The sequence below is a fragment of the Festucalex cinctus genome, chromosome 3, assembly GCF_051991245.1.
Source record: "Festucalex cinctus isolate MCC-2025b chromosome 3, RoL_Fcin_1.0, whole genome shotgun sequence".
NCBI lineage: Eukaryota > Metazoa > Chordata > Actinopteri > Syngnathiformes > Syngnathidae > Festucalex > Festucalex cinctus.
This window is the reverse complement of record NC_135413.1, coordinates 9,985,534-10,229,861: the sequence shown is the minus strand read 5'-3', so window position 1 is coordinate 10,229,861 and position 244,328 is coordinate 9,985,534. Positions and strand designations below refer to the sequence as shown.

At 40.1% G+C, this 244,328-nt stretch overlaps 5 protein-coding genes and 2 long non-coding RNA genes across 17 annotated transcripts in view; 2 read left to right on the top strand and 5 right to left on the bottom strand.

The window, feature by feature from the left end:
* LOC144015602 (uncharacterized) overlaps positions 1–10,918 on the bottom strand; it is a 24,436-nt gene extending 13,518 nt beyond the window's left edge. The window contains exons 1-2 of the long non-coding RNA XR_013282765.1: positions 10,514–10,918; positions 9,373–9,457 (exon numbers count right to left, since the gene is read on the bottom strand). This is a non-coding gene — a long non-coding RNA (uncharacterized LOC144015602). The remainder of the gene's footprint in view (positions 1–9,372; positions 9,458–10,513) is intronic.
* On the top strand, positions 10,403–12,741 carry LOC144015601 (uncharacterized). Its single transcript, XR_013282764.1, has 3 exons — positions 10,403–11,916; positions 12,016–12,226; positions 12,531–12,741. It is a non-coding gene; the product is annotated as an uncharacterized LOC144015601 (long non-coding RNA).
* Positions 12,742–14,358: 1,617 nt separating this feature from the next.
* On the bottom strand, positions 14,359–16,660 carry LOC144016667 (glycine cleavage system H protein, mitochondrial-like). The gene is made up of 5 exons (XM_077517997.1): positions 16,470–16,660; positions 16,220–16,302; positions 16,067–16,130; positions 15,869–16,000; positions 14,359–14,754 (listed from the first exon to the last, which is right to left on the bottom strand). The coding sequence occupies exons 1-5, from the start codon at positions 16,621–16,623 to the stop codon at positions 14,657–14,659; spliced, it is 531 nt and encodes a 176-aa protein (XP_077374123.1). The 5' UTR covers positions 16,624–16,660; the 3' UTR covers positions 14,359–14,656.
* Positions 16,661–20,237: 3,577 nt separating this feature from the next.
* fam107b (family with sequence similarity 107 member B) lies at positions 20,238–47,006 on the bottom strand. 10 transcript variants are annotated; one of them, XM_077515745.1, is made up of 4 exons: positions 46,841–47,006; positions 28,402–28,573; positions 23,125–23,281; positions 20,238–21,052 (listed from the first exon to the last, which is right to left on the bottom strand). In XM_077515745.1, exons 2-4 carry the CDS (start codon positions 28,527–28,529, stop codon positions 20,933–20,935), a joined length of 405 nt encoding a protein of 134 aa, XP_077371871.1. In that variant the 5' UTR covers positions 28,530–28,573; positions 46,841–47,006; the 3' UTR covers positions 20,238–20,932. The 10 variants fall into 10 exon arrangements, with proteins under 10 accessions (XP_077371871.1, XP_077371872.1, XP_077371874.1 ...); XM_077515746.1 differs by having other exon boundaries at positions 28,402–28,540; positions 46,841–47,004; XM_077515748.1 differs by having other exon boundaries at positions 46,962–46,981.
* An 11,194-nt stretch (positions 47,007–58,200) lies between these two features.
* Positions 58,201–69,360, bottom strand: LOC144016611 (uncharacterized). The gene is made up of 4 exons (XM_077517950.1): positions 68,986–69,360; positions 63,794–64,215; positions 58,322–58,379; positions 58,201–58,241 (listed from the first exon to the last, which is right to left on the bottom strand). Exons 2-4 carry the CDS (start codon positions 64,145–64,147, stop codon positions 58,201–58,203), a joined length of 453 nt encoding a protein of 150 aa, XP_077374076.1. The 5' UTR covers positions 64,148–64,215; positions 68,986–69,360.
* On the top strand, positions 68,979–107,548 carry elapor2a (endosome-lysosome associated apoptosis and autophagy regulator family member 2a). The gene is made up of 22 exons (XM_077515738.1): positions 68,979–69,285; positions 77,918–78,038; positions 81,052–81,241; positions 88,254–88,401; positions 89,640–89,729; positions 91,031–91,136; positions 91,226–91,378; positions 91,850–91,938; positions 92,011–92,191; positions 92,278–92,406; positions 92,841–92,931; positions 93,010–93,112; positions 93,198–93,335; positions 96,434–96,697; positions 99,714–99,887; positions 101,356–101,542; positions 101,622–101,718; positions 103,868–103,969; positions 104,243–104,369; positions 105,475–105,653; positions 105,876–106,047; positions 107,069–107,548. Exons 1-22 carry the CDS (start codon positions 69,154–69,156, stop codon positions 107,135–107,137), a joined length of 3,042 nt encoding a protein of 1,013 aa, XP_077371864.1. The 5' UTR covers positions 68,979–69,153; the 3' UTR covers positions 107,138–107,548.
* Positions 107,549–111,772: 4,224 nt separating this feature from the next.
* On the bottom strand, positions 111,773–177,657 carry grm3 (glutamate receptor, metabotropic 3). Of its 2 annotated transcripts, none has more exons than XM_077515729.1 (14): positions 177,497–177,657; positions 169,327–169,382; positions 157,558–157,610; positions 157,108–157,438; positions 155,410–155,553; positions 143,507–143,776; positions 141,374–141,965; positions 122,238–122,480; positions 121,958–122,147; positions 119,909–120,218; positions 119,644–119,837; positions 117,585–117,717; positions 116,625–116,805; positions 111,773–114,678 (listed from the first exon to the last, which is right to left on the bottom strand). In XM_077515729.1, exons 3-14 carry the CDS (start codon positions 157,569–157,571, stop codon positions 114,602–114,604), a joined length of 2,679 nt encoding a protein of 892 aa, XP_077371855.1. In that variant the 5' UTR covers positions 157,572–157,610; positions 169,327–169,382; positions 177,497–177,657; the 3' UTR covers positions 111,773–114,601. The 2 variants fall into 2 exon arrangements, with proteins under 2 accessions (XP_077371855.1, XP_077371854.1); XM_077515728.1 differs by having other exon boundaries at positions 157,558–157,573.
* Positions 177,658–244,328: the final 66,671 nt, after the last annotated feature.

Below are 244,328 nucleotides of genomic sequence, written 5' to 3'. Positions count from 1 at the left end.
CGGCATGTGCATGTGTGTGTTGGGGGTTGAATGCCATGTTGTCAAACTGCTCTGCATGTGAAATTGTGGTCTAATTATAGCACTTATGCAAATGTTTACGCACGGACAAATACAGGCACCGCTGCTAGCTAAGAGTTTCGGTCAAAAATACAGCGAGAGCCATCGGCCTATTTTGACAAACAAGTGATTACGTAAGAACAACTTCACACCTTGGCACAACCCATTATTATTATTGTGGAAGTCACCATCAAAATTTTCTCTACTACTGCAGCCAAACTACTCCAAATGTGGCATTCCGTTTGTGGAATATGAGTTAAGCAGCAAAATCTACCCGTTTGTATCCACCATGATGGCGGTGGGGGAGGGGGGGGGGGGGGGTTCATTTTGCCACATGCTGTTGACTGAAAATGAAATCACTGTAATTCTGTGGAGGGTAGGTGGTGTCTGGTTAGTACTGTATTTCACTTTGTTTCATCTTTCTTTTTTTTTATCCTTCCTCTGGTCTCCTGACAACTTCTCAATTGTGGCAGGATTCTTAAGTATCCGGTGAAGGGTCTGGGATTTATAACAGGTTTCAGGTGAATTCAAGAGCACAAATACATGCTCGCACACACGCAAAAACAACAACAACTAAAACAAACAAACAAACAAAAAAAACGAGAGAGATGATGATGACGTTGTCTCAGCTGCCAAATAAATAATACTGAGCTCTCAAGGGAAAAAAATGAAAATGACATCACAGTTACTCAGGGCTCAGGTCCAATCGCAGCTTCCTGTTTTCTGAAGCTGGCTGTGATTGGTTGCTATTTGACCAATGAACAACTGTGATGTCATTTTCAGCCGACAGCAAGTGGCAAAATGGCCGCCCCGTGAGATGGATGGAAAACGGGTGGATTTTGCTGCTTCACTCAGTGAAGCAGCAAAATCGTTTGTGGAATAACTCATATTCCACAAATATGAATTAACTCATATTCCACAAACGCAATATTATGGTAATCATAATGCTGTGTTAATAGGGTCATATATTTGTACAACATATTATTGTAAAGAAACTTTTTTTTTTTTTGGTTGACTTCCACTTTAATGGTAATGTGACTGTTTGGGTGTTCCCAATGATGTCGATTGGGTCAAACTCACAGTCAACTGAAGGACTGAGTCTGTTATTGGAAAATGTCAAAAGACTTTTTATTTATTTATTTATTTATTTATTTATTTTTTATTTTTTTTACCCCAGACAGAAGCATTGATAGTATCCCTGTTGGGATGATTGATTGAGTCTGACACATTTTAATTACCTCTAAATTAAATGAATCGGCTGGCAGACTATAAAACATTGCTGTTTAATAACGAGCGCCTCCATTTGCCATTTTTTTCCTTCCTACATCCAATCCCATTTTGTCTGCCCGCGCCAAATAACCTCTCTCTGTTTAATGATATGCAAATGAATTTTCATGAACCCCATGATCCCATGCGATGATTAAACTGAGATGACATTAGCTGCCAACGACAGCCTTTCCGTCTGTCTCCTTTCTCTGCTCCTATCGCTGCTTATCCACAACAACGGCAAACTCGTGTTATTAAGGCATTTATTGTCAATCATTCCCTTGTGAATCGGGAGAAAGGACCTTCTGCATATTCAGGCTTCTTTCAGCCATTTTTTTTTCCTAGCAAAATGTTGCTTCCCAGATTTGTTCAACACTGTGTACATATTACAACACAATAACATTTGCAATCATGCAGTCAAATCACAGACGGATTTGGTAATCTTCCACATTTCCCCCCTCCCACTGTTCAGTCCGGAAGCCAGTTCCAGATCTGCTGTCGTTTATTGTACTCCATTTGCATAATGAAGCCAGGGCTTAATTAAGATCCCACTGGAGTCTGGAGCCAAGGATGAAGGAAAGCAGGACGAGGAGGAGGAGAGAGGTGAGTTCCGGCATTCCTCAGCTTATCCGCACATTTCCAAATAGCAGGCGCAATTTAGGAGTGGGGGGGGGGTGATGAGGGAGAAAATCCTTGACGAGCGATTAAATCGCTAATTATAATCGGCTGTTGGAATTAGCGTGTGGCTGTTAATTAGTTGCAGATCCAATGCCCAGACAGTTGCCCGCCCCTGATGGTGGCAGCTCCCTCCCTCCCTCCCTCCCAGCGAAACCTTGACACCCCTGAGATGATGCCAACACATCCCTCCCTTTAATGCTGCCAGTGGCTATCCCTTTAAGAACATCCCAGGTGTGCACGTGCAAGAAAGAGATGCTTCATCATACTCATCCAACGCTCCCAGTATTCTTCAATAGGCTCAAAATGATCCATTCTTTGCAGCTCCAATGCAGACCGTCCTTAATGCGCTGTTAGCTCTTCTCTGTAATGGAATAGTACGCCCTTTGTCTTTGGAATGGGCAGATGCTTCTTTCTGGTGTTGGCACTCAGCAGAGTTGGCATCAGGGAACTTGATGCTGTCCGGTCAATACAGCTGACATGCAATTGTCTCCAGACTGCAACCGTCTGCAACTATTCCGTCTCCGCTTTTACGCCTGTTTCCGTACAGTTCCTCTTGGCGCTTGTAAATGGCACCCAGTTAATGCTTGGCAAGCTGCCATCTCCGTTGCTGGCGCCTCCCTCGAGGGCATGCCTCCTCCGTAAACACTGATGGCGTCCGAGAAACGCCATATGGGGGGCTCCTGTTTACAAATGTTTGTGCTAACTTGGCTTGCTGCCACGTTTCTCCCGTACCCTCGAAGAAGAAGATGCCAACATAAGAAAGAGCGCTGGTACGCGTTGCCTTGGCACCGATTGTTGTCTTTGTCCAAATAAACGGCGACGAATGGGGAAATCCTCTGTGAATTGGCTTATATTCGAAAGGGAGCGCTATCCATGGGTCGCTTTAGCTTCTGGCCACGTCAAGGACACTGGCATGGCGCCCGCTGGCTGCCAAGCGTTCACTGGCATAGACGGATATACCCCGTTTTCGCTGGCATTCTCTTTCTCGTAAGGTTGTTCATCACCGAAGAGCTTGAAGTTGAAAATGGTCTTCTATTTGGATTGTCACCGTCCTTCATCCGCAGATCGCTCCGCTGCCCGCTGGCATCTCGCTCACATCTGCGCTCCAGCTATTGGCAGATTTCCTTTTCTTCGCCAGCCGCACACGTTGGCTGGCATCGCCCCATTGTGCCTGTACCAGGGTGGCATCAGGGTGGCAGTATACAATGATCTGCTTCTCTTTGCCTTTCTTATTCTCCTCACCCTTCGCCCATGCCCGCCCCCACGCAAGCCCTGACTGGATGGCACTGTGCCAACCTGCCGCTGCCATCGCTCTCATTTGTAGCTCATCCTTTCGTCGCCCTTCCCCCCGTCACTACGTTTTCATCCCTCTCTCTTCCTCATCATTAGTAGGTGTGTTTTAAAAATGTGCAATGTTTGAACACACACTCATGCAACTTTTCATTCTTTCCCGATTCGTTAGCGATGCCGCCATTCGCTGTCCACTTGTGGCTTGGGAGACTTTCTGGCACCTGAAGGAATGCCAGGCTCGCCTGGGCTGTGTAATTACTGCAGCACTTACTTATCCCACTGAGAAAACAGGAGAGGAATGGAGCGAGTCCCGAGTTTGTAGTTTAGCTGCAGTTACTTAAATTAACTTTTACCAACCCCCATCGTCATATGTGCTCCCCTTCTTGTGTCCCTGCGCATGTTGGAATCATAGAGAGAGCCATGGAATTGATCTGATTATAAATAAAAACCCATTGTGTAGAATTGATTATGCCCACTTAAAATGACCCTTGATCCCCCCCCCCCCCCCCCCCCCCCCCCCTTCCTCTGGTGTCAGACAAAAGCTGTCAGTAGTGGTGAAGCCATTAAGCAAATACTCTCATTAGGACACAAAACATAATGAATATGTAAATGGTGTGTGTAATTTATGCATGGGATTGAGAGAGAGGAGTTCTCTTTTCAGCCCTTGTTTGTATTCACCCCCGTTTTCTTTCCAATTTCACATTCGCACACCAAATGTCCTTTTTTCCCTGGCCACACCCTGTTAATGGTGGACCTCTTGGGATCTGGCAACTATCCGTTTGGTTTTGTCTGTTGAACAAATCTTTTGCTTCCTAGTGTTGAGATGTCTCTTTTTCTGTGTTTGCTTTCGTCAAGCTCAGCGTTCTCACCCATAACTAACCCTGCAGAGACGCTTTAACCAACAACCCAGTGTTTGAACAAGGTCTGTCTTCCAGGAATATGAATACCAAGTAATCTATTCAACATCATATCCCGCACTTGACTGCGGTGGGTTCTCTTGTTTTCCCTTTGTCCCTCTGCGGCTGTGTTAATGTGTGGTCTATCACAGCACGGTAAAGCGTGTCCCGTACGCTCGTCTACAATAAACACCTATAATACTCGGGCTCCCTTGGCAATCACCATAGCAACAAACCGCGGCACCCACGTGAGTCGTATATTAAGATGTTTCCCCCAAGCAATCCCGCAGCTGACTCCACAGCACCCACAAGGCAGGTATGAGGAACAATAGGCGCTCAAATGTCACGGCTCACCTCTGACACACTCCAGGCCCATCCCTTCTGCGGATCGAACAACACGCACGCTCACACGCGCCTCCTTTCTGTCTCGGCCCGTCTTAACAGGTGCTGATGAGCCACAGTCAATGATTGTAATGAGCTATCGATCACCGTGGGAAAACGGAGGGACGGAGTGGGGTGAGGGGAAGCGGAGGACACACACCAATTTGAAGGAGGAGTGAGAGTGGGGAAAAAAGGAACTTCATGAACTAATTGGAGATGGGAGTATCGACACTCGCTTTAATCAAGTTCTCATCTACTGTTGTGCTGCTTGCAATGTGCAGATGGCTTCGAAGGTTAAAGCAATGTGCTCAGGATGACCATGCAGTACTCAGATAGCAAAGAAGGGCTCTGACGCAGTATCTGTATTTTCCTTTGGCTTTTTTTTTGTGTGTGCGTCGAGTGGAAGCAGACAGCTTTAGGAAAGGGGGAGGTGCATCGTATGTGTTGGCTGGCGTTTCAGATAATGAAATGCAGCAGGCAACAAAGAGCTGGGGGCCCCCATTCTTGGGGCTGCGGCTTCATTTTCGCTGCCCGTCAAGTCTATGATTCTTCCACGCGCTGGTTCCTGTTGTGTGCGTACGCGTGTTTCTGTTTGTGTGTATATGAGTTGTTTTGTTGTGTGTACAACAACCCCATCCTCCTCCTGTTAGTATTCTGCATGGCAGATCCCCCTAATGTAATAACTGTGTCTGCATGTCTAATTTACAGCAAGAGAGAGTAAATAGCCTGTGGTTAATTACAGTACATGCATCTGTGTGTGTGTGTGTGTGTGTGTGTGCCTACATGCACATAGGTGTGTCACAATGATTTATGAGCAGCAAATAGCTACACCAGTGGCCCGTTTCTTCTCACTTACTTTTTAATCTGTCTTTCCATTAATTTTCCCTGAGATGTTATTATGGTTTGGGAGCGGCGTTCACAAGGATGCACATGTGAGTGCGCTGATGTTTTAATGAGAGTTACGCTTTAAGTCTACCTGGACTTTTACTGGGTACTAGGGGTGTAACAACAACTTACATAGTTGGTCACAATTAATAATGTATTTTTGTTACCTTGCATTTGCCAAGAGTGATGGTGGCACTCTCGTAAATGTAAAATAAATATTAGGGGTGTGAATTGCCTAGTACCTGACGATTCGATTCGTATCACGATTCATAGGTCATGATTTGATTCAATACTGATTAATCCCAATATGAATCTATAAGTCAATTATTGCGATTTTTTTTCTATTATACCCAAATTTAGAAAATACTAATCAGGAAACTTGTAAATGTATACCATAAGATTTGTATGAAAATATTTATTTGAAAATTCAGTCTTATAAGTGTGAGCCATTGTATTTAGCAAACAATCCATTGCAATCTGTTTCATGTTTGAAAATTGTTGAAATAAAATATTAAGGCATAATATTCCATTCCATTAATACATTTTTCCATGCTCAACGTATGAACCCTAACCCCTAAGTAAGACGTTTTGTTGAATAAAGAAATGTTTAAATATTGATTCAGCCGCATATCAAATCGATTCGAGAATTGCGCGCTGTAATATCGCGATATATTGCTGAATCAATTTTTTTTTTAACACCACTAATAAATATCATATTATTTTGCTTCCTATAGTAGCCACTCTTTGGAATCAGGTTTTGCATTATCCTTCCTGTACCTAGCTGTGGTCCACCCAAATTTCCCAAAAGAGATGACTTTTTCAACACAGGAAAAAGTCATTTGGCTCAATGACTGCTCACACCAACAATGGGAGTGGGAAGGGCATGCACTAACAACTAAAAATAAAATTGATTAAATTAAATCAATCAAGATTTAGAAAAATAAATAAATAAAAAGTAATAATCATGCCGCTGATAACATTTTTTTTGTAGTTTGGAAACCATGAATTTGTAAAACCATTTACCATTTATATTGCATGTACGGTACGATATGTACCGTAGCTCTTGGGGTTTGAGTTCATAGTTTGGTTCACGTTCGGTTCAGGAAGCACACAAAAAAACTAAAAGTGCTTGTCATTTGTGTAAACCTCGACAGGTTAATGGCATTTAAATTGAAACATCAACATCTTAAATTGTTTCTTTTTAGGGAAGTAGATCAATAGTTGATCGTTTCATAAAATAAAGGAATTGCTGTGTACACAAGGCATTTGCACACTAATAATTGGTGGTGTGACTCAAGTACAAAACACAGAAGAATTTGTCATTGTAACTATAGAACAAGCTTAATGTGGAAGTCAACCTTAAACATTTCTTGACAATAATATTTTATATGCGACCTCACTCATCTAAACATGACATTATAATTAACATTATATTTGTGGAATATGAGTTATGAAGCAAAACCCAACCGTTTTTATCCATCTCAGGGGGCGGCCATTTTGCCACTTGATGTCAACTAAAGATGACATCAATGTTGCTCAGGTCTCAGATAACAATCAATCACAGCTCAGCTTCAGAAAATGGCTGGATTTTGATGCTTAACTCATATTCCACTAACACAATATCAACCAGAACAATATATTTAGATTAGTGGGGCTGCATAGAACATGTAATTTTTGGGGGGTTGACCGGCTGACTTTCATATTTACGATTGTCTGGCTGTCTGTTTTGCCTGTCTTTCTGCTTTGCATTCGGGAATGGGGTATATGCCACGGAAGAGGCGGGACGTGATTTTGCACAACAGTTTATTTCCGGTCCGGGTTGCGAACGTCCAACCCAGGGGCACGAAGTCGGAAGCACAAGTATTTTTTAGCCCACAGCCCACATGCCTCTTCCGTGGCATATACCCCATTGTCTAATCTTTTAGAGACATCTGATGATCAGGCTTCTGCTGACTTTGTTCCAAATGGCGGAAGAATGCTGAAATTCGGCCCGATTGTCAGTACGCGTGCAACCAGCTAGAGCAAGGTTCACCAAATCCGGTCCTCAAGGTCCAGAGTCCTGCAGGTTTTAGATGTTTCCACCTACCGACACACCTGATACGAGAGATCAGGAACCTTATCAGGCATGCTGATGAGCTGATTATATGAATCAGGTGTGCTAGTGGGCGGAAACATCTAAAACCTGTAGGACTCCGGACCTCAAGGGCCGGAATTGGTGAACCATGAGCTAGAGCATTTCCCAACCAGGGGTATGCATACCCCTTGGAGTACGTAAGCCCATTGCAGGGGGTTGTGGAAAAATGTTATCTATTTAGCACTTTTAATGGTTTTGTTTTGGTAGGTTTACTTGAGTTTTTCTGTTGTTCGGTTGATGTTTGAGTGTTTCCTGGCATTCACTCAAATTAAATTTACAGTGAAGATGATCTGGCATGTACATCTGGCAGTGAAACCCCCAATGCAGGTTTGTCACAGTTTCTAGTGTCAAATATCCAATGTTTTTGACAAGCTCAACAGCAGCCAGCTGGCTCGCTTCAGGTCACTCGCGTTCTGCCACCGAAAAGTATCCCAACGCCTATAAATAAACCGTTTCCCCGTGATGTCATAGGGATAGTCTGATATCAGTGTTGGCCTTTAAAAAAAATAAATAAATAAAAAAAATCTGACAGCCTATACAAGGTCAATCAAAATGATCATAATCTCAGGAAATTATTTACTTCAATTTTCACTTTCTAACAACTTTTTAAGCAATGTTGTGTACCCTCTGAACCTTTTGTTTTTGTTTGATATCGAAACAAAGAAATGTGAAAGTTTAAAATTTCAGGTATTTGTAAATTTTGGGAAAAATATTTACTGTAGAAAACTATAAGACAACTATTGTATTTAAGTTTACATTTAACTTTTTAAGACGTACTGATGATCTTCGGAGGTCCCTGAACATTTTGTTAGAAATTTAGAAGGATGTCTATTGTTTAAGATAAAAACAAAAACAAAAACTTAAAAGTCTGAAACATTGTTCAATAAACGTGTTTACAAACATTACAACAAAGATTGGCATTTGTATTTTGTATTTACATTTTCACCGCCCCCACCACCACACACACACACACACACACACACAATTTTAAACTGAAAATGTTGGTTGTGGCAGAAGGCGACACTTTCAACTGGCAGGCAAATCCTTACATGCAAGGCAGATCAAGGCAGAGGAATGGTGCAAACACGGGAAGTGAATGATTGTAGCATTGTCCCCTATTGCTGTAGTGTGTTACGTGAGGTAAATTGCTTCAAAAGGAAGACGCAGCACCTATCATAATCTACATTTCAACAGGTATGTTTTGGTTTTTTCCAATCCTTAAAATGTGGAATGGTGGAATTTCATAGCTAACATGATCACTGATTGACTGCCTCAATAATTGAATTTTCTCTTACTCAGAATAATGGCTCTTTTGACAGTGAAATTGATATTGCACTGTTGTCTACTACGACCAGGCTGTGTTTTCCTAAATTACTCAAAGACAAACCGCCAAACATTTTATATGTACCTGTGAGAAAATGCCTTCCACAAACCCCATTATGTAGGTTTGGTTCACATTCTCTCCCTTTGCAAATGGCTACTATATGTTGTCATCTTCTATGTACAACTCTTTACCACATCCGCTCAATTTATCCGCCTCACCCACCGCTGGATTCACTTTGAATTCGTTGAAAGAAATGGGCGGAATCTGGCACTTCAACCCTGTACACATTTTTTTGTCATCATTTCATTCCAAATCAGCAGCAGTCGCTCGTGCTCTGCCACCCAAAAGTACCCAAACATGTCAATTGATTACCAATAGAAGTTGGTCAATGCACAAAAGTTGATTCAAAGGAAACTCTTGGTCCATTAAAAGAAAGAAAAAAAAAGTTCTTTAGAGTGTACCTCCAGTTGTCGTCCATTCAGTTTTTATGGGTCTTTCCCGATTCCCCTTTCTTTCGATGCTTCGTCCCGTCCATTCACCGAGTACCTCAATGAACAGAACAGAGATCTTTATTGACAGTACACGGCAGAACATGGAAACAACGGGTCAATCCGTTTAGCCCAAGGGCCGATACACCAATTCACCAATTTGTCAGTGTTAGTTTGAGAGAGAAAAGCAGCTAATCTCTCCTCTCTGCTCTCTATTGATCACACACTTAGACTCCACTTCTCTGTCTAAACACTATTGATTCTCCCTCTCTCTCAATCTCATTCGCTCTCCCTCTCACTCGCTGCACATAGGCTACCGCCACTTTCAACACACTCCTCCTCAGACACTGAACAATATGGATTGCATGTGGCCCTGGCCAATGAGTCATACACTCCTGGAACACTTGGGCATATTTTTTCTGTCAGCAAACAAGACAATGAGTGATTCCTTTATGAGGAATTCCAGAGTTTGCAACACAGGAGTCTCAACTCCGCACTCCCTGCTGTGCATATTCAAAGGCGTGTGCACAGTCTCATTAAAATCAATCCCTGTGCAGCATGAATGATTAAAAATTCACTGCTTGTTACAGCGTCTGCTGCCTTTTGTTTTTTGCAGCCTCACATCACAGGGGTGCACTTGAAAAGCAAGATGAAGGTGGTGTTTCAAATGAAAACAAGGGTGGTGGTTTGATCACATTTAGCTCGTAGGGACCCATGTCATTAATCTCTCTCTTTTTTTTTTGCATAGAAATAAAGTGGTTAAGGGATGGCCCAAGTAATCCAGTGACTCTGTTATGTTAATGAACGGGCAGAACAGAGTGGGTAATTTATCATATGTGAATTCTGTGAGTCTTACTCATAATGAACAAGAAATGCCAAGTGGCGATGATTGTGTGGTGCGGTGACAGACAGAAAACGTTTGTCTGGCTTTTTAGGTTGTGAGCCCCCCCTGGTGGTCATGCTAGTTCATTACAAAAATTAGTGGCTTTTAACTCCAGTCAACAGTCAGTTGAGAAAGTTGTTCAGTAACAGTGGTTGTGTGCCTTGCTCACAAGTGGTACATGTTTTTCGGGTTTGGACGTAAGAAAGTGACATAAAAAGACTTGACAATCACCTTCCACTTGAAGATGCCCCAAAGAGGAAAAGAAAAGGGCGAGGTAGCCGTGGTCAGAAGGATGCTGCTGGGTCGGAGGATCCGGAGGGGTTCTTCGCGATGTGCCTGTCCATTTTGGGTCACCATGCGAGTCGACCTGTACCGAGTTTCTGCCCGTCGTTCAGCCTCTGTCGTCAGCCAACCGCTTACTCCATCGTCGTCGCCATCTACGAGGAATATTTCGCGGTCTGTAGGGATACTGAAATTTGTAACGTTGAATATGTTGTAAAAATTGGCACCCTTTTCTTTCTTTCTTTCTTTCTTAGGCAAGTCGACTAAAATTCGTACTTCCATCCATCCATTTTCCTCCCTACCGCTAAAAAGCTATGTTCCTATTTCGTTCTTCGATAAAACCGTTCACGAACTGTGCCCAGCATCTATAAAAGTACATTTAATCCCAGTCAAAGTTAAACTTTTTTTTTTGTTAGGGTTAATAGTATTCGCTTACCTGCCGTCGAGCATGTAGCACAAGCTTGGGCATCTTCTTTGGCAACTGTTACTCACCTGAAGGTGATATAAACAACCTGTTTAAGCTAATGCAGTAACTGTTAATTCAAATAAATGTACGTACATGTGAACAAATAGTGTTCCTCGCCTATTCACTTTTTTTTCTTGGAAACCTATTCTCTGATATTCATGGAAAATCTCGCCTATTTACTGCTTATGTGCGCTCTCTAAAATGATAAAGATGTTGCCAAAGCTAATAGAGAAGTATGTTGTGCTTTCACGCCACCTTGTGGCCCTGGGAAAATTTAATTGACAAACAAGAGAGGCTGACATTTGACTGGACCGAAAAAAACAAAACCAAAAAACAAATCCAACACACTGAAGGAAATCGACTTTGGGGAAAATGATGCTCACCACTGATATTGTTTTAATGGCAGGCTGAAGATGATAAATTGGAACTAACAAGTAGCAATGATCCTGTTTCTGCTTGAAACGCAAGATCATCCCAGAACACGGCCACAGACATTTGATGGGGTCTCCAATCAAAGTGACCATGCAAAGAAGGAGGAAGTAGAACTCTAGATCCTGTACATCCGAAAGAGACGTCTGAACATGTCAGACTGTTAATGCCCAGCAGGACATGGGCACAAAAGGTGACATGATGGCGGACCAGTCTGAGAAAACAAAACATTACAAAACTAGACACCAACGTCGGACAGCGGCAGCACAGCATGTCGTTGGTTTGCCCCATCCTCTATCGGGGCGCCAGTGCTGCTTTGGGTCGGCGGGGACTTGAAGCTGTGTGACAACCTTGCACTTGTTAGCTTTCTGGAGGTGGACGCCCCTGTCATACGTATTTATCTGGAGCCCCGAAGAGGAAGAGGGGCCTGGGATGACTGTGGCTATGGGAGGCGCTTGTAAGTTGGATATAGTTAGGGACGCAAATCACCTATAGCACCTATTGTGCTCAACTATAATATCATTTTCCACTCATTCTGTCTCTGCTCTTGTGACAGGTAAATACTGGCTTCGTCAAGTGCTGTCATCCTTTTGGTCATCTGCTGAGCGTATTGGCAGTCATCTGGTCTTCCTGGATGTGACCGATGTGAGATTCACCACTCTGTGTATGTGCAAATTGCTGGTGAAGGAGACCGGGGCCCAAACATGTTGGCCAATGCCCTCTACAAGCCTTAACTTAAAAATGGTCAATGACAGCAGGAAATATAGGTGATAAACTCAGCACCTTGTCTTCTTAAAAGTCAATTGCCCTTGATTAGAAAAAATGTTTGCTAATTCTTTCTATAACTTCTGAAGTTTACAATAAATACTGAGCTACAAAATAGCATAAGCATTCTTTGTTTCCTTTTCCAGTTTGCCACTTTCTCTTCCTGAATGATCCACTTCCTGTCATTACAAAATAAGAGTTCATGTTGTTGAGCAGGTCACGGTTACTAACCTGACAGCACACATGTAACATCAAGATTTAGACTAGAGCGATTGAAATAATGTGTTCACATCTGTTGTTTGGTAGGAATTGGATCCGTGTCTCACTTCTTGAGCTGCTGCAGACAGAATCCAACAGGCTCTGCATTAGGTGTTCCGCTAGATCCGCCCACGTCTCTCCCCGCACCTTCCAGCTGGCCTCAGGGCATTACCTTGGACACATTGGGCCTTGGCACGCATGCCTCGCAGGAAGGACAGTACCACGGGTAGTCGTCAGAGCAGAAAATATCAAACCATTACAAAAGCCAGTCGTCAATGATAATTCGTCACTTTCAGATTGATTCGGCAGTGAACATCCACAAGTCCTGGGATTTCAGTGAAGAGGGTGCTCATGCCATGCTAGCTTTTCTCCATGATGGCGAGACACCTTGTACACAGAAATTATGTCATTTCCAAACTAAAGACCCCCTTTCAAATGTATGCTCACTGTTATTTTTTTCCACCATTTTAAAATTTAGTCCCGTTCCAATCACGCTTGTTAGTTTTTATCATAGTCAACCTCATCCCATTTTCATTTAGTCTATTTTTAGTCAACTATAAATATAGCATTTTAAGTCTTTATTTTAATCCAAGAAAACACAATTTTATTCATCGAGTTTTAGCCAGCGGTGGTTGAGTGTTTAGCACAGCCGCCTCCCAGAACTGAGTCCGGGCTTCGGCCTTCCTGGGTGGAGTTTGCATGTTCTCCCCGTGCCTGCGTGGGTCTTCTCCGGGTACTCTGGTCTCCTCCCACATTCCAAAGACGTGCATGGCAGGTTAATTGAGCACTCTGAATTGTCCTCAGGTGTGCGTGTGTATGGTTGATTGTCTCTGTGTGCCCTGCAATTGGTGGGATAGGCTCCAGCACCCCTGCAACCCTTGAGGACCAAGCGGTTAAGAGGATGGATGGAGTTTTAGTTAACAAAAACTGTCAATGTCTTAGTCTAGTTTTAGTCAGGACTATATTGAACATTATGGATCTAAAAATATTTCACATATAATTTTCTCTCATCTTTTTGATGAAAAACAACTTGACACACAACTACAGTAGGCTTGTGTCAATAAGTGGCTACTATGGCTCCATGCTATGAGCTAATAAGTTAGCCAACGTTAGCGGTCGGATTAACATTATTGTTGGAGCGTTATGGCCATTGGATTAATGTTACGATATAATTATAATTTACTTTTTTTTTTTCTTTTTTTTTTTACCTTTAAGCGTGAATTCACCTCCTGTCTGTGCCATGTATTTGTGCATGTTGCACTTGCTCGCTAACTGAAGATTTGAAAGGCAGTCTGTCACGATGTGTCACATGATGAAAATGTCAGACTTCATGGCAGAATGTCAGAAAAAAAAAAAAGGGATACATTTATGGAGAGAAATTTGAAGAGCTTTTATTGTGATGAAATATTAGCATTAAACTATTTTTCCTCTGCCTCAGTGACATCAAGCCACTGCTGCACTTGACAGTCATAAAAAGTTATCGTTGGAATACTTTGTCTCATTTAAAAAGGCTAAAAGCTTTAAAAAGGCATTTGAGACAACCGACCCCCCCATTTTGAATGGACTACTTAGGTTTTCGGATCTGGCTATTTTTTTGGCAGATACTAAAAATCACGTATAACTGGGACTCAAATTTTAATTGACAATATTAATAGTGACAGAGGAATAAATCAAACATTTTCTTTCACTACAAGATAACCATGTAAACTGATAGTGGCTGTAATTTTTGCCCAGTACACTGAAGTCAAAGCACCACTGTATACACATTAAACTGGAGTGGGCCACTTGGATCCTAGTGTTCAAATGACAGCAAATTGAATACAAAAGGAAAAGGAGTTGTAAAAATTGAAATAACTAAATGAAAATATTCAAGAACTTTGTTTCAATCAAGAGGTTTATTGTACAGTCGCTCACAGTGTACATACAAAGTCAAAGTGCTTTTTTTTTTTTTTGGCCAGGACACTTGTGCCTGCTTTAACTGAAATACCAAAGTAGAAATGGACTGACTTGAGCATCACTCTTCTTGTTTGGGCTTTTTGAGGCTGCAAGAACTCAACTTTGGTTGGTCCCTTAAAGTAAGTGAGCCTTTACAAGCAGCTATTCTTCACATTTGCAGAACATTGGCAGAGCAGTCTGCCAAGTGTTTACTTTAGGAGTAAAGTGAGGAACGGGTTTTAGTCCTCTATGGAGCGGATGTAACGCTCATAGGCGGCCTCGTCCATCAGAGAGTCCAGCTCGGAAGGCTTGGCAATGGTCATCTTCATTAGCCAACCTGTGTTGAACACATCCATCAAAGTGGTTAGGCTGGATAGGCTGCTTGACTGACTCTGGTTAATCATAGCCTGTAAACAGAATATTTTACTTCCTCTGTCATCGTGTTACTTTTAAATATTTTGATACACCAAAAATGTCCGTGCATGTTCAACTATGAAGGTACACTGCAGTTTATCATCAGCCATCTGTCTAGGAAAGCCACTTCCAATAAGGGCAAATTTGGGTGAATTTCCTGATTTAGAGTTGGTCAAAATATGAGTCATGGAATTAGTCCAAATTAGCTGGTTAGCGCCAAAACACCGGATTTCTCCTTCAATTTTACACACACCCCTGAGACTTTTCAATGTGTCCTCTTATGATTAACTAGAATAGCAAGCCACACCCACTTGAAGACAGAAAGTGGGTCTGGAAAGGCTGCTGACCGCTGTTTGGCCTGGTTCAAACTGAATTGTGCAATCAAATTGGAATTTGTTCATCTGTGCGTTTGTCACTTTTTAATGCCACATTATCGAGCGCGATCACACAAGACACGGCGGGAAGTTGTCGGCAACGCAACTGCTGGACTGCAGCTGTGTGCAATTGGTGAGTTTTGTCCATAAAATTGACGTGCCTGGAGCACACAGTCAAGACGGAGCGGATCCACAACGCACATGCATGCGGCGTAATCCTGGGGTTACACTGCCACTCCCTAAGGCGGCCTAACTTGAAGACATTGATTTCACGACAGCGTTTTCACATAAGACAGATATGGGAGAAGTGCTACATGCACATTTCATTGGTAAGAATATGCAGAATGTCGGCTATATTTGTTCGCCAACTAGAAAGTGCCCACAAGCCATAACTTCTCCGCTGATTGATGTTTTCCACGGTCTGTTTGGTTAGGTCTCAGAAATTCACTTGATGGCGACTGTGCACAGACTCAAATCGGTGGTATGATAGTTTGGTTTGATGATTAACATATACAACCTGTTCATGTTAATAAGTGGAACGATTATCTTACGTGCACATTTTTGGAGGCACTTTCAGACCAAGACCTAGTGAGTTCTGGAGACCTGCTCTTTTTTTTTTTTTTTTTTTTTTTTTTTTTTTTTTTTTTTTTTTTTTTTGCTTACCATCTTTGTAGCAAGATTTGTTGACCAGGCCTGGTTTGTCAGCCAGCAGCGTGTTAACCTCCACCACCTCCCCAGTCAACGGAGAGAAAAGCTCACTAGCAGCCTTGACGCTTTCCAGAGTTCCAAATTCATCTGAGACATCAGGGGTGGACAAATCAGTACATTTACTAAAAATACATCCGGATAGATATTGGTTACCTTGTTGAGCCAACTGCGTCCCCACATCCGGCAGTCCACAGTAAACCACATCCCCCAGGGCCTCCTGCAAACACGATTCAGTGCTGATCCACAGTGGTAGTCGTTGGTGTCGATATATAGATTGATTAGCTCGTTCAACATGACCAAATGTACCTGAGCAAAGTTGCTGATACCAACAGTACCGATTCCATTGTCTTCGACCCGAATCCATTCGTGTTTGTCTGTGAATTTAAGAGCTGAAAGCCAATAAAAAAATAAATAAAATAAAACAAGTCATTTCATTCAAAATACAAACTACGCGCGCAAAAGAGTTCCCCCGTACGTCCTTTACTTTAGCAAGTGGTTAACCAATGTGTTAGCTAACACGCAAAGGACAAAACCTTCCCGGCCAGCGAATTAATACCTGCTGACAACCGGCTCGATGACGAAACACTTCTTAGGAAGAATGATTTTGGACAGAACCGATGAGACGAATGTGGTGCCGAGCGTGTTAGTAAAGGCAAAAGTGGGGAAAAGTTGGAAGAAACGCAGCAGCGGAGAAGTCTACAGGAGGACATCTTTCTTCTTCGTTTGACAACAAGTGAGGGAATAATACTCGAAGACGTTTATTAGCGCCACCTGATGGTCTAGCGTAACACAGGACTAATAGGGGAAATACGTTTAATACATTTTTATTTTTAATGCCTTCATGCAAGACTGTGTGTGTGTTTTAACCCCGAAAAAGCGATTTCGAGCTTTCTTAACTTTATACATTAAAGGTATTTCCGGTAGCAGTGTAGGAGGAAATAACAGTGTACTGTAACTTGTTAGCAAAGTTCAAAATTATTTTTTTTGATCAGTGACTTAACTAGACATTAAAAATAATAAATACACAAATATTTCGCTCTGCTGTTGTTTTTATCTACCTTTGTATCTACCTCCATCTCGCACTGTAGATCACATCAAACTCAAGGCCCGCGGGCCAGATTCTAGCCATGAAGGCAAATCATGTGTTCGACTTCATGTTTCTTGCAAATTGTCTTCCTTTTAAACAACACTGATATGACGCTTTGCAAGATATTTTTGTTGTTTCTAGCCCCCCGGCCCACACCTTTTAAAATAAATTCAAAAAGTTGAGCAAACAATTCACTGGCTTCCATAATTTTAAAACTCGTTATCCATCAAGGCGGCACGGTGAATGAGTGGTTAGCACGTCCGCCCCTCAGTTCTGAGAGGACTTAAATTCTAAAATGAAGTAGTTCAGTTCATAGCTCTAAAGCCGGGGTTATTGACCGCATGTAAGTGTACAGTAGGCCTGGTTGTTGCCAACTTGCCACCCGTTCAGTCCACACTAGTAGACAGCTGAAAATTTCACTCTAAATTCTCAACAAATGTGTTGTTGAATGCTCTTTTTTTTTAAATGAGAAATTAAAACAATGTTTAAAAGTAAAGTTCAAAAAAATTATCTATGTCAGACCAGTATATGAAAAATGTACATGTGAGTATGTGTAAGTGATCTGGATAGGTATTATGGTATATGTTTAGTAAATTTATGTATATATGTTTTTGGTAAATGTGAATATGTTAAGTGCACTTGTGTGTGTATATATATATATATATGTGAATGGTTGTTCGTCTCTGTGTGCCTTGCGATTGGCTGGCAACCAGTCCAGGGTGTCACCCGCCTACTGCCCAGAGCCAGCTGAGATAGGCGCCAGCAGCCCCCGCGACCCTTGTGAGGAATAAGCGGTCAAGAAAATGGATGGATGGATGGATATATATATATATATATATATATATATATATATATATATATATATATATCCATCCATCCATTTTCTTGACCGCTTATTCCTCACAAGGGTCGCGGGGGGTGCTGGCGCCTATCTCAGCTGGCTCTGGGCAGTAGGCGGGGGACACCCTGGACTGGTTGCCAACCAATCGCAGGGCACACAGAGACGAACAACCATCCACACTCACACGCACACCTAGGGACAATTCGGAGCGCCCAATTAACCTGCCCAGAACTGGGAAGCAGACGTGCTAACCACTCGACTACCGTGCCGCCCTATATATATATATATATATATATATATATATATATATATATATATATATATATATATATATAACTTGGGTTATATATATCATTTATTATTTTATTATTATTTTTAATAATTAGTAAATTAAAATTGTATTAATAATGAAATAAGTTTAAATATATTTAGTAAAAGGGGTAGGACTAGATAAGTTTTTAACTTCTTCCTACTCCCTTTTGAACATGTAAGTTATGATTAATTGAATGATTATGTTATTGGGATTTTCTTCTATTTTGATTGTTGTTGTTTTTTGTTTTATCTCTGCTGTTCATCTGTTTATATGTTCAAAAAACAAAAAAAACAAAAACAAAAAGAGGATTGTAGTCCGCAAGCACAAACACAATGTAAGATAGGAGCAAGACTGATGGAGGAAATGAGCTGTCACACTCAACTAACAATCCCCCTTCCAGCTAACATGAACGTTAGTGCTTTGGATTCACTTCCTGCCAGCAAACAGAACAAGAATGGGCAGGAACAAGAATGGCCTGCTGGACAAATGACCAAATATAAACACATTGTTGATGTATAGCTTACCAAAAAAAGCCTCAGTTGAGTCTCATATGTCCAATGGGCAAACTCCCAGAAGCTTTGTGGCATGCATTTTCACAAATTCCACTCTTGCTTTTTTATGTTATCAATGGAGATGGTGTCCCATGAAGTCCACTAAGGCTTAAACGACAACAAATGGTGGGATCTGACACTGATGCATCTTGGCCTTGGCGTTCATCTTTAATTTCTTAGGGGGTTGTTCTGGTCACTTTGGATACCATTCAAACTATAGATCTCTTCAATTTATCATCAATTTTCCTCTTTTGGCCACGTCCAAGGAGGTTGGCTACAGGCCCGTGGATCTTAAAACTTTTGAATTTGTGCCACTGTTGTCACAGGAACATCAAGCTGCTTGTAGATGGCCTTTACATTTAATATGCATGTCCATAACTTTCTTTCTAATTTCCTTCATTTTCCAATTCTTATTTACTGTGATTTCAGTGACCATTGTGTCTTCTTTCATTATTGGTAGGAGGGTTTTGTTACAACAATTTCATCCACGTGTGTATATAAACATACACATACATACTGTATAACATAAACGTAAACAAAAATACTCTGGTAATGGTAGAAGTACTGGCTCATCACCTGTATTTAAGTAGAAGTAAAAATGTACAATCTCTAAAAACACACGGAGTGCCGCATCACTACAAATTAAAAATGGTAAAGTATGGAAATTCATACTCAAACTGAGCAATACTATTGTTGGCAATTGTTACGTATGTCACAGCTCTCATTTTTGATACACATTAGCAGGGTATCATCTGTTGTACTCACTACAATATAATGTCCAGATACATCTTGGAAATTTAAAAAATATATACAAATTACATAGTATTTTTTAATAAGGTCACTTCCAACCTAATTTTAAATTAATTTTAAATCATTTTTCGTTGGTTATCTGATTTACATTTTCATTAGCTGCAATAATAAACATGTATTTCAAAATAGCATGTAGTTAATCTACTGTATAGATGTTTTTTGTTAGTTTTTTTTAGTTGAACTTGTGTAAAAAAAAAAAACGCTTTAGATTACAAACTCATATAAATGTGTTACTTCACATAAAAATATTTTAACTATTTAATTTCATTCATCGTAATTACATTTTCAAAAATAATTTTCAATCCTATCCTTCACCAATCAGAATTGGTCAAGCCAGTATTATTAACAGTGGCAGGTCCAAGATGGCACACAGCATGTCAGATTAGATGTGCCACCAACCCCTTTTTGTGTACCTCATTTATATCATGTATAGGTACTCTGTAATAAACTGATAATCCGTTTGGAGGAGGCGAAGCAGTCCATAAATAGAACATTCCCTAACCAGTACCTTACGAACCCACTAGAGGTCCTCATAACATTGTCATCCCCCCAAAACATGAGCATCCATCCATCCATCCATCCATTTTCTATACCGCTTACTCCTCACAAGGGTCGCGGGGGTCAGCCGTTGAGCAGTTCAGGGTACACCATGAACTGGTTGCCAACCAATTGCAGAAAACATGAACAATGACTACTGAAATGTAAATATTTTACTCCCCGGATGACTTTAAACAACGTATTTAACACTTTTATTAGTACAAAACAACAGGATATAGAAAGAAAATGTCATTCTCATGCCCTGGGGGGGGGTTCTATTGCTTCAGACTGCATTAGCTGCGAAAGTGGCATGTTTTTTGAAATGACAAATTAAAACTCCCTTTGTCCCATTCTGGCTTCGTAAACTAAATCAAATGCTGTAAAACAAACTAAAAATACACAAAACGACTCATCAAAGTGTGCCCCAACCTCGCCCCCCTTTCCTCCAGAAGCGGGCTAAAAATCTACAAACATAAATAAAGAAAAGCACAGTTTACTTGTCTTTTTTTTCTTTTCACAATTACACAGCTTGTAGAGAGTCCATCCAGTGTCCACTTTTCCTTCTCGTAGATTCTGTAGGAAGAACATAAACAAAAAAAAACAAAACAAAAAAGTACAAAAACGAGACACCGTGACACGACAGCGTGGTGTATGAAGAGAGGAGTGAAAACAAGGCAAGAAAACTCCCGTGTGTGGGTGAGTGTGTGTGTTGATGAGTTAGGGGGTTCTTGGCAGGCAAGCAAGAGTTGGGTCATTAGTCTGTAAGAGTCTCTCCTCACTGCGGGATAGGAACTGCGAGGTTGTGAGGGTAGCCAGGAAGTTCATCTCGGACCGCGGTTAGGTCACCATACACCAGCGCGCACACGCAATCTGGTGGCGTCTAGGTGGTTCTCTCCTCGCTGTCCATCTCCTGCTTGGTCCGGCGCAGGTTACTCTTCATTTTCACAAACTCCGGAGTGTTCTCCTGCTCCTCCTCGTTCTTCTGTTGCTCTAGCTCCAGCTGCAAAGATGTATATGTTTGATTAAATGCGGGTCCAATGCAACAATTTAACATAAGGCAAAAAACTCATTTACATCACTCACAAACTATTAAATACCATTTTGAGCAAGGAAGAGCAATTGAGAAAACAAATGGCTGTGAAATGTAAAGAAGTCAGTGTAAAAGATGTTAAATGCAATGCTGGAAACAATTTACTTATCAACGCGTAAGTTTATTCCAAAATTCCGTTATACTGTAGTTAACATGATCATTGTACATTATATTATGAGTTATTTTTTCTTTTAAACATCGAAATAACAAAAATAAATCAATAAAACAAAACTATCCAAGAGGGAAAAATACCATTCAAAATATCTGGTAGTACAACTAGTTTTCAAGGAATGTACACTGTTGTTGTGTACATTGTAATATAGTATAGATCATGGGTGTCCAAACTTTTTCATTTGAGGGCCACATACAGAAAATCAGAAGGACGCCAGGGCCACATAATGTTATGAAGAGAAATTGTGTTTCATCCTAAAAATTGTACAAATAATTTATTTGTGCTTTTGCAGTATATAAACCAATTTATTTGTAATATGGCAGTAGGGTTGTTATAGTTTTGGAATTTTTCATTTTAGTTAGTTTTTATTAATTTTCAGGGTGGTTCTATTAATTTTTATTAGTTTAGTTCTTTAAAAAAAGCTTAGTTTTAGTTTAGTTTGTTAGTTTAAGTGTTAGTATTAGTTTAAAAAAAAAATTATTACTTGTGCGCAATATTTAAAAAACACCATGGGAGCAACGTCATCTGAAGGTGCTTTACTATTAGCTGCTGCTAGATGACGTCACTTCTGTGTGACATACTTTCAAACTTCATTATTCCGGTTTATATCAAAATAAATCTACTAAAAATCCCATTTAAAATCATCCCCAAAGGCTCATGGATTAAATTAATTACCAAAGACTAAAATGAAGGATATGTTTGCTATACAGTCTTCCCTCACTATAACGCGGTTCACTTTTCGCGGTCTCGTTGTATCGCGGATTTTTTTTAAAGTGCAATTTTGCATATTTTTTTACAGTAATATACCCATTTTATAAAATTTATGAAGGTTCGAACATTGTCAATGTTTGAACAAGAGAGAAATGTGAGAACATGTAAATGCCTCAATGAGAAAAGTGTATAAATTGTGCGGTCGGGGATTTTAGAGCCTTAAAACATTTATAAGAGTTGTAAAACATAAAGCTAACTACTTTGCGGATTTCATTTATTGCGGGTATTTTTTGGAACCTAACCCCAGCGGAAAATGAGGGAACACTGTAATTATAGTTAGTTTTGTAAACATCAAATGTAGTTTTAGTTTTCGTTTTAAAAAAAAACAATTTTGTTTTTATTTTATTTTGGTAACAATATTGTTTTTGAATTTTAGTTTTACTTTTTTTCCATTAGTTTTAGTTTACTTAAATAACCTTTAATGGCACCTGTTTTTCCAATACTCTCCCTTCTTACTTTGACGTCAAACATTTTGTTTTGTTTATTTTATTTGAACTGTGTCAAATGCCATTTTTAGTATATGGTGCGGGCCACTGAAAAATGGACGGGCCGTAGTTTGGACACACCTGATATAGATAGAAGATTACATAGAGTATATAGCGGTGAGTACTGTTATATTGTCTGTCTACATGTTGCTCAACCATTTGGTTTCAGTTCTGTGGCTTAAAAAGAGGCAGAGCACCACAACATAAATGCTAATTAGCATTAGCACTAAGCTAGCAGTGACTTTTCTTTTGAGTTGTTCGGCTGTTTTACACACACAAGGTGTAGTTCATTGTTATATGTTTAATTCAATAGTAACTTGAAGTAGGAATAGGATTCAACAGCTTGAGGCCTCTTTGCGGAGGACTATTTCACTTTCGCTTATAGGGAAGTGAGTTGAGTAGACTGTTCAACATAAAAATCCTCCAACTGAAAAGCTTCATCTTGAAAAATATGGAATGAAAAGTCAGGTTACTCATCTCTCAAGGCACCACTGGGCAGTATTTCTGGACTGTTTTATAGTTCATTGCTGTCCTGGAAGTACTGCAGCCATTACCTGCTCCAATTTCTGCTGTCTTTTCATGAGTTCAATCTCCAAATCGCTCCTCTTCTTATGCGCCTCCTGCTCTTCCTTCTGAGCCTTGAGGACTTGCTCCCTCTTCCTCTTCTCCAGAACCTTCTGGAGTTCTGGTTTGTTCTGAGGAGCCAGGCCCCTATGCGAACAAACAAACAAACAAGCAAGCAAACAAACAAACGGTCTGTTACTGGCGTGTAATATCAATTATCAATCACACGAATGTGCATCAGATGAGCATGACCTCATTTCTGCCTCATTACTTGTATTCCCTTTTCTCAGTGTTTTGGATTAAAAACATGTCAATGGTGTTCTCTTAAGTTTTGTTTTGGAGCCAATTGCACCAAATTTTCCAGTCTGCGGACAAGTTGGCTGCCAGCACTGGAACTGACCTTAGGGGAAAGAGGGATGAAATCATAGCCTGCGTGCCATTACTTTTTTTCCAAACGCCGCAGAAACAAGTCCGAAGCAAGCGAGTTTGTGTATTCTTGTGGGTGGGGGGTGTGGAGATGTCACATCACTCACACGCGAGAATAGTAAAACAGGGTCAACTATAAGCACTTTTCAAGCTCTTGAGGTGAAATTGAAAACTTTGTTGGGACACTAGCCTCGGTCATTCATTATGTTCCAAGATATTCGTCCATCACCAATATAAGCATGAATGTTGTACAAGTCTGTTCCAGGGTCATATTGTCATCAGAAGACTCCATAGATGTGTATGGGCAGTATTTAAAAGTACACAGTTTTAAAACACTCGTTAACATGTGAATGTAAAATAATTGAATAAAATAATTTATTGTCATTCTTAACTTCATAATTAATATTTAATTTACATTAATAACAACTTATTTAATACTAAAAACACATATCGGACAGTAGTTAAATGTTGGGGTTGACTGAGTTTGCTCATGCGGTTAGCGCATGCCGAGGAGTATCACACAACTCATGGGCGTGTGCTGCCGATGTCAAAAGACTCATCGGGGACAGTTTAGTGTGTGCGTGCGTCTCTCGCTGTGATTCCAAATGTGATGATGTCATCTTCCAAAAACTCAGACAAGTTTGTGGGCTGAGGAAGATTGCAGGGAGGCTAAGATGGAAATTGATTAGCACTAAAAGCATGGGCAGCCAGGATCAGGATCAGAAGGGTCTTGATAAAACACAAACTCACACTTCTATATACTCATTCACACATACTACAGGCTCTCTCAAGTGTCTCTCACACAGTCAAACACTCTCGCAAACAACCACAAAAATGCACACTCACCTGGTATCACAGCATCATACACACACACACACACACACACACACACACCCCCCCCACACACACACAGTCATTCAGACTCAAAGTCGCGCTCGCTCACTCACTCACTCACAACACACACAAAAGATGAAGGAAAAGGAGTGAGGCTGTACCTTTGTGCATAAAAACTTCAACACAACCCCCCATTTGATGTGATAGCATACCGTCTTCATGAGTCTGGCTGCTTTAATTAAATGTATCACCGAGTCTTGAACATTACATAACCGTGCTCACAATGTTCCCACAAGCCGTGGGAGTTCTTTTTTCTCCCTCCAACGTGATTACTTAAGTGAAGAAGAAAGTGCGTGTGGTCTTGTGAGAACATTTATTGGCCTTGAGCAGACAATTAAGAGTTGTCTAAGATAGGGATGGTCATTTGACCACGTTCTTGATAGATTATGGCAAAAATCAATCAATTCATCAAAAGTTACTGTTGGTCTATCTTGGTATGCTCTGAACTCCTGTTTCCCACTCATTAAGCCGACAAATTACACTTGTCAATTTGTGTAACAGATCTGTGTATGTGGCACATGCAGCAGACACACTGCCAAATCCAAATCACTCTCCCAACGAGGCATGAGCCAATATTACATTTTGCGGTTATGATAACCGTGAGCAAAAATATCACAACATCAAGGTATTAAAATTACACCTCTAAGATGCCTTTTTAAAAATATATTTTGGATTTTTTTTTGTGTGTGTTTTCACATAAGCTATTGTATTTTTAAAGAATATTTAGTACATTAAGAAACTGTACAATTACTTTCTTAGTAAGTCACACTATTTGGGACACTATTTCTAGAATAGACCCCTGCACTACTCATGTTGTCCTTGAGGCCAACTAGAAACTGCTGGACCATGTTTAATTTTTTTTTTAGGACAATTTTCATTAAATCGACATAACGAAAGGCATCCATGTAAAGTGCCTTTGAGTTAGTACAGATGCTCTCTCGTCTTCCTACCCTCCCTCCGTCTCTTCTGCTCATCCCTCCTCTTTCTGCTCAGCCCAGAAGGAAGAGAAACAAAAGCTGATGACCTCTCATCAGTGACTTCAAAGAATCTCTGCAAGCAGCCAATCATAGTGCCCTGTGTTCAGAAGTGTCCTCAAAAATGAGAAGTTGAGCACATTACTGGTGACGGACACTTCGTGTGGTTACTGAAACCTTGACATTTTAAAACCGCTGTAAACCGTCAACCTGGTCATCGTCCCATGCATACTCCCAACACAACAACATCAAACACAAGTACGTGCCGCTTATCAGAAACTAACGCTGATAATGCTGTGCTAATCTCTGCTCCCAACACGGCAGCTCTGCTTATCTCTTGGCTTTGACATGACAGCGTTTCTGTGTAGTCCAGCCGTTGTCTGAAAATAGTGGATTTTCACCTAGCCTAGCTGCCAAGCCAAGGACGGAGAACCTCGGCAAGGGGATGGAATTATGTAAATTAGCCATCTTGTGACATCACGGTCTGGCATAATTGCTCACAGGTTATATTCTGTATAGTGCTCTTTACTCTCACATTCCCACGTAAGGACAATTTATTTATTGAACCTAACATGTTTTTGTAATGTGGGAGGAAGCAAGAGTAACCGGAGAAAACCTAGCAAGCATAAGGTGGACAATTGAACTTCAGATTTGAACCTTGAATCGTAGAACTGTGAGGAGATGTGCTCACCACTCTGCCAAAGTCGGCACAGTGATGACTGTATATAAAAACGACGTGAATAATAATAAAAACATTCGTGATTGAGAACAATTCACTGGAATTTCCCCATTGTGGATAAAATAAAAAAGTTAATCCAACTCCCAACTTTTGACTCCCGCCTTTGAATGTTTTCACTTTTAAAATCCACCGTTGCCATGTAAACAAAATGGGTTCCATCCTGTTTTTTGTGTAAATGTGGAGGAGATCAAGATCACAGAGAGTAATAACAGTGCCTGCTTAAAAAGATGCTGACGACATTCTCCTCCCTAGAGCGCGGACAAATGTTTCCATAATTACAAACCCTTCTGGCCAGGTCGCCTCGCACAGTGGACGCCCCTCCAACGTAGGTCCAAAAACACACTGGAATTTTCTTCAAATTGCTCAGCGTGTTTGTGTGTGTACGTAGCCGTGGTAGCACACAGGCGGAGAAAGGCCCTCAGCTGCGACTGTTTTGTAATCTTGATTACATAACGTGCCTTTTCATGCAACGCTGTATCCATCCATGCCTCCACCCCACCAGCAGCACTCTCATGGTCGTGACTAATCCGCTGTACAAATGAATAAATAAAAAAAGTAAAAGCTCAATTCCTCACACACATTTCACACATACATTCCAACATCCATCCATCCATCCATCAATTTTCTTAACCGCTTAATCCTCACAAGGGTCGTGGGGGTGCTGGAGCCTATCCCAGCTGGCTTCGTGCAGTAAGCAAGGTACACCCTGAACTGGTTGCCAGCCAATCGCAGACATTCCAACATACCTTTTCCAATGTTTGTAAACAAAAGGTGCCAGGGTACTTCCAGGTTGCAGAAAATGATCGACAACCAACAAAATTCTGCTGGCCCCCAATTTACAGTGAATACCTTGCACATTCATGGTTCGGTATTCATGTAATTTGCATGTTTAGGATTGGAAAACCATCCTCTGTTTTTTGCTGCAATTGTCATCCATTTGTTGTTTTTGTGCTCAGGCCAAAGGGAAAAATAATAATTTGGGGCTGACTGGTGACATCTTGGTGTCATTGTTAGGTTTAATTCATTGATAAGTGTCACGGTCCTTGAATGCACCTTGTGTGACATCAAAAGTGAAACTGAAACTATGTTTCCGCTTCCTTTGTGATACAGCTTCTAATAGCATGTAAAGTCTACACTGCTGTAGCAATTTTCCTGTATTTCCTAAAATTTGTGTATAAAAGACAAAAGCTGATTAAATCGCTTTTGTGTAAATTGCTACTGGAGCATGCTGGCTAATACACTTGATGAGCCTCATGTAAAAGTGATTTTTCAGTGTGGCCTTAATTTAAGGTATCAGTACTCATGACTTTGTGGCTATTTTATGATCTGGAGCTAGAAATTAGAAATTAAAAGAGGAGAAAATTGCCATTAATTTCATGCAATTTTCAGAAAAAAATGCTAAATTTCTTCATTTTGTCATTGTACTAGTGGTATAGGTAGTTGCTATCAGTGTCAGTAGTGCTCAAGAGTTGCGTACCCATACTGGTATCGGTGTAAGAAAAAAAGAAGTGGTATCGAACATCCCTGGATATGGCTAACGTTGGCATTTTCTCAATTCTAAACATTGCATGATCTCCATCTGTGGAGTCCCGTTAACTCTCTGACTTCTTTCTAACACACTCCTGTGATGTAACATCTGCTGCCATTTATAGCTCTGACACAAAGATGCCAGCCGCTCCGTCCCATGGGGGAAACGCGCAAGTGCAGATGGGATGATTTCGTCACGCTGACCACATGACCTGCTTGGTCCCGTGCCGCCGATCCATGCAAGCTTTTTGCATAACGCATCAGTGTGTCACTGATGCGTTATGCCTCAGCTTTTATGTAAGAGTTGCCATGATGGATTTGTGGTCGGCGCTTTACGTAATACTGCCGCTGGAGGTTGGATGCCACACTGAAGACACCTAACAGGATGACCCACCCCACCTGCATCAGGAGGATCATGAGACCAAGGACATCTCATGATGATTACATTACCTCAGCCTCCATCAGTGGAGGTCAGACGAAGGTGACGTGTACGCAGAGACGGTGTCAGGCTTTTTAAAACCTCTCGTCATACAGTTGGAATGCGATCGGGCGGGGCGATTGGGGCCTTAAATTAAAGCCATGTCAGCCAGCCCACACATCCAATCATAGGCGTATCAACCAAATTTAATGCTGTTAAGCGAGTCACGCCAGATGTAAAGAGACTATCCTCCCAGTGAGTGAGAATACTTCAACACTCGTTTACTGACCTCTTTTGGTTCATAAGCAGTTCCCTGTGCAGGTCCTGGTGGTTGCGGGAGTTTTTGACTGGGTTGATCAACTTCTTGGGCTTGATGAGCTGATCGCAGTCTCCCTCCAGATAGTCGGGCTCGGCCATGACACTCCTCCCTGGAGACAGCGACAGACCAGGGTGACGTGAATCTGAACGCAGACACAAGACCAAAGGCCAGCAGTATGAGATGGAACATTTAAATATGGGTGGGAGTGGAAAAGGACGCTTCACTGGGAACACTTGCACAATTTAATAATAGCACTACACTTTTGAATGGTACCATAATTAGGTTTATGTAATATTGTGTCCAGTGAAAGTTTGTTCCTTGGGCTGTTTTCATGAAGTCATGCTCTGGATTATTCTGAATGATGATCGTGATGGACTCCTTACATAATCGGCGTGGGGAGGATATGTCGATGAAGAATGAGCCACATGCAAATCGACAAACGAAATGAACACATGCACCCACATATTGTCTCCTTTTCTGCATATTTGCATTACTGGCCACAATGTTTACAAGTTATTTGGATAATAGTTGATATTTACGAAGCTGCAGTTCCCAGTGCACAACATATACTAGACAACGTAATGTATAGCCAATAACAACAAATGTAAGCAGTGCTTAGAACACCTGTTATATAAACAACCGAGACCACCCAGCATCACAAAGTGCTTTTATGCAGAATTTTTTCAATGAGAAATTAGTCAAGCATAACATCCAGTCATTAACACTTATTTCAATAGTCTGATAAAATCCTCTAACTTCATTTCATATTTCTAAAAAACATTGAATAATACTAATAAATCATGATCAACATAAATTGCATTTTAGCATGAAAACCATGTGTGTTAGTGCTTCTCCATACTTATATACTAAACATTACAGAAACAAAACAAACAAAAAAAAAAGAAGTGATTTTGCTCTTTATAGAGGGCATTAAACCTTAAATTTGTGTGGTGCTCGAATACATTTGTTGTGAAACTTGCACCTGTTTCAAGCTTGTCTATCCATCAGATGTCAAGTTTAGAAGACTAAAGAACAGCCCCTGCCAAGCCATATACACCTTTTCACAGCTGGACATTGCAATTAAAACATGAACAAAATCCCAAATCACTCAATACATGACAAAAACATTTCATATAAAACAGTTCAGTTCAGACCACGAAAACCTTTCAAAACAGTACAAAAAAAAAAAAAAAAGTCAACACTTACTTAACTCACCCTGCAGATGAGGAAAGACGGGGTATCTAAACATGGTCGCCATGACTTCTATTTGGTTTTGATTGTCAAGAAAACCAAAATTGAGAACGAGCGGTCCTGGTTTTTAAATATCTGAATCAGAGTTCCAGCTTTGTCCTCCCTGTACAGCTGTCTTCTTCAAAGCAGAGCCAGTCAGAATTCAATGTCTGTTTTATAGCTGCCTTTACACACATACACCCACAGTCACTCTGCCGACCGCCCTTGCTTCTACTCCCTCCCACTTCTGTTCAATATGCATCACTTTAGCATATTTTGTCTCTTTGTTAGACCATTATTGTCTTTTCCATCTAATTGTTTGAATGTCTCTTTTCTAAGCATTCAAACATTCAAAGTGGTGGTGGGATTTCTTCCTCAAAATCCAAACAAAAACGCCACTCTCCTGCGGGTCGGTGCAATTGAGGCAAAGCTCCACTAGAGGTCGACATCCTTGCAGAGGCAGCAGGCAACCATGGCAATGTTACATAACAAAGCTGCCTGAGATAAACATGGCGTGTGATTGGTTGTTTTCAAGGGGAGACGCTACACAAAAGGATGCTGATGCCTGATGTGCATTTAAAGTCAAACTGTTCATTTGTCACTTTTGAAAAATTATTTTTCATGAAACCCACACAGTTCCAGTACTCATACACACTGTAATAATCAGCAGTACTTTCGTGAGACCCCAAAAATGGCATGTTTGTTCATTCTCACTTGAGAGTGGTCAACAGTTTGTTAAAATAACAGCCACACGTGTAGACTGAGCAATTAATACAAGTTTGCTGGGGAAAATAAATAAATAAATAAATAAATAAACCAAATTTTAGCAGGCACGTTTGGCGTGACGCCAGCAATACATTGTAATGTACAAACATTTTCAAGTAACGTCAGTGCTATCAGTGCTACATGGGTGGTTTTAGAGTGTGGCCATGGGTGGCAGCTGCCACCTTTACCAAATGGCCCACGGAGGGATTCGTTACCTAATCTTACAAACAAGGTGTGAAGCCATATATCATGCCTACCAAATATACACGTCTGTGGCAGTAAATGGTTGGAATCAGATGACAACTATAAATGTCCACACAGTGACATATTTGTAGGGTTTTCGGATCAGTACTTTGTGGTATAATTGGTGGGAGGCTTACTTAAATAGTCCCTTAGGGCTTGCCGTTCTCTGGTTGTGGTTCCTGATCCCCTTCCTCAAAATTAATAGTGAAACGGCCAATATGCAGGGATGTGCATAAACGAGCCGAGGGCTGTAAAAGGGCTCGGCTCGGGGGTTGGGAGTAGGGGGTATAGGTCTGCGTGCAAGCCCACGCATGCTGTGCACATCAAAGGTGTTTTTTGTTCATGCCACTAGCAGGGGGCGGAGGCTCTCAAAGGTTGGCAGTGTTGTCGAAGTGTCCGTTAGCTTAACACATGTGATCCGACTTCCTGCGTGGCCCCAGGCTGAGGGGAAGTGACATAGCGAGTTCAAAGGGGTCTAGCAACCTCAAATTGGAGCCCTGCTTCACTTCTTCCCTTACCGCTGCTGCTTTTAAATATTCTATTTACTGTCACTTCTGGTTCCATTTAGAGTTATACACCATATATAACATACCATCTGTTTAAACACCGTAAAACAGTGGTTGTCAAACTTTTTACACCAGGAATCACCTCCAAAAATATTTTTGCTCTCCAAGTACCACCGTCATGACCAAAACTAAAATGCAGTAGTGTAGTTAGGATGTTCAGCAAAAAATGAGGCAGAAGCTAGGATTCTACTCTAGGAAGCTGGGAAGTTAAATACAAGTGATCTGTACTTAAAATATGTACCATATTGGATTAGAACATGTCAACTCTGATGGTAATGCTAAAAATGCATGGAAATGATGCTCATGGAGTGGAGTTGAGTTACGTTTTAAGAGTCTGCAAGAGTCTTGGATTATGACACTAGAAGCTTGGCACCTCCAGCCACTGGGACGATGGCCAATTCTTTTGAGTAAACCCTTTCAGCTGGAAAGGTTCCACTGATTTTCTTTTTAGCACAGAAGGGATTGCTTCAGTGGTCATCCTTAGGATTCATGCCGAAGCGTCTCCATCCCAACAGAGTTCTCGCAAACAACGCTTGCCTAGTTAGCTTCCTTCTTGACCAATGCACTCCAATTGTTACCTCCATCATGCATGAAGGCAGTGCTGTTTTTACAAGCTAATTTTCCAAGCTAGCAAACTATTTTTTCTAAGTACATCTTTTTCAAGGAACAGACTATCACTTTTCCTCATTTGATGTTTGATCTTTACCTCACAAATGTTTGGAGACATCCTTTCTTTGTGTTTCACCTCAACACTTGATCCAAAAGGTCAGTTAATTTCTCAGGTTTTACTTTAGTAAAATTCCATACACCGTTGCATTCTTGTTTTTGGTCTTGTTGATCTCCTGATCCGTACCAGTCCAATCGCTGTCGAGATCTCTGGCCTTGCATCCTCAAACAAACAAAATATCAGAACATTCTTTGGGTTTTACTGTAGCAACATTTAGTACACCCGTCTTTTTGTCTTTGGTCTTGCTGCTCTCTTATCTATCGCTCCAAATTTTTAGAGAGATCCTTTCATCTCACTCAACCTTTGGGTCTAAAACCTTCACGTCTCTAAGTCTTAATTTGCAAGGTTTCTGTACATTGCTTCATTGTCGTCTGCGGTCTTTCTCCCTTTGATTTGCTGTCCTGTACTATGCAAAAATGTTCGGAGCGATTCTTGGTCATCCACTTCGATGCTAGAATCAAAGACCTGTACAATTCTCAGGGCTTTGTTTTACAAGAATTTGTTGTCTTTAGTCTCTTTCTGAAGTGATCTGTACCCAAGTTTGGAGATGTTTTGAACTTCTGCCTCAACTACAAGTATATAGGGCCAATGATGTGATGTGTTTTTTTATTTTTCAGGTCTTAAATGTTGGATGATTTGACAGAACTTCTTACAACGCTTATCCCATTAACAGTCAACAGGGAAATTCTTCCAGCAGACTTACGAAGTGGCCTTAACACTGGACTGATCGTGTCCAGACTATGTATTTTCCACTTTCAACACCTCTATGTGCTTTTGTGTTCTCCCAGTATGCTGCTTTGGGACAAGACTCACTGCTGTTCCAGGAATCCCATTACAAGACTTTTGTTTATTGCTCTTGGGAACCAACACACCCTCCAATCCCCAGGCAACACACACAGTAGGACAGAAAATGCAATGAGCCTTCCAAAATAAGTGTGTGAGCTGGGTCTAGAAGAAAAAAGTAAGAATTTATAAGGATACTAAATGAAAAGCATTCAGGCTTTAAATGAGAGTGAAGTTGGAGGAAGAAGAAGTAAAACTGGGTCAGACAGTCACCGGGAAGTGGGAAAGGGAGTTGGCCCGAGACACATTTCCACTGTTTACTTCACTCCTTCTTTGCACTTGCACTGACATACTATAAATGATCAAACTTATGACCAAACAGAACATGTCAAACCAAGAGAAAAAGCACCCTATTCCCAACTTGCATGAGTGACAGTTTTAGGAAAATAAGGAGGAAGCAAATGAATGAATGAATGAATGACTGAATAGGCAAGTCTATTTGGCAGATGCAGAGATCGTGCCAACTGATCACAATAGACCTTTCTCTAATCACCAACTTCCCTGTTTCACCAACCCCAGAATTAGAAAAAAGAAAAAAGAAAAACAGTAATTCAATCATAATTTTGAAGATTCCGCTAAAGCAGGGGTCACCAACATGATGCCCGCAGGCAACACCAAGGACCACATGAGAAGCCTGTAGGCTACTCATCAGTGTGGCAAAATTGTGACTTCCTCGGAATTAGACTTTACACAGATCTGACTGGCTGAATCTGATCTGACGATATTTTGAATGTTATGCACAGTTGGTGTTAGTCCGTAATGTCTTTAGTTCACCAACTCTGCGAAATAAAACATTACAGCAGTAGAATTGCCCATATACACAAATACATACACATCTCATCAAATGGTTAACTCTGGGCCACCGTTTGCTTTTTGTTTTTTTGGACCAACCTTCACATGAGATGCAACTGATATTGGCCCTACAGAAGAGAGGCAATATTTGAAAGGATTTTTCAAATATATATACTTATAGCCTGTAAATAAAATATTTACTGTAATTCCTGGACTATAAGGCGCATCTGATTATAAGCCTCACCCAGTATATTTCTAAAGGAAAAAGCATTTTGTCCATACATAAGCCGCACCTGACTATAAGCCGCATGTGCCCATATTGATACATGAGATATTTACAAAGAAAGACGGGACACAGAGTTTTCAAAGGTTTAATAATATACATTTAGCTTTTCTTTCGAAACAGTGCCTGTGATGCGGCAGTAACACAGCAATACGGTGGTACCAGCACTAACAGGGCTGCTTAAAAATAACATAGAGTACCAGTAAAAGTCACTGAGACTGAGGCTTCTTGTATTTTCCATGATGAGGGTCTGTTCATGCTCATTTTAGTCATGCATAAAGCGCCAAGTTACATTAAACTTGCGTCTTCCTCAACACATATATTTCCACCTGTCTCACTCTTACCTTTTCTGCTCGAGCACCCCTGGCCGCCGTCAGAAAAAAATACATATATTAGCCGCATCATTGTATAAGCCGCAGGGTTGAAAGCGTGGGGAAAAAAGTCGCGGCGTATAGTCCGGCAATTACGGTACTGTAAATGTGACAGGTGGAGATTATTATGTTTATGAATGATAAGTAATGAATTACAGCATATTGCTCAGTGTAGTAAGACTTTTCTCAGTTACTGACAGACAAAATAATGACTGGCAAAAAAATAAAATAAAAATAAAAGGGGAAGTAAACCCCCATTTTTTTTAATCATATGTTCTATGCAGCCTCACTGGTCTAAATATGGTATTCTGGTTAATATTGTGTTAGTGGAATACGAGTTAAGCCTGGTTCACACGGCAATATTTTAAAATTGTCGGACGATTTCCAATCTTTGACAGACACCACACGTGAAGAGAAAAAAATCACGGGAGTTCCAGTTTTAAACGTCCCGTGCGTGGTGTGCGGCCACACTGCACAATCAACACACTCCACACGAGCCGAGTTCATTCAAGAATGTGACGGGAAGTCTCGCAAAACCTCTCGAGATTAAACGTGGCTTCCGAGTCGTCAACATGAGTCGATCCTGGTTTTCAGCCGAAAAAGCGGCATAAAAAGAAAAGGTGTTGTTTAAAGGAGTGTAAATGGGCACTGGCGAGACATCGCTTGCCCTCGGCTCGGTGCTGGCGGCGCGGGTTGGCGTCCCACCCGAAGACCACGTTTATTTGTGGAGAATGTGTGTGTGTGTATAAAAAATAAATAAAATAAAATAAAATAATAATTATTATAATAATTAAAAAAACTAAAAAGAGTGTAATAGCGCGAGCACGGACTTTCTGTTGCGTCATGACTGTTTTGATTTTGGATTCCCCACCGGCTTCCTTGCTGGCTCGCTTTCTGATTGGCTGCACGTCACTGTCAATCTGCTGTGCGGAGCGAAATCGGGCCAAAAAATCCAACATGTTGGATATGCCCGATTTCAAGTCGGGGGTCCTTCCGAGCGCCGATATCGGGAGGCGCTCTGTGTGGTGACAAGACACACGGCAGGATTATCTGTGAAGATTATCGCTCGCGTCTCGGGGCGTCCTTACGATAGTCGGGAGGGGAAATTCAGGGCTAAAAATCGGGCCAATTCTCCTGCCGTGTGAAACAGGCTTTAAGCAGCAATCCATTTCAGGGGACAACCATTTTGCCACTTGCTGTTGACCGACAATGACATAACAGTTGCTCAGGTCTCAGGTAGCAACCAATCACAACTCAGCTTCAGAAAACAGGTGAGCTGTGATTGGTCATTGCCTGAGCAACATTGATGTCATCTTCAGTCGACAGCAAGTGGAAAAATGGTCCCCCTGTGATGGATAAAAATGGCTGGATTTTGCTTCATAATTCTTGTTCCACAAATGTATTAATCAAAATGTCATATTTAGATTAGTGAGGTCACATACAACATTATTTTCAAGAAATGTTTAACTCATTCACTGCCAGCCATTTCAGAAAATGTCAAAATTTTTAATACCAATGTGATATTACGTTCAATAATTATATATAAACCAAATCTACCAAATAACAGAATAGACTGCCTACATTTTGTCCCGTCCCGTTCTTTTATAATTGACAGTAGAAAAATGTAGGTTTGCCAAAATACAGCCAATTCTCCCATGGACTCTGAAACTGTGTTTATTTGGTATAAAATGGGGCAATGATGTCATCTACCGGTGGTTGTCATCAGTAAAGTTGTTTCCAAGTTTGATATTTACTGTGGAGCATAGTCAGATTAGTCCCCATTTATCTTCGCTGTAAAAAATACAATTGACAAGTATACTTGTCAAAGGCAGTGAATGTTAAAGGTTGACTTCCACTTTAAAGAAAAATAGCCAGACGGATATGCACTTCACTCAAGTGAGTTTTTCGCAATATCCATCTGGTACCTCTCCACAGTAATTTGGTTGGGGAAGGAGAGACATTCAGTACAATAATTCGAGCTCATTGGACAATGCAGCATTTTACACGTTTGTTTTAACCAATCACGGCCATGGGTGAAAATTTCATCTTCGTTCTTGCCGAAGGGGGGAAAAGCACGAACATCTTACCAGCTAGAAATGCACGAAGCGCCTCTCGCAACACTCAACATTCAACAAGGAAACGGTGAGTAATTCTGCAAGAATATAATTAATTGCCACGTCCATTTGTCCATGTTGGGTTTGTTTGAAAATCACAATAATCGACATATATATTATTAATATAGATTCATATTGGCATTAATTGGTATCAAATCGAATCGTGACCTATGAGTCGTGATACGGATCGAATTGCCAGATACTAATTCGCAGTTTCGCACCCCTACATATATCCATTTCCATTTCTTTTCTTTCAGACAATCTGTTTGCAAATGTGAACACATTTGTGGTTATCCAGCATTTATTGCCTCAGAGGTTCTACTGCATAAGATGGAGCTGATTTGATAAATAGAAAAACAATCAGAGCCACTGAACTAATTTTCCTGCTCAGGCTAGGAACAGACAGGGATAACATGGAGGTTGAACAGCTGGCGGTCATCTTCTCCATCTGACCTCTCTTCCCTGTCCAAGATGGTGATATGAACGATGGAAGGCTTTTTCAGAGCTGCTGCACGGCGGGGGGTAATCTCTGTCAGCCGGGTGTTGCTGACCACGCCCATTTTGTCATTGACACACCAGGATGTGTTTTCCACAGGAAGACATATAGAGGTCATGTTTACAAAACAGATCAGTCGGCATCTTGCCGTTTGTGTTAGTTCTTGAGGCTTAAAGAGAAGCTTTATGAACTTCTTCAATCATACTAGCCTTGGGTTTCACGGTAATAATAATAATAATGAGGCATTATAACTAGTTAATGAGAACAGATGCTCATGAACATACAGAATGTGTCACATTTAAATCATCTTGCGCACCCTCTCAAAATCCAGACAGTCTGTTCCACTCACAGATGGGAGGTCTGTCCCTTGGGGGAAATGGCGTCATCCATACCCTAAAGCAACCCCCACACCCCTTTTCTCTCTTTCTCGTCTCATGGGCACATGCATGAGCGCACATACACATGCACGTGTTACAAGCTGGACAGATCCGGGTACGCGCCCAGGAGCTTGTCTGTTAATGAAGCGACCATTCAACCATAAACGGAAGAGGCCCTAATTAAAGCACAACAGATAGATAGATGGGCTTTTAACTGACAGCTGTAGGGAGCGGGGGTGCTTGAGTGAGTGTGAGGGAGAAAGTGTGACAGAAAGAAGTGCTTGGGGAGTGGGAGCTAGTGGTAACAATGAGCTCACTTCCTGTACAGGGCACAAGTACGTACACGCGCCACACCATGACTACGCAGATAAATTGCAATGGAGCCACATGGTGACGTACTTGGGCAAATGTACAAACAATGGTACTTGACTCATCCTCAGGAAATAAAGTGATGCTAATGTGTGCAATGATATTTGGGAAAAAAACAAAACAAACTTATGGTGACATAGGGATGGACACTTAGCAGTAGCAGCACTGCACAAATCAAAGTTTTCCATTTAAGGCAACATTACAGGAAAAATACCCCAGCTGACTTTCAGCGAAATGTGGATTACAGTACACCCCGGATTGGTTGCCACAGGCGCATACAGATAGACAACCATTCTTTCAGACAGTCACTGAAGGGGAGTTGAAGTAGATCTGGCTGCAGGTATGAAATATTTTTTTTTTTTTTAAGAATCTGTAATTGTAATGATTTTTACAGACAAAAAAATTATTTGTCATTATTGGACAATATATGCATAAGAGGTGCTAGTAATATTGTTGTCCACTTGGGGTTACCATCTTTACATATGATACATGTTCATCTGTGACTTTTGAATGTGCACAGCTTTAAAAGCCTGGCCTGGTGAGTGACATGTTTGTTGTTAGCAAATGAGAGCATAGTTGTTAGCCAGTTCACACATTGATTGCCTGATTCATCAGTTGTGGCCATCGGCGCTAGCAAATGAATGTGCTTTTTACGTGCTAATTTGTTGCCATTTATTCAAGATGGTGATTGAAAGTGCTATGCACCGACATGTGCGTCTATCCTTGACAACCCGTAGGGTCAATACATAACGTTCTAACTAGTTGTGGTAGTAGGATATATTAAAATCAGCTACTGATAGTGATGTTACCTTGTGTCGGCAATAGTGTTTTGCAGTACATGACGTACTTTATCGTTTTTTCTTTAAGTGTAAAAAAATTCAAAATGGTAGTTATTATCTATATCTTACACACTCTTATAGTCATATTAACATTTTTTTTTTCAATTTATTCAAGTAATTCGAATAATCACTGCAGCCATGAAGTGAAAAAGTCAGGCATGGAGTAACAGTTATCCTGATCAAGTAAGTCACTGGATGTTGTGGTTTACGTCATAAAGATAACTGTTAATCCGTGGAGGTTGAAACAAGTAACAATCTTATTTTCATATGATCAAGTAAGGATTATAAAGATGTCTGTTTTCAAATGTAGGCAATCAACATACACAGTCATCAGATGCTTAAATACGATATTTAACTCATTTGCTCCCAAAAACGTATAAACACGTTATATTTTAAATGTTTTAAGTCAGGGGTGTCAAACTCATATTAGCTCAGGGTCCACATGGAGGAAAATATATTCGTAATTGGGCCGGATCGGTAAAATTGTAAAATAATTTGTAAAACATTGCCGTCAATTACATGCAGATTTTCGCTATTTGTGGGCCAGCCGTAAATTGTGGGGCGCATCTGTACAAATATTGTCCTAAATTTTTTTTGCATAAACCTGTATATTGTTCTCTGATTGTGTGCCGGGTGCCGTTAATGAAGTTATAAGGACGTTAATCCTTGTCATATGTGTAGTTGAATGTGTCTTATTCAGCATGTTTGTGTTTGATTCATGTTTTTATTTTTTAAACAAACTAACTTTAAATTGTGTTTAAAATAACGACATTCAGAGCAATTCCATGTACAAGATGCATTGCTCAACTGAGCCTTACTTGTGTAATTATGAATTTATAAGCTTTGATTGTAGCCGGCTGATTAATTGGGCCGACAGTCTTTTTTTTTTTTTTTTTTTTTTTTTAACTTTACAAAACCATCTCGCGGGCCGGATTAAACCCCATTGCGGGCCTGATCCGGCCCCCGGGCCTTATGTTTGACACCCCTGTTTTAAGTGTTCCAAAGACAGTTTTTTATGCTAGAGCATACAGAAGGCTTTGATGCAGCCTCTGAACTGCAGAGAATGGATGAAGCAATGGTAGTAATTACAAAAAAGGGTCGAAGCCAACAATGACCATTGATGCAGCATACTAACGGTACCGCAAACGCCCACGGAAAGATTTTTCAAATAACTTACGTTATACTCCAAGATCCCGTGCCGTCACCCTAGTTCCATTCAAATCCATAATCGCCCGAAGTGAGTTTGTTTCTACCGCCCGCCTCCGTGCAAACATGCACGTCATGGCGCATGGTCGGAATTTTTTTCAGACCGATACTCAACTCGTCACAGATACTGATACCAAATATCGATACTACTAGTAAATACAATTCCCTACCCAAAAATGGCAAATTAATTTAAAAAAAGACCTATATACCCCAATATTATTTTTCCTTAACACTGCACAAAATTAATGGCAATTTTATGTTTATATAATTTCTAATTTCTAGTTCCTGATCGTAAAAAGGCCGCAGGAGGGCACCCGATAATGGTATCGATCACCTCCGCGAGTACCGCGATCTTAAAATAAAAATGGTATTGGCACTGACACTGATATCTTGCATCGGTCGTCGCCCATCACAGTCAGGATGGTACCCCCCGCCAGGAAAAAACCTGTAAAATGCCGTAAAGCAATCGTTACGTTTGTATTTCGTTTTGTGTGGCAGTGTCCCCACCATCCTCGTCAAAGTTGTTTGGTGAAAATAAAAATGACAACTATGACAACTACTAAAAATGACTAACCCTAACCCCCTGAGGCAATGACAAAGGTTTTCATTAATCTAGCTGTAAATCAATGTTTCATCAGCAGAATTATGAAAAAAATTTAAGGTTCAAAACTTTAGTGTTGATTCAAGTAGAGTACAGATACCTGTAAGACCTACAAGAACAAAGCTATTGTTCCTCATCAGATGTGCGGTATTTCACCTTTTCTAATCGGTAAGACGTTAAAAGTCGGCATGTGATTCCCAGCCTTGACCTACTGCTCTGCGTGGATGACAAATAACAAGAGACGAGAGCGGGTTGTTTCGATTCTGTTGTACTTCCTGTGCATTGAGATCTCGATGGGACGGCCCCCTCTTCTCCCACAGTGTCATGATGTCACCAGGGAGATGTTGGGTTATGGGAATTTACAACCAAGGTTTTAAGGTCATAAAACATAAGATGTGCAACCATGTGAGCACACAAGGCCAGTATAGCGGCAGAGATTGCGAGGCATGTAAGCTTTGTGTGTAATATCAGAGGAGCTGCTTTTCTACCATATGGGCCTGGCTGGCCACTACTGGATTTTTAACTGTTCACCAAATTCAGGCATGACGATTTGATTTTTTTGGCGGTATCATTGTGAGAATGAATCATAGTAGTGGTTTGCTGAGTTGCCCGCAGAAAATAGCAACATGCAGCAGAGTAATCTGACAAAAATACGTTTCTTCCAGTTTACTGTATGACACGTGTCACTTTTGACAACCATCATCACATGTGCTGAGGGAAACCATAGTCAGACCAAAATCACCAGTACTCACAAACGTCACTATTAGTTAACTTTGAACGAGATTTTTAAGTGAACAAATCAAGTTTTTTTTTTTTTTTTTTTAAATGACGACTCCGCCATATAATTGGAGAACAAATGAGCAGCACTGAATAAGAGTATAGAGTTGGCTGGCTGTTAACTGACAAATACCTTATGACTTCTTTGCAACCCGCTAACGCGTTATCTTACACTTTATTTAGTAAAGCAATTTAAAATTGAACCGGTAGCTGTGTCTACCCTTGACCACTGGCGGTGGCATTACACCATGATTTTCTAACAAACAAATGGTAGGCTATACTGAACTAGCCAACATCGCTAGTGCGACATTACCTTATGTTGGCAATTGTAGATGTTCTGTTTGGTACACAGAGCACATCATCTTCTTGTAAAGTGTAAAATGATCCCAAAATTTAGACATTCTGTCTTTTACAAACTAATGCCTGCGAAGCTTCGAGGCACAGATTTCCCTTGAACCTTTTTTTGTAATCAATTTATGTGTCCATTTCAGCCATACATCGACTATGCTTGTGATCCGGGTCCACAAAAAAACAAAGCTAAAGTTTTATAACAAAAGCACTTAAAAATAAATAAATAAACACTTAATTTCCCCCCAACTGCTGTCGTCGCAATTTTTATAAAGTACTGCCACAAAGTCAGGAATTTTAGGCTGCAACAATCACACACAAGTCTACGAAAGCCTGGAGGAACTGACAACCGGCTATTATTGAATTTTGTCATGTTTGGCCATGATCCACTCCCGACATAGTTGTTTTGTTTTCCCCACATAGCCCTAACATCACACACACGTTCAGCCCTGCGGGCGCTCGAAGCAGATTACAGAATGAATGGGGGTGATTCAAAAGGCAGAGATGCCACATTGAGTCACGCTGTAGGAATGTGATGAACCTGCAAAGTGATTGTCACACAACTATATGGATATCCAATCACATCTTTGGCTGCATTTGAGTGACAGGAACACGTGCATGCAAGGGACAGGCACTTTCTTTCAAAAGGTTCAAATCCAAACGCTTACTCAAAGCAAATTTTCAACATGTGCCCTGAGTGGAGGTTTGCGGGGGCAATGAGAGGTCACACCTGTCAATGCAAATGGCTCTATACCATACCTCTCGGCTGCCTCACAGCTGAGAGTGACACATGTTCCGATATGTATAAATGAAGGCCTGGTAGGAACAGGTGGCAATACGTGTGCACACACAGTCACACCCTCTACATCATTTGAGTCTCCTGAGATACAGTATGATACAAAACTGCAAGCAGAAAAGATCGTGAGATGCCCTCTGACTTCTCTGATGGACATCTTCACCTACTGCTACCTCAGTAGGGCAAGTAACACAATCAAGGACTACATTCATCTTGTTTTCACTTGTTGGCCCCTGGCAGGCACTACAGCCAGAAGTGCCAAGGCCCGGCATGAAAACCCTGAAAAACAGTTTCTTTCCCGGAGCCATAACTACTCGAAAGTCTCACATGAACTTCAAGCACGCCACTGTGCAATCATAATACAGTACGTGCTGCAACTTGTACTGATGCAATGTGGCGTTTTTTTGTTTATTTTTGTTTTTCCATACAAGGTTGTGGTGTTTCACCTGCATTTTTTTGTAAAATCATTCAAATTCAGCTGACTGTTTAATATTACTCTTTGTTATGTCACAAATTTAGAAGACATTCATTTTCATTTTACAGGGACAAAAGGCCATATCGCCCAGCCCTACTTTAGCCTTATACAGTGGTTAACTGTGCAGCCCTTAAAGGGGATTATATAAAATTCCATGTCTTCCTGTGGGGGCAAATCTGAACAGATTGTGTTGGCCATTAGGGGTTCCACTGTACCCCAAAAACATGAAGCAAGTTGCATCCTATGCACTGTCAAGCTGGGTTGATGAGAAAAAAAAAAAAAAAAAAAAAAAATCAACCAAAAAAAAGTCTTTGTTAAATCTGTTCCACTTCCACATTGAAAGCTTTTGTGCGCTACTACGGTGTCCCCCTCCTCATAGCGGGCGGGGGGTGTCATGCCTCCCTCCTCGCTTTGTACTGGCTGAGCCCGGCGGGGATCTCCGATCTCATTGGCTGCACCGGCGCACACTGGGGAGGATTTGGGAGGTTCTCCTTTGTTTACATGCTGGCTGGGAAAACCCAATAACAACTGTTACCTTGGGCAACCAGACGATCCACAGTTATCCACACGAGAGCGTGCGCACACACTAATACGCTAAAGGGGCGTCCAAATAAACTGTCTTTGTTTTCTCTGATTCATAAGTATCATGACACTAAATATTGCATCCCTATGCATACAGTTTTAGTTTGTAAAGCAGACAACTGTATGACTATTTCATCACACAGTTAAACACCCCACTGTAGTTGACTTCAAGCTGCAAAAGAAGGAAATGACTGTTCCTACTTGTGTTTAAAATAAGATGATACATTTTGATACTGGCTAACAAAGAGCTAATCCAATCCTTGGCAGCATAGACACTCTGTCTCCCTAGACTTGAACCTCCCTGGCTGGAAAACATCTTGGACGCTGTCATCCGTCCTCAAGGGCTGCTACAAAGTGGCCTTACACACTAATGGATCCAAATTGTGATTGAAGCCTCGCAATCGCCGAGCCAAATCAATGGGCTTCTTTGTGAAAGCCACTTCTCAATAGGTGTGTGTTTTAGTCTCAATATTGAATGCTTATCTTATCTCATTTATGAGTGAATCAACATACGGTGCTAAGCAAACATACCGACTCGGCATGACTGACTTTTACATGCTGCACACGCACTGAAAAAGTCAATACTTGAATTGTGATATTATAATCAAAAGCCCCAGGGCAAACGTAAACCGAGCCTTTGTCCTGTTGTGTCATGCTTGTTTACTTCGCGTCCTAATAGTTCATTCATAAGGCTAAACAGATTATCGAGACAGCAGCAGCGAGCCAAAACACAAAAACAACAGACGATTTCAATAAACGGCTGTAGCACGATGCTAATGCAATACTGTCTACTCTATGGCACTGAATGTATGAAAAAAAGCACATCTGCTCGTAAGTACTTGTGCCATAATAAAACATTCATTTTCTGCAAAGTAGGCCACGTCAGTCTTTGATTCGAGGATCATGAATATGTTTGATTTAGAAATTTCCTGAATAGAAAGACAGTTTTCACACAATGTTCACACAATGCTAACAAAGCTATTTTGAAATTTTTGTTTCCACCAAGACACAGGACAGTCTGGTTCATGCAAAAAAAAGAAAAGAAAAAAGGAAGAGATTAAGCAATTGTTTTTCAAACATGTTCAGAGGAGAAAATCTGACATCAACTGCGCTTCTGCTGCTTTAGTGAACTCTATTTTGCCTCAAGTGTTTCAGGATACGATAAATCAACATCTGTTATGCATCACGAACAGAATTCAGAAAAAACTATTAATATAATTAGGCTGGATTTACACTGCAGGTTTTAAGTGGCAATTCTGATTTTCTTTTTACCCTCAATTAGAATGTTTGTCATCCATCCATCCATTTGTTTTTTCCTATTGAGGGTTATGGGTGTCCTAACTGACTTTGGATAAAAGGCGGAGCACACCCTGGACTAGTTTCCAGTCAATCGCGGGACACGTGGACAAATAAGAATTCAAACGTAGGGCTGGGCAATTAATTGAAATTTAATGATGACTTTGTTTTAAACGACTGTGGTGAAGGCATAGTTACTGCGACATCATTGCTTGTGTCATTAGCCAGTCTATGGTGTTTTGCAATGCAAATTAGCATTAAAGAGTTGATTTTTGTTAAGACAAAGTTACAGCGTTAGGTTAATTAATATTTCTCTTTGTTTTATGTTTAATTCGACAATTAAATGAAAGACCCCAAGGTATGTAGTACAGAACTTCAGCTTAGTGCAAAAATAAAAGCCTTTAGCCATTTTCGTGAAGAATTTGTCCTCATCTGCCAAACAATCTAGAGATAGTATCTCAAATTTTTGCTCGGGTGTCGAAACAAAAATTGGTCAAGCAATGACTCACCTAAAAAACAAAACAAAAAACAAAAACGTAAAAGTCAGGTCATTCATAATGGTATAACTATATTTTTATCATATTTAACACTCCATGCTTTAACTATAGTTTATATTATTGTGAGTGTCTCAGTAATGTGCTTGTGTTGTTTGAGAAGAGAACATACAGTGCCATGAAAAATCTTTGCCTCGTCTAAAACTCTTAGTTTTTGCCCAATTTCCGCAATTTTAATGTAAAAACAAAAAACAAAAAAACTATTGTGTCACTTGAACCACGCTGTGCAAATCCAGCCCAACACTTGGGATCTGTTTTAAACTGTGACAAAACTGCACACTAACCCTTTGAGGTGAACTCTTGAAGGGTTGTACTTGAAAGCGGCTCACATCACTTAAAAAAACTACTGTACAAGGCATTCTTTGAAATACACCAGGCCTGAACACAAAACTGAACTAAACTCAACAATCTCAAGTAGTTTAAGTTTTACGGATCAGCGCATTCTGCTGACTCACGCATTTTTAACCCACAGACAGGACTGTTTTCAGATAATACCATCAACACACACGCGCGGTCACCCCTCATGGACACACACCCAAATCCTTACCTAAATACCTTGCTTTTTCTAGGTCAAAAACACACACTGCCAACACGGTAATGATACATCCCGAGAGATGACCCAGAACCACTAATGGACATGTAGGGCCGTCGAGAATGGAAACTTGGGGTATTTCATTCACATTGAAATTCCTTCGAGCGCAATAACCATAGGAGCATTCCAGTTATAACGTTCACAACAAAAAAACGCTGTGACAGCATCCACCCTTACGGGAAACAAGAGACGGAAAGAAAAGAGAGGGGAGGGAGGTTCAAAGATCAGAAAACAGATGTAAATCCTTTAGTAAACGCCACTGCAAATGACTAACACATGTTGAGGGCGCCTTCAACTCGCTGCCCGTCATGACAACTCCTCCAAAGCACAGGACAGGACAGGACACCGGCTGTCACTCACGGAGATCACACCTGCCCCCCCAGAAAGTTGGTGAAAGTTGCACTTTCACCGCCTCCTGCAACACATGCCAGCTTTCAAAAACCATCCAGCTTGACCCCCAAAGTTTGTCTAACTACTTTTGGTTATAGTTTGACTAAAAAGTGAGTATATGTGTATGCTTTAACAGACCTGTTGCAACATACAATTGCACAACTGTGGGATTGTGACAGCACAAATATGAAATGCACTGAGAGCAGTTCATTGATTCCTACCTACCTTGAAAGACAATCTTACAGTCTTACTGGCTATTCATTCATTCTTATTTACCCTTAGGTATCTTCTTAAATCATAAAGACATCTGCAGCACCTGTCATTGTTTAATATACGAAAGGTTAAAGGCTATAAAGGGCACGCTAACATAAAAAGATTACGTTGTTCACGTCAACTACTACCATACAGTGATTGTCCTAAACACGTGATAAGATTTGTGAGTGACGAAACTATACGTTCGTACGTACGTAATTTGTGTGGAAACTACACGTTTCATCTTCCCTTGTCCCGTCGCTGACTGTCGTGGCACAACACAAGCAGAACAAAAGAGTTTGTATTTTGAAATTCGACCTCATTTCCCCCTTCTTCATTCTCTTGTGTGTTCATGCTACGCTAAAATAACCCCCCAACCCCTCCCCGTGTCCCCCATAAAAAAGCAGCTTTACAAAACCCACCCTAGACGCTCAATCACAATCAGGTTGCTTTTGTTACAGGACGCTCATGAACGCAACCTCAAGCAAGCACGAGACCCAGACATGCACGCACACACACACTCACCACAAAGTCAAATGTCGACACCACTTCTTCCAGCTGTGTGCAAAAAAAAAAAAAAGAAAAAAGAAAAGAAAGAAAAGAAAAACAAAAAAGTAGTGAAACAATCAAAAGAAGCGCATCTCACGGTCACGGGTTGGCTTTGAGGTGTGTCTTCGTCTTTTGGAAACTGCTCCATACGCACACTCAGCCGGGAACCACACGATATGTAAATTTTAGACCAGTGGGAGGGGCAGAGTGACGTCACTTAAAAACGACACCCCTTCCTCTCCTCCACCTCCAATCCGACTCCTCACTCCTCACAAACACAGTAGTGACATATGTAACCAAGTACTGTACATTGCAGCTATCGTCTTCATTTGATGTCTATTTTTCTTATAGGTTTTTTTTATTTTTTATTTTTTTTATTTTACTTTTAAACAACTAGTTGTGCTTTCTACTCCTTACTTTATTCAAATAAGCCTGTTACAACATGATAAATTGTCAAAAGAGAGAAAATCAACCACCGTTGAGCTCTTGACTGAGTGAATGATCCAGATTTTGGGAAACTTGGGGTGAAAGAAAAGTAAATAAATAAAAGCAACAGCTACAGTAGTGAAGTGTCCACACATATCAAATTCTCCATCTAATCCTAATCTTAATAAATAAATAAATAAATAAATAAATAAATAAATAAATGCATACAGGTGTAAGGCTTGCTGCACACCGACCATTGCAGCCAAACACGAGAGAAGTGAGTTATGCCTTTCTGTGACTGTTGCTCTGTGTGAAATGGGCATTGTTGCCAGCTTGTGATGTAGTCAGACTCAGACCTTAGGTCACCTTACTCTTCGGTAGCCTCACGTAAACCATACTCCCCACTTGTAAGTGCTGGGAGTCCCAGCACTTAGAAAAGCAAATCTACAAGCCATCACTGATATATCAACTTTTCAACACATATTTGGCGGTTTATATTGATGAAACATTAAAAAAAAAAAAAAGCACTATGTGTTGCTTTGTGACAGTGAGACTTATCGACAACAGCAAAAAGACGATCAGCCAGCTGGTGAGCTCCAATGTGTTTATACAGCAACATTCTAAAAGATGCTCCTCGATAAGTGATGCCTCTTGGGATGTCTGGCTGAGAAAACTTCCGTTGTGAAAAGCCTGTTATGTGTTTTCAATGAGCTCTCATGCTTTTCGTTAATGAAAGTTTGCTATCATGTTCACCGCATCTATCATGATGTAAACAACTTTAAATTTCAGTCAATGGTGGTGTGCGAATCAAACATACATAGTTGTATCTTAAATCATCTACAGATGCATTTTGAAATTGAATGAAAGCATGTTCTCTTTTGATGACAAAATATAAAATAAGTTTAACTAACTATTTTTGGTATAATTTTGTTGATATGCCATGTAATTCCATCCATCCATCCATCCATCCATCCATCCATCCATCCAGTCTCTTAACCGCTTATTCCTGACAAGGGTCGCTTTGTAATTATCAACACACACACACACACATATATATATATATATATATATATACACATACATATTATAACAGAAGTATTTCAAAAATAGTACTCTGAAACTCTCAACACACATAGCAAACCCTAAAACCCTTTTTAGTCATCTAGAGCAGTGGTGTTCAAACTCAGTCCTCCAGGGCCGGAGTCCTGCAGGTTTTGGATGTTTCCCTTCTCCAACACATCTGAAGCTCATCAGCAAGCTCTGCATAAGCCTGATAAAGATCCTGTTCATTTGGGAAACATCCAAAACCTGCAGGACTCTGGCCCTCAAGGACCGAGTTTCGACACCATTGATCTAGAGGAAGATGGAAAAAACAGTGAGTTATGACTGAGCAAAAATGACACCAGCTAATTGCTCTCACCATGGGAAAGTCCAACGTTTACAGTGGCAATGGAGTGTGTCACTCAAACCAACACAACACTGTTACTTATATTATCAAGAACGACTGGCTAATATCAGCATTTTACTTGTAGCTAAGTTTGTTGTTAACCAGTTGGCACAGCAGCTAACATACATAGCTAACGTGTCGTTGACTAGCATGTTAGTCAAACCAACGCAACCCACATAATAAGAAAGCAACTTTCTAATTTTATGTTTTTCTTCATTGTACAGTATAGCTAAGTTTGTTGTTGACCGGTTAGCATAGCAACTAACAAAAGTCGCATGTATGGTCACAATAGCATTGATTTGCTACCCTGTTTCTGTCATTAGAGTCATACTAAAATTAAATTAAGTATTAAAATAAAACAATCCTTTAATTTCAAAGGACAGATTCAACACGTTTTTTTTTTTTTTTTAAATGTGTTTTTTAGGTGCCTATAGGTTTGCATCAAACACATGCTATGACAGGAAATATCTCAAATGGAGTCTAATGTTGATGGCTGAACTGGGTAAATCAAATTACATGATGGCTTATAACCCGTTATTGTTAAAAACGGCAAACAAATGGTCTGGTATTTTTATTTTATTTATTTATTTTTTTTAATGTTGGTGCTGCCTTGACATGTGTGCCTAGTTTTCCCCACCTTCGCTTTAACACAATAGTGGCGGTGTTCATCCGTCATTCACTTCTTTGATTATAGCAGATCAGCCTGATCACTCTTCTGCTTTAATTACAGGGGCACGCAGCTGACTGCTTGTCGCAGACGAAATATCCCGAGTATTCTTTGTGATAAAGTGTAATCTTCTTAGCGATGAAGGGTCAGTGGCTCTACTTATCCACCATCCTTCTGTTAAATCCGCTCTATAGAAACCCCGATTTTCATGGTGTATGTTGCCCTGCTTATTTCCTGGAAGCAAACACCCTGGGCCTCTGCCTCCATTCAAGTAGCCTCCAAAAACTTCCAAGAATTACTGGAAATGACTAAAATAACACACAGAGGCGGGACATTGTTGTTAAGTGAGGTGTCCTTGAGCACTTTCTCATAATTTGGGAGCGTGTGACTAATAGGAGAACCGGGTTGAACAATAGGATGAGTCACACAAGGGGGGTCATCTCTGAAAGAGGTGACACTCCCCACCAAAGACCTGCCATACACACTCAGACTCCCACTACACAGGAAACAGATGTGTGCGTGCACGTGCGTGTGAAAATGAATAGTGTGGGTCAAAATACGCGGTTGAAGACAGAACTGGGTGATTAAAACTTTCACTGGCCAAAATGTATTACAGGTAAAACGGGAAGTGTATACTTCTTCAAGTGAAGCAAGCTCTCTAACGTTGCCTGCCGCAATTTCCGTTTCCTGTGTTTCTGTACTTCTTTTTGTATGCAGCTGTGATGTAGACTCAAGATTTGAGGCTGCATGTGTTGAGACGCACCCAGAATTCTGGTTTCAGCAACCTATTTACAGTATAAAAAAAAATGAAATAGTCCAAATTCCTCCCAGAACCACTATGCGATTTACCCAGTTTCCCTCATGATTTATCTTTACTACTTTCCTTATGCCTGAGGGTGATAATTGCTCAAAACTCAACACTGGGCGGACTTGTGCGGACAAATTTCAACATCTAGACCAAAATGAGCAAAGTAGTTGCAGCGAAATGTAAACTTAAACGTAAGTGACAACGGTAGTGAGATAATATACTCTGAATGGTGGATCCTGTCGTAACACGCACTGATAACAGTGTTTTCAGTAAAAACCATCCATCCATCCATCCATCCATCCATCCATCCATCCATCCATCCATCCATCCATTTCTTTAACTGGTTATACCTCACAATGGTGACGGTGCCGGGGGTGCCAGAGCCTATCCCAGCTGGCTTCAGGCAGTAGGCAGGGGACACCCTCCACTAGTTGCTAACCAATCGCAGGGCACACAGACGGACAACCATCCACACTGACAGTCACACCTAGGTATAATTCAGAGCACCCAATTAACCTGCTATGCATGTCTTTGAGAGGAGACCAGAGTAGCTGAAGAAGACACAGCGTCAAACAGAATATATAACAAAGATAATGAATGACAATTAAACACTGCCACCTCAGATAATCCGACAATTTTTGCAGATTTTTTTCGTCGTAAAGTTAAACCAATACTAAAGAGCAAAGTAATGTAAAACAGTCAAATGATCTGCCTAGAATTTGTAAAAATTGTTGTAAACGACCGTTAGGAATTACGACTGAAGTTTTTATTTGTTTTAATTGTTTTTGTTTTATTTTATGCAGTAGATATTAATTGGATTTGATTAATTGGTTACCAAAATTGTATTCTGCCAAATATCAGAATCTACCTACTTTTTTGTTTGACCTCATCTATGAATGACCTGAACCTGATAGACAGTTTACAGGGCAAACAGATCCTTGACTCTACAAGACTGTGTGTCTGCTGCTGGCTATTTCTGTATATACAGTACAGTATACAGTATGTGGATGTCACAACCCGGAATTGGATGTTTTTTTTTTTTCTGGCAGCCCCTCACCCCTCCAAGCTCCCAACGTCAAGACAGATGTTTCTGTTATCGTTTCGGGTTTTCCCACAGTTCTCATGTGTGCACATGTGCATGCGTATATGGGGGTCTTTCACGTGGGGGCCCCTTGTTTTTTCTTTCTGCGTTATAGACAGGATATGGCGGTTATCTGCAAGTCTTTGGGGGGGATTACACTGCATGGTTCAAGTGACACAATTCCAATGTTTTGTTCTCAAGTGGCCTAGTTGCAATACATGTCATGGTAGCATAAAGAGGAAAACAACGTTTGGGATTGGGATTAGGCCTACAGATCGAGAAGGAATGGTGCTGATAAACTTGAACAAACTGCCTCCCCTGTTTTGAATCAACAACTAGTGGCGTTTGACACCTCGAGAGATATTGACTGGTTTCATTCATTCATTCTCCAAACTGGACTGGAATGTACACTGAAAATGTACATGGAATTAAATATCTTGGGCATTATTGGAGTTAAATGTCAATTTGCAGCGCAAGTACAGTTGTGTGGTGGCCTTCCAGTGGGATAATAAGAAATGCCTGTTCCTTCATTTGTGACATATTCATCTCTATAATTATATTATCATGAATGAAGTGCCAAATGAGGACTTGTTTTTCTATCATTAAGCTGCAATAATAAGCAGCTTGGTCAAGCATATGCCACCATAGGAAAAGGAGTAAATGTTAATAATTGTGCATAATTGCAGTGTACATAAACAACGCCCACCCGCCCACGGCCGACCTACTTTGAGACGACGGCTGCTGTTTTACACCCGCAATACTCCCACCATATGTTGGCATGTGTAAGAAGTATTGTTGGCTGTTTTCTCACAAAGCCCATTTTCATTTTTTAACTTAACATCTTATAACAAGCAGCAGAAAGCAGAGAATGTGTAAAATTAAATGTTGGTACTAATGTGGAGGCCATTGAGCAGCTTTTGTTTCCTACATGGAAAAAGAGTGTGTGGATAGGTTGTTTGCATGGCCTTGATCAACCCAGTGATTAAGAAAAAATAAAAAGAAAAGAAAATCAGCCTTGTCTGTCATTTGGAGTTTTTTTTTTTTTCTTTCTACCCATTCGGTGACTGCTGAGAGGCTAAGAATGCAGCCTGGAACTGAAGAAGATCCAGCTTGGATTCAGACAAGCAGCTTATAGAAATGCATTCACTGCTCGGGTGTTGTGAGATTGCCACTGGTAGAACGCAGATGTTATTTCGTTCTGATCCAAAAGCATACAATGGATGCTCTGAAGTCAACTACAGCAGTTGTACAATTCGGTGGGATCAAAATATTCAAGGCAAAATGGCCAACTTCCTGTTTAATTTCTGGCATGGGTCCTTTTTAGACATTTCCGTGTGCCCCGTCATGATAGCAACGTCTACTGAGGCCAGGGGGGAAGAAATGGCACAATGCCCATAACATTATTTAAATCATTACACTCTAATTATTGTACTGATGTATTTTTTTGTAGGCCTGCTTAGGTCCCCCAAAAGAATAAACAAGGATTCATTCCAAGAGGGCCTTCATTTGGCGATAATGCTCAAGTCCTAATGAGCCTTAGCCCAAGGAGGATAAGAGGGTGGTGTTGTTTCTTACCATCTTTTATTTGGGATGCCCATTCACTCAGAGCTGCAAAAACGCCTGCAGACAGCGTCATTTGCATACCATGGCCCAGATACGCTCGTACCAACTGCTTGTTCTCCCAGTCTTTTCCAAAAGTGTATTTATAATAGACAACCCAGTGTACATTTGTGTCATGTGTTACATCTCATCACAGCTAACGTGTCGATTGCCATATTAATTTTAAAGTAGATATGATGCCCCCCCCCCCCCCCCCCCCCCCCACACACACACACACACACACACACACTTCAGACTCAGGTATCATAATAACCTGTTTAGCCTGTTTTGAGAGGGTGGCCCTGTCATATTGACATGACATGATGTCTCGAGGCAAAAACAGTAAGTGTGAACTGAATATGTATATAGCTATAAGTCCTCATAAGGACAGTAATAACCTGTATTGTCACTCATGAAAGCAGAACTTCATCACCAAACTGTATGTGGCACATAAAATGCAGATGTCATGAAACACAAATTTGTATACAAACAGTTAAAAATAAATTTTCCACATGCCACTTTAAAGCATTCCCTTGTAGTTAAAGGGATAGTTCAGATTTTTTGACATGAATCTCAATTTCATCCTCACCTCCGGTGTGTGCGATCAGCACTGACTTACCCCTGACAGCGTTCTGTGACACAAGTTCTGGTCCGGTGTTGGACAAGAGGACAGTAGTGCAGCAAGTTGGCTGGTGTCACGGAAATAAAGCATTTTTCTTCTAAAAACAATTTGTGTTCAAAAGAGTGATACATTTGTACACTAAACTCCTTTCTGAAAAATGTCAGACCCCATTACCGCTGGGCACTACTTTTGTGTACGTTCGTATCACTGCATGGCACCCAATAGACAGCTGATCAACACGCTGCAGACAGCTGATCCGCGCGCCTTCCGCCTTCGAAAAGACAAACAACTTGTAGATTAGTGCGCGTCTATCAGCTGCATGTGGGGAGCCGCGCAGTGATACAAACGAACAGAAAAATAGTGTCCGGCGGTAATGGCGTCTGACTTTTTTTTTTTTCCGAAGGGAGTTTTGTATGGAAATGTATTACTCTTTTGAACACAAATTATTTTTAAAAGAAAAACGCTTTATTTAGGTGACCCCAGCCAACTTGCTGGACTATTTTCCTCTCGTCCAACACCGGACCAGAACTCGTGTCACAGAACGTTGTCAGGGTTAAGTCAGTGATGATCGCACACACTGGAGGTGAGGATGTAATTGAGATTCATGTAAATAAATCTGAACTATCCCTTTAAGAAAAGCTAAATGATCGCAGAGCAGATCTTCATTTCCATTCTTTCCAGTGAGGACAATTCATTTGGATTGTGCACACAAATTGTATTGCATTCATCTTTCTTACACATTCAATCACAGAGCTGTGACATGCATAGCGCAGAGCGAGCGTACGTCCACATGTACGGCGGCGCCAGGCGAGATGAGGTTTGTGAGGTCAGCGCTGTGTCATCCCCTCAGCACCCTTGTGAATTGATGACTTGTTCTCCGGTTCCATTAGCCACTCACAAACACACACGCTGAGACTTTGCACAGCCGTGCCTTTTTCTTCCCATTCATGCACCCTCATACTTCTTGTTCACATCCCCGTGACGCCAGCCGTGATCTTGTTAATTACTTATACAGTATCTTAGGAAAGTGAGTACACTCCTCACATTTCTGCATATATTTGATTGTATCTTTTCATGGGATGACACTGAAGAAATTATACGTGGGCATAATAAAAAGGAGTCAGTGTAGAGTTTAAATAACAGTGTAAATTCATTGTTCCCTCAAAATATCTCAATATACAGCCATTAATAGCAAAACCCCTGACAACAAACGTGAGCACAGTTAGTCATTTTCCCTCAGACACCAGTGTCGTGTCCAAATGCACTGAGACCATGCCCTGCTTAACTGTCAAGTCAAGTCAAGCCAAGACATCTTTATTTATATCGTATCAATCAAATAGAACTGCCTTTCTTATGCTTACAAATACAGTGACTACGTGGTTCAAATATATCCCACTGGGTCGCCATGAAGATTTTCCATGCTGTAACAACGAGGCACTCTGAGACAGTCCCACCAGTATGAAGATTTTTTTTAAAAACTTTGTTCTTTGTCTTCTCTCAGTGACATGCATGCACTGACAACGAGGCACTCTAAAGCGGTCATGCCACCCCGAAGCCCTGGTCCACAGTTTAATCAGTACTTTGACTTTTACCACTCTTTTATTCCACACATACTTCTACTCAAATGTGACAACTTTTGCTACCACTCGAAAGGTGACAACAACCACATATGTATTCTATTCAAATGATTACACCCTGCAGCGAAGCACAGAGGAGTAAATTACAGACCGTATGGCCTTATGTTTTGTTTTGTTTTTCTGACGTCTGCATGCAACATTTGCATGCATGTTCAGTTCACATGTGTTCGTCAAAAGCTCGGCATACACAAATTAAATGGCAGCCTTTGGGTGTTTTCACTCGGGGCAGGCTGTTATTACTGGTCAAGCCATGCAGATTTATCGAGCTTTACAGTGGCGGGGATTTCTACTTAGTCTTAATGACTGCCATCAGGAGTATGAACAGATGGCTCAGTAGCCATACAGTAAAGGATGAAATATCTACCATGATGGACTCCAGTTTCTGCCACATAGGGTGCCAGTTAAGCACATCATCCTTAAGTTTCACACTTAAAAGCTTGGCAAATGTCACAGCATTTGATTACACTTGCGCTGGAATTGCATTAGATGCTTCATTTGGTACTTCTGCACAATCCATACATCCGTGTCTGTCCGTCCGTCCCATCCATCCATCCATCCATCCATCCATCCATCCATCCACTCAGAATCTCTCTCCAATGAAACTAATGTGCATGTTTCGGAAATGTGGGCCACAACAGAAGAAAGTTTCGGCACCAACATTTTTGAAAAACAGACCATTTATTTATTTAGTTTTTTTAATGTATTTTTGTTATGTTTTCAGGAAAAACAAATTAATCGAACTCAATCATCAATGGTAGCTAAAATTATTATTATCCATCCATCCATTGTCTTGACGGCTTATTCCTCACAAGGGTCGCTGGAGCCTATCTCAGCTGGCTGTGGACAATGGGAAGGGGACAACCTGGACTGGTTGCCAGCCAACCGCAGGGCACACAAAGACGAACAACCATCCACGCACACAAGCACACCTAGGGACAATTCGGAGCGCCCAATTAACCTGCCTTGCATGTCTTTGGAATGTGGGAGGAGACCGGAGCACCTGGAGAAGACCCACGCGGGCACATTATTATTATTATTATTATTATTAGTATTATTATTATTATTATTATATTTATTATTATTATTTTTTTATTTCTTCACTCTAAAAACAATTGGGTCAAAAGTAACCCAACACTGTTAAAAGTACTCAGGCACTTGAAAAACATTAGCAAATAGCTTGATGAAATAATTTCTGCTGCGTCATGCAGCTCACACTTTTTCCTCTTTCCCTAGATGGCTAAAAGTGATTTAGTAACAGGGGTGCGTGTATTTTAGAGATACAACTTATTTTTTTATATTTGAATTATTTTTTGAAGCACTTCTACTACACTACACTACACTACACTACACTACACTACAGTAAGAGTTACATTTTATCTCTGGACAAATACAAGTATAATTTAAATTTTCACAACAGGTGTATGTTTCTGTATTTTGATCATGGATTATTTGAAATTATATTGTAGGGACAAAAAGATATCATGCAATTCTACAGTAGTTCATGCTTCTTACGTCCACGTTTTTTGTGTGGACAAGCTGAATAAGCAGAACTTAGTGGACAGTAGGCCCCTTCTACACACATTGTCTCTGGTGGCAGGAAATCAAGGTCAGTGTGACAAGTGTGTGCACGTTTGTGGCAGTGCTACACTCACACCACTCCTTAGGGCTGGGGTTTCAAAAAATTTTACACCAAGCACCAACCCAAAAAAACAAAAAACAAAAAAAAACAAAAAACCAACAACAATTTAGCGCTACATGTACCACCATTATGACCAACATTAAAATACAGTTTAGTACACTTTTAGTGCTCATAAATACAAAAAACAAGGCAAAGGTTTTATTCCTAACGAGAGAGAGAGCCTGTGTTATGAATATACTTTTGATTGTCACTTGTTTTTGTTTGTTGACATTTTTGTGGCACAGTTAAAAGGTATTAATCCTTTAAAAGCATCTCAAATGCTGGTTCGGGTCAGTGAAACATTACTGACAGATAGATAGTGGAGTGTGGTAAAGCATTTTTTTCCCTCGTTAAAAAAAAAAAAACATGGGCATGGTTCACTGCTTTAAAAAGGAAGTCCAGTAAAAAAAAAAAAAAATTCTTTACAATAATGTATGCACTGTTACTTATCTAAACATCTCTATCCATCTCTGGGGGCAGCCATTTTGCCACCTCCTGTCAACTGAAAACGACATCATAGTGCCTAAGGCACTAAGCTTTCGAATGTCACGTGACCAAACCCAGCTAACAGGTAGCCTTTATTACAGTTATTACAAACCGGTTTGTACAATATTTACGTATTTATGAACAGGTGATATACACATCTGTGTATAGTATTTATTACTCACGTACTTTTGAAACATACAATGCTGCTTACTATTCTTGTTGCCTTTCATTCACATTCACAGTTTTCATTACTCACATGCAGGTGGTTCAGTTGCCAGTTCCTGTTGCATTTATTTTCCACCGTTTTTATCACTCATACATAATTAGCAGATATAATGATGCTGATCATCATTGCTGCCTTTTATTCATACATCCACTTTTACAGTGTAGTTATTCCTACTCATGTACAGTGGTCAAATAGTACAATCATTTTGCATATTCTTAATGCAGTTTCTTCACATTCAAAAATTCTCATATCATCCGAATTGTGCATGTACAGTTTGCTAATATAAAACCATTACAGAGCTAATAAAGTCTTATTGTATTGTATTATGTATTCAGGTTGTTTTTGCAAGAATTATTTGTACTCCAAATATTAGAAAACATTTATTGCTATTAAAAATAGCCCATGAAACAAAAGACAACAAAAGGGCGCCAGCAGCTGGGGCAAGCGTGTCTTTGTTTTGCGCCATCCCGTCGGTTTGCTTTAATATCCATTTTGCACGCATGGCCACACATTGTCAATCACATCATTACGAATCAGCCACTTAACTCTCTGGTTTGAGCGCACCCTTGTCATGGAAACTGCCAGCTCAACACTCATACACACGAGAGGTCATGAGTGTGTCACCCGGTTATTTCCTCTGGAATACTTTCCCCTTCTCATCAAATCCAAGTTGTTTTTCCATCAGCAAAGGAACACCACGCTGGGGACATTTTTTCCAGTTCGTATCAGCGCCGACATAGGCAAAAGAGCAGAGGAGGAAGCTGGTTTTGTTTTCCATACCTGATAACGGCCCATCCTCTGTCTCTCTTCTGGAGGCTGTCCTGTCAGTTGCCGCTTCCTGGAATGGAGTGTGTGGGAAGAGAAGACAAAGAGGATTGAAGTCAGTCACCCGGAGGGCATTGCAGCAGAGAGGCAATATATGTGACATGTGGTTTCATGTATATTTGGATAAAATTAATAATTTAACATTATGGGCTCTGTAATGTCATCAGGGAACAATCAGAAATTAGAACACTTGGACAGATGAAACCAACGACAACTTGTTGGTAATTATAAGAGATATATAAGTAAAAATCAATGATCCAAAGAATACCACATCATGCGGCAAACATGGTGGAGATTGTGCAGTTTTAAGACTTTCTGACAGCATGTTATACCTTCCATTCATCCATTTTTTTGACCGCTTATTCCTCACAAGGGTCGCGGGGGGTGCTGGAGCCTATCTCAGCTGGCTTTGGGCAGTAGGCGGGGTACACCCTGGACTGGTTGCCAGCCAATCGCAGGGCACACAGAGACGAACAACCAATCACACTCACAAGCACACCTCGGGACAATTCGGAGCGCCCAATTAACCTGCCATGCATGTCTTTGGAATGTGGAAGGAGACCGGAGTACCCGGAGAAGACCCACACAGGCACAGGGAAAAAATGCAAATTCCACCAGGGAAGGCTGGAGCCTGGACTTGAACCAGAGTCTTCAGAACTGGGAGGTGGACGTGCTAACCAGTCATCCACCGTGTTGTCCATGTTATACCATTTATTCTCATTCCATCTTTTGTCTATCATCATACATGATACAGTACATCCATTCAGCACACAGTCCATCCATCCATCTGGTCCCATTATCAGCTGACTTTTAGCACATAAGGTAGACCACATACTGAGCTATGTGAACCACTACACTTACCAGTGATCACATTATTCATTCTCAAATCCATTTGGACGGAATTGTGAAAAGCTCAAAACTGACTCCTACCAAAAAGTTTGCATGTATGATCAGCATTAGTATAATTGTAGAAACACGCATGGCTTCTTTTTAGTAAGTAATTAAAAAAACAAACACACAGTGGTTAGTGGCACCCATGCATACTATGGCAATACAATTTCCTGCTAAATGTCTGCATATAACTCAGGTGATTTTGCACGAGAACACCATGTTTTCATATGAATGCTTCACTGGGGGGGAGGATCATGTTCTTCTATGCACTCTGTTAAAAAACAAAAACAAAAAAAACAAAACAAAAAACCCGACAGTTTGCTTAATAGCTGTCATTTGTGATAGTTTGTGAGTCTGCGTGTGTGCGTGTCTTTGTCTTTGCTACATTGTGGGGCCCATACACGCACATGTGTGTGTGTATGCGCACGCACAGATAAGTCACACTGAAGAATGGTGTTATCATATCAGACATTCTTGTGTGAAGCTTATCATTGTGACTACTATACAAAGACAGATTTCAGAGTACAGTTTTAGCCATTGCATGTGCACACATAACAGGTCAGTGATAAATGCTCAGTTTGCACAACGCTCACAAACATGGAATTTTGAACCTTTGAGATCAACGCTGCAGTCGTTGTGCAAGATACCTAAGACAACATCAGATTATTGAACTAAATGGCAAATGTCAACCATAAATAGTCTGTTTTTCAAAACCAATGTGAAATCTGTTCAGATCGATTTACAGCAAATAAATAACTGCTCACTTCAATCAGGTGAGCTTCCTAAATCTCTGAAAGTAGCCGCCGTGAAGCCCATTCTAAAAAAAAGAGAACACTGGATGTCTCCCTGCTAGCAAATTATAGACCAATCGCAAACCTTCCCTTCGTAACTAAAATAGTTGAAAAAGTGGTTTTTAATCAACTCAGCAATTTCTTGAGCTTAAACGGACTTTTGTATAAATTCCAATCAGGGTTCCGACCTCATCGCAGTACAGAAACAGCTCTGATTAAAGTACTGAACGATATAAGATTGAGCACTGATGCAGGGAAGGTATCAGTGCTCGTCTTGTTGGACCTCAGTGCAGCATTTGACACGATTGATCATAATATACTGTTGGACAGGCTGGAAACTTGGGTGGGGTTAAATGGAACAGTCCTTAAATGGTTCAGGTCCTATTTGGAGGAAAGGAGTTACTTTGTGACCATTGGAAATTTTGAATCTGATCGAAAGGCCATGACATGTGGGGTCCCTCAAGGGTCAGTCCTTGGACCCCTGTTGTTCAGTCTGTATATGTTACCTTTGGGTCAAATGCTTCAGAACACCGATGTTGACTATCATAGTTATGCAGATGACACACAACTGTATTTATCTATGTCCCCAAATGACAGCAGTTCTATTAACGCATTGTGTCATTCGCTAGAGCAAGTTAACAACTGGATGAACCAAAATTTCCTTCAGCTGAACGAAAACAAAACGGAGCTCATTGTTTTCGGCAACAAATAAAAGAGGATTGCTGTTAAAAAACAGCTTGAGTCACTGTCTTTAGAAACTAAAGACCAAGTTTGAAATCTTGGGGTACTAATAGACTCAGACCTGACCTTCAGCAATCATAGTGAATTCATCACTAAAATAGCCTTTTACCAGCTGAAAAACATATCCAGACTGAAGGACTGCATGCGTCAAGCAGACCAAGAGAAGCTTATCCATGCTTTTATCTCCAGCAGACTAGATTCCTGTAACGGTCTTCTGACTGGACTCTCTCAAAAGAACATGAGACAATTGCAGCTCAATCAGAATGCTGCAGCTCGAGTTCTGACCAAAACAAAAAGATCATAACATATTACTCCAGTACTTAAGGATTTACACTGGCTCCCAGTCAGCTGTAGAATCGATTTTAAAGTTCTGCTACTCGTCTATAAATCACTAAATGGTTTGGGTCCTGAATATATCCAAGAAATGCTGATTGAGTACAAACCCAGCAGGGCTCTGAGATCTACAGACTTGGACCAACTAGTGGAACCCAGAGTTCGAAGCAAACATGGTGACGCTGCATTTAGCTATTATGCTCTACACAGATGGAATAGGCTACCAACAGAAGTGAAGTCAGCCCCGAGCGTAAATGCTTTTAAATCCAGGTTAAAAACTTTGCTTTTTTCTTATTCCTTTGATTAGGGACATTTAAACAGCTTTAATTAAGTGTTTTTTTTATTTTTTTATTTTAAACTTCCTTATGTTAAATGTTTTAAAGTTTGTTGAATAATGTTTTAAGATTGTTATTGTATGTTCTTTTTAATAAATTTTGTAACCTATTTTCATTTATTTTTCTTCCTCTGAATGTTAACTACTGTTTGTTGATGCTTATGTGTTGTCTTTCCTTGTGTAAAGCACATTGAGTTGCCTTGTGTATGAAATGTGCTATACAAATAAACTTGCCTTGCCTCGTCTTTTTTTGTTGCCATGTTTGCATTTCCCAGCCTATAAGTGAGGTTTTTATTATAGCTAAATGACAAAGCAGGTGGGCGGCATGGTCGACGAGTGGTTAGCACGTCCGCCTCCACAATTCTGAGGATTTGGGTTCAAGTCCAGGCTCTGGCCTTCTTGGGTGGAGTTTTCATGTTCTCCCCGTGCCCGGGTGGGTCTTCTCCGTCTACTCCGGTCTCCTCCCACATTCCAAAGACATGCATGGCAGGTTAATTGGGCGCCCCGAATTGTCCCTAGGTGTGCTTGTGAGTGTGGATGGTTGTTCGTCTCTGCGTGCCCTGCGATTGGCTGGCAACCAGTCCAGGGTGTCCCCTGCCTATTGCCCAGAGCCAGCTGAGATAGGCGCCAGCTCCCCCCGTGACCCTTGTGAGGAATAAGCGGTCAAGAAGATGGATGGATGGACAAAGCAGGCAATTTATTGTGGTGTTTACACAGGGAAAGTAATTAGTGCCAGCCAATCAGCAGAGAAAAATAACAATACATGCATAACATTAACTATATTTTCTATTAGAAAACATTTGCTTCATTTTTGATGAAACCTGATACTGTGCTACTTTAATTTTCTGTTGGTAATTACGGTGGTTCCAAGTGTTTGTAAGGTGTTTTGGGTTAAAAGATATTGAGACGCACTGGACTAGAGGTGCCCGATGTTTCACCCATTGACCTGTCTGTTCATGAACACTCTCATAGCTTTTGGCGGTACGCTGGCGGAGAAGGACAAATGTGCTGCAAATGGCTGAACGCTGCAAACTCTTCATGTTTGAAATGGATTTGTTCAACGAAAATGCAAATTTTCACTAATCACATTCTATTTCCACTCAAGCAGTCATCGTTCAGCATAATTTCTCGGATTCATACTCAAAAACGTGGACTGTCTCCTGCATTCTCATCATTGGCCATTTCCCACTGATTATCAGTATTATTGATCGTCCCCTGTGGACACAGTTTATGGTACATGATGTGTCATCCCGGCCTGCATGCAAGCACACGTGCACAGATTAGGAAAGACTGTCTGAACATTGAGACATCAAAGTGTGAGTGGGATGTGTGGGTCTTCACACCAAACAAACTGGCATTGTAGACTGAACTCTAGTCTTCTGGGATGTAGTCGTGGGATTTGTGGGATGTAACAAATACTTTTAAAAATTGTATTAACATACATGCACTTACGTTTTTTTTTTGTTTTTTTGTTTTTTTTTTGGGGGGGGGGGGGCATCCTTTTACAACCTACATTTGAAAAAAGATACTGTACTCTCTACTTGTAACTGAAGACTCTTTGCAATTTGTACTTGAAAACATTTAAGACTGTATTTTTTTTCTTCTAATAGTCACTACAAAAAAAAACTGAATCAGTACTTCTATTATAGAAGTTCTATGTTGACCAGAGTTGTTATCTTTTCAACAAGAGTACTCTTGCCGCCTCTGCTCGGATGGACAAGGAGCAATGCTCAACGGACAAGGAGCAATGCTCAACCGATGGATGACATCATTTGGTCTATTACGCCCCCTTGTGGGTATGCAATGCATATACAGTAAAATGTTGTTGCTACTAATGTTGTTACTAGTTGAACTTTTTATATATAGATGATGAAATATTTTCTTTGACCCCAAGGCCATTTGAACCAAAAGACTCTCCAAAGACTGACGTTTATATTGAGGATATAACCTTTCCTCCCAATTTTCTTGATTCAATTTATAAATGTAGACCAGGGGTGGGCAATCTTGGTCCTTGCGGTCGGAGTCCTGCATATTTTCAATGTTTCCCCCCTTCATCACACCTGAATCAAATGATCAGCTCATCTGCAAGTGCTGCAGAAGCCTGATAAAAGATCCTGATCATTTGACTCAGGTGTTATGAAGGAGGGGAAAAAAACAAAAAAAAACAAACAAACAAAAAACGTAGGACTCAAGCCCCGTGGACCAAGATCGATCACTCTTGATGTAGCATAGATAGAGATATAGCACACCTATATCTTGTATTGTTCATGTAAGTAAAAAGCAGGAAAACAGAATAAAAAATTATCAAAAAGTCAACACAGAAGGTTTTTACAGTACCTTTGGGTGTCTCGTAATAATGGAGGGTCTGGGGATATGAGAGTATTTGAGCTCCATTTCTCCACAAAACTCCTCTTCAACATCGTACTCCGAGCTGGATGAAAGGCAAAAAGCAGTATCATCTTTGTCTTGAGGGTTGTGTGATGAATTAGTTCCATTAGTTTCTTGTGAGGAGAAACAGTCGAGGGTCGCTTGAGACTTCTGCTGAGATGAAGGGATGTCCGGCTGGGCCGTCACAGGGTCCAGCTGATGAATTTGACACTCGTCAGATTCTGGATCAAGAGCTGGATCGCTGTTAGAGTCGGAGAGGTAGCCGAAACAACGGCCTAGGGATGGGCATGGGAGTCCGTGCATGATGGGAGATGGATGTGAGATCCTGTGGCCCAAGGCGTTTTTCTAATGTGGGGGTGCGAGTAGCACATCTGTAAGTAAAATAAAGTCAAATAAAATGCCAATAATGGTGGAGGGATTCACATGCCTGACATCCATGCAAGCAGATTGGTGACCAGTCCAGGGTGTCTGCCTCTGCCTTTCACCCAATGTCATATGCAAGAGGCACCAGGTTGATGTAAAACAATTGGTACGCAGGCTCCCTCTAGTGGTATGCTAAAGAATCACTGCCTTCTAATGTATTTAAAGAGATACTTTACTTATTTAGCCATTTTTGGCAGTCAAACATTAATATTTTGCCTATAATAAATTTGACATTTTCATTATTTTTCATGTACAATTAGTACCTTTAAAAACACATTTTGCAACTTGCTATTGACTGAAAATGACATCACAAGGGCTCAGGTAACCAATCACAGCTCTGCTTGTGAATGTCACAGGACCAAACCTAGAAAACATGTGAGCTGTGATTGGTTACCTGAGCCCTTGTGATGTCATTTTCAGTCGACAGCAAGTTGCAAAATGTGTTTTTAAGGGCTCCAGGTGGAGGAGTGGAACCGTCACTTGCCTTCAGTGCCGGTTGGTGCGGGTTCGCTCCTCCGCCTGGGAGACCCCATGTGGCTACGTGAAGTAAGCTTGCATGTGTGTATGAGTGGTTACAAAAAATAAAATAAAAAAAATAAAAATGTGTTTTTAAAGGTACTAATTGTATGTGAAAAATAATGAAAGTATCAAATTAATTATAGACAAAAATATTAACTTTTTATTGCTATAATGGGCTAAATAAGTGAAGTATCCCTTTAACTATTTCGTAAAATGCATTTGCATTCATGCTGAACTGCTTTCCATCCGAGTTTCAATTTCAAAATTCAATCAAATTTATGACATTGAATTTATACACAACAGAATGGAACATTGTAGCTAAGCATGAAGCCTTAAAAAAAATTAAAAAAAATAAATAGTTTTATACTTTGTACTGTATGCGTAGTGCACTTTTTACTTTTCAAGTGCAGTATATTTTTCGTATGACTGTATGCATGTGTGTATGTATGTACACAATACAATACATTTGCAATTAATCGTAAGCACTTTGTGTTTTGAAATATTTACATCAAATCAGTGTTAATTTTGATAAGAAATTTTAATTTAGTTTTAGTTATAGTCTTTTGACTAAAATTAATTAATGTTTTAGTCATAATTTAGTCATCTGATTATATTTTAGTTTTAATCCAATTTTAGTCAACCAAAAATAAAAAGCTATTTTAGTCGATGAAAAAAAAGAGCAATTTTAGTCGACTAAATTGACAATTTTGTCAACATTATCATTCATCATACATTTCAACTTTTATACAGAAAATTATAACACACCTATTTGTAACTGTCTAACACGCACGACACATTTAATACAACAATGTCTTTATTAATTGTTTCAATGAAACATGTTGAACTGACAATGTGCCATCTTCATTTTCACCTAAATTAAAAAAAAAAGTGCATAATTGCTCGAGATTAATTTTACAGCTGCACAATGAATGTAAACATGTTTAAACATTAAATAAAGTGCAGTGAACACTGAATAGTTTCTGAGTGGTTCTTATCTCCCACCCGCCTTCATCCTTCTGATTGAATTGTGTGAATTTTTGTTACTGTGTTGTTTTAATTTTCGTTTTAGTCATTAACAAAAACTCAGTCAATTTTAGTTATAGTTACAGTCTCAATGAATGGCTTCTATTTTAGTTTTTGTTTCATTTCAAAATGACGAAAATTTTTAGTTGACGAAATTATCACTGCATCAAATTCATTTAACTTATATATGAAATACATTTCAATTGAATCATTGAAGTGCAGTGTTAATGTTCAAACTGCATGATGTCACAGTGGGTTACAATAATATTACTAAATATTATTTAAAAGAGCAAATCCTGTCTCTCTCTTTTATTTATTTTTTTTATTTTTTTGACGAACAATTAGGCCTATACTACACTAGTGTATTTTGCTGTTGGTCATGTTGGGTCTGGTGCGCCAAGAAATAAAACATTTGCTGGGGTACCCCAAGCCCCCACAACCCTATTTGAGAAACATTGTACTAGTAGTAAAAGGAGAATAAGGAGTGGTGGGAGTAACAGTAGTAGAGAATGGGAGTAAGCTTAGTTGTAGTAGTATTGAATCAAAAGATTATTCAGGGCACACGCACATTTCTCTCCACAGCATAACAAAAAGACAACAAACGAAATCTGATACACTTGAACAGTTAACTGGTGATTGCTATGACTTGCTTTATTATATTATGCATGATGTCGATCTTAACTTTTTGTTTTGCATTTCAGCTGAGTGACAGGCAGCATCTCCCAGCACTATTGTCTCTTAACATCGATATGAGTGAGTACCTTTTGTATATATATGTGTGTATATATAAATATATCTTTAGCCACAGGTGCATCTAATCAACCAGCAGGTAAACAAGTTACTTACCAATCGGTCAAGTAGAACCTCCTGTGACTAAAGCCAAACTGTGGCAGGGTTTTTACTTTCTGGACCTGGATTACCCACCTCTGGTAATGGGTGTAAAAAAGTTTGACAGTCATTGATGTAGTGGTTCACTTGCCTGACCTCAGTGCTTGACTGGCTATCAGTCCAGAGTGAAGTCTGTGTTTGGCCTCAAGTCAGGTGGGCTAGGCTCTCCCACAACTCTAAACAGGATAAACACTACATAATCTCAAATAAAGACAAAATAAAGGTGTGTCTCTACATGAGGCTGTTAATCCAGGATGATTGCTATGAAGTTTTCTCCGACGCAGTTGTCCACTAGTCACTTGGCAGATGTGCCATTCGTAGGGGTCTCCAGATGCCACCATCACTAGGTTATCATTTCTTTCAATTTGTTATATCAGGAACATTCCCAACCATCAGCATGCAAGAAAGAACCCCTCGGCCAGCACCTTGTTGTCATTTCCTCTCAGGATCTTGGTGTGTGCATCTTCGTTTACAAGTTTCTTATTACTCCATCAGGTAATTCCTGGTGTGCTTGGACAAACTGACAGGTCACGTGGTTACACACATGGAGGCGGGCACTCCAATTACCGTTGGATCTAGGGTCAGTTGATAACACGCTTACCCTGCACTTGGACAGCGCTAATAAATGATTCATCTGACCGCAGAGCAGCACAAAGAAAAGTGTAGAGGTTATCTTAAGGTTACAGATGGTTGAATACGGAGGCGGACAAGAAGGCTCTGGTTACAGGCGGACAAGGTAAGTGATAGTCAGAAAGAGAAAGTAGAAGAGGAATGGAGCTTTCTTCATTTGGTGGCTCAATTACAGACTGTAGCTTTTCAATAACAGACACACGTGGTCATATATATATATATATATATATATATATATATATATATATATATATATATATATATATATATATATATATATATATATATATATATATATATTTATATATATATACACATATATATACAAAAGGTACTCACTCATATCGATGTTAAGAGACAATAGTGCTGGGAGATGCTGCCTGTCACTCAGCTGAAATGCAAAACAAAAAGTTAAGATCGACATCATGCATAATATAATAAAGCAAGTCATAGCAATCACCAGTTAACTGTTCAAGTGTATCAGATTTCGTTTGTTGTCTTTTTGTTATGCTGTGGAGAGAAATGTGCGTGTGCCCTGAATAATGTTTTGATTCAATACTACTACAACTAAGCTTACTCCCATTCTCTACTACTGTTACTCCCACCACTCCTTATTCTCCTTTTACTACTAGTACAATGTTTCTCAAATAGGGTTGTGGGGGCTTGGGGTACCCCAGCAAATGTTTTATTTCTTTATTTCTAGAGTAAAGTGTAATTGCACATCCATTACAGTAGGTGGCAGCATATGGAATCAGATTTGTGCCAAAAAGAATCGAGCAAAACTTCTTGAAGCGTCAACAAAACTAAAAAGAATCAAGCAAAACCTCTTGAAGCATAAACAAAACTACAAAAAAAAAAAAAATCAAGCAAAACTTCTTGAAGCATAAACACAACAAAAAAAAAATCAAGCAAAACTTACTGAGGTAGAAACAACTCACTTTACGCTTCCTGTTTAAGCTCCCTCGTTTGCTCTTCCTCATGTTGCGGTGACGCTCAGACTTTTGCTTCTTTTTTTTGTTTGTTTTGGCACAACAAACCTCACGGGTTTAATGGGCTTAATACAATCCATTTTTATTGGCTGATTGTTTTTGCTGACAATAACAACACAATTCGTACACCAGTAGCAGTAAACGCTTCCCACAAGTGAACTACGGTTGTTGTTAGACTTCCCTGTGGTCAACGTGAATACTTCAATGACAATCAAAAAAAAAAAAAAAAAAGTGTGGGTGGGGACGCTAATAACCGTTTGACACGATATTTGAGAATAGTCAGGGTTGAGTTATAAGGATAATAAGTTTTCTATATTTGATTTGTTATTGTTCGCCGTAAGATAATTATTATCCTGGTCGACGTCACTAAGGCGTCACACGATTGTGGTTAGCTGCAGATTTAAATCACATTGTGGCATAATCGGTAACACGCTTCAGTGCTTTTAAGTTTTTCTTTCAAAATAAAGCACTAGTGGGTTTTATTATAATAGAAAAAAAGGGCGTTTTCGTTCAACTGTTTTAGTACTATGACGTCTAATATAACGATAATATAACAAAACAAAACAAAACAAAACAAAACAAGAAGGCGAGGCTGGTCAAAAATGACGAGTGGATTGGGCATTGATTTATTTTGAAAATTCATACTCGGAAGTACTTTTCCCTTGTTACCTTGACAGACGCGGAGCTCCGCGGGAGAGCGCTGTCCGAGGATAATCGCAGGTGGCGTTCCTGGCAAATTGGCGGAGACAGAAGCATGCATTTGAATGCCGTTTAAACCCCAAAAACAATTATATTTATCTCAATTATTTATTGCTCTCGCTCCTTGGATGCTCAAAAATGCCGGCTCGGTTCGTCGCCAGCTGGGCTCTCACCATCCACATCCAACGCCTCCTCGCCATCGTCCTTGTCTTCCTCTGCTGCACGCTGACAATGATTGACGGGGCCGAGACACAGCGGCAATGCACGGAGGTGAGCGATGCGCACTTAATTCACAATTATTCACGCTCCATTCACGCTTAATTCCTCACCCATTCCCACCTTTCATTACCGATTGTGCACTGGGCTGTGTGTGACGTACAATGGCCCCTCTGGGGGGTTGGGGGGCAACAAAACAAACCCTGCACATTTCCGGTTTCCCGACAAGTCTTAAATATGATCTCACACATGGGTGTCCAGACTTTGACAGTCTTCGTTTATATATTAGTGATTAGTTTATGATTTTAATTGGTTCTTTGACCACACTTAAAACTCAAGTCACTCGTAACTCCCATCAATGTTCGCCATTGAAATGACTGGAAAGGCCTTATTATGTTATACCCCCAGAAAACTCCCCAGCACAAAAATATCTGCACGAGTTAGAACATTTTGCTCACTTGAGAGAACCCAAACAAGGCAAAAATGGACAGAGCAAATCCTTAGAGTAATTCGAGGTGCCACTTATTTATCTCAGTAAAACTAACTTCCATTAGTGCAGGTAAGTAAAAGCTATGCTAGATGATTAAGCAAGAAGTCCATTATTTTTCATGTAAAAACAAAAGACTGAATACCAACAGAATCATCTCAATGTTCAGAACCAAAACAAGAACAATCTGTGCTGAGGAAAGTAATGAAGCTGTTTATACACTAAAGTGGTAATATTTCTATTCATTACGCCCTGATGAATGAAGATAATTTAGATACAGCATAAAGCATTCATTTTTATCTTATGTATTTGTTTGCAAATCAACATTTTCTGCTGTATCTAAATTATATTCCTTAATCAACAGGGTCTAATGTGTAGAAATGTTGTATAAACAGCTTCTTTGCATTTTTGCAACCTTAGAAAATATAAAACTAGTGTGCTATTATCGCTTTCTTGCCTTTCCGTCTAGCCTAGATAGGTTTTATTGTCCAGTGCAGGCAAACGACACGGGTCATGTCAATTGTTGATTTTGATTTTGCCACAGGCTGATAATAAATGAACAACAGGGGGTGCAAATGGCTCTTGCGCCCTAGTTTGGACACCTCTGCCAGAACTTGACTCATGAGTGCTTCCTTGCTCCAGTGTTTTGAACTTGGGCCGCTGTGTGCTTATCAGTTTCCTGCATGGACTGTTTTTTTCCCGTCCAACTGCTCTGGATCAGCTCAACACCTCCTCTGAAGCCTGCACTGGTGTCATACTGGTCCCTGAGATAGATGGGCAGCATTCCTGAAATCACTGCCTACTAGGGTGGGGCGAGTATGGCCTTAAAATATAAATCTAATGAAAAAAAAAATATATATATATCAGGTTTCCGATTATAATGAATTTCCCCCCTTTATTGAAAAGAAGAAACGGAAGACTTTATGTTATTCAAAATGCAATCTTTGAAGGAGTTTTTGAAATCCCGTCTGCATTTTTAAGAGTCACATACACTTGCAAGGGTGTTTCCATTTGAAATGACTGAAACAATTTGGTCGTCATTCTTACTTTGATTTCCAGTGTCAATTAAACATACTTGGCACAGACTGTTATTTCCTCATTGTGTAATGCTGCAAATCAGAACTCATTCCAAATGGCTGACACGCTTTCAACTACGGAAGCTATTAAGAAAAACAAAACTTTTCTTTCTGTATTCGAAAAACAAAAAATCGGCCTGGCCAAATAACTCAATTAATTGATTAATCAACAATTGCAATTGCAGAGCCACATTTTTTAAAAATTTGGCAAGAATTAGGAAATTATTGGATTGAAAAGGAAAAGTAACGCTATGAGTTCAATGTAATCAGAAGAAAAAAATATATATATTTCGGGATTAACTCACATTTTTGAGAAAAAGGTTGCTTTTCGGGGGAAAAATTATTATTTTATTGGTAATGTATGTATGTACTAATATTGCCATTTATTTTAAATTTATGAGAATAAAGTTTGTAATACTGAAACAATTTTAAATTTTTTAAATTAAAGTTGAAATGTTATAAGGAAAATGTCTTATGTTTTTCAGATTGAGTCCTGTATCTTTTAGATGAAAATCATCAAAATTCATGAATAGAATTGTATATTAAATTATTGCAGTTTTTGTAAATCGACTCGTACAGTAGTCATATAATTTGTGATGAAAGTCATTACCAGAATGAAGTTGTTTTAATTTCAAGAGAAAAGTCATATTCTTGAGAATAAAGGTCTTTTTTTTTTTTTTTTTTTTTTTTTTTTTTTGGTTAACCATAGTTTAAAAGTAAAAAGTTTTGTATATTTTTAAATTAACCTTGAAATGTTTACAAGGCAAAAGTCAAATTTTACAGGTAAATTGTAGTCATAAATATTTTACAGAGTAAAAAGTTGCATATTTCTGAGATAAAAAGTTGTATATCTTTTTTTTTTTTTTTTAAGATAAGTTGTTCTTTTTTTTTTTTTAATTTAAAATGCCAGTTTTTTTTTCTTTTTTTTCCCATTGTGGCCACAATATTTCTCAAAAAGATTAAAGGGAAACTTCACTCATTGAGCCATTTTCAACAGTAAGAAGATAATATTTTGTATCATTAATCTGATAACTTCATTATTTTTCATGAACAGTTACCGTAATTTCCCGTGACTTTTGTCACACGCTTTCAACCCTGCGACTTATACAATGATGCAGCTAATTTATGCATTTTTTCTAACGGCCGCCAGGGGCAGAAAAGATAAGAGTGAGACAGGTGGAATATATTTGTCGAGGAAAACTCAAGTTTAATGTAACTTTGCGCTTTGTGCATGAATCAAATGAGCATGAACTCATTCTCAGTGACTTTTACTGGTATGTTATTTTTAAGCAGCCCTGTTAGTGCTGTGTTACCACCGTATTGCTGCTGTGTTTCTGCCGCGTCACAGGCACTGTTTGGAAAGAAAAGCTAAAGGTATATTATCAAACCATTAAAAACTCTTTCTGTGTACCGTCTTTCTTTGTAAATATCTCATGTTTCAATGTGGGCACATACGGCTTTTTGTCAGGTGTAGCTTATGTATGTACAAAATGTTTTTTCCTTTAGAAATGTGCTGGGTGCGGCTTATAATCAGGTGTGCTGTATAGTCCAGAAATCCAGGTAATACGTTTAAAAAACTAATTTTGCCACTTGCTGTCGACTGAAGATGACATCACCTGTGCTGAGGAAATAGCTAACGACCAATCGTGGCTCAGATTTCTGACCAAACCTAGGAAACGGGTGAGCCGTGACTGGTCATCATCTACTTCCTCAGCACATATTGTCATTTTCAGTCGAAAGCAAGTGGAAAAATGTGTTTTGAAGGGTATTTTCCATCAATCCATTTACTACCGCTTCTCCGAGGTCGGGTCGCGGGGGCAGCAGCTTTAGGAGGGAAACCCAGACCTCCCTCTCCCCAGCCACTTCAACCAGCTCCGCCGGCGGGATCCCAAGGCGTTCCCAGGCCAGCCGAGAGACATAGTCTCTCCAGCGTGTCCTGGGTCGAGCCCGGGGCCTCCCGCCGGTGGGATATGCCCGGAACACCTCCCCAGGGAGGCGTCCAGGAGGCATCCGAATCAGATGCCCGAGCCACCTCAGCTGGCTCCTCTCAACGCGGAGGAGCAGCGGCTCGACTCTGAGTCCCTCCCGGATGACCGAGCTTCTCACCCTATCTCTAAGGGAGAGCCCGGACACTCTGCTGAGGAAACCCATTTCGGCCGCTTGTATCCGGGATCTCGTTCTTTCGGTCACGACCCACAGCTCGTGACCATAGATGAGGGTGGGAACGTAGCTCGACCGGTAAATCGAGAGCTTCGCCTTTTGGCTCAGCTCTTTCTTCACCACGACGGACCGATACAGAGTCCGCACCACTGCAGACGCTGCACCGATCCGCCTGTCGATCTCCCGCTCCATCCTACCCTCACTCGTGAACAAGACCCCAAGATACTTGAACTCCTCCACTTGGGGCAGGATCTCATCCCCGACCCGGAGATGACACGCCACCCTTTTCCGACTGAGGACCATGGTCTCGGATTTGGAGGTGCTGATCTTCATCCCAACCGCTTCACACTCGGCTGCGAACCGCTCCAGTGAGAGTTGGAGATCCCGGCTTGATGAAGCCAGCAGCACCACATCATCTGCAAAAAGCAGAGATGCAATACTAGGCCACCAAACCGGAACCCCTCAACGCCTCGGCTGCGCCTAGAAATTCTGTCCATAAAAATTATGAACAGAATCGGTGACAAAGGGCAACCTTGGCGGAGTCCAACCCTCACTGGAAACAAACCCGACTTACTGCCGGCAATGCGGACCAGACTCTGGCAACGGTCGTACAGGGACCGAACAGCCCGTATCAGGGGGCCCAGTACCCCGTACTCCCGAAGCACCCCCCACAGGACTCCCCGAGGGACACGGTCGAACGCCTTCTCCAAATCCACAAAACACATGTGGACTGGTTGAGCGAACTCCCACGCACCCTCGAGGACCCTGCCGAGGGTGTAGAGCTGGTCCACTGTTCCACGGCCAGGACGAAAACCACACTGCTCCTCCTGAATCCGAGATTCGACTTCCTGACGGACCCTCCTCTCCAGCACCCCTGAATAGACCTTACCAGGGAGGCTGAGGAGTGTGATCCCTCTGTAGTTGGAACACACCCTCCGGTCCCCCTTCTTAAAAAGGGGGACCACCACCCCGGTCTGCCAATCCAGAGGCACTGTCCCCGATGTCCACGCGATGTTGTAGAGGCGTGTCAACCACGACAGCCCCACAACATCCAGAGTCTTGAGGAACTCCGGGCGGATCTCATCCACCCCCGGGGCTCTCCCACCAAGGAGCTTTCCAACCACCTCAGTGACTTCGGCCCCAGAGATCGAAGAGCCCACTTCAGAGTCCCCAGACTCTGCTTCCTCAAAGGAAGACGTGTCGGTGGAATTGAGGAGGTCCTCGAAGTATTCCCCCCACCGATTCACGACGTCCCGAGTCGAGGTCAGCAGCACACCATCGCCACTATACAGTGTTAATGGTGCACTGCTTTCCCCTCCCGAGACGCCGGATGGTGGACCAGAATTTCCTCGAAGCCGTTCGGAAGTCGTTTTCCATGGCCTCACCGAACTCCTCCCATGTCCGAGTTTTTGCCTCAGCAACCGCCGAAGCCGCGTTCCGCTTGGCCAGCCAGTACCCGTCAGCTGCCTCCGGAGTCCCACAGGCCAAAAAGGCCCGATAGGACTCCTTCTTCAGCTTGACGGCATCCCTTACCGCTGGTGTCCACCAGCGGGTTCGTGGATTGCCGCCGCGACAGGCACCGACCACCTTACGGCCACAGCTCCGATCGGCCGCCTCAACAATGGAGGCGCGGAACATGGCCCATTCGGACTCAATGTGCCCCGCCTCCCCCGGGACAAGGGAGAAGCTCTGCCGGAGGTGGGTGTTGAAACTCTTTCTGACAGGGGATTCCGCCAGACGTTCCCAGACCCTCACAATACGTTTGGGTCTGCCAGGTTGGACCGGCATCTTCCCCCACCAACGGAGCCAACACACCACCAGGTGGTGATCAGTTGACAGCTCTGCCCCTCTCTTCACCCGAGTGTCCAAAACATGCGGCCGCAAATCCGATGACACGACTACAAAGTCGATCATCGAACTGCGGCCTAGGGTGTCCTGGTGCCAAGTGCACATATGGACACCCTTATGTTTGAACATGGTGTTCGTTATGGACAGTCCGTGACGAGCACAGAAGTCCAATAACAGAACACCGCTCGGGTTCCGATCGGGGGGGCCGTTCCTCCCAATCACGCCCCTCCAGGTCTCACTGTCATTGCCCACGTGAGCGTTGAAGTCCCCCAGCAGGACGAGGGAGTCCCCAGGGGGAGCGCTTTCCAGCACACCCTCTAAGGACTCCAAAAAGGGTGGGTACTCGGAACTGCTGTTTGGTGCATATGCACAAACAACAGTCAGGACCCGTCCCCCCACCCGAAGGCGGAGGGAGGCTACCCTCTCGTCTACCGGGGTAAACCCCAACGTACAGGCGCCGAGCCGGGGGGCAATAAGTATGCCCACACCTGCTCTGCGCCTCTCACCGTGGGCAACTCCAGAGTGGAAGAGAGTCCAACCCCTCTCGAGAGGACTGGTACCAGAGCCCAAGCCGTGTGTGGAGGAGAGTCCGACTATGTCTAGTCGGAACTTCTCCGCCTCACACACCAGCTCGGGCTCCTTCCCTGCCAGAGAGGTGACATTCCATGTCCCAAGAGCCAGCTTCTGTAGCCGGGGGTCGGTCTGCCAAGGTCTCCTCTCTTGGCTGCCACCCAGCCTACACTGCACCCGACCCCTTTGGTCCCTCCCACCGGTGGTGAGCCCGTGGGAAGGGGGACCCACGTTGCCTTTTCGGGCTGTGCACCCCATGGGTGCAGGCCCGGCCACCAGGCGCTCGCCAACGAGCCCCACCTCCGGGCCTGGCTCCAGAGGGGGGCCCCGGTGACCCGCGTCCGGGCAAGGGAAACGTATCTCCAAATATTTTATTCATCATAAGGGGTTTTTGAGCCGTGCTTAGTCTGGCCCCTCACCTAAGACCTGTTTGTCATGGGTGACCCTACCAGGGGCATAAAGCCCCAGACAACATAGCTCCTAGGATCACTGGGACACGCAAACCACTCCACCACGATAAGGTGCCGGCTCACGGAGGGGGAAGGGTATTTTGCATGGAAAAATCATCCATCCACCTATCCATTTTCTTGACCGCTTATTCCTCACAAGGGTCCCGGGGGGCACTGGAGCCTATTCCAGCTGGCTCTGGGCAGTAGGCGGGGCACACCCTGGACTGTTCGCAGTGGAACAATAATGAAGTCATCAAAGAATAATGAAGTCATCAAATTAATTCTGGACGAAATAGTGACTTTTTACTGTGAAAAGAGCTCACTCAGTCAAGTATCACTTTAAAATCAATGACGGTGCAAAAAAACAAAAATTGCCATCTAAAGCAGTTTTTGCCATAGATGTGAAGGCGGAATGTTGTGCTTCCAGACAAACAAAAAGGAGTGGTAATTACTTGTAGCGTGGGTTCATCTCAGTGGAAGCAACATGCAAGCAACGCTTTGAGCTTGTAAACACAGTTGCTTCATCTTTTATTGTTCAGTAAACCAAACAACCCCACTCAAATGAAAGGGTGGAGGATCGAGCGGGGGACTGTTATTTGCTCTGTGCCCCATTAAACACACCCAGACACTTCATTACTTACATCTGCACTATCTACAAACATAATCATGTTCAGTTTTGATCTGGTTTGATTGTATGCTTGTTATGGGGGTGGTTGTCTGCTGCATCACACTGATATTAACTTATCGTATGATATGATGTCAATATTTTAACAGATGAAATGTAGTGAGACAGAAAAGAAGAAACACATCTATAAACATGTTGACATATATGTAACTACTACCTCAAGAAGGGAAAACACAAAAATATATAATGTTTTGGAAAAAAAAGTTATGCACTGATGAAACGGCAACATAATTGATATTTGATGCTGGTGCATTACAATATTGACCGAATCTACTGTTTTTTGTTTTTATTAACTTATTTACAGCTCAGCATAAAGTGCTTGACGTCAAATGTTTTCTTCGTTTCTTCTTTTATTCATTATGTGTACTTGATTACATGGATGCCACCCAATGTTCAGACTAAGACACCACAGTTGAATTAAACGGTGCTTCAGAAAACAGTCAGCACTGTATCATAATAGACATAAGAAACATTGCAGTAGCAACATTTAGTCACATTTCCCCATAAATCGTGATATTATGCTGTTGTAGGGATACTGTTGACTAGGGGTGTTAAAAAAAAATCGATTCGGCAATATATCGCGATAGTACATCGCGCAATTCTCGAATCGATTCAATAGGCGGCTGAATCGATTTTTTTTTTTTTAAAAGAGCTCAGAATTGTTCATTCGGTAGTCTTACCGATTCAACGTCTTATCATCATTGCCTTTTTTTGTGTGTGTGTGTGTGTGTGTGTGAATCGATTTTTAAACTTCCATTTTTAATGGAAAAATATTCAACAAAACGTCTGACTTCGGGTTAGGATTCACACCTTGAGCATGGAAGAATGTTATATGAACGGAACATTAAGCCTTAATATTTTATTTTAATGCTGTTCAAACATGAAACAGATTACAACCTCTATAAGACTGAAATTTCAGATAAATAAATAATACATTTTCATATAAATCTTACACTCTACAAGCTTACTGATTAGTATTTTCTAAATTTGAATGAAAAAAAATCGCAACAATCGACTTATAAATTCGTATTGGGATTAATCGGTATCGAATCGAATCGTGACCTGTGAATCGTGATACGAATCGAATCGTCAGGTACTAGGCAATTCACACCCCTACTGTTGACAATATTACGATACGTTGTAATATTGATATTTAGTTGAACCTCTAATATTGATAGTGTATGCTGCTGGTGTAGCGAGCAGATAATGATACTTTACAGCGTAATATCAATTATTGGGCTGGTTAGTCAATATGTATCATAACGAGAGAATATATTGTGATATCAAGATTTTGTCCCATCCTGAATGTTTATATTTGATGCTGGTGTATTGGTACTAGAACAGACAGTGATACCTAATGCTCAGTTTTTGTGTGAATTTAAATTATTATTACTATTTATTTATTTTGCAGGAGGACTACTACTTTGAGTACACCGAGTGCCACAGTTCTGGTTCTCGGTGGCGGGCGGCCATCCCGCACAACCCCGGGGCCTGCGTCGGCCTGCCCGAGCCGGTGCGCGGCACAGATTGCAGTAAGTCGCTGGCATATTTTGTTGTGCGTCCATCTGTTTGAGATGCTTGTTTGTATGTGTTGACACCTCCTTATCAGCAGCTCGGAAATTTCCAAAACGCATCTTGACCGACTCAGTTTGGACTGCATCCAATAGCCGGAGGCCAATGAACGCGAAACTAAAAGGGTGGGGCGGTGGCGGGTGTAGGGTTGAAAATGGAATGCATCTATTTATTGATGAGTATACGCCCAGTGATTGTCAATTAATTTGAGATTAAAGTTGTTTTATTACGGAAAGAAACCTGTGTATATATATATTTTTTAACTTAAGAAAACATATTTTTGAGATTTACTGTAAGTTGTTGTAAAAGTATAAATGATCCGTATCCAAAATACAATTTCACATTTTTTTAAATAAATGTGTTATTCTTGTATTTTCACTTAAAATAGTAACATTGAGATTAAAGTCATAATTTTTCGAATATAGTCATAATGTTACAAGACTCCATTAGCAATGTGAGAAGTGTGTATTTGCATTTTTGAGATAAAAGTATAATATCAAGGTTTATATTTTCCAGATGAAAGTTATAAAGAGAATACAGTCTTAGTTTGAATTTATTTTTGCGCTAAAAAAGAACCATTTTCGAAATTAAGATCATAATATTAACGACTAAAGTCGCATATTTATTTCTTAAATTAAATAATTCTTTGAGGCGCACTATTTTAAACAATAAAAATACAACAATGTAATGGGGAGGTGGAATGTAGGGCTGCATTTGTCAAATATTTCAGCATTCGAGGATATACTACTGAATATATGTTGAATTATGATTAAAGTAGTAATATTACGTGATGAAAAAAATTGATAGTTTTTTTTTTTTTTTAATTGAAAGTTGTATTTCAAAAATAAAGTCATAATATTAATTTAGGAGAATAATGATTTTCTGAGATAAAAATTCCAAGGTTTTAATATTATGACTGGAGATTGAAATATGTTGAAAAAAATATTTATTTATTTATTTATTAGATAAAATTTGCATTATTACGAGAATGACAATGTACAGTACATTGGGGTTGTGTTGAGGACCACGAAAATATATCCAATTTTCACCGATAAGCCCAAAACATTGGTGAGTTTTTGGGCAAGTTGAGGCTCCTTAGAAAGCCATTACTTAATCGGAAAAATAAACACAGCGATTACAACATATGTAGGCCGTGATGAAGTCTTGTAGGTCAAATAGGTGGAGCAGGAAGAAGGAAATAATGTGTGTTAAAGGGCTCACTAATGTGGTGAGACCAGTTGTTAGACACGACTGCTAACAGGTTTGTCCTGTGCTTCATCTGCCCTGGTTAACTTGCACAATGCTTGTTTCTGCTCGCAACTGCACAGCGTTATTTATCTATGTGGACATAATGATCCCATTAAAAATGAAACATCTACGAGCGCCGTACCTCGTAACCCTTTTTGCACACAGCAGTACGTGTGATGTAGTGCTGCCAAGATTAGTCGACTAGTCACGACTACATCGACAATCCAAATTTTTAACAAGTAGTTAAATAGTCGTCGTTGTTTATTTATTCATCTTTTGCAATTTGTTTTTCTCTCAAAACCGCCTCATCTCCCACTGCTCCTGCTGTGCTGGTCATTGACCTGTCTGTGAAGCTCATGCGCAGTTGTGGTAATCCAGGTCATCCGTGATGTAAACCGCACTATGGCTATTGGCTAATGGAGTGTCATGGCTAACTGGTGTGAGCAAAAGACTCCGAAAGTCAGAATACTTAAATGCAATTCAAACCGATTCCATTTCTGATGTAGGGGACAGTTAGATTACGGTGTGTGTTTGATTTATCACTATAACACGGTCCTGTTTGGGTCCACTTATGTATTGTAACATCTACTATGGATTATGGAGGCAGTGTACTCATGTTTGTTTACCAAAACACATTTCACAAGCTTGCCCAATCTCTCGTTCCCACACCTGTGTGAACAGAATAATTCATTCAGGAACTCGGAAAAAGGTGAATTCAAAGGATTATTTATTTTATTTTATTTTTTACTTCAGGTGCGTACCTCATTTTAATTGTGTAGATGTAGATCAATTTAACAGTTTTAAATATGTACTAGTGAAGCAAAGCGTTTTGTATAAAAAAGGTTAAATAAAAAACAAAACAAATTTAAAACCATTATGTATTTTTATTTTAACACTGTGCCTTTTCCTAATTCATCTGAGTTTACTGTCTTCAACAGAAAAATAAATGATTGATGGCTGAGAAAAGTGAAATATGTTTACAAGTAGTGTTGTTCCGATACCGTTTTTTGCAGTATCGGCCGATACCGATACCATACCGATACCTAAGTTTTTTTTTTTCCTCAACATGAAAAAGCTGGCCTTGCCATTGGTTCAGAGCATTCAAGGGCCAATAGGATATCTTAGATCGGCATGCAGTGAACATGTCATATACGAGTGAATGTTGTGCACGAGCACGACACAAGATGCTGCATCCAAAATCCTATATTAGTGTTGGAATTAATGGTATCGGCATGTTACTTGTGAGTTGTCACCGATACTGATACCACTGTTTTTATGCAGTATTGGCACCTCTGCCGATACCAGTATCGGTATCGGAGCAACACTATTTACAAGTATTTATTTTTGTATTTATAGATAATTTCATAGCATTCATAGTACAACTGTGCAACATCCAAAGCCAAAAATGTTCAGGCCACAGTATCACCTTCAATTTAAGTTGCACCATCATTGATAAACATGTCAGGAATGCTGCTACAAGCTGCAAAGTTAAATAGTGTACAAACAATTCAAACTGTAAGATAATGTTGGTGATACAAGAGCAGTGCTTGCTGGTGCGATATGCTGCGATTTACATAGTATCATCCGATTAGTTGACTAATCGTGTCTACCATTTATGACTAGTCGACTACAAAATAATTATTTTTATTGCAGCCCTAATGTGGTGTTCATGGTGATAAGTTCTATTTGTCATGCCGTATAATGTTTTGTGTTTGTGCGTTTTAGCCTTTTCGTGCAAAGCCGGCGAGTTTCTGGAGATGTCAGCCCAAGAGTGCACTCGCTGCGCGGCGGGAAGCTACTCCCTGGGCAGCGGAATCCGCTTCGACCAGTGGGAATCCATGCCAGCAGGATTCAGTAGCCTAGCAACAGCACTGGAAAACGGAGGCCACCGAGACGGCGACCTCACGTGCAACAGGTGACACAAACATGCATTGTTTGTCTGCGGCAGAGATGGGAAAAGTACTGACATTCTCTACTTGGGTAAAAGTACAATTACTTATGTAAAAAAAAAAAAAAAAAAAAAAAACTTTGGTAATAGTACTCACTCAAATAATTAAAATAAAAGTAAAAAAAAAAAAAAAAAAAAAAGTACAGGCTCTGAAAGGTACTTGACGAGTAAAAAGTTGTTGTTTTTTTCCCGGATGTTTCCTATTATGTCAATTTGAAACATATTAGCTAATGGAGCAAAAATGGGTATACATTGACCAGTTGACTCTCTGACTTACTATCAAGTTTAAATTATCCTCTCTTGTGGCAGCGCGCATTGCCCTCATATTTACGCGTTGTTTTAAACTAGTCAATTACATGTCATGTGATGACGTGTCATAGAGCCAATCACAACCTGGGATGTACGGGACAGTGTGAAATGCTTCATATTATTGGCGGAGCCAGGATACATTGACAGATGCTGTTTCTTCCAGTTCAAGTATTTTAATCATTTTCATGCATTTAAAAACAAAAGAAACGGCCTTGTTTTGAAACTGTATTCAGTAAAGTACATTCATGTTCAAATATAACGGACAAGAGTAAAAAGTAGTTTAAAAAATAAATACTCATGAAAATACAATGTATTAAAAAATCTAACACAAGTATTTGTACTTCGTTACTTCCCATCTTTGGTCTGCGGCTATATGAAACACAGTGGCGAACAGTATACTATATAGCATCTTCATGGAAAGCTATGGTATAAATGAGACATTTCGAGCCCCATTGTGGTGTTGCCACGTCGATATAGTGCATTTCACCCTCCAGTCCAATTGTGATGCGGGTCAAACTGACAATCTTTCTTTTGGTAGGTTCCATGCTTTTAGTTCATTTTGACCTGTACATACAATGTCTTTGTCATTTTAACCAAGAGTTAGTAATAGCTAGACAACAACACTTTTCTGAAATTATTAGTTGGAACCTCAACAATAAACGCACTCTATTTGCCATGGTTGACAAACTCACAAATCCCCCAAATCAAACAGCGCCAGAACTCCTCTCAACAGATAAATGCAATGAATTTGCCTGCTACTTTAGTGAAAAAGTACAAGCCATTAGGGTCAAACATTGTTACAAACCAGCAAAATAACAAAATGATGCAGCACTTAAAATCACCTAGGAATAATTTAATTACCATGACGGAATTTGACTCAGTGGATCAAAATACAACAAAGTCTACTACAGTCTGCTGTTGTAGACTTGGTTCAGCAATTGAAACCTTCCACGAGCTGTCTTGGCCCAATACCATCTGGCTTTTTCAAGCCATTGTGAAATCTGTTCAGATCGATTTACAACAAATAATTAATTGCTCACTTCAGTCAGGTGAGCTTCCTAAATCTCTGAAAGTAGCCGCCGTCAAGCCCATTCTAAAAAGAGAACACTGGATGTCTCCCTGCTAGCAAATTATAGACCAATCGCAAACCTTCCCTTCGTAACTAAAATAGTTGAAAAAGTGGTTTTTAATCAACTCAACAATTTCTTGAGCTTAAACGGACTTTTGGATAAATTCCAGTCAGGTTTCCGACCTCATCACAGTACAGAAACAGCTCTGATTAAAGTACTGAACGATATAAGATTGAGCACTGATGCAGGGAAGGTATCGGACCGGTGCTCGTCTTGTTGGACCTCAGTGCAGCATTTGACACGATTGATCATAATATACTGTTGGACAGGCTGGAAACTTGGGTGGGGTTAAATGGAACAGTCCTTAAATGGTTCAGGTCCTACTTGGAGGAAAGGAGTTACTTTGTGACCATTGGAAATTTTGAATCTGATCGAAAGGCCATGACATGTGGGGTCCCTCAAGGGTCAGTCCTTGGACCCCTGTTGTTCAGTCTGTATATGTTACCTTTGGGTCAAATGCTTCAAAACGCCGATGTTGACTATCATAGTTATGCAGATGACACACAACTGTATTTATCTATGTCCCCAAATGACAGCAGTTCTATTAACGTATTGTGTCATTCTCTAGAGAAAATTAACAACTGGATGAACCAAAATTTACTTCAGCTAAACGAAAACAAAACGGAGCTCATTGTTTTCGGCAATAAAGAAAAAGAGGATTGCTGTTAAAAAAAAAAACAGCTTGAGTCACTGTCTTTAGAAACTAAAGACCAAGTTTGAAATCTTGGGGTACTAATAGACTCAGACCTGACCTTCAGCAATCATATTAAATTCATCACTAAAACAGCCTTTTACCAGCTGAAAAACATATCCAGACTGAAGGACTGCATGCGTCAAGCAGACCAAGAGAAGCTTATCCATGCTTTTATCTCCAGCAGACTAGATTCCTGTAACGGTCTTCTGACTGGACTCTCTCAAAAGAACATGAGACAATTGCAGCTCATTCAGAATGCTGCAGCTCAAGTTGTGACCAAAACAAAAAGATCATAACATATTACTCCAGTACTTAAGGATTTACACTGGCTCCCAGTCAGCTGTAGAATCGATTTTAAAGTTCTGCTACTCGTCTATAAATCACTAAATGGTTTGGGTCCTGAATATATCCAAGAAATGCTGATTGAGTACAAACCCAGCAGGGCTCTGAGATCTACAGACTTGGACCAACTAGTGGAACCCAGAGTTCGAAGCAAACATGGTGAAGCTGCATTTAGCTATGATGCTGCACACAGATGCAATAGGCTGCAAGTCAGCCCGAGTGTAAATGCTTTTAAATCCACGTTAAAAACTTTGCTTTTTTTCTTATACCTTTTGATTAGGGACTTTTAAACAGCTTTAATTAAGTTTTTTTTATTTTTTTTTTATTATTTTAAACTTCCTTGTGTTAAATGTTTTAAAGTTTGTTGAATAATGTTTTAAGATTATTGTATGTTCTTTTTAGTAAATTTTGTAACCTGTTTTTATTTATTTTTCTCCCTCTGAATGTTAACTACTGTTTGTTGATGCTTATGTGTTGTCTTTCCTTGTGTAAAGCACATTGAGTTGCCTTGTGTATGAAATGTGCTATACAAATAAACTTGCCTTGCCTTGCCTTTTATAGCAATTAAACACAATATTCTGTGGGCCTTGCAAAATCAGTCAAAATCCAGTAAAACAGCCGGGAGCGAACGGGATTGTTTCTATGAAAATGGCTGGGAGTCAATAGGTTAATTTCCAAAGTGATCTGGAGCGCTGGAATAATCTTCCGATCTCTTTAATAGGACGGATAGCTACTATAAAAATGAAAGTTTTCCCAAAGATTAATTATTTATTTTCAATGATTCCATTTAAACCTACGTCTAACTGGTTCCAATCGCTGGACTCTGCTATCATAAAATTCTATTGGAATTTAAAAAAAAGCCAAAATTAGTCTATCTACTCTTCAGGAAAGTAAATCTAAAGGAGGTTTAGAGGCACCAAACTTTATGTACTATTATATAGCTAATCAACTACAATATCTTGTGCTATGGACACAACCCAACAGAGATACTAACTGTTGGTTGGAATTTGAGCAGAAGGATTGCAATAATCTTAGACTGTTAGATTTACTCTTTATTACAAAATCAATAAAACGACATCATTGTTTTAAAAACCCAATGATAGCCGCCACCCTGACTGCCTGGTGGAAGGCATTAGAAATTACAAACTCCCAATTGGCGCCCTGTGGGCTCTCTCCCATTTGACATAACCCCGACTTTCAACTTAATAATCAGTCGTTCCATTTAAGCTTATGGGAGCAGAAAGGAATTACACACCTTCATCATCTTTTCGCAGATAATAAGTTTATATCGTATACAAACTTGGTCCAGAAATATGAAATAAAAAATGGAAATTTCTTACATTATCTGCAAGTTAAAAATATGGTTAAGAAACAAATCCCAACACTTCAGGATACGCTCCAACTGCCTGTCTTAGCTAAAGATATTATAAAGCTTTCTCCAACAACAATAAAGAAAATATCAAAAATATATGTTATTTTATACACAAATAAAACGTATTTACCGACTTTAAAATGGGGAAAAAGACTTGTCTATAGTTCCGGAACCAGACTTTTGGACCCAAATCTGTGAAAATGGATTTAAAATAACCAAACAGATAAATTTGCAACTTATCCAATATAAGATATTTCATAGAACATATATTACACAATATATGATGAAAAAAATGGGACTCTCTGACTCCGACATTTGTCTCCAGTGCTCACAAAACACTGCCGATACTTATCTTCATGCTTTATGGTCATGTACTCCAGTGCTGCATTTCTGGACTAAAATCTTGGAAAAGCTCGCTGATATATTAAACTGTAGGCTTCCTTTATCTCCAAGATTGTGTTTACTAGGTGACTTAACAATAACTGAGCTACCATGTAAACAATCCCAATCTATATTTATAGCCCTTACTATTGCTAAAAAAAATAATCCTTGTCAATTGGAAAAATAAACAATCTCTAAATATCGACCACTGGTTAAACTTACTAATAAATTATATCTCAATGGAAAAAATCTCTGCCTTAAATAAAAATCAAGTATCAAGATTTAAACAAATATGGTCTATGTACATAGAATATTTTAATCTTAATTTGGCAACTTAATCCTGCCAAGATTCTGCCTGTTAACGAGAGCCACCACATCGTTACAACTTCTGTTTTCGCTGCTTCTGTATTTGGTATTTGGTATCTGATTGTTTTTATTTTTATATAGTCAGGAACCTAGTTGCTGCTAGTGGGCTCGAGCATACCACACTATACGACACTTTACTCACTAACTCCTTAAGATTTATTTCTAGTGGGCACTAAGCATCAACACTTGGTGTTACTGCATGCTAAATTAGTCAATTTTCTTGACGCCATCCCCCGTGGTCGGGCGGGGGTGATTCTGCCCCCCCCCCCGTTGTCTGCTCGGTAGCGGTTGCGTCTTGGCCGCTCCCTGGGCCCCCTGTGGGGTGCGGTGTTGGGGTGCTTCCCCTGGTGCCCGGGGCGGTGCCGTCCCGGCGCGGTCCGCTGCTCCGTGCCCGGCGGCGCGGTTCGGGGCGGGTGGGCCTCTGGTGTGCCCCGTGGCTCCCCTCCAATTTTAATGCACTTCATGTCCAAGGGGAGGGGTGAGTTGGGGCGGGGAGCCATCAGAGGGGATGGACTGCAGTGCCTGGCAGCGCTGTGGTCCCCCCCATCTGTGTCCCTGCCCCACCACTTTGTCCCTCCATTTCCTTTTTTAATGCACCACACATATACATATTCATTTTTTTGGGGGGATGCGGGTGTGTCGGAGTAGGGGACATTTTTTCCCTCTGCTCCGACTCACCTGCTCCCAATTTTAATGCACCACACGCACACACTTGTATATACACTGGGTGGGGCCACATTCACGGTGTAAGGGTAGAGCTCGCCAGTCGGCGAGCTGGCGGACTCAGTAACAGGGTTAGGTGTCACTAGTACGCTGGCGTCTCCCCACCGGGCTCGGTGTTCTGGTGTTCCGCCTTTTCCCCTGGTGCTTCCTCCTCTGCTTCCCCCCTCCCGCCGCTGTGCTACTCTCGCACGGCTGGAGGTGGGGTGGGCACGTTTTCCCTCTCTGCGCTGCTGCCCGGTGCCGGTTTACGGGAGGGGGGGGGGGGGGGCTCGCGGGGGGCCGGGTTCGCGGGGAGGTTGGCGGTCGTCGGGGCGGGGGCGGCTTGTTTGGGGGGGGGTGGAGGTATGGGTGGGTGGGGGGTTGGGTGTTGGGGGTCGGGGTGTGTTCGGGGGTTTGGGGGCCGGGGGTGGTGGGGCCTGGGTCGTGGCGGGTGGCGGGTTTGGGTGGGGTGCGGGGGGGTCGTGGGGGGATGGGGGCTGGGGACCGGTGGGGCGCTGTGGGGGCCCGCTGGGCCTCGTTCTGCGGCCTTGGGCTCGGGGGTGTGGGCCGGGGCTGGGGCGGGGGTGTTCCGGGCGTCTCGGTCGGCTCGCCGACCGGTGTCCGCTTGGGTGGCTTGGGGGTGGCCTTGGTGCTGCCGCGGCCTGGGGATTTCGGGGGGGGGGCGGTGCTCGCTTTGCTGGACCGCGGTTGACGGCTTCTTTCTTTGGTGGTGGTCCTTATGCATGCCAGATCCGTCGCACCAGCATCTACTGAAACTCAACAGAAGTAGCCTCTCCCTCCCACAGCCCCTTGAATCAGTGGGTGCTGGTGTCTGTGGATCTCACTTTGCTTTATCTATCCTTCCCTCCTTCCTCTCTTTAGTTTTATCTCTGGTCACTTGAGATCTCAATTTATTGGAAGTTTGAGGTTTCTGGGGTTGGCATAAGACTCTGGTTTTGTAACCACGCAGGAGGGGTTTTGTTGGTGCTGGATTTCACTTTGATGGATTGGATGTACTGGCTTCTATGGATCTCACTCTGCCTTATCGATCCTTCCCTCCTTCCTCTCTTTAGTTTTTCCTCTGGTCTCTTGAGATCTCGCTAAATTTGCTGGAATTTAGAGGCTTCCGGGGTTGGCGTAAGACTTTGATTTTGTAATCATGGGGAAGGCAGGAAGTGTTTGGTCGGTGCTGGATTTCACTTTGATTTATCTTTCTTTTCTCTTTATTTTTTTCTGACCTTTTCTCTGGTCTCCTGACCATTTAAACCTCACGACTCTGGCAAGATTCTGAAGTACCTGGTTAAGGCGAAGGGTAATGGGATATTTATAAGGCTTTAGGTGAATTAATGAGTACGCACGCACACACACACACACACACACACACACACAAAAAAGAAAAAGAAAAAAAAATAGGTTAATTTCCCCATACTTTAACAAGAAAATACCAATTTCATATTAAAAAAATACAAAACATTTAGTTGATCAACATACAGTTGGTCTACTGCAAGTCTACTGTAATGTGCCAAATTCAGACTATATTTAACAGTCAATGCATTTTCGGTATGTTTTTTTTCCATGTGTGTATCGGGCCTGTGCCACTTATAATCCAGTAAAAATTCATTAATCTGTCATGTTGTTGCTACATTTTTTCTAATTACCTCCCATGGTTTCATGTTCGAACAGCTCTTCCTGGGTGCCTCAGGGAAGTTATTTGGAGTCCAACCGAGATGAGTGCACGGTCGCGCTGGTGTATTCAGTCCACCTAAAGAAGCAGGGATCTGTCACTTTTGAGTACCAGTACCCGGACAACAACCTGCTCTTTGAGTTCTTTGTGAGTAGCAAACGTATATTGGATTTTTTATGAAGGACCGTTGGGCCAAACACTTTTTTTTTTTTTTTTTTTTTTTTTTCCCCCCAAAAGTCATTTGTCATTGTTGTTAGTGGAATATTAATCCTGTTCTATTTTATTTACATTGAATACTGTACATTACAGGGATGGGAACAATAATCGTTTATTTTTATTTATTTATTTTTTTATGCATCGATCGACGCATTATAATGACTGAAATGATTCAGAGGTATTAAAAATCGATTTTTACTGTAAAGTTTAAATAAATAAAAAAAACTAAGTGTCACTGTCTGCTCTATATTGCACTTTCAAGTAATAAAATACAAGTTACGCTAAATCAAATTGATAAGTTGAAATATGTTTTTGTAAATGTATTCTTATAGGCGAAGTTAGACATTTGTTACAGCAAATGCTGCCATTGGCATTTTTTTTTTAAATTTGTGTTGACACACTATTGTACTACTACTACTACTACTACTACTACCTTGCCACTTAATAAGTGATAGTGGGAATTATAAATCTTTGCTCCTCCTTCACTTCTGCAATTGTACAAGGACTATAAAATGTAAGCCAATGTAGTTATTCATCGGAATCAAATTGAATCAAAACGTGAGGTACCAATAGATTCCCACTCCTAAGATATTAACAAAATATTTAGAACAAATATGTTAAATATTGTGTATAATTGTTCATTTGACTAATCCTTTCAATTAAATTATTTACAATAAAATAAGTTAATACAAAAAACAGTAATGGAAATGTGAAATGTATGTTATATATTTTCAAAAAAAGTATATTATTTTATTATTTGCAATAAGTTAAGCAATCATTTAATACAGTGCTGTCCAAACTGTCCTCGAGTTCCGGTAGTCCTGCAGGTCTTGGATGTTTCTCTTCTACAACACAGCTGAAGCTCATCATCAAGCTCTGCATAAGCTGGATAATGATCCTGTTAATTGGAACAGGTGCGTTGGAGCACTGAAACATCCAAAACCTGCAGGACACCGGTCCTCCAGGGCCGAGCTTGGACACCCATGATTTAATACAAGGAATAACTGAAAAATAAAAAATGAATAAATCAATTTAATTAGGCAAAAAACAAACAAACAAACAAACATAAAGACCTATGTCAATATTGCAGGCTTTTGAATAAAGTGTCCGTGTGGTCATTGGTTGAGGTGAAGGTTAATGTAATTGTAATTGTGTTGAATGGGTTTTAGATCCAAAATGACCAGTGTCAAGAGATGGATCAGGCCGCAGAAACGAAATGGCTAAAGCTCACCAGCCAAGGAGAGTGGGCCACCCACACGGTAAGTTCTAAAGCACCTTATAGATAAACCCATTTTTAACATCTTAACTGATTTTTGAAGTGTGACACGATGGGAAAAATATCACAGTGTTATGTACATACTGAGTGAATGGCTTGATTTTCTCCTCAAAACACATATCAAATTACTCTAAACACACACCACAAGACAAATCACTAAGGATAATATTTTACAGACATTGAATAAACGGGCCTTTTGCTGATTTTGATCGGAAGGGCGTGAACATGGTGAAATCTGGCCAGATTATCAAAAGTACCCCATGTAAGGTACACACCTCTTGTGATTGTAAATATTAAACTGGTTTAACACTTAGGATTGCCGGCCTGGACCATTTTCTGAGCAGATTGGGGAGGATAAATCACTCTTAATACACCCCATACCCCAGGACAACTGTCAGGTTTACCTGTTGACATTTATTAAACATGACATAAAAAGGAGAGAAGACACTTAGTTCAAAGCTCGCGTGGAGAGAGGAGAGGAACTGACTGATACAATTCACTCATGCACTCTCTGGAAAAAAATCCTCTCCTCACCCTTTTTATTTGGTTTTCATGCCCCTAGTTACATGGGTGTTCCACCCCTAAAAAATGAAAATGCAAAACATAGTTGGAACACAGTGTACTTGTTTGTCTATGTGTGCGTGCATGTGAGTGGAAGATTGCTGAGTACATGTGTGGTCAAGATGTAATCATTTCTTAACAGACGGCAGGCGGCCTCAGCAGACTAGCTCTAACCATTCTGCTGCGTTAGATGTTCTTGTTCTTGTGCTCTTGAGTCATCTTCTGTTAAGATAACATAGCCTAGGCTATGTGATTGTGAGTGTGGAGCAGAGCAAAGCATTCTTCATTGCAAGCAGAAGCAATTCTTTATTGCAGCAAATGTATAAGAACTTATTATTTACAATTATTCCTAAATTCCCCTTCTGTTTATCCTACATTTGCACAAATCCTCATATCATCTAATAAAAGTAGAACACGCAGGACTAGGCTCCCTTGGACCAAGGTTGCCTACCCCGATCTAGAGGTTTGGAGACTCCCTCTAGTGGTTAGCACAAGGATCACTGAATTAAATATGCAAACTATGCTGAAGTCAAGCCAAGTCATCTTTTTTCATATAGAGCTTTCACACAGCCGTAGAATGTTGCAGCTTTTGTATCATTAAAAAAAAAAAAAAAAATCCTGTGCAATACCATTGCTATGTATAGTTCAGTTGTACTATGTTTCTTCTCACATTTGGCCCATTAATGTTTTTTTTTTGGTTTTGTTTTGTTTTATGATCACCAGGTGAACCTCAAGTCTGGCACTAACATCATGTACTGGAGGACCGGCGCCGTCACATTGGGCACGAAAACAGTGAAACCAGTGCTGCTCAAAAATGTCCAAATAGAAGGTTTGTCTATATATTCATCATTTTTTCTTCAGTCATCACTCCATCAAATATTCATCTGTTCCCATTGTACCTTTTCTTCCCATCTCCAGGTGTAGCCTATACATCCGAGTGTTTCCCTTGTAAGCCAGGCACGTTCAGCCGAGAGCCGGGCTCCTCCTCGTGCGAGCCCTGCCCTCGGGACACCTTTTCAGGCCACGGGGCGAGTTCCTGCTCCCCCTGCGACACGGCCATTCAGTATGCAGGTGCACACACCCACACCCACACACACACGAACACACACCCACCCACACACACAAGCTCATACACATGCAGGGCCCTGATACTTACCAAAGGTGAAAAGGGATGCAAACTTGATTTCTGATGCATTCAGTTGTAGTAGCTGATCTACTAACCAGGTGTGCCCTGGATTGCGTCTGCCAAAACGTGCTAAACTGCAGTGCAGTTAATTTTGTGCAATCTCAATCACTGCCTGTCACATGTCAAACATGTCAAACCGAGCAGTGACTTTTAAAACTAATATTTTTTGCTTGCAGAGGTATACAAGCCTGAATTTTACAGAAAGCTGGGCAAGACCCTATTCCACACCAAATTGTTGAAAAACATAACAAATATAGCCATCACTGTAAAAAAAAAAGTTTGATTCCTTTTCTTTCCCATTAGAAAATTCCACGACAGAGAATGAGTTCATACTGAGTACTTGTGTTTTTTCGCAGATGAGGGATCCGGAAAATGTAAAAACAGACCTCCGTGTTCCAAGAAGGACTATTTCAGCATTCACACGGCGTGCGACAACGAAGGGAAGGTGAGAAAACCTGGTGACACTTAACCAATCACCTTCTGGAAATCCTCACGCATTGTCACCTGTTAACCGCAGACTCAGGTGCTATACAAGTGGATCGAGCCAAAGGTCTGCCTGGAGAACGTGACCGGAGCCGAGACGCTGCCCCCCGGTGGCGAGCGAGAGCCCTGCCCTCCCTGCAACCCTGGTTTCTATAACAACGAGACATCCATCTGCCTGCCCTGCCCCGCTGGGACCTACTCGGATGGGATGAAACGTACCGAGCGTTGTCGTCATCACTTGTTTCTTCGTCATGCCTCTTCCGCTTTTTGTTCATATGTTCATTTTTGTTTCCTTCATCAGCATGTCAGCAGTGCCCGGCGGGCACAGAGCCCACCCTGGGCTTTGAGTACAAGTGGTGGAACGTTCTTCCCGCTAACATGAAGACGTCATGCTTCAACGTGGGCAACTCCAAGTGTGACAGCATGAACGGTGAAGACAATAGGGGGAAAAAAAAAACATATTTGGACAGAAGTAATAAATCAGGCCTATATAAGTAATATACGTTAGACTTAGACTTGGACTTAGACTTGACTTTATTGATCCAATTGGGATGGCTCCCTCTGGGAAATTTACATTTCCAGCAATGATAACAACAGATAATACAATAAAAAATAATTCAATCGATCAATAAATAAGGTTATTACACCAGAGATTGAAATAATTATAATAATAATAATAATAATAATAAAAGTAAAAGTTGAAAATTTGGTACACTGGAACATTATAAGGAGCCTTGGACAACATAACAGAAGGCTTAAATCGAAGATGCAAATATATTTTTGTCTAGATAGTTATGATTTGGCCAAATGTGTTTGGATCTTGAATTCAGTCAGAAAACAACACTGTACCTTCACGTCTTCTAGGCTGGGAGGTGGCCCGCGATCACATCCGGAGCAGTGCAGGAAGCTCGGATAATGACTACCTCATCCTCAGCATCCATATTCCCGGCTTCAAGTGAGCATGTTGCTCTTGTCGCTCAACTGTTACATCTCCGCTTGTCTTGACTCTTTTCCTTCCTCTGACTTCCACCAGGCTCCCGACGTCCATGTCGAGCCACACGGGTACAGAGTTTGGCCGCATTACGTTTGAGTTTGAGACTGTGTGCACAGCAGACTGTGAATTCTACTTCATGATGGTGGGACGAAACTCCTGGAAGTGTCAATCGGTGGCGGGGGAGCTTTTGCATTTGTTTACTTTTTTTGTATGTATTTTTTTTGAAGGATGTGAACCGGAAGAGCACGACCGTGGTCGAGTCATGGGAAAATAGCAAAACAAGACAGTCGTACACGCATATTATGACCAAGAACGCCTCCGTTTCCTACACGTGGGCCTTCCAGAGGACCAACCAGCCCACCGACGTATGTTGTTCAACACCTGACACAACACCTATCTGTCCATTCGCACTGCGCACTTTGTCCAGTCACATAAGCAATGTTACACATCTCAACTCAAACTCAACTACTCAAAACTATGATCATAGCCTTACGCCTGTTTAACACTTCACATTGAACACTTTATTCTTGAACACTATTCTTTTTGTCAAGTAAAACATAACCTTATAAATATATAGTTATGTTTTAAATATATTAAGTTCAAGCCTCTTGCATTTCCATTCTTCATCTTCAAACTTAAGCATTACATTACCCTCTCCTCTATCATATTTATTTTATCTTATGGTAAATGGCACTTCATTTATATAGCGCTTTTCCACCTTACAAGGCCCTCAAAGCGCTTTCCATTTTGACTACCCATTCACCTGCTGATGACGCAGCATCAGGAGCAACTGGGGGTTCAGTATCTTTCTCAAGGATACTTCGACGCGGTCACAATGGCATGGGATCAAACCCACAACCTCTGGAGTGGGAGACGACCACCATACCACTGAGCCACACCGCCCTTATGTTTTTTTTTTTTTTTTTTTTTTTTTTAAGTCTGGGGACTTAGTGGGCTAACCTAGGACCTCTGGGATTGTATTTTGTGCTATGTCATGTGGAAATGTGCGTTGGTATGACTGAGAAAAAAAAAAGTCCTTGGATATATTTTTATCCTTGAATTTTGAGGAAAAGAAAATGGTTTGAATCTTCAAACTCAAAGTTCAAATGTAAAATAAAAATACTGTATACTAAATCAGTAACTGCAAAACAAATACTGGGTGTTTTGAGTACACACTTATGAGAACCGAAGAAAGTTGCGATTGAATTCTATTAAAATAAGTCATTTTTCACAAATTGGGAAGAATTTGTGCCTTTGTGTATTATCTTACCTGTAACTGTGTTTCCACAGAATTTGTGTGTGAAAATTTGTTCTTAGAAGGACTATTAATCCTGACATTGATGCTAACGTCCTGTTAACATTTGAATGGGATCCTCCATTCACTTGCATTAGCATTAGCTCTAGGCTCGCGATGTGTTTAACTCATTCACTGCCTTTGACAAGTATACTTGTCAATTGTATTTTTTAGAGCGGTGCTAAATGGGGGCGAATCTGAGCATGCTCCACTGTAAATATCAAACTTGGAAACAACTTTACTGATGCCCAACCACCGGTAGATGACATCATTGCCCCATTTTATAGGAAATAAACACAGTTTCAGTCCATGGGAGAAATGGCTGTATTTTGGCAAACCTACATTTTTCTGCTGTCAATTATAAAAGAACGGGACGGGACAAAAAGTAGGGAGTCTATTCTGTTATTTGGTAGATTCGGTTTATATATAATTATTGAATGTAATATCACGTGAGTACTGGAAATGTAAAAATTTTCTATAATGACTGGCAGTGAATGAGTTAAAACCAAACATGTTTTGTGTTTAAATACACACTGTATGTAATTCTCCTTACTTAATTCTGTATGTAATTCTGTTTCCTTAAAGGATTTTTAAGGGACGGCAAATTTACACAAATTCGCTCCGAGCTAGCTCCAAGCTGCATGGCGCATTCAGGGTCCATTCACAACATAGGGAACTTGTAGGCAAGGCAAGGCAAGGCAAGTTTATTTGTATAGCACATTTCATACACAAGGCAACTCAATGTGCTTTACACGAGGAAAGACAACACATAAGCATCAAGAAACAGTAGTTAACATTCAGAGGAAGAAAAATAAATGAAAATAGGTTACAAACTGACAATCTTAAAACATTATTCAACAAACTTTAAAAAATTTAACATAAGGAAGTTTAAAATGATAATGATAAAAATAAAAAATAAAAATTAAAAATAAAAATTAAAATAAAAATAAAAATAAGAATTTAAAAAAAACACTTAATTAAAGCTGTTTAAAAGTCCCTAATCAAAGGTATAAGAAAAAAGCAAAGTTTTTAACCTGGATTTGAAAGCATTTACACTCGGGGCTGACTTCACTTCTGTTGGTAGCCTATTCCATCTGTGTGCAGCATAATAGCTAAATGCAGCTTCACCATGTTTGCTTCGAACTCTGGGTTCCACTAGTTGGCCCAAGTCTGTAGATCTCAGAGCCCTGCTGGGCTTGTACTCAATCAGCATTTCTTGGATATATTCAGGACCCAAACCATTTAGTGATTTATAGACGAGTAGCAGAACTTTAAAATCGATTCTACAGCTGACAGGGAGCCAGTGTAAATCCTTAAGTAATATGTTCTGATCTTTTTGTTTTGGTCAGAACTCGAGCTGCAGCGTTCTGAATGAGCTGCAATTGTCTCATGTTCTTTTGAGAGAGTCCAGTCAGAAGACCGTTACAGTAATCTAGTCTGCTGGAGATAAAAGCATGGATAAGCTTCTCTTGGTCTGCTTGACGCATGCAGTCCTTCAGTCTGGATATGTTTTTCAGCTGGTAAAAGGCTGTTTTAGTGATGAATTTAATATGATTGCTGAAGGTCAGATCTGAGTCTATTAGTACCCCAAGATTTCGAACTTGGTCTTTAGTTTCTAAAGACAGTGACTCAAGCTGTTTTTTAACAGCAATCCTCTTTTCTTTATTGCCGAAAACAATGAGCTCCGTTTTGTTTTCGTTCAGCTGAAGGAAATTTTGGTTCATCCAGTTGTTAACTTGCTCTAGAGAATGACACAATGCGTTAATAGAACTGCTGTCATTTGGGGACATAAACGCGCTGCAGCGTTCTGCACACTAATAATTTTTCTTCTATCATTACATTTATTGAACGAGAGAAGCCAAACTCAAAATTGCGCTAAAATTTTGGTTAATCGTCCAGCCCTTACAATGTGCACATTTGTTTGTCCACTTTCAGAACGTACGCTGCTGTTCCTCCATTCACACAATGTCCATATCTGCCCATTTGCACAAACATTTAACAATGTACAACTTTGTCTATCCATTCACACAGACACATTGTACACATTAGTCTGTCTATTTTGGTAAATGCACAAAAATGTTGTACACAAGCCTGTCAACTCACAAATGGTAGATACAGTATGTCTGTCCATTTGCACATACAGAGCTGCATGTGTTGTGCATTGCGCAGGTCCGTCGCTACGTGCATGACGTGGCACGCATCTACTCCATCTGGGTGACCAACGCGGTGGACGGTGTGTCGTCCGAGTGTCGTGCTTGCGCCCTTGGCGCGCAGCCCTCCGGCTCAGCGTGCGTGCCGTGCCCGCCGGGTCACTACATCGAGCCGCAGAGCAGCCGCTGCGTCGAGTGCCCTCCTGACACCTACCTGCTCCCGCAGTCCACGCCGGGACGGGACGCCTGCAAGCATTGCGGACCGGGCAGCCAGAGCAGCAAGGTTGTGTCTTCACCTAAACGTACAATACACACGTCTGTTTACACATGAAGACACATCTGTGCTTTCATATTGTAATAAGCACACAATTACAGATGCAGCCATTAATCGACAACTAATCAATTATCACATTTATTGATAGTTATTTTTTTTTTTTTTTTCATTTTTAGGGCCCAGTCTGCCGGTTTGTCTCTGGGAAAGGCACTTTTTAAATACAGGATTTAAACAAACAAACAAACAAACTACTTCTCAATTTACAGATCAGGGCTTTTCTTCATTTCTGGTGGTGATTTTGTCCTAAACCCCCACCCCCCCAGCCTGTATGTTGCCATTTTGTGTTTGTTTTGTAAACAGCGGGACGTTTCTGTGTAAAGACAGTGTTTACACCCCTCCAGCCAATCGTAGAGCGGGGGGTGGCGTGACGCAAATGGGGCCGGGCGAATTTCCCGGCTGCGTGACGTCACTCCCGCGGCAATTTGACAGCACGCACGGATTATTATTTCTTTTCACTCATTCACACATGTAAGCTTCTGTGAGTGAGTGAGTGAGTGAGTGAGTGAGTGAGTGAGTGAAAAAAAAATAATAATCCGTGCGTGCTTTCAAATTGCTGCGGGAGTGACGTCATGCAGCCGGCAAATTCGACCGACCCAGTTTGCGACGCGCCACCCCCCACTCTGCGATTGGCTGGAGGGGCGTAAACACTGTCTTTCCACAGAAACGTCCCGCTGTTTACAAAACAAACACAAAATATCAAAATACAGGCTGGGTTAGGACAAAATCACCACCAGAAATGAAGACAAGCCCTGACTTGTAAATTGATAAGTAGTTTGTCTGTTTAAATCCTGTATTTAAAAAGTGCCTTTTCCAGAGTCAAACCGGCAGACTGGGCCTTTAAATTATCCAAATGCTACAAACGTCAGCTCCTCAACAGTAAACATTTGGGCTGTGCACAAATTGGACTGGAATAGAGAAGCGAATTGCCAAATCTGAATTTTCAGATTTTAGTAAAACATGACCAGGTGCAACTTACAATGTCATTTCTCGCTTCCAACTTCCTGTCCCCTGTTACCTTCGTGACCCCCCCCAGACAATAAGCGAAGTGTGCATTACGTTTGTACATGCGTGAAAATCAATTAAAAAAATAAAAATAAAAAATCATTGCTACCAAACACCGCGTCATTTGAATGACTGAAAGTGTTTGTGTAACTGCACATCTTAAAGCTTGCAAACATTGTTGAAATGGCTTTCAGCCTTAAGTGACAAAATGAAAATTTTTAACTGTCATAATGCAGTTTATAAGCAAAAAATACCATCTCAAAACTCCAACAAGACGTTACTGTACGCTTGTGATCTTCTGTTCATTCTTTCCAATTTCCAGACAGAAAAGATAGAAAAATGGACGTAAAAGAGGCTAAAATTGAACATTTTTTGAACACTTTTTTTTTTTTGTAAATATCCTGAAATCGAGGGAACAGACGGGAGCATCGCGAAGCTTGCTAGCGGACGTACGTGTAGAAAAACTAGAATAGAAGGACAGAACAAAAGATCAACTTGACAGAAGTCGTTTTCCACTCATTGTCACTTTTTAAATAGAGAAACGTTTCCATGTTGTATAAGGCGTTATAGACTGTATTATTGTGCATGCCAATTGGCAATTCGCTGAGTGTTATGTGTCCAGAATAACACTATTTGTGTTTTGTTGGCAGTGTTTGGACTACGCGTTACTAAACTAGCGATTTACAGGAACATTACATTTCTAAGCAGTGCAACATATTACGGTTCACTTAATGACATCTCATCATGTTATGTTCTGCCAACAATGTCTCCAATGCCGCCAGCTGCAGCTAGTTAGATGCCTCGGGCCACATGGGACACACCACAGCCGGTTATTAGAATCTACTTCCTGTCCCAATTGACCCCCTCAGTGAAGAAAGATCTTTACCAACCCATCTCTTGATCGCGTCCCGGTGTCTCTCCTCGGTCCGACAACGGGTTAAGTGCACACATTCAGCCAAATATAAAGCACTTAAATAAGCTTAATTGTAGTGTCCTGGCAGAGGGCAGCCAGTGACGACACTCTATGCATGTTTAAAATAAGAGTAAACAAAAAACATCAACTTTCCAACGGTTAAAATGGTTCAAATCAGAGATTCTGCCGTCCGCTACCAATAGTTTTCAGTGACAAGTTGGTAGCCTGCCTACCCATAATGCACCGCACCCCCGAGATGCGCACTTCGCTTATAGGAAACCGCAGAACTTGTGACGGTTGCTTTTTGTAAAAAAAAAAAAAATAAAAAAATAAAAAATCATATCTAAAAAAGCACACACATTTTTGTGCTTTTGTACATTACAGCAATGCATACAAACAACCTACAATCTTTTTCTAATAACACTATTGAGGCACTTACTGGCTTATGCAAGCACAACACAGAGTTCCTCCTCCACACATTGACCCGGTTCACAAGCATATTACGTGCCCCTTCATCTGTCCATTTGTGTGGATTTCAAACATAGAAGGGCCAAAACATGCCTTGTGAAAATGAAACTGCAGCCACCAGAGGGTGCTAGAACTGCTCAAATGGAAATCAAACAGACTTTTTAACAGATGTGCTGCTTTTAATATCGTGACATGGCGACAACAATATATTATGGCAGTTTTAAAATCGCAATATCACGATATTGCCGTTATCGTTCCATCCCTACATTCGAGCTGATTTGGGACTTGCTGATTAAACAAAAAGGCAGATTTTTTTGTGCAAGTTCGAGCTCTAGTAAATGTTACTCAATTTATGTAGTCTTCAGTGAAAGCAGATTGGTTATTTGTGTTGAATCAATATGAAACAATTGCTTTGCTTTTGAAAAGGAATGAACAACATATTTACCTATTTTCTGACATGTTATGGACCAAACCAGTAACTGAATCGTAATCTAGTTGTGCATAGATCCATATTGATGACCAAGTCTCATCCACGTTTGTCATTGACTCACTCCCCTTATGCTTCTTCACCTTCTCTTCCAGGACCACCGCTTATGCTTCAGCGACTGCCACTTCACGCACACGGATGCTAACGTTACCATGAACTTTGACTTCAGCCAGCTGGGCTCGGTGGGAACGCTGATGAATGGGCCGAGCTTCACCTCCAAGGGAACCAAGTACTTCCACCTGTTCAACATCAGCTTGTGCGGAGGACAGGTGAGAGGACATGCCATCGCATGCACGCTCGTCCTGTGAATTAGCTTCATGTGCAGGTTATGGATGTCAAAAAGAGTGTGTTCATTTTGAGTTAATTTAAGTTCCTTTAACGGCATACAACGCGATTGACTGTCCTTTACTTGGAAAGCCTGTACTGGGGGAATTCCAGTCACAACGCAGCAGAAACGTCCATGTCAAAAATTTAGCAGTAATAAATTTAATAATAATGCATATATTTGTGGAGACTAGGGGTCAAGTTGTATTTTACAATTTTAAAAATGTGCACAATTTCACAAGTTACTTCATGTTAAAAATTAGATGGCTCTTAATATGAAAAGAAAAATACATTGAGCTGTCACCAATGTCTTAGAAATGCAATTATGCCATCTATTAGCAGAAAAAAAATGACCAACACAAATCAATATCACACTCCTTTTTTTTTTCTTTTTTTTTTTACAGTACAGTGCATCTTTTTAATTTTAACTTATTTCACAAGTTGTTATGAAATTATTTTATCAATGTCTAAAAGATGCAGCCATATTTCTATTAGTTTAACATTTTTTTCCACTTTTATGTTAACACGAGTTTGAAGACGTGGAAAAGAAAACTTTTATTCATTTTATTGTACATTTAGAATATACCGGTATATAAAATTTGTGATTAATTGTGAGTTAACTATTGAAGTCATGCAATTAATTACAATTAAAAATTTTAATCGCATGACACCCTTAGTGAAGATGTAATGTGAAACAATCTGACTTCCCATGGGATGTAATAAAATGTCTGTGAGGTGCATCGCACCTGCATTTCATGTGAGTGGCTGTATAGGCCAGGAGTGCCCAAATAAAACTTTTCAAGGCCACAATGAATATTATTCATTCTGTCAACGGTCTATTTATTGAGGTTATTCAGACCACATGTGATGTAATGTCATTCTTATTCAAAACAACAAAAATGCAAACTAAAACACATGGTCATTTTCATATTAATGTGCACCCCAAAAACTCCCTTTTGCTCATAATAATACTTGACAAAGGCTTTGGTTGAGCATTATCTCAGTGATGTTAGTGTTCTCATCCACAGAAAGAAAATGTGCTCAGCATTTTTTATTCCATCGCACAGCTGCTTAAATAGATCAAATCAGCAGCCAGTGTGTCTGCTTGTTGTGGAATCTGATGGGGATTTGCTTCATTTGAGCTGTCACAGCACTTTTTTTTTTTTTTTTGTCTTCCAACATTTCATGCTTTGTGAGCACTTGCTTTTTGTTGTCATAAATGTTACAACAATCTTGCAGCTTGATATGGTGGTTTCAGTGTATTTTTTTTTTATTACCTTTTTAATTTTAAGGAAATCTCTCTTCTCCTCTGATTTTCTGTGCTTTGTCTTAGAATGCTGTTTCAAATCGGAAATAATCGCATTTAGTCTCCTGGCATTATTTGTAATAGCTTGTGTGCACTCCCCTCTTAAGGATCATCTGGCTTCGTGCAAAGACAACGTGACCGACCTGTCTGTAAGCGATTCTCTGAGCGAGCGCGGCGACGGGGCCAACGCCATCAAGACCTTCGTATGCCAATCAACCGTAATCCCAGCCAGCGGACGAGGCTTCAACACGGCGCTCACCTCGCAGTCCATTAACCTGGCCGACACCTTCCTCGGTGAGCAGCCGCATATGAGCTGTACACAACCGCGGCTGGCCGCGATGGATGTGTTCAAACTTGATGTCATGGTGATCAGGTGCAACGGTGGCGAGTTCGCATGCCGGTATTCAGGCAAGACCGGAGCTGTACCCCCGCTCCTCCAGAAAAGTGCCAGATGTCAACTTCTACTTCCGGTAAGCCTTTTAATCACATTCCTAGTCTTCCTAGTATATTAACAAATTTTCTCCAAAAAACATATAAATATGTTCTCTTTTAAATGTTGTAAGTGTCCCAAAGATGTATTTTTACATTTTTTGTTTTTGTTTTTTTATGCTAGAGCATACAGAAGGCTTTGATGCAGCCTCTCATTTGCAGTGAACGGGTGAAAAAATTGGTAGTGATTACAAAAACGGCCAGCAGGTGGCAGCAGAGTATAAGAGATCAACCAGGGCCATGTTGAAAACAAGCTGTTTTCCCACAATTCCAAAATCCAGTTGTTTTTAATCATCTCAGCCCAGGTTACGACCAATCAAGGCACACTTCTGGGTTTGGTTATGCAGGCCTGAGATTTAGCCAGCCAGGCTAAGGAGCCAGCTGGGCTCCCAACATCACCCTTTGATAAGGAATATGGTCCTTTTTTTCAAGTTGTACTGAAAACTCATCCCCGACCGCATCAAAACGAATGGAAGAGGTCTCACTAGACTCACCGCTATCATGTTGTTTGAGTAGTCGGTGATTTAAAAAAAATAAAATAAAATAAAAAATAAGTAAAAGGGGGGGCTTTCAGTCGCCAAATGAGCATGTTGTTTTTATAGCGTGTGTGCAGTGCATGGAATCTCTTCCACTCGCAATAATTTTTTCAGGTCGCAATCCGGGCAAATGGTACCGTAAACTGAGTTCGCCCGATGGGGTTTTTAGTGGCCCTTGGCGAGTTGGCGAACGTTAAAGCTCAGCGCTGGGCATGTGACGTTCACAGGTGAGCCCTTAGGCACTGTGATGTCATTTTCAGTTGACAGCAAGTGACAAAATGGCCGCCCCCTGAGATGGATAAACACTGCTTAATTCTTTTTTCACAAAAACAATACGAATCAGAATACCGTGTTTAACGGGGCTCATATAGAACATCCATCCATCCATTTTCTTGACCGCTTATTCCTCACAGGGGTTGCTGGAGCCTATCTCAGCTGGCCCTGGGCAGTAGGCGGGGTACACCCTGGACTGGTTGCCAACCAATCACAGAACATATTGTTAAGAATATGTTTAACTTCAGTTACGTTTTAAGCATATTGAAAAATTATTTTCAGTAGGCAAATTCCTGCTTTACTTGAATTTAGAAACATTTGGATTATGTAAACATTCTAATTTCCTGATGGTGAATTGGGGTTTTAAACTATAATCATCAAAATTCTGACAAATATAATCATGGAAGTACAGAAAAGAAGGCTAAAATCATTATTTGAAACGTTTCCCTGTTATCTCAACAGCTCTCTTTTGTTTGTTGTGGTCAGAGGTGGGTAGTAACAACAAGCTACATTTACCCAATTACGTTTACTTGAGTAACTTTTTGAAAAAAAAAAAGTACTTCTAAGAGTAGTTTTACCACACAATACTTTTTAACTTTTACTTGTGTAGATGTGTGAAGAATAAACACTACTCTTACTCCGCTATATTGGGCTACACTAGAGTCATTACCCGCCGCCCCATTCATACATGACATTTACCGTAGTTTCACATAAGCGCTTCGCTTGATTGACTGGGTGGGAGAATTTCCGCGGTCATATTGCATATATACAGGAAATGTGGCCCTGGTGGAAGACTGGCAGGCATGATGAGAACCCGAAAGATTCAACTGAAAGATGACGTCTTGGTGCTCTTGCTGTAAGAAATTGCCACCTATGGTCGTTACACTGGGAGGCAGCGCCGAGCGAGTTACGGCACAATTTGTGAATGGGTTGTGCATGCTTGGCTAACGTGTCTGCTTGCACTGTTGTTTGAGCTCAAAATGTTATGTATTTTTATTTTGTTCTATGATTTGAAGATGCCAGCATTTGCACATAATTTTATGTGTTTGTCTTTGATGTTTTTAAAAATAAATCAGACTTCATGTTCAAATAGTTACTCAGCACTCAAGTATTTTTTTCAGAAAATACTTTTTGACTTGCACTTGAGTGATATTTTGGACGACAGTTTTTTACTTTTACTTGAGTAATATTTTGAAGTAACACTACTCTTACTTGAGTACAATTTTTGGCTACTCGACCCACCTCTGGTTGTGGTGTACTTAATGCAATGGCTGGTAAGATGATTTTGCATTTATAAGTGTTTGCGATGTTTGTTGCCAAGGTCTTTAGAGCCCACCTCATCCTGCGAATCGGGCCGCAGCACTGTGGTGACGGTGCGCTGCAATCCCCTGAAAAGCGCCAAAGGTGAACTCTCCGTGCCCAGGTAAGCATGCACGTCCCCATCGTCATCGCCATTTGATGGACCGGGTTCCTGATGTTATGCTCAGAAAAGATACCGAGGGTTGCAAAATTCCAGGATTTTTCAATTAATTTATGGGATTCTATGGGTTAAAAAATGACCCTCAATTCCCAGTTATTTCCAATAGAACATATTGAATCTTGGAAGATTTCCGGCAATTTACCAGAGCTTTCTGTAAAAGTACCGTAAATGTTCCACCCGTCTGCAACCCTTACTTATGCTCCACATCTGTTGCAGTACGTGTCCCGCGGGAACGTGCGACGGCTGCACCTTTCATTTCCTGTGGGAGAGCTCCGGGGCGTGCCCCACGTGCACCCCGAGTGACTACCACCGCATAGAGGGAGCCTGCAAAGCAGGACAAATGGTTTGTGGTCTTTTTTTTTTTTTTTTTTTTTTTTTTTTTCTAGACATTATTTTACACTCCATCCATCCAGTTTTGGAGTGTTATCCGGCTGCGTGACGTCACTCCCGCGGAAATTTGAAAGCGCGCACGGATTTTTTTTTTCTTCACTCACTCATTCACACACGTAAGCTTCTGTGAGTGAGTGAGTGGAAAAAAAAAATTATTATCCGTGCGTGCTTTCAAGTTGCCACGGGAGTGACGTCACGTCACGTTCGACCGGCCCCGTTTGCGACACGCCAACCCCCGCTCTGCGATTGGCTGGAGGGTTGTAAACACTGTCTTTCCACAGAAACGTCCAGCTGTTTACAAAACAAACACAAAATGGCAAAATACAGGCGGGGGGGGGGGCTGGCTGGTTACGACGAAATCACCACAAAAAATTAACAAAAACACAGATGTGTAGACTGAGAGAAAGTTAGTGTGTACATCCTGTATTTAAAAAGTGCATTTTCCTGAGTGAATCCGGCAGACCGCCCCTTTAAAGGCTCACCTCTACTGTGGGGTCAATGCCAAGTACAACCTTTTTTAGAGTGACAACCAGGGGCGGAGCTCGGGGTGAGGCGAGTCGCCACTACCAGACAGACAGTCAGAGCTTGAATTGTATTTTCACTCGTGAAGGCAGCATTTCATCAACAAGCCTCTCTCTGTTTTTTGCTTTGACATGAAGGTTGATGTATTCCAGTCACCATTTGAGGGTAACAGATCTTCATGCGGCCGAGGTCATGGGCGGAGAAAATGTGTGGTTTTAGATGAATTGGATGGTTGCAGTCTAGCAACATTCAGATGGAAGAAGAAAATAGTCCGCTCACAAAACATTCACTTGCTTGTGTGTTTTTATGTATATTATTACTACATATTTTCATACTGTATGAAATTTTATAGTACTATTTTTCACATTGTGTAACGGATTAATAGCATTTTCTCTAATTCCCATGGGTAAAGTTGATTTGGGTTTGAGTTAGATTTTGTGTACAAGTAATTAAAAAGGCAACTTTTGTTTCTTTGCTTTCATAATGTGTGAAGATGAAGGGACAGACTTGAGCGCTTGATGTGTATTTGTGTGCAGGATCTGTTGTACGTTTGGACGGAGCCCAAGGTGTGCATGGGAGGCGTGAGCTTGCCCGACAAGGAGACGCACCCTTGCGAAGGGATGGACCTCTGGGTGCGACTTTGCGCCGGATTGGGCGCCTTCATCGCCGTGCTGCTAGCATCGCTCACTTGCTACTTCTGGAAGAAGAACAAGCGGTACACCATCTGTCTAATGCTCGCACACATCTACACGACCATTATGTATTCATCGGGCCTTCGATTAGATTGTACCTAATGAAGTGACTTGCTTTGCCAGTTCTCTCACCACTCGCAGACTTTTTTTTTTTTTAATCCTCTGAGTACGTCCCTCCTGCTTCATCCTTTTCCTGGATTTGTGATGACTCGTGTTTATTCCCCATGTTGACTTCTGCACGGCAGGTTGGAGTATAAGTACTCGCGCCTGGTCATGTCCGCCAACAGCAAGGAGTGCGAGCTGCCGGGTGCCGACAGCTGCGCCGTCATGGAGGGTGAGAACGAGGGTGACATGGACGACGACGTGGTCTACTCCAAACCCTCACTGCTCAGAAAACTCAAAGCCATAGCGTCCAAGGTGAAGCTCCACGTATACATACACCTATTGTAAAAAGTTTGGGATATTGTTTATTGTCATACATTCATTATAATTATACCCCGTAATCTGTATAGGAGAATTAACCTTTTCTAATCTTGTGATATTGCGCTGTTGAATGTTGCAGTACTTTTGGCAAAATGTGCTTTGCAGCAAAATTCCCAACAGGTGAACATTTGCACGGTTGTCCACGTGTGCTTTTCTGTGGCTTTTCCAGTCTCTGTTATAACCTGCTGATGACAGTCGAAGCTCCATGACGTAATCAATTGTTAGTACGGATGCACGATAATGCTATTTTCAACCGATACCGATAAACCAATAATTTAGAGGTGCCGATGTCAATAACCGATAAGTAAGCCGATAATTGTTTGCAAAATTAATTTGAATACAAATATGCTTTCAAGTGCTACTATAAGTCTAACAAATACATTGAAACGTTGTATAAACTTTGCACAATGTTTCATTGTATGTAAAGCACCATGAAGCTGAATTTTATTGATATGAGCCACAAACACAACAGATGGACCAACGTGGCATGTCCATAATTATTGATAGATTTCTTTATTATCTGGTTTATCTGTATGAAATCAAATTGCTTATAATTATCGGAAGATTTCTCCATTATCTGGTTTATCTGTTTGACGTCAAAATGGTCGATAAGTGCCTATAATTATCGGCCACCGATATTATCGTGCATCACTAATTGTTAGATGCAATCTTGGTCTTACCCTGCCTTCACGTGCTATGGGAAAGACCTAACCACTCGGACACTCCAAATTATGACTGAATTCTGTTCATGTGCTTTTGTTGTTATAGCAACAAAATACAGTGTGTACTTAAAAAGCTATGTTGAATTATATATATATATATATATATATATATATATATATATATATATATATATATATATATAATTTCTTTAAATTATTATTACTATATATTATATACTTTTTTTTTTTAAATTGTTTTTTTTGTTTTTGTTTTGTTTTTTCGTTTTTTGCAGAAAAATGGGGAAAACTATGAAGACATGCAGCTAAACTCATCTCAATCCAAAGCATTGGTGTGGAGTTAAAGCTACGGAGAAACAAACAGGGAGAGGTCCTCAGGAGATTGTCCACTGGTGAAGACCCCTTTAAACCAGTCACCCACCTTTGAGCTTTGCTAGACGCGCAACATACGCACACACGCATACACACATGCATACACATGTACACACGGTGGCCTTCGGTGGGTACGAGTGTGTGAGAGCTCAGGGTAAGCCAGAGAGCTATGTCATTTTGTGATTTTCTTTATTTCGTTGAGTTAGCTACGAGGTGATCATTTTGTGTGCAAATCCCCCCCTCGTAGTCCCCTTCCCCGCCTCATCTGCAGCCACTCGTTATCTGTGTGTATCATTTTTGTTTGACTCCAATTGTTGTATAGAGAGGTGGACGTTGAGGTTGTGTACTTCAAATAAATTATGACTTATTTATCTATAAGTGCACCACAGTTGGTTGTTTTTTATCGTCTTTGTCTATGTGTGTTATGTGTTATTATATATATATATATATATATATATATATATATATATATAATTGAAACTTTGTAGAATGTAGTTTGAAATTTTTAATGACAGGTAAAACTTAAAAAAAATTGTATGTTCAGTATTTAAACATTTCTAAGTAAACAATGTATGTATTTTAGTTAAACATCTTTTAAAGTATGATATAATTAAAGATGGGATTTTTTGCATTTTAGTCTTACCCTCCCTGTAATTACCGGAAGTATTTTTAATAAGGAAAAAAATTGGAGAAAATAGTTTTTTTTTTTTTTAGTTTATTTTTTACTTGTTCGTATTCTTAGAATAAATCTATAAGTATGTAATTTATGTGTTAAAAAATGTAAATGCATATTTAGAGCTAAGGGTGCATGGGAGAGTACTGAACCAGCCTTATTTTAAGGTACTGGTGCTCACAACGATGGCCAAAACTAGTATCGGCCGCCCATTTATGGCTGTTTTACTATCAGGAACTAGAAATTATAGAAGAATAGAAAATTGCCATTAATTTCATAGAATTCGAAGGGGAAAAAAAATGTATATTAAAAGTATTTTGTAGTTTTTTGGGGGGAATTTTATGTACTAGTGATATCTGAACTTGGTATCAGTATTGATGACTACTCATGAGTTAGTAGAAATAGTGGTATTGAACGTTCCCATTTAAAACACACTACGTAAATTTTTCGTTTAAAATGTAGCTGCAACAATGATTTATGTATTAAAAGTTGTAGTATGTAATTTGTGGAATATAAATGCATAATTTTTAAACCAATGAAAAAATTGCATTAAAAATGATCAGATTCAAAATTCTCTACCGATATTTAAAAAAAAAACAGGGTTTATTGAGGTTAAATGCAAAATGAACACCTATGTATTTCTTAAAAAGATGGCTTTGGGCAGTAGGCGGGGTACACCCTGGATTGGTTGCCAGCCAATCGCAGGGCACACAGAGACGAACAACCATCCACACTAACAAGCACACCTAGTGACAATTCGGAGCACCCAATTAGCCTGCCATGCATGTCTTTGGAATGTGGGAGGAGACCGGAGTGCCCGGAGAAGACCCACGCAGGGACGGCGGGTAGAACATGCAAACTCGAGCCTGGACTCGAACTCGAGTCCTCAGAACTGGGAGGCGGAACAATCAGGTCCATTGATTTCCAAACCTCATTAGTTAGGCTGTAAGGCTGGCATGTTGCACAAATACTAAAGTGCACAGACGAATGTTCATGTAATGATCCCATCTACCAGCAGAGGCCGCTCTTACCAGAGATAACCAGCCTTTACGGCTAAAACCCTGCAACAGAGGCAACCTTCCAAAGCCAAGTGGGCCCCCAATATTCGTTGGGATTCTGGGGAATAGGAACCTGGCCGGCCCGCGAATATGATTGTCAGAAAAAAAAATAATAATTTCTGAAAACCAAGTGCATTCATCATTTTACATCTACTTTGTAACTTTCTGGCTACTGCTGCTTTTTTTTTTTTAATTCTTATTATTTTTTAAGGAATGTTACTTAACATATATTTTGACAAAGTTTTAGTAATGTATCACATTTGTTTTCACAGTAGGCTATAGTGCTTTATTTTCATAACAATTCTATTTTATATTTAATTTTATTCTATAGTAGCCTAATCTGATTTTTTTTTGTTCCATCTCAATATTCTGATATGGATTAACAATATGCAATCTACCATTCTGACTTTATGATTTTAATGCCATTTCCATAATTCTCAGACTATTTAATTAAACTTTTTTTCTTTTGAGGAAAGACACTTGTGTTTGTTTTTTAAATCAATACCGTAAAAGTAAGTTTTAAAAATGACATTCAAATCGCCTATGCTATGAGGCTAACAATTTTTTATTCTAGTCACTTTGTCTCACATTATTGATGTTTTTATTGAGTAAATATTTGTTTAGGAGTTTCTTGCCTTTAAAAAAATAATAATAAAATAAATAAAATAAAAAAAAAAGCTCCAGTTCCTTGTTGTGGGAGTCTTGCAAAGTGGAGAGAGCTTTAGTCCTCGGACGGCCAGCTCGCCAGCAACTGCTTTAATTGGAGTGGTGTCACTTAGGAAACAGATTAGAGCCAGCCACTGGCATCTTCCAACACAAGCACTCTCAAAAGAGCTTCTGTATGTGTGTGCGTGTGAATAAAGGGATAGTGAGGGGATGCCAATGTTGCTGAGGAAACAGATTTTTCCATGTACTCTCACCAGTCAGTATTTTTTCGACAATTTAGCTGCAATATTGAGAGTCACTTCACACATTCGACTTCTTTTTTGGGCGGTGATCGATACTTATAATTACTTACAGTATATATACATACATACTTATATATACTTGCATTACTGGCAACATTCAATATTATTCCACAGAATTTTCCTAAATAAAATGTATTATATCAAACATTTTTTTAATTTTGGACTTTATTATTATGATATTTAGATTTTATTGCCGCAATATGTCTAATTTTCATGTTTCAACCTTAGTATTGCCATACCTTTTTTTTTTTTTTTTTAAACAGTTGTCACCCAATTAAACCCTTAGGCATTATTGTGACCCGTTTTCGGTTTTTTGATGGTTCTGACCAAGTCATTTCAAAATAAGATAATGCCCAGGGGTAAATTAACATTCTGTCTGTCATGTTTTGGTTTTGTGGGGGGTGGGATTTTGTTTTCTTTTGGTGTTTTTGGTTGTTTGTCATGTGTTCCTTGTTTCTTCCCTTGTCCCGTTATGTCAAACCACGTCCACCTGAGTGTTTCTTCCCTTCCCAGTGTATCCACCAATCAGCTTCCCTTGCCACTTGTGTCTTGCCCAGCTGTGTCTAGTCATTGTCAATGTGCCTGTTCATGTTCATGTCCCTGTTTTCCATGCCATGCCTTGTGTTTGTTTTTGATCTTGTTAATTTTTTCCATAGTCCCTTGTTTACATTTTTTGTTAATTAAATCCCCTTTTTTTACTTGCATCCCTGCCTTCCCCTGTTTTTGTTGCCCCCTGCATTTGGGTCCTGCCTCCAACACCGCCACATCGTGACACTGTCTTTGAAAAAAAAAAAGAAAAGTTTTGAAAAATTCTCGCGTCAAAAATCTTGAAACTTGGACTTTATTCTGCTCACAATTTACTTTTCCAATATTTTTCAAGATTTCATTCTTGTAAAATTTTAAAATCATATGAACTGAATCTAATATTTTTTTGCAACTTATTAATTTTTAAATCTTGTTGGACTTGCACCCATAGAGTTTCACGATCACGATCATGAGTCCCACTTATTTGTTCCAATATTCCCTTTCTCCATGCCTAAATGTTCCCTTAAAAAGAAAAAAACAAAACTCTCCCAGCACCCTCAAAGGCGTCCAAGTCTTTCTCTCGCTCGTTTCGGAGCGAGAGGTTGTGTGGGGGGAGTGGGGATCAGCTAAGAGTGTGAGAGCATTCGGCCCACTCATTGAGCACGTAACAGGGGTTAAGTGTCCCATTAGGATTTCTCTGATGGCCGAGCCAAAATCTCATCAACCAGTCATGAGGCGAGACAACACCTCCACCCACCCTAAACGTCCCCCATTTTATTCTGTCTTCTCCAAATAGACATGCCGGATGCGGTCGCCCATAGCAACCTCGCCATCCATGCGCTTTGTGGGAAGGAATGGCTGAGCCTTGCGCTAACAAAGCCTGCTCGTGTGTGTGTGTGATGCTTTGTGCTTACACAAGCGCCACGACTTGTGGAAGTGCTTTCCATAATCTGGCAGCACCAAATTGCGCGCGCACACGAATTTGCATGCGGATACAGACGCACACACTTTAGCACACAAACAGCCAAACACACCTGTGCACAATGACAGTTTGTTTACTCGTAACTACGTTCCCATTTGTATGGTTTTGTGCTGTTGTGTTGAGTTTATGTTTTGTTCTGAGTTGTTTTTGTCTCGTGCCTGTAACTTGTGTTTAATTTATCTGCTGGTGTGCTCATGTTTTATATTTGTGGTGCGTTTGTGCTATATTTGTATTGTGTTCTTTGTTGTACAGTGTTTGCGTTGAATTTTTGTTGTTGTGTTGTGTGAGGTCGCTCCTGTACAGTCCAGCTGCTCCATCCAGCGCCCATTTGACACACGCTGCTACACACCGCACACTTCAATAATCTCGAGGCAAACATGGACGATAATCTCGTCAACGCTTGATGTGCTTTTAATTGCAAGATGGACAAGGGAGAAGGAAAATGCTAAACGGTGTGGATCACTTTTTGTTGGGTTTGAAATGTTGAAAAAGTGACCTTTTACAATCTTCACCCGAGCGCTATCACACATACATAATAAGGCACATTGCCATATTGAAAACATCACAGACACGCAAGGAGACAAATCAGAAAAAGAAGAAAGAGCAGCCAGCATACATCTGTTTCACTGTCACCACTTTTTCATCCAAGCACAACTTTTATTTCAATGGAGCCGCTCAAAACAGCAGTTTTGTACTCCATTTTTATAAATGTTGACTAACTGGTCTAAATCAGTGGTTCGTAATCTGGGTTCAGTGAGTCAGTCTAAGGGGTTCGGCAGAGGTGATCACTGATCACGCTACATTACATGGTCTATCTGTGCTGCAGGGAATTGGGTGCGCTCAGTAGTCGACTTGTGGCTGTTGTGATGCCCTGCCGTGTGGTTTCTTTATTATCATAATCCCATCATTCTACATCGAGCAAAAGAATGTAGGGGTCAGATGAATATGTGCATTGTGAATTTGCATGTATCATGGAATGTACGGTGTTCCACAAGGGTCAATTCTGGGGCCTCTGTTGTTTTCATTGTATTTGCTGCCCCTGGGTTACATCTTGAGAAAAATGTGACATTTTTTTAATGTGGTCTATAAATATAGAGTTGAGTTGAGTGATGGTCCTCACTCATTCTGATTTGGAATGCCAAGTTGCAAAATTAAAGGAACACTTCCCGAAGATGCATTTAGTTGGGAATACAAGAACACACTTTCTGAATTCAAGGTGAAGAGAACCAGATTTGATTCTCCTTTTGTTCGCCAATAAACATTATTCTGTACCTATGTCTTGAATTTTGAAAAAAAAAAAAAGAGGAAAAAAACATTTTCTTTTAATAAAGAAAGGTTTGGTGAATGCACATCGGTAACTGGTGGGATTCAGTACTTCCAACAAGTTTAAGAACCACTGGTCTAGATGAAGGTCTGGTTCCAATTTTGACATTTGGGGGCAGTCCAGGCTGCACTTTTCCTACCAAAAGGTGAGTTTCAGAGACGGATAGAAGACTTTGAAAGTAAGCAGTGCTTTAGCTTGGCTGCCAGTGCACCCAGCGCAATATTGATGGAGTTCATGAATCTTTGGACTTATTTCACCAAATATTTTCCCCCTTACCCCAGTTGGTTTTTTTCTGTTCAGCTCGATGAAACTGAGCAGGATCCACCTATGAAGAGGATGACAGTCCCTCAGTTAAAAGTGCCATTAGAGTTCACTCCTACTTTTTGCTATTTTCTCATATTGCAACTTTCATAAAATTTAACATTTGAAAAAAGTTATCTTTTTTTTTTTAATGTGATTGTGATTTCATGTGATTGCTTCTATGTTAATTTTGACTTTATTCCAGTAACATTGCCGTTTTGTCCCCTCTTAATATTATAACTTTATTCTCGTAGAACTCCCTCCCCCTCCCCCAAGGTGTGTCTCAACGTTCGAGTTGATTTGGTATTCGCTGTCTACATTATAAATAGCGAAATAATGATTTTGTGTGCCAGTTCAACCTCACAATATTTAAAAAAATATTTTTTTTTCTCAAAACGGCTCATAATCTTGCCGCTTTGTTGAGGAGTTCACATTTTCTTCTCATGACAATTAGGTTTTTATTGTTTTTGCTGATTGTCTTCTCTTGAAATAAAGAATGTCACGTACTTGTTGCTTAATTCTCAAAATATTGCTACTTTTTTGGTCATATTCTAAACCACCCCAGTTAATTTTTGAAAAAAAAATAATAATAATAAAAAATAAAACTTTTCTACTTTTCTTGTATTATTTTAAGTATATTCTCATAATAGTTCAACCTCTTTCTTGTCAAATTGTGTTTGTTGTTTTGTTTGTCTGTAATTGGCTGGCGACCAGCCCACAGTGTGCCTTTCGCCCAAAGACATCTGGGATAGGCTCCACCACCCCTGCCACCCTACAGTGTTTGGAGAATGAATGAATGAATGTATGCTTGTTTTGGAGACTTAATTCACGGGTTCATTCTCATATTTCAGATTTTTGTTCATATTGTTCGCATAATCTCACCACTTCTATTATTTTCTTTTCTTCCTATTTCTATTGCTTGGGGTGAACACACACATATAACTATGGCCATTTGAATAAAGGGATTCTATGATTGGACTTCTTTTATAGCCTCCAGTATAAAAACAAAAACAAAAAGTATCAAAATCAACATAATACATGAAGATGTAATGTACTTTTTTGTTGTTTTGTTTTTTTTGTACATGTTGTCCATTGCGCTCACATTCAGTCCTGTCCAAATACTGTCCCACACATTGTGCTGTTTCAACCGTGGGCCATACTACACAAGAAAGGTACACACTAGAAATGTATACATTGGAGTATTATTATCATTATTACAACAAGAACCTACAAAAAGACCATGAGTAGAATCATCATAACAATAATAAAAAGTCAGTGGGCTATTGCAAGGGTCTGCTTCCTTACCACCATCATGAACCTATTTACATCATAATAACAAAGCTATCAAAAAATCAAAAGGCTCCAAAAGATCTTCCTAAAAATGTTTTTTGTCCTTTTTGATAGTCTACTTACAACAATGTCCATTCCACATATTTACAAGCCTTTTAGAAAATAATTTAATTATAGTTACACACTTTCTACACTGCTCGGACCGGACAGTTACGGAGGCTGCAACATTAGGTATGCCAATGAAACCTCATTGGCTGGTAGGGCCTGGGTGGGCGGGGCTAACAGTCGCAGGGCGTCGGGACGGTGGGGTACGCGGTCACAGAGATGAAGTGGTCGAGTCGACAATCTCTCTCCCGTTGCACACAGTCGGGACGTAGTGGGCGCTGACGGAAGCTGCAAAAAAACAAAACAAAAAAAACAAGCTTTTTAATAACATCTATGGCCTGATTGGTAATAATTACAGCATTTTTTTTTTCTTTTCACCCCAGTTATTATTATTCTATAAGGCATGACTGCAATGCGGTTTGCGATGGAAAAGAGTTTGACACCCCAGTGGTAAATATTCTCCACATTTAAATGTGAAATCAAAAGTCAAATTATGTCACACAAATACATAAAGCTATGGTATGTAATAGGTGTGTCAAAATTAGTGCATTCATTTTGAGTTAAAGTTCCTTAACGCCACTGATTCTTTTTTAAATGCACGATTAATGACCTTACTTGTAGTACAGTACAGTACATCTTTTTAATTTTAATTCAATTTTATGATTTTTTTAAAATGAAATTACTGTATCAATGACGAAAAGATGCAGCTATAATTCTATTAGTTTAACGTTTGTTTCCACTTTTATGATTACAAGTATGAAAACTTACAAAAAAAATAAAAAAATATTGGACATATTACTGCACATTTAGAACAGAAATGAAATTTGCAATTAATTGTGAATTAACTACTGAAGTCATGCGATTAATTACGATTAAAATTTAATCGCATGACACCCTTAGTATGTACCTTTTATCCCTCCTAACGGAGCTCCAGACTGCCCCAAAATGCTGGCATTTTGCCCCGAAAATTTGAGACTGTGCAATAAAAATTGTCATCTACTTGTGCATGTCGCCAGTACATTTGCTGTTGTTGTTATTAATTACTGATATATTTTTGTTGTTGTTGACAAACTTCGGCTCCAATTACGCCCAACTATCAATACTATAATACTATATAGTGTAATAATAATACTGTACAGTGTTCCCTCGTTTTCCGCTGGGGTTAGGTTCCAAAAAATACCCGCAATAAATGAAATCCGCGAAGTAGTTAGCTTTATGTTTTACAACTCTTATAAATGTTTTAAGGCTCTAAAATCCCCGACCGCACAATTTATACACTTTTCTCATTGAGGCATTTACATGTTCTCACATTTCTCTCTTGTTCAAACATTGACAATGTTCAAACCTTCATAAATTTTATAAAATGGGTATATTACTGTAAAAAAAAATGCAAAATTGCACTTAAAAAGAAATCCGCGATACAGCGAGACCGCGAAAAGTGAACCGCGTTATAGCGAGGGAAGACTGTATAGTAAAAATAAGTAGGAATGTGGCTATTTACTTCACAAGTGAATTTGTGATTCATGTGCACCCCTAAAATTTTTGGTTAGGGGCTACTGTGCTCCTAGAAAAAACAAGAAAACAGAGAGTTGGTTTCAGACAAATATTCAGTTTATTTGTGAGTCTTTAAAATTATTCTTTTCATTTTAATAATTGTTTTTCTTTACACAGTTAACACATCTGTTTGATTATTTTCTGTTTAGTTAGCTTTTTACAAACAGAAGACAAAGGAAATTGCATCATTTCCACTCGGTCATATTTTGGTGCGCCCTCCAGAGTGCCTGTGTGGTAATGACACACTAAATACAGTAAGAGATGTTTAGAGGAGTTGATATGCTTAATCTGCGATTGGCTGGCAACCAGTCCAGGGTGTCCCCCGCCTACTGCCCAGAGCCAGCTAAGATAGGCTCCAGCACCCCCCGTGACCCTTGTGAGGAGTAAGCGGTCAAGAAAATGGATGGATGGATGGATGGATGGATGGATGGATGGATGGATGTGCTTAATCAGCAATGTGTCATCTTTTCTAGTATTGGCTTGGGTAAAACTATGTTTTCTTTTGGACTAAGAGTTACATATTCCGGGTTTATATACAACCAATCAATATTTGTTAAAATGGGATTTGGTGGAAAAAAAAACAAATTGTTTGAATATGTTCAAAAAGTCAATACAAATCTCATGAAGCAAGAAACATGAATTTGAAACACTAAAACCGAGCCTTGAGTTTGACATCTCACCGTGAGCGGCGTAGGAGGAGGCAGCCGCGCCGCTGACGCTGAAGCGGTTTAGGTTGAGCCTGTGACTGGTGACGTTCTTCTGGGGCTGGAACATGATGATGTGAACCTTGGGGGCAAACATGCATCCCAGCACCACGAAGCCACTCAGGCTCACCGAGATGCACATGGTGGTCGTCTGAACCTGAAAGCACACCCGTCATGATGTCACCAAAAATTAGATAGCACAGTGCTAGCTTGACTTATAGCACTGACCCAACTAATTACTTTTTCCAGTTATGACTTGGTTAACGTTTACTGCCACAATATGAATATAAAATAGCAGTGAGTTTGCTCAAAATTGTATTTTTACTTGTTTGTGTAGATTCTTGACCCTATAAAGCCAAATGTATCACATTAAATACAAGACATTTTGAGCCCTCTATTTCATGAGTATAATATATTTTTTTCCCCATTAAAACGCTGATATATGTGATCTGGCACATGCATTACACAGATGATCCATTAGAGGGCAGTATCACCCAGCTGATGGCTTTCCCAATTACATATACATCTATACATTTTCTTTCTGATTTTTGGAAATACTAATATGTTTGATATGTCTGTTTATTATCATATTTTTTGACAGTTCTAAATCTAAAGCATTGTGACCGGATGTATCAAATATGACACAAATCAAAATTCATATGTGGAAGTTTATTTAAAAAAAAACAACAAAAAACAAAAAAAACATTTATTTGTTCAAAAGGACCAATAAATACTCTATCTACAAAAAAAAAATAATCATAATTGCTTGTTTGTTGAATTTGTTTTTGTTTTGTTTTGTTTTGTGAAATTGTTAAAAAAGTGACTGAGGCTATTACTAACAAGGCTATTCGGCTCATGATTTTTGTGTTTAGAGAATGAGAAATAACAATTATGAAATGAATGTTATGTTTGTGTCTGGTGAAAGGTGGTAAGTACTCTGTAGTCGCTGGACGTGACGTAGAAGATGGGCAGAAAGGCCAGCCAGATGATGCAGGTGGTGTACATGGTGAAGCCAATAAACTTTGCCTCGTTGAAGTTCTCGGGGCACTTCCTGGTCTTGAAGGCATATCTACATGGGAGAAAATCATATTCACATTCGGGAAAAGGCAAATACTTTTATTTACTGTATTTAAGTAGATTTTTCCAGGGGCTGTACTTTGTGTCAGTATTTGTTCTTCTGTCTCTGTTTTTCTTTTTTATTTGTCTCCCTATATCAGTGGTGTCCAAACTACGGCCCGGGGGCCATTTGCAGCCCGCCGTCCATTTTTCAGTGGCCCGCGACATATGCTAAAAATGGCATTTGACTCAGTTCAAATAAAATCAAACAAAAATGTGTGGAGATGGTCAAAGTAAGAAGGGAGGGTATCGAAAAACAGGTGCCATTAAAGGTTATTTAAGTAAACTAAAACTAATGAAAAAAAAAACTAAAACTAAAATTAAAAAAAACAATATTGTTACCGAAATAAAATAAAAACGAAAATGCTTTTTAAAAAACGAAAACTAACTGAAACTACATTTTATGTTTACAAAACTAACTAAAACTAACTATAATTATAGCAAACATGTCCTAGGTTTTAGTCTTTGGTAATTAATTTAATGCATGAGCCTTTGGGGATGATTTTAAATGTGATTTTTAGAAGATTTATTTTGATATAAACCGAAATAATGACGTTTGAAAGTCACACAAAAATGACGTCATCTAGCAGCAGCCAATAGAAAAGCACCTTCAGATGACATTGCGTTTTTTTTTTTAAATATTGCGCATAAGTAATACATATTTTAACAAAAACCTTATACTAATACTGAAACTAACAAACTAAACTAAAACTAAGCATTTTTTAAAGAACTAAACTAATAAAAACTAACAGAACCACCCTGAAAACTAATAAAAACTAACCAAAATGAAAAATTCCAAAACTATAACAACCCTACTGCCATATTACAAATAAATTGGTTTATATGCTGTAGCATTTTTCTAAATATGCAAAAAAACAAATACATTATTTGTACAATTTTTAGGACTAAACACAATTTCTCTTCATAACATTATGTGGCGCTTGCGTCCTTCTGATTTTCTGTATGTGGCCCTCACATGAAAAGGTTTGAACACCCCTGCCCTATATATGTTAGAAAACAGATATCTGGCAAATCAAAAATTTATTTTAGTGAACATGGGTCACATTTGACCTGCAACATCCTCTGTGTGCACACATTTTGTAGCACCTTAACAAAGATTTTACATTTTGAAATATCTTCATTTGTATTCGTATTTTGTGTATATGCCACCTCCGGAAAGTCATCAAATGTCACATTTTCAAATCAAAGTGTAATTGCACATCCATGACACTAGGTGGCTGAAGGGCACTTTCATTTAGTTTATTTCGAGTTTCAGGCAAATTAAATAAAATCTTCTGTTACGGACTAAATATCTATTACCGTATTTTCCGCACTATAAGGCACACCTAAAAGCCTTCAATTTTTTCAAAAGCTGACCATGCGCCTTATAATCCAGTGCACCTTATATATGGATCAATATTGAGCCGCAACAGGTCTCGCTGTGAAGACACTATTGTTGACCCTGCACGATCGGTGACGTGCATGCACAGAAGATACCACCATCTTGGATCGCTAGCTAATACTAATACTTTACCTCAGAGAAAATAATAAAACAGCTGTTTATTCATTTTAGGAGTGAATGGAGTTGTCAGAAAGCTGGTTTGTAATCTATTAATTAAGTTTGACTGACCTATCTGACTGTTTTGTCGACATTCCCTTTAGCGCAGCACCATCTAATGGATGCATAACGTAACCCCAGCCTCTACTGTAGTGCCTTAGATATGGAAAAGGTTTAAAAATATGTCATTCAGTGAAGGTGCGCCTTACAATGCGGTGCACCTTATAATGCGGAAAAATACGGTGGTACTTTTTTTTAATTTTTTTTTTATGTACTGCTGCCAAAAACAAGTAAAGAACAAACAATAGGGCCGCCACTTACACAGTACACAGGATGACCAGGAGTACGTCGTAGCTGAGCGACAGCAGCATGCTGGCGTCGCGCACGTTGCATTTGAGGATGACCGTCTGCCGGCGCTCGGGCAGCGTGAAGCGCCGCGTGCCCGGTACCTCCAGCAGCAGCCACACGGACACCATCACCAACTGCACCGAAATCAGGCTCAGGCAGATGAAAACCTGCGACGCAAAGGAAGAGGACCTCGGTTCGGATTGAGTATCGAACGTTGGACGTTGTGGCCTCCGCTGACCTGAGAAGACGGGCTGATGAAGCGCGGCCTGGCAGCGCCCGCTCCGTCCTTGACGCCGCCGAAGATCCTGGCAATGCGGTTGGTCTTTGTGAGCAGCGCCGAGTAGCAGACGGCGAAGGACGTGCCCAGGCCGAGACGACGCAGTGCGCAGATGGCCGGCGACGGCTTGGCCAGGAAAAGGAAGGTCATGGCGTACGACATGAAGACGCCCAGGAGGAGGATGTAGCACAGCTCACGGCCCGACGCCTTCACCAGTGGCGTGTCATTGTGGCGGACCAACACCCACAGCACCAGGCCCGTGCACACAAAGCTGATGGGCGAGATTCAGTTAGTGTTTATGGATGCAATTTCTAAATCAGGAATGTGCACAAGACAAGAATTATAATTATAACAATAAAAATATTTCCAAGTATACCCAGGGTTTTTCCTGTTTACAAAATTCAGAGGCGGCCACCTCCACCTTATTTGCTCACCCCCTCCAGCCTAAGTGACTGATTATGAATGAATGCTTTAACAAGATAATAGTCATATTCTTATTGGAACTATTATTCTTATTATTGAAACATAGAATTATGTTGACTATAAAAAGTGAAAGCGAGTCTGTTGAATTTACAGAATACATGCACGTTATGGTGCATGGTCAGGATTGGGGATGTTTGATACCACTTTTATGAACAACCATCCACACACACAAGCATACCTAGGAACAATTCGGAGCGCCCAATTAACCTGCCATGCTTGTCTTTGGAATGTGGGAGGAGACCGGAGTACCAGGAGAAGACCCACGCGGGCACGGGGAGAACATGCAAACTCCACCCTGGAAGGCCGGAGCCTGGACTGGAACCCGAGTCCTCAGAACTGGGAGGCGGACGAGCTAACCAGTCAACCATTGTGCCGTCCACTTCGTATTCATATAATTTCTAATTTCTTGTCCCTGATTGTAAAACGGCCACAAGAGGGCGGTAAATAATGGTATCGGTCACCGCCATGAGTACCGATACCTTAAAATAAGACGGGTATTGGCACCGATACCGATACCTGGTATCGGTAGTCGCCCATCGTCAGGATGATACCACTTTGAGCCAGGAAAAACACTGATATTGTATATATTAGTATATAGTTGAGAAAATCCATTTTCTTAATCGCTTACTCCTCACAAGGGTCGCAGGGTTGCTGGAGCCTATCCCAGCTGGCTTCAGGCAGTAGGCGGGGCACACCCTGAACTGGTTTAACGTGGCAGTGTGTAATAGTTGACCACTAGATGTCACTATAATCATAGAATGCAGCTGAAGCGCATGCATTTCAAAGCATGCACACTACGGTGGCTCTGCGAGACCACACTTTGCAAGCCTACCACCAATTCTTTTTTTGCGTGAGTAAACGAGCATTTCAGTGAGCGACGGCAACTGCCGGTGTGAAATTCAGCGAGTGACGCCGACAGACCGAGCGAGCCAGATTTTGCCAGAGCAGCTAACAAGAGCAGCTAGCAGGAGAAGCTAGGGGAAAAAAAAGCTAGTTAAAGCTTGGGAGAGCAAAGCTGAAGGTGACAAGCAACGGAAGCCTGAATCATGGGACTCAGTGACAACCTCCTTTAGGTCCCAGTTGTGGAAAGTAAGCGGCAATCGATGATTGGGTCCGACACGAGATGCAAGCACCACCAGGGCTAACTACTTTCATAAAATTATCCTTTGGGCATTCGTAGCAGGAAGATGGCGGCGACTACAGCCAAGTAAAATAGCTAATTAGCTCATTACTAGACCCATGATTTTTTATATATATATATATATATATATATAAATGTACGTTAATGTGATAGAACAGTTTTTTTTTTTTTTTTTGCATATTATTGAATTCAATAGTGAGCTTTTAAATTAAATGAATTAGTTATTTATTATTATTAGTTCACCACTAAATGGCACTAAAGATTACACTGTCACTTTAAAAAAGGTTAACAGAGAGAAAAAACTACAATGAACATTACAAAACTATTATAACGCTGGTTGGGACACTCAGAAGTCCCTGTAATTATTTTCTGGAAGCATCACTCACCCCACACAGGCGATGGTAATGGGCCCAATGGCCCACGCGTCTTCCCACATGATGTAATCCTCGGGGAGCTCGTAGCATGACGTCAGGTCGTCGGTGGGCCACTGACCCGGAGCGCAGGGCGAGCACGTGAACTCGTCGGCCAGGTATTCATGAGGCTCGCAGGCGGTGCAGATCCAGCAGCAGTACTCGCCTGGGAGGGAAAAATGATATGTTATGATAGGATTTGATCTGCTCCCCGTCTGATAAGGTGTGTTGAAACTGCAAGCGTCGGCTCTCTCACCAGCCTGCATTTTCTTCATCTCGTTGCGCTCGCAAGGGTCGCTGCACTGCGAGGTGGGCGCCGCCTCCCTGGGCCACTGAATCAGACCGCCATTAAGACTCAGACTCTCGGCCCATTCGCCGACCGGCACGTACGCGTAGCGCTCGCCTGAGCGCTGGTAGCTGAAGATGTTGTAGCGGCCCACGCCGTCGCCCTGGGAATCGAATTTGACGGCCGTCTCGCTGCCGGCGGGGGAGAACGGGGCTGGAGAAGAAATGAAGTGATGAGTGGACAATTGCAAAAAATCCCGCCATGAGACAATTAAAACTGTGTCCCTCGCACATTTTTGGTTGGAGCTTGTCAACGTATGAGCCCTGGAATTCCGAAATTTACAACTTCCTTATCAATTTCTTGCTTGGGCCGCTGAGACTTTTTTTGTGCATAGACATCTCCACTGAATTTCAGCCAGAGAAACTTTTGTCAGACTGATTTAATATTTTCTAACGTACATTTCATGTGACGTTACTGAGTTAGTTTTTGGCTGTTATGTTCTGAACCTCTAAAATAAATGTAGTTACACTTTCAACAGGGTGCTCAGTTTTATTCACTTCTTCGTTCTCCTCCCTTTTTCATGACTCCTCAAAATTATCGTCAAACTTTGACACCATGTTCCGTTCAAATAAGAGGCCGAAAACAAACAAACAAACAAACAAAAAAAAAAGCTTCACAATTTAGCACACAAATTTCACTGCCTCAAACCAAAATGGCCAACTTTCTGTTTGACGAAGGCTTATTTGGGTAAATTCTCGAATAGGAGTTAGAAATCCTTTATCATGCATTCAATAAACTTGTCCACCAAATTTCCAATGTCAGAGGCAAAAATATTCCCGACCTTACAGCCGCTACTAAAATGTACAATACATTCCACACCAAAATGGCCAACTTTCCAACATGGACGCCATGCCCTCCCACATTGGATGGCATAGGAGAAATACTTGGTCGCTGCTTTCACGTGCTATCGGAAAGATGGACCTTACTACTCGGAAACTCCTAATTACGACAGAGTTCTGTTCATGTGCTTTTACTGTTATAGCTAAAAAAAAAAAAATACACATAGCAGCTGATGTACTCTTTGCTCGTAAAACTGAACAATTTTATGGAAATAATGAGTTGTAAAGGACAGGACATTAAATTGTGTATGTTACATAATTGTGTAGATTCTAAAACAACCTGCTAGGGGACAATAACACCCTTATAAGTGTTAATATTTCTTGCCATTCACAAATACTTTGGCGCTCTCCGCCATGTTGAAACTTGAATAGTTCTCACAACTCGGAAACTTGGGTATGTGTATGTTTGAAACATTTTGTGCAACTAAAATACAAAAAAAAAAAAAAAAATGAAGTCATCATCAAAGACAGATGCATGGCATGGGTAAAAAATAAAAAAATAAAAAAATAAAATACAAAAAATGAAAATTCGCTTTATTGTTACCTTAACTGTTTCAGATATCAGCCTCTGATTGAGGCTCATTTAGGCAAATTCCCTAGTAGGACAGCCTAGAATTTTCCAGAATGTTTTTCTTTTTTAGTTCCGAGAATGGGTCGTTAAGACTTTTCATGTTACGACTGACAAATCCATTGAATACCATGCCAGTCAGACAAATTGGTGTCGGGGGCTAAATTTCATTTTTATTTTTTTTGTCGAACTTTGCAGACGGTGCAACTTTGGCAAAGCCTGGTGCTCGGGCCCTCGTAATAAAGTCGTGTCTGTGGTCTGTGAGGCTGAAAAACTCACAGCGAGACGTTTTCATCAAGTATTTGCAAAGAGGCTATAAAACGCCTGCTATGCTTGGCCATGTCTGCCTCTATCAATGGCCTCCAATCTGTCCCCAAGGCAACATCGGCACAAAAATCACGTCTCCGCGATGAGGTCTGACAACACCTCATACCGAAATGCGTCGTTAGCAAAGGGCCCGTAAAATCATGGAGGCGTGGAGGCCGAGCACGAGATCCCTGGGCTTCGTTCTTGCTGCCCACTCGCTGATGGAATTGGCTTCGGGGGCTCGTCTGCGAGGGCGATACGCTGAGAAAAAGCGCCAAATTGGTTTGTACACACGTTGTTAGGACAGGATTAGCGCGGACCCTGAAGACGTTGGGTGAGATTGGAACACTGGCGGCGAGCAGGAATGCTAACGGAGAAGCCTGCTAGGAAAAGGCGGCCCTAAGGAATGTAGGACATGACACCGGCGGAACACCTTGATGACCTTAAGATGAACGCTGAAACTACACCAAATGATGACATGATAGCAGCCAGCACCGAGCAGAATATGACCTTTAGCCTCGGACCTTTCATAACAATCCATCGCCCATTTTAAGGCCACCATTGTCATGGGTTTTTAGTTAAGCCCCACATATTGATAGTTCGGCACTCACAGTTTCTTTTGAAGTTGATCCTCCATTATTTGATGAAAAGTTTCTTTCTTAATTGGCAGCAAAGCACAGTTTGAAACCCAGGTCCCACTCTGAAACCATTTGGAAACTTCAAACCCAATTTGAAACCTTAACCCTAATTTCAAACCTAATTTTGAAACACCCCCACATTTTACTTTCCATTTTGGAGTCTAAAATTTCAGATTAAGGGCTATTGGGTTCCTCAAAAAAATGTCTGGAGCACTTTAAACAGAGCAACTGACGGCTGTCATTTGTGTCAAAGCAGAATGCTGGCTCTAGCTCGCAATTGGCGATGGCGCAAGCTAGCTGGGACCGGGGCTGTGAGTGGCATTTAAATTGAAATCTCAGCTAGCGTTGAAAAGCTGCTCCATGCGGTAGCGGGAGTTGGGACTTTTATGAAATCCATAAATCACCGAGACAATATAACCCTCGCGTCTCCGTCACAGGAAATTCTCCTTGTCAACTCTATTTCGGAGTTTAAGGGGGGGTTGGGGGTGGGTGGGGGTGGGGGTGGGGGGTAAATGTTGGGGTGACAGCTAAATGAAAATGATTTAAATAAGCGCTGATAATATCTACAGATGAGGAGGAGGAGATATGAATCCATTTTACTGCCAAGTTGGCTGATAATAAAGTCTGTTAATAACACTAAAGCAATAAGACAAGACGGGCCCGCCTCCTGCTAGACATCCATACACACCAACACAACAGTTGGCCGCTGATTATCATAACAGTGCCTTATTAGAGTCCACGCTGACGTGTAATTAGCAGTGTGTGTATAACGATGACTAAAAAGATGTGGTCCCATTTTAGGGAGCATCAGCCACATCTAACACCAGTGACCTTGCTCAAGCGTTTTTCTGCAGCTTGTGAGAGGGCTAGCAAGAACCTCCGAGATTGGCAGATGTTTGGCTGGGTTCATGTGACCACCCGTCAACAGTGCACGCCGGCGCTTTGGGCGAAGGCCTGATGGCAAGCGCTGATGTTAGCGCTAACCCTGAACCTGTGTCAAAATGATGAGCTGATGTCATGTTCAGCAGCGTTAAATTTGGGCCCCCTGCTGGGTTCTAGCTTTTTAGGACAGCAACCAAAAATAATTGACACCCAGTCAAAACGGTTTGTTATAGCCAACAGATGACACAAGAAAATTCACTCAGTAAACAGAAATAAAAATAGCCTTGACACCGTTTTCACCAACTGTCATAAAATTCAGTGGATGTGTGACCTCACATGACACAAAAAAACGTCGCAAGGCCCCATGCCGAAATTGAACTGGACGTCAGCCATTTTGTTTGATGCAAATATTTAGTGGGAATTCTAGAGCTCATACTTTGGAAACTCATTTTGAGGATTGGCCTTGAAAAAGAGGTTCAAGGGCCAGATCGTCAATCCCAGTGCTTGGCAGCTTTAATGAGCATTTACGTTTACAACTATTACATACATTGTAACATGGCTTACAAATGTTCTACCTTAGAAGCTTTGCAAGTCTGAGCTGTCACAATTTTGTGATTTTTATTTCGAGCAAAATGTGACTTATGACAGTGCTTTAGAGACTCAAACTCCACGAGAAACTTTAACATCCAGTACAAATGTCTTTTTTCTAACGATGGGAAGAAGTGGATGGTGTCAATTGAATTAACAGAAAAGCATGAGTGAGGTACAAGCGTAGAATCACTTCTATGATTCATTTTATAATGAAGAGAAGGAGTTGATAAAGGCTCTAACACTAGCCAACAGCGATCAAATAATTTACAAGCTGCAGACCTCTGTTCATGAAAAGATGGCGAAGCAGCTGAAAGTTAGGAAAGTGTAGCCAAAATGGCAAAAACAGCAAAAAAAAAAAAAAAAAAGAAATGAAAAAATACATTCATTTATAACAAAATGTACTCTATTTTACTGTATTAGTGTTTTTTCATACAGTACAATAGAGTCTAGTGTTAGTTTTCTTATTAACTTACTGAAACTGATGAATTTCAATGGCTAGTATGCATGGAAGAGGGTCTCACCATGCTTGTCTGTGAAATTCATGGCTGTAATTCATTGTAATGACTAACAGATGCCTGTAGATGGTGGTATTGCATCACTTTGGATTTGAGATCAGCAAAACCTTTGAGTAGAAGATAAACGTGAATACCAACATGATAGAAGTTGGACAAATTCAGGCACCCTACGCGTGAACAGATATATATCATTCTAGTTTTTATTACATTTTGTGTTTAAAATTCAGTTTAACTAATTTTTAGAGCAAGTTTGTTATTTTTTTGTGACAATACTTTGATTTAGTTTATTATAAGTATTGTGTAATTAATGCAAACTACACTTTTCAAACGTCTGATCTTCCTCAGGGCCGCAGAGAATGTTCAAATCAAATTAGACTTTATTTATACAGCACCTTTCATACATTCAAATGCAACTCAAAGTGCTGAACAATTAAAACATCCATAATACAACACAAAGAAAAAGCCATCCCTCCCCCCCATATCCCCATGATCGTACCCACAGACAAACACGCAAACACAACATGGCGGGGCACAGAAGAACCTTGTGAGGAAAGGAACCCAGGAGGAGTTCATCAATACTGAGAGGGATGACGGTCAACCACCACAGGGAGGAATGCCATCCCAGAGACCGCCGGCCCACAGTGACTGCAGCCCGCTCCATACAGACTGAAGCGAGCCACTTGCTTCCCAGGGCCAAGATATTTCTAAACGAAGGCTCAAGACCCATCTTTTTAGTTTAGTGTTTGGCTGATTTTAATTTATTTTTATGTGTTTCTTCTTACTTGTTATTTTTTTTTCACTTATTTATTGATTTACCTTTATTTTATGCTGGTTTATATTTTTATCTTTTATCTGTTAATTTTACTTCACTCATTTATTTATTTATTTATTTATATCTCATTCTGACTTTACTAATTTTTATTTATTTCTTACGTGTTAATTTGTTAATTTTATTTGATTTGACTCATTTTTATCTAATTGTGCTTTGGCTCCAGTGTGTGCGTGTGTGTGTGTGTGTGTGTGTGTGTGTGTGTGTGCGTGTGTTTGAAAGCACTTTGAGTTGTTTTTGTTCATGATAAGGTGGTATATAAATAAAGTTTTACTTGACTTCTTGACTTCCTTCTTTTGAAGGAAATAATACTGAGCTAAATACATTTAAAATGAATGCCAAATCTCATGTATGATATTATGTGACAAGGATGATTTTCACTATATAGTTAGTTTAACTTGTTTAACGTTTTATAAACGTGACATATACGTAGTTTCAGTTAGTTTTTTCGTATTTATTTTATTTGATTAACATTGTTTTTCTATGTAAAAAGTCATTGACTCAAGTCATACAGTGAGCCAGCGTAGCACACCGAAGATTTTTTTTTTTTAGCTGTGTATCTGATACAAATTATTTTGCCATGACAATCCTCAGATTTGCTGGTGTTGTTTTATAGTAGCTTGAGTTATCACAAAAACAAAAAATATTTGCATCAAAGTCAAAATTTGTTTAATGGTCTCCATTCTTTTTACAAATATATCTTGTTTTTTGCACTTTTTGGTCCCTTGTTATTTCAGCTAATTAATTAAAGCACTGACCTTCTTTTTTTTCCTAGTCATAGAACATCATCTACTTTTTCTTCTGGTAGGTGTGGTTCTTATATTGAACACAATATTCTTAAAAGATCAGTCAAAATGGCTGGAATTGAATGAGTTTAAAAAGTTATTTAAAAAGATGCAAGTGACTGGTTTAAGTCACAAGCGAGGCTAATTTGTGAATCAAGGTACCTTTGTACAGTGAGGAGTCCCTTAGACAGGATAACAGTACATCAGCCATGAGCTTATGTTAACGGTATATCCATCCATCCATCCATCCATCCATCAATCCATCCATCCATCCATTTTCTGAACCGCTTGCTCCTCACAATGGTCGCATGGGGTGCTGGAGCCTATCCCAGACGGCTTCAGGCAGTAGGCGGTGTACACCCTGAACTGGTTGCCAGCCAATCGCAATTAACGGTATATATGCCGTGTCAACAGTGGCAATAGCAGGGAAATGTGTGTTGACATGAGGCTGCGAAGCTTAGCCATGTTCGCAGATGGCGTTAGTCTCGCCCCAAATGACTAATCGTGACTTCTCTTTGACGCTCAGAGACTATAAGCTGCATAACTTTTTTCTTTGTGATGGCCCTTACCTCCATTAAAGCAAAGCAACCGAAAGCATGTCTAAAACCATTCCACATTTCGGATTCAAAGGTGTTTCTGAGCTTTCATGCGCTCTCCAGTGTGCAGGTAACAAGGGAACGACACACTTCTATTCAAAAGAAAACCTGCTGCTGAGTGTAAAGGCGCGGACTAAAAAAAAAAAAAAAAACAAGGTCAGAGGTGTGATTGTGATATCTGAGCATACAGTGATAACGAAGGTTGACGAAAATATCACACAAAAAAAAAGTACCATGAGAACAAGCGCCACACAATGTCCTCCAGCAAGTATCCAAAATGAGAAAGTGCTTATTATTCCAGATTAGGGGTGTGGTGAAAAGAGGCTTTTCCATTCAAAATGAGTAATTAATTATGTTCTCGAGCATGTCAGGCTAAGTCTTGCCCAGGGGGGGATTGTGGGTATTAAAAGAGGGCAGCGAGAGAGAACGAGAGATAGCGAGAGACGATGACAAAGGAACTTGGTGGCTGGAAAAAGTCATCTAAAAGTGAAGAGATTAAGGTGCCCACTTTGACTTCACTTTTCTTTGTGTGCTGCAAATTTGAAATGGTAATTAGGCGAGAGGATAGACAACATTAGAATACATTACTACACTGCACCACATATTAGGGCTGCAATATTTGTTGCATTTGCAGTAAAACTGTGATATGGTCAAATAAGTGATGAAAGGGTCACATAACTCTTCTTTGTATCGCTTCTTGCTTGAACGATGACATATTTTGTGTATTGGTGCGCAGCTCCTCCTCAAAGCTCCTCTTGCCAGCACAATTTTTCTGTCAAAGTGAGGCAAAATCCAAACCATCGAAACTTGAAAATAAGATGTGATAGCGCTTAATGCAAATCTTCATGGCCATGACAAATACTGTCATGTTTATTTGTTTTTTGCAAATAATTTGGATGGGTGGATTTTTTTGCAATGCTGAGAAACATGTGTTGGTATTATTACCAAATATTTTCATTTTAATTTCAAAGATAATAAAACTAAAAGCATTTGGAACTGATTTTATGAATAGGAAAATGTGGTTATTTGAATACTTTATACAAGTGATTCCGAAAGTACTGGATGGTACTAGTTAGGGATTTTCGATACCACTTCTTTTTTTTTTTTTTTCTCCAGAGCGATACCAGTAGGAGCACTCAACTCTTGAGTAGTCACAGATACTGACATCAAGCACCGATACTACTAGTACTTTGATACATAAAAATTTCCCCCCAAAACCTACACATACACACCCCCACATACACATACATGTAAATTGAAAGAAAAACCCGTATATCCCAATATATGAAATCTTTTTTTTTAAAGGGATGTTCGATACCACTTTTTTTTCAGACCGATACCGATACTCAGACCCTCAGTACTCACCGACACCGATACCAAGTGACGATACCAGTAGTACATTTTGATAAATAAATAAAAAAATCACTAAAATATATTTTTAAACAAATATTTCCTTTAATTTTGACAAAAAAACAGCACAGTCACTCTTCAATAGTGTTAATGCTCAAAATTAAACTCAAAAATGCTCTTTTAGTTTAGGATTATTATAGAAGTATTTCCAAACCGGTGAAGTTTTGGTGAAAAACGCAGACATGCTTGTGTGTTCATTGTTGTCAAAACAGGAAGCGATCCTCATAATTTGCCATGGTGTTAAATAGTGTTGTTCCTATACCGTTTTTTGGCTCCCGATACAGATACCCAGCTTTGCAGTATCGGCCAATACCGATACATACCGATACTTAAGTTTTTTTTTCCTCAACATGAAAAAGCTGTCCTGCTATTTGTTCAGAGCATTCAAGGGCCAATAGGATATCTTAGACCGGCATACAGTGAACATGTCACATATCAGTGAATGTCGTGCACCAGCAAGACACAAGATGCTGCATCCAAAATCCTATATTAGCGTTGGAATTAACGGTATCGGCAGGTTACTTGTGAGTAGTCATCCGATACCGATACCACTGTTTTAATGCAGTATCAGCACTTCTGCCGCTACCAGTATCGGTATCGGAACAACACTAGTGTTAAACTGCTGCAGGCTAGCGCCAGCTACAGGCAAGGAGGACTCACTCAACGCAAGCATACACCTGCTACACATAGAACATACAGAACAATCAATGCACTGCAGATGCTATGGCCAACCTTTCATAGACAACCCTCTTTTTTATTATTATTATTATTATTATTTACTCCAGAGAGTTGATGACCTTAGTACACCTGTGGCCAGCGCATGGAGCATAAAAGAGACACACTTACAGATCTGGACACGGGGATGCACTCATATGTCACAAACGTGCGCACACAGTCGCTATATTTGTTCTCCCCGCGGAGTCAAGCCACAGGGGGGAAATGAGCAGCAGTGGCAGCACACGAGGGCGGGAAGACTAAAACAAGGCAGAGCGATGCATAGGCGGGAAAGGTGTGTGAGCAAGGTAACTGAGATGCAAGAGACAAAAGGGAGAGGAGCCGGGGGGAGTGGGTGTGAGACAAGATAAGGGCAAAGAAAGGCGGCGAGTGGAAAAGGAGAGGATGGCGTCAGAAGGAGATATCGGTTGGACGACGGCGTTCAGTAGAGGAATGCTTGAAGGACAGATGACGGGTGATGGAGTGAGGTATGAAGGAATCGACAAACAGACTGACGCAGAGAGGTGGCGCAGGCAGGAGAGCAACCTTGTGAAGTCTGAGTGGGATGTGCTGTTTTTGAATGTGGCAAGAGAACACTTTCTGGGTGTGAAAGAGGAGGAGGAGGAGAGAGTCTAAGAGAGAGAGAGATGTTAGGGATGGAGGGATGAGGAAAAGAGAGACAGAGACGGGAAGGAGGAGATGGGGAAGGTTGTTCTCAAGCATCCAAACGTCGCAGTAAGCTCTCTGCTGCTCAATATGGCCCTGGAGGCATGCCGCCTCTGCCTAACGCACATATATGCACGCACGAACACACGCACACGGTTGCACACTCTTATATCACCCATATCTTAAATCCCAAATTGGTACTATAAAGAAAGGAAGACTTGAACCCAGAACCACAGAAGTGTGTGGCAGACGAGCTAACCACGAGTCCTCTCACCAACTGCATCATGCGATACAAAACACAAATGCTAAACTCAAAATTAAGAATGTGCCTGAATTAATACGCAACTTGGTCTCCATAAATATGACAACAGGTTACGCTCAAACACATATTGTTCACCTGGTCCTGACAATGATACAAGGAGAAGTACATTTTATACACACACATTCTAAACTTGGTCCCTATAAACAATGGAAGAAAATTAAAGGTGAAACAATTGTGTGCGAATAAATATTGATATGACTGAGACACAATATTTGAATGACTTTCTCAAGCATTGGCATGCAGCTCCTCCTTGAAACTCTCCTACTCAGCTTTGTCCAAAGAAATGTATGAAAAAAAGTCAACGTAAAATACATATTGAAAACATCTTTTTATTTTATTTTTTTATTTAACCTTTATTTAACCAGGATAGTCCCGTTGAGATTAAAAACCTCTTTTTCAAGGGAGTCCTGGCCAAGAGGCAGCAAAACAGTTTACATTACAGTTACAAATAAAAGTTTCACTTACAATCACATAAAAATTATATAAAACAGTTACAAATCAATGAGGCCGTCTCAAGTGCTCTTAATCTGGATCTAAAATCGTTCAATGAAACAAGTTCCGTTAGTTTCCCAGTCCTTTTGCCACATGTTCCATGCAGAAGGGGCAGAGAAAACAAAAGCCTTTTTCCCCAGCTCAGTGCGGGCAAATGGAACAGAGAGCAATAAAAGATCATTGGAACGCAGACCATAAGAATCAACACTTTTCAATGTGATTAGATTAGAAATATAAGAGGGCAGCAGTCCAAGCATGGCCTTGTAAATAAAAATGTACCAGTGAGTCAACCTCCTGGTGGAGGATCTTGATAACAATAGACCCTTCCAGCTGACGTTACTGCTTAGCTCCCACGGCGCCTACCGGAGGGCAAACATCCCATAACAAATGAATGTAGAGAGCTTGATTTTCAGCGAGCGTTTTCGGTGGGAAGTATGTCAAGTGTCACAAAAAACACCGTTTGGAGTCGCTAGCTCCAAAAAAAATTGAGTTTGTTGGAGAGTAAACTGGAAGTGGAAGCCTAAAGTATGTTGTTTTTGGTTGAAAGTTGAAACAGTACGTCGATCACTACTTTCATGGTGTAAATTGTCATTCATGAAATAGTTTGTGTCCGTTTGTGTCATCAAGCTACCTTAGCTTTCTAGCTGCTAACAAACAGACCGAACGTTTACTACACTAGCCCGAGTAAAAGTGTTAATCGTGTTAAATGGTTAACTTTTTGTTAAAAATTACTTGAATACTTATGCAAAAAAGTATCAATGATTGTTTCACTAAAGATAATACAGGACTGTCTCAGAAAATTTGAATATTGTGATAAAGTCCTTTATTTTCTGTAACGCAATTTAAAAAAAAAAAAAGTCATACATTTAGGATTCATTACAAATTAACTGAAATATTGCAAGCCTTTTATTATTTTAATATTGCTGATTATGGCTTACAGATTAAACAAAACTCAAATATTCTATCTCAAAATATTAGGATATCATAAAAAAAGTATAACAGTCGGCTATTCAAATAATCACTTGAATCGTCTAATTAACTCAAAACACCTGGAAGTGTTTCCAAGTGAATACAGCATGTATGACATTTTTGTTTTTTTAAATGCATGACAGAAAATAAAGGACTTTATCACAATATTCAAATTTTCTGAGACAGTCCTGTATGGCACGTTCATCACATCTGCCTCAAATTTATAATCAGAGGTTAATGTTATGACCCACTGTATATGAAAAAGAGAAAAACTACCTGATATCAAATAATCTGAGCATATCTGTTACTTTTTGTGGGTGCAAAACCAGTTGCGTCTTAGTTTCACGCGAGCCACCGTGCTTGTCTTTCACTCCTCACTGTCTTCCGTCTGGTTTAGAATCTCTGCCGGCAGCCGAAAGAATGATCTCGTCTCTCTTTGAGCCATTAGCGCATCCGTCGGCCGCACACAAGTTCACCATAGCATTGCTTGCTGATTTATCAACTGTTTGACCGATTTTCTAGCTCACACGGAATGTTTTCTAATTCACTCGCATTGACGCCCTGCCCTCCACCGCAAGGGGCGCACTTCAACGTGACGTCACACTGGAAGGGTCTATAGCAGGGGAGTCCAAACTTTTTCATTTGAGGGCCACATACAGAAAATCAGAAGGACGCAAGGGCCACTTCATGTTATGAAGAAAAATTGTGTTTAGTCCTAAAAATTGTACAAATAATTTATTTGTGCTTTTGCGTATTAAGAAAAATGCTACAGTATATAAACCAATTTATTTGTAATATGGCAGTAGGATTATTGTAGTTTCGGAATTGTAGTTAGTTTTTATTAGTTTTCAGGGTGGTTCAGTTAGTTTTTATTAGTTTAGTTCTTTTAAAAAATGCTTAGTTTTAGTTTAGGTTATTAGTTTCAATATTAGTATTAGTTTTTTTTTGTTTTTTTTTTAATGTGTATTACATGTGCACAATATTTAATAAATACCATGGGGTGTCATCTGAAGGTGCTTTTCTATTGGCTGCTGTATAGATGACGTCACTTCTGTGTGACATACTTTCAAACGTCATTATTCCGGTTTATATCAAAATAAATGTACTAAAAATCACATTTAAAATCATCCCCAAGGCTCATGCGTTAAATTAATTACCAAAGACTAAAACGAAGGACATGTTTGCTATAATCATAGTTTTAGTTAGTTTTGTAAACATCAAAAGTAGTTTCAGTTAGTTTTCGTTTTTTTTTAAAAAAGCATTTTCGTTTTTATTTTATTTCGGTAACAATATTGTTTTTTTGAATTTTAGTTTTTTTCATTAGTTTTAGTAAACTAAAGTAACCTCTAATGGCACCTGTTTTTCGATACCCTCCCTTCTTACTTTGACCATCTCCAAACATTTTTGTTTTGTTTATTTTATTTGAACTGAGTCAAATGCCATTTTTAGCATATGTCGCGGGCCACTGAAAAATGGACAGCGGGCCGCAAATGGCCCCCGGGCCGTAGTTTGGACACCAGTGGTCTATAGGAAGACAAATACAGCTGAAACAGACGTTCTAAACTTGGTCCCCATAAACATATAAAGACAAATATAGCTAAAACACACATTCTATTTGGGCGTATAAAAAATGATTTGCTCGAGACACAGTGTGTGAACTACTTTCTCATGTTTTGGCACGTAGATCCTCAAAGTTCTTCTCACTACTATTCAATAAATGAATGAATGAATGAATACATTTAATTCTGATAATCGCATCTTGTGATGCAAAACCAAACTAGGAAATATGAAGATAGAAAAAATGATTGTAGAGAATTATTTATTTATTTATCCCCTGGATATCTCATGGGATGGGGCCATGCAGACAGGTGCAACTCGCAGGGGGGGGGGGATTTTTTACATATTTATCTATCTACATATATATATATATATATATGTATATATATATATATATATATATATATATATATATATATATATATATATATATATATATATATATATATATATATATATATATATATATATATATATATATTGTCACTCTTCTATGAGTAGGGATGGGCACATATTTAGTGAGGATTGATCACATTTTCATATAGTCGGGCCAGGACCAAAAAGAACAGAAATTTACCATAATGTACACAAAATTGCCAAAAAGTCAGTACATTTATTTTTAAAAGTGCAGAAAATAAGACGTTCAAAAAGTAAGCATGAAAATGTCCAACAACAAAGGAAGAGAGACAGAACAATACCATAAAATGTCTTAAGAATTGCAAGAAAGTCAGAAAATTTATTATTTAAATATGTCCTCTGCTAGCCACCTCGACTAAAACCAGCAAAATCCCAAATTGAACAGATCATTCAATTCTCGCTTAAATTGTCATTATTATTAATATAATCCATTTTTTGGTTCAGTTTTTCATATTTTTCTGGGGGGAAAATAAGAAAAAAAGATCTACGTCATAATTTTAGGAGGTTGACTATAGATGACAGGCAGATTTCATGAAAATCACTTGCATTATCTTACTAAAATATCTACGTACCGAAAACAACCTAACCCAAACCCCAAAGTCAGTCAACCGCTTGTGATGCAAGATAGCTAAACTGGAAAACAAGACTGTTACTGACTTTGGACTCGGTCGGGCCCCCACGAAGATATGAAGAGAAGTAAAACACATGGCTTGGGTGTCTCCCATGCATCATCATTATTTGTGCTTGCGTGCGTGTGTGTTTGTGTGTGTGGAGAAAGATGTGCCTGCTGCCCATCAGAGGAGGCGAGTGGGTGGTTGATAGCTGCTAGAGGTGTGTGTTTCTGTGTGGGTTGCGTGTCTGCAATTTCATGCTAGTTTAAAAAAAAAACAGGCGGCCTTTGTAAAAGCAAAAAAAATGCTTTTGTCTATGTGTGTGTCAATCCATATAAATACAGTACGTGTGTGTGGCTAGCAATGGGCCCTTTTCATGATCGACCGGATGACTCGAAACAATTGGCAACAGTGTCGGCTTGATTACCATAGCAACCGGCGAGATGAACAGAATGTGAACACACGCCGCATGCGGTAGCAGCACTCACTCATGGACTGTTTTGCGAACGGCGGTCTGGGAATCTTGCCCTCCTCTCAACACTTTTAAAACTTGAAAAGTTGACGTGTGTTCCGAAAAACAACCGGACATTCACAAAATGAGAATGTTGTCAGGTACAGGTGCTACAAAGTTCTCGTGTTGCCTGGTCAAATTTCACCCATTCATCTACTTAAATGGATTACCAGCGTGTATTAATTCTGTCACGGTTTGGGTTGGGTTTGGGTTGATTTTGCTACTTTTATCATGGCTTAGGTTTAATTTTGGTTTAGTTTGATTTTGTCCTCATGTTTCTTTAACTTCAGTCATGATCTGTGTTTTGCCTTGTTGTCCTTGTGTGCCCTGTTAGTTTTGTCAAGCATTGTCATTTCCACCTGTTTGCCTGCACTTCCTCATATGTCAACCAATCAGCATCCTCTGCCACTTGTCTTGCCCAGCTGTGTCTCGTTATCAATTAGTGTGTGTGCGTGCGTGTGTGTGGGGGTGTGTGTGTGTATTTAGTCTCTTGTCTCCCGTCGGTCTGTGTCGATTCATTGTTGTTTTGATCCTGCCATGCTGCTGTTTTTTTGCCTTGTTTCCCTAATGTCTTTGCTTGCGTTTTGGAGTTCGTTTTTGTTTTGGCTTAATAAAATTTCCATTTTACGTCACATCTACCTCCTCGCCCTGCTTCTCTGCCTTTTGGTCCACAACCACACCTCAAAACCTGACAAATTCAAGGAATATGTTTGCAATGATGGAAATAATAAAACATGCCATAAACCAGTGGTGAGCGGTGACCTTTTCGAGTGGGCATGCTGGACTGAGAAAAATGCGAGCACCTGCAAGGGCGCGAGCAGAAAAAATTGGGGGCATTTTTATTGTTAATTTTAATATTAAATATTTAATTTTTATTTAATACCACTGTGTAGGTATAAATTTAAAGGGGAAATATTCAGGACTGACACGAAGTGGGCTCATCGCTGAGGACAATGAGGACGATTTGCACTGGACATTAGTAGTCCGACATGCCGTAAAGCGCTGCTACTGAGTTACTAAGGCAACTCCCGCATGAGTGCTTAGAGCTGTTAGTGATGTTTTTTTTTGTTTTTGTTTTTTTTTAACTGCTCGTGCTGGATTCTAGTGTTTCTGAGCTACAATTAAAGCATTTCCTGTTAACTACAAACATTTTTGCGGACATTAGATCACTTTACAAACTCAGCGGAGCCACAAGCGATTTCAACCAACAATCCACAGTTTGCTCACCTTTCTACAGCCAGTGAGCCATTTACGTCCTGGCTTGAAATTCGTGATGACTACTTCAGGAGTAGAACGACCATTTGAATTATTCTGTAACGTTTTGAACAAACGCCACCAGCAAATGTTGTTTGGGATGTCACCCGTTTATTCCTCTCATCAAAACAACACTTTTGGTAGTGGCCGACGCCAAAGAACAGAGTACAACAGCTCTCGATGCTAGCAGGAAAAAAGAACAACACCGAAGCGCACGCCTCCTCCCCTCTATCCCGCGAGACCTGGGTTGCGTTCACTAAGAGTCAGACATAAATAGTGCTCAACATAAATGGCAACCTCACTTAGTTTCTTACACTTCTTTTCCTCAAAAGTTCTCTGGGAAAACAGCACTCGTTGGGATTCGGCGATGCACTTGAACTGAAAGATGACAGTTTACCGCAGAACAAGCCAAGTAAGCCAATTATGCGCATGCGCGTTGTCAGATACGCTGCGTGACTAACAGCTTTTTTGCCATTCACGTACAGAAAACAACGTTCTCGGAACTAACACTTGATTTCTCATTGTGCATGCACTTAACAAGCTGTCGGCTTCTCCACTCCCCGCGAGGAAACAGGACAAAATATACAGGAATTTAAGACCAAAACAGTAGAACTACGGTATTGTATTTTAGATGACACTGACAGAAATATTTTCAATGATTTTATTTTGAAGGGCCGGGCATGCACCGCATTAATAGCTTACTATGACCGCTAGCCGCTGTCATAAACACTTTTGGCAGTTCCTCCTCAACGCTCCTCTTGCTAGTGCGATGAATATTTAGTCAGTCAACTGTATCATGTAACTAGAAAATAAGAAAAATTAAATAAATGTGTGCAGTTTTTATGATACATGTTAATAGTTCAAACGTTTAAACGTAGGAGGTTTAAAAAAAAAAAAAATCCTTTGAACTGTGTGTTTCCACATTTGCACATGAGCTCAAGAGCGGTGGGGGTATCTCGAAACAGTACAGTATAAGAAAGATTAATGCTAAACACTTAAAAATACACAAATATTTTTTAATCAAAATGGAGTGATGTAAGACAAAATACACTTTCCCAATTCTCTGACACTGATCAGGGATTAAGCATCCATTTTCAATTAATACTGTTGTTCCAATAGATTTTTTTGCCCCTCCGATACCGGATATCGGGTACCAATACCTAGTTTCCCCTTCAATAGGATATCTTGGCTCAGCATGCAGTGAACACGTCATACATCAGCGAATGTCGTGCACGAGCACTACACAAGATGCTGCACTCAAAGCTCTATATTAGTGTCGGAATGGTATCGGAATGTTACTTGTTAGTACTTGCCAATGCCAATACCACTGTTTTAATGCTGTGTCGGGGCCCAACACTAATTAATACACTATAAAAAGGTATAGACTATAATTCATATCTTGGAATAAACTGTATGTAAGGGATTGAATTGTGAATGCATAATCCTTTAGGTGAAGAAGATTGGGAGGAAGACAGTGAGCCTGGAAAGCTTTAATTTCTCCATTGCTTAAGAAGCCACTGCAGAAGGCAATGGCTGTATGTATACGGTTCGACTCGGATGGGCAGGCAAATATTTTCAGCATGGCAGTGAGTCATGGCGAGCCTCATAACAAACCAACAAACATCAAAAAGCGAAACCCGGAATTGCAAGGTCGGAAGTGGGAAAGGTTCCGTTGGAGGGTGTTTCAGATGTCTGCACCACATGCACATCCGCTGCAGGAATAGACAGCTTTAACTGGGGAACTTGGTGATGAAGTGCTGCCTCTACCAGCGAAAATTCAGTCATAATTACTACTTTCCCCAGCACACAACAGTGTGAAGGAGAGCTTTAAAGTTGGAAGTGCTCCCTCGTGCTCCTGTTAGCGGTGTTTTGATGTCTGAGTGCACCTCTACACCTGTGTCAGTCCCTGATACACTGCAGTTTATTTATACCGCTCCCTCTGTAGTGCTGTCTGTCAGTCAACACAATCCCCACTTTTTTTTCTCCCTCTCTCTGGCAGCTCCGCCGAGAGCGGCAGATGCGGCGGCAGGCAGCTATAGGGGCTATTATAACGCACAACCAATCTCATTAGTGCAAGGGGGGGAATGTGGCCCGGCGGATTAGCTCTCATTGCTCAAAGCAACTTAGTAGTGGCGTGTCGCCGGTAATAGTTGTCAATAGCTGCTGCTACTTAACAATACATGGAAATTAAGCCGATTGGTCTCAGGACTCGGATGCTGAGGCTCAGAAGGACAACAGCTCGACAACACTTTGTTATCTTACCTTCCCGTGTCCTTACATCAAGAGGTAGAAAATTAGTCATGCTCTGTAGGTCTACGCAGCAAATTGGTCACTGTTAAATTTCTAGTGTTCAAACAAATATGCAGTAAGCAGGGTTATTTTTACACTGCCAGAGTAAATTTCCTTGTGTGTTGGGGCGGATGTTGGATGTAGCCTGAATAACACAACCTTGAGTGTTAAATTGACCACACCCTCATTTCCGGTGAAAGAGAAACTTTCTGTTTGCAGCGTGCTGTCGACACTTCAAAAGTGATACATCCAGTTGCTGCTGTCGGGGCAGAGTGGCTCAGGGGTAGAGTGGTCGTCTCGCGCCCCTGAGATCATGGTCACCGTATGGACAAACAAGCCACATTCACACATATGCCCAATTCTTCAAGTGACCAGGCATGTTTCTATAATGTGGGGTAGCGGCATACCCGGTGTCGGTGTCAGATGTGATCGGACTGCCGGATTGTATCGTGTTGCCTGACGAACACGTCGCGCTACAGGATTGGCTGGAAATGATCAAGTTGACGTTAAACATTGGAAAGCAAATATTAAAGATGTCATTTAAATAACAAAATGTACGGAATGAAATTGTAAAAAGGTAAATAAACCTAAGAATATAACCGCAAAATTTATTGAATAAATAACAGAATAGATTGACTTAATGATAAATACACAAAATAATTGCCTCAGATGTGACAAATATTGTTTTGATTGTTAATGTGTTCCTATTATCATTAAAATTGTTTTTGTTTTTTTTAATTGTGATTGATTTGTGAACAGCCAAAAAAACAAACAAACTGAAGCTAACTTTTTTAGCGCTGCTGTACTGACATCACCGGCAAGCGAGAAGGTGCTTCAATCTATTTTTTTTTCACTCTTAAAGTATCATGCTTTTATATTTTTAGGTTTACAGTACTTACATTTTTACAATTTTAGTCCATTACTTTCTTATTTTGAGCAATTGTAAACGGACAATTTCATGTCATCTGCAAGCAACCCCGATATAATTTGGCAACACATCTGACACAGACACCGATAACCCATTCAAGCACGTTAGCAGAACACACAAACTCGAATTCTGGGTTTGAACATTCAACCACCGAACTCTAAGGCTGATTTGATAACCACAAATCCACCAAGATAGATATAAAGCAACCAGGCAATGGAAATCTCAACCGCAAGACTGTAGTTGTGGATATCTATAATTTTCTTTTTGACCAGATAAATCTGACAGATATCAATAACACATTAGGCAATGTTAAAATGACTTGTCCTTGCCGTATTTGTAATCTCCCCGCAATCTTACCTGTGAAGCTGACGTTCAGGATGAAATCCCGGTAGAGTCTGCGGCCATCCAAGGCTTTCATGCTGTCGCACAGCGTGCTGGTGTTGAAGCAGAGACTGCGCTGCATATTGTGCAAGGCGTAGGCCATGGCGTACACCGCGTTGACCACAAACATGATCTTGGACTCGGGCTCAAAGTTGCTCTTGTCCATGGATAGGTCGGTATCGCATGGGGTGAGCACAGCTTCCCCTCCGCCGCCGCCAAGCGAGCACTGGAAGCGTTGCTCCCAGAATTCCCTGAACCAGGGGTTGCGGAGGTTCTTCTTGGGGTTCAGGCTGAGGAAGTAGCGGTTGAACTCTGGCACGTGGTTGGCGGCCAACTCCAGCGTGATGGCTCCTTCGGCAGTCACCTCGTTGCCCTTGACGATGCTCTCCTGCGCCCCCCAGCCGTCGCTGGCCACCCAGATGAAGGAGGCGTTGAGCCTGGCGGCGGCGGCCAGCAGCTCTCGGGCGTCGTCACTGCGGAGGAACAGGACGGCCACGCGGGCGTTGGGCTTCTGGAGGAGCTGGCGGATTACGGCTTCGTATGACTTCTTGGCGTTGGAACGTCCCACCTGTATGGATCCAAGGATTTGAAGGAAATGTCAAATCAATAAAAAGTCCACCACTACAAAGTAAACAAACCAGTTCAACCCGGCTATTAAAAGTTATTTTTCTTCTTCTTTTTTTTTTGTTTTGGACAGATCGGCACTGAAATCATGACACAAGCCTTCCCAATGCAATTCTCGGTGTAAGGATTTAAAAAAAAAAAACAAACCTCAACACAAAAGCATCCATATCAATATCGATATCCATGGTACCAATCTCTAGTTGGCTAGGTATCATATCGAAAGGGCATATTACTAACTTAAATTTTGGTATCAAAACAATACAAATGCTGAAAACATTTTATTTTATTATTATTATTATTTTTTAATGAAGAAAAGACTCAGTATTTGGAAAGGCTCCGACTAGGAGAATGCAGGGTATGTTCAAAATCAACCAGCTGTTAATGTGAAAAGTAAATGCACTGTTGCTGTGACCAATGTCCAACATGAAATGCTAATGACACTAAGTGGCAGAAAAATTTCCTCAACACAAAGCAATATTTCACACTCTTTTTTTTTTTTTACAGTACAGTACATCTTTTTAATTTCAAATAGCTTTATGATTTACTATAAAATTGCTATATCAGTGAACTAAAAGATACAGCCATATTTGTATGAGGTTAGCATATTTTTTTCACTTTTATGTAAATCAACAAGATTATAACAAACATGAAAAATATTTTATTGTTTATTATGAGTGTTCTGTCTTGCGCAGTTGGCCATTGTTTGTTGTCGGACCTTTTTTTGGGATGGACGTTATGTTTACGGATATCCGGTATTACGCCCAGTAATCGTGGCGGATTTGTCTGTCAGTAATATAATTAACGTTTAAGTTTGTGACTATAGATTTAGTTGACGAGGCAGTTTATCGTGCGTGTGTTTGTCGTGAGTGGCCGTTGTACCAGTTGAATTGCTCTCTCGTTAGATGCGTGTTGCTGACGTAGTACTTAGTTAGTCCAGTAGAGGGCTTCATTGTAACATTTTTGAACAGGCATCTATTTAGTTCCTGTGTAACATGAAGTGGACATGTTTGAATGTTGTTTTTTTTCTATTGACAAACAGCATTTATAATATAAGTCTTAATAAGAAAGACACTGTTAATTTGCTTTTATTATGTGAAAGGCATAAGACGTTATACTTTTTGTAATGTTCACTTTCTGTTTAACTTTTTTTTTTTCAGTCTCACAAACAAACCAAACAAACTGAATTGTACAAGATAAACAAACATCTGGACCTTCTTTCTTCATTACTCTTCACTGCTGATAACTATCTATCTAGCTGCAGATATAAAACGTGTGATTAATTTGTGATTAATCATTAGTCAATTACTGAAATGATGGCAATAATTATGATTACATTATTTTTTTTTATTTTTTTTTTAGTAAAAACCATATTGGGGTGAACCTGTTGGGTTATTGGCCCTTTCATTGTCAATAGTGCAGTTTCAGAGTTCTCATCAGTGCAGAATCAAGACTTGCTATATGTTTCATATCATAATCATATCTTACTTTTTCTGACGTGGCAATGCAGATGTTCCTCATGCGGGCCTCCTGCTCGAAGGCTTCGATACCCGTTTCTCCGTAGTCGCCCTCCGACGCTACCGTGGAGACGTAGGTCCAGTTGAAAAAGCGCAGGATCTCGGCCATGGCCTTGGCCTGGTAGAAATCGGGCGGCACGGTGCGGGCGAAGTAGTCGTAGCGGGTCTTGTCGCTGAGCTTGGCGCTGGTGGATGCGTAGCTTATTTGGGGGATCTGAAAGAGCCTGAGCAGGTTGGCAACCTGGATGGACAGACCATATAGTGACGAGTGACGACACATGGATCATTGGCAAGATCTTGAAGATTTTGTGTCACAAGAAATAATGTTCTATGTTGAATTGATATTTACCGGTATCAAAAGTCTTATTTTATCTACAGTATATAACATTTTTTTTTCGTAAAAAAAAAAAAAAAAGTTTTAAAAAGCTAGTAAAGAGTTGGTTTTATGAAAAACATTTCTATGAAAAACTGTGAATCACTGTGAATCAAGCTGTGGTTGACAATGTTGACTTCACTATGTGAATGTGAAAACAGCAGCCCCTGGCAATTCCACGCGATAAAGAAGTTGAGCTAAATAAAACTAGCGTACCTTTCACTTCCTTCACAGCTCTCTAATACGGCCCAGTGGGAACAAAAACAAAACAAAATAAAACCCCCAAAACATGGAAAACAAACCCTTTGCAGCACAACAGTCACCAGAAAATCCCCCAATGCCTCTTTGTCAGGAATCCTCCTTGCTAGAGGAGTAAAGACGCACATACAGAGGAGCTAATAATGATGTTTTACGCTAATGTCAAAATACATCAAATGTGTAATTATTCAGCGCCATGGATACGTACAACCACACGCTTGTGCTTCTCGCAGCTTTATATTGGCCGGCACATCCTTGCGTGAGTGTGTGTGCGTGTGTGTGTGCGTGTGCGGAGGTTTTTAATTAAGCGCCTTAATGAAAGTTTGATCAAAAATGACTGCTGGCCCGCCATCAAAACAAAAAAAGAGGAGAAGCTTGGAGTGTAAAACCCATAAAAAAAAGATCCTTTAATTAATGCATTTTCCCGCTTTAAAAGATAAAATGTCAATATATTTGGAAGGCGGCTGCAGACAGCAATCATGCATATGGCATTCAGTGATGATAACAGTAGGAAGTACGAACACACACATGCACACGCACGCACACACGCACACGTCACTGCGTTATGGTAGTCAGGTTTTAATTTTCGATATTACATTGTCTAGTTATCCCCCCCCCCCCCCCCCAAAAAAAAAAAAAAAAAAAAAAAAACATTGCCTTTTAGTGGTTAGCATGTTAGCTGAGGTTCTGGGTTTGAATCTCTCATGTCTGTAGAATTAGCATTTTCTCCCATGATGCTTGCAAGTTTAAAAGTTTGAATTTCCACGTCCTGCTATGTTCTTGTTAAGAAATAAATTCCATTGTCTCCTTTAATTAAACCTTATCGCTAAATGCTCCTTATGAAAAATCATATTCTAGCCATATCTGTGCACGGCGGCCCTCGACTTGCTAAAAAAAAATAAAAAAAAATGGCACAGTGAGCGGAACCCAATTGTGTTTGAAATGTTGCTGAGCTAATTGAAACGTATCGAGTGACTAATTTGGATTGTTAACGATCACTTGCACTAACAGTTCATAGAGGGCTGACTCATGCATCATATGAGCTTTCTGCAGCAGTGGAAGTATCATAACCACACACACACACACACACACACAAACAGGCGCAGATGGCTGCAAAGACATGCAAACAGCACAAACAAACATGCATACAGTACATAGGCACAAATAAACACACGGCCATTCTTTGGATTCTCCCATCTGCGAGTCGCCACAGAAAAAAGCAAAAAAAAATAAAAATAAAAATAGACAAGGAAGAATAGAGGATGCGTGCGTGTGCTTCAGTAGACAGCTCTGAGGCGGGGGAAAAAAAAACTTCCTTCAGCAATAATGTTCATACTGTAATCAGTTTGTGCTCTGTAATCTTGATAAAAAATTTTATTGCATTTGTTTTCATTTTTGTTAAATATCTTGCAATTTTTGTGATTTTCAAAGGTTGCTGTATTCTTTCCCCCAAATATTTAAATGTATATATGCACAGTACAATGGTGTCTTGAGATATGAATTCAGTTTGTTCCATGACAGTGCTTGTAACTCAAAATATCAAGTCAGCTTTCCTTATTGAATATAAGTGCCATGAATACATTCCAGTTGCCAAAAACAAAAGAAAAACGAATGTTTGCAGTACGTGTTTTTTTGTTGTTTTTTTTGTTGTTTTTTTTAACATGAGCACTACTAGAATTGTAAAACAACTAGCTCTCCCTGAGCAGTCAATTTGACGGCTTGCACTCCCGCCTAATAATAATAATAATAATGATAGTTAATGGCCTAATATGGTAATTACTCGCTGTTTTGAGTAGCTAATAAAGCCCCTCTCTTGCTTTTCTGCGGAAAACGGGTGTATTAATTTTGGTTATCAGGCTTGTATTGCCAAAAACGTCAGGACACCATCACATCTAGGAGCGCATTTTTTACTCTTTTACTCTGCCTTGAGCTGCGTCATCAATTCCAGTGAAGAGATACATGGTTCCTTTTAGCCGGGGTGGGCCGGTCTTGTTTTTTTTTTTTTTTTTTTTTTTTTTTTTAGTAAATTTTGTAACCTATTTTTATTAATTTTTTTTTTTCCTCTGAATGTTAACTACTGTTTCTTGATGCTTATGTGTTGTCTTTCCTCGTGTAAAGCACATTGAGTTGCCTTGTGTATGAAATGTGCTATACAAATAAACTTGCCTTGCCTTGCCTTGCCTTGCCTTGCCTTGCCTTGTTTGGACATGCTATCTGAAACTGCTGAGCGATCCAGCGACCACTCATTGTGATTTGTCAGACCCTTTGTCAGCTTCTCAGAAAGTAGCGGTGTAGTGTCCTCTAGTACATATATATATATATATGTATATATTTATATATTAGGGGTGTTAAAAAAAATCGATTCGGCGATATATCGCGATACTACATCGCGCGATTCTCGAATCGATTCAATAATCGGCAAAATCTATTTTTTTTTTTTTTTTTTTTTTTTAAGGATTCACACCTTAAGCATGGAAGAATGTTATATGAACGGAACATTAAGCCTTAATATTTTATTTCAATGCTGTTCAAACATGAAACAAATTACAACCTCTATAAGACTGAAATTTCAGATAAATAAATAATACATTTTCATATAAATCTTACACTCTACAAGCTTACTGATTAGTATTTTCTAAATTTGAATGAAAAAAAATCGCAACAATCGGCTTATAAATTCGTATCGGGATTAATCGGTATCGAATCGAATGGTGACCTGTGAATCGTGATACGAATCGAATCGAATCGTCAGGTACTAGGCAATTCACACCCCTAATATATATATATATATATATATATATATATATATATATATATATATATATATATATATATATATATACATCCATCCATTTTCTTGACCGCTTATTCCTCACAAGGGTCGCGGGGGGTGCTGGCGCCTATCTCAGCTGGCTCTGAGCAGTAGGCGTGGTACACCCTGGACTGGTTACCAGCCAATCGCAGGGCGCACACAGACGAACAACCATCCAACTCACAAGCACACGTAGGGACAATTTGGTGTGCCCAATTCACCTGCCATGCATGTCTTTGGAATGTGGGAGGAGACTAGGGGTGTGCTCAAAAAATCGATACGGCAATATATCGTTGCGGGCCTCATTACAATCCACGTATCGATACGCAGGCGTCAGAATCGATATTGCTCGTTATCTTTAAATAGGCAGTTAACGTTTGCCTTTGCAGCTTACATTGTACCTAAAAAATAAAAACCAGCAGCGTCTTTGAAGTTAATTGACTTCAATTAATGCAAAAATAGCTCACCAGTGATTGGACACTGTGTCTTGCTAAGAAAAACGAAAACAGAGGAAGAATATCAGCATTTATTTACTTCTTAACTTAACATGACACGTGTCTACTCTTAATGCACCAATTTGTGTATATTTTGTTTAAAAACGAAATAGAATGTGTTACATGAAAAAAAAATGTTTTTATTTCCCCAAATATTTCAAAAAAGCAGATTTTAGAGCTGTAATTTTAATACTTTGGTATTTTTGCTCATATCGGCTCATGCATATTAATACATTTTCCCGGTGTGTCTGTGAAAGTTGTTCCTTGCTCTGCAGTGCGTGCACATTTAAACCAGGCATGCCGCTTGTTGGTAAACCACAAGAGCTGCTAACAAAAATATTTTTGTCAGTCAGCACAACAAACATATCATTTAGGTGCGCATATGACTGTTATGCAATTAAATTAATGTAATATCGGAATACGTATCGCCTTGAAGATCAAGTATTGGGATACAAATGTATCGCGTTACGTATCGTATCGTGACCCTGTATCGTGAGGTTGGCGGTAATACCCAGCCCTAGAGGAGACCGGAGTACCCGGAGAAGACCCACGCAGGCACAGGGAGAACATGCAAACTCCACCCAGGAAGACAAGATCTTGGACTCGAACCCGAGTCCTCAGAACTGGGAGGCGGACGTGCTAACCACTCAACCAACCTGGTAAAGTAGTAATTACTTCTAGATCTTTTTCTATTATTAATACAATAAAATGGCAGTGCAGTAATGATATATTTACAGAGAGAGGAAAAGTCAAAAGACCTGGAACATTGTTGATCTATGTAAACAACAAATCTAATTTTGAGAACAGTCAAAAGGGAGATCTAGTGTTAAAGGGAAATAGCATTCATACTATTGTACTAAAAAAAAAAAAAAACACTTTAAATAAGTCAACAGTTTTTGCCAAATTTTTGCTCCAATTCAATGGTTGTTGTGCTGCTCCTTCTGGTGTGCATTAGGGATGTAACGGTAACAATATCGCAACATTAAATGCAGCACACCTGTTTAAAAAAAAAAAAGTCAGGTTGATTTCCATTTGTGCAGTTCTAGTACCCTCTGGTGGCTAGTTTTTTCGTGCCGTTTAATTTTCATGAGGGATTTTTTGGCCCTTGTATGGTTTAAAATCCACGCTAATCGTTTAGATGAAGGGGAATGTATTATGCTTGTGAACCGAGTCAATATGTGGAGGAACTCGATGTTTGTGCACATTAGCAAGTAAATGAGATGAGGTGAGATTCATATCGCGATAATATCGTACCGTGATGATTGGATATCGTTACATCCCTCGCGTGCATGACTTGGCCACTCGAGGGCAGTATAATACAAATAATGGATTTAAATCAGTGGTGTCGAAATATAGTCCTCTATAGTATATCCTGCACGTTTCAGATCTTTACTTCCTCAGCTTATAAGTAAGCTCTACAGAAGCCTGATAATGATTATGATCATTTGAACCGAGCATGTTGGAGGAGGGAAAGATCTGAAACATGCAGGATAGTGGCCCTTGAGGACTGCGTTTGGACACCCCTGATTCAATCCTCAGTAAGACACAGCTATATTAGTTGTTCTTCGCTGAAGATAAACAATATACAGTAAAGTAAAATGGTAAAAAAAAATGTTAAAGCAAAAAAAAAAAAATGGCAGAAGGATGGCTTGTATCACAAAAAAACAGGTATCACTCATATTTCAGGCCACCACTATATTAGGGCTGGGAATCTTTGACTGTCTCACGACGATTCGATTCAATTACGGTTTTTGGGTCTACAATTCGATTCAGAATCGGTTTCAATTCTCTAACAATGATTATTTCTAGATAATTTTGTAATATTGTAAATTTGTAATATTTTGCTACTTCACAAATCCCTGAAATAACACTTTTACTTTTGGCAATATTGTGATCAGTTTGTGCACTGTAGTGGTGAAATGAACACACATGCAGACAGCCACAGACACATTGATGGCTGCTTATGATGGCGTAGGCAGCTTTTAAGCTTTCAAGCTGGCCGTTGATTTAAATGTCAGGGAAGGTCAGAGGCGCATTGCTCCATTAGCTGCCCCCTGAACAAGCATCACATGCCTACTTGAGGAGCCAGTGGAGATATTTTGCAGGAAGGTGCTGCCGATAGAAAGACAGAAAGAAAGAAAGAAAGAAAGAAAGAAAGAAAGAAAGAAAGAAAGAAAGAAAGAAAGAAAGAAAGAAAGAAAGAAAGAAGTCCAGTCACGTCAAAGTCTTGGTTTTCCTGCCCACTGATCTTGTCAATAAATCACCCTATGTTTACTAATTACCTCTGTCTGATAACTGAGTCTCCTCACATGTTGGTCCATATCACTCCCGCTGCCTCAAAACCATAACAAATAAAGCTTTGTAAACTTTTGGTGAAGATAAAGCACTACGTAAGTCCGCTTCATTTATCATTTAATATTTGGGATCAAATTGGATTATTCAACTCAACTCAACTCAACTCAACTCAACTTTATTTATAAAGCGCTTTAAGAACAGGCATTGCTGTATACAAAGTGCTGTACGTTTTTTTTGGGGGAAAACTACAATAACCAATTTGAGTTGATTCAAGACTCACAATGTGAACAAGAATAGCGAATGCAGAATTTGGTTGTTAGTCCAGGTATTAAAGGGATGCTTGACTCATTGAGTCATTTTCAGCAGTAAAAAGTTAATATTTTGTCTATAATTTGTGTGGTAACTTCATTATTTTTCATGTACAATTAATACCTTTAAAAAGTTACCTACTTCCTCAGCACAGGTGATGTCGTCATCATCAGTCAACAGCAAGTAGAAAAATTACTTTTTAAAGGTATTCAATGTGAAAAATGATGAAGTTATCAAATTCATCCATCCATCCATTTTCATGACTGCTTAATCCTCACAAGGATCGCGGGGGGTGCTGGCACCTATCTCTGCTGGCTCTGGGCAGTAGGCGGGGGGACACCCTGGACTGGTTGCCAGCCAATCGCAGGGCACACAGAGACGAACAACCATACACACTCACAAGCACATCGAGGGACAATTCAGAGTGCCCATTTAACCTGCCATGCATGTCTTTGGAATGTGGGAGGAGATGGAGTACCCGGAGAAGACCCACGCGAGCACGGAGAGAACATGCAAACTCCACCCAGGAAGGGCAGAGCCTGGACTCGAACCGGAGTCCTCAGAACTGGGAGGCGGACGTGCTAACCACTCTCCACAGTGCCGCTTATCAAATTCATTCTGGACAAAATATTCACTTTTCACTGCTGAAAATTGTTCAATGTGTCAAGTTAATTATCCCTTTAATATACACATCTATGTTTTCGATTGTTAAATAATTTTGTCCAATACTGTATTCCTGTAGTTTTTGTAGGATTAGAGGATTCTAATATTTTCTATTTTTCAACTTTAATCCCTAATATTTGTGTTTTTTTAATCAAACACTTTTTCTAATATTTATGATTTTGTTTAAAAAATTGTTTCATTTTTGTGTTTGAATTTTCTATTCCCATCTTCAATCTTTGTCTCATACTTTCATCCCCATTTTTTTTTTACTTTTGTATTTCATATTTTCATCCAATTTATACTGTATTATATTTTATTTGACAACAAATATTTTTGTACAACATTATTTACACATTTTATTTTGTATTTCATTCAACTTATCTATGTAATTTTGTAATTTTTATAATTGTCTATTTTTGTCTTATACAATATTTTTTGTAGTTTTATGTTTTTAAATTTTTGCCCATTTGTACCACTGCTGTTGGCAAATCTCTGAAACGTGGGCACAATATCAGCAAAGCAAAATGAGCAGCGCTTGGCTCAAAAAAGGGAGGATTCCCCGCAGCAGAGGAGCTGTGGTGTTCTCACCGGCTGCCCCAGGATGCAGGACGATGAGAAGAGGAAGAGGAAGAGGAGGAGGAGGAGGCTGAGGTCAGCACAGAGTCTCCAAATAGCTGGCAGAGATGCCTCACAATGCACATAACGGGTCGACAAATAAGTAGGCTGTCGGGAGCCAAATGCTTAATCAGACCTCCGTGTTCTCCATCTCTCGACTCTATCATAGCAAAAACCTCAAAAGTAATACAGGATGTGCTCCTGCAAAAATAGAGATGCTTGAAATACAACATTAAGGGACTAAAGTGCACTTTTTACGAGGATAAACGTTTATGAGAGAAGACGTTTTACGAGTATAATGAAATTTGAAGAGAAGAAATTCTTAATACGGGAAAAAAGAAAGTCTCGATGGGATAATAAACGTATGACATACGAGAATAGAAAAAGTAAAAACTTGATTTGAAGGAATACATTTGTAGTAAGACAAGTAAAGTTAGTTGAGTATATAATGCAAGAAAATTGTTTTGATGGTCCAAATAAACTTGTAATTTCTGAGATTTTTTATTTTTTTTTACAAGAATGACATAATATTACAAAGAAAAAAAGTTGTAATTTTGCTGTAAGAAAAGCCCTGTTATCACAAGAAAAAGAAGAAGATATCTTATGCTAATAGTCATAATTTTCAAGAAAAAAAAATATGAAAGGAATACATTTGTAATGTGATGTCTAATGTGAGATTCAATGTATTTTCACAAGTAAAAAAAGTCTTCTTCTAATGTTTTCTTATTACCTCAGAATTTGGTATTCAGATTTTATTTTATTCATATTTTTATTTTATTTTATTTTAGTATTAACACTCCATTATCAGCTGACGATTTAGCGAGCCTTGAAATTGAGCTTATTCCATAAAACCAATGACCCCACGTGCATTCAAAGGCAATAACCAACAATTTTCCACATAAAGGAGCAAAATGAGGCCGACAGTCTTTCGTCATTTATCAGCTGTCATGCTGGCCAAACACAAACAAACAATCCTGGCGGAGGCCATAAAGATGACAGGTAGAGAGATGAACAGATCACCCATCACGGTCTTATCGTGAAATTTTGAGGCTGAAGCTAAAATGCATGACAAACTTTCTCAGTCAACTTAATTTGACCTTCCCTTAACATTGGAATGCCCAAATGTTCTGGTACTTTTTGCACAAATTATTAACAATAATAATAATAGGGGTGTCAGGCAAATAAAATGTTTACATTTTTATTTTAATTCTTAAATCACGATTAATTGCACATTTTATATCTGTTCTAAATGTACAATAAAATATTTTTCTCTAAATTTTCATAGCCTTGTTGACATAAAAGTGGAAAAATGTTAAACTAGTAGAAATATGGCTGCATCTTTTAGTCATTAATAAAGTAATTTCAGAATTCATAAAATTGAGTTAAATTAAAAGGATGTACTGTACTGTAAAAAAATTAGTGTGACATTGTTTTTATGTTGAGGTCATTTTTCTGCCACGAGATAGCATAACTGCATTTGTAAGATGTTGGTGACAGCTCAGTGCTTTCTTCTTTTCATATTAAGAGATATCTAATCTTTGACATGAAACTTGTGAAATTCTGTCCATCCATCCATCCATTTTCTTGACCGCTTATTCCTTACAAGGGTCGCGGGGGGTGCTGGCGCCTATCTCAGCTGGCTCTGGGCAGCAGGCGGGGACACCCTGGACTGTTTGCCAGCCAATCGCAGCATGCAAACTCCACCCAGGAAGGCCGGAGCCTGGACTCGAACCGGAGTGTGAAATTCTGCACTTTTTAAAATTTGTAAAATACAACTTGGCCCCAGTCTCCACAAATACATGCATTATTATTAAATTTACTATTGCTAAATTTTGATGTGTATGTGTATGCTGCTGCAATTCCCAGAATACAGGATTTTCAAGTAAGGTCATTCATTGCACTTTAAAAAAATTAGTGGCGTTAAAGGAACTGTAAGTTATCTCAAAAGTAATTTTGACACCCCTAAATAATAATAATAATAATAATAATAATAATAATAATAATAATAATAATAATAATAATAATAATAATAATAATACAAAATAAGTCAAACTATAATGTATACATGTAAGGCAGTAACTAAGTGTACTTACCTTTGGGTCAAATGCTTCAAAATGCCGATGTTGACTATCATAGTTATGCAGATGACACACAACTGTATTTATCTATGTCCCCAAATGACAGCAGTTCTATTAACGCATTGTGTCATTCTCTAGAGCAAGTTAACAACTGGATGAACCAAAATTTCCTTCAGCTGAACGAAAACAAAACGGAGCTCATTGTTTTCGGCGATAAAGAAAAGAGGATTGCTGTTAAAAAACAGCTTGAGTCACTGTCTTTAGAAACTAAAGACCAAGTTCGAAATCTTGGGGTACTAATAGACTCAGATCTGACCTTCAGCAATCATATTAAATTCATCACTAAAACAGCCTTTTACCAGCTGAAAAACATATCCAGACTGAAGGACTGCATGCTTCAAGCAGACCAAGAGAAGCTTATCCATGCTTTTATCTCCAGCAGACTAGATTCCTGTAACGGTCTTCTGACTGGACTCTCTCAAAAGAACATGAGACAATTGCAGCTCGAGTTCTGATCAAAACAAAAAGATCAGAACATATTACTCCAGTACTTAAGGATTTACACTGGCTCCCTGTCAGCTGTAGAATCGATTTTAAAGTTCTGCTACTCGTCTATAAATCACTAAATGGTTTGGGTCCTGAATATATCCAAGAAATGCTGATTGAGTACAAACCCAGCAGGGCTCTGAGATCTACAGACTCGGGCCAACTAGTGGAACCCAGAGTTCGAAGCAAACATGGTGAAGCTGCATTTAGCTATTACGCTGCACACAGATGGAATAGGCTGTCAACAGAAGTGAAGTCAGCCCCGAGTGTAAATGCTTTTAAATCCAGGTTAAAAACTTTGCTTTTTTCTTATACCTTTGATTAGGGACTTTTAAACAGCTTTAATTAAGTGTTTTTTTAATCATTATTTTTATTTTTATTTTTATTTTTATTTTTATTTTTATTTTTATTTTTATTTTTATTTTTATTTTTATTTTTATCATTATCATTTTAAACTTTTGTATGTTAAATTTTTTAAAGTTTGTTGAATAATGTTTTAAGATTGTTAGTTTGTAACCTATTTTTATTTATTTTTTTTCCTCTGAATGTTAACTACTGTTTTTTGATGCTTATGTGTTGTCTTTCCTCGTGTAAAGCACATTGAGTTGCCTTGTGTATGAAATGTGCTATACAAATAAACTTGCCTTGCCTTGCCTTGCCTTGCCTTAAGTAATTGTACTAAGGCAACTGTGAATGAAACTAAGCAACTGTAAACAAGTGACTAACTGTAGCCAAGTAACGGTAATAATAACTAAGTAACACAGTAACTAAAGCAAATATAAGCAAAAAAAAAATCGGGAGATAAAACTAGAACATCTTAACGTTATTTTGGGTCAATCAGCGGAACTTCAAATGGTGGCTGGCGTGTGCTGACTCCCATTTAACATCCGTTAAAATATGACTTGTAAATTCTGAACACAGCCACATCCCCAGTTTGTAACAAAATGAGTAATTGTAACTAAGTAACTGCAATAATATAGCTCTAACCAAGTAATTATGAAACTGGAACTCAGTAACTAACTGTAACTGAGCAACTGTAATCATAAACTAAACTGCAACAAAGTAACCTAGTAACTAAAGCAAAGTAAACAAAACACATGTCAGGAAAAGCCTCCTAGAACCGCGGAACTTAATTTGGATTTTATCTGAGACAATTGAAATAGTGGCTGGTGTGTGTTGACGCCCATTTAACATGAGTTTAAATGTGATTGCTGAATTCCATGCAAGGCCACATCCACATTTTAAGAGGGTGTGCACACTTGTGCAATGGCATATATTTCCCCTCAGTAAAATATTTGACTCATTTTTAAATGAAGGTTATGAAGGTTTTGAAATAATATATCTTGGTCTCATTGAATTAATTATTCCTCCGCGTAGCAGAAAAGTTTTTTTTTTTTTTTTTGGTTTTATCCGCCACACGTGTTGTGTTACCTGTATGGAGACACTGCTGAAGGAACCGCCAATGACGCCGGCGATGGCGAGCGGACTGTCGTCTTGCAGTGCGTAAGAGCCGTCCGGACAGATGAACTCAGAGTCATCCACCTTGGTGAGCGACGCACGCACAAACTCCAGCGCCTGAACCAATGCAAGCACCGTTAGTCACAACAGAGAGCATTATTATCACGGAAAGGCAAAAGTTTCATACGACTCTTATTAGTGAAAATGTCAAATATTACATACCAATTTAATAATACTAATAATCATCATCATCATCAGTATTCTATGCAAAGTAGTTCAACTGATTTTGTCCCGTGCAAATTCAAAACCCTAATGGGAAAAAACAGTTCTTTGTACAGTGCAGCAGTACAATGGAACCAACTGCCAAAGGAACTAAAAAGGAGTGGATTTTTACATATTTTTTAAAATAGCTCTCAAAATATGGCTCCAAAAAAACACTTAAATACTAAAGAACTTATTTATTCTTATGAAATAATTTTGTATTTTATGAGCTATTAAGTAACTTTAATATGCTACTGTTACCATTACCCTGTTTTTATTTGAAAAACACGAAGTTTTGATTCTTTTAAATAATGTTTTAATAATTATGTTTTTAGTTTTTATTGAATGTTGACTATTCAAATTCATCTTATTTAACTTGGTAAATGAAATGATGTTGACCTTTTTTGTTTTTATCCTGCTGTGTGTTGAGGACCACAATGGAAATAAGCCCTGTGGCTTTATTGTGTTTTATCCTCTGTGCTACCAGACTGAGAGACTGGAAGTTTCATTGTGTTCTCTGTCGTTGCCAAATAAAAATCAATCGATCGATCGATCGATCATCATAATAATAATAAGAAAAATAAGAACAAAAATCTGATTTTTACCGTACTTGATACAAAATGTTACTAAAATTGTTGATATGGCTATAATACCATTTAAGAATATATGTTATTTTTGTATTGGTGATTTGTATTCATGTATTCCTTTTAATTCACAGTAATTAAAAAAATACAAACTGTAGCTACTACCCTATAATAATACCATTGTAATTCATTTAATTTATTTTGTATTACCTGTATTCATTATTCATTCATGGGTTTATGTTGATTCATGAAATTTTAATTACTCTTAAAACTGCTGTTAAGGTCCCTTTTTTTTAATTATTTCAAACACATAGAACAAAAAAATAATAATAATTTTATAATAAAAAATAAAACAACAATTTTATATTTTGTATTGTATTTTCTTTTAGTCCAAATGCTGATGTTATCTAGTTATACCTGTTATATATATTTTTTTGTACTTTTAACAACTTTTTCTTGAGTTTGAGTTCTGTAACTACAATACATGTGCATATATAACTATTAAAAGTAGCCTTTTGTTTACAATTACTTATTTTTAAATCACACTGCACTTGTTACTTATTTATGCATTTCGTTCTTAAAAATTGCAGATGTCACAATTTCTATGCTATTTTAAAATATTGCATTTTTACATACAGTATAATGCCTATGTATTTGTTTAGTTTCCATTTGCATGTCTGCATGTATGTATGTATGCATGTAAGTATTTATTCTACATCTTAATCTTGACATAAAGCATGGAACTTTTCATAATGTTTGCAAACACCAGGGAGTGCGAGTTTCATCAAGTGTTGCCCACTGCTGACTTGTGTTTGGGCTATCAAACCTGCTCCAGTGCGTAGGTATCTCGCGAGCATGTGTCCAGGATGTGCACGCCGAGGGAGACGCCGGGCAACAAAACGGGGTCCCGGTTGATGGCGTCGATGGCGAAAAGCATGGCCTCCAGTCTCTGGATGCCTCGGTCCTCGTTGACGCGGCCGCACTCCTCCATGCCTCCACCTTTCTCGTGCACGGGGAACAGGCCGCCCAGCACCAGGTCGCCTTCCATGCGGATCTCTCTCCGGGATGGCGGCGGGTCTCCGACAGACAGCAGCATGCCTCGACACATCATCACCACCACGAGAGCGCGGGCCACCATGGTTGAGGTGGGGAGGGGGCTGGGTCAGGAGGAGGAAGGTTAGGGGTGAGAGGCTAAGGGTGGAACGGTGGGGTTCACTTGGAGTTCCATGAAACGGTTGAGGGGGACAGCTAGAGGAGTGCGTGATGAGGAACACACCGTGAGGACATCATCCCTGCAGGACAGAAGAGAAGTCATCCAGATCTACCATGCTGTGGAAGTACGAACAAAGCAACAGACAACAGACAGTGAATTAAAGAAAAAAATGTTTGATTAAATCATTCATTGCCATGGTCATTCATATGCATCAACTGGAATCAAACCATTTATTGCCACCGGCAAATATATTCGTAAAGAGGCTCTCTCCCAACTTATCTGAGAAATTCAACTTAACTTAAAGGGATACTTCACTTATTTAGCCCATTTTCGCAATAAATAGTTAATATTTTGTCTATAATTAATTTGATACTTTCATTATTTTTCGCATACAATTAGTACCTTTAAAAACACATTTTGCAACTTGCTGTCGACTGAATATGACATCACAAGGGGTCAGGTAACCAATCACAGCTCACCTGTTTTCTAGGTTTGGCCATGTGACATTCACAAGCTGAGTTGTGATTGGTTACCTGTGATGTCATTTTCAGTCGACAGCCAGTTGCAAAATGTGTTTTTAAAGGTACTAATTGTACATGAAAAATAATGAAAATCTAATTTATTATTGGCAAAATATTAATGTTTGACTGCCAAAAATGGCTAAATAAGTAAAGTATCCCTTTAACTATATACACTATAACTTGTGTTTCCCTTTCATTGAAATGCATTATATTTAGTGATGTCTTGAATTCTTCTAGAAAGGACAGAAGCAGCCTCAATGAGAAAGCATCTTTAGTTAGTTGTCTTTTTTTTTTTTTTTTTAAAGTTCTCCAGTAAACTTCAACTGAGAATGGCAATAAACAGCTTGAAACATGTACTAGCCTATTTTCACGAGTCCAATACAGATGAACAGATTAGTAGCCTACTGTTATTGGTAGCTAAATGCGTTTAAACCGTGTTGGAGGAGTTAAACTAAAGGATCTTTGTAGATCACAGGGTTTATTTCATTGTTTTTTGTTTTTGTTTTTTTTTTACCTATAAATAGGCCAGATGCCCTGATTTAGGTAGGACAGTCCAATTTTCCAGTGATATGTCCTGCACAATCCTAAGCAGGACGCTGGTATGTCCTCCTTGAGCCGCAGTTGAGTTTATGTGACCCAACATCAGCCCGACCCCATGTTTGTCACAACTGGTCTGTTATTGGCCAAGAGTGGTTTCAGTTAAAAATCTCGTATGTCACTGCTTCAATAAATGTAAACAAAGTTCAACGTGTGGGTATCTGACGACGTCATATCCTCGCCGTCTGCTTTGACAGCAGCAAAAAGGCTGCGCTGGCAAAAATGCCAAAACGCCGGACATCTTTTAATACTGAATGCACGAAAGAGCACAATTTCATGGCCAGAAGCAGTCGAGGCTCGTTTCACGGTTTCTGCACACTTTGCCGGTCTGATGTGGATGTGAGCAGTCAGGGCAAAGCGGATATAGAACATCATGCGGCGAGCAGCAGGTGCGTCATCATTGAAGGCGTTTTTTCCTTATTTGCTTTTCAAAATAAGTTGTTTTGCGGCACGTTGCACTTTTACAGGAGCATGTTCACTGCTTAGTTTTTAAAAGAAGTTTGACTTTTTAGTGATATTTTTTTCTACCATTTAGTTACACCATTGGTGTCCAAACTAGGGCCCGGGGGCTATTTGCGGCCCGCCGTCCATTTTTCAGTGGCCCGCGACATATGCTAAAAATGGCATTTGACTCAGTTCAAATAAAATAAAATAAACAAAACAAAAATGTTTGGAGATGGTCAAATTAAGAAGGGAGGGTATCGAAAAACAGGTGCCATTAAAGGTTATTTAAGTTAACTAAAACTCATGGAAAAACTAAAACTAAAATTCAAAAAACAATATTGTTACCGAAATAAAATAAAAATGAAAATGCTTTATAAAAAACAAAAAACAAAACTGAAACTACATTTTATGTTTACAAAACTAACTAAAACTAACTATAATTAGAGCAAACATGTCCTTCGTTTTAGTCTTTGGTAATTAATTTTTGGGGATGATTTTAAATGTAATTTTTAGTAGATTTATTTTGATATAAACCGTAATAATGACGTTTGAAAGTATGTAACACAGAAGTGCCGTCATCTAGCAGCAGATCATAGAAAAGCACCTTCACATAACGTTGCGCCCATGGTGTTTTTGAAATATTGCGCACAAATAATACACATTAAAAAAAAAAATAATACTAATACTGAAACTAACAAATTAAACTAAAACTAAGCATTTTTTTAAAGAACTAAACTAATAAAAACAGAACCAACCTGAAAAATAATAAGAACTAACTAAAATGAAAAATTCCAAAACTATAATAACCCTACTGCCATATTACAAATAAATTGGTTTATATACTGTAGCATTTTTCTAAATATGCAAAAGGACAAATAAATTATTTGGACAATTGTTAGGACTAAACACAATTTCTCTTCATAACATTATGTGGCCCTTGCGTCCTTCTGATTTTCTGTATGTGGCCCTCAAATGAAAAAGTTTGGACACCCCTGAGTTACACAAACATGATCTATAAACCACGCAAAACTTTATTGTTGGTGAAAATACACCACAAGTCTGATTTACAATCTTCCCTCGTTTTCCGCTAGGGTTAGGTTCCAAAAAATACCCGCAATAAATGAAATCCGCAAAGAAGTTTATGTTTTATATTTATGATAAATGTTTTAAGGCTCGAAAACACTTCACTGCACAGTTTTTACACTTTTCTCATCAAGGCATTTACATTTTCTCACATTTCTCTCTTGTTTAAACATTCTCAATGTTCAAAGCTTCAGAATGTTTATAAAATAGCTACATTAGTGTAAAAAAAATATAAATCTGCGAACCAGCGAGGCCATAAAAAGTGAACCGCGTTATGGTGAGGGAACACTTGTTAATTTTAAAAAAATGTGTCCTCCTTTGTGACCTTGTGAAAGTGTTAAAGTCTGCAGTCCCTCTCAGAGTACAGAGACAATGTACCCCTAAAGTTTCAAGGAGGTACTTGACATCAGAGAGTAGGGAGCGCTACATCTGCCTCCATGACTAACTGGGATTTGGAATTGTTTGGAGATTGCGCCTTGCTGATCTCCTTTAGATCACACGGTCAACCTTCTTCTTCTTCCTCTTCTTCATCGTCAGTCAGCGTATGTGTGTGTGCCCCTGGTTGTATCTGGATAAGCCAGCTTAGATGGCTGCTTGATACATGAGACTTCTCATAGCACAAATCAGAAAAGCCGCTCTAATCTGATCTTGCTTGCAACACTTCTCCACTCTCCCCCGGCGAGAGTGCGTGCGTGTTTGTGTGCGTATGTAACAACAAGGACATCTGATACAACCAAGTTCACGACTCAATCAAAGCTATCAGTGGCAGTGTTTTGGCTGCTGTGTTCATTAATGTGACTTTCGCCTCAGATATTAAAACTAAGGGGAAAAAATGCACAAGCAGGTTTAATCAAGCGGAACACACCATAAAGGACTTTAAAATGTAAACATTGGTAATCTTTAGAATAAAGGTGCCTGGTGAAATATTTCAGGGAATATCAGGGCACCGGGAAAAAGTTGAGGAAAAGCAATTCATTCGTCAGAAGAATAATTCTGTGTTTTGCAAATGCAAGTATGTGATGGTTTCCGTGATGGTTGGGGACGGAGCGCGGGCGCTGTGATAAAGTGAGAACTAACTTCACTGTTGCCAACTTAGTGACTTTTCCGTCTCCTCCAGAACCTTTTTTATTTTTTATTTTTTTTTAAAGCAAACTTGTGTCGTCTTATTGGAGAAGCAGACAGTCAGCCTCTGCGTCCAGACTGCAAATGAATCACCCTTGCTCAAAGCCACCACTACACCCAATTTAATCAACTCCCTCCAATAAATCAACCTAAAAATATTACATTGAAATTTTATTCATAGAGCCAGCACTTCATCACTAAGTAGTCTTTCCACCATATTTTTCTAGCTTTGTTGAGCCTGTTGCGTGGCATGAGCCACCGCACACCCCACCTGCTCTGCAAGGCCAGTGTACGGCTATAGTTACCATGACAACCGGGGATGAAACTATTTGTTGAGGCCTGAGACTAAAAAAGCAAGCACTGAATTGTGAAGTACATTTAGACACGAACAGCACGGTTTGTATTTTCACTCGTGGAGGTCGCACTTCATCACCAACCCTCCCAATTAGTGTAGTGTAGATATGAATGACAAAACCTTTACTCATCCTTAACTATATGCTGTTTATCCCGCCAGTCTAAAAACAGATATACATCCATCCATCCATTATTTTGACCGCTTATTCCTCACAAGGGTCGCGGGGGTGCTGGAGTCTACCTCAGCTGGCTTCGGGCAGTTCGCGGGGTCGTGGGGGAACACCCTGAACTGGTTGCCAGCCAATCGCAGGGCACACAGAGACGAACAACCATCCACACTCACAAGCACACCTAGGGACAATTTGGAGCGCCCAATTAACCTGCCAAGCATGTCTTTGGAATGTGGAGGAGACCGGAGTACCCGGAGAAGACCCACTCAGGCACGGGGAGAACATGCAAACTCCACCCAGGAAGGCCGGAGCCTGGACTCAAACCCGAGTCCTCAGTACTGGGAGGTGGACGTGCTAACCACTCACTCACCATGCCGCCACAGATATCCATCCATCCATCCATCCATCCATCCATCCATCCATCCATCCATCCATCCATCCATCCATCCATTTTCTTGACTGCTTATTCCTCACAAGAGTTGCGGGGGGTGCTGGAGCCTATCTCAGCTGGCTCTGGGCAGTAGGCGTGGTACATACACCCTGGACTGGTTGCCAGCCAATCGCAGGGCACACGGAGACCAACAACCATCCACACTACAGATATAGATATAGTTCTAAATATTTTGTTTTTTACACCCTCTATTAACCAGCCACCACTTCTACCACGAAAAAAGCCAGTTATTTGAGTCTTTTATTGATTATCAGAAGTCATGAGTGTGAAAACACAATGTGGGTGTGGTTGTATGCAAATTAGTCACAATCCACATTTTGCTAAAAGACACATTTTTTGAACTCACAAATGATTCACTTGGTTATTTAACTTCACACTTGATACGTGGGCATTCACTCCAGAGACCCAACTACTTGGGTACAAGCAATTAAAAAGTGATTTATCCACAATATGGCCCCCCACTTCAAAGGAAATGTTATTTCTTAGGCTTTTGTATTCTCTGAACGTGGTTCTTATCGTTCTTGGGAAGCTTAACAACAGGTCCTTTAATATATCACTAAGCTGAATTGCGGAATCAATGAGTTGTGGTGCATAAAAGGTCAGAATCAATGCAATAAAGGAGCTGGAATCACTTGAATTGTATCGTCCACTTCCACGCGTTGCACAGAAAACTGATCATATCGATTTGGCCCAGCTCGGCAGTCTGGCCTGCATGGTAATGACGGCCAAGTGTAAGTGAAACATGAAGGTCGCAATCAGCCGACGGAATCAAAAGGTCACACTTCTTCCTCGCGCCGCACACCCCCTGCTTGCCTAAAACACCAGTATTCATCTGAATCATGCTTTTGATCACACTCAAATAGAATGTGATTGGTCACAGCAGCAGTAGTTCACCAGTATTAATTCTTCAGTGATTAGCAGTAATGCAGGAAGCACAGCGAGGCTAGGAACTAGACTTTCCGCTAATAGCGGAAAACCTTGATTAAATAAGTTGCATCATATAATTTCCTATAGATGCCACAAGATATGCGGCAAGGCACTACTTTTTTTTTTTTTTTTTAATGAAGCCTCTACTCACTTCAACGTGGTTTCTTGGTTCTCAAAATAACATTAGATAACAGCAAAGCACTAAAGTAAAACCCAAGATTATTTCTTGTTTAAAATTTGCCTAATGAAGCTCCTCAACTCACATCAACATAGTTGCTTGATAACTCCACTAGATGGCAGCAAAGCACTACAGTAAAACACCCCCTTATTCTCAATTGAAGTCAAGGGGTGGGTGAAATGTGGTAATCCATCCATCCATTTTCTTAACCGCTAGCTCCTCACAAGGGTAGTGGAGGGGTGCTGGAGCCTCTCTCAGCTGGCTTTGGGCAATAATAAAAATAAATAAATAAATTAATTACAATCCACGCGATATCCAGCTCTCTAACCGTTTTGGGGTCTTCCATGAGGAGGACTTCCCGCCGCTTGACCGCCATTATGGGTCGGGTAGCCGGGACCAGAGGGGGAATCAGCCGCGCTCTCCCGGAGCCCGTCCAGCGCAAGGCCGTCCGCGGTCTCCGTGTTCGCCGTCGGCAGCCGGATCCGCAGTGACCAAGGCTCCACCCGCCGTGACCAAGCGTAGCCGTAACCGGAGGGGAAATAAGCCACGCTCTCCCGGAGCCCGTCCACCGCAAGGCTGTCAGCGGCTTCCGTGCTCGCCGTCAGCAGCCGGATCCGCTGTGACTAAGGCTACCCCCGCCGTGACCGAGGCTGCCGTAACTACTCGGGGAACGCGACCGGTGAGTCCCACGTCCATGGCTCGTGTCACAGCAGCTCCGACCACTCTCATCATCGGAGATTCGATCGTGAGGAACTTGAGAGCGGAATCCACCATCACGCGCTGTTACCCTGGTGCCAGAGTTCGTAATATTTTAGAGCGGTTTCCTAGCATGTTGGCTAAATTTCCTTATGTTCGGAACATCGTAATACATGTTGGAGCCAACGACACTTCTCTCCGTCAGTCCGAACTTCTAAAGCAAGATTTTATTGATTTGTTGGAAGCCATTAAAGACTGTGGGAAACATGTTTTTATTTCGGGTCCGATTCCTACTCTGGGCCGAGGAAGCGAGCGCTTTAGCCGACTTTTGAGCCTCCATTCTTGGCTACAGTCTGAATGCTGTTTTTATAATATGTCTTTTATTGATAATTTTAATTTGTTTTGGGAGCGGGCATCTTATTTTAGAAATGATGGTATTCACCCCTCAATACTCGGTGCTCGGAAATTAGCCGAGAACATTGTTTATTCGTTACATGTGTTTCGTCAATGACTAACTGCCCCCTCGGTGTCTGAAGTTCTGTATCCAATTCCTACAATTAGTACAGTCACTACAGTTAGAATGCATACAGATAACAGTTTCCCAATTTCTACTATCACAGGCAGACGATTTCCCCCCACACACAAACAAAACATTTTTAACATTAATAATCTTTTATATGTTAACAATTCTTTTAATTGTGACTATGAGCGCACATTCGGCACAAACATTAAATTGGCTGTGCTGAATGTGCGCTCTCTTTTAAACAAAACTTTTATTATAAATGACCTGATCTTAGACAACAACCTAGAAGGTATTCTTCTATCAGAGACATGGCTCGGCACAGATGCCCCAGTTGTTCTCACCGAGGCTTGCCCATCCAATTTTAACTTTTTATTTTCTAACAGGGATGGTAAACGTGGAGGTGGGACTGCATCAATTTTTAAAGTCACTTTAGCTTCAAGGGAAGTTATTTTTAATACTTATCTATCATTTGAGTATCATGCTTTTGTTTGTAGCAATCCTCCTATTCTCTGTGTTTTAGTTTATAGACCTCCCCATCATTCTACTTCTTTTATTAGTGAGTTTTCAGAGTTCCTATCGATTTTACTTACTACTTATAATCGAATTTTAGTAACTGGCGATTTTAATGTCCACGTTGATAATATCTCGGACCCATTGTCCAGAGAATTTTTAAACCTTTTAAACTGTCTTGATTTTAAACAGCATGTCACACAGCCGACTCACAACAGAGGACACACTTTGGACTTGGTCATAACCTATGGCCTGTCCATTGGTGTGTCCTCTGTTGTTGACCTGGCTGTGTCTGACCACTATTGTGTATTTTTTAACATCGCCAGTTTTAATCATCAGGATGCCCCGGTGAGAACAGTGAGGAAACGCTACCTAACTTCTGAGGTGGCTGCAAATTTTATTGAGAATCTTAAGAGAATCCCTGCAGACTTTCTACCTGCTTCATGTGATTTTATTGTTGATAATTTTAATAAGAACTTAAGAACAACTTTGGATGAAGTAGCTCCACTTTTAACCAAAACTATAAAATTAAAGACTATTCCCCCGTGGAGAAATGACGAGATTAAAAAATTAAAACGAAAATGCAGGTGTGCTGAAAGGAGGTGGAGAAAAACTAAACTTTCAATACATTATGAAATTTTACGTGAACAACTTAAATCCTACAATAAAACAGTCAAACAGGCAAGAATATCTTATTTCTCAAATTTAATCGCAGTTCATTCAAAAGATCCGAAATTTCTTTTCTCCACTTTCGATCTTTTAACCAATCCTGATTTTAAAAAGCCATCACAGACTCCATCAAACACTCTCTGTGATGGCTTTGCAGACCACTTCAGAAGTAAAATTGATGGCATTAGGTCCAGTCTTTTAGTTGATCAAAATATAATTTTTAACAAATATGGACAGTCACTTTTACCTGAGGAAACACTGGAAAGTTTTACCCTGGTTGATGCAAGGACACTTGGTCGAGTTTTCTCCCAGGTCAACCCAACAACCTGCCTTTTAGATCCGATTCCCACATCACTTTTTAAGACATTTTATGGATTTTTTGAGGAACAGATTTTAACTATAGTCAATTGCTCTCTTCAGACGGGTGTCTTTCCTGCCGCCTTTAAAACGGCGGTGGTGAAGCCCCTTCTGAAGAAAAGCAATTTGGACCCCAGCAGTTTTAATAGTTATCGACCTATATCCAACTTACCCTTTTTAAGTAAGATTTTAGAAAAAATTGTTTTTATTCAATTGAATTCATTTTTAGATACAAATAATATTTTAGAGAAATATCAGTCTGGTTTTAGGATGAACCACAGTACCGAGACTGCCCTTTTAAAGATTTTAAATGATATCAGGTGTAATGAAGATATGAAAAAGCTTACAGTCTTGGTGCTACTGGATTTAAGTGCTGCCTTTGATACAGTAGATCACCACACTTTATTAAACAGACTTAGAAGCCTGGTGGGCATCTCTGGTACAGTTTTTAACTGGTTTTATTCCTATCTCACACACCGATATTTCTTTGTAAGTATGGATACATGTTCCTCTGAAACCCATGAAATTAAATGTGGGGTTCCCCAAGGCTCAATCTTAGGCCCATTACTTTTTAATCTTTATATGCTTCCCCTTGGGGAAGTCATCAGGAGACACGGCGTCAACTTCCACAGTTACGCTGATGATACACAGCTGTATATCGCCGTGTCACCTGATGACATGGGGCCTATTGATACCCTTTTAAATTGTATTTTAGATATTAAGTCATGGATGGCAGAAAATTTCCTGCAGCTCAACCAGGACAAAACAGAGGTTTTAGTCATCGGTCCTGAAGGTCAGAGAGAGAAACTTTTACCTAAACTACAAGATTTTAAACCCACGCAATGTGTAAAGAATTTGGGCGTCCTTTTTGACTCTGAGCTAACTTTTAATCCACATATTAAAAATGTAGCCAAGATCGGTTTTTACCATCTTAAGAATATTGCCAGAGTCCGCCCGTTTCTCTCACAGGCCAACACGGAGGTGCTGATGCATGCTTTTATTTCTTGTCGTTTAGATTATTGTAATTCCCTGCTCTCTGGTCTTCCCAAAAAGAATATTTCAGTCCTACAGCTCCTTCAGAACTCAGCTGCACGTGTGCTGACGGGGACCGGAGGGCGGGAGCACATTACACCAGTTTTAAAATCGCTGCATTGGCTCCCCGTGCGTTTCAGGATTGATTTTAAGGTGCTTTTATTAGTTTTTAAATGTCTTAACGGTCTTGGCCCATCTTATTTATCTGACTTGCTTTTACCCTATTACCCCTCGCGGCCTCTGAGGTCTTCTGGCAGCGGCCTTTTAACTATTCCAAAGGTGAGGACCAAGACACATGGTGAAGCTGCCTTTAGCCACTATGGTCCTCACCTATGGAATGGCATGCCAGAGAGCATCAGGTCTGCAGAGAATATTTATGTTTTTAAGAGGAGGCTTAAGACTTACTTTTTTAGTTTGGCATTTGATTGACCTTTTTTATTTTTATTTTATTTTATTTTATTTTACTTATTATTATTTTTACTTTTTTATCCCCTTTTATTTATTTAACTTTTAATCTATATTGTCTTGTAGCTTTGTTTTTATTTATTTATTTTTTCTATCGTGTTTAACCGTTTTCTTTTAGTGTTTAAATGTTTTTATTTGGTAGTTATAAAATTTTTAGCTCCAGTGTTTTCTCATGGGGGAGCCTCCACAGTGAGAGGGATGCTTGGTCTTCATCCATCTCACTGTGGATGAACTCCTCCTGGGTGCCTTTCCTTACAGGGTACATCTGTGCCCCGCCATGTTGTGGTTTTCATGTGTTTGTTGGGTTTTGGGTGTGTCTGTGGGTACGACCATGGGGATGGGGGGGCTTTTTCTTTCTTTTATTTTATTGCATTATGGATGTCCAGCACTTTGAGTTGCATTTTAAATGTATGAAAGGTGCTATATAAATAAAGTTGATTGATTGATTGATTAATTAATTAGCTCGGAATAATATACTCTCTTAATTCCATGACATTTTTATTTTTATTTATTTATTTATTTTTTAACCGAAAACCGTCAGCACAAAACTGAACCGAACCGTGGATTTAGTGAACCGTTCCAGGCCTAATATATATACCTACCCAATTTGACAACATTTTCAGTAAGCTATCCAAATAAAAACATATTTGATAGTTGCAGCCCTATAAAAATCATGAAGATTACTTTAAGCACAATCTTGAATGTGAATCTAAGTTTGTGTGTGTGTGGGCAGGTAGGAGGATGAAAGTTTCCCTTTGGATGCAGGCAGTAGAGATTTTTCTTCAGGCAGCTGCCATATCTTTACCACTCTACTCTGTAATATGACACACACGTAAAGACAAACAGCCGCCCCCACACACACGCACACACACCTCTGCGGCTTCTCTAAGGAGTTGACCTAAAAGCAGACTATTTCTATGTCTTGCCACCTCCCTCTTCTTCCTCTTCTCTCTCTCTCCCAGACGTCTGAAATGTTCAGCAAACACCATAAACGACCGTTTCACAAAGTAGTGAGGAGCTAATAAGACATTTGAAGTGAGGTTTGTATGACCAAGTCGCTCTCGTCTTCATCTTTTCCCATCACAAATTCACAGGAGGCGAGCTGACGTGGTGCGATGATATTCATCCAGCATTGAGACTCAACAACAGCTCCACTATATGCTTTGTTTTCAACTTTTACGTAACCGATGTTGAGGTGTTGTTATATAAAAGCAGCTGAGACGGAATGTGCATTCCTCGAAATGGGCCAAGTCGCATCTTCAATTGAGTGTGTGCTTCATTAGATCTTCTTGGAAAATACCCCAAAACACAAGAGCAAAGCCAGTAAATTGCAGCACATTTTGTCATTGCAGAACTTGCAGAAGTAATAAGCTGTTGCAGGTTCACCATTGAGATTCTATTGAGTTTCATAGTGTGACTACTTTCACTTGATAATCCATCTTTGCCAGAACAATGAAATGCTCTTCCACTAGATGGCAGATACTCCAATTAACCTGCATATCCACCTTTTGCCATTCTCACAACAAAATAATCACACTGAGTACATTTGTGAGTATATTGTGTTGTGATCATGATTATTTCAGCATATTACATTACGTGACATTTGTCTTTGGTAGTGTGAGTTCCAATGCAAAATCGCACCTAATACAGAACATTTCTTTGGTATGAATTGAGTTATGAGCGAGGTCACGTTCACAATTAAATTTGTAAGTCAAGGTACCAATGTGACTTACCTGAATGAAGATGCAGCGGAGCAGATGGCTGATTGCAGCTAGCGACATCCCAACACCTATTGAAGACACATACGGAACATGAGTAAACCGTCAGAAATAAACGGTAGAGACAATCATCATGAGCTGGAGACGAACAGTTGACGGACACGTCAAGTACACACTCCCTTCTCATGTTTCGCCTGTATTTTTTTTTGTCCCCCCCCCCACCACATCCTGTCCTCCTCTAACAGGCAAGACTGCTCTGCAGGACACGCATCCGTGCAGGGTCGATGCCCGGACCACCACAGAGCACTAAGCCCAGTAAATTTCATTGCAGCCTACCATCAGTATATGTTGCTGTTTTTTTTCTTCAAGTGCTTTTTGGTCTTTTGATCAATTTACAGTCAGTGCACATATAGTATAGACAAATAATGGGCAGGTGATTAGTCAGCTGTCAGGTTCCATATAGACAAACATATAGCCGGTCACCAACTCATGCCAAGGCACATACTCTATACAGTAGGAAAAACAATGGGTTGGCCACCAATGCCGTACAGATTAAAATTCTGATTGACACCTATGGACAATTTAGAGGCTTCAGTGAACACAGCATACATGTTTTTGGAATGAAGGAGTACCCAGGGGGAAAAATAGGAAGAAACAAACTTACTAACAAACTCCACACAATATTATCTGAGCTGAGATTGGAACCAAGAACCTCACAACTTTTAGGAAAAGGTGAAGTGACATGACTGTTCATTGTTCAGTAACGTACATTGCCTTCTAGTTGAGCTCCGATCCGAGTGAATCCCTCTCATTTTGGCGGGCCTTAAAAAAAGCCAGCCCCATCAGTCAGACGACCATTCCATCAGCAGGATGACGGCCGGCCCGTCAAAGGCAGAATTAGCCATCTGCGTGTGACATCTATCAAACTTAAATGTCACGTAATGACCCTGGGAGCAATGAAGGCGGCATCATTCAAATGCATGGCCACCAGCTACGGGTTGATTCATATCGACACTGCGGCGGTGGAAGCACCAGAGGTGCTCACAAAGAAAATCAGACTCACAAAGAGGTGCTACAGGTACTAAAATACAAGACTACATGTAGTTTTGACGATTAAAAACAGAAGATGGTCACAAGTTCAACCTAGATGCAGTAATATTAGTGGCTTTTCAGAGGATAAAGAATACATGCCTGTGAGTGTTGTTGCATATTCTATCTGCATGTGTTACTAACGACTGTGTTCAAATGTAAATGGCAGTTGTTATTTTGCCATGAACAGCAACTCTCCCGCTAGTCATATTTTGCCGTGAACAGCTGTGATTGGTCAATCGCGGGAGTGAGGGGCTGCAGGGAATCAGTTGTATTACACTGTACGTGGTTCCTGCCTCGCTTCATCCCCCTCTGTCTCGTTTCACAAAGTTTTAAATTCGTTTTGTGGTGTTAATAGCATGCGGCTTATCAGTTTCATGTGAGCGCGCTCCCTTTTTTCACTTCTGTTCCATTGGATGCTTATAGAAGGGCTTGACTAAAATGTACCAACGTAACGAGACGTGTACAAACCTGAGCAAACAACAGCTATAGTCCATAGATCAGGAATCGGTAGACTACATACAATATGCCCCACTAAGCTAATAGCTATTTTACATTGCCCATAATGGGAGCATTGCTCCTGCCAACATGGCCGCCACACAGGCTCTTCTGTTTGCTGGATCTGTTCTATACAGTAATGACAGTGACAGCAGCACACAGACTTGCAGTACATATGAATCGACTAGGCCCCTCGTGACTGAAGCCAAAGGGCAGCCATCTTACGTTGCCGCTTTTAGTGCCAAGTTCTGCTAATTTAAAAAAAAAAAGTCTTAACTGAAAACATTGTTATCAGTGTGTGTTTTATGCTACAATCTCTGTATGGAGTAATGAGAGCCTAATTAACAGATGTAAATTCTGGAATTAACGGACTTTGACAACTACTGTACAAAGGGGCATTTTAAATGGCCTGGGCACTATTTTCTATATGTTAAAAAGAGGTTCAACTGTACAAGGTGATTTATTATTTTATTTGCCATGTGTGTTATTATTGGTTAAGGTGTAAAATATTAGTATGTGTGTAACTCGGTTGAGTGTAAAGTGAACAATAGCAGAAGACGGCAATGACTCACTTCCATCAAAACTTTGAATTTGTATGGTGATGGGACAGAAAGCGCCCAAGTTGATTGTGGTTGTTACCATAATTGCTCTGGCCAATGCAAACACTGACCCACTTTTGCACCCTTTGGTCTAATTAGGATCACAGCCAGCTGACAACATTTGGATCACTCAGCCACCTGAGCTGTGGACAGGCCACAAGTGTCTCACTGCTTATTTACCTGCGAGATGACGACAAACACACACACGCCCATGCCCACGCTTACTTTTTTCCTCCAATTCATCAATTATTTAAGAGTCTGATCTCTCTCAGAGACATCGCAGGCGTACATCCCACTGGCCTTTCCTCCCCGTTCAGTGAACGTCTGCGTATGAATGGTGCTGAATGTAGAGGAGGGGGTGTGGCGGCGCACTGCGAACCTCTGGTGTGTGTGTGCTCGTGTGTGAGTGAGCGTGAGAGAGAGAGAGAGAGAGATGGAAGCATAAGATCTTCAGGCATACTTCATTAAAGCGGAAGAAACAGCAAACTATGTATTAAAAACACACACCCACATACGCACACTCAAAAACCCTGAAAAGCAGAGAGCACTACAGGAAGCTCCAAGGTCATTAATTTAATGCTATCATTATGGCACATCTAAAATATTGATACATACACAGCATGATCCCAATTTTTTTTTTATTATTATTATTATTATTAATGTGTACGACGCCATATTAGGGCCACATATAAATACATATTTTTTTAGAGGGCAGGGGCAATATTCCAAGAAAAAAAACCTTGAAAAAGTGGCAAATTTGCGGGGGAAAAAAAAAAAAAAAAAAGTAAATTTGCGGGTTTATGAAGTGGCAGGTTTGGGGGGAAAAAAAACTCACGGGCCTATTCACTAAAGGTTTGCGTCGCCTTTGCACCACACTAACCCGGAAAAATGGAGCAATCTGGGAGCACCTAATTCACTAAACACGCGTATGGGAAATCCGTCACTAAGTGCACTGTCAACCAGAATGCGCCACGGTGCGTCGGTGTTATTTGCGCGTATGTAGATGAGGTAATTTGCATACATTTGACGCAAAATATGCCCACCCCAATGCAAATGAGACTCATTGATATGCAGTGTCTAATTCACTAACGCCAGTGGAAATAGCCACACAGAGTTTGCATGACACAACTAACGTTTTTGGAAAGCATATATTAACCTGACACAACCTCGATCCCGGGATCATGACAGCAGTGCATGGCATTTGCGGCACAACATGCACGGCTGAGGGGAGAGAGAGAGAGAGAGAGAGAGAGAGAGAGAGAGAGAGAGGTGCAACATTTTTCTGCTTTGGTTTAGGACACATAACGTAACCCGGGCTGATCGGCAATGGCATTTATAGCGCCATTAAGCTGTACAGAGCAGAGAGGACAACAACGACGTCATTCATTCATAAAGTACAAATTATTGGTGCCATCGTTTTTTTTAAATATATTTTCAGAGGTTGGCGTGGGCCAATATGTATGAATCTGGCACGTCAAAATGATCTTAAAATGCCTCCCTGCCATTGTCGATCAGCCCGGGTTACGTTATGTGTCCTAAACCAACATAGGAAAATCCTCCCCTCTCTCTCTCTCTCCTCTGCGTGATCTGCTGTGCATGTTGTGCCGCAAATGGCATGCACTTGCTGTCATGATCCCGGGATCGAGGTTGCGGCAGGTTTATACATGCTTTCTATAAACGTTATTTGCAAACTCTGTGTGGCTATTTGAGCTGACGTTAGTGAATTAAACACTGCATATTAATGAGTCTCATTTGCATTGGGGTGGGCATATTTTGCGTCAAATGTATGCAAATTACCTAATTTACATACGCGCAAATAACGCCGGCGCAACGTGACGCAATCTGCTTGGCAGCGCACTAAGTGACGGATTTCCCCATCCCCATCGTGTTTAGTGAATTAGGCGCTCCCAGATTGCTCCATTTTTGCCGGTTAGCGCGGTGCAAAGGCGACACAAACCTTTAGTGAATAGGCCCCTCAATGTTCAAACCTTCACAGATTTAAAAATAGGTACAACATGCGTTGTAAGTCGTGCAACTTTAGGCATGTGTCATGGGTCATGCAAAGTTTATGTCGCAATTGTGAGAAAAGATGATACAGTTGATGGAGTATATGATGAACGCCACTGATGTTCAACCCAATCCATGCGGAAAGTCAGCGTTAGTCATGGCATATATCTTTGCTGTATATTTATAAGTACATAAATTTTGTCATCAAAAGCCCTTTCGCAGTGCTGTTTTTGTTCAGAATATGAGTTTCCAAAACACCATCAACATAACGTCACTGTTCTGCTTGTCCTTGACATGTTTCTTTTCACAGAAAAAATAAATTTTCTCTGTTTTCAGGTAAAATAATAATAATAATAATAATAATAATAATAATAATAATAATAATAATAATAATAATAATAAAAGGTATTTTTTGTTAAACTAACCCATCTTTTACTACTGATTACTAATGGCATGGGCAAAGCTAGAAAAACTCTCGTCTTGTTTTGGTGAAAGAAGAGCGTATACTTTTGTTTTGGTGTATTCAGTGCTTATATTGTCACAGAAAACAATATTCTGCGGGTCTCAGCCATCATGCTCTAAAACAGCTGGCAATATGGAGAATTCTGCTTTGAATTGACTATCACTAAATGTTAACTAATTACACAAGCATGTTGTGCTTTTTCTTTGGCAAATTTTTTATGCCAACGCAGAAGTGCACCAGTGACGAAAGGTGTGACGCCCATCATACAACCAGACATGGAAATAATGCCTGAAAGTTGACATTTGGTTGTGAAATCATGAGACGTCAGCAAATTCCTGTGAGACCGTCTTCTTAAAAAACACCTTTTTTGTTGGCTTTTTTCTTATGACATTACCCCTTAAATGCACCAGGAGCGTGTAAAAACAGCATAGAGTCATTTAATATGCCACGCGCTTACACTACCATCATTGCTGAGGCTGTGTACTGCATACAGTCCGGAGAGAGAAGCGGTGTGGAAGCTACAAGGCCACGCACGCACAGACACACACACGCATGCGCGTGCGCGAACATATCATCATCATCAAGGTGCTCCAACAGGAGCTCATGTAAGCATATTCACCAGCGCAGAAATGCTGAAACACAAGGCCATGTTGCAGACTCGCCCCCTCTCCCATAAAAACACACAGCCTTTGAACACACACAAAAACACATCTATGCAGAGCACTCACGCACTCACCCGTGCACACAAGTGCATCATCAAGGTTTAACACATGGCATCGTCCAGCCCCACACCCACACCTTTTTTGACCCACTGGTACTCCCCAAATCATAGGGACACAAATACATACATAAAAAAAAAAAGACATTAGCATAATTGCCTGTCAATTTTAACTTCCTGTCAAAATAGCCATTAAAAAAAATCTTTACATCTATGTAGATTGTAAGTCATCCAGGTCATGAATCTACTGAATCAAGGAAACTGAACTCTTCTTGCTTGTTGTGTTATTCTTATTTTAGGAAAATGATAAAAATCGACAAAGATCAAAGGAGCCTATATCCCACTGAGCGGGCAAATGTTTGAGCGATTGCAAAAATAGTGAATGTTGAGTTCTCGTCACGGTCGTTCAAGGTCGCTAAACGTTTGCTAAACGTTTCAAAGGTTTTTCTTCAAAAAGAAGAAAGAAAATTAGAAGTGTTGGCCAATGTGTGGTGAATGTTGCAACCTTGAACAAACCATGACGATCGCTGACGAGAAATCAAAATTTGCTACCTTGTTAGAAACACTCACGTCCATGGCTCATAAAAAATAAAATAAAAAATAAAAAAATGCTTAGGCACCATCTAGTGGTATTTTAGTGCATAGCAACTGTGTTGAACTGAGGGAAGGAGCTTGATTTTATTCATTAAAGATTAAAGAGGTAGTAAACCCAAAATATTCTTTATAAAAACATGTTCTATGTGCCTTCACTAGCCCAAACATGGCATTTGATAGATGATGACAGTTGCTCAGGTGACGACCAATCACTAAAGCTGGTCAAGTCCGTCAACCGTCCCTTCCCGTCGTTAACGATGGCTACGTACACCTTTTGCTGAGCGCTTCCACGTATTCGGTGAATGCTTTATAATGTTCAGACTTACAAAAGTACACAAAATGAGAGTCACCATCTGTACTCACCCCAATCGACGGATGTAAATGTGCTTCAGTTGGTGCTCAGTTCGTGTATTTATTCGAGGCTTTGTGTCATCGTGCACATGTTAGTGTAAAGACATTTGCGTTGACTTTTTCTTTAACACACAAAAAATGCTTTGCAGTCATTGTGCTTGTGGAACATACTGGCGATTCCAAACCGTTTTGTGCGTGGTTCACTGCACTGTGAAGCTCTTTTTGCGCTCGATTATATAGGATTTATTTTTTTTTCTTTCAAACTCATATTTAGAGCCGCTTTCTTTTTGGAGGTACACCACCTGGTCAAAAACTTAGGTACAGCATAATGAGATCCAATACAAGTGTATCAGAAATTTTGCACAAGATAATTTAGTTCAGTTTTAAGGGGATTCAATTAACATCTCTTGGATTCTTAGGACAAATTAATCGACAAATTTGTGCCACAAAACTCACAAGTTTAAAGTATCCTGGATGGTGACAATGTAAAATGTGCATTTTAGGCGTCCTGATCACGACCCTCTAAAATCTTACCGAATGTCCGTCATAACAGGGCTCACAAAAGACTCAAGCACGAATGCCTGAAAATTAGCAGGAAGTCAGCCATTTTGAGCTGCACTCGGAAGCTGGGATCCTTGACAGATGGGCGACACTAAATGGTCAAGCTTTTTTTGCCTACCTCGTCTAATGTGGGCATCAAAGTTGGATGATCATTTTGATGTTTCGCCATGAGAAAGGCAATGCGGGGGACAATTCTATTTAGGACTCCCGCACCAGTTACACCAGTCAACATGAAAAAGTTTCAAGAACCCATGCTGTACTCTGTTTCCACCCAAAAAACAATCCAAAAACTCGCATGTTAGCTTCACTGAAGACTCTAAATTGTCTTTTAGTGTGAATGTGAGCATGACTGGTTGTTTGACTATATTTACGCTGCGATTGGCTGGCGACCAATCCAGGGTGTAATCCACCTCTTGCCCAAAGTCAACCGGGATAAGCTCCAGCACAACAGTGACCCTAATCAAACAAGCCGTACAAAAAATAGAAGGGAGGATGGATCTTACAAGAAAAACAAGCCAAACCACCCCAACCAAACCCCCCTTTTAATAGAAAATAGCCAAATAGTATACTTGACGTCTGATTTTAAATTCAATTTGCTGTTTAAATATACATATAAAAATGACAATGAACTGGAGGGGCAATTGTTTATACAAAAGGAAATTGTGTATAAATGATGAAAACGAGCTTGGCATAGAAGACAGTTTCAAGATGCTGTTTTTTAACGCCAGAATTTTTTAGACGTGCAGGTTTACCTAATGTTGCAGTCAGTCCCAAATATGAATAAAATCACCTTCACTTAAAAAGTAAGAAGAAAGCAAGGTCACATTTACACAATTGAGACTCATCTCCCTACCTTCGTTTGATTTAAAGTGTGTCACATTCTAAACAGACGGCAAAGTTAAGCCTATTGCAAGGGCGGCGTGACATAATTCATGCAGATTTCATGCAACTGCTACTTCTGCACATTTACATGCCGGGAAAAAACAACAACTAGCTGTTGACGTGGGTGGACTTTTAAGGGATTTGGGGGCAAGACCTCACAGGGTCAGCAGATAGTCCACCTGTATGCACGAGAAAGCAGCATGCGTTGCCATGCGAAGTTCAAACACGACTGCATCATTTCAGCTTGTCTGTCACACGTATGCTGCAGAGGATCACCAACTGAAACACGTCTTCTTGTAAACAGAAGTCGATGTAAAACAAATCAAAGTTGTACACCAATTGCTGACACCGACTGACAATTTATTTTCTCTTTTATCCCGCAAGAAAGGAGCGAGGGGAAGGTTTTTGTTGTTTTTTACTCACCGTTCTGTTGTCTGGTTGTGAATCCCTTCTCTGCTGGAAGTTTGACTGGGTCTACTCCCGATCCTCGGAGGAGTCGCGCTGAGAGAGGATGCTGTTGCTGTGCGTGTGCATGTGTATGTAGGTGTGTGTGAGAGAGAGGGAGAATGTGTGTTTGTATATGAGAGAGGATGAGAGAGAGAGAGAGAGAGAGAGAGAGAGAGAGAGAGAGAGAGAGAGAGAGAGGGGGAGAGAGAGAGAGAGAGAGAGAGAGTGAGAGAGAAGAGAGAGAGGGAGGGGAAAAACAGACGTGGTGAGCTGAAGCCCGGTGCCAAAGGATGCTTCAGTCTCCTAGCAACAACAATCGATCTTTGCGCGGAGACATTTTTATTGGATAAAAAGAAAACTTAGCCATTCCAACACCCCCACCGCCGCCATCCTTCTTTGCACATGTTTACCACTCGGATCAGCAACAACCAGCCAAGAGAGGGAGAGAGTGAGGAATAAAGAGATCTAGAATTCATCTTCAACCATCTGTCCACTGGAGAGTCTGCTATAAATGCAAAAGTATAAAAATTCATATATTAGAAGTGCATTCCATGGAATCATCACCAACGTTTTAACACCCTGCTCCGCCCACATTGTATGGTTGAAGATAGCCCAAGATGGCCCACGATAGCTTTGCCTTGCTGTCTAGGAGACTTGCGTCTAATTTGCCAATTGCCTTGTAGGAGTTGATCAAAAGATGTGCCCTGAATTACATATCCAAAATGGTTGCTTGGAACCAAAATGGTCGACTTCGTGTTGAATTTGGAGCATGGCTACTTGAGACTATTTCACGAGTCCTGTCATGTTAGACTGACATTTTGATGCTTGGCACACTCGTTCCATGGCATGGCAAAATAAGCTTGGTGATAGAGTTGTTAATGTTAATCACTGAAACAATGGCACTTGTGAGATATTTATTTCTTTATTTTTTACTCTGAAAATCATGAACATGATCTAATTTTGATGACTGTTTCTCCCACACATTAGATGGTGTAGGCAAAAATCTTGGCAACCCAGCATCACCCATCTGTCTAGGACGCTTGCTTCCATTTAATGTATTTAATTTAAAAAAAAAAAAAAAAAGCACAAAAATAGAAGACTTGAAATTTATCCAAGCTGCTTTGACCCAATGTGGCCAACTTCCTGTTGAATTTGGAGTATGTGCCCTTGAGACTTTTTCATGTGTCCTGACATGACAGACAAATCCACCGAGTTTGGTGTCAATCGGTAAAACTGGCATTACCCATCTGTACAGGATACTTGCATCTTATTGGGTCACTTCCTAATTAAAACTTGGTAAAAGTAGGAAATTCTCCCAAAATGGCCGACTTCCTGTTTAATTTGGAGCATGAGACTCTTCTGTGTGTTCTGTTACAATGGATATGGCCAGCAAGTTTTGTATTGATTGCAAAAGCTGGTGGCAGCTGGTGGTTGCTTCATTTTTGCAACTTTTTAGGGGGTGCTGTTGAGTGATTTTTGACTGGGTTGTGTTAAAAACTGCTTTCCAAAACCGGTGAGTTTTCGGGCATGATGAAGCCCCCAAATGAGGCCTTTTTTTCTAAGGTGCCAAGCTTACACGTGATTCTGCATTCAAACCTGTTGTCTCTCCAGATGACCATCCAAAGCTAACGCGTAAACAAGTCGAAAGCCTGAAGAGGAGAGGAACGCGCACACGCAAAAATCTGTGACTTGTTTGTATGACGCCGCGCTCATTAGAATGCAAGTATGCACGTCTGCAGTGACTATTGAACAGAAAATCCTCTTCATGCATGATTGAGTCACAGAGCCTCCTCACTCAGCTCAAACACACACACGGTCTGTGGAGAGGCCTGATTTCGCCATTGTAAAGTTAGTGGAGTGCATAGAAGATACACTGTGTGAATTCTTTCTGATTGCAGCGAACGGCCAAAGACGCACAGGTTTGCGCGTGCGTGCGCGTTTGATCACAAGTACTTACAGGAGAGAGACAGGTTGGTGTAAATGCCAAATGTGTTCAGTTTCGCACATATTTTAGATATTGAGTTGTCAATTTTCATCACGTCATATCTGACGGAAGTCGATTTCACACAGTTCACACAATCACATTTTTTCTTGTAGTATTGCGACTTTTCTTGCAAAACATCAGTGTCAAGCTTCAGTAAAGTGAAAAAAAAAATGAAGCAAGTAAGCAACTAAGATACTTAATGCACATTCTCTGATGCTTTTTTAGCTGCTTATCAATTATGACAAGCATCCAAAACACAAATACGAAATATAAGCACTGTGACTAACATGGTGCCGTTGTTACCTGTGCCCCTTAAAGGCACGCAGCACATAGTACTACTGTGTGTCTGTAACAGCTTGAAAGGGCTTCATTAACCCATTTATATTTTCACACTTTTTTTGTTTATTAATATTACTTTTGAAAAAATATATTTATCTGGCGTTTTATGTTATGTTCTGAGGTTGGATCCCAAAAGCGCAGACACAATTAAGAGTTTAACACTTTATTCGCATAACACCAAGAGGCATGGAACTAACTTGACTTGACCAGAAACAACAAGAAGGTGCTGAGGAAAAGAGGAGCAGGTGGCCAGATGGAACAGAGGTAATAATCCGACAAAACACACACTTCTCAGAAAGGCTTATATAGACAGTGAATCGATCAGATTAGCTGTGGCTAGACATGTGGGTAACGGGACTGACATGCAATTATCTGATTGGCTGTTGACCAGATAAAGAGATTAAAGATTCTTGACATCACATAGCTCCTGACATCACATAGTTTAAGACCAGTTGAAACTAGATGCCGGTAACATCAGTTCAAAACAGACACTTGACCTCACGGTCATGACCCCAACATAACCCTTGCATGACCCAAACTTAACCCTGGCAAGACCAAGTCATGACATTGTATGTATGTTTTATGATTTCTTTTTATGACATAATTAAATAGAATATAAATAATATTATGAATTGTACAGTAAATACCAAAATATGGATATACCAGACATGGAGAGGTTCACAACACACTCATTTGTAAGCCGCAGTAATAATAGTTGATTTTTGCTGATGAAAAATAATATCAGCTTTTGAGTATTGTTAAATTATATGTCTACATGTACTACTCCACAGTTTTTGTTCAAATACCCATTGCTTAAAGCGCCACAGATGCTATTCGGTAGCCCGCCTTTGACGTTTTACATTCTTTGTTAGCATTATGCTCAACGGACTTTAAAAGTTAATTTGGTTCAGTTAACTCATACAGAAGGTGTAAATCTCTTTGTTTGATTTTTAGGTTGACAGTAAACCTCTCCTGGGAGTGGCATTAAACAGCTTTGGAAGGTTCATTGACTATCTGCCAAATTGGGTCACTCATATTTGACAAAATCTGAACATTTCTGTAAAAACAAGTACTGGTGTCCAGAAAAACTAAACATTTCCATATAAATCAAAAAGATATAGAAGCTCCTAGACTTTATTGCAGCCATAAAACTTTTAAATCCCTCTCCTGCAAAATGACAAAAATTGAGTTCGCTCACTCCCGTTGTGAGTAGCTGAAAAGATTCATTGATCAGTATGCCAACTTGGACAATATTGATTTGTGATGCAATAAATGATATTCTGTCTCTGCCTCTTTCATGCTACCACGCTGTGCAGGGGAAAACTGCATGTGATCAGGCAGTGATTGATCACGTAGTGACCGGGGAGGGGAGCATCTACTTCCCACTGACTGACTCACATGTGCGCACATACACACACGCATCCTCACGCTCGCACAGTGTCAGTCGCAGCTTTCCCCCGGCCGCATCCCAGAGCGAGCAAGCGAGATGCTGGCCGCTCTAATAAGGGCCGCATTGTCTGCATGGCATCCATATATGGAGCGAGCCCCAGAAAGCCAGCTTTGTCCAATAAGGGTCCCTCAGCGAGGGGGCTTTGTGCCCGATACTTCCCCACAGACAGATGGGCAAAAAACTAAAAAGATGGAAAGAAAAGAAAAGAAAGAAAGACATTAATGCAGGAAGCTATACAGATGATAGTCAATAAAAATGGACCATTTGAAGACCACATGCCACAGCTGAGTGTGTGTGCGTGTTTGTGTGTGTGCGTGCGCGTGCACGCCATCCATGGAGACGAGTGTGAAATGAAGCGCCGCTAAAGCTATTAGCGCACGGACGCAAACCATCTGTGGGGAGTCGGAGAAGGAAGCGCGTGAGGCCCCGGTGGACCAACTTCCTGCGACATGAACTGGCGATGAAGCAAAACACCGCATTCCCATACACACGCACGCACACGCACACACGTTGGCCTGACACTTAAGCTCCCTTCATCTTTTGCTCTAATAGTCACTTGTTATGTGGCCGAGTGGATAAAAGTTCTCGTGAGTCCCAATATTCTACTTGAAATCGCTTCAAAAGTAGGGATGGATGAGTATCAGTAAGTATCCGGCCGGTACCAGGCCTTGTTTCAAGTTATTGTCGCCCTCTTGTGGCCATCTTGTGATGATCAGGAACTAGAGGTTATAAGTTCGAAAATGGGAAATTAATTTCATGCACTTTTAGGGGAATAGAGTATATTGGTATATTTTATGAACCAAAAGTACTCGTATCAGTACTTGGTGTTGGTATCGGTGATTATTCAAGAGCTGAGTACTCGTACTGGTATTGGTCTGAAAAAAAAAAAAAAAAAGTGGTATTGAACGTCCTTACTTGAATTGCTACTTAACTGGACAATAGTGAACAAATCTCAGTCAATGGCTCACACCCGCGCAGCTAACCCTCGCATGAACTGCATAACCAACTTTTAGCCACAAATGTACATCCATCCGTCCATTATTTACATTTAGTTAAGTATTATTAAAACATAATATTAAGTGTATATACAGTAATCACTCCAACGTTGCCTTCAAATTCATGGTTCCGCTATCAATGATTTTATGCGCACAGTTCGTAACGTTTTTGTTCTGCCTCATGATTATTTTGTGTGTAATTCCACCATCAAACACTAGGGTGGTGACACACTGGCTGTGTCAGAATGGGGTTAGGGCCTAACCCCTCATTCACTACATAGCCCTGCACTATAGAGTGTCCTAATATATAGTGTCCTCTTTTGGTTTGGCGATTCTGACAGCCAGCTCACTACTTTCGCCTCTTGCATATTACGTGGCCACTAGGGGTGTTAAAAAAAAAATCGATTCGGCAATATATCGCGATACTAAAGCATGCAATTCTCAAATCGATTCAATAGTCAGCCGAATCGATTTTTTAACATCCATTTTTGATGGAAAAATATTCTACAAAATGTCTAACTTTCACACCTTAAGCATGGAAGAATGTTATATTAATGGAACATTAAGCCTTAATACTTTATTTCAATGCTGTTCAAACATGAAAAATGTTACAACCTGTTTGTTAAATACAGTGGCTCACAGTTCTAAGACTGAAGTTTCAGATCAATAAATAATACATTTTCATGCAAATCTTACAGTGTACATGTATAAGTTTACTGAATGGTATTTTCTAAATTTGAGTAAAAAATAATAATAATCGCAACACTCGATTAATCGGTATCGAATCGAATCGTGACCTATGAATCCTGATACGGATCGAATCGTCAGGTACTAGGCAATTCACACCCCTAGTGGCCACCATACCTGTCATGACGCACCAGTGCATATATATATATATATATATATATATATATATATATATATATATATATATATATATATATATATATATATATATATATATATATATATATATATTCTGTAGTGTATATTTAATGTATCGCTTTGATTCTCGCGCCATACTCTCAATGCATTGTGGTCTATTTCAACCCAGTTGAGTGAGCATCGATGTTCATTACTTTTCAGAGTGCATTGTGGGTATTTTTGAGTGCACTACATTTTCGCTCCCTGTACATTTGTACACCCCTACAAAATGGTGTGGCCCATCAGTAGGGCACTACAAAGAGAGTAAGATGCACATTTGGACACAGCCACTGTTTTGTTTGCCACGAAATTAAAAAAAAAATAAAAATAAAAACAGGAAGTGTTTCAGCTCAGTCAAGTTTTTGCGTAACCACTTGAGACCTGGATTTTTTCTGGTGGGCAAAATGTATAAATTTTTTTGGTGGCATTGTTAATTTTGACAAGAAATTTGAATTTAGTTTTAGTTATAGTATTTTGAGATAAATTAATTAAATTTTTAGTCATAATTAAGTCATCTGATTGTTTTTTAGTTTTAATCCAATTTTAGTCGACGAAAATATAGAGCAATTTTTGTCGACGAAAAAAGAGCAATTTTAGTTGACTTTTATACAGAAAATAACACACCTATTTGTAACTGTAGTTTAACACGACACTTTTTTTTTTTAATAAAAAAAAACACAACACATTTAATTCAACTGTGTTTTTATTAATTGTTTTCACCTAAATAAAAAAAAAGTGCATAATTGCTTGCTCTTGCAGCTGCACAATGAACGTAAACATGTTTGAACATTATCCTGTACGGTGTTGGCAACACTGTGCTGGATCTAGCTTCATACCTGAAAGGTTATATCTGTGACATTCATCTGTGATTCAATTTTAAAATGCATCAGTACAGGAGTGGTGAAAATCTTCTTTATTTGTGTGCGCACAGCTGTTGATTGTACTGTGTGCTGGTACTGTCGGTCATATTGTTTTGGGCTGTGTGGGTCTCCAAACAGGGTTCTTGTAATTAACTTGTGTACACAGGCATGCCTAACACACTTCATAGGACATGCACTGACCTGTCTACTGTTCATCTGCTCATGTTATTCATTTTCACAGAACCAATCTCAATCCTGCAGAAAATAAACATAATAATATTAACACCGCCGCCCACGCACATACCCCAAAATTCAGTGTACAGTGTGTGATTTGTGGTCTCCTCAGAGCTTTCTGACTATGAGCACAATTCATTAGTAATTGACCGCAGCAGCCTCGCTCATGAAACATTAACAGGTTTGTGGTGAATAATTGATTAATGATATGAGGCGGTCTGCAGCAGCATTCTGACAATAAGAGCAGCAGCAGAGCACAGCGGCCACACCGTCCGGCACGCGCATGTCACTCGATCGCTCACTCATTTTTAATCTCTTGTAGTCATTCGCTTTGCATGCGCACTCAGTCACCTGTTCACTCAGTCATTCCAGTGATAGAGTACATGACTTCTTACTTCCCTGGCAGTGTATCTTATATTAGAAGGTTAATTTGGCAGTGGAAACAGTAAATGAGGCTGTTGGAATATACAAGTCCTGTATGTGCTGTACTGCACACATTATTTTCCAGGTCAATTTTGGCCAAAAATATTCTGAAATGGTCCGTATCAAATTTCTTTTCAAGTTGTATGCAATCCGTGGACATTTATATTGGTCAAATTGTAATTCAGCTGTTTACTGCCACCATTGAAAATATTTGTTTAGTATGTTTTTAATAGTTAAGCGTGCAAGAGGATTCAGGTTTGTAGACCACTATATTGACTGACAGATCCCTTAACAGCGTTGCATCGCCTTCGACTCAAGATCAGCACAGCTTTTCATACAGATACAGATTACAGGGCAAATCTCAGATTGTCGCTTCGGATATGGGGGGAGAGAAATGTCAACACGTTGGAAATGGGACAAGTTTACAGCTCGCAGAGTATGATCTCAGCGTTCGTGCCTTGCTGCGTCAACCGAGTAGCCTGTTCAGATGAGGGGAGAAACATTTTCTAAGACAACCAAAACAGGCCAGTTGCTATCAATGTTCTGAAAATGAAGAGAATATTCACAGGCATAAACAGAGTTTGTATTAAGTATGATATGTTGTGCTTGACATGTTTCTTTTGCAAAAACCTCATTCTCGCAATGTTTGGTCAGAAACAGGTGTTTTTAGAAAAAAATAAGTTAATTTTTTTTTGTTTATTTGTTTATTTGATGACAAGCAAAAGTTTCCTTTCCTTTTTTGGTCAGTTACCCCATTAAAAAAAAACAAAAAAAACAACCCTAAATAAAAACGTTCCAGACTTTTATTGATTTAACGCACATCGGTAAATCTCAAATTCATTTTAGTCACTACTGTAGATACATTTTTCAGTCTGTAGGCGAGACCGAGGCTAGTTGTATCACGGGTAAGCTGTCACATTGCAATTTTCTTCTCCACCAAAGGGCGCAGCGAAAAAGTGGAATACTAGTATTCTTCGTATAAATGGTCAGAATAGCACATTGTTTTGCACAACCCAAAGTAAAAAAGTTTCACCTTCATATAATTTCAAACAGGCGTCGTACATAGACAAATTCTAGCAGCAAATCATGTGGACTTGTTAGAAGAGAGATTCAGGCATATTGTCATGCCTCAGTCACTGCTCTGTTTGAAGCTAAAGTTTTAGCCAACATGGTCGTTTAGGGCAACTTGTCTCAGTCATTTTGGGGTTTGTTGTCACATATGCAAAGAATGGGCAAATGAAAAATGCACCTCTGGCAACTCTGTTTATGTATGCCAGAATTGTTCTTCAGATGACGACTCTGAAGAATGAGGATATTAGTTTGCTAGGTTTTGTTTCATTGTTTAAAAATGGATTTTCCAGTTGTTGGAACTACAGTCAGGACTGGTTTAAAATTCATAATGAACCATCCATCCATTAACTGAAATTAAATTTAATCTCCATCCATCCATCCATCCATCCATCCATCTTCTTCCGCTTATACGAGGTCGGGTCGCGGGGGCAGCAGCTTTAGGAGGGAAACCCAGACTTCCTTCTCCCCAGCCACTTCAACCAGCTCCGCCGGCGGATCCCAAGGCCAGCCGAGAGACATAGTCTCTCCAGCGTGTCCTGGGTCGTCCCCAGAGCCTCCCGCCGGTGGGACATGCCCGGAACACCTCCCCAGGGAGGCGTCCAGGAGGCATCCGAACCAGATGCCCGAGCCACCTCACCTGGCTCCTCAACGCAGAGAGCAGCGGGTCGACTCTGAGTCCCTCCCGGATGACCGAGCTTCTCACCCTATCTCTTTCCTCTGGTATACGTTTTGTTCATATATGATATATTGACTCCAAGCTATATCTAAAAGTATAAAAAGTGATGCAACTAGCCCCGGTCTCCCCTACAAGAGTGACTTTTTTTAAACTCAGTATTGTCATGTTATTTGTGAGTTTTACATCACTTTAGAAAGTCATCACATATCAGTGTAAAAGAAGGACATTTTAGGGTATTTAATGGGTGTCAAACTTGAGCTAATGGTGAGCTAGGTGGCTTTAAGTCCACTTGTAGCTGCAGCTTTAGTAATGGTCAGCAGGTGGCGACTTTAGCGGTTGCAAACAATCCATGAGAAAATGACCCAACTTGACTTGTGAAAATGTAAGATTTCATTTGCTCGTCTTATTCACCACATTGCAGTCAGTATTAATACACAAATCGCTTGCTCTTGAAAGTGGCGCACACGCACAGCAATAATCAGGTCCGATTTTTGTGACCAGTCAGGAAAGACCCACGAATGGGATGCCTCTGAAAAACTATTTTGAGGGATTATCCTGTGGTGTGGGCTATATACAGTAGGTAAAGTGATTTTTCCTCACTGATCTGCTGAGAAAAATCATAAATGCTAAATCTGTTCAATATTTACAATTGCAAACCCTCGGCTGAGCCGCAACCTCCTTGACACACTTTATCTTCTAATATTTTGACCCATAAATGCCTCGCCTTAAATACTGCTGAGTGGCTCAAAAAACCTCTTGTTCTTACATTAAACAGTGTTTTGCTGAATATGATTTTACTGCCACATTGTGTTAGCTGAACCATCACTTTGAAATGAATATCAACTGACTTCTCATTTGATTTGTACTATTTACACGAACATCGTCCAGCCACCGAGACAGTCTTCACACAAACGTGCACACGCATTCCCATCCACATGACATTGATGCTGGTCCTGAGAGTGAACATTGGGATAATGACACTGATGAGGATTATGACACTGTTGATGATGATGATTATGGCACTGATGATGATGATGATGATGATGATGATGATGATGATGATGATGATGATGATGATGATGATGATGGCAGGGAAGACAAGAACTGAATGTCAGGCTGAGGGATGAGCAAGCTATTAGTAGAGAGACAAAAAGTGAGACGATGTGTCCATTGTCAGCGCTGATGAAACGAACTGGGACCGGTCACAGGCAGCAGTTTCACCCTTTTAAATCAACTAATGATCTATATGTGTGTGCGTGTGTGTGTGATCAGCCATGTAAGGAGACGGCTCCGTTCACAATCACATCTTTTAATATTTAACTGATCTGTCGGGAAGACGTTCCTTTAGTAACAGGACCCAAAAGAACATTCAAGTGTGATACTTCTACACATTTGTTGAACCCTTGACGTACAAATGCGTCATGTTATAAGTTTCTTGAATTATGAAATTTCTCCTTGTTTATTTTCCCGACAGCCCTGGCCAAGGGTGATGAAATAATTTCTAAGCTGTGGTCCTATGCCCATGAAAAATGGAGAAGGAAAAATACACACAAGAAGATTAAGTTCACAAACGTGACACCCAAGCAATTAAGGAGCGACTGTTCATTTATTTACATTTGAGATTATTCTGTTATTATGTTATTAGTTAGAAATGTTTTCAATGTTTTTATTCAGCTCACCACTACTCCATATAAAAAACAAACAAACAAAAAAACAAAAAAACAAAACGGGTTTGGCTATGAGGGTTTGGAACGGATGCATGACATTTCCATTCATTTCAAGGTGAATTTGATCTAAAAGTGATTTGTGTTACGAGTACATTCATGGAACAAATTCAACTCAGACATCATGTACAACTTGTTTTTTTTTGTTTAAAAGATTTATGGGAATTTAATAGGAAATTTCGATACAACTGTTTTTGATAACGATACCTGTTTGAGTGTTCGCTTTTGAGTAGCAATTAATATCGATACCACTAAACTAGTATTTTGTCAAAATCTCCCCCCAAAAATGAAAGACAATTTTAAAGAGGGAGAGAGAGAGAGAGAGAGATGTCATATGATTTTTTATTTTTTATTTTTTTTTACCTCACGTTAGAATTTTTTAACTCACGTTAGAATTTGAATTAATCACTTAATTAAAGAAGGCTTTAAATCAATATTTTGTGCCCGCCAAATCTGAAACACACCTGTTATGTGTTAATTATTTTAACATATAATGTTGTGAGGACATCTTCAACATTTTTTGATCCACTGCAGTGCACACTCTCATGCTCCTCTTTTTCAAATCTGTTAATTACTTGCATATTAAAATGAAAACAAAAATGACCCAATAATTTGACATGAGCAAATATTCTGAATGTCATACGCAAACACTTATTAAATGTTTTACTTTAATGCATGTAGTTATGTTTATTGCTAAACACAACCTACGCTACCGTTTTCCGTTGTCAAGCTAAAGGATCATCTTTGATCAAAATTAATAGTGCGATTAATCTGCATTAATACATGATTGATCCAATTTTTTACCCTGATTAATAAATGACTTAATGATATAACTTTGACAGCACTTATATACATATATATATATATATATATATATATATATATATATATATATATATATATATATATATATATATATATATATATATATATATATATATATATATATATATATATATATATATATATAATCAATTTAGCAGTTTTCCTTCATTTTTCATGAAACTAATGGTAATTTGACGTTCTTCCAAGTTCCTGTTCAAAAAACAGCCACAAGAGGACGCCATTGCAAGTACCAATACCTTGAAAAAAAGGCCTGGTATCAGCCTGATGCTGATACCTAGTATTGGTAGAACTAAAGACCTTTCTGAAAACAATTATTTCGTCTTTAAAAGTGTTGACAAAAGATAATCATAAAGTAACATTGGAATACATTTACTATGATTAGAAATATTTTTGTGATTAAGTGTGATACTTGCGCCGTGTTCTAATCCTCCTATTTTTAGCGTATCTGGTCATTATCTGCTATGAGATCCTGTTATCTCTGGCGACATGCATGCTTGAACAGCGCCCAAATCATCCCCCGTCCATTAATCTGCCATCTGCTTCATTATCACAGTTGCTATTTGCGAAGCATTCAGCTCAGGTACACCGACCCTCCTAACATTTCTGTGTCTCCGTGCTCAAGGTGGCACAGAAAACAAAGTTAGGAAGAGCCGATGAAGCCAAAAGACACTTTTAGGAGTGGATGCAGCACATGTGTCCCTGGGCATGGCGTTGCTATTTCCAGCCTCGCTGCACTGGCCGCTATTACAAGCTCTGAGGAGATGCCCAGGTGGGAACTTGGCAAGGGGGCAGCCTTTTCTGTTATCTACACTCCATGCGGAGCTAGAAACTTCCCAAATTAATTATAGGATGACAGGCTGTGCTCCCTGGTATCCCAGACGTTATTGTAGTCAAAGCGGAAGAAAGGGAAAGTGTTGACAAATACAGTGTGTCCTGGATGCCTGCTGGAGTATGATGGATGAGAAAAACAACAACAACAAAAAAAAAACAACGTTCATTTTGGCTTGAAATATGGCAGGAATTTTCAAACCCTGTCTGAAAATCAATTATCTGTGCTTGAAATGTGGTTTGAATTTTAGCGGTAAACAAAAAAAACATACCGATCCAGCTTTATTTATAGGACTTTAGCTGCATACAAAGTACTGTGCATAAATTAAATATCAGATACTGTATATATAAACAAAGTGAGGTTAAACAATAAACGAATAACCTTATTTTTGTAATTTAAAACTGTGAAAACAAAACTACTGTAGTTAAGTGGAATATAACTGATCTGTCTTGATCATTTAATGTGACTTTTAAAGCCCCATGACTTGATGACTTATGCCACAAAGTTTAAAGAAGGATGTATAAAGGTTAAGAGCTGCTTCAGGAGATAATGTTTTTCCAGAAAGGCTGTGTCACATGGTCATACACAAAGGTGCTGATTGGACGAAGAGAAGACCCAGATAACTCAACTCAACTTTATTTATAAAGCGCTTTAAGAACAGGCATTGCTGTATACGAAGTGCTGTACATGAAACATAAATCGGTTGTGCAGTAAAGAATAAGGTAACAAAACAAGAACAAAGCAAGTTTTTTGTTACAAGTAAATAAATTATATATCAGTAAATTAACAAGAAGTAGGCGAGTGAATAAATAAATAAATAAATAAATAAAAGCTGGCTTTGACAACAGCAGTAATTTGCTGGTCCAGTTTAAATGAAATCAACTGCTATTCTATAAAAGTACCCGGGTGCCTGGCACAGCTAGTTTTCACTGAGGATCAAACTGTTGTCACAGTGTTATAGGTTGGGTCATATGATGTTGATGTTGTCTGTTGCTACACAGCTGCTATGTCCCTTGTCATGAAGTTGTCAGTGGCGTTGCAGTTAGTATGTTTCTGTAATTATCACTCTTAGGAACTGTATTTTAGTTACTGTGTTTGTGACTCTAATTTTGTCATATAAGCCTTTATTCTGTCACATAGAAGTGTGCGTTTCCCCAGCGAAAGTAAGTAAATGACACTTTTGTTTGTATATCGAGGTTTCTTATAGATGGTTGAGGTTTGCTTTCCCAACTATTTCATGCGAGCTTACTTCCATGAAAGCTGTACGTCGTCCATGTGTTCGAGGTTGCTTCCATGCATCCAGCCCTGCTCTCTCAATCGAGGTTTCAGTTAAAGGTTTCTCTGTCAAATGGTTGTGACCATCTGAATCCAGGCCTGCTCTCTGGTGTTATTCTGTATGTTTGTATAAGACACTGTGTTTCCCAACTCCATGTCTTGTCTGCATTTGCGTCCTAATTCCGCACCTCACGTGACACAAATGCAGAAAAAAAAATAAAAAAAATCACAATTTTAAATTTAGTTTCAAATTTTATCAGACTTCCAAACTAATAAAAAAAAAAACTATGGCGTAAAGTTGGGCATGAATTTTCAAGCTAGCTTTTTCAAAAAGAAAGCCCTTCTGTAATTTGAAAATCCACCTGCTTCTGTTTGTCATCCTCTTTGATCTTGCTGCTTTTAAAGCGTTAGATGAGACCATATGTGCCTGCTTGTGTTTGTGCGTAATTACCTGTGCAATTTTATGCCCACGTTTAACCGAGGCAATGGAGCCGTTTTGGGAAAATAAACTTTTTTTTTTAGAGCTGGATGGTCTGAAGCCCTTAAGTGAGTCATTTCCTGCTCCATCTACAGTATCGTTTGGATGGCATGTGTGAATTCAATACAGACTAACCATTAAAAGTTCTAATTGATCCTTAAGCCTACTTGTAAATTTCAAAAAGTCATAAATATCAAATTTGGTACAATGTCTGTGCAAAAAAACCCTGAAAATGCCACCACAGTGGACAACTGAAGCTACTTGTAGTTTAACTGCAAAGCAACCGATGGAGGTCTGATGAGATGTTTGCTGCCGCCATCTATCAGTGTCTGAAGCGTACTTGCAAATCAGAATTGCTACTTGTGAGTAATTTTCACATTGGTGTTTTCGACAGTTTGCTCTGTTCATTACAGTGAATGACTCCAAGTGCAACAGTGACTGTGGCTCTCCATGAAAAAAAAGATGCAAGAAGTTGAGATGTTAAAAATAGGAAACTGTAAATTGCTATATCTATGTACTATACTTAAGAATAAAAAGTGATGAAGGTTATTGTGCTGATTTACATACGGCACTCGCTTTACTTTGAAAGGACACATCTCGGATTATTCGTCCTCTGCGAGTTGCCGGGGGACCATTTGCAACGCAAGTGGGGCCGGGCATAAATTCACTTTTCGTGCTGGCTCACAGTTGGTGGAACCGGCTCCCAAACAGACCACCGAGCAGTAGCGAGCGCGCTGTAAACGATTCTTGATGACGTTCCAGGCCTTTATTTTCTGCACTGTTGGACAGCCCAGTGGGACGTCAAATTCTCCTGCTGCTGCTGATATCATCCAAAAGGTGACACAGACGCCAGTTAGTCACATGCACTCAGGTAATTGCACACTTTGGGCATACTGTACTTTACATGCTGTACAGTGCTGTGAAAAATATTTTTGCCATTTTTGCTTCCTAACGTCAGATATTTTTTTTTTGTCTTTTTCTTTTTTTTTTTTTTTTTTTTTAACCTTTTTGCCCCTTTACATAAATTTTCCATGAACAGATTTAACAGTAGCAAATAAAGTACTCCGTGTGATTTAAAATAGAGGGGAGACCATGCATACAAACAACGTCTCATCGACATCTTAACTGATAAAACTGATCAAATGTAGCGCGTACTTTCTGCTTCTACAATACTGTTATATGTACACGTAAGTGACGTTACATCTACTTTACAAGACAACTTGCCATGAATGCAGAGGCCCAGATACTATACCAGGAAACCCTTTTCCATCAACAGCACTTATTGTACTATTATGTGAATCAAAGTTGTTTTTTGCAGATCATATATTTTGATTTCTTTTGATATACTCTGAAAAGAGAATTGTTTGAAAATTAAGATAACAAATTGAATTGACCAACTTAAAAAAATGCTTCAATTGGTAACACACATTTGAATTTAGTTAAGCCAAAGTGAATATATTAAATTTAATTAACTATAAGTTAATTAAACTTAATATACTCACTTTGGATTAATTTAATGTAAGTGAATATATTAAGTTTAATGAACTAATAATAAATTAAACTTAATATATTCAATTTAGATTTACTTTATTCAATCATGTTACCAATAGAAGCATTTTTTTTTTCCAAGGTGGTCAACAATTCAGTTTGTAATCTTAAATTGACTCAATAATTCCCTTTTTTAGAGTGTAAGTAATCATCTTGTCAAGGTTGATGTGTTGTGGTTGAGGATCCAAACGCAGGGAAGCAGAGATGAAGTCCCCCCCCCAAAAAAGGTTTCTTTTAGTCAAACAAAATCAGGGAGGTTAACAAGTCACGAGTCGAAAAGGAACAAAACCACAAAAGCCCAGATTCAAGCATGGTGAGACGTGGGGGGTACAATAAGGCAAGAAGACACCGAGATGTTCACTGAAAGTAACCACGACAAAACAAACAATTGGCCAACAAGAACTGAAGAAAAGACAGGAGATTAAACACTAATTGACATGACGAGACACACACGGGCGAGACACATGTGGCAGGGGGGCACTGATTGGTTGACACACGAGGAAGGTCAGGCAAACACAGGTGGATCACATAAAGCTTGACGAGACAAGGGAAGAACACAGTGACAAGATCACAAAACACAGGTAACAGACAAAGGACACAAACCGCCAAAACTAAAAAACCCAACACCACAGAACCGAAACAAATGACACATCAAAAGTTTATCAAATGTTCTTAGGATTATGAAGAAATGAGAGTGAAATTGAAATTTCTAATATACAACAAATGTATTATTTTCAAATTATTTTTTTGTTATGCCTCCCCTACTTTGACTGTCGCATGACTCACACCTGTATAAAAGCAAAACAAATTAAAATATTAAATGTATTTATATATTCAGGAAAAAATAGGAAATGTCATGACATTTCAGGGTGAGAAAAATGAGGTTTATGGTATTTTTATTTCTGTCTAATGTTAAAACAGACCCTGTCAGTATGTAAGGGTTAACTGTTCCGGCTAGCAAGCCAATTCTTTTTTACCGTTTTGCTTGAAAGTTTACAGTTTACATACACTTGGGGTATGTAAACACTGTAAATGTACAAAAACTAAACCTCGCTTAATAAACAAAAAATGCTATGAATTGTCACCAAAATTCACATATCATGTCTATGAAAGTATCAGCACAATTGCCACTGTATTTTGGATTTCATGGACATTAAGCTTTTGTCTCACCGTACAGTGCGCTCATAAGTTTACATAAATATTAGGGTATGATGTAAACTTCCAAGCACAACTGTTTTTCATAAAGACAACACAAGTAAATACAAAATGTGGTTTCTAAATGATGACTATATTTCTCAAGGCTGAAAAATCCAAACCAATCTGACCTCAAAAGTCATTGCGAAATTGAGACAACTGTGATAAACCACAATATTTGGAAAGCTGTTTTCAATTTCACTTGACCACACTCAGTCCCCATTATTGTCAGATTCATGGAATTAAGAAATCACTTAATAAGACAATAGGAAACAGGCTGCAAGACTTCAAAAACAAAACACTATGTCACAATTCAAAGAAATTTGAGAAGAAATTGTAAACTAAGTGACTGAAATCTATCAGTTTGGAATTAGTCACACACAGCCATTTCCAAAGATTTATGACTTGAGCGAATCGTGGTCAGAGCCATTATTCACAAAATGGAGAAAACTGGGAATAATGGTGAACCTCCCCAGGAGTGGTCAGCCAAACCAAAATTCCACTCAAGCTGGAACAATCCTGCAAAGAAAAGCGAGCCAAAGTTCCTCCACAGTGACCTGAAAAACTCATCGACCGCCAATGTCACGTTTTATTAGATTCAGGGTGAAAATACTTTTTCATAGAGGGCCAGACAGGTTTGGATAGTTTCCCCCTCTATGAATAAAATCATCATCTAGAAACTATGTTTTATGCACTGCAGAAACTCAGAAATTTAGAAAAGAGCAAATACTTTTTCAAGGCACTGGATGCGTGTGCGCAACAAGGCAAGCATCTGGCATTAAAAAAAAAAAAATCACATTCAATCATATTGGTGTAACAACTATTGCCTAGGTCCATTTCACCCTCTAATTTTTTTTTTTTAGTTTGCTTCTCTTAAAGCAAATTCTCTGCAGTGCATGAATATGCCACTGCCCAGACAGGATCCAGCCGGGTCAGCCCTACAGGTGGTTACCCAGCCACCAACAAAACTCTTTTGAAGCCACTGACCAGGTGACAAAGGAATTTATGCGTCTGCCGAAGGAGTGTATTTCAAGCAGTCTTCTCGGAGCCCGAACAAATGGCTCCAATGGTTTGGAATACACAAATGACCGATCAAAGGAATGTTCATGACTTCTTATCAATCACAAAAGGATACTCTGGCGCCTCGCCCTTCCTGGAACGTCTAGATGGAGCAACAACACCTCCAAGTGGCGAAACTTGGAACTATCCTTAGTGACAATTCACATAAGTAACCGCATTTTACACATCTATACCATGATAATTCTTGACAGACAACTGAACTACGAATGATTCATGTTATATCTTTGTGTGTATGAACATCCTATTTCATGTGTCCTCCATAAAGAATGCAAGATAATCAATATCTCTCAGCTCAGTCAGATTAGACAAGTAGAAGTTACCTCACAAGTGCGTTTATGATGCATTAATTACAATGTGTGTTAAACGGGGTGTGTGGGAAAACTGATTTGCCAGACTGACCAAATTTAATGCCAAATTATTAATCTTTTTAATAATTTTCCTCTTAAAGTCTGCGCGAGCGAACAGAAGGGTGTGCCTTCACCTGCTCGCCCCACCCAGAGACTATAAAAGGGCGAGCAGACCTCCGCCCGCTCTCTTGCCCTCTTCCTACTCTCACAAGCCTCTTCCAAAAACTCTGGCCCGACTTGCAAGTGGCCCAGCCAGGCTGCTCGAACTCTTTGTCTAAGAAACTTGCAAACCACGTGGCCTTTTTCTTTCCTGGCAGGATCCGTTAACGAGATCGGATCCTCGCTCCACGCCACGCCAAAGCAAGTTCAACTGCAACGCTGACTAAAGACTCTTTCGTTTTTTTTTGTTTTTTTGTTCCACTATCGGTGCTTACCCGCCCGACCTTCGCGGTCCCGGGTACACTTGCAACGCACCGCCGGACTCAAGGTTGTGCACCTAAGCCGCGCACCGCACCTGCTACTCGGTGGCGCTCCGCCGCAGTGCCAACGCACCTCCAACGGCTGGCCTTCCCCGTACGCAGGCGCGTACTGACCGAGCTGCAACACTGGAACCGGGCAGCCGTCCGGCAGAACCAACCTCGCCAAGTCGACCAACCAATCAAGGGACGAGCCGCGCAACTACGTCAGGCCCCTGGCGTGGCTCCCTTGCTAACCTGTGGAATAAACCCTTTTTTTTTCTTGCCTTTTTCAACGAACATTGACTATTTTTCCCCCTTGTCAAAAAGGCCGCCACTTCTGTTCGTTGCTACGCAACTCCAGGTCTCGTAAGTGCGCTTGATTTCTATCTCGGCGTATCCACTGTGTGCCACTTACGTTTGAAACATCACAAATCTGGCAGGTCAAATTTTCTCTTTTCCCTGTTTCTTTATTCATTCGCATTCCTTCCTTATTTTCATTCGCTTTATTTTATTTCTTTTCTTCTGACGGTAGAATAGTTAGATAGGCAGTATTTTGATTCTGTAGTATAGCAATCGTGAATAAATGCATGTTTTATGAACTATATTCCGCCTAAGTCATCTGTGTTTCCGAGTGGATTATTATTCTTTTGTTAGTACAACGAACCACTGAATATCGAGTGTGGCGACTTTAGATTATCAATGACTGATGAAAGAAGGATTTTGGTCGTTGTTTGCTCCTGTTAACCCAAAGCAAAAACAAACGTGGTGCCCCAGAGGTTATCGAGGTAAATACAATTTACCTCTGTAACGTCCAGATTATTAATTCGTCCAAAAGACGACCCAATTATCGCTACATTGGTTTGAAATTTCTCATACAGGTTCAGCTCATTGTGCCCTATAAAACATAAACTGCAACCATTGAAGTCTACTTGATTGATTCTTTCATTTACAAATTTGTATAAACTGGATTTATAGGGGTGTGATGTACACAAGTGAGGTCAATAGTAGGTTGAAATTTCATACACAGTTCCAGCTTGGCTGGCCTTTTGGGGCCATTTTACGATCAGGACCTAGAAATTAGAAATTATATGAAGAGAAAATTTCCATTGATTTCACACATTTTTTTTTTAAACTGAAAAATCTGTGTTTCTTTTAAACTTATGTCATTGTTCTTTTGGGGGGTGGGAGTTTAGATATCAAAAGTACTAGTAGCAGTACTTGGTGTCGGTTACTACTCAAGTTGCGTACTCATAATGCTATTGGAACATCGCTACATATTACATAAACACAACAAATTGATGAATAACCATTCTGGAATGAGAGGCCAGCAAAAACTGCTCGTTCTAATATTATTACAGTTATTTTAAGAGCTATTGATGACAATAACGCTTGTCATACGATATCTCAATGTTTTGTGAAGAAAATTCACAATTTGGTAGAAACACAAAGTCGATGTATATAATTTGCTTTGGAGAGCCACATAAAATGATGTGACGGGTCGGCTCTGGCCCCCAGGCCGCAAGTTCGGCACCTGTGCCATAAAAGTCTAATTCCAGCTCAATGTGTTAATAATAATAATAATAATAATAATAATAATAATAATACATTTTATTTATAATCCCCTTTACATCGCAAGATCTCAGGGTTACAAGTAGAAAAGAAAATGGTGTGCGTTTTTGTTTTATTATTATTATTTTTTATCTATAAGGGGGGGGCCATAGGTTCTGCTAAAAAGAAGTGTCATAAGAGCGTTCTACAACATGGAATTGAGGCTGTAGATGTTTAGAAATATGACAGCAATACTTGGCACCATTTGAGGCTCAGTAAGACTGACTGAAAATACGGCTATCATCAACTAAAAATGTCTTAACGGTTTGGGCTTAGCAGCTATTTGGCTGAAAGACAAAGACCTTGTTACAATTAACTTGAATTTTCTCATATGCAAATAGAGGCTAAGAGAAAAATAGCATCGCCATGGTCATATATGTTGTGGGTAGGGTGGGGCATGTAAGCAGGATTAAGGAGACATTGTCAAATATTTTACTAGAATAGGAGACTTGATTTTGCAGCATCCGCGAGTTGAGTATGTGGGGCAGCATACATTAATCACAATAATTTTTTCACAGAGTGACAGATACTCATATCAGCATTTACATAAACAAGGAGAAGTGCTTAGCAATCCAAAACGACGCGCCGTAAAGAATGCACGGCCCAAGACGAGAACGCCGGCGTAAACGCTGAGTGGGGCGACGGGGAGCTTCAGAGAGGCTGCGGGCGACAGCAAATAAGTGCGTGAATAAGATGGATGGCAAAATGTGGCAATCACCATCTGCAGGTTCAGCTCACATCAATGAGCTTGGGAAATGTTCAACTGAAACCCGCTCCATGGTTCAAATAATATTAAATAATCACTTTGGTTTGAGCGTCTTACTCACATTGTTTACTTTGAAGTTGTGTCACTGACAAAATATGTTTACATTAATCGTTTAAACTGCAAACATTTAGAACGCTTTAAATTAATATAATTTCAATCTCATTTTAACCTACCCTTAAAAACAAATTTCTTACAGATTATTTTATTCCCATAAAGAAATGCACTGGAAGTTTGTGCGCACATGTGGCAAGGACTCTGTAAATTCCACAAACAACACAGGCTAAACTGAGCTTCTCCCCTACTTAAAGAATGCTGAGATGTGTCACTTGAACACACTTCCTTGACACCGATGGATGCTTTCCCCGTAGCCAGGGGTTTGGTGCCATTTTTTGTGCATTATAGAAAAAGCACAAAACACATAAATAGGTTAAGGTTGTCCAGGTATATTTTTTTTCTTCTAATTCTAAGGCACTATTGGACACGGAAGGAAGGAAGGAAGGAAGGAAGGAAGGAAGGAAGGAAGGAAGGAAGGAAGGAAGGAAGGAAGGAAGGAAGGAAAATAGTTTTAGGCTAAGTGAGGAAGGTACATACATAAAAATTGTGCTTGAGGGAAGGAAGGAAGGAAGGAAGGAAGGAAGGAAGGAAGGAAGGAAGGAAGGAAAATAGTTTTAGGCTAAGTGAGGAAGGTACATACATAAAAATTGTGCTTGAGGGAAGGAAGGAAGGAAGGAATGAAGGAAGGAAGGAAGGAAGGAAGGAAGGAAGGAAGGAAGGAAGGAAGGAAGGAAAGAAAATAGTTTTAGGCTAAGTGAGGAAGGTACAAAAATAAAAATTGTGCTTGAGGGAAGGAAGGAAGGAAGGAAGGAAGGAAGGAAGGAAGGAAGGAAGGAAGGAAGGAAGGAAGGAAGGAAGGAAGGAAGGAAAGAAAATAGTTTTAGGCTAAGTGAGGAAGGTACAAAAATAAAAATTGTGCTTGAGGGAAGGAAGGAAGGAAGGAAGGAAGGAAGGAAGGAAGGAAAATAGTTTTAGGCTAAGTGAGGAAGGTACAAAAATAAAAATTGTGCTTGAGGGATGGAAGGCAGGAGGGAAGGGAGGCATAAAAGAAAAAACAGTGAGGCGATGATAAGGCATTAAGGAAGAAAAATCAGGTTTAAGCAACAGATGGAAGGAGGCATTGATTTAAAAAAAACAAAACAAAACAAAACAGTGTGACAGGAGGAAGGAAGGCAGAAAATGAGATCAAGGCAAGACAGGGGAGATATAAGTATACATAAATTAAAAGCAGGTCTGATGTAAAGAAGGCTAGAAAGAAGGAAAAGGAAGAAAGGAGGGAAGAGGGGAGGTCAGGAAGGGAAAAAGCTGGACAGTGGGGAAGGAAAGTGATCGGAAAGGAAGGAGGGAAGGTAGAAACAAGGGGCAGTGAAGTACTTGTCGCTTTCACTGAAGGATGGATGGCTTTAAGGATCCATGAAAAAAACAGGTGTGAAGGAAGGAAGGAAGGAAGGAAGGAAGGAAGGAAGGAAGGAAGGAAGGAAGGAAGGAAGGAAGGAAGGAAAACACTAGGTTGTTGCAAGAGCAAGCAAAGAAAAAATTATGTAAAGATGCATGAATAAAAGCAGTTCTATTGACAGGAAGGCAAAGAGAAAGAAGGAAGGAAGGAGGGAGGGATGAAAGGAGGGCATAAAAAATAAGGGAAGGTTGTCCCCTCAGCTGGATACTGACACCCTTCAGCACACCACTGACACTCATTCTTTTGAGTTGCTATTCAATACACTGCACAAGTCTTTTATCCGTCATCTCTTTTTTGGGGCATTCAAGAAAATTCTCCACAACCGTATTTACAGTACTCTCATAGCGTTGCACATTGACTTCTTATTGTGCAGTCAGGCCAACTCCATGTGTTTGTGTATGTGTGTGCTTATGCTAGCATTTCTTTACAGCTTGAGGGTAAACAGCCAAACTGACATTGACGCGCAGGCTGAAGCGAATACACATGAGGAATCAATATTTGCCAGACGCAAGTTATGCGCCGCTTTGAAAACGTCTTCAAAATATCCCAAAGCAAAAAACTTCAATCTGTGTGACATCTTTCTTACCTACACACTTTCTAAATGTGTTCATTTACATTTAAGTTTGATCCCAAACTGAGTCATTTGGCCCTGGGAGGGTATATTTAGAAACTCCCATGAAACGAGCACCTTGCCTTTCCCATCCCTTTCCTGCACAGGATAGCACGTCTGTCTCATCTTTGAGAAGTTTTACATATTTGCGAGTATGTTCGATCATATTTGCGAGTATGTTCGAACATATTTCAATACGTTCGAACATATTTGTGAGTATGTTCGAACATACTCGCCAGCTAAAAATGTTTACTCCACATTGGCAGCTCTATGCTTCCGTAAATACCAAAAAATAAAATAAAAATAAAATTCTGAGATGGCTTACCTCATAATCTATTAAGTCAAATAGCTATAGGTAGGCTGGGTATGTACATAAGTAGGTTGAGTACAAAGGTAGGTAATTCAGAAAACTAAGTCAGTCAGCTGTGTAGGTAAGGTGGGTAAATGAAGTAGCAAAGACAGGTAGCTATGTAGGTGTAGAGGTAGATAATAAATAAGTAAGGTTGATAGGGAGGAAGGCATCTAGATGCCAACTGCTCTACATGCTGAGTCATAATCAAATAACTTCCAGCCCAAGTGGAGTGTATCCAAACAGGTGTAGCTTTCAGACAAAACTATAGTGCATGTGTGTGTGTGTGTGTGTGTGTGTGTGTGGGTGTGTGTGTGTGTGGGGGTGTATTCAGCTGTGCACTTGTGCGTTTCTCCGGTGCACACGTTCAGGGAGCAGGTGATGCGATGTGTTTGAAGTGCGGCTGCTGCGGCGGCAGTGGCAGCAGCGCCAACCCAAGTGTTGCATGCCGCCGGATGGCTTTGTTGCCACATGAAACGTCGTGAAGGAATGGTGGGGTGGGGGACGGAGGACGACAGAGCGGGAGCCACAGTTGAACCCAAGTAACCCCGTGACGCTTTGAATTTAAGTGAGAATTTAACTCAAAGTCGAACTTTTCCTTATTGTCACTTCTCCCCTACTTCTGCGGCAGAACATTCGAGATGCAACTGTCATTCGGTACAGTCAATTTGGTAAGGTACTGTAGGTGGATAAATGCATTGACAATTAGACGAGTGAGTCAAATTGGAAGTTGTGGTTGTCCCGAAATGCCATAGGTAGGGTGTGAGACCCCCTCGGGGTAACTAAAAGCTGTCAACCCTGGAAGCAAACAAAAATAATCAAAATATATTCAGTTAGCTTACTGTATGTTCATGCAAGTAAAGAACACTCAACATTTGTGTGGAATAAATAATAATAATAAATCATTTATGATAGGCTAACTAATGCTAATGAAAACATTTTGTTAGCCTATAACAGAACATTAAACTTCTCTTCCTTCTATAGTACTGTAGATGTATTTCCAACAAGCTTGCCAGTAGGAGGCCCCATTTGAGAGATTGTCTATTACCAACATATCATTGGAGTGTCTTGTTAGAGTTCTGCTGTTGATAGGCTAAGTAAATAGGTCACATAGGACCATGCACTTCCTAACCAGATTTATGTCAAAAATGCCGTTTTAGATATGGACAAACTGTGTGCATACAATGCTCAGTATAAACGAGTACACGCCAACAGGTTTGTAAGAACACCTTTAATTGTGGGAATGTTATTGTGATTTTATTTTCTACACTTTTTTTGCCGCCTAACAACTCCCACATAATACTTCCAAAATGACATTGTTCAAATTTCAACTAGCTTGAAAAATCCACGCCTCCAAAGGTATTTATCGTCTGATTCCACATTACTTACAGTATTTGCACAATTTAACATTTAATATCAACTTTTCCCCATTCATTTTCAATGGGACAAATATTTAACCTTTCTAAGTATCACTTTCCATGTCCACTTCCATGCATATAGCTTATCATCATTACCAGGTGTCTGATACTACTCGGTAGCACAGTTGGTAAAGCACATTGTCCAGTAACCAGGAGGTTTCATCTTATAATTTATCTTTCAATTTACTTCATTAGCATTCCACATGCATTGAAATCTTAGCATTCCCCTATTAGCATTCAGCTTTCAGCATTCCCACGCAATTTCTCCAGAAATTGCATTTAGTCTAGTTTCCTTTAAGAATCAAGATTTTCTAGACTCAAAATACTCCCACAAATATGGGCCATTGATTTCAAACAAGAATCGTTAATTAGTGCACAAAAAAAGTTTTTCTTAAATGTATTAAAGGACATTTTATACAAATAAGTAGAGCCCAAGATAAAAACTGACAACTTGTTAATTCTAGGCATAGCAGGCGGACATGTTGCTATCCATAAAGTAAAAGTCATGGAGGTCATAGAAAATACTAGATGTTGTCGTTTTTTGTTGTGGGATACATTATTTTTTTGTTTTCGTGAATTTGATTAAACTAAGGTTTTTGTAAACTATGTCAGTGTTTCTCAACCCTGGTCCTCAGGACACACTATCCAAACTGTTTCCGTCTCCCGATTCCAACACAGGTGAGGATCGTTATCAGGCTTCTCCAGTGCTTCCTGATGAGAATACAGGCTGGATAGTGTGCCCCGAGGATCAGGATCGAGAAACACTGATCAATATATTCTATTGTCAACCTTACCTTCATGTTTTGAGTTCAGCGTATATTCTACAGAAAACATTTTGTCAACATTTTTGAAATTGTTCTGATGATCACTGAACAAAATCATTCCATTTCTCGAAGGAGGTGTACTCATATTTACTGAACACTGTATGCACAAAATGCTGTTTATTTATTGTACAATGCATCTCTCAATGCATGTATAAAATATCCTAACCTAACAACAAATGGTTGGAAACCAACAAAATAACCACAAATGGCTGTTATGCATAAAAATTACCATTCAAGGACGGCACAAAATGGCCGTATAGCAAACCAACATTCAGTGAAAGAACTCATTTTGTGCGTTTCTTCACGAAAATAAACTCACAGACTTCACATAGAAACTTCACATAGCTCATTTTTATGTTCATGCCATCCCATTTAAAAGAGCATAAGTGAAAATGTGTAGTGATATTTGAGACGTATGCAGGCAGAGTATGCAAGTTTTTGAGCGTCGTATGAAATAGACAACATCGATAAGAGATCAAAATGTTACATTAGTATTTACAATACATTATTACATGAGTACATTACATACAAGTAGGGGTGTTAAAAAAATCGATTCGGCGATATATCGCGATACTACATCGCGCGATTCTCGAATCGATTCAATAATAGGCAAAATCGATTTTTTTTTTTTTTTTTTTTTTTTTTTTTTTTTTTTTTTAGGATTCACACCTTAAGCATGGAAGAATGTTATATGAACGGAACATTAAGCCTTAATATTTTATTTTAATGCTGTTTAAACATGAAACAGATTACAACCTCTATAAGACTGAAATTTCAGATAAATAAATAATACATTTTCATATAAATCTTACACTCTACAAGCTTACTGATTAGTATTTTCTAAATTTGAATGAAAAAAAATCGCAACAATCGACTTATAAATTCGTATCGGGATTAATCGGTATCGAATCGAATCGTGACCTGTGAATCGTGATACGAATCGAATCGTCAGGTACGAGGCAATTCACACCCCTACATACAAGGCACAGGCGCATGTCACAACTTTTAATTCCCGACTCAGTGTGCGTGAAAAACTGACCGGTTGTCACTGCTCCGCGGGGGCATCGCTGGCTGCTCACCCGCTAGAGTTCAACATGCTTTTGTGTGTGAATGTAGTCATCCATCCATCCATCCATCCATTTTCTTGACTGCTTATTCCTCACAAGGGTCGCGGGGGGTGCTGGCGCCTATCTCCGCTGGCTCGGGGCAGTAGGCGGGGACACCCTGGACTGGTTGCCAGCCAATCGCAGGGCACACAGAGACGAACAACCATCCACACTCACACGCACACCTAGGGACAATTCGGAGCGCCCAATCAACCTACCATGCATGTCTTTGGAATGTGGGAGGAGACCGGAGTACCCGGAGAAGACCCACGCGGGCACGGGGAGAACATGCAAACTCCACCCAAGAAGGCCGGAGCCTGGACTCAAACCGGAGTCCTCAGAACTGGGAGGCGGACGTGGTAACCACTAGACCACCGTGCCGCCCTGAATGTAGTCATTTGAATGAAAAGTAGAAATTGATTACAATTCGCTGGTAACCGGGAGCAATGACAACATAGCGTCTGCTCCATAAGGTAGGATGAATGTTCTGTTCACTTTCGTGCTGAATGGTGTATTTCGACTTCTTTGGTTATGTCCATCCATCCATCCATTAGCAGATCCGCTTATCCTCACAACATTTATCTAAATCATTTGTGAATTACGTTTGAGGCTAGGAAATTCGGGTTGTTTTTAAACAGTTGCGCAAGACGCGGCGCAGTTAGTTGCTAGGCTAAAAACACTCCCCTTAGTTATGAGGCAAACTGTCTAATAATAGTTTATTTTCATACACTTCTATAACAATTTGAACTTTGTGCAGCTTGGAAATGAAACTATAGAGACCTCAAGGTGTATGTCATTTAAAAATACACTATATTGATTGACCCCCCCCCTCCCCCCCCGTTTGTATAAATCCATCAAGGGGCACTCGGAGTGTGATCGGAGGCTACTTTGAGGTCGGTTGATATGTGACTCAAGTAGGTAAGTAAGTAGGCACATGCACAAAGAACAACAACAAAAACAATAAGTGGCAAAGAATCGATGGAAAGCAAACTTTTAAAATGCATGTTTCACCTTAATCTGACCGTGTTCGACTTTTTAAAAGATGGATTAAAACCTGCAGACTATTGGACTGGAAATCAAATCCCTCTGACTTGTTTACACTTTGCTCAATCAAATATCGGAGTCAGCTTTCTGCACGTGGTTGATGTTAACGCGGAATTTTATTCACAAGAGAATTGATACCCTCTGCTGTTTTTTCTTTATTATTCCGCCTTATGCTTTGAATAGGAGGACATAAATGTGTACTTTCACATATCTCCAATTGCACCAGAAAATGTAACTGTTTAATTTTCCACATATTGTGTCGCCATTATTTTTTGCCTCATGAGTCAGACTTGCGTTTTTGCTTGACAGTGAAGAGTGGGTTTTGAGGTGCGGAGGGGAGCTCGTTTCATTCATCTGATTTACATCGCCCACAGCGTTGCGCTCCTTTAAAAGCGCAGCGGAGCTCTTTTATCGTAACCTTGATCCCGCCGATTGAGGGCTGACTTGATTGACTCGCGTGTCGGAGCTCAGGGAGTCGCACATGCACTTTGCACGTCTAATTTTACACATACATTTTTGTCAACACCTAAATAGTTGCCATATTTTTGTGCTTGTTTTCTTTTTTGTGCATGCATGTGTGTTTTGTGCTCATTTTCAACGTATACTGTGTTCATTTGCTCACAGGCTCCCCCACAGCAGGAAATACAAAGCGCGTGTTTGCTATGTGACAACAACATGGTAAAACTAAGCTTGCAAAGTGGTCGACGCAGCAAATGTCTAAAAGTTTCCGTTAAAATTACAGCTGGGGAATTATGTAAATATTCCAAATTGGAAACTTTAGATGGGAATTAGTTCATAATTGATTGCACAGAGTGTACAGTCCTTGAATTGAAAGATATTGTATTCAAGCATACATACTGTACAATACTTACAGTACAAACATTTTTTTTTTTTGGACTGAAGTCATATGTCCATTGTGCTACACTTCTTTATCATTGGGGTATTTTGATGAAAGCAAGTCAGATGGGACTTGTTCTTAAAAGACATGGGACGGGATTTACATTTTTTTTAAAGTGCAATGCAGTGGTGGCTTGAGATACGATTCAATTGACTCACACATTTGTCAAGATACGAGAAAATATTTTTTTGTGAGGTACGAGGAAAAATCTGAGATATAAGTGCACTTCACACGCTTACCACTAGATGTTGCCAGAAAACTTCACAACACTAACAGTGGTTTTCTTGTAGTGGAAGGGCAATATCAGCTGGTGGCGCTAATTCATCATTAAGCTGCTTTGCCAACCGCCAATAGACATCACAGAAGAACTACAAGGATGGACAATAGATTAGGTACACTAGTCATATGTTATGATGTGCTCAGTTTTGTGGAGCGCAAATTTCACAATTTATTGTTGTTTGTTGTTGAAACCACAAAACCGTTTCACTACAGTACTCAAAGTATACGTGTTGTAAAGTAGGTCATATTTGTGACCATAAACCGCCTTCCAAAACATTTCTGTTCCATCTGAACTGTGCATTATCAAGATATACTGTTTTTGTTGCGTAAGAAACAGAAAACACATTTTAAGACACGTGTAGGTGTAGTCTTGATAGGTGAAATGACAAAAGCTGAAAAGGGGTGGCCTCTTTCCTCCTTGTGCTTTGGTTTGGTGGCATTGGTTTGCTTGCACGCAATATAAAACGGCGGCTGTTTTTGCAACCTTACCACTCGCTTCTTGCTTTCTTCACATCACTGGATTTTCTTCAATGGATTGAGCAGCGGTGAGGATGAAGTACATGAATACAACCCCTAGCAAAAAGTATGGAAACACCAGTCTTGGATGATCACTCTCTCAGATGTTTTACCCTGTAGATCAAACTCAGATAAAAAGCATGAAACAGTCGTAAGGTCATTCCAAAGTGCAACATCTTGGCTTTCAGAAACACTAAAAGAAGAAGTTATATGGTTGTACACACGCCTTTGGGTCGACTAGCATCACGATAGCTTCACGTTTACAGCGGGCGATTTGAATGACATGTGCACTTCTCCCACAAAGCACAGATCTATATGAGTACTGGAGTCAGCGTTTGAATGGTGATGTGATGAGCACAGAACTTCCATACTATATGTAAGTCCGTGGAGGAACAGCTTTTGGGGATCAAAACATGCATTGTCAAGCGTACCGGTGTTCTGTCAGATCAGCATACAGATATAGCTGCCTCTATGTAATAGGGGTGTGACGATATCTTGATACGGTGATACATCACGATATTTTCTCTCACGATGGGTTATCGATATGCCTATGCCAAGTATCGATACAGCCCACAAATTTGTTCACAAAAGTTCTCTTTTGAGAAGACATTTGTATTTGTTTAAAGAGAAATGCACTAAATTACTCAGGCTGAAGAAGACACCAGTTTTAATGTTTTTTTCAGTGATGGTATGAAAATAAACTATTTTGTCATTGAAAAAACATCAGTTTATGTCTTGAGTAGAATTATCGTGATTATCGTGGACTTATTTCCTGACCAATATATCGATAATCGCAGTATCGTCATATCGAGAGATAATCGTTATCGTAAGCCTCGTATCGTGTATCGTATCGTATCGTGAGGTACCCAGAGGTTCCCACCCCTACTATGTAAACTATCTGTAGCCTCACCCTAAACCCAACCCGTTATTGCTGGACATGACTTGTTCCCTGCAGTGCATGCACAGAAGTGCAAGGTATGCTACTCTGACAGGTATGCTGTTTTGTCGAGACACTGGAATGCTGATAGTAAGTTCTTTGCACATTGAGCAGTACCTACATGCTCACTTTTTAGACGTGCCGGAGCTCAGTACCAGTGCATTCCACCACACTTAAAACACCGCTGATACCAGAGATGGGAAAACCAGGTCATGAAAGTAAAAACCCTACCAGAGTTTGGCTTTAGCCACAGGTGCGTCTCATAATGACCTTGTTTACCTGCTGGTTGAGTCAAAGCACCTGTAGCTAACGCCAAACTGTGGCAGGCTTTTTACTTTCTGGACCTGGATTTCCCATTGCTGATACTATATTATTCCAGTGTGCTCCTACTTGCTAACAAAAATACAGTAAGTGACACTGAGAAAGCAACTTTTCAACAATGAAATATTGCCCACATGTAACTGGTTGAATGCTAAATATAAGTTTCAACATCTGACAAAATGTGACAGTTCCAAAATGACATGACATCACATGATATAGATGACTGAACTTCCTAATGGGAGGCGTACTGTATCGCATTCCTCGCATTAACAATTCAGCGCCCGAATGTCTATTCATCTGCGCCCAAGTCAAATATTTATTAGCTCTGATTAGCAAATTCATATTTTAGATACGGCCGCGTCTCATCAATATTCAGTGTCCCATTCACCGCCGAGAGTTTCTGAGTGTTTCTGACACACACACACAAAAGAATCGGCCACCGGGGTGAGCGACAAAAGTTTCTTTGAGCTTGACGATTATCTCCACCGACTGCATTTGGAGCCGCTGAGCGAGTCTGAGATCACTTTCGATAAGGCTGCACTGGGTCAGTGAATGTGTTGATGAGTGTCATTGGCACTCTTTCCAACTTGAAGAGACCTCCAGTTGGACCAGGAGGGTCATGGGAACCCACTCTCTCTCTGTCTCCATTGGCCATCGCAACACACACGCATGAACACCCCCACACACACAGAGCCCTCCCTCTCGACTAAATTAGCACCATTTCTTTTGGCCAACTACTTTTCAGGCTTGCATGTTTCAACTTGACTTAAAGGGGAAGTGGCTCCAGTTGATTTCCGGTGACTACTTCAGGGGTTTTCAAAGCGTGGGAAATGGGGACACATCCAAGGCCATTCGGAGCTCAAGTAACATGTCATTTTTAGGGATGTTCGATACAACTTTTTCGTTTTTTTTGTCTTTTTTTTTTTTGTTTTTTTTTTTTTTTTTTTTTTTTTTTTTTTGAAGAGCTCAGAATTGTTCATTCGGTAGTCTTACCGATTCAACGTCTTGTCATCATTGCTCTTTTTTTTTTTTTTTTTTTTTTTTTTTTTTTTTTGTGTGTGTGTATGTGTGCGTGCGTTTGCGTGCGTTTGCGTGCGTGCGTTTGCGTGCGTGCGTGCGTTTGCGTGTGTGCGTTTGCGTGCGTTTGCGTGCGTGCGTGTGCGTGCGTGCAAATACGTATAAATTTATACTCATTCATTCACCTAAAACCTTATAAATATCCCATTACCCTTCGCCTTAACCAGGTACTTCAGAATCTTGCCAGAGTCGTGAGATTTAAATGGTCAGGAGACCAGAGAAAAGGTCAGAAAAAAAAAGAAATAAAGAGAAAAGAAAGGTAAATCAAAGTGACATCCAGCACCGACCAAACACTTCCTGCCTTCCCCATGATTACAAAATCAAAGTCTTACGCCAACCCCGGAAGCCTCTAAATTCCAGCAAATTTAGCGAGATCTCAAGAGCCCAGAGGAAAAACTAAAGAGAGGAAGGAGGGAAGGATCGATAAGGCAGAGTGAGATCAATAGAAGCCAGTACATCCAATCCATCAAAGTGAAGTCCAGCACCAACAAGACCCCTCCTGCGTGGTTACAAAACCGGAGTCTTATGCCAACCCCAGAAACCTCATACTTCTAATAAATTAAGATCTCAAGTGACCAGAGGAAAAACTAAAGAGAGGAAGGAGGGAAGGATAGATAAAGCAAAGTGAGAACCACAGACACCAGCACCAACTGATTCAAGGGGCTGTGGGAGGGAGAGGGTACTTCTGTTGAGTTTCAGTAGATGCTGGTGCGACGGATCTGGCATGCATAAGGACCACCACCAAAGAAAGAAGCCGTCAACCGCGGTCCAGCAAAGCGAGCACCCCCCCCCCCCCCCCGGAATCCCCAGGCCGCGGCAGCACCAAGGCCACCCCCAAGCCACCCGAGCGGACACCGGTCGGCGAGCCGACCCAGACACCCGGAACACCCCCGCCCCAGCCCCGGCCCACACCCCCGAGCCCAAGGCCGCAGAACGAGGCCCAGCGGGCCCCCACAGCGCCCCACCGGTCCCCAGCCCCCATCCCCCCACGACCCCCCCGCACCCCACCCAAACCCGCCATCCACCACGACCCAGGCCCCACCACCCCCGACCCCCAAACCCCCGAACACACCCCGACCCCCAGCACCCAACCCCCCACCCACCCATACCTCCACCCCCCCCCCAAACAAGCCGCCCCCCCCCGACGGCCGCCACCCCCCCCCCGCGAACCCGGCCCCCCGCGAGAACCCCCCACCCCCCCCCGGAAACCGGCACCGGGCAGCAGCGCAGAGAGGGAAGATGTGCCCACCCCACCTCCAGCCGCGCGAGATTTGCACAGCGGCGGGAGGGGGGAAGCAGAGGAGGAAGCACCAGGGGAGAAGGCGGGACACCAGAACACCGAGCCCGGTGGGGAGAGGCCCCGGTCGTCACGCCAGAGTACAAGTGACACCTAACCCTGTTACTGAGTCCGCCAGCTCGCCGACTGGCGAGCTCTACCCTTACACCGTGAATGTGGCCCCACCCAGTGTATATACAAGTGTGTGCGTGTGGTGCATTAAAATTGGGAGCAGGTGAGTCGGAGCAGAGGGAAAAAATTTCCCCTACTCCGACACACCCGTATCCCCCCCCAAAAAATGAATATGTATATGTGTGGTGCATTAAAAAAGGGAATGGAGGGACAAAGTGGTGGGGCAGGGACACAAATGGGGGGGACCACAGCGCTGCCAGGCACTGCAGTCCATCCCCTCTGATGGCTCCCCGCCCCAACTCACCCCTCCCCTTGGACGTGAGGTGCATTAAAATTGGAGGGGAGTTGAAGGGTGAAGACGGTGTTTCCACCCTTCCCCACCCCACCAAGAAATGTGTTGTGTGCCCTATGTGTATATTTACAAAGTGTATAGTGCAAGCTAGTGAAGTGAGTAAGAGGAGCGACCAGCGGGGCCTCACCCAACCCGGCGGGTGTAGGTGGCACGCCCGCCCCCCAGCACCCCCACCCCCTGCCGCCCCCCACCTCATCCACCCGGCACCACAATGGGCGGACAGCCAGCGCAGCAGGGCTACCGGACAGCCCACCGGCCACCGGAGCCCGCCCGGGGCGCCAGGAGTTATACCGGGGCATACAACTTTTTCTTAGACCGATACCACTATCAGAAGTGGGTAGTAACGAGTTAGATTTACTCCGTTACGTGTACTTGAGTAACTTAAAAAAAAATAAAAATAAATACTTCTAAGAGTAGTTTTACCACACAATACTTTTTACTTTTACTTGAGTAGCGAAAACACTAGCAGGCGGCATTTGGAACATAGCAGCAGGAGAGGACGAAGCCGAACACCCATGGCCTCATATAATTAGCATGTTTACCTTACACGCCATGCGGAATAACATCTTTATAATATGGTGTCTTATGTGTCTGCCGAAACAAACGGACATTTTGGCATATAAAAATTCCACATCGAACCTGAATTAACATGTCCCTAAATTCCCTTTTTGCTGTATTTAGGCAGGTATTTGTCTTGTCAAGTGCTGAAAAGGACCTTTTCACGTAGACTCTTTTGCAAACACTTTGTTTAGTGTTGCCATAAATGAAACAGATCACGATACATGTTATATGGAGGCATGAATTGGCGGTAGCCACTAAGTGTCACAAATTATTAACTGTAAAGAAGTTTTGGGAACAGATAAACACTTGACTCCATGTAATGCCAAAACCTGGTAGGAAAACATATCAACGTCAAGCCATTCTTATTCAATGTAGCAATGATAGCATATGTCAACAAAAAACATTTAGGCTAAAAAGTAGGCTACAAGTTTCTAATTGTTCTGCTGGATGGGTAGTGACCGCATTATTTCAGGTGTACACTCAGATTTAATACATTAATGACCAGAAATCCTACTCTAATATAGTTAACTTAATTTAACTTTGCAAATTAAACTGAATGTGTGATTTCAATGGCTTACTTGCCTGTAAACTCATACCCTGATATTTTTTGTGTCAACAGAGGGTTCACCCCAACACAATGAATGTTTTTGTCTGTCTGATTACATTGTTTTTAAAAAATAAATCAGACAATGTTGAAGCAGTTACTCAGTACTTGAGTATTCTTTTCAGCGAATACTTTTTTACTTCTACTTGAGTAAATTTTTTAATAACTGCTTTTTACTTTTACTTGAGTAATATTATTTTGAAGTAACGCTACTCTTATTTGAGTACAATTTTTGGCTACTCTACCCACCTCTGACCACTGAGTACTCAACTCGAGTAGTCACCGATACCCATACCAAGTACCGATACCGCGAGTACCTTTGATACATGCAACTTCCACTGAAAACAATGACAGATCATTTTTATTTTATATTAATTAGTTGTAAATATTTGGAAGTCCTACTTACATTTTCTTTTTAGTTTGTATCAGTTTTATTTTTGTAAAGTGTCTTTAAGTCTTCTTAAAAGTGTATTATTATTATTATTATTATTATTATTATTATTATTATTATTATTATTATTATTATTATTTAAGAAAGACCTATACACAGGTATACGTCCCGATGCACAGTTTAGCAGTAATAGGTTATTTTTAGGGATGTTCGATACAATTTTTTCTCAGACCGATACCGCTATGACTACTCAACTCTTGAGTAGTCACCGATACCCATACCAAGTACCGATACTGGCATTACCATAACTACCAATAACTACCGCCAGTTGTTATTATATTATTATTATTATTATTATTATTATTATTATTATTATTATTAAAGAAACACCTATATACAGGTATACGTCTCAAAATAACATCTTCCCTTAAAATTGCAATAAATTAATGGCCATTTTCTATTCTTCTAATTTCTAATTTTTAGTTCCCTATCATAAAATGAGAGCCCAACCGTAGTTATTTTAACAGTTGCAGGATCTTTGTGAAATTTCAAGTAAAAATAATTTTTGAACGAATCACTGAGTTCTGTTGCTGAAATAGCTCCTTCAATATCTGCCCTTGCTTTGAAAAATCGTACATATATTCTTGTTTAGCTGAGTCTGTTCTCTTGAATTGTCTGCTCACACAGTTTAAAAACTCAACGTTTTCAAGCCAGAGCATTTTTAATCATATCACAGTGGTTTCTAACAACAAAATCACTGCAGCAAGCTCTTATGAAAATTATTTTACAATCTGTTCTTGTTCACAAATTGATTTTGTAGTTTTCTGCTTGCCTCAGTTTTCGCAGTAATCGCAGCTAAATATCCATTGCTAATAAATAATCTTATGTAAATAATACTAAACATTGTGAAATGTTTATTGAAAAGAATTTGAGAACACATTACTGTGGGTTAATGGCAAAATCTAATGCCAATCTATCAATGCAAAACATATATATTTATTTTTCTCAAGCTGCTGCCTCTCAAACAAGCCCTCTTTTAAGAACATTTGAAAAACGACAGTAAACTTTTGTGTAATTTCAAGTAAAGACATGTCACATGGTTCTGGCAATGAATGAATTTATTACTGTACTGAGTGCCGCTTTCAACGCAAACATTTGCTTCCATAAGACCATATAACACAAACACAAAAAAATTATGTATTCTTACACAATAAAAATAGTGCATCACACATAGGTCACTTACACAAGAGCACGGCGACACTTTAATGAGCCCTTGTTTACTTATTTATGTTGCTTAATGTCTTTCTAGCGTGTTATTTGTATTGCTGTTACAGTATACTGTATAATGTATTGTTATTTTAATGGACTTTAAAGGCTGAATTAAAACAAGTTTATCGGTGTCATTTACTAGGGGAAATAATTTCAAAGTATGGTAAAATAATGGCTGGTGGCTTGCTTGATCACCTGACTTCAGATATTAAAAAAAAATACTTATGGCTTTTGCTTGGGTATAAAGGACAATTAAGTGATTAAAAGTTTGCCATTCATATGGAAAGTATGGTAGAATAGTTTTTGCAAGACTTGCTTTCAAACAATTTTTTTAATTACAACTTGAATTGTCAATTTGTATAATGAATAGAGTTCGTCTTAAGACAAAAGGACAACAATTGACCAAATGTAATGTTTGCACTTAAGAGATATGAAAAATCAGTGATGATGCACTTACGTCGTACATTTAATTGGACACTTGAATTATTGCAATATTTTGGCGAGGTACAGCACGAGCAAAACAGGAGCAAGGAAATATTTGCTACCTACACCCAAAACAATTACCCGTCTTAAGTCAGCCGACGACGGCGTGATGCATGGCCTCAATTAAGCTCATTTTGCCGGGTCGGAGTGATTTGCAATCCATTAAGCAATTTGTACGAGGCTGTGTTTGTTTTGAGCGAGGGATGGAAGCAAGAAGACACGGAGGAGAAAAGAAGGAGAATACAGTGTAATTGGCCTATCTTGTGCAGAGTGCTTAATGAGGTTTACACACGCATCTACACACATGCATGTGTCAGCTTTGGGCATGCAAATTCTTTTAGATTTCAGTATGAAACATGTCTGGCGGCACAGTACCTCTCACACACGTACACACTGTGCAATATCCAATTGCTGGATTAAAAAAAATGTCAATTTTATGGACTGAATATGCTGATTCTTGATCGTTGCTGAACTAATAACAAAACAGTGTCATCTCACCAAGGCAGGGTGATTGAGAAAATAAGGAAATGGCTTGAAAGATGATGTTATATTTGACCCGTTTGGACCAGTGTTGTTCCGAAAACATTTTTTGGCCCCCAATAACAGATTCTGATATCGAGTTTTGCAGTATCGGTGTACCAATACCGAGTTTGTTTGTTTTTTCAACATGAAAAAGCTGCCCTGCTATTGGTTCAAGAGCATTCAAGGTCCAATAGGAAATCTTGGCTCGGCATGCAGTGAACACGTCATACAGAGACAGGACACAAGATGCTGCTTCCAAAGTCCAATATTCGCATCGGAAATAATGGTATTGGCACATTACTTGTTACTGGCCGATGCCGATACCACTGTTTTAATGCAGTATCGGGGCCTCTCCCGATACTAGTATCGGTACTGGAAGTGGAACAACACTTGTTTGGACATTTGACAGCAAAAAGTAAGAGCAATTTCATTATTTCACTCTGAAATGACTTTTCCTAAAGTGACACAAACTATGCCAAATAAAAATGATAAATGCCGTTCATTTTTTTACAGGTGCTGCATGTCATGGCTAGGGTCATGCAAGGGTTATGCTTATACTGTATGACTAGGGTCATGCAAGGGTTATGCTTACTGTCATGACTAGTGTCATGTAAGGGTTATGTTTGGGTCATGACCGTGTGATCAAGTGTCTGTTTTGAACTGAGGTCAAGTCTCTGTTTTGAACTGATGTAACCGGCATCTAGTTTCAACTGGCCTTAAGCTATGTAATGTCAGAAGCTATGTGAAGTCAGGAATCTTTAATTATCTTTATCTGGTCAACAGCCAATCAGATAATTCCATGTCAGTCCTGCTACCCACATGTCTAGCCACAGCCAATCTGATCGATTCACTGTCTATATAACCCTGACTGAGAAGTGTGTGTTTTGTCGGATTATTACCTCTGTTCCATCTGGCCACTTGCTCTTCTGTTCCTCGATGCCTTCTCGTTGTTTCTGGTCTAGTCAAGTTAGTTCCTCGCCTTTTGATATTATGCGACTAAAGTGTTAAACTCTTATTTGTGTGTACGTTTTTGGGACCCAACTCCAGATCTAGGGGTGTGAATTGCCTAGTACCTGACGATTCGATCCGTATCACGATTCAGAGGTCACGATTCGATTCGATACTGATTAATCCCGATATGAATTTACAAGTCGATTGTTATGATTTTTTTTTACTCAATTTAGAAAATACCATTCAGTAAACTTGTACATGTACACTGTAAGATGTGTATGAAAATTTATTATTTATTGATCTCAAACTTCAGTCACTGTATTTAACAAACAGGTTGTAACATATTTCATGTTAGAACAGCATTGAAATAAAATATTAAGGCTTAATGTTCCATTAATATAACATTCTTCCATGCTTAAGGTGTGAAAGTTAGACGTTTTGTTGAATATTTTTTCATCAAAAATGGATGTTAAAAAATCGATTCGGCTGCCTATTGAATCGATTCGAGAATTGCGTGCTGTAGTATCGCGATATATTGCCGAATCGATTTTTTTTTAACACCCCTATCCAGATCATAACACTACAATGTTGGTGTACGCTGTGACGGTTTGGGTCAAATGGAGCGAAGATCTTGAACCTGTGAAATTGTACATGTCATAAAAAGGTTTGTGACTGGTCGGACGTCAAAACAGTGAAAGAGCATTGTGACAATAAAAAAAAAAAAAAAAAGACAGTTAATATCTGAAAAGTAAAAAATGAGGAGGGCGTGTTGGGGGGCTTTAACAAGGGAAAAAACAATCATTCATTGTAAACATCCATCCATCCATCCATTTTCTTGACCGCTTATTCCTCACAAGGGTCGCGGGGGGTGCTGGCGCCTATCTCAGCTGGCTCTGGACAGTAGGCGGGGGACACCCTGGACTGGTTGCCAGCCAATTCATTGTAAACAAAAATGTATTATTTTTGTTTTGACTAAAATGCAGCCATAAATGTACAAAAACACAGCATTAATAAAAAGGATTGAAGAAACATTTATTTGTTTGTTTTATTCATTTTTCCCTTTTGGACACATTATTACAGGTTACATCGATCACATCCAATCATTTGCAACATTGACAATCCAAAAGAAGGGCTGACGGGTAGAAGCCATGGCTTATTAGTAAGCCGTCCCCATCGATTCTTACTATACGCATCAGTCATATACATTGATTATGATTAGTCATTGTTTCATATCGTTATCCATCAATCCCAGACTTATGTCAGCACACTCATTTTTCAGTTTATCTTGAATGTCCGTGTGTAAGTTGAAAACTGTTCTATACGTCCACACCATAACACCAGTTAAAAACGCGCACACACAACACCAACACCAAATGCACAAACCCGCCGGATGAGGGGAGTGAGATGTTTTTAAAGTAATAGTCCGTCTTCCGTAAACATCATGAGCACCTCCTACAGAAGCTGTTATATCTTGCAAGATGGGACATTACGAGAATTGTGCCTCAGAAGTGAAACGCCCTTCAATGGAAACACCTACAAGTCGAAATGGTACTTTATCGAAATCCCTGGTGGAACGTATCACCCGTGAACAGTGAGGAAACACTGTGTATGATTATTTGCATGGGACAATAGGGAGGGGGGAGTTTGAAACAGACCAGAAAACTGTCTTTTGTTCCCACCACATTCCCATAGAAACATGCACTTGTTGCTCTCTGAAGGGTCATGGGGAATCTCCACACAGTTGACAGAGGATTAAAATTCTTATTTTTGTCAATTCTTAGGTACAATAGCAGTAGTGTAAAACATAAAAACTACACTTTCCTTTTTCCCCACAACATGGATTAAGGATTCAGACATTAATATATTTTGAAAAGCTCCATTGTTCATCATTTGATATCGTTCTAAACACATGGAATCAAAGTTACTTGGTCCATTTGATGACCTCCATCACCTGCTGTCCTTTGAATTCTGTCTACTGTCACACAAACACGCACACCGTTGTAATGAGCTAATCCGTGGTGCCGCAGTGGGGTTCGCGCTCGGGAGCCCGTGTTCTCTCAGCCTGAACCATCAGCAAGCTGTCACCCCCTCAGGCACTTAATGACTTTCTGCTCCTTGGACAACTCGGGCCAGAGAGATTACATATATACTGTAGCCTATATAAAAGAAAATGTGTATGGGAGAGAGAAAAAGACAAAGAAAAGTCAGGGGAGAGAGAAGCGGCAGCGCATGGCCGCTTCTCCAAGTTGATGCTGTTGATCTTGATTACTGATCAACGGTCTCAGCCCGCAATGAACTCAGAATATCTGGACCCGACATCATGCTTAGTAACTTACATGTTGCCGTTTGCATCAATATCTGTTCAAAAGCAACACGAAGGAACCTTGTAAAAAGGGTTTGTGTCCACAAGTTGACGCTTCTTAGCATGAAAGCTTCTTAGCTTCTTAGCATGAAACACAAGCCAAAAGCTATGTTCACCTTTCCAGTGTCCCGAGCACTTGTTGGATTATAGGCACCTGTACCTACACAACAGTATCAAAGCACATGTGCTGCAGATGGTGGCGCTTGTTATTGGATTCGATGGATGGCAGGAATTTGTGGGACGATGACTCTCATTCATCAAGACTACATTAATGTTCCTGTATGTCTGGCACACGCTGGAGCTATCTGCTGCTGAGCAAAAAGTCATTTAAGAACGTTTGCTCAGCAGCAGATAGTGTGTGCGCGCCCTCTCTATGCCTGTCACAAGTGTACCGTCAGCGAGGGGCTTGAATGTAGGGGTTGGCCTTGGAACATGTAAGATTGGAACATGTTGACTGATTTCCAATCCCAAAAAGTTGTATTAAAATGAGACACCTATCTACTGGAAGCAGGATTTGGTTTACAATTTCAGGGACAAAAGTACATTTTTGGAGGGAAGGAGCACATTAGATTCATGTTAGGTTCAGTATCAGTTTTGAGGGGGAGAGAGAGAGAGAGAGAGAGAGAGAGAGAGAGAGAGAGAGAGAGAGAGAGAGAGAGAGAGAGAGAGAGAGAGAGAGAGAGAGAGAGAGAGAGAGAGAACATTAGCGAAAGAGAAAGTGAGAGTGTAAGAGAGAAAGAGAAGAGAAAGTGTGCAAGAGAGAGACAAGAGCGAAAGAGAGAAAAAGACAGAACAAGAGTCAATGAGAGAGAGAGAGAGAGAGAGAGAGAGAGAGAGAGAGAGAGAGAGAGAGAGAGAGAGAGAGAGAGAGAGAGAGAGAGAGAGAGAGAGAGAGAGAGAGAGAGAGAGAGAGAGAGAGAGAGCACAAAAGAGAGTATAAGTGTGCACCTCGTCTTAACTAGCTGTGTTCGGTAATAACACTCAACGTATAACTCAAAATGATTAACCTTGAATAAGGTTCAGGTGTCAAGTTTGTTTTTTTTCCGGTCATTTGTTTTCTTTCTAGCAGCTGCTGAATCCTGAGAGTTTTGTTTTCAATTGAGTTGGATAATAGGTGATAGTAACAATGTAAAATGTGTATTTTATTTAAAATTATTTTTTATTTTAGGACAACCTGGTATTTAAACAGCCAATGTAGACAACAACAGCTAACTAGCTAGTAAGATGGACAGATAGATAGATAGATAGATAGATAGATAGATAGATAGATAGATAGATAGATAGATAGATAGATAGATAGATAGATAGATAGATAGATAGATAGATAGATAGATAGATAGATAGCCCATCAACTGTAAAGCAATGCCTGTATGGACTATATGCACAAAACACTTCCGCTCAGTGGAACACACTGTTGTTGTGATGTAAAACTCAAATCCTAAATCCTTAACCCACTCAAAAAGAACAGGGGCCGCTCCTTGCTTTAACGCTATGTCTATCAGAATTTTAAAACTACTAATTAGTCCTCCCAGAGCTGTAATTTTGACGACTTGAGCGCTGGTAATGACACCATTGCTTAAAATGATTACTACACGGAAATACAAGCCGTTTGAGTACCTAGTAAAGCTATTTTATTATTATTTTTTTTTAAAAAGAGTAAATTATGTATTGTAACTCCTCTACAGGTCCACACAATATCCTAAGGTCCCCTCCCCTCAAGTCAGATGGTATACAAGTGAGGTGTTGAATCTTCAGATGGAATCTGCCAGCTAACTGTTCATAACGTATGATTTTCATTGCTCCATTTCTATTTATTTATTTTTCTTTTTTATTTTAATGGTACATAATTAGATAAGAATAATTTATTAGAACACTAACATGATAGAATAGGGAGTAGGACTAGATAAATTATTGCACTTCTTCCTACTCCTTTTGAACAGTAAATTATGACATTGATGAATTATTTTCTTTCTTCAACATATTTTGCAATGTGTTAATATGTTCAATAAACCAACCAAACAACAACAACTCTGTGGTATGTAGTCTTCTCCTCTTCACCGACGGGATCCGACGATAACTGGCTCGTCAGTATTTTGAAGGAGATGTAATATCTCTCCTCTATTGTTTATTATTATTATTATTATTATTATTATTTTATTTTTATTTTTTTTGTCAGCCCTTGGTGAGATTTCTCTTAATGCCTTGCTGAAAAGTGGTTGCTATGGAAATCCGACAGCGTTGTCAGTGGTGCAAGAATAATGACTCACATAAATGTTCACACAATAAAATGGCAGCATAGGAATAATATACATATACATATAATAATATACCAGCTCAGTGGTATAGTGGTAGCATGTCCACCCTGAGACTGGGAGGTCGTGGGTTAAATCCCCCGGCCGGGTCATACCAAAGATTATAAAAATGAGACCCAATTGCCTCCCTGCTTGACACCCCTGCTTCTGCTCACCGCTCCCCCAGGGGATGGGTCAAATGCGGAGAACAAATTTCACCCCCCTTCGGTGGATGTGACAATCAGTGGTAATTTATTTCATATACATACACGTGAAAAGTCAGAAAGGCAGAAACAGATAATTTTGTAAACAGAGTAACAACATATTAAAGTTTAACTACAAAATACAGCACTGGTTCTACTCTACTAACGCCCTTGTGTGATCGATAACAACAGATTTATCCCTGCAAATGTTACAACAAACTATCTCCGGTGGTCAGCATAAGAGAAAAAAAAGAAGGCAGAGTTAAAGTTGTCTATCTGCGCACACAGCAGTGATTACTCGATGTACTGTCGTCTCTCCTCTTCTTCGATGCCTTGACAAATGCACGCAACCATCCATCCATTTTCTTGACCGCTTATTCCTCACAAGGGCCGCGGGGGTGCTGGAGCCTATCCCAGCTGGCTTCGGGAAGTAGGTGGAGTACACCCTGAACTGGTTGCCAGCCAATCGCAGGGCACACAGAGACGAACAACCATCCACACTCACAAGCGCACCTAGGGACAATTCGGAGCGCCCAATTAACCTGCCATGCACGTCTTTGGAATGTGGGAGGAGACCGGAGTACCCAGAGAAGACCCACGCGGGCACGGGGAGAACATGCAAACTCCATCCAGGAAGGCCGGAGCCTGGACTCGATCCCAAGTCCTCAGAACTGGGAGGCGGACGTGCTAACCAGTCATCCACGTGCCGCCCTATGCACGCAACCATATTAATAAAAAACAATGCCAAAAATATACTCCAAAACTGCCAATTTCAAGGTTCTCTGAAGGAAAGAAAACGGCGATGGCCATTACCGGAAAAGGCGGTGCAATATGAGATTTTCCCGGGAACACCTCACGCCTATTTGTGCATAGAGTCCATATGTAATTTCAATATCACAGTCCAGGCTAATAACGGCTCCATTTTGCAAGCAGATGTTCCTTTCAGACAGGCAACGGCACTGTACATTGTTTCCTCCCTGCAGTCTTGCACCAATTATGTGACGGCTGGAATGCCTTCCCTCTCCTCCCGCGACCTGGCAGGCTCATTGTCATGCTAAACTACTTTTCATCTGCTAACGACCCCCCAGTCTGAATATGTATGGCGGGCCAGCGGCTATAATGGACATGGGCTCGCTCCCGCCCGATTGTCTACCACATCAGCCTTCAATCACCACTCAGTCCCGCACACTAGCACCTGGATAGGTGTGTGTTGCCGGCGGTGGCGTCGGGTAAACACATGAGCGGTAACAAAGCCTCTCTGATATGCAAAGAGTCCACTTCACTGCACCTGGCATCCAGACGCTCCTCGTACTAATTTGCTCCCTGTTCAAATGTAATAGGAAAACACTCATTCGGGACAATGCTTTGTTTTGTCTGCCTGTCTTGATAATAATGATGCCCCCCACCCCCAACCCCCCAAACCTATTTTGCCAGCGACGTGGCTCTGTGTGTTTCTGATGAACAAAAGGTTGTGTTTATACGGAGGAGTAGTTACAGGTGTGTGTGAAAGTTTAACACGCATAATGACCACAATTCAAATGTTGCATTCAGCTGACCTTGATTTGGACCTTCAGGCAATGGGTCTGAGCTGGCTGTTCTAAATTTTGTACTCAAGCCTACCAATTCACGCCTCTCTTCCACTAACTAAATAAAATTAATGAGGCGTTCTCTGAAATCGATAACTAATGCCTGGCCTTCCCCGCAATTAAAGAGAGCGGCTCTGATTAATATACAACAGAATTAAGCAGGTGTGTAAAAATGAGTCTAAAGTAAGTTGCTACTTTAATGTCTGTAGGTTTCTGCAAGATTATTAATAATATTGTTGATAGCAGTGATAAATGAGCCCTCGCACCGCCTTAATCAAAATCCTCGAAACTTTGATATCTTGCAGCGCCCACAATAAATGGCAATGCACATTTCGTTGTAGAGACAGAGAAATCAATGTATTCCACTTAGGTGGGCTTAGCAAGTGGCAATGTAAGAAGGCTTCCGGTGGCTTCACTTCTCGCAACGGTGAGTAAGCGCATTGTTAGTCCATTCATATGAAAGTTATTGGTCCTCAACCAGCCGTGGCGTCTAATCTAGTGGTTATGTATGGGCTTCTTCTACGTTTTGCGCCATCACTGCCATTTGCAACACAATTTGAGTCACTTTTCTGGCCAACAGAAAGACAGACTGTTGAACGTCAGCATGTGCAGCACTGTACCTCTGTGATATAAAGAGAAACTGCCGCCAATAACCGCCTGCGTGCATCAATTAATGTGTACGTAGTTGCTTGAGACACAAAGTGTGCTGTGACTCTCGCCAGCCGCTCTTCCCTTCTCATCCACGTATTTGAACAGGAAATATCAGCTATTTTAATGATAAAATCAATCACTGACATTGGATTGAAAAAGAAAGTCAATGTAAAGCCCGTACAAAATCATTTAATGCAATCAGTATGTTTTTAAATCGTTTTTCTTTTTTAACCCGTCACTTTCAGGGGATGTTTGGCTTGGCCTCGCCTGCCTGCCTGTCCTGAACAGATGTACCTTACAGTTTTTTTTACAATTGCTAAAACACAAAAATGACTTGCATAGCACAATTATTTAAACTGGCACACATAGAGCAAGACCTCTTCTCAAGTCTGCAAACCTCTTAACACATTTTCTGCTTTACACAACAAACACTTCAATGGTTAATTGTTAGCACCTCAATCAGGAAGTATAAGCAATGCACTATTAAAAGGCCACAGATTAACATTTTTTTTTCTTTTCCTTTTTTTTTTTTTTTTTTTACAACAATGAAAGACGTGGCAGTGAGAGAGAGGGAGAGAGAGAGAGAGGGAGAGAGAGCACAAAAGAGAGTGGAAGAGAGGCTGAGAATGAGGGAGGGGGGGGGGGGGGGGGGGGGGGGTTGTAATGGGTAGAGCTGGATAGAGCTGGTAGAGGATTTCATGGCCAAGACAACAACTTTGACAATGCGATGCGAGAGGTTGCCTAATTTTTGGTTTTGGATGGATGGATGGATGGATGGATGGATGGATGGATGGATGGATGGATGGATGGATGGATGGATGGATGGATGGATGGATGGCAAAATACCAAAAGAAGAAGAAAGAAGAAGCTAATGGGTCATTAGGCAAGGAAAAAATCCCAATTTTGTTGAAAATATGTCCTGTTCTGATAAAACTGTTTCTCTGACAACTTCCACCTCAAACATGAAAGATGATTGGTGCGTTCAAGAGATATATTTTCCTGCAATTTTCTTTCTGTTTACTGTTTTGTGAACATGTTCACTTCAATGTAAACATATCTTCTGTGCATATGTTGTACTGACTTGTGAAAAAAAAAAAAAAAAGGTAAATTTAAATTGTTAAAAAGTTTGAACAGCATATGTGTATATTCAAATATGTCTGTGCTTGTGAACAATCTAAAGAATGTTCTACAAATTGAACTATTTTAGTATTACGGCAAAGCATACTAAAGCTGACAGTGCTGTGCATTATGCCCAACAGTGGGTAGTTGATGAGACATAAATCTGGTGACATGAAAGACGTGTGTGCCACTTGGTACAAAAGTTTGATTATGGTAAAGCTATATGTAGTTTTGGTTGCAGTGCTTCATTTTGAAGGATATGAGAGGGGTTTTGCAATTTTGGTGTGTGGTTTTGTGAATCGTGTTATAATTTTGATAAAACGAGCCGAGTTTGCAAAATTGTGTTTTAGCAATTGCAAAAGACTGTAATACAGTTTTTTTTTGTTTTTTGTGTATGTGTGCGTGCGTTTGCGTGCGCGTGCGTGTGCGTACGTTTGCGTGTGTGTGTGCGCGTGCAAATACGTATAAATTTATACTCATTAATTCACCTAAAACCTCATAAAAATCCCATTACCCTTCACCTTAACCAGGTACTTCCGAGTCTCGCCAGAGTCGTGAGGTTCAAATGGTCAGGAGACCAGAGAAAAGGTCAGAAAAGATAAAAAGAAAAGAAAGATAAATCAAAGGGAAATCCAGCACCGACCAAACACTTCCTGCCTTCCCCATGGTTACAAAATCGAAGTCTTACGCCAACCCCAGAAGCCTCTAAATTCCAACAAATTAACGAGATCTCAAGAGACCAGAGGAAAAACTAAAGAGAGGAAGGAGGGAAGGATCGATGAGGCAGAGTGAGATCCATAGAAACCAGTACATCCAGTCCATCAAAGTGAAATCCAGCACCAACCAAACCCCTCCTGCGTGGTTACAAAACCAGTACAAACCAATACAGTTTTTCTCAAATGCTAAAAACACATTTCACAAACTTTAGCTCCATTTTGTCCAATGTCTAAACACAACACACTTTTCTAAACCTAAATAAACAACCACACCTTCACTTTTCAAAACTCAAACTTTCACATCAAAAGAGAATCTCAAAGCTTTTTCCCCAAATGATCACTTCAGCCATCGTCATGCCATGTTCAATGACATCTCGTGCGAGGTTGTATTGCTCTCCATCCTGGACCTTCTTCTCTTCCTCCTTGGGCAGCTCCTCTCACTCCTCTGACTCGAATTCCTCTTCCTCTGACTCTGCTTTCATCCATTGTGTTTGTTTAGAATCTCCAGCAACCTGGACACTCGGAACTTGATTTTATAGGTGTAGTCAAATCATGAGCAGCAAGTGTCTTCAATTTTGAATTGTTGTGTGTTATAAATGACGCCATTTCGTATCACATAAGCTTTCATTTGCGAATGTGAGCAGATTTCTTTTGCAACTTGTGTTTTAGCAATTCAAAATGCGTTTATATTAATGAGAACGCAGGATTTTGTGAATTGTGTCTTTATGTGAAATGTGTTTATGATATTGGCAAATGAAGGCTACATTTAATAAATATGTTTAGACCACCGGTCATTTGGTTTAGAGGATTGGCTTTTGTGTTTTAGCATTTGAGAAAGACTGTCAAAAGCCTGCATTGAGGGACTTTGGAATTCTGTGCTCGGCAAGACTTTTTCCAAAGAGTTGTTGACATGGAAACAACCTTCACGACTGTTTGTGTGCTGCACACCTAGCCTTAAAAAAAATAAATAAATAAAAAAAAGACAGAAAGAAAGAAAAAAAAACAGCAAGTGCAGAGAAATGTCACATCGCCATGACAACACAGCGAGGCGAAGGAAACATGCCATTCCATTTGAAAGGATGGAAAAGATGTGGCCGCTTGTTCATCCTGTAATATGCAGATCGGCCAAAAGCACTCAGACGCAGTACTTAAATAGAAGTACAGCTGTAAACTAATGATGTACAGTCAATGACATATATGATGTACTGATGAAAATGTGGACTTTGTTAAAAGTACTGATTCAACTCCTTTACTTACATAAGAACTTGAGCACCTTTGTTCAAATCAGTGCTTATCTGGCGTAACTGCGAATGCAATTAGCTAGCTAGCTTTTGCTCTATGCCTACACCCTAAAAATACATCTCCCTTTGGCTAGTCCGCTGGTGTGGCTGCTTTAGAGCGCCTCGTTGCTGCAGCCACTGTCAACATTAAGTGGATATTATTTTTACGGCTGAAACCTATACATAAAATGCTAGATGAAGTAGCATTTTATTTTCCAGGTTGTAGCAGTGCTATTTGATTGACAGTTGAGTAGGACGTGGTTCAGTGCATTCGACGGACATGTCCACAGTGTCTGAGAGTGGAGTGAACTGCATGATGTTCATGATTGTGATGACTCATTTTGTACACTTGGTAATTTTTTTCAATCATTACAATTTCTTTGGCAGGGTTGTTAACACTTTTTCTGGGATGTGTCAAATTTACAAGACGTTATGTTCATTTTACAAACACTTGAATTCCAGTAATGAAGTATTTGTAGTTAATTACTTGCTACTTCCCACCGCTACTGATGTGTGTGTGTTGGGTACACATGCTGCGCCTTTGCGCTAATCCATTTATTCAGGTCGTGCTTAATTTACCGCATCAATGACAAACTCAAGTCATTTCCTCCGCCATATTTTTTCTTAATTTTTTATTCCAGTTCAATGACCTCCTGAACAATTCCACCTGAACTTTGATTACTTGCTGCTCATTTGCATATTTATTGTTTCAAGCCTCACGTCTTTTCTCCTCTTGTATTGAAGTTGCACTTATATGAACAGCAGCAGCCATCATGAGTCAAACAATTGGAGCTTTTGTGTGAGATCCTTGATACAATTTACCAAATCTGTGCAAAGTGAGTCTTTTTTTTATGGAGGGAAAAAAATGTCAAGCCACATGTCATCAAGACCTGCTGGCAAAAAGCTTGCAGCCAGGCACACTAGTGACACCCAGTGGATCTTCACGAGTGGTGTGGGGCTTGTGTAAGACTACCACTACCACTGCTACGAGTTAATCTGCACTTTGGAGTCCCTCAAAAAAGTCTTTCCACTGCCTTGCAAGGATTTCTACACCTTTTATTCATAATTTTTCCTTCTATCTGACAATACATCTGAATGGTAGGTTTCATATTCTGTATGTAAATAACTGGTTATTTCAAATTTGGCCAGATAATTACTGCAATAATGAACATTTTACCAACATTAAGAATAACATAGCCACAGCACTGTTTCTGTTTGGATTTGTAAACTTGTCAGAGACATTTGACACCATAGATCACAATATTCTTTTACAGAAATTAAAATAGTTGGGATTAGATATGCAGGCTTTATTGTGGTTCCCTAGCTATTTGGACAATAGACTGGGATCTGTCTTGGGGCCACTATTATTTCTAATATACATTAATGATTTGTCAAATGCATCCGATCAGTTATCAAAAATCTTGTTTGCAGATGAGACTAGTTTGTTTTATTTGTATCAAAAGACTGCAACGCTCATGAATGTTGCAAACGAAGAACTGGAAGGTATTGCAAAATGGTTTAAAGTCAATAATCATTCCCTCAAAATTAATTTTATTTTATTTCGTTAAAATTGTGAAAATAATCTTCCTAAATATTCCTGTACTTATTGATAATATGCCAATAACTAAAGTAACTTACTTTCTTGGTGTACATATAGATTGAAACATGACTTGGAAACCTCACATTTCACTTATTACATCAAAACTTACCAAAAATATTGGACTATTGGGAAATATTCACAACCTTGTCAATTCAACAGTTTTACTCAGTCTTTCTTATTCAATGATTCACCCTTTCCTTAGTTTTGGGAATATCTCTTGGGCCAGTACTCATCCAACTAAACTGCAACCAATTCTCCGCCTGCAAAAGCGTGCAGTATGAATGACTAATATTATTAATATTATTAAATAGAACTTGCTCTGAGCGCAGGAGTTACCACTATTCCACAAACTTGGCATCCTTAATGTCTATCAATTCAACAAACTTCAAGTTACTCAATTTGTATTTGGCTCATTGAACAGAACTCTCAATTCCATTTTCAATCAATTTCTTTACCGCAAGTAATCAATTTCACATCTACGGACCACTTCATCCCAATTTAGAATAACATATAGAGACACCGTGATATGGAATTCCCTTCCTTCGCACCTGGTAATACTTTCCTCAAGATCATTTAAGAAGCCTAAAAAATAAAAACATTGCTGGATGAATAATTCAACATTGTACTTTCTGAATCATTGTTTGCATTTATTTTCTCTCTTATGTTTGTTAGTGTTGACCGCTTATGCTTGTTTGCTCTGACTGCTCTTAAAAACTGACTTAAGGGAGCCCCACTAGTCAAGCTCCTTGAGGGTTTTTTGGGGCTTTCCCTGGCATGACTCTGTCATTTTTATTTATTTATTTATTTATTTTTTAACACAAATGTGTTACAAATACATTTGTTTTGTTGTGTTTACAAGTGTTTGTAATATGTGCCTAAATAAATGAAATTAAACTGCTAAATATTAATTATGTATTATTGTGTTATTTTATTTAGTTGTTATATTGTGCAGTTAATCATTTATTAGATTTGATATTACTGTATTGTCTTTTATTCTTTCATTATTCTTACAGTCCATATTATCACTTAATAGGCTATTTGTGTTATTGCTTGTTTCTTTAAACAATAACTACAAAAAGGTATATACAGTGGTACATTTACATTTATAGACTAATGATTTTCATCAAAATTAATTTTTGGGGTATTTATCATTAGTTGGGGAAAGAAATGATTGTCCTGCATCCTATTTTTTCCCTGCCACGCTCCTGACTATAAATTCATAAAGACATTTTTCCGGGTTGTTCTTTGATCATCAAACGACAAGTGGAAAGTGTGTGGACATTACCGTAAATACAAGCCCAGCTAGTTTTCTGAGCTCGTCTATGGTGTTTTGGATCATTTGTTAACATGATCTAGCGCCCATTTGTCAGGTGTTTAGTTAAAAACACAAAACATGTAATTATTTGTTTTATGTTTAGTTTTACAATAAACGTTGTTGTTTTTGCTCCCAACTAAAATAAATAAATAAATAAATGAATACATTTAAAAAAAAAAAATGGCCAAGCCAGATACCACTGTTGTGCCTTGCTGCCACCTTGTGGCACATATAGGCAACTAAAAAACCTTTTTGGGGTAAGTGTATGAACACATTTTCAGTATTCGATTTACTCGACCTGTATTCCTTGAAAATATCTTAACAAAAGGAAAGCATGTGCAAAATGACTTCGATCTGCAAGGATCGCAATCCGCCGCCACTCGGTGATAAATGACGACAAGGGTGATTAAAACGGCCCAGCCCAGCCTTTGAAGACCGCCGCCTCAGGGGGACCAAGCGACCCCTGGAAACCCTTTCGCCCTCTCCCCGTGGCACCCGACAATGTGGGCGATGACATGGAGGAGGAGAAGTGTTGGAGAGGGAAATTTGTCCGCTCTGTTTTGGCAGCATCAACAGAAAGCCAAAAGCAAGAGATTTAAATTTACAGCTGCACAGTAGGACAACAGTGGAAAGGGAAATAGCGGATGAAAGAGTGGATTTATTGGCTATGATTATGACTATATGAAGATGTAACCGCATGTAGGCGGCGGGGGCTCAGACCTTGGAGACCAAAGAGGTGAAAGTTTAAATACGGCGGTTGTAAACCAAACCTAGGAGCACTATTGCAGACGTTTTATTCAGTTGAGCTGCTCACCCCGTCCTCTCGACTTAAAGGCCAACGCTGAGTACAGATTTGGTTAAACGAGGGGATGACTAGTTGTTGATCTCCTCGTCGAAAAATCAAGTGTGAATTGCAAAGCTCATGCAAGCTCCCACAAACACCTGCAGTGTATTTTCACTTGTAGGGCCAAGCCACTACACAATTAGTGACTTGATCTGTGTATTATTCAATTTCCCTGAAAAATAAGTATGCATTATTTTATTTCACATGACAATAATAACAATAATAATAATAATAATAATAATAATAATAATAATAATAATAATAATAATAACAATAATAATAATAATAACTTTCTAAAACTTTGGTGTGATCTTAGCATAAGCCCATCTTTGCATGACTACAATCTAAAGTTTTCAGTTCATTTCCACATTGGCCCTACTTGTAATTTCATTGTGATTTAGTGACCGCATAACTTAATTGTCCTCATCTAAAAAAAATTACAGGAGTAATTAAGTCTGTGCCACGTTATGTGGAGGAAAAGTGACATTGGTGGCAAATTGGGTTCAAACTGCAACTCAGCCACAGCTGTTAGGCTAATTGTCTTCAATATTGTTCGAGCGGCTTTACGGACAATTGCCAAATATGGACCCCGTGGAGCTGTTTACAAGCTTTTGCAAAAAGGATCTTCCTATTCGAGTGTCTCACCTTGATCATGTTGATTTGCGGTCGATAGTTGCAAAGGTGGAGCAGCGACAGCGTTAATGCTGTCGTCCCTGTTTTCAATTTCACACTCAATGACTTCCATGTGGCAGCGCTTAATTGGCGCATCAACAGGGGACTGTGTGAATTTGGAGGCCTGTGTGTGCATATCCTCAATGCCACGGCAAACATTTGTGCTCAGGGGCCATATTTGATCTTTCAAACAGATAGGCCAGGTCATTTGTAGATGATGTTAAGAAAATGGATATGTTTCTTCACCTCCGTACCACACTCACCATTGCTCTGAACTGTTGACCCCAAGTATTTAAAGTTCTCCACCCTCACTATCTCTTCTCCCCGTAGCCTCAATCTTCCTCCTCTGACCTTCTCGTTCATGCACATATATTCCATTTTACTTCTGCTAATCTTCATTCCTCTCCTTTCCAGCGCATGCCTCTACCTTTGTATGTATTCCTCCACATGCTCCCTGCTTTCACTGCATATCACAATGGTATCATCCAAGTTAAATTTTACAATTTTATTTTATTGAAGTTATTTGATACTATAGACAATATTTCATAGACAATATTTAAAATGTGTAAATTAGTTGACGGATGAACACAGATGAATTCATTCTCATGTTTTACATAATTACTTATACGTGATTAAATGATAATTAGGAAATTATTTAATACAATAAACAAAATTTAAATGTACAGTACAGCGTGAAGAATAGTTCACTTAAATAGTACAATTACAATTCCTTCAATTTAATTATTCATAATAATTAACACTGTTTAATACAATAAAACAGGTCAAATGTGCATGTAAATGTATACCTGTTTATTCTGGAAACAAAAAAATTGAATCATTCTCTCTCTCTCTCTCTTTTAAACAATTCACAATTAATTTATTCAAAAATAATTCAAAAATATGTAATAAAATGAAACCATGTTAATCGTTTTATATGTATATATTTTTTTCAATTTAACTATTTTTTCTTCTATAATTTACAATAAATCCATTGAAATTTTAATTAAAATATATCCTAAAAAAATTGCAAGTACATTTTTATTGACCAATTTTAAGAAAATTCCATCTAAATTACGGGTAATCAAGCAAATGTCACGCAACTCAACAATGAATGGAGCGGGCTGTGCATTTTACAACGTGCGCGTGCGTGCACGTATCGTAGTGAATCTCACTACTTCCCTCTCAAAGTAGTCCACAAGACACTTTAATGACTGGCACAAAAGTGACTTCTTTTTATGATGCTTTACACTCTACGAGCACACTTAGCAAGCTCTTAAAAGCAACAACATCAATGGTCTTCGGAGAGCAGAAAATCTCTTCAACAAAGTCAACATCTGGAAATGGAAACAACAAAGTGGAACCACTCCACTTTTTAAGACCTGTGTCGCCATATTTGGTTAAACGGCAAGAGTCCTGAAAAACTGAAGTACAGTGTAAATGTGTCAATTATTATTATTGCTATTTCACCAATAAAGCAAATGGAAATGCCATTAATCTGTTCCATGTGTAACATGTTCTTTAATAAGGAAAAATAGTACTTAATATTAGTGTTGTTCCGATACCGATACTGGTATCGGCAGAGGTGCCGATACTGCCTTAAAACAGTGGTATCGGTATCGGTGAGTACTCACAAGTCACATGCCGATACCATTAGTTCCAACACTAATATAGAATTTTGGATGCAGCATCTTGTGTCTTGCTCGTGCACGACATTCACTGATATGTGACATGCTCACTACATGTCGATCTAAGATATCCTATTGGCTCTTGAAGGCTCTGAACCAATGGCAGGACAGCTTTTTCATGTTAAGGAAAAAAAAACTTAGGTATCGGTATGGTATCGGTATCGGTGGCCAAAAAACGATATTGGAACAACACTACTTAATATTGTAAAACTCTATGGCAATGACATAATTAAATAGAATGTAAAGGCATGCAACTGTTTTTGCCACATTTTATGTTTCAATTCAAGGGGCATTGTGTAGCTCAACTGGGGCAGTATGCTGTCACGTTGTTGTACATAATTAGAGATGGTCACAGCTCTCAGTCTGTAAACTGTACGTCAGGTATCCGCAGATGCAAAGCAGACTGTCTTAAGGTAAAGCTTTGTTGTTGTCTTATATACACACATTGCAATTCTCTGTTTTATTTTTAGTTGGAGAACAAAATTCAATTTGGGTGATAATAAACAGCTTGAACCTTTTTTTTTTTTCTTTTTTTTTTAAACTACCTGACAATCTTCTTGTTGTGAAATGAGTTGAATTCACTGCCACCATACAGTGCTTGTATCTCAATTTGTTTCCTCACAAGCAAGAAAATCATCCAGACAACAGCTAGTATCAAAAATCGTCAGCTGGCTCAAGGCACCACTGTAAATGGCGCAGGCTTTGAAAAAAAAAAAAAAAAAAACAAAAAAAAAGGATCGCGGGCCGTAAATTGCCCCCAGGTTGTAGTTTGCGTGAGCAAGGGTGATACACTAAAACCGTGTTTACAGCTTTTACTTTGAAAAGGGTTGCAGATGTCAGCGGGGGTCAAAAGTGGCATGAGGGCCTCAGGGAGGATCAGGGCTGACCCCCATCCGTCAACGTCAAAGGCTTGACACCATTTTGCCGCCCTCTGCTCCAACTCTTATTATCACCACAGTATATGACAAAGGAAGAAGCATGCAACTTTGTTGTACTGTATATTGTGCTGTGCCTGCAGTTATTTGCAGGGTAGCAATACGACTGTTAAATTACTGTTAAAGAAAATGTTTTAAATATGTTTAAAATGTGAAATAAAATAACGAATATTAGTATCGTGGCAAAATAGCATGCCAAAAAAATGATGTGGGTTACAAATGGTGTTCACGTTTTTACCTTATCTCACAAAAGTGAGTGCACTACACAACCTATAGGTCATCTTTATGTAGTTCTATTTTTTTTCCCCAGATCTTAAGAAAGTTCTTCGCCATTAGGTGCCATGTTGAACTTTCAGTGACCAGTGTGAGCTGCAATCCCAAATGGAACACACATGCTCCCTATTCACACCTGAGATCTTGTAAAAATGAGTCACGTGACTCCGGGAAGGAAAATGATGAACTCTGCTCAATTTGGAAATGTTCACTTAGGGGTGTACTCACCTTTATTGCCATGGCTTGAGATATGACTCCCTGTATTTTGAGATATTTTGAAGGAACCATAGTCAAAGTGTCAACATGTCATTGCTTGAGTGTTGTCCCATGAAAAGGGAAACTGATTAAATACCTGCGGAAATGGAAGTGGCGCACTCACGTTTGTGTGATACTCTATAATGTTCAGGGACACCAAATACTCAAAACTGGAGTGTCCATTAATGGCGTACAGGGTTAAAGATGGGACTTGAAAGAGTTCTGAGAACAATGTCCACCACATTTGCTCAGGTTCGTGCAGAGATAGTTGGTCACTATTCTTCTTCTTCTTCTTCTTCTTCTTCTTCTTCTTCTTCTTCTTCTTCTTCTTCTTATTTTTATTATTATTATTATTATTATTATTATTATTATTATTATTATGTATTTATTTTTATTATTGTTTTTTTTTTTACAAATGTATTCAGTAAAAATTTTCCCTTTTACATTAATGATTGATTAATCATCCGTTCATCAATCAGACAGGCTATAATTCATATTAAAAAAGATCTGTATTTCATAATTTGCTATACGACACAATTACGCTGATATTCTTGGTCATACTTGGCCTACTACATGTTATGTGCATGGAAAAGGAACAGTGTGTAATGATTAAGAAGTTGAACATAAATGTTTTTAAATATAGGGTTTAAAAAAAAAGGACATTTGTTAATAACTGCTGGTCAGTTATGTCATTTCAGGTAGAAATAGATACCACTTTTTTTCCATATCGGCAGAAGTACAAGTACTCAACTGCTACTGATACCAAGTACTGATACCACTAGTGCTTTTGATACATAAAATCCCCCCCCCACCCAAAAAAACAATGACAGATAATTTTAAAGAAAGACCCATATCATTTTTCCTTCAAATTTAATGAAATTAATGGCAATTTTCTATTGTTCTAATTTCTAGTTCTTGATCGTGAAATGACCACAAGAATGCGGCCAATTTTGGTATCAGCCACCACCAGGAGTACCGATACCCTGACATAAGGCTGGGTATCAGCCCGATGCCGATTCTTGGCATTGGTGCTCACCCATCCTTGGTCTGGACACCCCAAGGATGAACGCAGGCGAGAGGAGGGCACCAAACAAGCTTCTGCCCATCACGAACAATACAAAACATCTTCTGCATGGCACCATCTCCAGGCAATCAAGCAGTTTCAGTGACAGGCTGTTGTTAGAATTCCTTCCATTCCCGTGCCAAGTGGCTTTTTAAATCACTGAAGCTGCTAAATTATCTATAGGTTTGATTTCGAGTGTGCATGCTTATTTGTGTGCCACTCGTTTGGCTACCAGTAAGCTGGGATAGGCTCCAGTTCACCCGTGACACTAATGAGGATAAGCGCTATAGAAAATGATTGGATGAAAACAGTGACTTGGATTAAGTCCACAAAAAGACAAAACACACACACGTCCACATTTGCAGGAGGTTCGAGTGGTGAGATGAAAGCAGGTGTCACATGGGATGATGTGCTACATGAACCATTACGAAAAAAAAAAAAAAAAAAAAAACCTTAACAGTGAGGCCAACCAGGTCATTTGAAGACATTAGGACCAGTGGGTGTTCATTCATCCGTGTCGAAAGAACACGTGTATGTCACGAATAACTTTCAGGGCTCTTCAAGTATGCATATGTGTCTGCGTATATGCACAAAAACAGGAAGCTAATCAAGTGAAACCCATTCCATATTAATATGATTTAATACTGCTGTGCAGTCAAAACGCGACGGAACGGAGAAAGCTGAAATTGCCTTGATTTGCACCAAAATCCGCACGGCGCAGGCCCCGAGATGTGTCGGGTTTCCTCTTTGCTGACAGCCGGCGTTCTTTACTCGCGCCCCTCGGGACGGCGGGATTGCGAGGAAGACTCCTCCAGTTAAATGTGAATGATGAATGTGAACGCAAACGCCGCCGTCAGCTCCATGTTTGTGTAACAGCGGCGGGGGAGCGAGCATGACGCAGAGACACTTGATATACTAAAGGACAGAAATAGAAATTTTCATCATGTTTGTAAACAATGGGTGCCAGGGTTCGTCCGCATGGTGAAAAGCCACTGACGACCGCTGACCCACACTAAAAACAGTGACCAAAACCATGTGTTTGGGGTTATGCCACCAGATATGTCATTCCAAACCAAAAATTGTTTGTAATGCAGCCAAACCTGTGGGTGATGATAAATTGAATGGATGTTGTAAATAGTTGTCCAGAGAAGATCACAAGTTTGTGGAGGACATTTTCCCACAGCAATGAAGAAAATTTTCGATTGGGTTGCCTTTGACTATTTTAGTAAAGCATGTTAGTAGACAATGCAGCATCAAAAGCGATGTTTGTGCCAGTAATTTGAGCAGCAGAAAAGTCAGTTCATCCGCAAGTTCCTCAGTAATCATGTCTATGAAACAATTTTGCCTCATGACTAATTGTGTCACTATGATGAAATATTTACAGTCAATGAATTCACCTTTTCCTGGATTATTTTTTCGAACCTAACCTTGTTGAAAAACTCACTATTTTGCTATTTTTGTGTTCATGCCATATAAAATAGCTCCTTGGCACTATTTGTTGGACTTTTGTTTCAAGCAGCTACTGTATTGAACTGAGGAGGAGCTTCATTTCATCAGGCCATAACTTTGTCTAATAGAAGAATAGTGCTTTGCCGCCGACTGGTTGCAAACCTATGTGCCAATTGTGTATTTTTGCTGTACAGTATACATTCTACAGCATGAATGGACAACATAACTGATGGAGAGGTGCCACAATTTTTCATCAGTGCCACTGATGGGGCTGAACAATTCAAGGTATAATGACAAAAATATTGTAAAATGGAAAAGAATGTGTGCATATGTGCAAAATATGAGCCCTTATTATACATCCATCCTTCCATTTTCTCAACCGCTTACTCCTCACATAGGTTGCATGGGTGCTGGAGCCTATCCCATCCGGCTTTGGGCAGTAGGCGGGATACACCCTGAACTAGTTGCCATCCACACACACAAGCACACCTAAGGACAATTCGGAGTGCCCAATTAACCTGCCATGCATGTCTTTGGAATGTGGGAGGAGACCGGAGTACCCGGAGAAGACCCATGCAGGCACGGGGAGAACGAACTCCACCCAGGAAGGCCGAAGCCTGGACTCGTTCTTGCGTCCTCAGTACTGGGAGACGGATGTGCTAACCAGTCATCCACGTGCCGCCCCTTATTACACAGTATTTAAAATATTTCATTTTCTATATTTTTTGTAATACATTTCTCAATGCACGTATAAAATATTCATTAAAAAAAGTGCTTATTCATTGTAAACAACAAAATGATCACACACTGTTATTTTTTCCAGTGCAAAGGGCTCTTTTGCATAAAAAATAAAAACATTCAAAGACAACACAAAACTGCTGAACAGCATAACAATAATAAGCACATGAACTGACTTTGTGCATTTTTTCACTACAAAGAACTTATTCCAAATCCGCAGATTCAGAAGGCAGAAGATTCAGCCTACTCTAGTTTTATATTGGGCAGTATTAGATCCACAACTAAGCACGTCTGCCATCTAGTGATGAATGATGATATTACAACTTAAAACCATACAGTGGGGCCATGCTATTATGGGGATAGGGTCTGGGCTGGCCCACAAACAGCGAAAATGATAACCCTCCAATAAATGTTTTCCGTGAAAAACAGGGGGTTGAGGGGTTGCCACGCTCCCCCACCCCCTTGCTCTTGAAAAAAAAAAATGCCTGCATAGTGCCAAGCTGCAAGCATTCAAGGGTCCTCTTGAGGAAACATTTATTTAATCCCCCCCCCATTCTCCCCAAAAATATGTATTTTATTTATTTTAATTAATCAAGTGGCCACTGAATGTGATTGGCAGTTGCCCATCCCTCTTCTACAGTACATTGAGTTATAATCCAAGGGGGAAAATTTACAATAAATACAGTACAGTATATGAATTTGGTTTTCCATTCATTGCCTTGACTGAAAAATACGATCTAGCAGCTGAGCTTATTCGCACATAATTCCATTAAAAACAGCACCCACAAATAGTTGAGTGTCGGTTTCCTGTTGTTATGAGGGACAAAAGGTTGTGAAGCTCAGATATAGAATATATATATAGAATATCACGCTCTCGTCGCATCTGTGACACACGTAACCTAGGAAACAGGAAGTCGGGCCGCATTTACAAAAGTGCAACAACAGAGAGATATTCACCAGGGAGCTGTGCTAAAAAAAAGAAACAAAAAAGTTTGACGTGTTTTACGGAAAATGATTTTTTTTTTTAACATTTGCATGTTTGTTGCTGTGGTGACGCTTCTAACTTTGATGCTATCTTTTATGATGGTGGAAACAATTAATCCCTTAAAATACACATGCACACGCATACATGAATGCGTGCCCCCACGTGCACAAAAGCACACCAACTTGATGATTGATGACTGGCCCCCGGCTGTCCCCGTGTTTGAACTTCCTGGTTTTAAGTCCGGTTTCCTGCGTGGGGTCACTTCAGTGTTTAAGCGATGTGATTAAATCGCCCGGATGGGGTCATGACGCAGAGTCCCTGGTTGTCTGGCTTGCATGGTCAGAGGTGTGACATGGTCAACTTTTGAGGTACAACTGTTAAGGCAGTGTGTCACCTCGCTTGGATCTTTTGTGGGGCCCTCAAAGTTTATTTGCTCACCCTAGAGAAATAAAGGTACTGGCTCGGTTCGGCCAGGTCTTGTTCGGTGTCATAACAAATTATTCCAATAATTCAAAATATAATTGAGCTCAATAGAGGGTAATGAGTGTCAAGGACTGGATTGTAATCATCTCTGGAGCCCTCAAAATCCATCAGCCCAGGAGGAATTGTGATATGGCCTTTAAAATTCCAGGACTTGTTGGGAGTTCTCGGTCAGGAGCTTGTCAGAACAGAGCAACACATTCAGGACGTTAACTTGGTCACCAAATTCCCCACACATTTTAAATCAATTGAACATCTGTGCAGAGCAATCCACGGTGGCCCTATCTTGCAATGTGAACTGAATATCACAGCACACATTTGACAAGCCGGATCAGATGGCGGTCTTTGGCTTTGGTTCTAATGCCATCATCGGTATCAGCCGTACGGGCCGTGAGAAAGCATCTTTATTGGACCAGCTGGGAGAGTTGCTGTTTGAACTTTCAGGGCAAGAACGTGCTCAAGCTAAAGTCCAGGCACCTGAAGATTGGCTGGGAAGTTTTCAAAGCAGGCAAAGGTTAAAGTCTATCAGTTCATAACAAGAGGCCGTCTTTGTCCCCCCTCAGAGAGAAACTCACATGCAATTATAATTATACAGTGCATTCATGAGTATCTTGGGAATCCCATATGGAAATCATGTCTCCCTTTGCTGCTTTTGGTCCATGACCATGTGCGGTGTCCTCCTGAAACTCAATGCGACATCACATGGATCCTGTTTGCGTGCTAATTGAGTTTCGTACTTTGACAAGCATATGGTCTTGATTTCAGTTGCACCGTTCCGATCTAATGAGCAATCCCAGGTGGTCGGAAAATATAAAACTCTTTGGATTTACAAGCAGGTCCGACTTGTCAGTAGTGACCTGGGATTCCAAAAGGTTAAACACGTAGACGAGCGTAAACTCCACCAAGGACCATTAGCACAGATGAGAAGCAGATATGGGGGGTTTCTTTATCTGGATTTACATTGCTATGTTATCCTTCTATCCATTCTAGTTAGAGCTCCTTTACATTGACAAACACATTCTCCTAACGAGTGTCAAAGTGAGGCTAAATAATCAAGCAAGTATCGTTTTCATTGGTCTCATGTGATTATTAAGTAGTTTTTCAGATACACAGACACAAAATGTACTAAACACACATCTTCAATATTTATCCATTACGTTTTGTACAAAGGATGAGCATTTGATTTAATGTCCTTGATCAACCATGGGGAAAATTCATTTTTTCTATATCGTTTTATTTTTCTCTGGATTTTCTGATCTCATGTTTTGATAGTGTTGTCTTGAGCTTGAACTAATCAGATGACTCAACTGACATGACTTATTTTTTGGACTGAAAACGAGTCCTCAGTCAATTCATCATTTACAGTATGATGAGCATCCCTCGTTCAGTTTCACATTTTCACAGACATTCCAAAAAATACTTTCCAGAAAGAAAGGAGGTCAAACTAAGGTCAACACAATCTTCTCCTGGAGGCTGGTTGACATTCCAGAAAAAAAAAAAGAAAAAAAAAAGAAAATAAATTTTCTAATTGGGAACAATTTAAATGAAAACAATTAGCTTGAGAGTGAAGTGGTTGCCAACTTTTTTGAACTGTGTGGACACTTTTAAACCTGACATAATATAGAAAATTGACTTTGTAATTGCTTATATATAAATACAGTTGGACTCACGCTATTTGTGGAATGGTCCCATCTCCCATGCTTGTCGCCATGGTAAGGAGAGACATACTCTACATACTATGACATACTATGGAAGTGAGCTAAAATGAAGACGACTGGCCACTACCTGAAGTTTGTTTACATTACTGTTATTTGTTCATTTTATTGAACAGTTTGCATTCATGTCATTTTAAAAAGGCAATTGTGGAAGCACGGCCTGCCACTTGGAGCTGTTCAGTCTGTTCTATGCAGAAGTCATTGAATCAGTCCTGTGTTCATCCATCAAATGATAGTTAGGTTTTACCAGCCTGTGTGGAAGAAGGAGTATTATGAAACACTTTTCCATATTGTTAACATAATGACCCACTCCATTAAACTAACCCATATACACAGTCCACGAACCATCAAGTAGTATGAATGGGCTGAAGTGCTTCCTGCTTCCACGCCACACTTGACTGACCCCGCCACTAACATTGCTAGCTGACGCTATTGCCCAGTGCCACGTTCACTCCACAGTGACTCATTGTACCATTCTCTCCAAATTTCCTGCCAGGCTGAAGAATAGCGATTTGTATGTCTTATTCCACAGCCTCGTTAGAAACAAATAGAGGCGAAGGTTTTTTTTTTTATAGCTCAAGTCTGCACCAGGTACCACCACAAATGACCATACACTCGCACTCAAGTCACCCACCTTGCCTACAATCATCCTGGTCCCCAAATAAAGCACTTTAGAAAAAGGCTCAACTTTTATTCAAAATCTTTACTGCTGCGACGTGTTTCCAATTAGGTGTAAACGCTCGGTCCAGTCTTAGGTTTCAGTTTTCATTGATTCACTTCATGCTTGGATTATGATAATGGTACGACTCTGTTAGAATTGACGCAAAAGTTCCACACTAACAGCACATGTTGCTAATTGGGCCCTTGACCACAGGCAATTTGTTTCCAACTATTAAAGAATAAGTGATTCATGGTATCCGTGACTGAGGAGAGCCAGAAAAACTGGCTTAAAAACACACCTGAGCTTGAAGATTTGGAAATGGCAGTCAGGGTCCGTGCACAAGTCGTAAAGGGGACATACTGGTTTCATGTCTTTAGGGGCACATACGGAGCCCCTAAAGTGAAATGGGAGGAAAAAATACATAAATAAATATGTTTCTTGTCTCGTCCGGGCGAGAAAGTTTCTCGTACCGTAGCACCACAGAGCAAAAAAAAAAAAAAAAGATGACTCATTACAAAAAAACATGCAAGTTTAGGGCACTTGTTAGTCAAGGTACCACAGTATTAAGATACCTGGGAATTGTTGTAAATTGTGAAAACAAATCTGTTTAAAAAACACAAGGGAGTCATGCTCCTTGCACAGCCAGACTTAATGAATTTTATGTCAATGCTTTTATAATGAAAAGGTGCAGAAACAAATACCTCATTTAATAACAGAGTCAGTGGTGCGGCAAGACATTTAGAGCAAGCAGTGGATGTTCAAACAAATAGGCCAGCTATGTCTGTGCTATGCCGCCATGGCTCTTATCAGGAATTTGTGGGTGTAATTTAGGAATGAGGATCATGTTTGTTATTTTTCAACAATTAAAAAAAAAAAAGCTTGACTGTTTTGTGAGAGTTGACCTCGCAAGCAGTAAGTTTATCAAGAAATCCATCTTGCCTCCTTCCCCTTCTCTCGTGCTCTTTCTGCTCCAATGACCGCATTTACAAGCTGAGGCCAACGCACAGGATGCGGCCGCAATTTACAGTGATTCATTCAGCGAGCGACGAGAGCCGAATCACCGAAACACATACTCCCGCTGCATCCCGTAATGTCGACACGCATGAATAATGTAACGAAAACGTAAACGATTCGGTTGAGCGGACACGTGCCCTTTACAATGTCGCCTGCCCCCTCCGCTTAAACTCTTCTTAAATCTTGTTTCTACTTTCTCGGCGGACTCTCCCAAGGCCAACCGCAATTTATTCAAACCCGCCAAATCCTGACGCTATCTTCCGGAGAGAGCTGACTCGATGTTTGGGGAAAGTCAGGTGACCTCAGTGGACCACCCCTGATTTTACAGCGTAACTTGTAATGCATTAGGAGCTCCAACCTCCCTAGTTGGAGAACTTCACCATTGATATGGTTTCAGCAAATATTTGTACTTTTAATTGGGAATTGCAACAGTTGGTTTGATTAGAATCCAGCCTGTCTGCTCAAGAAGAACAGCACGGTGGAGGCAAAACCCAAACGCCTAAACCTCTACCAGAGGAAGAAACTCCCAAATTGAGAACTTTCTTTCTTTCTTTCTTTCTTTCACCACCTGACTGTCTGTAGTATTTGTACGGATCGGATAATTTGTTTCAGGTTTTCTCTACCAGAGCAACATTTTTTTTTTTTCTAACCCCAACTACTCTACTCAAGCTCTCCAAATAGCTCCCCAGCCTGCTTGATGGGATGAAAATGGATATGCCCATCCACCACGAAGCCTATACATGGTACAATTGATACAAGTCCAAATTTTTGCACTCAAGAAGCACAATTGGGCAGCAGAAATAGAAAAAAATGCAATAAATTGGATCTATTCAGATGCCTCCTTTCAAGTGTGGAAAAAAATTTGACGTCAGATCGGATATACCGCAAGCTTGACGTCATCATCGTAAAAAGCACCAGCTGCAAATCTAAAGAACAGCAAAAGCATGTGATATGAAACTTCAAGCAAACATGCAATATTAAAAGTAAGAAAAACTAATTGCAGAAGGTGGCCAGTGGAGTAATGTGGAGGGCAGCACGTCATAACAGCTCAGTTCTCCTTTATTTGCACTTTCCGTTCTGTATGCTTTTTACATAATGCGAAATGGTTTGCACTATTAGCCTAGAGCATTTTAGCTAACATTTTATAAACATTGATCATTATGGGGAATGTGAGGTTACGAGCCAATGGACGAACTAACGGCTGTTATGAAATTGCAGTTGTTTGATAACATTGAGACTTCTGCGAGTGACGTTATTTATGCCGCGAGATTACAATTTCAGCATCCCTGAGCCATCATACGGGTCAGTGGAGACTTCCAGTAGGCTGTGCTTCTCTCTTATTGGAACAAAAAAAAGAAAAAAAAAGTGTTTGTTAAATGTTCATTTCCAATGCAAAGGGACCACGTTGTGTACATTTTCATGAGAATACTTATTATTTATCTTTATTATTGTCATGTATAGTGTGCTTATGTTTGATCTATGTTGAGCACTTTGTTACAGCTGTGGAGTTTTTTTTTTATGTGAATAAAGTTGACTTGATGAATATACTGTACAGCAGTTATTTAGCGTGTCCAGGTCTCCAAGGCACCCAACTGTGGCCTTTCAGCCTAGCTACATGTGGTTTAAATTTCAAATGTGGACATATTATTTTACAGTAAACTGTGTCACACCCCTGTTGGGTGGGCTAATATTTTAACTATAGCTGTTTTTTGTGTGTTTTTTTTTTTACATGTTTCCCAGACTATTGCAAGCAGTATAAAAGAATGCTGCACATTCACTTGCACTCATTGACCAGGACCGTAACCCTACATGGGTTAGAGGTTCGGGTTAAAGTTTGAGGTTAGGGTGCAAAGAGGACAAAGTCAGAGCTTTTTCATGCTTTATGATGGGTTGGGGTGAAGTTGAGGTATTTTAATGATTCTCTCTTGCTTTATCTTACAGATCTGCTCCTGCCTCGTTCAGTAGTGGTTTTGATGTCAGCGTTCGTTTTGATGTTCCTGGTTTGGATTTTGTTTTCAAACAATGTAATCTATATTCTCCTTGGGAACATTTTTGTTGTAGGTTTTAAAATGTGCTGGACACTTCCTCAGTAAACCATAACCGCTGGATATTTCAGACGTTTATCACAAGAGTCCCAGCTGTGGTTGATCAAGTCCTAGTCGTGTCCAGAGTCATTTGCGGTATTTGAGTGCACGCAATGTCAAAGTCAGAGTTGACGCAGGCCTGGGGATGGGTTTGGGTTAAGGCCTTTTCACACTGCACTTGGTTTTCTCTGTGTTCACCTCAGGGTGGGGCGCAGGGACGATGGCACCACTGCGCAAGCTTGCCCATATTTGGAAGTGGTTGCTTAGCGCCTACCAGGAAGTTGCCTGGAGGC

Coding starts and splice junctions, on each gene's coding strand:
- fam107b (XM_077515741.1), bottom strand. CDS start 29,689: ATGGCGACCATGTTTAGATACCCCGTCTTTCCTCATCTGCAGGGTGAG. Junction 28,574..29,637: donor TCATCTGCAGGGTGAGTTAA/GTAAGTGTTGAC, acceptor GTCTGCGTTCAG/ATTCACGTCACCCTGGTCTG. Junction 23,282..28,401: donor CTGCTTATGAACCAAAAGAG/GTCAGTAAACGA, acceptor TTGTTCGCATAG/GGGCCTGGCTCCTCAGAACA.
- LOC144016611 (XM_077517950.1), bottom strand. CDS start 64,147: ATGCACGGACTCCCATGCCCATCCCTAGGCCGTTGTTTCGGCTACCTC. Junction 58,380..63,793: donor TTATTACGAGACACCCAAAG/GTACTGTAAAAA, acceptor ACTCCATTCCAG/GAAGCGGCAACTGACAGGAC. Junction 58,242..58,321: donor AGAGGATGGGCCGTTATCAG/GTATGGAAAACA, acceptor AAATGTCCCCAG/CGTGGTGTTCCTTTGCTGAT.
- LOC144016667 (XM_077517997.1), bottom strand. CDS start 16,623: ATGTCCTCCTGTAGACTTCTCCGCTGCTGCGTTTCTTCCAACTTTTCC. Junction 16,303..16,469: donor ATCGAGCCGGTTGTCAGCAG/GTATTAATTCGC, acceptor ATTGGCTTTCAG/CTCTTAAATTCACAGACAAA. Junction 16,001..16,066: donor GACGCAGTTGGCTCAACAAG/GTAACCAATATC, acceptor CTGATGTCTCAG/ATGAATTTGGAACTCTGGAA.
- grm3 (XM_077515729.1), bottom strand. Junction 155,554..157,107: donor ATACCTACGCACTGGAGCAG/GTTTGATAGCCC, acceptor GCATTGGTTCAG/GCGCTGGAGTTTGTGCGTGC. Junction 143,777..155,409: donor TCAGCAGTGTCTCCATACAG/GTAACACAACAC, acceptor CTGTCCATCCAG/GTTGCCAACCTGCTCAGGCT.
- elapor2a (XM_077515738.1), top strand. CDS start 69,154: ATGCCGGCTCGGTTCGTCGCCAGCTGGGCTCTCACCATCCACATCCAA. Junction 89,730..91,030: donor GAGAGTGGGCCACCCACACG/GTAAGTTCTAAA, acceptor TATGATCACCAG/GTGAACCTCAAGTCTGGCAC. Junction 103,970..104,242: donor GGTGAACTCTCCGTGCCCAG/GTAAGCATGCAC, acceptor CATCTGTTGCAG/TACGTGTCCCGCGGGAACGT.